Raw genomic sequence first — 218,370 nt, forward strand, 5'->3', positions numbered from 1 at the left:
GACCAGGTCCTTCCTTTAAGATTAAAAAGATTAGCCACTCATCTTCTTGGTCTCCCCTGAATGTGGCATAGCTGTGGGTGGTCTGGCCAAAAACTGTGAGGGATAAGACTCAAGATGTGACTCCTGAGTGGCCTGTGCAGTCACCCAAGGCCATGTGGGTGGATGCCCATGGGCTGTGTTACCATCAAGGGCCAATGGGGTCCATGGTCCCACTGCAGATAGGAGTCCTGTTGATGTCGGTGACCCACACAAGTGACAAAGACCATGTGGATGTCTTAGTCAGGGTTTCTATTACTGCACAAACATCATGACCAAGAAGCAAGTTGGGGAGGAAAGGGTTTATTCAGCTTACACTTCCACATTGCTTTTTCATTATCAAAGGAAATCAGGACTGGAACTCAAGCAGGTCAGGAAGCAGGAGCTGATGCAGAGGCCATGGAGGGATGTTACTTACTGACTTGCTTCCCCTGGCTTGCTCAGCTTGCTCTCTTATAGAACCTAGGACCATCAGCCCAGGGATAGCACCACCCACAATGGAATGAGCCCTACCTCCTTGACCACTAGTTGAGAAAATGCCTTACAGCTGGGTCTCATGAAGGCATTTCCACACTGAGGCTCCTTTTCTGTAATAACTCCAGCTTGTGTCAAGTTAACACGCAAAACTGGCCAGCACAGTAGTCTATGCTGCTGCATAAGGCCAAGTTGGTGTCCATGGGCCATTCTGCCTCTGGGGACTATATTGGTGTCTATGGCCCATGTTGCCCAGAGGCTGTGTTGACCTCCTTGGCCTACACAGCTGCCAAGGACTGTGGTGGTATCTGTTGCCTGTGCTGAGAAAAAGGCTGTGTTAATGTCAGTGGTCTGTACTGCCACCGGAGGCCACGCTGAGGTTCATGGCACAGGCTGACTCCGGAGACCATGTGGATGTCCATGGTCTCTTGCTGTCACCGGAAACCATGTGTAAGTCCATGATCTGTGGGCCAACTGATTGTAAAAGGTGAGGCAGCTACTTTTACATTGTATCAATGGTTGCAGACTCACAGTTGACAGAGGGACATAGAAGGCTTCTGTGACAACTCCTACATTTATCCCCCCAAGTAACAGCCTAGACAAAAATCTGTCAAAGAGAACTCTTAAAAATTGTGATAAAGATGTTGAAGTGTGGCTCTCCACAACTGATGGCTTCTGAAAGGGATGTGGGTGGGGAAGGACTCGGTTTTGTTAACTGAGCCTGGCTCAGTGGCTGGCTAATGGGAGTTTCACCATGCTCCTGTGAGATATGGGCAGCACAAATTGGAATTCTTATTCTTATTTTTCTTCTCCTCTTCCTCCTCCTTGCCCTCCTCCTCCTTCCTCTTCTTCTTCGGAAGGAGGTCACAAGGGTTGGGGCGCAGACTTGGGAGAACTGGGAAGTAAGTGTGATCGCTGTACATGATGTGAAATTCCCAAATAACAATAATATTATTATGTAAAGCCCCTTTTTAAAAAAGTGTGCTTCCTACACTGAGGCCACACCCCTAAAGGTTCTGAAACAGTGCCAAACAGCGCCACCAGCTGAGGACCAAGTGTTCAAATACTTGAGCCTATGGGGGATATTTTTCATTCAAACGAGCATAGTGGTCAAGATAGCACCCAGAACAGCTGGCAGACCAAGATTAGGCCCTTCCTAGCTGCCTCTCACCTCGGCGACTTGCTTCCCCACTGTAAAATGGAATAAAAGCTCACCTGCAACCCGCACTCAGCCTCCGCTTTTGCTAACTAAACACTGCAGCAGATTCCCTTCAACCAGAAGGACTCGTTGCAACACTACCAACGGGTGCCTGAAAGCATAGTAGCATCAAACCTTGCTGCGCTGCGCATGCGCTGCGCATGCGCTATGCTTTTTCCTATCCATCCTTCCCTGTAATTGACTAAATTTATGTTAGGCACAATAAGAGATTAACAACAGTAACTAACAATATATTAGAATGCATAATATAACACTATAATAAAAAGTTTGTGAATTTGGTCTATCAGTCTTATTGTACTATAATCACCCTCTTTTGTAGTGATAGGATAAGTTACAATGCCTATGTGATGTGATAAAAAACGAGGTAAATGAAACAGACATGATTTAATAGTGCTAGGCTACTATGTAAATGCTCCTTGAACAAAGGCACAGAGACACGCACAACAGTTGACCTGGTAAACAAGAATGCTACTGTGACTAGTTGGGGGAAAGCATATAGCTTGGATACATTGAAACACGGAGTTGAGTTAAGTCCCAGGTAGGAAGGAATGGACTGATGTTCACAAGATCCCATAATTGAAAGTCGTGAGCTGCTTATTTCTGGGTTGTCTATTTGTGGTGGTTTTGATAAGAACTGTCCTCCAGGGCTGGAGAGATGGCTCAGTGGTTAAGAGCACTGACTGCTCTTCCAGAGGTCCTGAGTTCAATTCCCAGCAACCACATGGTGACTCACAACCATCTGTAATGGGATCTGATGCCCTCTTCTGGTGTGTCTGAAGAGAGTGACAGTGTACTTATATATAAAATAAGTAAATAAATCTTAAAAAAAAAAAAAAACTGTCCTCCACAGGCTCCAACATTTCAACAACCAGTCGGGGGTGCTGTTTGGAGAGGTTTAGGGGATGTGGCTTTGCTTATGTCACTGGGGGTGGGCTTTGAGAGTATACAGCCCCTCCCCAGTTCTGGTTTAGTCTCTACTTCCTGTGCCTGCTGCCCTCTCTGCTGCTTGCTGTCCTGCCATGTTGGACTCCTATCCATCTGGCATTGTAAGCCCAAATCGACTCTTCCATAAATTGTCTTGGTCATAACATTTTATCACAGCAACAGAAGAGTAATACACTGCCTAATATTTTCAGGGCTGGAGAGATGGCTCAGTTGTTAAAAACACTGGCTGCTCTTCCAGAGGTCCTGAGTTCAATTCCCAGCAACCACATAGTGGCTCACAACCACCTGTAATGGAATCAGATGCTCTCTTCTGAGTCTAAAGACAGCTACAGTGTACTCATATACATAAAATAAACGAATCTTTTAAAAAAATGTTTTTAGAATACAGTTAACCTCATACCTAAAACCTCAGAAAATGTAACCACAGATCAGTGGGGAGAAGATTGATGTACCCATGACTGTTACATCACAAGAAGCAGAAATGGCCTCATTCTAGCTAAGGAGACACCCAGTGATTTATTGAACAGAAACAGACATCCAGAGAGAGGCAACACTGCCACGTAGATCTCTTTCTCTCTGAACCTCCACTTCTGTCTCATGCTCCTGTATTAACCTCGTCTTACCTATTCCTCCATGGCAGGCTTCTGGTAGCCCAGACATCTCCTTCCGGTCAACAACCCTTACTCAAAAAGAAGCATCTCTTCTCCAGCAAAAGCCACAGAAATCTCCAGGGTAAGTCGCCATTATCCCGTTAGAGGTCATGGACCCATCTCTATACCCACTGAGATGCTGGGAGCTAGGCTGATTCTTCAGTGTGCAGACAGTCAGGGAGAGGGTCTATGGGTAGGCAAGAAAGGTGGCAAATTTCCAAGATGGCTGGTTTCTTGCTCAGCCTCCTGATTCAAGACAAAAGTTTAAATCATGGGCTTGGTGGGATTTTCCTCCCTCTAGCAGGCCACTGCTGATGGGCTGGATCAGGACACATTACACGACAGTTGTGGGCCCATCAACCATGCTATCTTTTTTTCAGACTGACCAACCCTAAATTAGGGGAAGAAAAATCTTCAGAAATTTTAAGAACCCCAGCCTGAGAGGACACTGGATTTGGGGACTTTCTGAGTCCCCTCTTTGCTTTGCAAAGTGTCTGTTTCCTCACCTCAGATCAACGCCTTTCTCAAATGCTAATTCTGTCCACTGCTGTCTCCAATGCCACCTGTTACACTCCAGATTTTCCCTGCCTTTTAATTCTTTAGCTGGCAGAGAGATGAACCCAATCAAGACCTTAGACGGTGTCACTAGCTTTGTGACCAATGAAACGCACAGATCAGCCATGGCGAGGTCATGGGCAAAGCCCCACAGCCATGGTGAGGACATTGGGGGTAGGGGACAGAATGCCACCTGATTTGCAGGAAATACATCGGGATATATTCTTGCCCATGACTGAACCTGATGAGAAACATGGTGGTCCTGTGATTCTGTGGTTTTAAGCCTCTCCAAAATATGACTCGTGGCCATTTTCCGAGAACCCAGAGATGTGGACCTGGCCAGAGCCCATCATCCTGCCTTAAAGTTTGCTTCAAAGTCAGCTCTAAAATTGTGGAACTGGTCTTTTCTCTCATGATTTTCAGGGTAACACTAAACAATAAATTCTCTTTACAGCTCACTCTTCAAAGGTTTTGGTCTATGCCCAGGTGTTGCCAGTGCTATTGTGTCACCAAGGACACAGTGTCACAGAGGAGAACACATAGGAAAGCAAGTAGCCCAGAAGCAAAAACAGAAACAGGGGCCAAAGTCCCCTTTAAGTCACACCCCCAGTGGCTATTGTCCTTTCACTAGGCCCCATGTGCTGAAGAGTCCATCACTTACCAGTGATACCACAGGCTGGGGACCAACTCTCGATATGTATGCCTTTGAGATAAGTATACAATCCAAACTGTAATAGGGCTGTAAGAAATTAGCCTAACCAGGCAGCAGTGCATATGTCTTTAATCCTAGCACTGGGGAGGCAGAGGTAGGTGGGTCTCTGTGAGTTCGAGGCCAGTCTGGTCTACAGAGCAAGTTCCAGGACAGTCAGAGCTAAACAGACAAACCCTGTTGGAAAGAAGGAAGGAAGGAAGGAAGGAAGGAAGGAAGGAAGGAAGGAAGGAAGGGAGGGAGGGAGGGAGGGAGGGGGAAAAGGAAGAAAGAAGGAAAGAGAGAAAGAAAGAAAGAAAGAAAGAAGGAAAGAAAGAAAGAAAGAAAGAAAGAAGGAAGGAAAGGAAGGAAGGAAGGAAGAAAGGAAGAAAGGAAGGAAGAAAGAAAGAAAGGAAGAAAGAGAGAGGGGGAGGGAGGGAGGAAGGAAGGAAAAAAGAAAAGAAAAAGAAAGAAAGAAAGGAAGGAAGGAAGAAAGGAAGAAAGAAAGAGAGAGGGGGAGGGAGGGAGGAAGGAAGGAAAAAAGAAAAGAAAAAGAAAGAAAGAAAAGAAAGAAAGGAAGAAAGGAAGGAAGGAAGAAAGAAAGGAAGAAAGAAAGAGAGAGGGGGAGGGAGGGAGGAAGGAAGGAAAAAAGAAAAGAAAAAGAAAGAAAGGAAGGAAGAAAGGAAGGAAGGAAGAAAGAAAGAGAGAGGGGGAGGGAGGGAGGAAGGAAGGAAAAAAGAAAAGAAAAAGAAAGGAAGGAAGAAAGGAAGAAAGAAAGAGAGAGGGGGAGGGAGGGAGGAAGGAAGGAAAAAAGAAAAGAAAAAGAAAGAAAGAAAAGAAAGAAAGGAAGAAAGGAAGGAAGGAAGAAAGAAAGGAAGAAAGAAAGAGAGAGGGGGAGGGAGGGAGGAAGGAAGGAAAAAAGAAAAGAAAAAGAAAGAAAGGAAGGAAGAAAAGGAAGGAAGAAAGAAAGAGAGAGGGGGAGGGAGGGAGGAAGGAAGGAAAAAAGAAAAGAAAAAGAAAGAAAGAAAGAAAGAAAGGAAGGAAGGAAGGAAGAAAGAAAGGAAGAAAGAAAGAGAGAGGGGGAGGGGGGAGGAAGGAAGGAAAAAAGAAAAGAAAAAGAAAGAAAGAAAGAAAGAAAGAAAGAAGAGAATGAATGAACTTAGGTTTGTAGCTGAAGAAGGGAATGCTGGAGGAGGGGTTTCCTCTGTCATTAATAAGGACCTTAGCTAACCAGGGAGACATTTATATAGATGTGAGGTACGGTCTTGTCCATGTCTCTCAGTGTGGCCTTTATCCTGCCCTGGCTTCTCTGTTCCTCCGTGATGAGAGGTAACACTTCCTTGGATGGGGGCTGATTCTTAAGGTTAATTGAAAGTGCCCTTTCTCATGAATCATCCACCACACTGAATTATTTATCACCTGCAGGCGTTCGAAGGCCTTGAAACTCTTGGACTTCAAGCAAGTCTCCTTGGAAATGCACTTGCCAATAAAGATGTGATTTCCTTTTGGCTACGGAACTAAAAATTCTATGTCTGCTGCTGTTTCCAGGTTTTCCAACACCAGAGACCCAGCAATCAGTCAGATCTGAAAACAGGAAATGGGGCCATGGCTGCACCCAGCCCTGGGCGGCACTTCCGTTATGTGAAGTTGGCCCTGAGCCAGCCTGGTCTCAGAGCACGGTGCAGAGGGGAAAGCATAGTATCTTTGACTCTGGCCTAGTTCAGGGGCAACACCAAGCAACATGTCTCCTGGGGACTTACGTGGACCCGTTCAATTAGGGGATCTAGTTCCTTTACTTTCTGGAAGAGCCATGATGCCTCTTTTTGTTTTTTTTTTAAAGATTTATTTATTATATATAAATACACTGTAGCTGTCTTCAGATACACCAGAAGAGGGTATCAGATCTCTTTACAGATGGTTGTGAGCCACCATGTGGTTGCTGGGAATTGAACTCATGACCTCTGGAAGAGCAGTCGGGTGCTCTTACCGCTGAGCCATCTCTCCAGCCCGTAAAGATTTCTTTTTATATGAGTACACTGTCGCTGTCCTCCGACACACCAGAAGAGGGCATCAGAGCCCATTACAGATGGCTGTGACCCATGTGGTCACTGGGAATTGAACTCAGGAGATGACTACAGCTCCAATGATGGCTCTTTAGTTTCCGCCTCTGAAAGCCTGGCTCTGACCCTCAGGGCTAATCTGAAGTTCAGTGGGATGTTACAAAGTGGGCCTGAATCACAAGGCCCAGGACACTGAGAGCCACAAAATGAATGAGCTCCCTTGGACCTCCTGCCTCTCTTCTAGTGAGAAAAGTCCCATGCCTTGTGTGCCAGCTGGAGGTGGAAGATGCTTACAGAAGAGCTCGAGCATGAGCGCCAGCAGCTGCTGCCCGGGATGAGAAGCATCCTGAGAAGCTTCAAGTGCATGTGATATGTGGCCAGTGTTGGCGCAAGCCATGGTCATCACAGCCTTGACCCAAGAGATGTGGAGCTGAATAAGACATAGCTCTGCCTCCGTGGTAGAGCCAGTCTGCTAGAGAGAGGAAGATGGATGACAGCCACAGACAGGGGGCCCCTCAGTCATCGTGACAGCTGCAGGGTCTATGAGAATAAGGAGCCAGTAACGAACGCCTTCATGAAGAAGGTGCCAGAGGTTCAACCAGAAGGATGAGCCTGTCTGAGGCAGGTGGGAGAGGACTGAGTATCTCGGGCATACTGAAAAGAAGCCAGTGTGCTGGCAGATCTTGAGAGAATCTGTATCAGGCCAGACCCTAAGAGGCAGAGGGATGGAGGAGCTTGAAAGGGATGAGGTGCAAGAACTACTTGATCAAATGTGGGGCGCCCAGAGAAAGCCCATGCAGTGCTGTTAGTGAACGAGGCCTGGAATAGGGTTCTGGAGATGATAAAAATAGACAGAGGGAAAAGCTGGCTTGGATGTTGGTGGCTGAAGAAGAGGCCAGAGAGGAAGAGGGGTGCACTGGGAAGGCATAGCATGGGGTTAGGGACATATCAGTCTCTACTCAATCCCCAGATTTAGACCCAGAGCAACTCAGACTCTGTAGTAAAGGCAGTAAGTACAAAATAGGGCAGCATGCCTCATTATGGACAGGGTTACCAGGAAGGGCACATATGGGCCTTTCTAGATGCCTGAAGACAGCCCTGGGACATACGGAAAGCTCCAGGTGGCAGGAAGAAGAATGCGAACCACTCCTGCCCCAAGTCTAAGGGATACATAGATGCTGTGATCAGCCCAATGACTGTCCCAGAGTTGTCCATATCTGTCCTAGTCAGGATTACTATTGTGATGAAATGCCGGGACCAAAAGCAACTTGGGGAGGGAAGGGTTTATTTCACTCACAGTTCCACAGAACAGATCATCATCCAAAGCAGTGAAGACAGGAATTCACACAGGGAAGGAACCAGGAGGCAGGAGCTGATGCGGAGGCCATGGAAGGGTGCCGGCTCCCTATGGCTTTCTCAGCCTTCTTTCTTATAGCACGCAGGACGGCCAGCCCAGGATGGAGTGATTCACACAGTCCCTATTAAGCACTAATTAAGGAAATGTCCCACAGGCTTGCCTATAGCCCAGTCTTATGGGGGCATTTTCTCAGTTGAAGTTTCTTCCTCTCTGACTTCTCTAGCCTGTGTCAAGCTGATATAAAAATTAGTCAGCACAATGCCTCATAAGATCACCTCAAATGGCAAAGGGGGGCTTGCAGATATGGTTAAATTAAAGGCCTTGACATGAGGAGATTATCCCGTGGGTCTCTGCAATCTTGAGAGTCCTTACAAGAGAAGAGCTGAGAGAGAGTTGGACCCAAGAAACAGTGTCACCAACCTCCCCACCTGGGAGCACCTGGGAGGCAGAGGCAGGTGGATCTTGGTGGTTAGAGGCTAGCCTGGTCTACAGATCGAGTTCCAGGATACCCAGGACTATGTAAAGAGACCCTGTCACAAACACAAAACAACAATGAAGACCCAGAGTCAAAGGTTAGAAAATGCAGCAAACTGGCTTTGAAGATGAAGGAGGGGGCTCTAGTAAGCTGTCATAGCAATTGGAAAAGGACTCCTCACTGGACCTCCAGGTAGAGACTACCATGAAGGCCCACCTCAGCCTCCGACCTGGAGCTGCTTTCACTGCAGCAGTAGGAACTAACAAGTGCAGATGTCTAATCACAGCTGGGAGGAAAGATGAATGTCTCCCTGACCAATCCTGAACACTGGACTCTCCCGACACTCTCCAATCTCACTATGTTGCCAGGACAGTTGCTGAAGGAAAGGGGAGTAGTGAAATGCCAGGGTGGCCTAGCCTTCTAGAAGAGGTTCAGGAATGAGATCGTGTGCCCATTCCTTAGGGACAGGAGCCTGCCGCTCTGGGACCTCTTTTCCCAGGAGGTAAAGGTTCACAATCCATCCTCCCTTGCCTGGGGTGAAGGAGAGCTCCAGTAGAGCTTCCCACCAACCTACCCACTCGTGCAGTGCAGCCTTCCGCCTTGGGCAGACGACACACCAGCACCTCTGGCCACCCAGCGGCAAAGCTTCATCTTTGGGTGTTAGTTAATTCTATAACTGTAAAACACAAGACGGACCTCCCCTTTCCCAATTCCTCTTACAGGCGGCCCCCACCCCTTCAGAGCTTTTCATCCTCCCTGGAAGTTCTACAGAAATAGAGAAAGGACGCTTACTGAGGGCGTGAACTCACAGGTAGCAACCCCTGAAGATTCCTACAGAGCCCCCAGCAGGAGCCTCTCATCATCAAAACAGCCAGAGAACATGATACCACCTTTTGGCTTCTCCACCTTTTGGCTAAGATCAAGTGTAGTAACAATCACCAGGATAACCAAAGACTCAGTTAATGATCACCTGGGTCAGATTGTCACCTTAATAGTGGCTTGCCATCCCTTACACACTTTTTAAGTCACCGCTAAGACCGTCAAGGTGGTGAGAGCCTCTGATGTTCACTTGAACACTCTTGAGGTGTTATTGTTACCTAGGTGAAATGGGGTCGGAAACCTGAAAATCCGACCTTGTGGAACCTGAGCTCCACACTGCTGCTGGGACGACCAGGCAGATAGATCTGTGCCCAGGAATGCTCAGGAACGCCTGCCTGGGATTGGAAAGGCTCCCCGGAGCCAAACCAGGGTTGGGGTCTAGAAGGAGGCGCAACTCAGCCCTCGAAGGAGATCAATGGAAGACCGGGGCGAATTTCTGGCCACCGTGTGTGAGATACAAGTCACTGCCAGATGCTGGTGAAGAAGGCTCTGCTCTACCCTCAGCAAAGGGAGTGACCCCCTGCCTGGCAGGGGCAGCAGGAAGCTGCTCAGGCCTCTGGCAAGGGTGCCTAGGACTACCCCTCCCGGAGCCCTTGGTTTCCGGACTTGCAGCAGGGCCTCCGAGCCCCTACTGGGCACGGGGCCAGCACCAGGGCGGGGCATCGCCATGACCTGAGGGGCTGGAGCCCTGCCTCCGGGCCACCTCGCAGCAGTCTTCGCTTTCAGGAGGCTGCACTACACAGACTCCCGGTCCCTGCCGAGCTGTCCAGGCAGCAGCCTGAGTCTTAGAGCTCCGGAGCCGCGCCGCTCAGGAGCAACCCCATGGCAGGTAAGTGGCCTCACTTCCTACCCCTCTCCCAACAGTTCAAGCACTTGTCTCCAGCTTGCCAACCTCGGAAATGGAGTAAACAGTGCAGCTAGCTCTTCTCAGTTACCTTTAAGATGTGTACCGGTCCCGCCTTCGCACCAGCTATCTAGCCCCCTGAACTTGGGAAAAGCCGTGCCCCGAGTCCCTGCAACCAGCAAGTGAGATCGAGCTGCTAAGCTTTGTTGGCAGCTCCATGCATAGCCTCCAGAGTCCCTGAAAATGTGGGATCCTTATGTCTCCATTTCTCAAATCTGCCAAACCCTTTACAAATAGGCTTCATTGCCTGCCACCTTCCACCCATAGCTTGAGTTCCCCTTGATAGAGGGCTTGGGAGCAGGGGGTGGGGGGGAGACTGACTGGACACTATCTACAGAGCCTAGAGCATGTGGAGACTCACATCTCCTTCCATGTCTCACCACCACCACCCACCAAAATGAGCTCTGCCAAGCCACAGGGCAGCGACTCCTTCCTGGACTTTTCTTAAGGGCGCGGCACCCACACCCAAGCTCGCATCCAAACCCTAGTAGGAGCCCAGGGAAGTAGAGGCTTTATGTTTGCTTTCTCCTCTGGAGAACAGCCACAACCAAGTTCGGGGCCAACTGCTTGCGAGGGAAATCTTTTGGGCTGAGACCAGCAAACATTCTACTTAGGTGCCATCCCGGGGGTGGGGCGCTGTCCAACCCTGCTCACTCCCAAGGACAGAGGTGTGTGAGTTGGTGTGCGGCTTTCTTCATCTGGCTCACAGCCTGCACTGGCGGTGTCTGCCTCAGAGCAGCTGGCCTTGGTGATAGGATGCATCATTGGGGGGCTGCTGCTGCTGATCGGAATCAGCTGCTGTCTGTGGAAGAGGCTTTGTACCACCTTCACCTATGAGGAACTGCCAGAGACAGCAGACACGGCCACCAGCTCTTCCTTCAGCAAAAAAGAGGAGAGGCCCTGCCGGTATGCTGGAATCCCATCTGTCAGGTGAGGTTCTGGACCTTCCTTTCTCTAAGTCCTTGCTTGGGTACTCAGTGGTGGGGTGGGACAAGGTGGGAAAGGAATGTTTTGCTGTGGGGTGCTTATCTCAGGCCATCTGCATGCTGGGAACTATGCCAAGGAACCGAGAAACCTCACAATAAGCCGGAGGCAGGCTTTGTGAACCCCATTTTCTGGCTGGGAAAACTGACTCCGAGGATATAAAAAAAACAGGTCCAGATAGCACAACTAGGAATTAGAAGCCAGACAGCTTGCTGTCAGAGGCTGTGCTCTGACTCCCACCTGACTCTATTATGGGTAGACAGACTGTGTGTGTGTGTGTGTGTGTGTGTGTGTGTGTGTGCGCGCGCATTGGTGTGTGTGTGTATTGGTGTGTGTGTGTATTGGTGTGTGTGTGTATTGGTGTGTGTGTATGTGTGTGTGCATTGGTGTGTGTGTGTGTGCACTGGTGTGTGTGTGCATTTGTGTGTGTGTATTGGTGTGTGTGTGTATTGGTGTGTGTGTGTATTGGTGTGTGTGTGTGCATTGGTGTGTGTGTGTGCATTGGTGTGTGTGTATTGGTATGTGTGTATTAGTGTGTGTGTGTGTATTGGTGTGTGTGTATGTGTGTGTGCACACGCGAGTGTGCGTGTGTCCTAGTGTAGCCCCAGAAGTGATGCTCTTGGCTCTCTCTGGCTCTTCTCTCTCCAGCCTCTGGCACTCAGCCTCTTGGCTGAGCATTGAGGTCACATAATTCACTTGCTATCTACACGCGGTTTCCCTTCTTTTGGACAGGCTACCAAGTGTACCTTTTGTGGTACCCCCTTCTCACCAAGGCCGAGACTGGGTACGCCTACATGGTGGTGACTGGGCTGTGGCCCCACAGGACCCCTGCCCTGTCCCAGAGCACATAACCTGCACCTCGAGTCCTGGTAAGTCCTCCCAGGACTCAGACAGGGACTGATCTGGCTAGGTCTGGCCATCTGCTTTCCCTCCTGTGGCCAGCCCAAGGATGCCAGAGTTACCCCTGTCCACTGTTTCTGGTACTTTGGTCACCAAGTGCCTGCCTCACTCCATACTCATGCTGTTGTGGAGTTGGACCTCAGTGACTTCCTCCCTCTGAAGGGGAAGGAACGACAACCTCATTTGTAACTGAAGCTGGGTGTCAGCAGGGCTTGGCCCAAGGACACAGAGGCAGAAAGAATTTGACATAGGAACCCATGAGAAGGCTTGGCTGGTAAAAAGCACATGCCACCTAAACTTGACTGCTTAAGTGTGATCCCCAGATCCCAAGTAAAGTGAAAGGAAAGAACGGGCTGCACACACACACACACACACACACACACACACACACACACTGTGTCATGTTCCTGCCCATACACACATCATATATGTATATTACTTACATACATACATGTATGCACAAAAATAACCATAAGAAATAAAACAAAAAAGGTAAAGTGTTCAATATAGACTCAGAACCCAAGCATGTCCTGCTACAGAACTGGACTGGGTCCTGCCCCAGGCTGATAGATTGATTGGTCAACGGGGAGGGCAGAGGATAGGGAGAGGTGGCAGAGCTTAGCAGACACTTCTTTCCTCTGAAGATCTCCCAGGATACACTCCGGTACGCAGCTATCCATTCCAAGAGTAAGAAGAAAGGCAGCATTCGGTCGCTGTCTATCCTTCCCTAGACACTGCAGAGAGAGTCGGGCCAGGTGCTGGGGATGGCGCTTCAGAAAACAAGGCCTGACATTCAGGGATGTGGGCAATCCGAGGACAGGTGGAACGCTCTGGCCTATGAGTGGCCTGGCCATGCTGTAGGTGCACCAAGAGCTGGCCACAGTCCCCATGTCCTTCTCTTTCTCTAGCTGCTGGCCAGACCTCCCTCCCCTTGTGTGTAATGGGGAGCATCAACCCCGAGCTGTACAAGTCCTCAGAGGACGTGAGCGAGGCGGGCTTCCCCGATGGCTGCCTGGGCCGGCTGTGGTTCTCGGTGGAGTACCAGCAGGAGTCCGAGCGGCTGCTGGTGGACCTGATCAAGGCCCAGCACCTGCAAGTTCCCGCTGAGACCTGCAGCACGCTGGTGAAGCTCCACCTGCTGCCTGACAAGCGGCGTTTTCTTCAGTCCAAGGCCAAACGCAAAACTTGCAACCCACAGTTTGATGAGAGCTTCATCTTTCAGGTACCTTGGAGCCGTGGTCTCCAGTGCCCCGGGGCTCCCTGGGAGGGAGCATTGTGCAGGATAACCGGACTTCCTACAGTCAGGGCTCCTCCAGCTCTGCTTTACTCCGGAGGCAGGAGCAGGAGCTACAGGAAGTAGCCCCAGGAAGGAGTCCTTGGCGATGAGGGGTTGTTTGTTTGTTTGTTTGTTTGTTTGTTTTAATGAGGCTTAGAGAGAGGTGGTCAGAGACTGGGTTCCTCCTGTCCTGGCTGCCATGGAGAAAGAAGAAGGCAAAAGCAAATTTTGAAACGTCTACTCAATGCTAGGCTCCAGCCCCTGGAGCTGTTGAAAGTCACCCAATACCTGGGCATCACAGGCAAGGTCATCCGAGGCAGACCCTCAGTCCTCTTTGAGTAGGGGCAGAAACTGCCTGTCCTGTTGAAGGTGTCAGGGACAGGAGCCATGGTTGCAGCCTGTTGGTGCCTTTGCATACCCTGGGTCTAAGGCTGGGTAAGAAGCCTGTGCACCATGCTTACAACAGCCTGGGAACCACAGCAGGTGTCCAGGGCCTCCTAGAAGGACCTGCCAAGAGATCTTGGACAAACATTTCTCAAGAGCTGTGTGGCACAGTGACTGGAGGGAAGGAGAGGCCAGTCCACTTCCAGAAAGCATGTGATTTCGGGGGGCTGGAGGATGGTTCAGGCCTTCCTCCAGGAGGCTGAGAGCTGGGAAGAGGTGTGGCCCACTCCCTCCTACCGGAGCCAGCGCTGGGAGACTGAATGGAAGGACGCCTGTTCTGTTCCTCTCACTTCCCCACGCTTTCACACCCAAAGGCTTTCTTGGCTTTTTGCTTGCCTGTTTTGGAGACAGGGTCTCACTGTGTAGCCCTGGTTGCCCTATATAGACCAGGCTGACCTCTCAAACTCACAGAGATCCTACTGTTTCTGTCACCCAGGTAGGTCCTGGAATCTGAGGCATTCACTACTACATCAGGTTCTTACATTCTTTGGTTTTCCTTAGATGTTTCCCGAGCCTTGGATGGGGAGAGGGCTAAAAGGTGTTTGGTTTGGGGATGACCACTGTGTCTCTCATTCTCGGCAGTTTGACCAGTTACCACACACACACACACACACACACACACACACACACACCCCACGTGATCCTGGCCTCTGTGCTCTGGAAAGAAGGATCTAAACAAGCAAATCAGTACCATTTGGCCATCTGCTGTAGGCCAGACACAGACGCTGAGGTTTTACCTCCTAGACAAGAAGAACCATGACCCCATCTCACGGCTGTGAAGGCCACAAGTCAGAGAGAAGAGAGCCCATCTCCACAAGACTGGGCTATGCTTTCTGGACACTTTTTCTGCAAGCAAACCCTTTCCAAGGGCAGATTCTGGTTCCTAGGGTACCGAGGGGCGCCAGGCAGCAATGGGTACAAGTCCTCTTGAAACACTGTAGGATAAGGCTCAAGCCTGTGAATGCTTCCTCAGGTGGCTGGGCCTTGCTGCTGAGAGGGGTCCCCAGGGAAGCCTGGCTTTGGATGTGTATCCTGTCTCGAACATTTTATATTATCCACCTGGCCCCTACTCCCAGACCTGACCCTGGCCTGGGTCCTCTCCTTCCTCAGGTATCCAGCAAAAGTGTTGCCCAGAGGGTGCTGAAGTTCTCCGTGTACCACATAAACAAGCAGAGGAAGCACCAGCTCCTGGGCCAGGTGCTGTTCCCACTGAAGAATGAGACCCTGGCAGGGGACCGCCACCGTGTTATCTGGAGAGACCTGGAAGCTGAGAACCTGGAGGTGAGATGGTCACCAGACACATACCATTGGAATCCACATACCGTGGGTAGCCAAGATATGCACGGGGCCACCTGGCACCGCCTGGCCAGCATCCTCCCTCAGCACCCAGTCACCAAGTGGTGACTCAGGGAGCTGGGCCCAGGCCCTGCAGGAGAGGATGGGACTTTGACTAAGCAGAGACACAGGACACTGAGATCCTTCAAGCGATAATCTGGAACAACTTGAAAAGTTACATCTGGCAACCAGGTGTAGTGTACACCTCTAGTGTCCCAGCATCTGGGAGAGCCTAGGACCAGGAAAACTTTTATCTCCCATTTCCCATTCCTCAGAGAGGACCTGTGTGAGCCCAAACATGCTTTAAAATCCAGAGACTGGGGGGCTGGGGATTTAGCTCAGTGGTAGAGCGCTTACCTAGGAAGCGCAAGGCCCTGGGTTCGGTCCCCAGCTCCGGAAAAAAAAAAAAAAAAAAAAAAAAAAAACCAAAAAAAAAAAAAAAGAACTAAAATCCAGAGACTGGGCTCTGGCCCATTACTACAGGCTGGGAATCTCTTACCCAGAATGCTTAGGACTGGGAAGTTTCAGATTTTTAGTTTTTTTTCAGATGTTGCAAGATTTACATATACAAGATGAGCTGTCTTAGGGAGTGGACCCAACTCCAATTCAATGTACGTTATATGCACATTAACCACAACGTGCAAGTATGACTTTCTTTATACAGTATTTTAACTAATTTTGAGCATATGGAGGCAGAGAAATGGCTCAGTGGGTACGAGTACTCACTGGAAAAAAAGGGAACCTGAATTCACATCTCTAGCACCATATAAAAGCCTGGTGTACGGCCTTATAACCGTGTAGCCTGCACTGCGGAGCGGAAACAGATGGAGTCTGGGAGCTTGCTAGCCAGCCAGCCTAACGCAGACAGAGGACTTCAGGGTCCGTACAAGGAGACCCTGTCTCGAGGCAGTAAGTGACAGAGGCAGAGAGTGACAGAGGAAAGTGTCCAAAGTCCTCTTCGGGCCTCTGCTTGGACCTGCGCATCTGAGCACATACGCACATGCTTGTACGTGCGCATGCATGTGCGCATGCGCACACACCGAAAAGCCTAAAGTAATGTTTCATGGTATGTAACCACATTTAGCGTTCAAAAGGTTTTGAGTATCAGATCATTTTAGATCTGGGGATGTTTAACTTGTACTCCACAAATGTCTTCCAATACCCAGACATCAGTTTTCCTGTCTATAAAATGGCGCAAGTCTCAAAGGAAACCACGCAGGCTTGTCATGGGCGGGTGACAGGGCGTAAGTGCTTTCATCTCTGCCTCCCCAGCCCCTCTCGGAGTTTGGTGATCTCCAGTTCTGCCTCAGCTACAACGACTACCTGAGCCGCCTGACTGTGGTCGTGCTCCGGGCCAAGGGTCTCCAGCTCCAGGAAGACAGGGGTGTTGTCAGTGAGTCACCCCCCGACTCCCTCGCCCGATCCTAGATTAGGTTCCTCCTAGTGAGCCTAGCCCTAGAGTCTGACCTCCCTACCAGGGATCCAAATTGTGCTTCATGTTCCTAAGAGCAAACACTTGGCGCTTCCTCTACTCTGCCCTGTACTCCATCTGTGGACATTTCTGGTATCAAAAATCTTTTCTAAGGCAACATTAGGCGCCAAGGGCTCTGCCCGGACTGGAGACCCCGCCCTGTCCCTCCCGTTCCTCAGTGCAGTGTCTTGGTTCTTTGAACTGCCTTGCCTATCTTGCCTGTCTCTTTGCCGAATGGTTCCAGTACCTGCAGGTTCAGCCCCCTACCTCCCCATGCCTAAGGAAAGGCTCCTACTCCTTGGGGGTGCTGGTACCCTGATAGTGCCGCTGATTCCTGGCCTTCCAGAACACTGGAACCGGGCACTGGCCCTGCCCACCTCATGACCTCAGCCATTGGAAGATGCCTGCTACCTGCTGGAGTTCAAAGCCTGTGAACTCATCTGCACCCCACCCCGAAGCCCTTGGCTTCTGGATGAGCCCAAAGCCTGAGTTCCCAAAACACAATGCCTTCCCAGCAGCAGGGAGGCTGGGCTATGGTGCCAGGTCCAGGAAACTGGGCCAGCTGAGCATGAGCGCCTCTGGGGCCGGAGGAAGGCAAAGGAAACCAGGTTTCCCTGGGTCTTAAAGCATCACACTAATGGTTTGCTCCAATCACATCCGCTGGCCCAGGCAGTCAAGGATCGGAAAGTGGTGGGAACCTGGTGCTTACAGAGGGGGCCCTCCTAGCCAGAGATCCTACTTTAGGATCTAGGCTTGTGCTCATTTCTCTTACCCACTAGTGTCTGTGTACTGCCCCACAGGCGTGTTTGTCAAGGTGTCTCTGATGAATCACAACAAATTCGTCAAGTGCAAGAGGACTTCGGCTGTACTGGGCTCCGTCAACCCCGTGTACAATGAAACCTTCAGCTTCAAGGCTGATGCCAATGAGCTGGACACCGCCAGCCTTAGCCTGGTGGTGCTGCAGATCACAGAAGGGGACAGTAAGGAGGGGAGTGGGGGCAGAGGACATGGTGCTGGGGCAATGAGAAGCTGGGGCTGCCTCAGTTGTAGGCAGCACTCAATGGCTACCCTCCAGTGGAGTTGTCCCAGAGCTCTCAGAGAGGCTGGGGTACTTGCCCACCGGACCTTCTCCCCCAGTGGTAGATGACGGGTGGATATTACTGCCTAATGCTTTTGCCCAGTGTGCAAGGATGCAACGGAAGAGGCCTTTCCCCTACAAAAGTGCTTTCTCCAACAGTAGTTCAAAATGTCTGGGGTTTCACGGGACCTGGGGCAGGGGCCAGGCAGTGAGGGCGCGGGGGCTCCAATGCAAGCTCTCACCTGGTCTCCTTCTCCAAAGTCCCAGGGGGAGCGAACAGTGCTGGGAGGCTCATGCTTAGGGAAGAGGAGCTTGCTACTTCCTTCCAGAGAACAGGGGAATGGGAAACAGAGAAGTCAGCGCAGACATTAGCATGATAGTGGCATGACTTCTGTACTTAAGATCGTGACAAAGCTTTTCTCTCCCCTGCAGAGAGCTACCCACTGGGCCGAGTGGTAGTGGGCCCCTACATGTACACCCGTGGCAAAGAGCTTGAGCACTGGAATGAGATGCTCCGCAAGCCGAAGGAGCTGGTGAAGCGCTGGCACGCGCTCTGCCGCCCCATGGAGCCCTGAGCCATCCGTCGTGTCCCCATACGTGCGACACAACACCGTGGACATCTCGTCTAACACTCAGTGAACTGCGGGGCTAGCCTGAGACAGTGGCTCATGGGTGTTCAAGTGCAGGAAGGAAAAAGGACACAACCCAGCTTCGGCCAGTATCTGTGGCCAGCAGCCTCTCCTAACCCACCGAACCCCTATGGATCTGCGGGGCTACTGATCGTCAAGGTCATGACGTCAAACAGGATCTCAGGGTTAAGAACTGATACTCTGTCTGTCGGAGCACAGCCTCAAGTGCTGAAAGGGAGCACAGCACCAGCTGAGTCCCACCACCTTGGGAAGTGGTGGGTTGAGGCCACGGATACTTTGTTTTCCAAGCCGGGCGTTCTGCAGAATGAACTGTGGGCCACAACAGGGAGAGACCTGTTGTGCAGCAGCCCACCCACATACTAGGAGGTCAACGAGAGGTCAGCACAGCTTGCTCTGTAGCCCCTCCCTGGAGCCATAGAACAGGTGGCAGCCCAATTTACATGACATCTTGACCACAGCCATCCTCCTCAGGATGCCGCGTCTCACACCCTACTTCAGGTGATCTCTTGCTGGCTTTCGTGGTCACCTGGTCAACAGAGTTTGGGCATTCAGCTCCTAACTCTTGCTTTGTACAGGCGAATCCATGGGACCATGGTATTGTCCTCAAGACTAAGGGCCGTGGCGAAAGGTATAAACTTCATTGGATCAGTGGTCCCCAGAATCAAAGTCACTGTCACCAAATGCCCACTAGATGATCTAGCGAGCAGCCACTGTGCCTGTTATTTCTGTGTGCCTGTACACCAAACTGCAGACAGGCAGAGTCCATGCACTGTACCTAAAGCAGAACTGCCTGCCTGTGTCTCTCTTGTCTTCAGTGAGCGACTTCAGTTGAAGTAGAAGGAGCTTCACCTGTGCCTCTGTAGGTCCACTTCTGATGTCTACCAATACAAAACAGCTCTGCCTGACTGATCCAGAAGGACACACCTTCCTGTTTCTTCCTCTCCACTTCATTTACAGGCTTTCAAGGTGATCCACACCGCAGTGGCTTCCAATAGCGCAGGCACGCACGCACGCACGCACAGTTCCTTGTGCCTGCAGGGCAGGCTGCTGAAGCAGAGCTACAATGTTTCATCCAGAACCCAGAGACTGTGGATACCTGCCGCCACGCCCATACGCCAACGTGAGACCATGATTGACAATGGTCTTTCTTGGATAACAAGGGAGAGTTGGTGGCCTGGTATGTCTGACGGGCCTCTGAGAAACTGAAATGGCAAGAAATGAACGGGCTGTGGGTGTGCTGAGGGGTGAAAGCAGGAGCAGTCATACTGTAGAGATATCTATGGACTGACAAGGTAAAGAAATATGCAGGTTCTCATGGGCCTGTGTGAGCTCTTGGGTGCCGTCTCAGATCCTGTGTGTGAGTGACTCTAGCAGAAACTCTTTACAGCCCCATAAGGTGATCAGTTCCTCAGAAATATGTAAAGCTGATCAAATGTTATTTAACACATACCAATATGAGAACCATTTGACAAATGCAGATTACTCAATTTTCTAGACATTAGCGTGATATATTTATTCACTTCTTTTGCCTTTAATAAGAGGGATTTGGGGTTTGTAGGAGCCAGAGGGGTCAAGGGCACAAGAAAACCTACAGAATCAACTAAGTTGGGCCCATAAGGGCTCACGGAGACTGAACTGCCAACCCGAAAGCCTGCTTGGGACTGACCTAAGGCCTCTCTGCACATGTGATGTGTTACAGTTGTGTAGCTGGGTCCGTTGAGTGGGACTCCCAACAGCAGGAGCAGGCTGTCTCTGACTCTGCTGCCTGCCTTTTGGACCCTTTCCTCCCATTGGGCTGTCTTGTTAATAGGAGAGGATGTGCCTAGTCCCACTGCAACTTGATGAAGTCCGTGGGAGGCCTCCCCTTTACTGAAGAGAAACTGAGGAGAGTGAATGGGAAGGGGGCGGGAGGGGAGGCCGGGAGGAGAGTAGAGGGGGAAACTGCAGTTGGGATATAAAGTAATTTTAAAAAAAATGAGGTTTGTGTTGTTTTTATGTTGCTGCTGCTGTGGCTTGCTTGCTTGCTTGCGACAGTGCCTTCTATTTAAGTCCCTGGCTGGCCTGGAGCTCACTATGCAGACCAGGCTGGCCTCAACCTCATGAGAGATCCACCTGCATCTGCTTCCCAAGTTGAGATTAAAGGCATGGGCCGCCATGCCCTGCTTATTTACATGTGAGTTTTAAAATTTCATAATACGTAAGAAAAATATGTTCTCAACATCTTTGACGTTTACCGTATGTGTGATCTTAACTGTAGAATATAACCAAGCTCTGCTAAACACATCTGATCTCATCCGGCTTCTTTTGACGTCGTAGCTCCACTGTGGGGCTTCGGAACACAGCTCTGTGCACATCGGTGTGGCTATACAGATGAGCCACGAGTGAACTGAAGTGAACTCCAGTTATAATTATTATACAAACCTCCTAAAGATAGTAATCAAACACATAAAACACCAACTGCAAGAAATATTACCTGTGAGGGTAGCTAACTATAAAAAAAGATTTAAAAACCATATATTCTTTTTAGGTAGTTTTTTTTTTATTTTCTGGAAAAAATGCTTTTAAAAATCATGGAATAATAAAATATAGTTATAATAATTTCTAAGTTAAAAACTTGAAATTTCTATGTGTGGGTGGGTGCCTGCTTGCCTGTGTGTGCGTCCTATGTGTGCAGGTGCCCAAGGAGGCCAGAAGAGGGCATCAGAGCTCCTGGGAACAGAGTTCCCGAAGGTGGGTGATGGGAACTGAGCCCAGATCCTCTGGAGGAGCAGCAAGGGTTCCTAACCGTCATGAGCCACCTCCTTAGCTCCACCCATATGGATTTTAAAGAGGGCATCAAAGCCCAAATCCCCATGCTGGCATAGTGATGCGCCCTTGTAATCCCATGCTGCAGAAGGCTGGGAATTTAAAACCAGACTATATAATGAGTCCCTATTAAAAAGAAGGGGAGGGGGGCTTCAAATCCTCATCATAAAAACATTTTCCCTCCAGACCCTTGAAATTTAAATTCATACATTTTTGGCCGAGAAGCAAATTAGTAATCATCATAAACAAAAAGAAGAAACAGGTTTTCTGTATGTTCATAACGCTGTTGTTAGGCAGACAGTGCATGTGAGGTAACGCTACTTCAGGCAATAGGGGGAGTGACACCAGTAAAGCACAGTCACTGGTTTCTAAGCGCACGGCCCGTGGAGCAGTGTCCCCCACTGGCAGCCTCCACCATCCATCTTGAGCTCCACAGTGAAGCCCAACGCTCCAAACCACTGTTCTTGACATCATGCAAAATAACAACCTAGTTATACCGGGGCAGTGTTAGGTGTAATTGTCAACGGATGTAATTAACTCCATAAAGGAGTTTAGAGGGCAGAATTATTTAAGGGTGAGCAATTATGGGCCATCTTAAGAAAATAACATCAGTATTGTGCCTCCTCCAAAGTCAAGAAAACCTTCCGGATCTACTGGCAGCAGGGATACAATGCATGCGGGAATACTGCATGAGGAAGCAAGGACGGACACCACCGTTATTTAACCGAAGCGTGGCAACCAACTGTCAAACTTTGAAGAATCAGGACTGTCCTTCTTCAAGGACTCCAGCCAAGAGCTCTTCCTCGGTGGGTCCTGACTCCAATTTCTAGAAGAATTAGCACATTCCCCCAAACTGCTAATGTCACAGTGCAGCTCAACAATTCAACAAGCGTTCCCAGAGGGAAGTCCCCTGGGTCCATCTTTGCTCGGATGCCTTGGTAGTGCTAGTCTCCGGCTCTCGTCTCCCAAGCTCCAGAGAAAACACTGCAGCCTTTGCTCCCCTTAGATAGGACTCTGTCCCCATGCTCAGCCTCTGTCAAACCAGGAAGTTCCTCAAGAGCAAAGTGGTTCTCAGGAGCTGCTTTGTTTCCGACTTGGTGGCTCTTTTTTGGCTCTTTGGGCCGTAGTGAGTGCATATCACATGACCACAGGTTCTCAGCTCGTACACTGTGGACATTTTTACCCTCTGCATCTGTGGGCCGCTCGGCCGAGCGTGAACCGCCCCAGGTGAGGCAACTTGTTCTCAAGCCGTGGGTCAGGGCTCCTCACCAGGCCAGAGTCACACTGAGCACCAGCTACTCAGAGACGGCTCTTGTCAAGGTGGAGGCAGAAGCATAGGAGGGCATATTTTTGTCTTCTGTTTACATGGTGACCCTAGATATCCCTGAGCCAAAGCAAACCATTATGGCCAAGCAAGTCCAGGATCAGAGAGAGGCATACATGCTTTTTTTTTTTTTTTTTTTTTTTTTTTTTTTTTTTTTTTTTTTTTTTTTTTTTTTTTTTTGCAAAGCTGCAGAACAGTGGGCAGAGTTCCAGGGAGGGGTGAAGAATTCAAAGGAATAATGGGAGGCAGCTCCAGGAACCTGTGCTCTCCTGAAGGTGCATCCCTGGGGAGAGCATTTCCTGCAGCTGCCTCCTGGCCCCAGTGTCATGGCTGCCAATTTGGCATCCCATAATGGCATGTTGTAATTTGTGCAGTCATTTGCCAATTATGCTTTTCTTACTTTTCAGTGTGGAATGTCTGCCCATATTACTTCAAGATCCATGAGCATCCTGTCAGGGGATAATTATCAGAGGAAGGGAGAGATTATTTTTACTTTCTTGCTACTTTCTGGTCTGCCTTGAGCACCTCATAACTGGAATTTACCCAGAATTCTGTTCATAAGAGAGTCAGAGAAATATATTTTCAAAACTGACTTCCTTTTCCAGACAATCCCTGCTTAAAAAGAAATCGTGAAGGGGTTACAATGGTGTTGCTGCCAACGAACACTGCAGCAAAACAAGACCATGGAATGGTGGGGAGACCTCATTAAAGGGAGGTTGCGGAAGTACTTTGGTACTGAGCTCACATCAGCTAGAGTTTCCTGCCCCTCGGGAGATCTTCCACTGTGACTTAGTGACATGTTGAGGCTCCTGCTGGGGTGACCATGCACCTGAGAAAGGGGGTGGGGAGGAAGGGAAGACCAAAGCACCAGACGGAGGCCAGGACTCAGGCAACAGGGCAGCTGTAACTGAAGGCTGGAGATGTGGACAGAGCCTGCCTGTGGTTCTAGAAGCTACCAGAGGAATTCTATTTTATTTACTTACTACTCATGGTGACCAAAGCAGTCACAATACTGAAAGAGAAAAGAAAGAGAAGGAAATCAGGGGACTTGCTCTAAGTTTTTCTCCAAGGAGCAGGGAGATGCTAGCAATCTGCTATAAAGGTCTGAATAGTTAAGCAGAAAAACATAATGAAATAATTCACTGATTAAATTCCATAAGCTCAGCTCCTTCAACACAATTGGCAAATTTCTTAATTGCATTTAGCATGCAATTTTAAAAACAGACTGTAATACTTAGCCATTACAGTCCCCTAATTCTTACCATGGAAGGAATGATTGCCCAAATCACTGTTTGCTTTAAGGAATTGTGTTTCATTGTGGAAAGGAGGAAGGAACTACCCCTTGGGGGTTGAATGAGGTTTCGTACATCAGCAGGATAAAGCTGCACCCAAGGCCAGGAGAGCTCTCCCTCCTGTAAGTAGAGCGGAAAGGAAGGCTGCTGTCTCTCTGTGCCCCGCAGCAGGAGAGCAATACTGGAGCTGTCAGTCCCTCTCATCAGAGAGCTCAGGACTGCTGGCAGTTTGCAATTAGGACGTGCGGAAGGTAAAGTCTTCTTCCGGTCTTTCTCTTATTTCTCCTCTCACATTTCTGTGTAAATTAACTGTTTGTCAGTAATGATGAAGAGTGAAGTCTAGCAAATAACCACCTCGGCTCTCTTGGTATGGGCTTGCATTAGTTTGCTGATTGACAAACTTTCAGGCAGGAGTGAGTGAGCCAAGGAGGTCCACCAAAGGGACCCAGCCTAGGGCACTTAGTGTCCTGGGCAGGAGGGAGTAGGCACGTGACTGAGAGCCTGGCTCAACCTGGGAGAGCAGCACAGCCTTCTGTGGTGCGTCTCCACCGCCCTCTAGTGTTTAGCATCATGGTGATCTCGCTATGGCCACTCACTAGAATGGCTGTTACCTTGGAGCAAGTGGTGCAGGTTGGATCTAGAGCCAGCAGGCCACAAAAGCCCCTGTCCAGGGTGGCCCTTCCCAAGCACAGCCTCTTCCTCTCTGATTTCTACAGCAGTTATTCTCGGCTTTTATCACCTGATCCGGCACTATATAATGTACAGGCACATGTCATCTAAATATATTTAATGCACAATGTACGCGTTATATATCACCTAAGGAATGAGAAGAGATGACACTGTTCTGTTTGCCCCCTTCACACTATGCTTTGAGTGTGACTCTTCTTGTGTGTCAGGGATGCATACCGTGATGTGCACGATGCTGCTATCTATTTACTGCTTAGACTCTGTAGTTTGGAGCTGTTACCCGGTGTGTAAGGATCGATTCCTCTTTCCCTACATTCTCACCAATATTTGCAGTTTGTCTCCTTGATGACAGGCCCTTTGGATAGGCTCTGACTATAGTTTTTATTTGCATGTCCCCGAGGGCTAGAGATGGTGAATATTTTTTTAATAGACTTACAGACCACTTGGTTGTCCTGGAACTCTCTCTGTAGACCAGGCTGGCCTCAAACTCAGAGATCTGCCTGCCTCCGCACTCCTGAGTGCTGGGACTACAGGCGAGTGCCACCACCTCTCAGCTAATTGTACTCCTCTTGAAAACTGTGCCATTTGTTGATTTTGTTTGTCGTTCTTTATTCTGATGAGATCCCAAGTCAAAGATACAGCTGACGATTTCTCTCCCGTCCTGTATGCTCTTTACTTGTGCTTCACAGAAGTTTTAAAATTATCTGCAGTCCCACTTGTCAGCTCTTGATCTTATTTCCTGAGCTACTGGAGTGCTTCTACGGCCACACCAGTCCGAAGGCGCCAGGGAGTCCTGGCTTGTGTCTCTGTCTTGGAAGTATGGCCCTTGTGTCTTCTGGTAGCAGTGTCAAAGTTTCAGATCTTATAGGTATTGATCCATTCTGAATCTCTTCTGTACTGGATAAGAGAATTCTTCTTCTGGCCTGGTCTTCCCAGGGCCATCTGTTGATGAAAACGCCACACTCGCTGTGGTGTACGTCTGTGCGCTGCTCCGTCATACCTGCCAGGGCTGGCTTCTGCATCCTCTCTAACTCCATTCATCTACACGTCCGCTTTTGTCATGGTGGCTCTGTGATAAAATCTGAAGTCACTGCTCCCCTCCTCACTGCTCTGTCCTCGGGGGTGGTTTGGCCCAGGAGTGCTGTTGTTCCATATGAAGAAACTCACTAGGATTTTACTAAGGACCGCACTGAATCCTGCAGCTTGCTTTCGGGGCTACAGCCATTTCCACACTACTAATCCAGTACCGTGGCAGGAGTCACAATACTGTAAATGGAAACATTTGTGCTCCTCCCTTTGGCTATCTGAACACGGAGACAACTGATGCCAAGGAGCTGGAGTTCTTCCTGAAGTCTCATGATAAAGATGGAAGGCGGGTGCCCTAGTCTTAGCCAGAGAGGAAGCTCATCTTCCAGAAAGAGACTTCACACAGTGCTGACCACTCACAGGACAGAGCAGGGGCCAGGAGCCAAACAGTAAAGTGTCAATGGGGGACAACGATGGATACGACCGCACTTGCGACCTTACCAACAGCACTGCACCCCTAGCCCAGCAGAGACAGTTGTAATGAAGGAAAGCACTTCCGTTTACAGCAGACAGTGAGTGCTGAGGAGACGTTTTACACAGATCTCCAATATTTCGTGCTTTGGTGCATCAGGGGCTAAACGAAACACAAATGAGGAACCGTAACTCCAAAGGGTCTGTGATATACCGCCTTATTCCAAAGGGTCTGTGATATACCGTCTTATTCCAAAGGATCTGTGATATACCGCCTTATTCCAAAGGGTCTCTGATATGCTGCCTTATTGCTAGATCATCTCTCCAGAATAAAAAAACCACCAGCTACAACAGAAAAGCAAATAATAAAAGCATCACAGAATTTTCTTAAAAAATAATTTATTACAATTAGATTTCACTAATAAATTACTTATTTTAAAAACTCTAAGCAAAATCCCTGTCATTTCATTTATTTCAAAAGGTAGATCATTGGGTTGGATGGCTCAGCAGTTAAGAGCACTTTCTTAAAATCTACACGGCGGCTCACAAGCATCCATTACTCTAGTCTCAGGGGATCTGGCACCCTCTCCTGGCCTCTGTGGATGCATAGACATACATAAGCAAAACACTTATGTACATATAGTAAAAGTAAATAAATCTTCAAAAGACAGATTGTTTCATCACTCCTTTGGAACAACTCCAGTGTCCTCCTCTGGCCTTAGAGCAAGTCCTGGTCTCCACATCTTAAACGAGTCAGGGCAGAAATCTAACAGGGAGAGGTTCTGCTGCAGGGGGTAGCTGTTTTCATCCAACTCAAAAAGGCTCTGGATCTTCAGCACGCAAGGTTCTGCACTGACTGCCAACAAGGAGTGCAGCAGGTCCGCAGCGACCATGCCGTAGGTGACCTCTGAGGAAGGCACTGAGAACAGAGCACACACGACACTCAGGACCCCACTAGCTGCACACAAACACATTCTGAAGGTTTCCTTGTTTCCCTTGGTTCCTTAAGCTTTATAGACACACATCTTACATTTCTTGTTCTATACCTCTCTTTCTAGCTTCAAATTGTTGAAGGGAGTCTAGAAGATGGCATGTTTCCTACCGTGTGTGAAGGCAAGCACAAGCAATGCTCACACTGACAGCAGCTCCAGCCATCAGCTTCTAAATACTTGGGGACTGAGGCTTGCTCTTTCCTGAAATAAGGAGGCCATGTCTTCGGGACAATCAGGAGCACTCGTTCTTGAAGGACCTGGGTTTAATTCCCTGCACCTACATGCAGCTCACACCATTCCTAACTCTAGTTCTAGGGAACCTAACATTCTCTTTTAACTTCTTCTGGTGTCTGAGTGTTTACACACTCAACTCAACACTCACAGAAAATATATATAAGAAATTTTTAAAAGGCCCTCATACTTACTGTTTTACAGTTTTAATCACAGGAGTGCACACACAAGCTGAGCATCTCGGAGCTGAGGTTCTTGGGACCGGAATGTTTTGAAATATTAGATTTAAAAATAAAAAACAAATACCCCAAGCATCTGTATATCCATAATAAGGTGCCTTAGGGATAAAGCTCAAATCTAAACATCAATTTATTGTTTCCTATTTTTGGATTAGATGCTCAACTTTTTTTTTTCTTACTTCCCTGTCTGACACATTCCCAAAGAGTTGATTTGGTTAAGATAAAATATTTAGTGATTCATATATATCTCTAAAGGACAAAGCCATGACAGGAAACAAACAAACAAATGAAAAACATGGTCACGGTCATGTTTTAATAAATGTTCAAGAGCGTATAGGAGCTTTCCTAGTATGATCCGCAGGTTAAAGCAAATAGTACATTTTGGGGCTGTTTAGATCTTCATCAGTTAGGACTTTTATTAGGGGCTAGAGTCATGCCTGAGATTTTACCTGAAGCTGACAGAAACTATATAAATGCGTGCTTATGCTTTTTTAATGTTTCAAGAGGGATTTCTTTAATATTGGTTTATTCGGAGAAACACTGCCAAGTCTGAGCCCTATGTAGACTAGAGGTCCGAGGGCTTAGATAGTGTACTGTTACGGAATCTTTATCAAAGCAAGAAATAAAAGGTACGTAAGAGCTGGAGTCACTCACTAGTTAGAGCATGTGAGGCATGAATGAAACAACTTTTTATTAATATAGAAGCAACCCACGATTACAAAACTAAGCAAACGACAGAACTGGATTAGCTTGTCCACTTAGGGAGCCTGAGGCTAACGAGGACAAGCATGGAGCACGGTCGTCTGACGGGTGAGTGCATTTGCTTCCTTCTTTGTCCCCGACTGTCCCGGGCATCAGCTCAAGACCTCAGAAATCCAACTACAGGTTAACTTCAATTCACGGTGCTACACACTTCTGTTTTGTTTTTAACTACTATGAGACTAGGATCCTCGTGTTTTTGCTGACCAACTAGGAATTTAGGCTAACGAGAGAAGGAGCTTCTTTTATTCATGTACAAGGCAGATGTAATGAGATCTCACCTTCCAACTCATGTAAGCTTTTATGTTTCACCCCAGCTAGACTATCTCTCTATTTTATAGACAGGGGAGAGCTTTATGTGCAGCGCTGTGCTCTGTGCTGACGAACAATTGCTGCGTGGTGGGGTTTACCTATCACTCTGCTGAGGCAATCTGGAGAAATGTTGAGAAGAATCTGCTCCATCATCTTCGACCCAACATGGACATAAGTATTATGTCTTCCATCAACTATGGTCATTAAAGCCGGTCTACAAAAATAAACAACAGAACTTAGAATCAGACTCAGAAATAGAAAGGAATTTAGTGACGACAAAATGTGACTGCAGATGTCACCCCTTCACCCACATAACCCCAGTCTCCCTCTGTCCACCTCTGCCTCTGTGTCCCTCACTTGCTCTTATTCTGTCCTCTCTCTCTTCTCTCTTCCATTCTTTATTTCAGCAAATACCAACTGAGTCTCTACTGTATGCTAACGCCGTGGACACTCGTGACAAGACGAGTCCTTCATCCAAGGGACTTGGGAGTCTGACAGGAAAGGGGGTTTTGTTTATTTGGGGGTTTTTTCTGCTTTTTGTACTGCTCTGGTTGGCTGGCCGACTGGTTGGGAAGTTTTTGGTTTGGTGCTAGGGATCCAATCCAAGAGCTCATGCATGTTGGTCAAATGCTGCACCACTGACCTTTACTTCTAACTCCAAGATTAGACTTTTTTTTTTTATAATGTTGCCAAGATGACTCAATGTGGGCCAGAATAACCTTTTCAATAAATCCTGCTGGACACATAGGCAGGAAAAAGAATACAATAAGAAATCACGTTAAATAAAAGAAGCCAGATTCAGAATGACAAACACCACATATTTTATTTATATGGAGAACCCATGTTAAAATTGTATGTATCCTATATATGTAGTTACCTATACTATACATGTTACAAATGAGACTGTAAATATGGTCCTTAAAAAACCAGAAGAGAGGACTGACTTGATGAAGAAGGGGAAGCAGCTGGAACAGCGTGAGGAGCCATAAGGGGAAAGGGTCGGATGAGAACAAAGTGTAATGACACAAATATATGAAGAAGCCATGATGAATCCATTGCTTTGTATGCTAACCTAAAAATTAATAAAATAAATTTTTCCTTTTTTCTTTTTTTTCGGAGCTGGGGACCGAACCCAGGGCCTTGCGCTTGCTAGGCAAGCGCTCTACTCTACCACTGAGCTAAATCCCCAGCCCCCAAAATAAATATTTTTTAAAATTCATGCTACAACATGTTTATATCAATGTGCAAAAGAAGGAAATTGGACTTCTTCCTTATACCACACAAGGAAGTCAATACACAGAACAAATTACAAACCTGAATATGACAGCTAAAACTATTAAAACCTTTGAAAGAAAACATAAGTATAAATGATGTTGGCTTGAAAGAGGCACCTTTCTTATATCTAACATCCAAAACTCCAGCAACGGAAATTAAAACATGAGACCTAACACAGGAGCAGGGATACGGAGACCGTGAGCTGCACAGCGGCTCTGGGAAACAGCCTGGCCATGTCTTGTATGGCCAAGTGTGTCACATAACACAACAAACACATTCCCGAGTGTACATACCAAGCACTGAAAACTGTGTCCGTATGAAAACACGTTCACAGCAGCCCCAAGGAGAAAACAACTCCAATGTCCATCAATTTACAATGAATGAATAAAGTAAGACACATAAAGTAGAACACTACTTTGCAATAAAAACTAAGTACTGTGCTAAGGATGTATCTCAGTTAGGATGCTTGCCTAGCATACATGAACCCTGGATTCAATTAGAACCAGAGAAACCAGGCATGATGATTCAAACCTATAATCCCAGAACACGGATAGTAACAGGAAGAGGATCAGAAGTTGAAGCCATTAAGTCTCAGGTACACACTAAGTTCAAGGTAAACCTGGGATACATGGCGATGTGCCAAAAAAAAAAAAAGAGGAAGCTCTCACAGCAGCCATTGAGGTAAACTGGGTGTGCCCCTCTCATTAGCTCAGGAAGAATAAGGAAAAGGATAAGGCCTTTGGCCTCTGGCCTCTTGACAGAACTGCTCAGACCAAAACCCAGTACCAGGACCCAGTATGTGCGATGGAGAAGTAGCTGTGGGCAGTGCTGTGGACAGCGATAGGCTCCTGAGAACATGGCCAAGGCTCAGACAGCTAAGCTTGCAAGAAAAGACCAAAAGGACCAGAGACAACAACTCTAAGGACTAAGAGTGTAAGCAGTCAAGGAACAAAGTCAAGGCAGATGAAAAGTGGACCATTCCCAAGACAAAGAGGAAACGAATCCATCTGACCTCAGCAGGAACGGTGTTTAAAAGCCTTGAAGTCTCTGAGATCTGCATGTGCTGGACCACTGCAAGTATCTCGAACACTGCAAACGAAGAAGGAAAGGAAAACTGGACTCTCTCCTCCCAGACTCTGAGAAACAAAAGAAGTTCAGCCAACCCAGCCATCCAATCACAGCTTGGAAATCCCACCTGAGGAATAAGGTCCTGAGAAACCCCATCGAAGCCCAGACACGAGAGCAGTGTTGAAAAGCAGTGTCCATCTTCATTGCAGCATGAGCTGCCCCCGACCGGGAAGATCAAGTGAGTACCTTTGCCTCTCCAAGCCCTGAACAGGCCTCAGGCATCACCGATCTCAAAGGCCACTGACCCTGGTTTCAGGGAGACCCATAGCAGCTTCTCTGGCCTGGCCACATGCCAACCCAGCGTGGCCTACCAGGATGTCTGCATCATCTGCAGGAACCAGGTACACCAGAAATCTAGTGCACATACATGTAGGGGATATACTCATTAAATTAAATAAATAAAAACCAAAAAAGGGCCAAAACATGAAATCATAAGGAAGAAGGCTCATCAAGAGTGTGAGGACGCTGTTTGGGGAAAAAGCAACTTCTTCTACAGTGGGGAAAAGACAGGAAATTTTCTAGACATTATGGTTATATAATATAAGCTACCAAGATCACTGGAACAAAGTGATTTTCCACAAGGATATTAAGATAGATACAGATGCAGACTAATTATGACATATAAATATGTAGACATGTAAACAGGCAGATAAAGTTCTCTAGTCTCAAATATTTTTAAGCACAGTAAAACTGACAAAAGACGTATCATTCAGTTACTTTTAGTAGGTGAGTCATAAAGATAAAGAGGGGGAGGGGGGTTGGGGATTTAGCTCAGTGGTAGAGCGCTTGCCTAGCAAATGCAAGGCCCTGGATTCTGTCCCCGGCTCCAAAAAAAAAGAAAAAAAAAAAAAAAAAGAGGGGGAGGGATCGAGGAAAGGAAGGAAAGAAGGAAGGAGGGAGGAAACTAAGTTAGTTACCTGGGCAGAGGCTAGAGAGCAATGCAGTAAATAGCTTCCCCCTATAGTTTCTGCCTCTGCTCTGGTTTGAGCTCCTGTCCTGGCTTCTCTTAATGATGCTCTGTTACCTGGAAGTGTATAATCCAATAGACCGGTGGGTGGTGACCCCACTGGGGAATGCATATCAGATATTCTACATACCAGATATTTACATTCCGATTGATTTAGTAGCAAAACTAAAGTTATCAAGTAGCAATGAAACAATTTTATGGCTGAGGTCACTGCAGCATGAGGAATAAAGGGTTTGCAGCATTAAGAAGGCTGAGAACCACTGTTTGGTCTAAACAAACAGACCTTTGTTTCTCCAAGCTGCTTTCGGGTACACTGTCGATTATCATAGCAACAGAAAGCTAACTGGGGCAAAACAGAAAGAACCAACTCCACTGTCTTCTGTCCTCCATATATGCCCCATGGCATGGGCACATAAACATCACATATACTAATAATGATAATAAATTTTGTAAAATTTAAAGTATTGATACAGTCCACAACATGGATGAACTCTGGAAACACTCCTGAGAAGTAAGTCAGCAAAGACCCCCATACTATAAGATTTCATCTGTGTGAAATGCTCAGGACAGGCAAATCTACAGCAACAGAAAGTAGGTTAGCAGTTTCCACTGTGAAGGACAGAATGACTGTTAGCGGGTGTGGAGCTCTTAGTACCAAACGTGGTTATGATGACAGATCTGTAATCCTGTGGATGCACTATAATCACTGAATTACAGTTAAAATCCTTAAATATTTCATTGTGTGTGTATGGAGGGCCTATGTGCACATACAATGTGAGTTAATATGATGCGTATGACTTACTGCTCAATAAAAATTATTTTTAAAAGTACAATTAACTACAGATTGCAAGGCATGAATCTGAGGCCTGCCCGGGCTACATCGCAAGACCCCGTGCCATCACCTTAAGTATGCTGTATAAAGTGAATTGACTATACTTCATTTTGAAGCCTTTAACTGTCAGTCAGCCCGTTTAGTATGTCTGTTGTATACTATGAACCTTAATTCAGTCTCCTTAGCAATTTACAAAGCAGTAGTGAACTTCTGGTCAGGCCTGGTGGCACAGGCCTTTGGTTAACTGGGAGGCTGACATAGGAAGATCAATCTTAAGGCCAGCCTGAGCTACAACGTACAAGAAGGTCAACCTGGGCAATTCAGCAAGACCTTGTCTCAACATAAAAGGTAAAAAGAGAATACATATAGCATTTGCCTAGAATAAGGCCCTAAATTCAATCATCTAGATTGAAAAATAAGGGGAAAAAAGTAAATTTCATTCACTTACTTGTTTTTATTTGTTTAATTTATTCATTTTGTTGTTGTATAACAAGGTCTGGCCATGAACTTGAAATCTTACTTTAGTCTCCTATTACTGGGCTGCACATGTGTGGCACCAGGCCCAGCTTCACTCACTCACTTCTGACTAGCACAGCTCTCTGTACAGAGACATCAGGTGTCCTGACCTCGCTCCTCCATCACCTGTGTGTGAGCCATGACAAAAGAGCTGTGGAACGCAGAAGGCATGAAGGCGTGTGCCCACCACCTAGGAAGCTGCTGTAGGATTGCGAGTCTGACACCAGCCTGGGCTGCCTAACAAGACCTTGTCTAAAACAACACAAAAATAAATAAAACAAAAACAGTGAGTACACAGTTTCCTTTTGAGATATTTCAACATTTATAAATAATAGGAAAGGACCCAAAACAGTGTCACTTGCAGCTTTTTGTAAAAGGACTGCAATTTTACGATTATAAAAAACAATTGTCCAGGGCTCTGAGCAGCGATCTGAAAGCAACGTGCTCCTCACTGCGCAGGCTCACTAGCAAGCTCACCGGAGAACACACTGACCAGCGTATCTTTCCCTTCTAAAGTGCAGATGGGAAACGGAAGCACTGAAGGCTAAACAAATATTTTTCAGCCTCTGCAAACAATCCAGGGAGAGGCCACAGAATACTTTTAATGTTTACATTGTCATCGTATGCCAAGATGGAGAAACTGTTCTGGATGAAACTGTTAGACACTGGTTAAATGTGAACAGTCCTCAGTATGGCTGTTTAAATGAAAGAAGATCTAGTTAACCCTCTAAAATAGCTCAACATTACTGGGCAATTCTCGGTTTCAGAAACAGTTATTTGTCTCTCGGGGAAGTTTTGTCCTCTTAGGCCCTTGTTTAGTTAGATTATAAAGGGTTGGTATCTGCTGCTCTTAGTCACGTCCATGCAGTAAATAGTTTCTGTCAGACCAACGGAATACCGTACTTGGCCGCCTTACCTGTAGAACATTTTCTTCCCAACAAACGGCAAGCAACCCAGACACTGTCTGTAGATCCTGTTCTCATCCGTCTGCAGTTCTGAGCCGCACTGCGCACAGCCAGCATAGGTGATACGGGGAAGAGACGAGAAGATGCTCTGCAGACTGCTGCGAGCATTCAGAGCCACCTTCTGAGCTGCTGTAGCACAGAACACCAGCTCTGACACCCTGGCTGTGATCAGAACCACTCCTATGTGGGGGGGGGGGGGGGAAGAATGTAATTATTTGATTCAACAGTAACTTTAATTGACAAACATAGCAATATGGTTCATTTACAGTCACTTACTGTATAAGCCACACCAAGGTCTTGTTCTTGGAACTCATCCCTGCCTACAGAATGTCAATTTATTTATGGCTTCCATAAAGAACCTATAATATTATGGAGGATTTGCCCGCAGCTGAGTGAGTTCTGGGTTCCTATTCAAAGAGGAATTAAGTGCAGTGTGGGGAGGGGTGGTTTTGTTTGTCATTAACTGTAACCTCAACCATGTTAACTAACAATGCATTTATCTACTAAACATGTATTGAATGCCTATTACATCTACTATGATCTTTTGATCCTAACTTATTTTTGCCTTTCTGCATACTAACATAGCCTATGAGTCTATCTGAATATGACTCTCCTCTCCATAGTCATTTAAGGGTTTCTTTAAGCCTTCAGATTTATTCTTTGCTCTTTTGTTAATCAGCTTTGGTCACTAAAACAAAGCTTCTGACATAATGTAAAGGCAGAGAGATATATTTATTTGGGTTCCTGGTCAGAGGCGTCAGAGAGGCCATGGTGGGAGAGGACAGCACAGCAAGGCAGCTCTCATCACAGCAGCCAGGAAGCAGAGGGAGACCACTGGTGCTGGCTGTTGGGTTTCCTTGTGCTTTTCTACCCTCTGCGCCCCAAGCCTATGAGATGCTGCCACCTACAGTCGGAGTCTGCCTTCCCCCTTGGTTTACTGTCCTTAGAAACACCCCACACACTCACACAGAGTGGCATCACCAATTTCCTAGTCCTTTTTACTCTAAACAAGTCAGCAACCAAGAATAGCCACCGTGGTCCTCTTACAAAGTCTAGCCCAGGATGCATCACGTTAGCCCTCACCCTATTTTCTGGCCACCTCTTTTGGAGTTCAGCAGTTGGGACGCTCCTTGACGCTTTCCATCTGCCTTGTCTCTCGGATTAAGACGCTTCCATCATCTCTGCTCAGGCAGATATCGCTACATGAGGTCGTGGGAATGGGCAGTGGCCACATGTTTAATAAGCCGTAGCAGACACAACACTGCCCTTTTCCACAGGCATGTTCAATCACAGACGAGATGAATGAGAAGTGCAATTATCTCAAAAGACTGTCCACATAATTCTGCACTTTACATATTTGCATACCCCTTTCTAAATTTAAGAGGCACTGTAAAAGTGGACTTTGCCTTCAGGGGCATTCTGGAATCTAGGCACCCAGATTCTGCTTCTTATGGCTCGTCACAAGGAGCCAGCCCTCCCCAGCTTCTGTCAGCAAGCAGACCTTCTTGGGAAATCTCTGTGATAGCTCCTTTCTCTTGCCCTTTATTTAACCTAAAAAATAGTACCAGGCTAGGAAGAGTTGTTTGTTCCTGTGCATTCTCTTTCCACTTTCATATTTAAAACAACGACAGAAACTATGACTTCTGTCCTAGTAGTTGACCACAAGAGAAGAAAAGGGCTAAATTTAGGGGTCTTTTGAGTACAACCAAAGGGAAGCACATCCCTAAAGTTCCCGAGCACATCCCAGTGCCCGGCAGCATCAACTGGCGAAACTGTCTCTTCACTACCACTAACCATTGGCTCGGTGGCCCACTGTACTGTTGACTTCCGTGAGGTTATTTTTATTTTTAAGTCTAATTCTAGGTTTCAAACCTCACAGGTCCCTGTCTTGTGTAAGTGGTAATTACAGTTGATTTCTCCATTGTAAGAAATAAAAACTGTGAGGAGATACAGCCCCTCTGCTGCCTATGGCATCCCTTCACATGGCAGCCGTCTCTGTGGGGAGATGGAATGTTGAGGGTGGGCACTGGTGTAAATATTGATATGATGCCTCATTACCCAAGATTTCACCGTTTAGTGTAAATATGAACCCTGCTTTGGCCACAGCAACTCCAAGTTCTAAAGTGGTATAAAGTGTCATACCTCCTCTGACCGGCATGGCCGGAGAGGCCAGAAGAAAGACACCCATTCGCCAGCAGCAGGTGCCACTACAATGGGCCAAGGTGTGATGGAGAAATGGGAAGGATGGAGCCCTCAGTGAAGAGATAGAAGAGAAGAGAAGCTGAGGGGTTCGTACACCGTGGGGAAAGGTGAAACTGGAGACTCGATGGCAACAGCGGGAACAGGAGAATGTGAGGCCATGGTAAGGTACTGGCCCAGGCCAAGGGCCATGTCTGGGAGACCACGCAGAAGTCTGAGGGCTGTGCTCCCACTAGAGGTTGGCAGGGGTGGCAACATGTTAGTCTAATTGGTCCACACTGCCACCTGAGGCCAATGAGGTTTGAGAAGTCATGATCACGGGAGCGAGGCAGTTTACACTGAATCCTCTGGGAGACCGACACTGGTGCTCAGCTCACTGCCCCCTTTGTCCATGTCTATTTAGTTAGGACTTGAGACCATGGATGATGCTACCCACATTCAGGGTGTGTGCTCCCTCCCTAGTTAAACCTCTATGGAAACGCTCTCACAGGTACATCCAAAGGTTGTGTCACCTAGGTGAGTCTAAATCCAATCAAGTTGACAATGAAGATTATTAATCAACACAATACATATATGAATTAACATGACTAGTGAGATTTGATCTATCATTTGGCCAAAGGAGAATAAGGTCGAGAATTACTACCACCTTGTTATATAACCCCTGCACACACCCACACCCACACACATTCCTGGCACATAGTTCCTGACACTATCTCAGAATAGTAGGAGTATGCATGATTCTAAGATGACTTGAGTAACAGCATTAACATCTGGGCCCCTTGGACATCTTGATTAAGAATATATGGCTTATAGAAGCAGAGTCAGAACAACCCCTTGAGCCCACAGGGATGGGAAGAGTGTCTTTTCCACAAGCTAGAGTAGAAAATCTCACAACTCACAGAATACTGGCAAACCCAGACACTCTAGTTACTTCCCAGGAAATTCATGGCACATTGGTGGTGGGGGTGGGGGGTGGGGTGGGAGGGTGGTTATCTCAATTTTCATCTTAAATCAGAAAGAGCAAAAGCAAGTAGGTAGGAAAAAGGAAGTAATGCAAATCAGAACGGAAGTGAATAAAGGAGAAAACAGAAAAATCATCATAATGTGAATGCAATCAATAAAATGAATAAAAATAGACAAAAAGAAACACAAATTACTAGTTTCAGATAAGATCAATAGTATTACCTAGTCTATAAATATTTAAAAGGCTAGTAAAAGAATGACTTAATATCAATAATTTTTGCTATGTCAATTTTTTTTAATATTTATTTATTTTATGTATGTGAGTACACTGTCACTGTCTTCAGACACACCAGAAGAGGGCATCAGATCCCATTACAGATGGTTGTGAGCCACCATGTGGTTGCTGGGATTTGAACTCAGGACCTCTACAAGATCAGTCAGTGTTCTTAACCACTGAGCCATCTCTCCAGCCCCACTACATCAATAATTTAAATGAACAAATTTCCTGAAAACTATAAACCAAAATTCACTCAACAAGTAGAAAATCTTCATAGCTCTGTATTTATTAAGTACATTGAATTCATAGTTAAAACCTTTCAACAGTGAAAACTTCGAAGCCTGAGATGCTGGTGTACAGCTGTAATCTTAGCCATGGAGTGGCCGCGAGTAGAAGAATCGTGAGCGGAAAATCAGGAGAAGCTAGATAATGATATATAAAGGAAAAACATAACTATACGTGAAAGACATTAGGTGATCAGAAGACTGTGAAATCAATATCTGGCTCATCTACCTATAGAGTGCTACATTTCACTTTCATATTTAATTATATACATTCTCACAAGTGGTAGCCTCTTTGCTTACACTGAAACTAGCAACATTTTATGTATAAAGATCTTACCTGAATACTTATCTGTTAGGTGAGTTGCTAAGTCTGATATCTTGACAAAGGAGGATGTATTTTTTTGAAATTTTGCTTTAAATGAAATTGCTCTTGTATCATCATCAAACAGGCATTCACAGGATGACCACAGTGTTGTATGTAATTCTAAGTTTTCTAGTATGCAGTTCCGCTGAACAAAAAGGTACTTAAATTCCCAAATACAATCTTAAACAAAAACAAATAAAAAGTCACCAAAATAAAGGGTCTATACTCAGAATCAGGTTAAGTAGACTAACCTAATTAAATCAGTTAAACCTAACTTTTATCACTAAAGAATGTGGGCAAAAAGACAAAATATAACAATGTGTTAAAGCAAATGAATTGAAAAGCTACAGATGTTAAGATTTCTGAGAGAGCCTCTCTCTTAAGAGTCCCGGCTGCCCTGAACTCTTAGGCCTCCTGCCTCTGCCTCCACGTACTGGAACTGCAGGTGTGTACCACCACACTAGCAAAACCACCTTTGTGATCTTTCCTGATGATTTCTTGGGCCCCAAAACAACTGCCGTTTAGAACAGCACAGTCTAATTTTAACATATATAAAGTCTATAATAAATTTTTAGCTAGTTGAGTTTTTTAACTGAAATGGACATTTTCTGACTCCCTCATTAAGAACTAACTTTCGTTGTTTTGTTTTTATTCAGAATTGACAAGTAACTCAGCCAGTCTATGCAGACAGCATCATTAGATATTAGGTGGGTGCTGGGAACTGAACCAGGTCCTCTGCCAACAGTCTAATAGCTGATTATTGGGAAAACTTGTAGAGAAATATCCTTTTACTTTAGTGTAATTTTAAAGTTGAATATACAAATATGTATGTACATACACACACACACAATTATTGACCAGAAAGTCTATACTGCTATTGCTTAAAAGTCGGAAATGTTGGGCTGTTGGCAGAGTGTGCAGTGTGCAGTGTGCAGTGTACAGTGTGCGTGAGACACTGCATAAACTGCGTGGTGGTGCACACTGCAGTGCGGCCTCGTGAGAGTGAAAGCAGGTGGCTCAGGAAGTCAAGATCAGGAAATGAGTGGAGGCAGCCTGGGCTAGTCCCTGTCAGTCCTTACGGAGGTTACCAGAATAGGGGCTACTGTGTGCAAACACGGGTTTGTTATCGTGGTTCCGGGGAAGTTAGGTAAATAAGACAGCTAAATTGTTTCATCAGTAAACTATTGCTTGTGGCAAACTTGAAGTTATATTAGAAAAGTTTTTAACCAATTTAAATCCGTATTTGAATTGTGGATTTAGCATATAATCGGACTACAAAGGTAGACATGACTGACTGGATAATACATAATCATCCAAATCATCCAAATATAAGCTGGGATTATATGCATTGCTCTGCTTAATTAGCTGTGCTAGGAAAGCACTTTATCTTAACTTGTGATGCATTCGAAACGATAAACTGTATTTTAAAATAACTGCATGAAAATGACATTTGATTCTGTATAAATTATTTTACGGTCACCTAATTATGCTTTTGTTTGTTTGTAACAGGGTCTCATGTAGCTCAAGCTGGCCTCAAAATACCCACGTATCCAAAGATAGCATTGACCCTGACCCTGTGCCTCTACCTCCCAGTGGTGAATTTACAATTACTCTCCAGAAATATGATTTATGTTGCTGGCGTACCTCCACTAGAACCTAAGCCACGATCAATGCCTGCTGCATACCTGCTAATAAGACATATTTCAAAGAAATGAAATTTGGGGATTTCTTCCTATTCTTCCCCAAAGCATCAATTCCATATAATCAGAAATGATTATATAAGCTAGGTCTGTTATCCTTAAGTATGCAAAAGCCAGTGCCTACTACAGAGGCTGACATGGACATAGCCTCAAGAACTGCTAAAGGAACAAACAAGAAGGCTAACAGTTTCTGGAAGTTCGATCACTTAAATGATCCTTCAAAACTGAAATTTCTCTATTAAAAGGAATTGTCTTGAGGTATTAAAGCAGATGTTAAAACTTTAAAATAATGAGGATATATAAAAATTTGGGCTTAATTAGTGAACTCAGCAAAAACAATTTATATCAGAATTCCTGTGTACATGCTTTCAATATTAACTAAAAGTCATAGAATTATCTAGATATATTAATAAATTCTCTTCTACTACCACATAATCTTAACTCTAAAGAAATAGTCACATTAAGGAAAGAGCAATGTGGGGGTTGGGGATTTAGCTCAGTGGTAGAGCGCTTGCCTAGCAAGCGCAAGGCCCTGGGTTCGGTCCCCAGCTCCTAAAAAAAAAAAAAAAAAAAAAAAAAGGAAAGAGCAATGTGTTCCCCTACAACTCCACCTCTGACCTACATTTCGTTTAGCATGCACTGGACTCGTGTTCACAGCTAACATAGAATGGTCAGTGATCATGTCTGTCATCAATACATGTTTGTCAAATTTCACAACTGGACAAACATCTGTCACTATTTGATCATAACATAAAAGTCAGACTTATCTCAAATCCTAGTTAGGGGCTATTAATGATTAAGAGACAATGTGACAGATCCTACCTACAGATAAGCACTTGGGCAGAAGTCTGGATGCAACATTAACTTATCCAAGTCTGAAATAATGAATCATTTGATCAATGTCTACATTATTTTGCAGAGTAAAGTAACTAAAAAAAAACACTGATTAAAACATCTCTCTATGTTAAAATCAGAATTTCACAGCAGTAGAAAGATACTGTACTAATTCATTGAAATATCCCTTCTAATTTAATGTACCATAAATTATTAACTTGTGCTTTTAAAAAACATGCATACTACTGGGCTGTATTTTTAGAGCAAGCATTCTACAGTGACCAAGAGTTCACATTTTGAACTGTAATAAAATCCAGAACATAGTAATTAATCCGATAGGAAATGTGACTTGAAAGACTTAATGTATCCCTATAACATCAGTCTTCTAACAGAAAGGAATTTATAAGAACACTCTATCTGAGAAAAAAAAAACAAAAAACAAACAAAAACCCTACAGATCCCTTTCTAGAATAAAAGTTTTAAAGACCCTCTCTGAGGGGTTAGAAATGGCTCAGCAATTACAGGCGTGTGCTGCTCCTACAAATGACCATGTTCCAACACGCACAGAGCTGTAACTCCAGCTCCAGGGAAGCCAGTGCCCTTTCCTGAACTCCTGAGGCACTCACACACACACACACACACACACACACACACACACACACACGCACACACGCACACACACATACATACACACACGTACATACACACACACATACGCACGCACACACACATACACACACATGTACACACACACGTACATACACACACACCCACATACATACACACACGCACATACACACACGCGCACACACACACACACACGCGTGCACACACACACATACACACACATAACAATGTGAAAAAGAACACTGTTTGAAGGAGAGACTGTTGTTGTTAATGTCCTCATGTAGTAAGCATGAACACATTCAAGCCTTTCTTTTGTCATCATTAATTACAAAGAGCTTCTAGATAACTAGATAACTAAATTGCTTTAAAATTATAGCAAGAGCAATTTTCAGAGGAGCATTCAATCATTATTATTTCAAATGCTATACTCTCTTCAGAGTCTCTGCACTACGGACAGATAAACATTAATCATTTACCGAGATATAAATAGGTTATGTGCTTTTTTCAGTGTGTTTACCTTTTTTCCTTTGAAGTTGAGTATGCCAGGCTGCTCCAGGACCCCATAATACAAGCAGGTAATGTTGACCTTGAGCCTGTTCCACCGTTAACACAACCTTTCTTTGCTTTTGTCCTCTGTAACTATATAATGCCTCTAGAAAAGGAAAAGAAACATTCTACTTGGTATTACACAGTATCCCATGGTAAATACATCGTGGTAACCAACTGATATACTAAGATGGTCTTGTACAATAGTATTTATAAGCTAAAATTAAAGAGACTCAAAATACTTACCTGTCAATACAGTGATGTTCACTACTCTGAGCACTGCATGGACTAATGTATCAGGCTGCAACTGCTCCAATTCCACAAACTTTACGGTGTTGATTTTCTGAGGCTGCCTCTGAGGCAGATCTTTGAGATAGGAATGTTTTGAAGACACATATGTCAGTAAATCCTGAAGTATAACATTGGCAATTATATTGGAATCTAAGGAAGCAAAAAACATAAAAACAGAGACTAAAGATGACATCATATTTTGTTGGTAATCATAAATGAAAAACCACAGCTGTGGTGGTTTGAATAAGAATGCCCCATAGGCTCACAGATTCATATATTTGAATTCTCAGACATCAGGGAGTGGCACTACTTGACAAGGATCAGAAGGTGTGGGCTTGTTGGAGGAAGTGTGTCACTGAAGGTGGCTTTGCAGCTTCAAAAGCCCTTCCTGCTGCTGTATCCTGATCTGGATGTGGAACTCTCAGCTCCTTCTGCAGCACCTTGTCTGCCTGTGTGGCCCCATGCTCCCCACTATGAGGACAATGGACTCTGAAACTGTAAGCTGGCCCCAGCTGAATGCTTCATTTTGTAAGAGTTGCCATGGTCATGATGTCTCTTCACAGCAACAGAACACTGACTAAGACAACAGCTCTCATCTTAAAGAGAGTAAAGTTAGTTAGGAAGCCATCTTTGAGTAATGTTCCAAGAACACAGATTTAAGATCTCAAATTCCGGGGCTGGGGATTTAGCTCAGTGGTAGAGCGCTTACCTAGGAAGCGCAAGGCCCTGGGTTCGGTCCCCAGCTCCGAAAAAAAAAAAAAAGAACCAAAAAAAAAAAAAAGAACCAAGATCTCAAATTCCATGTTCCAACACAGAAGCAGTTTCACGAAGTTTTACAGTTTCACAAAAGAAAGTCATAAATCAAGGCAATTTTAAAATACATTGGTTGTGGGGCAGGAGAAATGGCTCAGTGGTTAAGAGTACTGGTTGCTCTGTAAAGGACCTAGGTAAGTTCCCAGAACCCACATGGTGGCTCTCAACTATCCATAACTTCAGTTCTTGAGGGCTCAGTGCCCTATTCTGACCTCCTCAGGCATATGGTGTGTGCATGAGTGCGTGCATGAGTGTGTGTGTGTGTGTGTGTGTGTGTGTGTGTGTGTGTGTAGGCAAAACACCCATACACATAAAATAAATAAATCAAAAAATAACGATAAGATAGATACATTGCTGGCTATCTTGGAAAAGCAGGTACAGCAAGATGGGGGAAGCTTTTCTGTAAGACAGGATGCTATCTGATGACGTGCTCAGGAAATGGCTACTCTAGAGGGCTAAAACTAGCCCCAAATAAGTAATTAGTCTTTAGACTTGCAATGTTCCAATGTCTTCACAGTACTTAAAATCTTATATTTTGGTTATGAGCCTAGCCTATAACAGTTGAGTCATCTCTCCAGCATCACAGTTTTGAAAATCCAATCAGTCAGTATCTGCAGACACTGCCTCTTTTCACAAGTTTTGTCACACTATGCATGCACAATGTTTTCTTTCTTTTTTAAAAAGATTTATTTATTTTATTTACATGAGTACACTTTAGCTGTCTTCAGACACACCAGAAGAAGGCTTCAGATCCCATTACAGATGGTTGTGAGCCACTATGTGGTTGCTGGGAATTGAACTCAGGACCTCTGGAAGAGCAGTCGGCCATCTCTCCATCCCACAAAATGTTTTCTTTGAACTATGTTTTATGTTGTAATATATAAATATATATGAACCATTACTTTATTTCTATATAATATGTAGCTTATTCTTGACTTAGTTTACACCAAAAAATAAAGGTTGATACCGTTAGACAATAGAAACTTGCCATCTCTAGGAAATTAATACTGTTCCAATCTATAATTAGGCCCAGAGTTTCTATTATTTTTTACTCTTCTATGCTCCAGAAACTGTCTGGTGGGCTCCCAATCTCTAGAGTCTAATTTGACCCCATCTTTCCCAGCTAACCTGACAACAGTTCTTCATCAACAAGCTCCTTAGCAAATCACTTCTGCAATAGCCTACCAGCCACTTAACAGACTCTCCTGAACCTGCCCTACACCCATCGCTAGTTTAGGCTGCTGTCCTTATCACTTTCAAGGTGCTATCAAGTCAAGTCGTCACACTCCTGTTCCCAACCAAGTTCTGCACAGCACAGCAACCACACGTGCACAAGACTCCCTAATTCTCATTTAAGCATGTGTTAATAGTAATACTTCTTTTAACTGTAAAAACAGCCACTTAATTATTCAGTTGTAATACCACTTAATGATTTTATCTTCACCTTTAAATGGTTTTTTAAATTTTTTTGATTATTTTATGCATGTGACTGTTTTACTCTGTACCTCATGCATTCTTGGTACCTGCAGTGTGTGTCAGATACCCTGGAACTGGATCTATACATGGCTGTAAGCCACCATATGGCTGCTGGGACTCATAACCAGAACCTCTGTGCAAAATACACTTCTAGCCACTGAGCCAATTCTCCAGACCCTGTTTTAAATTACTGAGACGACCGTTACAACTTACATACAATCAAATATGCATACTTAGAAGCACGGATTGAAAGGTGCTCAGCAGTCAAAGGAGTCTTCTAAAAACCTGATGGTCTGAATCCTAACTCAAACTCCCACAAACTCTTCTGAATTCCACACAGGTACCCCACCCCCACTGAATGAATCAATCAATCAATCAATGTTTAAGAGAATGGATTAATAAGGTCTGCTAATCAAATTCAAATTCTTCTGAAGGAAAGGAAGATATGTTCATATATATGACAGACTTATGGCTAAATTTGATTGGTTTTCTTAGAAATCACGAGTTTATAGACTAATCTGCCCTTCTTCGTTCTTTCTCCCATTAACAAGGTCATCTGCATCCACTCCATCTGCTACACTAACACCTAAGTATTTATTCACTCACCAGAGGAGCATCTACTACGTGACAGGTGCTAAGGAGACAGAGAAAAACCACATCACCACAATCTCAACACAGAAAGAGTTAATGATTGACCTAGAAATGCCAAGCAACCAGAGCTTCCAGGGACTAAGCCACTACCTAAAGACTATACATGGACTGACCCTGGACTCTGACCTCATAGGTAGCAATGAATATCCTAGTAAGATCACCAGTGGAAGGGGAAGCCCTGGGTCCTGCTAAGACTGAAACCCCCAGTGAACTAGACTGGTGGGGGGAGGGCGGCAATGGGGGGAGGGTTGGGAGGGGAACACCCATAAGGAAGGGGAGGGGGGAGGGGGATGTTTGCCCGGATACCGGGAAAGGGAATAACACTCGAAATGTATATAAGAAATACTCAAGTTAATAAAAAAAATAAATAAATAAAATGTAAAAAAAAAATAGCACACTCAGCACAGAATGTAAACTGAGGACAAGGCTGACTCTCAGTAAATTGTTTACCTAGCACTTGGGTGGCACTGGGCTCTATCCCTAGAACCATAAATGGTCAGGAGGGATAGAAGGCAGGAGGAGGGGGGAGAAGGGAGGGGAGTTATGAAAAGAGAGAAACGTTCCTGAAAAGAGACAGAGAGAAGGAACTACCTAGAAAACAGTTGGCTAGAATCTCCAGGGAATAAACTGGAGAAAGCTGAACAGCAGCTGTGAGAAAAGATGCATGGTGGCTGAAAATCTCTAGCACGGCAGCAAGGAAAAAAAATACACAGTCCGTCCCAGAAGGGTTAGTGTGGCCTAGGGATCTCCTCCTCACATTGGAGTCACTCACAAGACAAAAGGCCTCGGAAAATACTGTGCTCTCAGTAACAGATATTTTAAAAAGAAAAGAAGGGGGAGGAAGGGAACAAAGATTATACAGGACAGCAGCAGAGGAAGAACATACGTCCCAGGAACAGCCTCTGTCCTAGCAGAGTGTCAGACGTCTTTGAAGTTTCAACTGCTTAGTGCTTGAGACCCTCAGTGAGTCACACTCCTGGGACACTGAGAGCAAATGTCATGGAACCAGATTCTGAATCCTGAGCAGAAGAATGGTTCAGTGGTTAGGAGAACTGGATGCTCTTCCAAAGAACCCATGTTCAATTCTAGCACCTTCATGGCAGCTCACAGCAGTCTGCAACTCCAGTTCCGGGGAACCCTATGCCCTTTTCCAGCCTCAATGGGCACTTTACACATGAAATATGCAAACATACATGTAGATAAAACATTCATAACACAGAAAATAAGTCTTTAAAAAAAGAAAAGAAAAAGAAAACTTTAGTAGCTCAGTTCCAGTCAGATACAGAGCCTGCAGGGTAACAGACAGAGGTTTCAAGAACTATCCTAACAACAGAGATGACAGCCTGGTAATGGGCTCACCTTCTCAGCAGGACTCCTAAAGGACTACCTAGAGGCATGACCAGCATTTCCAGCCTGACCTGTGAAGGACAACCTACTGACAGGACCAGGATCTGAGAGCCCACCTCAGCCCAGGAAAACGGCCTAGGCAAGAACAGCATATACATCCTGACCCCAGGGCCTTGAGGAGGGAGGGGTAAGCAGGTTCTGTGACCAAATCCACAATGGTCTGCCCACTGACACCTCAGCTACACCATAGCCAGGCTCCACTTAAACACTGACAGCACTCTCTTTTAAAAACACAACAAATAAAAACAACGAATCCAAGAAATGAAATAAAGCCAGATGCACAAACCCAATGCAATAATAGAAATATATATATGATGCAGCATAACTCCTCCAAAAGTCACTGGTTCTCAAGTAACATCCTCCAGTGAGAGTGAACCCCAAGAAGTCAAAAGCGCATGTTTAAAACATCATTCCTGAATGAATTTTAAAACAATACGAATGAGAGAGAAAAAGAGAGAACTGAATGAAATAAAGAACCTCATACTAGATAGAAAAGAGGATCCCATAAACAGAACCATTGAGAACTACTGAGGAAAAGCAAACTGAAATACTGGAATCGAAAACATAGTACGTTAAATTAAAAACTCATTGTTGTAAGTCTCACCAATAGAAAAGATCAAATAGAGGGCCAAATAAGATTAAATGTAAAGTGGAAAAATTTGAATATTCCAAAAAGACAGAGATAAACTAATAAGAAGCCAAGAATGGGACCTGGAGAGGTGGCTCAGCGGTTAAGAGCACTGACTGCTCTTCCAGAGGTCCTGAGTTCAAATCCCAGCAACCACATGGTGGCTCACAACCATCTGTAATGAGATCTGATGTCCTCTTCTGGTGTGTCTGAAGACAGCTACAGTGTACTCATATACATGAAATAAATAAATAAATCCTAAAAAAAAAAAAAAAAAAGGGCAAGGATGGCACTCTCAAGCCATTGGGACTTTAAAAAAGACCGACCTAAGATTTATGGGCATTGGAAAAGAAAGCTTTCATTCTCAAGCTTTCATTCATTCATTTCAACCAAATCATAGCAAAAAACAAAAAAAGACTCTCAATTATAGGAGAAGATGACAATCCAAACACGAGGCATTTAGAACATTAAACAGAGAAGATCAGCAAAGAACTTCCCTCATCGTATCCTAATTGAACTACTATATATGGAACAAAGGAAGTATATTGAAAGCAGCCAGAAAAAGTACAAAGTCACGTATAAAGATGAGCCCATTGAAATAATTGCAGATTTCTCAACAGAAACTTTAGAAGAAATGGTGCGTTTCTACTGTATCCTCACAGACACACATTGTAATGGAGGATGAAGAAAAGCTCACAATAAATCCAAGCTAAGGGGATTGACGACCACTAAGCCAGCGCCACAAAAGACACTTGAAGGAATTATTTGAAGTGAGGAAAAAGACACACGCAACAATAAAGCCACAGGGAAGAACAAACTCTGCTTGACTAAGAGTGAGCAGAGAGGGCAGGAAGACACCAACCTCCACAGTGAGTAAACGTGGCAGGGCTAACACTTGTCACTATGCAAATGGTTACAATCCCCAGTCAGGGCACTGAGTAGCAGAACAGATTAAAGGACGGGGTGTGGTTTTAACCTTCAACTTGCTGGCCCGTCTGGAGGGCTGCCCTGGCCGGGTTGATGTGGGAAGGGAACCCAGTGTGGGCAGCACTGCATGAAAGTGGGGAAACGCTGACTAGCAAGCGTGCATGCGTTCATTTCTCTCTGCTTCTGACTGTGGAAAGATTTAATTAGATGCTTTAAGTTTCTGCCACCTTAACCTCCTACTACAATAAACAGTAAACTTGAGTTATGAGCTAAAATAAATCTTTTCTCCCCAAAGTTGCTTGTCAGGATATTTTATCACAGCAAAAGAAATGAAACTAGGCCAGCAGGATACATCTATTTGTTGCCTCCAATAAATAGACCTCGCCATAAAAAGACAGGCAATATCCTAGAGCAGCGGTTCTTGACCTTCTCAATGCTGTCTCTCTTTAATACAGTTCTTCATGTTGTGCTGACCACTAACCATTAAAATATTATTGCTACTTCACAACTGTAAGTTTTTTACTGTTCTGAATTGTACTATAAATATCTGTGTTTCCCAAAGGTCTCTGGGGGTCATGACCCACAGGTGAGAGCCGTGCCATGGAGTGACTGGAAGGAAAAGGAATCCCAAGCAAACAGAGCGTGGAAACAAGCAGATGTAACTGTTCAAATAACTGACAAAGACTTCAAAACTAGCCAAGAGCAATGAAGGCGACCTCAAACTGATTAAGGGAACAATCCATGTAAGGGACATTTCAATTCTAAACATAGATGTGAACACAGGTACACCTAATTTCATAGAACAAATAATACTAGATGTGAAGCCAATTAACTCCAGCATACTAGTGACTTCAATATCTTACTCTCACCAGATGGCAGGTCACTCGAACACACACACACACACACACACACACACACACAGAGAGAGAGAGACAGAGACAGAGACAGAGAGAGAGAGACAGAGACAGAGAGACAGACAGAGACAGAGAGACAGAGAGGCAACAGAGACACAGAACTATCTGAATTAAATGGCATCACAGATCAAATGGATTTAACAGACATCCATAGGATATTCTATCTAAACACTACAGAATATACATTCTTCTGAGCTCACGGAACTTTTTCTAAAAGAGACCACATATTAGAACCAAACCAAGTATTAAGAGGTACAGGACAATTTCAACCACTCCTTGTCGTATACATGATCACAATAGAAGGAAAGCTAAGAAGAAAAAGAAACCTTAGAATACATACAAATTCTTGAAGATCAAACAATACACTACTGAATAGTGAATACACTGTTAGTTATTACTATATGCTGATACCGTATTAATTTTATAAAGTTAATTCTTTTATTATAAGGTGCTGAATGTCAGAAATCCAACTGATTTTCGTGTTTATTTTATATCCAGCTACCATGCTAAACTCTCTCATCATTTCTCATAATTTTTGAAGAAGTCTTAATATAAGCTACCATATCATTTATAAATAATGTTTTATTTTATTCTTTCTAATTTTATATATCTTTTCTGTACTTTATCCCACTCTCTAAGATGGTAAGAGTGATAATAGTAGCATCCTAGTTTAATGGCCAAATCTTAAAAAACAAATTTCTATTGTATTTTCAATTTTGATGATTTCCCCCTTGGGTTTTGTGGTGGCCTGAATAAGAATGTCCCCATAAACCCATGTATCTGAATGCATAGTCATCGGGGACTGGCACTACTTAGAAGAATTAGGAAGTATAGCCTTGTTGGGTAAATGTAGCTGTATTAAAGGAAGTGGATCACTGGGGATGGACTGGCTCATACGGCCAAGCCAAACCAGAGGCTCTCTCTTCCTCTGGACCTGGCTATACGACTCTCAGCTCCTTCTCCAGCACCATGTCTGCCTGCATGCCATGTTCCTACCATGACGACAATGGACTAAGCCTCTGAAACTATAAGCCAGCCCCAATTAAATGCTTTCCTTTGTAAGAGTTGAAGTGGTCATAGTCTTATCACACCAATAGAATACTGGCTAAAACAGGTTTTATGAAGACTCTTTATGACATAAAGAGAAATTTCCTCCTGTTTCTAATAATGGATATTGAATTTCATCAAAAGATTTCTTTACACGTACTGACATGATCATAAGTGACTTTTAAAAATGTTCTGTTTGTAGGCTAGGGAGCTAGCTCAATTGGCCAAGTGCTTTCCTCATGAGCATGAAGACCTGAGTCCAGTTCCCAGTAAACACATTAAAACCCCAGGCACGTAGCATATGCTTGTGATTCCAGGGCTGGGGAGACAAGACACAGAAGGAACTCTAATGCCTGCTAGTCAGCCAGTCTAGCCTAACTGGTAAGAAACCATGTGTCAAAGAAGGTGTACAGCATTTCTGAGGACATCACCCAGGGTTGCCCTCTAGCCTCCACATGAACACATAAACACATATATGCTTTTATTTCTTGAGACAGAGTCCTTCTGTGGAGCCCTGGCTATTCTTCCACTCACCATGTAAATCAGGCTGGTCTCAAACTCTGCCCCTCTCTCCCTCCCAAGTGCTGGGATTAAAGGTGTATGCTAACACTCCAGGCTTTTATGCTTTGAATTAATGCTAAATTTATAAAAATAGTTACAAATATATAAAGTTCCTTTATATTCCTCACTCTTTGCCCTACAATGTGAACATTTTACATAATCATATAATAAACTTTCTGACTTTATTATTTTATTAATAGTAACAATAAAAGGATATAAGTGGATCTTATAAATAGGTATTTGTTTTACAAGCACAGTATTAATATACTGCAGGACAGTCAGGGTTACACAGAAAGATGCTGTCTTAGGGGTGAAGGGATGGAGAGTGAACTCTGATTCCTTATATTGTTTTATAATTTTATTCTTTTTTTTTGACATTCATTGAGCACTTATTTATATACCTTACAATATCTTAGCTACCTAGTAAGTGCTAACTCATTTGGTTACCACAAACTCACCCTCATGTTACACATAAAGAGCCGTGGTATGGAGAGGTTAATAATTCTCCCAAACATGTCATGTCTAGTAGTCAATTGGCTTACCCAGTGCCAATGGCCTTAGGACAATATGAATTTTCTAAGACTGGTTTTTAGCTCAGGCTGAGGTTCACGAAGGGCAGTCCAGCAATGGTTCACAGTTCTGCTGACCCGTTTGTGACCATAGCAATAGAGAAGAGAAAGCTCCAGGATATATAATTCTGTCCAAACATTGAAATGTGTGTGTATGTTTGTACGTCTGTATGTACATATGTATGTATGTATGTATGTATGTATGTATGTGTATATATATATATATATATATATATTATAAAAATAAGCCAACATGTTTTATATTCACTGTTACAGTTTTATTCTTATTGACTTCTGATTAATGTTATGATTTTATATTTTTTGGTTTCTATGGCTTACTTAGTAGTTTTGCAAATTTTCTGAGTTTCAAACTTTATTTTTATTCTTTCATTTTTATTGGTAGAAGGGTTTGACTAAGAAATATTAGTCTGGTAGCAGCTTTAAGCACATCTTCTGTGTTCTAATAAATAACACAGTCATTACTTCTGCAAATTTTATATCATTCTTTAAATCCAAATTTCGTGTAAAAGTTTCAAAACTTTTTTTTAATGCTGTTTTCTGTTGTTGCTAATGATCTCTAGTTTTATAGCACTTTTGTTAGCACAGATTTACACTCCTCCTTGATGAAAGTCACTGGGCTTTTGACAACCTATTAGGGAATTAATGTGTCTGAAGATATAGCTTGCTCTATGTGACCTTGTTTACATACAGACCTAATCTATTAAGTACGTTAATTAGAACTTCTGTCTCTTTTTTTTTTTTTTTTTTTTTTTTGGTTCTTTTTTTCGGAGCTGGGGACCGAACCCAGGGCCTTGCGCTTCCTAGGTAAGCACTCTACCACTGAGCTAAATCCCCAGCCCCGAACTTCTGTCTCTTTAATTATGTTTTGTACAATAGAGCTGTCTTGTGCCATTAGGGAAATGGCTTCTCAAAGACTTCCTTAGAATTTATTACTCAGAACATCTCTTAGAATGGATTAAGCATTTTAAAAAATAGGATGATGGTAAAAGTTGACATGGAAAAAGATAAATTGTGACAGGTATTGCTGGTATGAATCCTATATTACTTCTGTGGAGTTGGGATCAAATCCATGGTGATACGTGTGCTATAGGACAGTGCTCTACCATGATAGAACTTGACTGTAGTTATTTACTAAAATTTACTTTTGATAAACATAAAAATTATACAAATTAATGTGATGCTATGTAATGCTTCAATAAATAAACATACCATAATGTTTAAATCAAGTTAGACACACCTCTCTTCACATAAATTTCTTGTTTCTTTATAGTAAAAACCGTTCAAATGTTTAGTTCTAGCTTTATTACACTCACCCTACTGTGGAATAGATATCTCATATAATTTTCCTTACAGGGGGTTGGGGATTTAGCTCAGTGGTAGGGCGCTTGCCTAGGAGGCGCAAGGCCCTGGGTTCGGTCCCCAGCTCCGAAAAAAAGAACAACAAAAAAAAAGAAACGAGAAATGTCCTCTAAAATGATAATTTTCCTTACAGATATTCTAAAATATGCATTTAAAGTTTTTTTTTTAAAGATTTATTTATTTATTATATATAAGTACACTGTAGCTGTCTTCAGATACACCAGAAGAGGGCATCGGATCTCTTTCCAGATGGTTGTGAGCCACCATGTGGTTGCTGGGAATTGAACTCATGACCTCTGGAAGAGCAGTCGGGGCTCTTAACCGCTGAGCCATCTCTCCAGCCCTAAAATATGCATTTAAAGTTATAATATATTCCCACTAAGTAATTATATCTTTCACTTATTTTGCAGTGCTGGGGACCAACCCCATAGTCTCCAATTTTTGTTAAACATCATTGCCTAGGCTGTGGCCTCAACTTTATCATATTCTTTATCAGCTTCCCAAGTAGCTATATTTTCAAGCGTGTGATACTCCACATGACTTATTTATTCATTTACTTGTGTATTTTGAGGTGCTAGAGATCAAACACAAAGCCTTACACAGAACAGGCAGGCCCTGTATCAGTGTGCTATACTCCAGCCTAGGCAGAGACTTTAAAGTAGCATTGCCAGAATGGAAAATAGTTTAGTGACTTCTTTTTGTTGTTGGTGGTGATGTGTGGTTGGTTTGTTTGTTTGTTTGTTTGTTTGTTTCAGATAGGGTTGCTCTGTGCAGCCCTGGCTATCCTGGAACTTGCTCTGTAGGCCAGGCTGGCCTTGAACTCAGAGATCTGCCTGCCTTTCCCTCCTAAGTGCTAGGATTAAAGGGGTATGCCATCATGACCCAGCTGGTAATTTCTTATAAAATTATATATGTATTTGGAATACAACCAAGAAATTGCACTCTAGAAGTCTGTGCCACAGATATGAACATTTATGTTCACACAAAAATCTATACTCTTAAAAACCTCAAATGAGAAATAACTCAAATGTTCTTCGACAAGGGAAAAATTAAACAAGCAACAGTTCACGCATGCAACAGAGCAGTCGTCAGCACTGAGAGAAATGCTCATGGTATGCAATGGTCACCAAAACCGTACTTTTCTCAGCAATGATAGAAAGTGATTCAAACTACATTAGTCTGACTATGTACCCAACTAGACCTTTAATTATCTCAAAGATGCAGAGGCCCACAAATTACACGGGTAAGCCTCAGAAGTCAGTAGAAGGATGTAGACTTTTTTTTTCCTTTTCTTATTTTTGCCCACCTACATTTTTCTGTAGACATGGACTACAGTATCTCAAAGAGAAAACTCTTTAAGTGTTAAGAACTACCGCTTTGCAGACACCTAGGAAGAAAATGAACCGTGAACCGCAATACTTTCTGTGCTTTATCGCTCAAAAGTCCATCTATTTCTTCTCTTCTAGACACACAGCTGTCACTTGGGGTTGGGGCCCCCTGTTTACCCCACCACAGTCATCTGTTAAAATTCTATTTTCAATTTTCTTGAAAAGGATGGGGACAAAGCACAGGCTTAGCACTGGGTGGGGCCTATGTTCAATACTAATATTGGAAAAAAATAAAATAAATGAGTTTCAATTTTAGCTTACAAGTGAAAATAGCTATTAAAAAGAAACATTTTACTCAAATCTTTCCTATTTGTTTGCAGACTTACAGTGGGTTTACAATGAGGTAACATTCCAGTAATCCGACCATAAACCAAAGATAAATCAAAAATGTGTTACCTACACCTAACCTACCACCCGCCCCACTTAGCAGCATGGCAGTGTGAAATCTCACGGTTTCACTTTCTAATTGGATGCTGACTGCCAGCCATGGCGCTCTGCCACTGGGAGCACGACTAGTGCAAAAAGATCAAATCCACAGTGTGCTCACACTGGGTTTGTACTAGCTTAAAGCCAAAAAGCATCCCAAGTACAGCACATTCCAAACCTGTCTTACATTTTTCGGGCTGGACATATGAGTAACTTCCCAGATTCAGTAACTGACTGGTAAGTGTTGATTGGAGTACTGTCTCACCAATCCACTGGTCCTCATAAAGAACAACATCTAAAAACAAAACAAAGGAAGTCTGGTCATGCCATGAACTCCTGTACACTGCGGTTAACTTAAGGAAACATATAGTAGCAACAGTAACCAATCACAGCAGAACATCACACATACATTTCACATACCAGACAACTAGAGCTCTGTTAGGCTGAAAGACCTACCCAAAGACTCAAAGCGATAAGACAGCAAATCTAGTGTCTGAACCCAGGCCTTTCTTTGCCTTCTGAGGTATGAACAGGCCAGGAGTCACCCGGTCTAAGGGAAAAAGAGAAAGCAACACTCATTGCTTTCAGATGAGCTTGCCTTTACATCCCAAACCCCACTACTTTTTCCCAGCATGCAGCAGTAGGAATGATAGCACACCAAAATGGCCAAGCACCAGCATTAGTGAAATACTGATTCCCCTTTTCTATCCAGAGGAAATCAAACCCCAACACCATTAAATTCATGAATATGAAGAACTTCTTGGGTGGAACTATAGCACATGAACATAATCAATATGTTATAGATAATATGGAATACTTGAACACTACTGAGAATTTGTGGCAGCAAGTTATACACATGGCAACCAAAGGACAATCTACATTTTTATTGGGCTATCATCAATAACAGAATTGGCTTATGCAGTTTCAAAAGATGCTGAACTTGGAGGAGACCTGAACTCAGCACTATTGCACTGGGCCACAGATACGGTCATTTATCCATGGCTGTACCAAAAATAATATATGGTACAGATTCATTAACAGACTTCAGAACCTATAATGGATGTGTTTATGGGGCACTCATTTGGGCATACGTAATTGTGGCTTATCTCAGCAAAAAGACCAAACGTCTACATGATGGGTTAGACCGAAGCAACCCCCTTGATGTAGGAGCTTACAGAATATACATTATACATTCAACTACATTGCTTTCAATGTTTTAGCTATATGGCGATGAGTATCACACAAACAATGAGTGAACTGCACTGAGTAGTACTACCAAACATCACAGCCATTAGTCTTCTGGAAGCTGGAGCTAGTACTGATGCCCAGAATATCAAGAGTGGATCTGTATTTGATCCAAGAGGAAAACTCATGTGGACGATTGGCCATTCACAAGAAGCAATGCAAGCAAAAGTACACAACACTTTTTTTCCGTAGAAAGCTCAAAGGAAGGAAGGAAATTTGTAAAAAATAATACTAGGAGCCTCTTTCCTAGTTATTTGGCTGGTTGGACTTACAGCAGGCCTAAATGCTGGTTCTTGTCTCACTCATTAAAGAGCTGGGGTAGGTGGATGGGTGGGGGAACATTTTCACAGAAGAAGGGGAAGGAGAGATGGGATAGGGGTTATGGATGGGAATCCTGGAAGGGGACAACATTTGCAATGTAAATTTAAAATACAATAAAACATGCTCCACAGGCCAATCAGGCCAATCAGATGGGGACATGTTCTCCACTGAGCCTCCCTCTTCTCTAAGACTCTACCTTGTGTTAGCTGACAAAAATATTAACCAACAGAAGACCTCACTGTGAAACCAGTTATATCATGGATAGATCTAAATACATATTCAAACTATCACATTTATCACAGAGCCTGCCCCACATGTGGCCCATACATATACAGCCACCAAAACTAGATAAGATGGATGAAGCTAAGAAGTTTAGGCTGACAGGAACTGGATGCAGATCTCTCCTGAGAGACACAGCCAGAATACAGCAAATACAGAGGCGAATGCCAGCAGCAAACCACTGAACTGAGAATGGGACCCCCGTTGGAGGAATTAAAGAAAGGACTGAAAGAGCTGAAGGGGCTTGCAACCCCATAAGAACAACAATACCAACCAACTAGAGCTTCCAGGGACTAAACCACTGCCCAAAGACTATACATGGACTGACCAAGGGCTCCAACTGCATAGGTAGCAGTGAATAGCCTTGTTGGGGCACCAGTGGAAGGGGAAGCCCTTGGTCCTGCCAAGATTGGACCCCCAGTGTAGGGGGTTGTTGGGGGGGCAGTAATGGGGAGGTGGATGGGGAGGGGAACACCCACACAGAAGGGGAGAGGGAGGGGCTAGGAGACTGATGGACAGGAAACTGGAAAAGGGAATAACATTTGAAATGTAAATAAGAAATACCCAATTTAATGAAAATGGGAAAAAAGAATTGTATCTTGTTTATTATTATAACTATATAATAGGAATATATAGCCAGATGATGGCACACACCTCTATTCCCAGCACTCAAGAGACAGAGGTGGGCAGCTCCCTGTGAGTTCAAGGCACAGTCTGGCCTACAGAGTGAGTTCCAGGATGCCAAAGCTACACAGAGAAGCCTAACTGGAAAAAACACATGAAGAAAAAAATTTTTGAAAAAAGAGCATAGATTCTGGAGCCCAAATGGTTTCATGTCTTGTCTCTTCCTAGATTTGTGTCATTGTGTAGTTTCTTTATGTTTCTAGATCTTGGGTTCCTCAACTGAAAATTCGAGCTAATAAATATCTTCATCTAATCATAATAATGATAGACAAATGTAGTCCAAAATTAGCAGGGCCTGGTAAAAAGTTTCAATACATAAGTATACTAATGCTTATGTACTGATTGATGTATGCATAGACAGTAACTTGAGGGAGCAATCCGTAAGTATTCTTAAGAAACTAGTTTAATTCTATGAGACTTTTAGTTCAAACATGATTAATATAATTTTAGTATTAAAGGTGAAGTCAAGGGCTGAAGAGATGGCTCAGTGCAGAAAAGCTCTTTCCATGAAACCATGAAGATAGAGTTTGGATCACCAGCACCCAAGTAATCGCCTGGCCGCATGGTAGCCGCCTGCAATCCCAGAATGAGAGAGGCAGAGGCGCAGGATCCCTGAATCAAGCTATCTATTTAGACTGACAGACTTGGTGATCTCTGAGGCAAGTGACCCTGCCTCAATATAAGCCATCAAGAAAACTCCTTGACATCAACCTCTGGCCTTCGTGTGCGTGCGTGCGTGCGTGCGTGCGTGCGTGCGTGCGTGCGTGCGTGCGTGTGTGTGTGTGTGTAGGGCTGCAGCTGAACACATGTATGCCCATGTACCTGCAAACACACAAGCACACCACACCCACAAAAAAATAACACCATCAAGCAGTGTGTGATAGTGCACACCTGTAATGCTAACATTTGGCAAATAGTTAAGAAGAACAAGACTGCAAGGCCATCCTCAGCTGAATAAAACAGCATATTCAAGGCCATGCGACTGTGGCACAACAAACCAAACATCAACATTTGTGTCTGCTCCTTCAGGACTAGTTTACCGTGCACGGCACTGCTGGAGTGAGAAGAGGCGTGGCCCTCCTAACACTGCTCGTCAAGTAAGAGTTAATCAGACATACGACCCGGCTGTGGGACAGCAGAAAGGAGCCCAGTGATAGGACTCCATCTACACAAGATGGATGACTGTGACAACCAACCAGGGCAGGCCTCTTAGAGGAGAAAATGAATGGGAAGGCAGCACAGAGCCAAGAAGGGAGCTAAAGCCCAAGGAAATAACACATATGCTAAAGGGGTCAGTCACACCCAGGGAAGACAAGTGGCAAAGGAAACAATAAGCAGAAAGCACAGCTTTATAAAACAGACCAGCACTATGCCACAACTGCCTTACCTGTAAGTAGAATTATATCACCAAGAAACACTGTAAGTGCCCAAAATGCTGCAGTCCTCCACAGAACAACCCTCTTCTTAATCTCCGACTGATCGACTACTACAATCGTTGCTAACGGCACTTTAGAACCAGAATTCGGTCCAGATTTTACGTTTATTTCCTTCACGTGACATGGGGTTAGCACCATGACTAAGCAGTTATACTTCTGACTTTTAGAATCACAATTTTTTATTAATGATATTTTTTTACTATCCTTAAATTCAGGCATGATCTTCTGGGGCACTGCTTGGGCTGCCTCTCTTCTATTGGAATCCATCCTTGCTTTCTTGGACACCTGATGGACTTCAGAGTGAGCTGTAGAATGACGGGCATTGTCCTTAGAGCACTGGCTCCTTTTAGCTGTACTTCGATGGGAGCTGCTTGGTTGGGAACACAGCACTCCTGAGCCACACAACTCAACGTGTGCTTCATTTTGTGGCAGGTTTTCCTCACGACTGGAAAGTTCTTGAGAGCTTATATTTTCTTCAAGACTTTTCCCAGGGTTTATGTGACCGTAACTGCTTTCTGATTCAGGACAAACAGGACTAAAAAGTTCCAGGGAATATGCTTGGCTTTGCTCAGATCCTTCTTCAAAATCTCCACCAGGCTCACTAAAATTCCCTTCAGTTCCTCTGACTCCCTGACTGCCTGTAGGTTCTGCCTCCAGGTTTACAGTCCTCTTATTAATATAGTCTTGACCTTTATCATTCCCTTGAGCTAGAAAAGCACGCTGGCTGGCGGTCATTACCCTGAGAAATTCAGTATCAGGAGATATTCTCTGGCCTGAGGCCTGCCTGACTGCTCCCTCAGACTGTGGTTCACACTGTGTGTCAGAGGCAAAGCTCTCCTGACTTTGTGTTTCACGATGTCCTGTTGGCTCTGGTTTTTTTTCCTCAGCCTCTGGCCCTGTATTCTTCTGTCCACTACTATAGCCCAGATCCAGTTCAGCTGCACACTTACGATCTAACTGAAGCACATCTCTTTGAAAGTTCTGAACGCAGGCATCTGACTGAGTTTTAGACTGCTCATCTATAATTTTCTTATTTTCATATGGAAGCTTTTGGTATTTTTCTTCTTCAGGTAAATGCTGAACTCTGTCCGTAAGTCGACATACACTAGTCATATCACTTAGGCTAATCTTCTGGGACTTTACATTCTGTGTTTCAGACTCAGAATGTTTAAAGTCTTCTTCCGCCTGAGCAGACCTATTCACATAAGTCGTTAAAAGGTGACCACTAAGAAGACCGGGTGGGCCAAAACCTTCGGGGACTTGACAGTCTTCCAGACTTTTAAACTCCTGATCTCCAGCCTTCAGACACAAAGAACGCTGTTTGAAAAAGAGTTGGACTTTTTCCCAGGTGTTGGCAGTGGACATTAAGGAGGCTGTTTCCTGGGATACTGTCATTTTCAGTGCAGCAACTGGAGCACCCCAAAATATGTGAACTTGAGGTCCTCGATTCATAATTTCTGATAAAAATAAAATTTCAAAATTAATGTATAGTATACTCTTATATCTGTTAAAAACAAACTACTGATCACAAATATGCAGGTTGGTTATTTTGGTATGCTACTCAATTACAAAATTAATAAATAAGAAACTATTTAAAAAAATCAAAAAAGTCTTCAGTTAAAGGCTGAGAAAAGGGACAGCAAGGTGACTCAGTGGGCAACAGTGCTTATTACACAAGCCTGACACCCTGAGTTTAGTCCCTTGGAGGAGGAGGAAAGTGACTCTCAAAGTTGTCCTCTGACCTCTACGTACACACACCACAGCATACCTAGGCCTACACTAATACATACATCACACACACACACACACACACACACACACACAATAATAATAATAATAAATTTTAATTTTAAAATACTCAGAGAAACAAAATAAGCATCAAATGTGTGTGTGTGTGTGTGTAAATCTATGCAGCTACTTTTTTATTTCTTATTTTACTCTCACACTTGATAGATATCCAGACCACAGTTTCCTATCCATCCATCCAGTTCTTTCCATTCTTCACAAGTGCCATCAAACCCAGATACGCTGCCATTTCCCTTCAAAAGAGAGCGGGTCTCTTGGGATGTCAACTGAACAAGGAATACCACGCTTCAATAAAAACAGGCACGACCCCTCATATCAATGCTAGCAATGCAATTAAGCAGGAGGAAAAGCATCAAGAGCAGGCAAAGGAGTCAGACACACCCACTACATGTCGCCACTATGGTTCCTTCCATGCCTTAGAAGGTGACTGTTATGAAATGGCTTTATTAAATTGATTATATTTATAGGATTCTCACAAGAATATGTTTTTAAAATTCCCTTTAAGACCACCATAACATGCGAAGCTTTTACAACATTCATTACATTATCAGGGTTTCTCTCCAGTATGTGTTCTTTTATGACTTGTAAGATATTTACATCGTGCAAAGGCTTTGCCACACTGGTTACATTCGTAGGGTTTCTCTCCAGTATGTGTTCTTTTATGTCTTTGAAGATGACTTTGACAATGAAAGGCTTTGCCACATTGGTTACATTCGTAAGGTCTCTTTCTAGTACGTGTTCTTTTATGCATTTGGAGATGACTATGTTGTCCAAACGCTTTAGCACATTGGTTATAGTCATAGGGTTTCTCTCCAGTATTAATTGGTCCATCACTTTGAAGATGCCTGTGATATAAGTAGCCTTTAACACATTGGATATATCCAGAGAGTTTCTCTACAGTAGGATTTTCACAATGTTCTTCAATATTACTGTGATCTTCCCAGTTACAGTCTATGGCAATGAGCTTCCTATAGGTCTCCAGCATCACATCTTTGTAGAGGCTCTTCTGGGAAGGTTCCAACAAAGTCCATTCTTCCCGAGTAAAGTTCACATGCACATCATCATATGTCACTGCAATCTTTTGGGGAAGTGACCATATCCTCGCCATACTGCAACTTCAGGGCTTGCCTGAGCTTCCCTCACAGTACAAGAGGCAGCAGTAAGAGCACACAGCCCAAATCACTTAAGCCTGCTTAACTACAGGGAACCTGCAAAATCAAACAAGTACATTTTTAGAATGTTCATTTCTTATGCTGTTAAATCCTGCCCCATTCAAATAATGACTTAATTTTAAAGGGTAGGCATTATTTATTATTGCATATTACCTTTAAAAACCCATCATTTTCACTCCACACATTCTCAGTCCTCCTCTGAACTCAATGTCAAAACCAACATACAAGGCTCAAACTAAAAGAAAGAATATGTATTCCATTTGTTTGTTTAAGTGAGGCTCTCTTTAAAATGTACAAGTGATTTAGTATAATAACTAAAAATTATTGTTTCCATATTTTTTATTTTGTTCCTTTATTGGGGGTATCTTATGAGGAGGGCTTATGTAGTCCAGGTTGGCCCCGAGCTTACTACACATCTAGGATGTCCTAGAGTTCCTAACTTCCCCTCTACCTCCCTGGGTTTACAAGTATATATACTCTCTTCCCTTTAATACACTTTTCTTGTTCTTATTCCTCCCTGCCTCATTCACTCATTTCATCCCCTCCCTCTCTTCCTCTCTTTCTTTCTTCCTCTTTCCTTTCTTTCTTTTTCCTGTGGCACCTGAGATCAAACTCAAATGTTCATGTAATACATAAACATATAAAAAGAAACTCTTCATTTAAACTTTTTCTCCATTAACTGTGGCACCTGGTGTAAGTAAATCAATCCTGCTGATTGGAAAGAATCAAACGGATTGAATCATTACTCACTCTGTCTACAAACTGGGCTGGAGTCAAGGCTGGGGGGTGGTAATGACTATCTGAAAAGTGGTTTTGTTTAAAATTCCTTACCATTAATTCCAAAGCGGATCCTAGCAATCCTGACCCTGCAAACGGCATCCCTTTATATCTCTTCCCTCTAAATCTCCACCATCCTCTCCTGATCCCACATGCAACAAATGGTATTACTGATCTCTTTCACTTTACCAATACAATCCATGAGATATAGATTCTCTCCTAGCTTCCTATAATGGCTGAAGTTTCACACTCGGGGTGTGTGTGTGTATGTGTGTGTGTGTGTGTGTGTGTGTGTGTGTGTGGGTGTGGGTGTGTGGGTGTGCACAGAAACACATTAAGAAGCCAGAGAAAGGCACTGCGTACCCGCTACTGCTCTCCCTTCTGTTTTTGAGACAGTGTCTCCCACTGAATCTCAGGTTTTCTGCAGAGGTTAATAAGCTGGCTGGCCAGTAAGCTCCCAGCATCCGCCTGTCTGCTCTCCCAACAGCAGGGTTACCCACAGGCCACGCACAGCTTTTGTATGAGTGGCTGCAGATCTGGTTTCTTGTCCTTTGGCTTACGGAAAGCGGTGCTGACTCCAGCCACGTGAAATCTCATACTTCCGTGCAAGACTGTCTCTCCTTCCCTCAGGGATCAGATCTCAGTCAAGCTGGGTGCTAATTACAGCTGAACAGGACAATGACACACATGACAACTGCATTAACTTACTTTGTGCACATTGAAAATAGCAAAGAACTAGAGATATAAATTAGTGGAGGAACACCGGCCCACCACAAACAACTCTTTGAGTTTGATCTCAAGTGCCACAAGAAAAAAGGAAGGAAGGAGGGAAGAAAGGAAGGAAGAAGGGAGGGAGGGAGGGAGGTGTAGGTGAAGGCAGACACAAGGTAAAACAAGGCCTGTCATTGGACGAGATGGAAGGGAGGAGGGAACAAAGTTTTAGAAGGAAAGGGAGAGAGGGAGCAGGAGAGTCAAGACGGAGGCAGGCGTAACGATCCTCGCCCTGCATCTCTGCGTAGATACAAGTTATTATGAATGTTTAAGGGATGGATTTCTATAGGTCAATTTATCTTATCTCGGTGGGCGGTTTATATCCTTATCAATTGGTTGTGAGTTTACTGTGTAGACATACTGTGGACTGAGAATTTAACATACAAATCTGATTGTTGGGTTGCAGTTTCTTGAGTCTTATTTTACCGGGTAGCTGGAACCAGAGAGTTCACGCTAGTAGAGAGTTACTGACCAGAGATAAATTATGGTTGGTTCCATACGGCCCCACAGGTGCTGGAACTGACTCTAGGGACCAGCGTGGCGCGGTGCCACACTGGAGCAGCTCACGGATCGCCTGGGTCTGAGAGGACTTGGGGGCAACATGGAGGCAGTGAGATAAAGATCCCCGCAGTGTCATGTGGCCCTATGGGTGCCAACACCAGCTCGGGATAATAATTTATTAATATTTACCACAACAGGGAGGGGAGTGAATGAAGGAGGCAGGGAGGAATAAGAAATTCCTATGAGTCTGGGTGTCTCATGGACTGACTGATCTTAAGACAGGGTCTTAGTCTGCAGCCCAAGTTGGTCAGGAAGGCACTGTCTAGGCTGACCTTAAGCCCATGACGACCCTTCCACTTTAGCCTCCACCATGCCAGCTTCACTCCTGGAGTCCCAGCGTTCATGTAAGGCCTGCACTTTGAGGAATCACTGACAGAACACTAAAGTAGAGGATTGCAGGAGTGATGACTGCAGACTTTCTAAGCATACACTAGAAAGAGAACGACAGCTCACGAAGAAAACAATGGATTTGCAGCAAAAACATATAAAGAAGGTGCATCTTCTAAACACATAAATCTTAGTGGAAAGTTTAACAGTAAGAATTCACAAACCTTTAATCCCAGCACCTAGGAGGCAGAGCCAGGTGAATTTCTGTGAGTTAGAGGATAGCTAGCATAGTCTATATAGTGAATTCCAGGAGAGCCAAAACACAAAAACTAAAACAAAAAAAGAACCAAAGTAACAACAACAATAAGAATATATCATTAGCCATGCGGTGGTGGAACATGCCTTTAATTCCAGCACTCAGGAGGCAGAGGCAGGCAGATCTTTGAGTTCAAAGCCAGCCTGGTCTACAGAGTGAGTTCCAGGACAGTCAAGGTTACACAGAGAAGCCCTATCTCAAAAAATGAAAAACAAACAAACAAACAAAAGACTATTTTTTTATGGCATGAATGTATGAAGTTTTAGAATGTGCTAGAAAATGAAAAGCAAGGGGCTAGGGAGCTGCTCAGTCAGTAACGTTCCTGCTGTGCGAGTCTTAGGCCCTGAGTCGAATCCCCAGCACCCATGGCAGAAGCCAGGCCCAGGGCTGGAGAGACATCTCAGTGGGCCACTAGCATCCTGAGTGTGTTCCCTTGAGCCCATGTTCCCCAAAGGCTCAGCTTTGAGTTCCTGGTCCCCAGTCTGTGGTGCTGTTTGGGGAAAGGAAAGCTTACTGAAAGAAACTCTTTGAGAATTTACAGCCATTTCCGGCTTACCAACCGCTTTGTATTTGCAGTTTAAGATGTAATCAATCCCTCAGCTTCCAAAGCCACACCTCCCCAAGACCATAAAACCAAATAAACTCTTCCTTTTATAAGCTGCCTTGGTCACAGTGTTTTATCCACAGCAACAGACAAGTTACTAATACAGCATGTAGAGGTAAATGAAGAGAAATGACTCTGCAAAGTCGTCCTCTGGCCTCCACACAGGCACCATGGCAGACACTCCCCTCCCACTCCACAGATGCATGCAATAAATAAGATGGATGGCTACCTAAGAAGAAGACTGTACACACACACACACACACACACACACACACACACACACACACACACACACAAAATAAAACAACAAAGGTTGGGGTTGGGGATTTAGCTCAGTGGTAGAGCACTTGCCTAGCAATCGCAAGGCCCTGGGTTCGGTCCCCAGCTCCGGAAAAAAAGAAAAAAAAAAAAAAACCAACAAAGGTTGAAGCAAGCAGCAATGAGACTGTGGTAAGGGTACTCATAAAGAACAACTATATTGATGAAGTTTTTTTAATTAATCTTATAGCCATGTTTGTTTATTATCTACACAGCATTTTTCTGTTCTATCAATGAGCAATTACCAAGTGTTTACTCGGAGAGTTCCTAAAATTTTTATACAATACTGAATACAGTGAGGTCACAGTCACAAAGACATGTTTTCACATTCTAGATTCAACAGACTCAAGTTCTGCATGCAGGATTAAGTGACTACAGCTGAAATGGTAAGTGCCACGTTTGAAACTGCCAGTCTAATTGAGGGGCAAAGTGACGAATCAGAGAAAGGTTTGACAGCATGACTCACAGGACAGCACAGGAAGGAGGGGCAGTAAAGGGAGAGTCAGTTCGGTGCAGTGGAGTTCAGTTGAGTCAGTGCAGTCAGTACATTTCAGTTCCTGGAGTTCAGAGCATCAGAAGCCAAGAGAGGCCCATTTCAACCAGTCATCTTGGAGATGGGTTTTGAACCAAAAGAGCTGAGTTGAACCAGCCAGCCAGTTTAGAAAAACTACAAAGGGTGAGCTTATTCAGCAGTAAGACTCTGGGACAACTACATCAGGTACATAAAGTTACTTTTACATCCGGTGGGGAAAGAAGGCAAAGAAAAAGAGAGGGCAAGAGGAAAAACTATTGAAGGTCAGCGAGAGAAAAAGGTGGTTGTGGCACATGTGCCTGTATGCATGCATGTGACAGTTTCACTGGTACAGTTTTACAGAGACAGCAGTTAGACACAGGTGAACAAGAACAAGCCAGAATATACTGTCAGATTAAATCAGCATGGAAAATCGTACAGAGGCTACAAGCCTAGGCCTAGAGATTCAACAGTGAAGGAACTGCTCTGGTCTCAGCCCAAGCTGGGCACTCGCACGGCTGGAGCACGGCTCTCGTCTCACCCTTTCATCTATAGGGAGACTTGGGTGGAAGGGCGGGCCCTCTGACATCTCTGTCCTCGGAGATGACAGCTTATTCTGCAGGGAACACAGCAGCTGGAGTAGCTCTAGTTCCTCTGCGGTTTCTCCTGTTTCTGTCCTGCTTGCGGCCTCAAGGTCTCAAGCTCCTGATGTGAGCCACCAAGCTTCTCCAGAGCTCTCTTCCAGCGTCTCTTTACCTCTGTAGAAATCTTTGTCAGACTCTGTCGCAGCACCCACTGTTTCTGAGCTAATTATAGTTTCTCCTCAAGGACTCACTTCTTAGCTTGAGTTGCTCAAACACCTTCTGAAGCTCTGTGTACTTCCTGTGAGCCTCTTTAACCTGGGGTAAGGCCTCAGACACGGCACATTTTATGATATCCACATGATCCGAGTATGTGGCCTTCAGTTCCTTCGACTGCTTCTTAGTTCCAGTTGCCTTTTGTTGACTTGTGTCTTCAGAGACCAAAGCATCTGGTTCCTCCTGAGCCAGAAAAGCCTGTGAGAAGTTCACTACTCGAAGTGGACTACAAAGCAGCTTGTCTTTCTTCTCAGAGTTCCTCATAAACTCCTCCATGATCTTGGCAGGCAGCTCTTGGCAAGGAAGCTACAAGTCTACAGGTTCCAGAATGCCTGCTGCCTTAGCCAGAACCTCTTTCGTCACAACAGTGGGTTTTCTCCACATCTGCCATCTTTCTGACTAAAGTTTCACTTTTAAGAACTGGATATGGTTACAGGGATATTTGTTGAAATGTTCAGAAGTACTTATGTTTAAAAAGCCCATACAGACGAGCATCAAGGATCAGAATTGCCTAGGTATACTAGCACACATTTATAATTCCAATATTTTGGAAGCAGCAGGGCTCATAAGTTTGAGGCCAGTCTGAGGTTACAAAACTAGACTTTGTCTCAAAAGGATCATGAAGGACCTGAAGGACCTAAATTATACATGATCATTTTAAATACTTCTATGTTCAATATTTTGATCTCTGATTAATATGTATTATTTTCATAAAGCCAGTTCTTTTTACTTGGTCATACAGGCACTTCTTTCACAGTCTTCATATAGAATATAGAACAACAGTCCTAGTGCTGATATTTTTTTTAAAGATTTATTTATTTATTTTGTATATGAACACACTGTAGCTGTCTTCAGACACACCAGAAGAGGGCATCGGATCCCATTACAGATGGTTGTGAGCCACCATGTGGTTGCTGGGAATTGAACTCAGGACCTCTGGAAGAGCAGTCGGCGCTCTTAACCACTGAGCCATCTCTCCAGCCCCCTAGTGCTGATATTTAATATGAAAGGAGAGAACAGTGATGGTACCTATTACGTTTATCAGCTAAGGACCTGGAGACATGGCTCCAGGGTTAACAGTACACAGCGCTCTTCAGGGGAAGCAGGCTTGGTTCCCAGCACCGATATCAGCAGGTTAACCACACGCTAACTCCTCCTTCATAGGATCCTCCTAGGAATCCCACACCTTTGGTATACACACACACACACACACACATACACACACACACACTCACATACACACTCACTCACACACACACTTACACACACACATACACACTCACTCACACACACTCACATACACTCTCACACACACATATACACACATACTCACACACACACACACACACATACACACACACACACACACACTCACACACACACACACAAATGAATCTTTAAAAATGTGTTTAAGAAGAGTATTAGGGCTTAAAATAAATATTTTCAAGTAAAACATATAACAATAAAGTACTACAGAAACAAAGTTACAACAATTTTAGGCATCACATTATAACTCATTGGAAACCAAAGAACTAAGCATTCTTATCACAACCACAAAACCTACCTTCATTTAACCCTCATAAAAATAATCTACATATGCAATGACTGGTGTATCAAGTTTTTCTAATTTATATGTCATTATTAGGTTCACCACAAGGAGGCTCCAAGTAGCACTGCAAAAACCTTCAAATGCTATCAAGAGGGAGAAAGACTTACATAGCAAGTCAAGGCATATGAGTAACCATTGATCACAAATTGTCCTCATGGACCTCGGGGTATTCTTCTCTAATGGCTTCTTCCCTTTAGCCTAGAATCTGTTAAAGGAAAACACAAAGTTTCATGTTGCTTCTTTATCCTCTTTCTTCAGCCCACTTAAATTTGTCTCCTATTGGGGCTGGGGATTTAGCTCAGTGGTAGAGCGCTTACCTAGGAAGCGCAAGGCCCTGGGTTCGGTCCCCAGCTCCGAAAAAAAGAACCAAAAAAAAAAAAATTTGTCTCCTATTACAACAATTTTACTACAATGCTTTCAATATGGGAAACCATCTAGACTGATCAAACACCAGTTTTCAATCCTCACCTTACTGCCATTTGTAACTGTTTATCAACCCTTTCCTCAAACATTCTACATTTTTAATTCTGTGATATTACCAAAATAGAATTACTTTGGGTTTTAAAAGACAGATGTGTATTAATTTATTTCATAATCAAAATAACTGTGAGGCATTATACTAACAATGGAAAATGAACAATAAAAGGAAAATGAAGGCATTTATAGTTTATTGGGGAAGATAAAGTGATGCTCATGAGAGATAAGGAATCCCGCAGAACTAAAAGCAGGATATCAAGAGAAAAGAGGCGTGTAAGTCAGCACAGTGAGCATGGAACGGCCTATGGCCTGCATCTTCCACAAGCTCTCAGGAATATGACGAGTCACAACACTGAATGTTTAGGGGAAAGTGAAGTACAGCCCAGAATCATCCCCAAACCAACACAGGACCCAGAAAGCTGTCCTAGTTGGCTTACCTAAGGGCCATGCTGGCTGTAAGATGTGCACGTACGTCTCCAAGATATACAGAAAGAATGTAAACCATTCCCCTGCTCTGTGTCCTCACTTAGCATTTTCTCAGTATCGTGAAATCTGACACTCATTTTTATCTCTATTAAGACAATAACAAAGTCCAAATTGCCAAATGGGTACTCACAGTGCTCTCACTATGAGACACTCTGTTCCTTAGTTTCAGAACACTGCTCTTTCCCAACCAGCTCCGCCAATGATCTGACTTTTATTTTCCACTCTGCTGTTTCTTGGGCTGTCTTGTGACTTTACACAACTATACAGAACTGAACCCAAGCCTATCCACGTCATTCCCACATATCCAATTATATCTCCAATTATGCTTTACAAGTTTGTAACCCTTCAACTTCAGACCTATTCATATTTGTAGCATTACTACACTTGATAGTATCACAGAAGAATCAAAGATAAAAATTCAAAGGCTTCCTCCCCTTCTATGAAGGGGTAGATAAATATATTAGCTGTCTTCACACACACCAGAAGAGGGCATCAGATCCCATTACAGACGGTTGTGAGCCACCATGTGGTTGCTGGGATTTGAACTCAGGACCTCTGGAAGAGCGGTCAGTGATCTTAACCACTGAGCCATCTTTCCAGCCCAACAATCAGTCTTGACACTTCAGAGACAGCCCCCAGATCCAGAAATGAATCCAAATGATGTAAAACACACAGTTACTTACCTATGACTATGTCTTCATTTATTTATCTCAACAAACAGCTTAAGTGTGGGACTTCCACTCTCTAGGAATTAGCTAGAAAATGGCCTGACTATGTAAACCGGATTAATTATATAGAACAGGGTCAGTTAGATGGCTCAAGAGATACAGATGCTTTACTAAGCAAAGCCTGATGAAGGCCAGAATTCAATCTCTGGGACTCACAGTGGAAGGAAAGAACCTGAGCTATCCTTTGACCTCCACATGCCAAGGCATGCATTTTACACACACACACACACACACACACACACACACACACACACACACATACACACACACACCACACACAACACACACACAACACACACACACACCAAATAATATGACTTTTAGAATTACACCAAAGGGTGCTGCTGCTAAGTATAAGTTATAGGAAGGATGAGTATGTGAGTGGGGGAGGATAATGGTGAAGACTGGTAGGTCGGAATGAGATATTTATCATAGAAAACTTACATATAGGGTTGGGGATTTAGCTTAGTGGTAGAGCGCTTGCCTAGCAAGCGCAAGGCCCTGGGTTCAGTCCCCAGCCCCGAAAAAAAAGAAAAGAAAAAAAAAAAAGAAAGAAAACTTACATATAAGTAGTCATAGATAAATGGTGAGTTTCAATGATTCTAGGCTATGTTTGGTTGTACTCAGAGGGTTAAAGCTCATTAAGATACCAGGTAAAACCAGCAAGTGCATATCCATTACCATGGTTAATCATTACACAGTTTCTCAATCTGCAGAAGGCCACCAGTCAGAAAGACGAATACCTCACAGTCTTTATCTTTAGAATGGTCAGAGTCTGATGAATGGGTCAAAGATTTATGAAACAGGATGAACCGTATCAGCAGGTTTTGTCTTTCCCCACAATACAACTTAAAAAAAAAAAGAGTTTCTTACAAACTCCATGTGATTAAAAGTACTTTCTCTACTCCATAAATAACCAAAAAAAAAAAAAACCTCACAATTACAAATATCATTGCCATTATGAAGGTTTTTCATGTCTACTCCCCACAAATATCAAGCAATTATAAGATTACTCAGTAACATCAGAGGACAACAATGTAAAGAGGGATCAGAAATGAAAGCATCTGTTTTTGGACTCAGACAGGAGGTATGAATTCAAACCCCTCCTACTCTGAAACTAGCAAGTGCTAAAGCCAGGTGACAGCTCCGGTGGGTTCACTCTACTATTATAGGTGCATATATCTCTTAGTTCATAATACTGTTAAGTTTCTTTATCTGTCAAGTGAAAACTGTTTCTTTGTTAACTGAGAATAACATTATTTCCTATCTCACGGTATTGTGAGGGGACATACAATAATTATTAATGTTAGCTTTCTATGGTCTAGGGAACCACACTCTCACAGACTTCTGAAATACAACATGTTGTATTTCCTCTAAGCTTTTGTTCCTATCATATTTTACATCGTAGCAACGATAAAATTGAAATTTTTTACTGCTTTGATCTATACATTCTACCTCTTATGCCAATTCTTTATCTCCTGAGACATTCGTAATGTTACCCTAAACATGTTTTTAATTGCCACACAAAATAATATTTGATTCCTACTTTTTTAATTTTAAAATTTATTTATAAAAAAATTGTACATAGAAATTATACAGACCCAAAGTCTATACAGCTCCATGAACGTCTATACAGTAGAGTAGCCATTTGGAGCTTCACACTGAATTTCATATTTCCACCATCAAATACATTTTTATGCACTTAACTACCACCAAAAAGGACAAATTTACAACAGTGAGAACCAGAAAAACAAATCAGTTTTACATTGTCAATCATAACTTGCATTCGTCTTTTAATTAGCACACAGAGTAATGTGTTTCTTTATGACATTTGTGCTTTACTCTGACCCACACACACCCCTTCCCATCTCCCGCAGGCTCGTCTGCCCCTAGTGGTCTCCCTTCCGTCTTCACCTCAATGTGTTTACTACCCTGAGCATTCTTCTCCTTTAAAACCTCTTCCCTTCTCACAGGTCCTCTCTAGTTTTCTAGCACTCCCCACACTCGCACACAGATACATACAGAAAACTACTAGAAACTCGGATCTGTATATGAGAGAGGACAGAGGTATTTATCTGAGGCTGGGTCACTCCTTTAACAGAACATTTTCCAGGGCTGCCCATTCCCCTATGAATTTCATATTCTCCTTTTGTTTCCAGCTGACCAAATGTCTATAGTGTGTATAACAAGCTTTCAGCACCCATCCATCCACTAGTGGGAATCTACCCTAAGCTAGACTGCAGCACAGGGCAGATTGCCTTCAGCTTCATTCCCAGCAAACACACACACAAGAACCGTGGGACACTGAGACTGACTCCATTTCTTGGCTCTATTTAAAAAAAAAAAAAAAGCAGCAATAGACATGGATGTGCACATGTCTCTGGTGAAAGACGACAGTTTGTTGTTGTTGAAACAGTGATTCATACACCCCAGGCTGGCCCTAAACTTGGCTATGAAGCAAAGGATGCCTAACCTTCTGGTCCTCCTTTCTCTACCTATAGCGCACTAGGATTATGGGCGAACGCCACGCTGGGCTTATGTAATACAAGCACTGACGCCGGGCTTTATGCATGCTGGGGCCACTCTACCAGCTGAGCTTCCTGTCCGTATGTCCAGGAGTGCTGTGCATATCTGGGTCATGTGGAAGTTCTAATTGTAGCTGTCTGGGACCCTGTCACACAGGTTTCCCGTGTCTACCTGGGTTCATACTAACAGTACATCAGCTTCTCCCCACATCCTCCCCAGCATTTGCTGCCATTTATTTGTTTTCTTAATGCAGCCATTGACTGGGATGAAACAAAATCCCAAAAATAGTCTTTACTTCCCTGCTGGCTCAGGGCGTTGAACATTTCTTAAAGGATCAGTGGCCATTTGTATTTATCTTTTGAGAACTGTCTGTCCAATTCATTGGCCCATGAGCTGAGAATTTTGAATTTTGGGGGTTGAATTTTTGCAAATTTTATATATTCTAGATAGTAAGTCCTTACGTGAAGTATAACTAGTGCAGATTTTCTCCCATTCTGAAGAATGTCTCCTCACTCTCTTGACTGATTCTTCTGTCACGCAGAAACTGTTTAATTCCACATAACACCACTTGTTAATCCTTAAAGCTATTCCCTGTGCTGTCGCTGGGGGTCCCAGTCAGTGTTCCTCAGGGAGAGTTGACAAGTTGATTTGGTTGTTTCTTCTAGCTGTCTTCGACATTTTATGGTTATAAGAAATCCAAATAAGTAACTCCATTGTGCACCACTTCTCTGCAGACCCATCAGCCTGACTTTTTTAAGTTTTAAATGCCAAACATAGTCAAATTCTCTTGCCTATTCTATTAATTCTTATCTTTGTATTAGGATTTTCTAATTTTTAACACAAGTTAAGTTAACGACGAGTTCAACGAGTATTATTATGTTCGTGTGTGCGTGAGTTCTTCACGGAGCTCACTATGGCAGTTCCCTCAGGTGTTCTGAGAGTGAAGAGCTGAGGCCCCAGCACAGCACGTTTAATGAGGGTTGTTGTGGACAGATCCACATCATGGTTTCCCTAACTAGGGTAAAACAACATAAAATAAGCTGATGAAGGCTCACTTCCCATCTGAATGCTCTGACTACCGGGGGAAAAAGCAAACGCTCTGCAGAGACGGAAAGAGGAATTCCCAGTGTGCCGCACGGGACAAGGCGCACCTCACTATGCTAACCTTGGTGCTTTGGACGCTGTCCACAGTGTCACTGCAGATGTCTTACTTGAATACCAAAGATGGCTGTCGATAGCCTGCTCCAATCCACCAGCAAAGAAGGACTCAGAAACCTGAGAGGCCCACAGGTAGAGACCTGCCTTGCTCATCATCTCCCCAACCATTCTTCTGCCCCATGGAGCAAATGATCCAGAGAAACCTAGAACGGCAGAAGGTGGGATGAGGAGCAGGAGCCACACTGGAGTAACAGCCTCTAGGAGGCAGGGATTATCCTAGCAGTAACAGAAGTGGGGAGGTGTCTGAAACACCCCACTCTAGCCACAGCAGGAAGTAAATGAGTCACAGAAAATTACTGACAGAATTTGATGAACTATTTGAGTCAATGTCCTAATGGGCAGAACTAAACATTACAGGACGGCTGTCTTCCATCAGAAAGAAGCATTTACTGAAAGCTGCTCATTTGTGTTTATACTTCTTACCTTTGTTTGCTCTCCTGTTTTATAAATATATATTTAATATTTAAAATCTTGTCCTTATTATGTATGCGTTTATATCTTAAGAATTTTTGACAGACATGTTGTAACTCGTATCTTGTACAAAAAGGTTCTTTTGTCCTTCTTTTTTACAAGTTTAATACAAACTAATTTCTCTAGTGCCTTTCATCCTTCTAACCTACACAGTCTCCTCATTCTTATTCTCTTACTCCTTACAGCTTCATTTCATCACTTAAATATTATAGTTTGGAGCAGAGGGCACAGGGATGCCCAAAAACTACAAAGTGTATTTTCTCCAACCAGGATTCTAGACTCTGCCTCCAAACACAAGCAAAGTTCACAGTAGCTTCTCCTGCAACCCCACACTGCGACTTCCGTGAGGTGTGGTCACTACAGTTGACTTCCCCTAACATAAACCCAAACGAAGATAACTCACCAGAAAGGCACATTTAAAATAAAATAAGCAGAATTAGGAGGGAAAACTATAATTTATAGAACACATGCACCCTGGCACATGATCATTCACTCTAGCAGATGACATATTAAAACAGAAAGAAACTTGAGAGAGAGAGAGAGGGGGGGGGGGGGGGAGGCAACAGAGACAGAGAGAGAGACTGAGACAGACAGAGACAGACAGACAGACACACAGAGAGAGAGAGAACAGTATACAATGGCACCAACACAGACTAACAAGTTGTAAATTCTGGAAATATGGATGAGGATAGTTGAAATGTAAGAAAGACTTCGGAATGATGCCCATAACAGCTCTGTGGTAGAGCGCTTGCCTAGAAAGCGCAAGGCCCTGGGTTCGGTCCCCAGCTCCGAAAAAAAAAAGTTCACAACAACAACAACAAAAAAAAAAAAAAAAAAAAAGAAAGACTTCGGATTCCTACTTTTATAGGAAGCCAATCACCAAATCAGGACTCAAATAAACAAATAAAAATATAATTTGAAACCTGAACAAGAACATGTAATCAACTGAAGACATAGACCAGAAAGTCGCTTAAGTGAATAAAAGAATCACTAACTTAGAAGACAATTTAAAAGAGTGGAGGAAAAGTTTAGCAAGGATATTGAGATGCTGACAAGAAGCAAACAGAATTATAGTAGTGAGAATCAAGAATCAAGCAGTGAGAGGAAAAGCATAGCAGACAGCATCATCAACACATGCAACCAAGTAGAAAACCAGATCTCAGAGATAAAGACAAGTCACAAAACAATTACACACAGACATGTGAAAAGAAAAGAATAAACATGACCAAAACTTCCAAGAAATCTATATATTAACAAGACTAACCCTAGGGAGTCATGGGATAGAAGGAGCTCAGACACAAATCAAATGGTGAATCAAATCTAATTATAGCAGAGAATTTTCCAAACCGAGAAGAAACAATCAAATATAGGAAACAATGAGAACCCTAAACAGACCTGACTAGAGAAGACTCTTCATGATACATCAAAACTCAGATTCAAAAAATACAAAACACAGAAGCAACACTAAAAGTCAAAAAGAACAAACAGAGAGACAGTGTGAGAAGACCCAGCTCTGTCAGCAGCAACTCTAAAAGCCAGCAAAGCATGGAAGGACACCAGCCCTACAAGTAAGAAGCAACCAAGATGGCTGTAACTAGAAATGGTTTTATGGATTAAGCACAGTCTAATACATAAATTAGACAGTCTTATACAAGCACAAATTAAGTCAATTTTTAATGATTAACCAGAACTGCAAAAGAATTTTTTTCAACTATGAAGCTCTGGCTGGCCTAGAATTCACTGTGTAGGCTAGGCTGGTCTTAAACTCTCAGAGATCTGTCTGCCTCTGCTCCCTCAGTTCTAGAATTAAAGGTGTGTGAAACCTCACATGGCTCTAGAAAATTCTTAAAGGACTACTATACACAGTAAAAATTTGGAAAGTTACATACTGAAGAACACAAGAAGAACGTATTTCATGAAAACAACAGATGAACACAAATCCTGGGAGAACTGGGAATGAAGAACAGAGCAAACATCTAGCTACCAGGAGAAGAGGAAAAGAGCTACAGATAAACTAGCCAAGCAGAAGAGTAAACAGAATCTTAAGTAACAGCAAACCTTCCAATTTGTAACCTCCAATGTAAAAAGCTTAAGGCACCAATTAAAAGGCAGACTAAACCAATGGGAATAGGAAACAAGACCTAGAGACTTTTTGTCTTTAAGAAACTCACTTGATGATTGATACCTGAGAGCAGAGATAAGACCAACTTCTCCTGCTCCCAGCAAACTGCCTGGAGCCCTCAGGACATACAAACCTGGAGCAGTCTGGGACAGGACCCTTCTGGTTTGCGCTTGTGCCTGTTGCTGAACTGTACACCTCTCTGTACCAAAATCCAGCTGAAAGAAAACAGGTCTGCAGGAGTGCTGACAAACAGGCTTACAGGAGGGACAAGCCCCTGTGAGAGACAGCAAGACAAGCTAACACCAGAGACAACCTGATGGTGAGAGGCAAATGCAGGAACCTAAGCAACAGAAACCAAGATTACTTGGCTTCATCAGAGCCCAGTTCTCCCACCAAAGCAAATACTGGATATCCAAAAACACCAAAAAAGCAAGATTTGGATGTAAAATCATATCTCACGATGATGATAGATAACTTTAAGAAGGCTATAAATAATTCCCTTAAAGAAATACAGGACAACACAGGTAAACAAGTAGAAGCCCTTAAAGAGGAAACACAAAAATCCCTTAAAGAATTACAGGAAAACTCAACCAAATGGGTGAAGGAATTTAACAAAACAAGCCAGGATTTAAAAATGGAAATAGAAACAATAAAGAAATCACAAACAGACACAACCCTGGAGATAGAAATCAGTAGTCATAGACATAAGCATCACCAACAGAATATAAGAGATAGAAGAAAGAATCTCAGGGGCAGAAGATATCATACAAACATTGACACAACCATCAAAGAAGATGTAAAACACAAAAGGCTCCTAAACCAAAACATCCAGGAAATCCAGGGCACAATGAGAAGATCAAACATAAGGATAACAGGTATAAAAGAGAGTGAAGATCCCCAACTTAAAGGGCCAGTAAATATCTTCAACAAAATAATAGAAGAAAACTTCCCTAACTTAAAGGAAGAGATGCCTATAAACATACAAGAAGACTACAGAACTCCAAATAGATTGGACAAGAAAAGAAATTCTTCCTGTCACATAATAGTCAAAACACCAAACACACAAAACAAAGAAAGAATATTAAAAGCAGTAAGAGAAAGAGATCAAGTAACCTATCAGAATGACACCAGACTTCTCACCAGAGACTATGAAAGCCAAAAGATCCTGGGCAGATGTCATACAGATCCTAAGAGAACACAAATGCCAACCCAGGCTACTATATCCAACAAAACTCTCAACTTACATAGATGGAGAAACCAGTATATTCCATGACAAAACCAAATTTATATAGTATCTTTCTGCAAATCCAGCCCTACAAAGGATAATAGATGGAAAACTCCAATGTAAGGAGGGAAATACACCCTAGAAAAAGCAAGAAAGTAATCTCCTTGCAACAAACACAAAAGAAAAGAGCCAGACAAACATAATTCCACCTCTAACAACAAAAATAACAGGAAACAACAATCACTATTCTTTAATATCCCTTAACATCAATGGAATCAATTCCCCAATAAAAAGATATAGACTAAAAGACTGGATACAAAGAGAGGACCCAGCATTTTGCTGCATGCAGGAAACACACCTGAGTGACAAAGACAGACACTCCCTCAGAGTAAAAGGCTGGAAAACAAGTTTCCAAGCAAATGGTCCTAAGAAATGAGCTGGAGTAGCCATTCAAATATCGAATAAAATTGACTTTTAACCAAAAGTTATCAAAAAAGATAAGGAAAGACACTTCATATTCATCAAGGAAAAACCCACCAAGATGAACTCTCAATCCTGAATATCTATGCTCCAAATGCAAGGGCACCTACATTCATAAAAGAAACGTTACTAAAGCTCAAAGCACACATTACACCTCAAACAATAACAGTGGGAGATTTCAATACCCCACCACTCTCATCAATAGACAGATCAGAGAAACAGAATTAAACAGAAACATAGAGAAACTAACAGAAGTTATGAAACAAATGGATTTAACAGATATTTATAGAACATTTCATCCTAAAACAAAAGAATATACCTTCTTCTCAGCACCTCATGGTACTTCTCCAAAAGTGACCATATAATCAGCAACAAAACAGGACTCCACATACAAGATTTAAAAAAATCCCATGCATCCTATCAGGTCACCACAGACTAAGGCTGGTCTGCAATAACAACAAAGATGACAGAAAGCCCACATATGTGGAAGTTGAACAACACTCTACTCAATGATAACTTGGTCAAGAAAGAAATAAAGAATGAAATTAAAGACTTTTTAGAATTTAATGAAAATGAAGGCATAACATTCCCAAACTTATGGGACACAATGAAAGCAGAGCTAAGAGGAAAACTCATAGCTCTGAGTGCCTCCAAAAACAAACTGGAAAGAGCATACACTAGCAGCTTGCCGGTTCTTTGAGAAAATCAACAAGATAGATAAACTCGAAGCCAGACTAACCAGAGGGCACAAGGAGTGTATCCAAATTAACAAAATCAGAAATGAAAAGGGAGACATAACAACAGAATCTGAGGAAATTTTAAAAAAACATCAGATCCTACTACAAAAGCCTATATTCAACTAAACTTGAAAATCTGGAGGAAATGGACAATTTCAGGTACCAAAGTTAAACCGGGATCAGATAAACTGTCTAAGCAGTCCCATAACTCCTAAAGAAATAGAAGCAGTTATTAAGTCTCCCAACCAAAGAGCCTAGGACCAGATGGGTTTAGTGCCGAATCAGACCTTCATAGAAGACCTAATACCAATACTGTACAAACTATTCCACAAAATAGAAACAGATGGAGCACTACCTAATTCCTTCTATGAAGCCACAATTATGCTTATACCTAAACAATTCAAAGACTCAACTTCAGACCAATTTCCCTTATGAATATTGACGCAAAAATAATCAAAAAATTTCTTGCAAATCAAATCCAAGAACACATCAAAACAATCATCCATCATGATCAAGTAGGCTTCATCCCGGGGATGCAGGGATGGTTCAATATACAGAAATCCACCAACATAATCCACTATGTAAACAAACTAAAAAAAAAAAAAAAACACACACGATCATCTCATTAGATGCTGAGAAAGGATTTGACAAAATTCAACACCCCTCCATGTTAAGTCTTGGAAAGATCAGTATTCAAGGCTCATACCTAAACATAATAAAAGCAATGTACAGCAAACCAGTAGCCAACATCAAACTAAATGGAGAGAAACTTGAAGCAATCGCACTAAAATCAAGGAATAGACAAGGATGCCTACTCTCTCCCTACTTATTCAATATACCATTTGAAGTCCTAGCCAGAGCAATCAGACAACAAAATGAGGTCAAAGGGATACAAATTAGAAAGGAAGAAGTCAAAATATCACTATTTGTAGATGATATGATAGTATACTTAAGTGGCCCCAAAAGTTCCACCAGAGAACTACTAAGCCTGATAAACAACTTCAGCAAAGTGGCTGGGTATAAAATTAACTGAAACAAATCAGTAGCCTTCCCCTACTCAAAGGATAAACAGACTGAGAAAGAAATTAGGGAAATGAGGGACTATTCACAATAGTCACAAGTAACATAAAATACATTGGTGTGGGGCTGGGGATTTAGCTCAGTGGTAGAGCGCTTGCCTAGGAAGCTCAAGGCCCTGGGTTCGGTCCCCAGCTCCGAAAAAAAGAACCAAAAAAAAAAAAAAAATACATTGGTGTGACTCTAATCAAGCAAGTGAAAGATCTGTATGACAAGACTTCAAGTCTCTGAAGAAAGAAATTGAAGAAGACCTCAGAAGGTGGAAAGACCTCCCACGCTCATGGATTGGCAGGATTAATATAGTAAAAATGGCCATTTTGCCAAAAGCAATCTATAGATTCAATGTGATCCCCATCAAAACTCCAACTCAATTCTTCATAAAGTTAGAAAGAGCAATTTGCAAATTCATTTGGAATAACAAAAAAAACCCAGGATGGTGAAAACTATTTTCAACAATAAAAGAACTTCTGGGAGAATCACCATCCCCGACCTCCAACAGTATTACAGAGCAATAGTCATAAAAACTGTATGGTATTGGTACAGAGACAGGCAGGTAGATTAATGGAATAGAATTGAAGACCCAAAAATAAACCCACACACCTATGGTCACTTGATCTTTGACAGAGGAGCTAAAACCATCCAGTGGAAAAAAAGGAGCATTTTCAACAAATGGTGCTCATTCAACTGGAGGTCAGCATGTAGAAGAATGCAAATTGATCCATTCTCATCACCCTGTACAAAGTTTAAGTCCAAGTGAAGCAAGGACCTCCACATCAAACCAGATACACTCAAACTAATAGAAGAAAAAGTAGAGAACAGCCTTGAACACATGGGCACTGGGGAAAACTTCTAAACAGAACACCAATGGCTTATGCACTAAGATCAAGGATTGACAATCCCCATCAAAATACCAATCCAATTCTTCAAAGAGTTAGACAGAACAATTTACAAATTCATCTGGAATAACAAAAAACCCAGGATAGCTAAAACTATCCTTAACAATAAAAGGACTTCAGGGGGAATCACTATCCCTGAACTCAAGCAGTATTACAGAGCAATAGTGATAAAAACTGCATGGTATTGGTACAGAGACAGACAGATAGACCAATGGAATAGAATTGAAGACCCAGAAATGAACCCACACACCTATGGTCACTTGATTTTTGACAAAGGAGCCAAAACCATCCAATGGAAAAAAGATAGCATTTTCAGCAAATGGTGCTGGTTCAACTGGAGGTCAGCATGTAGAAGAATGCAGATCGATCCATGCTTATCACCCTGTACAAAGCTTAAGTCCAAGTGGATCAAGGACCTCCACATCAAACCAGACACACTCAAACTAATAGAAGAAAAACTAGGGAAGCATCTGGAACATATGGGCACTGGAAAAAATTTCCTGAACAAAACACCAATGGCTTATGCTCTAAGATCAAGAATCGACAAATGGGATCTCATAAAACTGCAAAGCTTCTGTAAGGCAAAGGACACTGTGGTTAGGACAAAACGGCAACCAACAGATTGGGAAAAGATCTTTACCAATCCTACAACAGATAGAGGCCTTATATCCAAAATATACAAAGAACTCAAGAAGTTAGACCGCAGGGAAACAAATAACCCTATTAAAAAATGGGGTTCAGAGCTAAACAAAGAATTCACAGCTGAGGAATCCCGAATGGCTGAGAAACACCTAAAGAAATGTTCAACATCTTTAGTCATAAGGGAAATGCAAATCAAAACAACCCTGAGATTTCACCTCACACCAGTGAGAATGGCTAAGATCAAAAACTCAGGTGACAGCAGATGCTGGCGAGGATGTGGAGAAAGAGGAACACTCCTCCATTGTTGGTGGGATTGTAGACTGGTAAAACCATTCTGGAAATCAGTCTGGGGGTTCCTCAGAAAATTGGACATTGAACTGCCTGAGGATCCAGCTATACCTCTCTTGGGCATATACCCAAAAGATGCCTCAACATATAAAAGAGACACGTGCTCCACTATGTTCATCGCAGCCTTATTTATAATAGCCAGAAAATGGAAAGAACCCAGATGCCCTTCAACAGAGGAATGGATACAGAAAATGTGGTACATCTACACAATGGAATATTACTCAGCTATCAAAAACAACGAGTTTATGAAATTCGTAGGCAAATGGTTGGAACTGGAAAATATCATCCTGAGTGAGCTAACCCAATCACAGAAAGACATACATGGTATGCACTCATTGATAAGTGGCTATTAGCCCAAATGCTTGAATTACCCTAGATCCCTAGAACAAACGAAACTCAAGACGGATGATCAAAATGTGAATGCTTCACTCCTTCTTTAAATGAGGAAAAAGAATACCCTTGGCAGGGAAGGGAGAGGCAAAGATTAAAACAGAGACTGAAGGAACACCCATTCAGAGCCTGCCCCACATGTGGCCCATACATATACAGCCACCCAATTAGACAAGATGGATGAAGCAAAGAAGTGCAGACCGACAGGAGCCGGATGTAGATCGCTCCTGAGAGACACAGCCAGAATACAGCAAATACAGAGGCGAATGCCAGCAGCAAACCACTGAACTGAGAATAGGTCCCCCGTTGAAGGAATCAGAGAAAGAACTGGAAGAGCTTGAAGGGGCTCGAGACCCCAAAAGTACAACAATGTCAAGCAACCAGAGCTTCCAGGGACTAAGCCACTACCTAAAGACTATACATGGACTGACCCTGGACTCTGACCCCATAGGTAGCAATGAATATCCTAGTAAGAGCACCAGTGGAAGGGGAAGCCCTGGGTCCTGCTAAGACTGAACCCCCAGTGAACTAGACTATGGGGGGAGGGCGGCAATGGGGGGAGGGTTGGGAGAGGAACACCCATAAGGAAGGGGAGGGGGGAGGGGGATGTTTGCCCGGAAACCGGGAAAGGGAATAACACTTGAAATGTATATAAGAAATACTCAAGTTAATAAAAAAAAAAAAACTTAATTTCCCTTAAAAAAAAAAAAAGAATTGACAAATTGGACCTCATAAAGCTGCAAAGCTTCTGTAAGGCAAAGGACATTGTCATTAGGACAAAAGGGCAACCAACAGATTGAGAAAAGATCTTTACCAATCCTACATCTGATAGAGGACTAATATCCAGTATATACAAAGAACTCAAGAAGATAGATGCCAGAGAGTCAAATTACCCTATTAAAAAAATGGGGTACAGAGCTAAACAAAGAATTCACAGCTGAGGAATATCGAATGGCTGAGAGACACCTAAAGAAATGTTCAACATCCTTAGTCATCAGGGAAATGCAAATCAAAACAACCTCACACCAGTCAGAATGGCTAAGATCAAAAACTCAGGTGACAGCAGATGCTGGCGAGGATGTGGAGAAAGAGGAACACTCCTCCACTGTTGGTGAGATTGCAAGCTGCTACAACCACTCTGGAAATCAGTCTGGAGGTTCCTCAGAAAATTGAACATTCCACTACCTGAGGACCCAGCTATACCTCTCTTGGGCATATATACCCAAAAGATGCCCCAACATATAACGAAGACACATGCTCCACTATGTTCATAGCAGCCTTATTTATAATAGCCAGAAGCTGGAAAGAACCAAGATGCCCTTCAACAGAGGAATGGATACAGAAAATGTGGTACATCTACACAATGGAGTACTACTCAGCTATCAAAAACAATGACTTCATGAAATTCATAGGCAAATGGATGGTACTAGAAAATATCATCCTGAGTAAGGTAACCCAATTAAACAACAACAACAACAACAACAACAACACACACACACACACACACACACACACACACACACACACACACGCATGCACACACGGTATGCACTCACTGATAAGTAGATATTAGCCCAAAAGTTCAAATTACCCAAGATATAATCCACAGACCACATGAAGCTCAAGAAGGACATCCAAAGTGTGGATGTTTCAGTCCTTCTTAAAATGGGGAAAAGAAATTCATAGGAGGGGATATGGAGACAAAGTTTGGAGCAGAGACTGAAGGAATGGCATTCAGATCCTGCCCCACCTGTGGATCCAGCCCATATAAATACAGTCACCAAACCCAGACAATATTGCTGATGCCCAGAAGTGCATGCTGACAAGAGCCTGATATAGCTGTTTCCTGAGAGGCTCTCCCAGAGCATGACAAATACAGAGGGCAAATGCTCACAGCCATCCATCGAACTGAGAATAGGGTCCCCACTGGAGGAGTTAGAGAAAGGATTGAAGGAGCTGAAGGGTTGGTTTCCCATAAGAACAATACCAACCAACCAGAGCTCCCAGGGACTAAACCACTACCCAAAGAGTACACATGGACAGACCCATGGCTCCAGCTGCACATGTAGCAGAGGATGGCCTTGTTGGGCACCAATGGTAGGAGAAGCCCTTGATCCTGCCAAGGTTGGAACCCCCAGTGTAGGGAATGTCAGGGCAGGGAGGCAGGAAGGGGTGGGTGGTTGGGGAGGGGGAACACCCTCATAGAAGGAGGAGGGAGGATAGGATAGGGGGCTTATGGACAGGAAACAGAGAAAGGGAATAACATTTGAAATGTAAATTTAAAAATCCAATAAAAAATGCGAAAGAAAGAAAGAGAGAAAGAAAGAAAGAAAGAAAGAAAGGAAGAAAGAAAGAAAGAAAGAGAAAGAGAGAGAGAGACTCACTTGATTATAAGACATTAAAAACCAAGCAACAGTTACAAGTCACATTACCAAGGAAGTGGAGGCCATGGACAAGCTGGTGTAGGAAATGTCAGATCTGACCATAGACTCCCATCCATGACTAGTCCTAAGGGATAAAGAGTGTCACTACATACTTACACATGGGAAAACTCAGTAGCAGGGCATAACTATTATAAATAGTTACACAGCAAATCTTAGAGGCCCTGGTTTCATAAACACTGAAAGACCACACAGTAAGAGTGAGAGACTTCAGGACTCCAGCAACAGCTAGATCCATCTTCCAAGATAAAATCAGCAAAGCAGTTCCAGAGCTGACTCACTCCGCAGGTGACCTGATTCAACAGCTACAGAACGTTCCGCATACTCTTCTCAGTGGTGCAGGGGACCCTCTCAAGGACTGACACACTGTGGACTCAAAGCAACCTTTAAACAAATAAGAACAAATGAAATAGTTCCCCACGTTCTTTCAGACCAAGATAAAATGAAATTAGAGATCAACGGCAAAACAAACCTCAGAAAACACATAAATATTTAAAGATTGCTTTTCAAAGCAGTACAGGTAGGGTGAGGTGACACATGCCTTTAGTCCCAGAACTTAGGAGGCAGAGGCAAGTGGGTCTTTGTGATTTCCAAACCAGCCAAGGCCACATAATAAGACCTAATAAATAAACTAATTAAATAGTAGATCATTAAAGAAATCAGAGAAGAAAAATTTAAATTGCTAGAATCAACTGAAACTGAGACAACCTAACAGAACCTCTGGGATACAGACAAGGAAACTTCACAGCTGTAATCATTTTTTTTAATTGCCTCCTTGGTATCTTGGGAACTGCCACCATCATGAGTGGCAGTGTAACAAACCAGAAAGTTCCTAACCATCTGCTTCAGGGAGAACAGATGGCCACTGATGTCCTTCACCCTGGGAACCTTACCAAAGACAAAAAAATTGGGAAAAGTTAGCCAAAATATACAAAGCCACACTATATATCATCATTGTATTTGACTTCTGAACCTATGTTGGTGGGGCATGATCTATAATTCTTGAGATTGTGTAAAGAAGAATGAGCCTAAACACAGCCTTGCAAGATGACATGGCCTTTATGAGAAGAAAAAGACCTCCAGAAAACAGGGAAAGGAAGATAAGAACAGGAGACTGCAAAGGCCATTTCTGGTACTGGCAAAAAGTGAATGGAGGTGAGATGCAGCAAAAGGAGTAGATCCACTGTGACCTGTCTGCTATATTGTGGGGATTTCTGAGAGGACAAATAAACTAAAAACTTGGATGTGAAAATAAAAGTAATCATCTTTCCCAAATCAGACGGGGCCCGGCGGTAGTGGCACATGCCTTTAACCCTAGGCCTTTAACGCCAGCACTCAGGGGGCAGATACAGGTGGATCTCTGAGACTGAAGCTTAGGCCAGCCTGGTCTACAGAGTGAATTCCAGGACAGCCAGGGCTACACAGAGAAACCTTGTCTTGAAAAACAAAAACAGAAAAAACCTGAGAGGAGGTGTGAGACCATCAGTAGGTGACATGCATGAGATCCTGGCACTGCATCAGTGCTAGACAAGGGTGGTAGCCGGCCTCTTATCCCAGGGCTCCAGAGATGCACTGACCCTAAGAGTTTAAGTCTTAAAATTTTTAAAAAGCATTAATATCTTCTTCCTAGTTCTCATTGTTGGATCACTCACCAGAGGGAAGCCAAATCCGTCTTCCAGGTAGACCTACCAACATATTCAAGTGGTAAAGACCTGAGTTCTGCCAACAGCTTGTATAAATCAAGGCTGCTGGCTTATAGCTATGGGACACAAATCACTTTAGAGAAACTCTCCAACCTGAGCCTAGCCTTCAGATGACTACACTTTCCTAACATCTTGACTGCAACCCGAAGAAGACCTTATCTAGCAAAGCCCCTCCAGAGTTCTTCGCATAGTAACTACCAAGTAACAAATAAGTCTTCAGTCCACTAAATCTTGAGGAACTTGTTATATGTAGAAAGATATGATAGTTTTATAGCTTTTGCATTTACATTTTATTTCAGTAGTTTCTGTAAGTGGAGTAGGCGGAAGTGTGAGCTCACTGCTTCCTATACCCATATCCATGTGAAGTTTTCTTTCTCCCACTGGACTGGACTGGCCAATGGGATGCAAACCATACGTGCAAGTTTCTTCTGAACTCTCTGTTTATGATCTATGTCTATTCTTTGACCAAGACCACAATGTCTTATTTGTTATGGCATAAGGGAAATATTGATATTGGGAAAGAAAAGTTCTCCAAATGCTGTCCTTCAGTGATTTTAGTTCTTGCTAGTCCTTTACATTTCAAAAAAAATTATAGAATTAGATTGTCTATTTCTTCACACAAAGTCTATGGGGAGATGTTAATGAAACTCACACCACTTCTACAGAGCAGTAGCTCATTTTGATGACACGGACTTTTCTGACCCATCACTAGCTTACCCTTCATAGGTCATTCTTGGAACTTGCAATGCTTTATAATTCTCAGTGCTCACGGCATCCTTTTAGACCTGTTTATAGCCATTGGAATTTCAATGACACTTTAAATTTTAATTAACTTACAAATTGTTCTGTTATTGTAGACAGATGATAGATAGATATAGGTGGATGGATGGAGGGATGGACAGACAGACAGTTTTTCTACATAGAATGCTAAAATCACTTATAAAATTGACTTTTATAGGTCCTATGAGATTTCTGATATTTATATTCATGTCATTTATAATTTTTTTTACTTATACTCACTTTTAACGATGACATACCATAAAATATAGCATATCGGCCATCTTAAAGGAAGACCTTACTTTTGCATGGTGTCTGGCTGTGTAAATTACTGACTGAAGAACACAGTAGGCCAGGCCTGGTATTTACAAATTAAAGAATCACAGACTCTATCTCAGACAGACAGGCAGATGATAGATGATAGATAGATAGATAGATAGATAGATAGATAGATAGATAGATGATAGAGAGATAGATGATAGATAGATAGATATAGATAGATGATAGATAGATAGATAGATAGATAGATGATAGATAGATAGATAGATAGATGATAGAGAGATAGATAAGATAAGATAAGATAAGATAAGATAAGATAAGATAAGATAAGATAAGATAAGATAGACAGAAAAGAAGCTGGGGAAGATGGTACACATAAATTCATAGCTGCTTGAGAGCCTGATTCCAGAAGTTCACAGCCAACCTGAGCACACAGGGAGCCCTCATCTCAAAATAATAGAAGTTCGCAGAGTAAAAATAAAGGCTGACTTTACCGGCAATACAAGGAATCAAAGAACTTGTTAACGTGACGTGGAGGTAGCCTCAGAAGACTGTTAGTGACTTAGTTTCTTTAATAAAGAGGTAGCGCGAGGAATCGTGTTAAAGGGTTAAAGTGTTAGGAGGGTGAGAACCACTGGGCTAGAAGGTAAAGTAAAGGTGTTTGCCATTGAGCCGAACAACCTAAGTTTGATCCTTCAGTCCCACATGATGAGACTACAGAATAGATGCTTACATGTTACCTTTTGATCTAATTAATCACACACACACACACACACACACACACACACACACACACGGTGGGGGGAGATAAAACATAAATAAGTAAATAAATGTTTAAAAATTTAAGTTAGCCTATAACAAAAATATGGGAAGACTGTTTTAAATTAAAGTTATCCAAGAGACAAAGCAAATATCATGTTAGGGTTGTATGTGAATGAAAAGAAAATTATACGAATTCTAGGTTTAAAAATATAAAATTAAAAGAGTTAGCCCCAAAAGCCACAAACTCAGGGCTAAGCCCTGCCGCCAGGAATAGCAGGCCATAAAGATAAAGAAAAGGAATGCAAGAACCAGCTCAGGCTATCGAGGACTGAGCCATAAACCATCCAAAGACATCCCCCCAGCTTACTCAGAGTCATACTTTAACCAGATGTCCTCCAGACCCTGATAAGCCCCTACTTGTGCTTTTCAGCCATTGTGTCCTACAGAGAGCATTCCAAGAAACCGGACAGCCCAAGCCTAACCAGAGGTGTTTCAAATACAAATGCTCCATCAATTTTGACAAACTTTTAAAAATAATGAGGACCTAAAGACCCTACCCTTCTCCTGATTTAGTAGCTCTGTTCCAGGAACCAGGGGGCCATAAAACCTTCTGGCGTCCCCTTATCTCCTGGAGCCATAAAACAATCCTGTAACTTGTGGTGCATTCCCCTTTGACATCCCCCATCCCCTGGTGCTCACAGCCTCTGCCTTTAAATACTCTTTTTCCCAGCCTCTCGGGGCCGACACCTCTGTCTCCTGCGCGGGATATGTGTCGGCCCGGAGATCTCTGTAATAGGTCTCCGTAGTAAACCTCGCCTTTGCTTATTACATCCAAAATGGTCTCTCTGTGTCTGGGGTCCGCAATTTCCCAAGACTTGAGTAAGGGTCTCTCTGCGTGGGATCTTTCATATTTATGGGGGCTCGTCCGGGATCTGCGCGACTACCCCAGACTCCGAAGACCCCTTGGAGGTGAGTTGGATGTTTGTCTGAGTGTTTCTGTGTGAGCGGCGCCGCATTCGTCAGTCTGTGTCTGTCTCTGTTTTGGTTCCACCGTGTGTGTATATATGTGTGTCTTAGTACTGGTCAGTGTTAAGAGGGCAGATGGGTATTCCTGCCCTATGGTAAGAGGGCAGATGTGTGTTCCTGCCTTGTGCTAAGAGGGTGGATGTGTATTCCTGCCCTGTGCTAGGAGGGTGGATGTGTATTCCTGCCCTGTAGGAGAGTGGATGTGTATCCCCACTCAGTGCAGCTGCCTTTGTGGTCCGTGAGGACCCCCTGGCTGCGGAAGGGGGGACGCCCCGGGCCCGCAAGGCTGCAGCCCCTGGAAGACGTTCCACGGGCGGAGAACAGTCGGGAGAGCCCGGCTATGGACAGTCAGGAGGACCTGACTCTGGTTTTCTGGAACAAAGGAGATGGAATGCTCCTTTTACCTAGGCGGGAGTGGACGAGGAATCCCACTCCGTCAGAGGTCGAGTTCGGCTGCCTATTTAAATATAGGCACGGACAAGTGTGCTTAGTCGTTAGGACAAGAGGACACTCTGGAATCCTGTTGGGAGGTGGAATCAGATGGTCCATCTCATCCCAAAAGCAGCTAAGGTTAAGCTGCAGTTTGGGCCACGTACTGAAGGTACCAGGCATCTGTGAAAGTTGGTTATAAGATGCTTTGTCTTGATATTGTTTGTCTGGCTTGTTTTCTGTGGTATTGTCGAGTGTCTTTTTGGCTTTTGTTTCGTTTTTGAATTTTGGACTGACGACTGTGTTTGAATTTGGACTGACGACTGTGTTTAAAATCTTGGACTGATGACTGTGTTTGAAATCATGAAACTGTTTGCTTTGTTCGTCATAGAGTTTTACTTGGTCCTCTTGGTGCTTAAGTTAAGAGTTAAAAATAATTTGCTTGAGAAAAATTGTTTTCTGCCAAGGAGTTTTGTCTTTCTCTCCTGAGCCTCCTCCCCAAGGAGAGAGGCCCCTCCCTTTACTCCCCTTGATCAGCCTAGCTGCTGTTAACAGTTGTGTAAACAGACATTAACAAAAGCCTTGAAGAAGAAACCGCTCATAAATAAATAAAAAAAAAAAGTTCCCCAGATTAGGCCTCCGGTATAAAACAAGTATAGTGAGTAAGAAACTTAATTTTATGGACCCCGCTCTAGTGGCGGTGTGTTGGTTGATAGCCAATGTTAAGTTTTTAAAACATAGTGTTTTATCTGTGCTTGTGCTCCCAACACACAGTAGGGGGGAGCGAAACTAGCTGTGGAGCTGCTGCAGCGAGCATGGAGACTTCTCAAGTCTCACCCAATTTTTCTGGCTCTTCAGGAGCTGTTTAAAAGGAAAAGGCTTAAGGTAAAAAGAAACACTATAGAGAGATTTCTTAGTGAATTACTACACCTTGGTTCGCGATCTCTGGGAATCTCACGATGGACAGCTGAGATAAGCTAAAAAAAGATTTAAATTTTGCTTGAGAACAAGAAATCTTAAAGGCGGAGTTTCAGCCGGTATGACACTTAGTGCGTAGCTGCCTAAAAGATCAGAAATGCTGTCAACAGGATATAAAAAAGGGACAGGCTGTGTTAGAAATGCTACAGGAAGAATGATCTAAAAAGGCTGAGAGTGAGGTGGGGGAGGACTCTAAGGAAAACAAGAACAAAAAAGGAATTTCTGCTTTTAGTGACCAGACCTTCAACTCTTTTGCTCACAGAAAGAGGGTGCTCATTAAAAAAAGTTCTTTAAAGAGCCTGCCTTATCTGCTGGCCCTATTCCAAGAGAGGAGCCAGTCTCCAGCATTAAATTACTTTTCTCACTGGTCATCATTAGCATGGAGAATGCCTTTGATCCTATCCCCACAGCAGCCAGTTCCTGCCCCTGTGGTAGAAATGTCCCAGGTTGGGGGGCAGAGAAGCCCCTAAAATAGTTTCAAAGAATCTACAACAAACTGTAAAGAACTTTGTTTTGTTTTGCCAGTTTAAATTTAGAATTCAGGCTTTGGCTGTGGCCGAGGTCAGGATTAATGTTTTCGTTTCCATGGGCCCTTAGCCCACTGAGACAGTTTGGTAAAGGACTACTACTACAGTCCTGATATTCAGAGACATGGAGAGAGCTATAGTTTTTTTTTATTAAAGGTTGGTACTATAGTATTAACAATCTCTTTATTAGATATAAGAGACAAGAAGCCCCAGGTGAACTGGTTACAATTCTTTTGTCAGCTGCTTAGTATCTAACACCCAGGTTCTACCGTCTCTCCATCCTTTTGTTATTAGTTCTTACTAGAAGCCTAGTGTCCTTCAGAGGCTGGGTTTATTGAGAGACAGAGCCACTGAGCTGGCACTAAAAGAAGGTACTCCTTAAGAGAAAATCTAAGTCAAGAGAGACAGCCGGTAACAGATAGGCTGCCCCTCTGCTCACTTTTCTGTTTCACAGACACAAGGTGTTTTTGTCCCAAGAAAGCCTCCTGGCTTAGCTGTGTGACTAAATGCTATTTGCCCTCTTCAGTGGACCTCTATTCTCAAGATTCTCTTGTTTTCTCACCATCCCATTTGAGATGCTTGTTAGTAACTGTTACAGGTCTTCTTTACCACCGAGGAAAGACAAAATCCTACTAGAGGCCAGAAAAAGTGTTCCAGAGATGGATGGAAGGCCCTCACTTCTGCCTGCTCTTTTCAGACGCCTAAAGGTAGGGAGTGCCAGGTCTGCCGCCAGGCTCCAAGGGTGGGTCTCTGAGGGGCTGGAAAGTGCCCCACCAATCTGGCTAAGATAAGGAAAGGATATAAAGAGAATGTTACAGAAATTTAAAGGGTTAAGTTGCTGAGAGTTAGTACACGTTACAGAGAAAGAGGTAAAAAGAACAGAAAGCTAGAGAAAAAAAGAGACAAAAAAAAGAAGAAGTTAGAGAGATAAAAGATGAGAGAGGAACATATACTGGCCACAGTAGTTAGGGAACCTAGGAAGATAGTACCTGACAACAGAAGAGAATTCCTGACTAAAGATCAGTGTGCCTAATACGAAGAAAAAGGATATTGGGTCAGGGACTGCCCCAGAAAGAACAAGAGGGGACACTGGAGAGCCTCTTGGTGCTGGCTATACACAGAGATAGAAGGGAAGCCCGCCCAGTTGTTTTGTGGATACAGGGACCCAATGCTCTGTGCTCCTATGCCCCCCTGTGGGCCAATATCCAAAGACCTTGAGTGCAAGGAGCTACTGACAACGAACAATACTTATGGACTGCCCGAAGAACAGTGGACCTTGGCGTGGGCCGGGTAACCCACTAGTTCATAGTCATCCCTGACTGCCCCCATCCCTTGCTCATGAGAAAATTGCTCTCCAAATTGGCTTGCGTGGGCTGAAATGGCTGGATGAGGCCATGTGTATACATATCTATAGACTGTGTATGTGGAGCTTAAGACCTGTCTCAGTACACCAGTAACTGATGCTGGGAGTTGAATGGCTTAGTGCTTTTCTGCCTGAAACACACCGTTCCTGCCAGCCGGGCACTAACAATTATCACCCAATCCAGGACTTAAACTGTGATAGAGTGGCTGATAGAGTGTCCAAAGATGGGACCACTGGTCAGCTGCCATGGACTAGATTCTCCACCGGTTGGGGACAATCTGGTCACCTTGCTGCCCAATCCGGACCTGGAGCCACCACAGCACGAGTGTCAAACACTGACAGAAGCACATGGGTGGAGGAAAGACCTGTGCGACTGGCTGATTGACCCCTGCTGAAAGCCGAGGACCTTGTCCACAGACGGGAACAGTTCTCTTCATGAATAAAGGTCAGAGATAAGTGGGTGCTGCCATGGTGGACAACACAATGTCATCTGGGATGGCTGAACCTCTATCCCCCCAGCACATCAGCGCCACAGATGTCTTTGCCATCTCTTAGATGCCCTGATGAAGCCAACAACTGTGAGTACTATTCATTGCTCAGGATATCAGGAGGGAAGTGATTCAGTGACATGGGACAATAACAAAACAGATAAAGTGGCTATGCAGGAGCCTATCCTGGTTACAGGCCTACAAGAAACAGCCACTGAGAACTAGGATCGGACTAAGGGATGGCCTCACTTAGAATGTACAACAGAAGAAAAGGCCCAAGTTGTTTAAAAGATAAAAGGACAATGACACACTTGGGGAGAAAGCTGTACCCCCCCCCCCAGAGAACAAACAAAAGACTCACTTTGCCAAATAAAAAAATAGACTCATTTAAGAGATAAGTTTGTCCAAATAGTTAAAATATATATAATAGACTTTAAGATTTTAGCCAAGAGAGACAATAAAAAAGTATAAAATACGTCAATAAATAAATGCTTAACAAACAAACAGGACAAAGAGACCTAGAGAGTTTAACGAAAAGTCGAAGTGAACTTCACTGAGATAAAACCAGAAAAATATAATCACAAGTATCTCCTCGTGCTTGTAGATACTTTTTCAGGAATAGATAGAAGCTTTCCTCACCAAACGAGAGACGGCCTCTACAATCATCAAGAAGATACTGAAAGAAATCTTCCCCAGGTCTGGAATGCCCAAGGTAATCTGGTCAGACAACGGTCCTACTTTCATTGCCAAGGTAAGCCAGGGTGTGGCCAAGTATTTAGAGGTCGATTAGAAATTACATTATATTTACAGACCTCAAAGTTCAGGACAGGTAGAGTAAATAAATAGAACTCTAAAAGAGACCCTAAACAAATTGACCATGGAGACTGGCACAGACTGGGTGACACTCCTTCCCTCTTGCTCTCTTCAGAGCAAGAAACACCCCTTCCAGATTCAGCCTTACCCCCTTTGAGATCTTATATGGGGCCTCAGCTCCCCTGACTGTATTAGATGATGTTACTGAACCAACTTGTCATAGTGCCATAGTAATAATGATTTGTGTGCCAGGCTAAAAGACCTACAGGTGATACAGAAAGAAATCTGCTCACAGCTGACAGCAGCCTATGCCCCGGAGACCCCTGAGACATCCCATCAGTTCCAGGTCGGAAACAGCTACACTGAGCCCAGATACTCGAGCCTCGCTGGAAAGGACCATACCTGGTGCTGCTGACCACCCTGACAGCCGTCAATTCTCAGCCCTCACCAGCCGTGTACTAGCTGTTAGGGCTGAGAGCTGGGACCTAGAGAGAAATTCAGTCATGTTTGTCCTGGTTCCATCGAGATAGGTGTGGGGATAGGCTTGATTTCTATTACAAATGATGTAACATTACATATGTTAGTACTCCTAACACTTCTTGAGACTGTGCCTCAGGGATCACAACCTGTATAAGTTTAAAAGTTCTGAAAGACAGTCATGACCTTGATATATAGGTTCAGATAGTGTCCAGATAGAATCCTGATGCTAAAAACTTAATAAAAAAAAAAGAGTTGAGAATTACTTAGGGCTAGGGCTATCTAGGTGCTGCAAGGGCAGCACAAGGACATCTGCTGTTGCCCTACAATACAAAGCTTATAGAGAATTCAGAACTGCCATTGACTCAGATATAAAAAGAATGAAAGACTTTTTAGCTGACCTCCAAGAATACCTAACCTCCCTCTCAGAGGTAGTCCTTCAAAATAGAAAAAGATTAGACCTGATATTCCTTAAAGAAGGAGTCTGTGTGCTATACTAAAAGAAAAATGTTGCTTCTATACAGACCATTCAGGAGTAATTAAAGACTCCATAAATAAACTTAGAAAAAGGTTAGACAAAGACAGAAAAAAAAAAAAACACATCAGAGATAGTTCGAGAGCTAGTTTAGTAGATCTCCCTGGATGACTACCCTACTCTCTGCTACAGCTGGGCCATTATTAATAATTTTCTTGGTTTTAGTTTTTGGCTCCTGCGTGACAAACAGGTTAATTACTTTTGTTAAAAATCGAGTGGGTGCTGTGCGGTTGATGTTGTGAGACAACAGTACCAGTCAGTTAGGACAACTGGTGAGACCAAATACGAGACTTGATATCAAAATTCTAAGATTAGAATTATTTAGTAGGAGAAGACGGGAATGAAAAGAAAATTATACGAATTCTAGGTTTAAAAATATAAAATTAAAAGAGTTAGCCCCAAAAGCCACAAACTCAGGGCTAAGCCCTGCCGCCAGGAATAGCAGGCCATAAAGATAAAGAAAAGGAATGCAAGAACCAGCTCAGGCTATCGAGGACTGAGCCATAAACCATCCAAAGACATCCCCCCAGCTTACTCAGAGTCATACTTTAACCAGATGTCCTCCAGACCCTGATAAGCCCCTACTTGTGCTTTTCAGCCATTGTGTCCTACAGAGAGCATTCCAAGAAACCGGACAGCCCAAGCCTAACCAGAGGTGTTTCAAATACAAATGCTCCATCAATTTTGACAAACTTTTAAAAATAATGAGGACCTAAAGACCCTACCCTTCTCCTGATTTAGTAGCTCTGTTCCAGGAACCAGGGGGCCATAAAACCTTCTGGCGTCCCCTTATCTCCTGGAGCCATAAAACAATCCTGTAACTTGTGGTGCATTCCCCTTTGACATCCCCCATCCCCTGGTGCTCACAGCCTCTGCCTTTAAATACTCTTTTTCCCAGCCTCTCGGGGCCGACACCTCTGTCTCCTGCGCGGGATATGTGTCGGCCCGGAGATCTCTGTAATAGGTCTCCGTAGTAAACCTCGCCTTTGCTTATTACATCCAAAATGGTCTCTCTGTGTCTGGGGTCCGCAATTTCCCAAGACTTGAGTAAGGGTCTCTCTGCGTGGGATCTTTCATGAATCTGTGAAAAGTGAATCTGTGGAAAGGCAGTTTTGAGAATCAAGGGGAAAACTGCATGGACTCAGATGACATTAAGAAGTAGACTAGCACTACATATAAAAATGTATTGCACATACTAGGTCACTGAAAACCTAGCTTAGCAACACCGTGGACTGTGGACACTGCTGTTTACTCTCATAAGCGCATGGCTGACTGGGAGCTGTTCCTGCCCAGCATCACTGAAGAGGACCCTATCCTATCGCACACTGCTAGCTCAGGGCAAGGTCGGACTCCAGCACAGTTCCTACTGACACTTACCATCTCTACACCATCATAAAAGCAAAATCTTAGGCTGAATTATAGTAAATCAAAGACCACCCACATGTCACATACATACACACACACACACACACACACACACACACGCACGCACACGCACGCACGCACACACGCACGCGCACGCTGTAACTACTGCTTTACATAATCATAATAAGCAACCCATCCACCTTCCTCTTCCTTCTCCCCCTGCTTGGATTTTAGAGACTTCTCTGTGTAGCCTTGACTCTTCTGGAACTTGTAGACCAGGCTGTCCTAGAACTCAGAAACTTACTTGCTTCTGCCTCTCAAGCTCTAGGATCAAAGCCGGGTGTGTGTGGCTACTGCCCAGCTACCTAGTTTCCATTTCTTAACCTATTCAGTTATATTCAACTCCTTCTCTAATATTTTGCTTCTGCTTAAAAACCAAACAGCATGTTAATATCTCTAGATACAGAGAACACCATTTCTCTCACCGTATTCTTCTACAAGGCTCTGGTACATGAACCAGTCAGCTGTACAATGACACTTTACCTTACAAGCAAGATTTACATTAATCATGTGTTAGGTAACTTCTCTCATTAACTCTGCCTCTTAATGTTTCATGAGGTCATCGTAATGGAGACTGATAGTCAACTTCTGAACTTACTCTGGTCAGTGAAAACTGTCTAGAGCGTCTGAGCAAAGCTAATGGACTCCCACCGTGTACATCTTTCAGTAGAAGAAATCATCAGCCTCACTACTGGGAGTGGACTGCCAAGGATTCTAATGAACAGTGTTTTACATTTTCTCTTCCTCTTATGGGACAAATCTGCCCCACTTGTTTTCTTTCTGCTTGCTTGGGTTTTGTTTGTTTGTTTTCTTTCTGCTTGGGTTTTGTTTGTTTTCTTTCTGCTTGGGTTTTGTTTGTTTTCTTTCTGCTTGGGTTTTGTTTGTTTGTTTGTTTTGGGTTTTGTTGTTGCTGCTGCTGCTGCTGGTGGTTTTTTGGCTTTTTTTTTTTTAAAGACAGGGCCTTACTACATAGCTTTGGCTGTCCTAAAACTTATAATCATACAATGCAGATATTTTTTAATATTCAGATCTGCTGGCAATTGCATCACTGTTAGTCTAAAATAAACTAAGGCTCTTTTACTGATAGTATGATGATAGTTTTTAGTTTTACTTCAGTATTTTGAAGCGGTGACATCACTATCTTGAGGCGCGCATACTTTGTAATTTTAGTGTCCTGGTTAGTGATTATGCACAGTGATGGGAACTACTTACTTCTCACAACTCCAAATTTATACAAATTTTTTTTTTTTTTGGTTCTTTTTTTCGGAGCTGGGGACCGAACCCAGGGCCTTGCGCTTCCTAGGTAAGCGCTCTACCACTGAGCTAAATCCCCAACCCCTAAAACCAGATTTTTTTTTTTTGACTTTTTTTTTTTTTTTTCTGAGCTGGAGACCAAACCCAGGGCCTTGCGCTTGCTAGGCAAGTGCTCTACCACTGAGCTAAATCCCCAACCCCACAAATTTTTATAAAAATACAAATATATTATATTTATACAATATAATATAGCCAATAATTTATACAATATATAATATAGAAACAAAATACATACAACTATTCCTACTAAAACAATACAGAAACATGAGTATGGGGCAGAGGACTCTGCACCATCCTTACAATTTTCAATAAACCTCAAACTATTACAAAGCTAAAGCTTCCTGCAAACAGAAAGAAAACCAAAAGCAAATGATACCGCAGTGATGTTTTTAGGTTTTGGTTTTAGGAGAGTTCGATAAGGTGCTCTCTTCCTGCCCTGCTCTTTCTTGGCAGTCTTCCTCTTGGAACGAAACATGAAGGACTGAAGTGGGTGAAAGGGCTTTCTCTTATCTTGTGCCTGTCCATAGTCCTTACTGCCACCTTAGTGCCACCGTACAAAGTAGAGGGCTTCAGTCTTCCACAATTGAAAACCTAGAATGTCACTGGTCTTCCTTAGTGTTCCTGCCTTTTGAGGGTGACTGTCCTACCCTTGGGAAAGATTCAATTGCTTCTAATAAGATCTATGATGACTGGTCTTACGTCAGCTTGACACACAAACTGAAAGGAGGGAACCTCAATTGAGATGATGTCTCCCTAAGATCCAGCTGTAAGGCATTTTCTTAATTAGTGACTGAGGAGGGCAGGTCCAGCCCACTGTGGGTTCCATCACTGGGCAGGAGGTCCTGGGTTCTATAAAGAAACAAGCAGGGCAAGCCAGTAAGAGCTCCCTCTATGGCCTCTGCATAAGCTTGTGCTTCCAAGTTCCTGCCCTGTTTGAATTGCTGTCCTGACTTCCTTTAATGATGAACATCGATATGGAAGTGTCAGCCGAATAAACTCTTTCCTTCCCAGCTTGCTTTTTAGTCCTGGTGTTTGACTGCAGCAATAGAAACCCTAGGACAGATCTTTGCCAGCTCTACTCTCGTGACCCAGGTACTGGCTTACTGCACCTAAATATTCAGTGAACTGTGGTATAGAGAGAGATGCCTACAAACGTTAACTTTTACATCGAACCACGAGTAGTCCACTTAGGGGTCCATATGTCCTCAAATCTGTTATGGAAATTTAGTGACTTCCTTATTTATATTTGAGACAGAGTCTCCAACCCAAGCTGACCCTCAACTCCTTCTATAACCAAGGATGATGAACTTCTGATCCTTCTGCCTCCATGCAGTAGGTGGAGTCCTGGGACTGTAGCCATTGAACACAGTACTTGGTCATGAAGAGACACCCCAAAGCTCGAGTATGTCAGGCCAGCATTCTACCAATGCTTCATTCCCTATGATGGGATCTTACTCTTACTTAGTACCTAATAATTTTCAGGGAAAGAATAGCAATGTTGCTGTAGCTTATACTTCTAATCTCAGGAGACAGAAGAAGAAGAAGGAGGAGGAGGAGGAGGAGGAGGAAGAGGAGGAGGAGGAAGAAGAAGAAGAAGAGGAGGAGGAGGAGGAGGAGGAGGAGGAGCCACCTTGGACTACGGATTAAGTTCCAGAGTGCCAGGTCAGCCTGGGCCACGCAGTGGACATTATAACTTTGCCCATCTGACAAGGCAGCAGAATGCTTTCCTTGGAGTGTATATGGCTCACTGCCTCAGTACATTACCATCTAACTCCATCTAAAGAGTCTAACTGGACTCTAGGTGCCCTCACCCCCACGCCGTATTACTCCCTGAGATTCTACTCTTTACCTGTGTCCTCCACTAAAGGTTAGGTTCCATGGCGCAGGAATTTCATTTTCCTCATCCGTCACTATATCCTCAGATCTAGCAAAATGGTTTTGAGCACATATGATTACTTACAGATTATTTTAGTTTGTTTTGGGGGCAATTATATAAAAAAGAGATACTTTTATGAAAGATCAGGAGTTTAGAAAACTAAAAACGAAACAGAACTTGTGCAATACTTGTCACTTCCTCTGTGCAGCACGATATATTATCCCGTCTACTTTTACTGCTTCTTCCTATCTTGCTATCAACTCCCATTCTGAGCAGAAAGTGTACATATCTTCATAATGATAAAATTAGTAATTGCTCTCAGTGAAAATGAAGGATTATTACTCATAATTAGCATTCATCACTTTAAAAATGATCCTAGTGGTTTCTAGGAACAAAAAACTGATATTTTTATATTTAGCTTTAATAAAGAGGACTGCAGAAAGAACTTAGAAACTAAGTAAAATTAAGTATTACAAAGTTAAGAAAAAGATACAGTAATACCTTAAGATTTCAAAGAGATAATCTTAAAATATTTCTCTCTAATTAATAAGAAGCCAAAATACAAGTTAATTAGATTTTCAAAAGAAACAACAACTTAGCTACCAAGACTTAAACCTGTAATTCCAACAAGCAGGATGGCAGAAGATCAGTTCAAGGTCAGTTTGGGTTATAAACAGTCTGAGGCCTATATATAGAGTTCAGGGTTAGCCTGAGCTATGTAAAACAAGACCATGTCTTTAAAACAAAAAAAAATGAAAAGTAGATAATGCAAACAATTGATATAAAGTTTCTTGGCTGAGTGAAAAGGTGATAAGAGGTTGACAATTAACTTTTGAACAATCCCTGACCGTTACTTGACTCACTAAACTGCACAGCTCTGAAAGAAGACGAAGATAAAAAGGATGGAGTATAGTACCCAGGTCTTGCCCAGAGTCATAAACACATAAAACCCAACTGGAGAACTACCGACCTCTGAAAGCCATATCTAACAAAACTGCCCTGCAAGATATAAAATAATAAAACACTTGAGTTTGAAGGAGAAAGGAGAAAACAGTATTTTCATGATGTCAAAATTCTTGTTAAGAAAATGACACCAACAGCAGAAACCTTGGGTTTCAATCCCTTGATCCTCTAGTCTGTAAAGTGGGTATAATAATAGCATCCCTTTTGTGAAATTTTTACAAAGCATGAATACGATAACGGGGACTGGACCAATGGCTCTTGCACTGGACCTGTGTCTAGTTCCCAGCTCCCACATGGTGACTCACAACAGTGACTCCAGTTCCAATGGATCCACTTCTGGCCCCACAGGTATTGAACACATATGGTACAATTATATACCTGTAGGCAAAACACTCATGCACATAAAATAAAAACAAATATCTTAAGTAAAATCTAGGGATCATTTTTAAAAGCTAATGTACCTATAGCACTTATTACAATGTTGAATATAAATAACATTAATAAAGTTATTGTGTTTTTAAACAGTTATAATTGTTTTATATCAAAATATTCAATTATCATAGTAACATTTATCTAGTATATTCAAAGACTCAAAGCCCTGTTCATGAATATCTCCCTTTTAAAAAAGTATCAAGCTGGGAGGTGGTGGCGCAGGCCTTTAATCCATCACTCAGGAGGCAGAGGCAAGCAGGTCTCTGAGTTCAGGACCAGTCTTGTCTACAGAGCAAGTTCCTGGACAGCCAGGGCTACATTGAGAAACCCTGTCTCAAAAACAGAAAGAAAGATTGATTTATTTAAAACTTTTATGAAGCATCAAATGCAAGGCATGGTGGCCCATTTCTGGAACACTAACGCTTAGGAAGTAGGATGGCCAAAAATGCAAGATTCTCCTTGGCTATATGCCAAGTTTGAGGCCAGGCTGGGCTACATGAGACCCTGTCTCAAAAAAGCAAAGAATAAAAAAAAAAATAGATAACAAAAGAGAAGGGTGACCGTCTATTTAAAAAAAAATTACTGAAAGTTATTTATAAAGATACCTGTCATACTGAAGAATGGTGTGTAAAGAACACTCATGCTTTACACTTTCAGTTGCCGCAATCAATCATTCACTCTCGCTAAACAAGTTAGTTATTAAAAGGGCAAACTTTGTACCAGCTGTACATTAACTCAGTAATGCTGAAGCAAGCACTACCATTCCACCGTAAATAAGGGCTCCAACTTTTATATATATATATATATATATATGTTCTCCAAGGAGACTAACAGTTCACTACAATACTTGAGAAATTTTTTTTGAAATGATGAAAAACGCTAAAGCTGTGGCAGTAAACAAAGCCCAGTTAACGTATAAAGTACCTACTAAGTTAACGTATAAAGTACCTACTAAGAACCACTAGAGATGGAAGAGATGGACAGAACCATTAGATAACTTTCAACCATATGTTTGTCTTTGCCACAGACAGAAGAAAAAAAAGTTCACAAATTTAAAATTATAAATTGTATCATAACTGCCTTAAACAATTTGGATTGTTTTAAACACAATGTTCTGCATAGTACTTGCCTTCTATTTGGAGCGTAAAATGGTTGTTTAATGAATAATGAACGAGAATTCAGAGTTCTATTAGAACCAGGCAGTTTCTTGGGGAATGCATGACTATTTCCATGTGAATGAACATCGTCCTTGATCTGGGGAGCAAGACCAGAGCTGGAACACCAAGAACTTCAGAGTGTATTTAGGTTAACCCCCAGGAATCATGTTTTAGTCGGATCACTTGCTATATCTAAGTATGCATAAATCATTCTGTTGAGATTTCATAACATGAAACTTAACCTCCACACTTTCCCTGACTTCTTTTCCTTTATTATGTTGAATTAAAAATATTCTGGAGAGATGGCTCAGCAGTTAAGAGCACTGACTGCTCTTCCAGAGGTCCTGAGTTCAATTCCCAGCAACCACATGGTGGCTCACAACCATCTGTAATGAGATCTGATGCCCTCTTCTGGTGTGCATGAAGACAGCTACAGTGTACACATAAAATAAATAAACCTTTAAAAAAAAAAAAAAAAACAGCGATGACCAATATTTTACTTGGGTCAATTCCTTATCTGTACTTTCACACAATTCTAATTAGTACAGAAGATTACCACTTGCAAACTATACTACAGCCAAAAGCGATGCTCCTGCCCCACAGAAGTTGGGGAGCAGACTCGGTATGTAAAGGGGCTTGCCGGTAAACCTGGTGATCTGCATTCAACCCCTAAAACTCACATGGTAGAGAGAACTCAGTTCTCAAAGTTGTCCTCTGATTCCCACACATGCACTGTCTCCCACATATAAAATGTTTTTTAAAACATTTTTAAAGGCCAGGAGGTGGTGCCTTTAATCCCAGAGGCAGAAGCAGGTGGTTCTGAGTTTGAGGCCAGCCTGGTCTACAGAGTGAGTTCCAGGACAGCCAGAGCTACACAGAGAAAACCTGTCTAAGTAGACAGTGCTACATGACACAAAGTCATTCAATGACAACAAAATTCATTTTAGAGATAAAAATAACTGCAAAAACTACTAAAGATCACTACTTAAATTACACGACTTAGTGAATCTGTCGGTTGGTCACAGTGACACTGGCCTTCCTAGTTAAAAGCTTCCAGGAAATGTGCACTGCATTCAGTTCCCAGCTGTGAGAACAGAGGAAAGATCTTAGAAAACTGACCTAAAAAGGAAGGCCCTTAGCCAGGTGTGGCCACATACCTCTATGATCCTAGCAGCTAAGAGGCTGGAGCAAGAGAACCATAAATGTGAGGCTAGCCTGAACTAAATACTGAGACCTTTAATTTATTTTAATTGATATCACTCCAAGGCACTGACTGGTTCTAACCGTCCTGATGCTATGACTCTTTACTACAGTTCCTCACGCTGTGGTGACCCCCAACCTTAACATCACTTTCATTGCTACTGCATAACTGTAGTTTTGCTGGTTATGAAACATAATGTAAATATGTGATATGTAGGACATCTAATATGTGACTCCTGTGAAAGGGTCATTCAATCCTGAGGGGTCATGGCCCACAGGTTGAGACCCACTGTATAAGGAACCACCTGAATGTCTGTAATACTGTCTTTTTGTTTGGAAACAGAATCTCATGAAGTTTAGGCTGGCCTGGGTTAACTCTAAGACCTTCTTTTTGAGTTTTTTTTCTTGTTTGTTTGTACTTTTGTTTTCTGGCAGAGTGGGAGAAGAGTTGTTTTGATAGAGTCTTCCTGAATAGTGCTTGCTGGCCGGCCTGGTGCCCATTTGTGGTCCAGGGTGGCAGTTAGCTCAGCCTCGCAAATGTTAAGTTACAAGCACAGGCCGTCATACTCAACTTCCATAAGTATTATTTGTATTGATTACCCTCTCTGCTCTAAAATTCTATACTTTTATTGAAATCTATTTATTTTATGTATGATTTGCTTTATATAAATTCATTGACTTTATAAGCATTTGTTAACATGAAGATAAGATTATATGACCAAAATTAATTAATGGACTTCACATCAAAATTCCAGAACGCTCAGCATGAATTCATGGCCAGCCTTGGCTAAAAAACAAACCCTATGCTGGGGGTTACAAGCACATCCAGCACAGCCCTGCCTAGCTTTACTCATGGCTGCTGGGGATCCAAACTCAGGTCCTCATGCTTGCACAGCATTCTTACCATTAATCCAAATAGTTTACACATAACTTAAATAATTTGTCTACAGCCGAGACACCCACATTGCAGATGGAAGTTTCAAACCAATATCTGTCAGATATAAAAACCATTTTTGCTAAAACACTTTGGGTGGACCAAAATAAATTACTTATAATTATTAATTTTAAATAAATTTCAATTTTCATTCTAATTGTTAAACTTTATATTCTCCCTTGAATATACAACTTCTAAATGTTTAGGAAATGAATGGAAATGAGACTAAAAGAGCATTCCTAATGAATGCAACAGGTTATCTGTGAGAAACACGCAAACACTGTATGTGAACTTGGTACTACCTTTCCTGTGTGTAAGGAAACGTAAAAGCAGAAACTCATCAAGCTGTGAGGTCATAAACAAGGGACAGAGATAGAATAGAAATAAGATTTAGCAATATTGTTGCCTGAACTTCTTTGATAGCTGGAAACTTTTTTTTGTTTGTTTGTTTTTTACAATTTAAGCTTCCTACAGATTTTTACTACGATCGCTGTCCATGCTCAGGTTACATTAGAAAGTACTACCCATAAACACACAAACAGCAAACAAGAACCCATGGTGTATCATCTTAGATGCATGACTTTGAACATACTAACAGCTAAGCCATTTTAGGAAAGAGACTTCTCGTGTTCTAGAGGACGGCATTCTGCAAAGCGTCTGAAGACACGTCAGGTTAGAAACAGCAACAGAGCAATTTCACAAAGACTAGCAGCAGAGCTGGGCATCACTAATAGGTAAGCCAGTAAGTAGGCCTGCGCTTACCCAGTAAGTTCTGCTTATTATGACGGAAGGAAACTGCCTTCAACTCCCATACAACCTGCAGTTACCATGACAACATCACTTTGTGTAGCTGCTGCCAGCATAAAGCTGAGAGAGCTCACATCTAAACTACTTAGCACTCTTCCGCCTGTCCAACTGCTCATAAGTCATCCATGTAATAAGACACAGCATTTCCTGAGGGCACGCGGGAGAATAATAAGGACTGAGAATCTTTAACATGCTTGAAATACATGGATTCCTTTTTCTTTTCCATTAAAAACATTTTTTTTCTTTTGGAAACAGGGTCTCTCTGTATAATCTTGCAAGCCCAGAACTCAGCATGGCCTCAACTAGGCCTTTCTCCTAGACACTGGTGTTAAAGGCTTGTGATAACATAACTGGCCTAAGAAAACTATAAAACGACCCTGAACTCCAACAGCCCCGCTGCTACTTCTTGTTCAGCTTTTGATCAATGGCATTTACTTACTTATTTTTGGAGGGGATGGGAGGAGCGGGTCCAGGAATGGGACAGTACACAGGAGACAGCTCCCCTTCATCATGTGGGTCCCATGGACCAAAGCTAGGCTGTTGGTTATGCTTGGTGGTAAGAAAGCACCTTTACCCACTAAGCCATCTTTCTGCTCTGTTTTTGTATGTGTGCACACAAGGGTGTATGTGCCCTACAGTGCACATGTGGACGTGAGGGGACAACTTTGGGGACTCACGTCTCCCTCCACCATATAGATCCTGGTGCTCAAACCAGGTCTCCGGGCTTAGCGACACGGTCCTTACTTGCTAAGCCATCCTGCTGGCCTCTTACTTGATCATACAGCTCCTCTTCAAGATATTATTTTAGACAAAGAAGTAAACTTTGAGAATGAAGTAACTCTTCTAAGATTACAGAGCTAATAAAAAACTTCAAACTCTGATGCAAGTTACTAAATGGGTATTATTTTTTAGCCGGCCATAGACTTAAGGAAAAATAACAAGGAAGATGAACAGGATCGTCTCAAGGATCCCGAAACACAAAAAGTTTATTATAACTGATATAATCTTGCAACAGAGAGGGCAAAGGGAAACACCAACCTGGACTTCTTGTAGGGACTGGACAGACGGATCAGTAGAAACGCACTTACAAATCTTGTAACCCACGTTTGCTTCCCAGCACCTCCCGGGCACCCACATAGTATAACTCCAGTTCACATAGGACACATACATGCATGCATACAGGCAAGCACTCATATACACTGAATAAAATAAATAAATCTTTTTTGTTTTAGTATTAAAAAAATCCTGGGAAGTGCTAATGTGGCCCATACCCGGTAATCGAAACATCTGAAAGGTTATGGTAAAATGTGAGTTTAAGGCTAGCCTAGCCTACATAGCAAGATCTTGTCTCCAAAACAAACCCAAAAAGCACGCACTGAGGATGTAGCGGGGACTGCTTGCATAGCTGCACGGGTCTCTGAACTCAGTCCCCAAGACCACCTAAAGCGGGCATGGCATCACTGGCCAGCTACTAACTATTGAGTGAAAGCAGGAAGACCAGAATGTCAGGGTCATCCACGATCCAGAGAGAGTCCCAGGCCTGCCTGGAATACACCCTGTCTCAAAAACAAAGACCCAACACAACTTAGGAGAAAAGTCATTGTGATAAGAATACAAAATAGGTATAATTAGAAAAAGTAACAAGTAAATACAGCATTTAACACTGCACATAGAAAATGCAGTGAGAAAACCCAATTCTAAAGTCTAACAACACGATGCATGTGATGCTGTGATGAAACTCGCCACTTTGGATGCTAACTTAAAACCCAAGTTCTACCCCAAAGCACTGTCATCTAAAGACTGCACTCACTGCTGTCAATTGACTCAGGCAGCATTCCACTCAGGGACCAGCGACTTTGAGTATGTTTTGAAAAATAACAATGTCTATATCCAAACAAGTTTGAGCAATAGAGGGTTTAATATTAAAGCTGTTTGCTCACTGTGAGCAGGAAACTGGGCTTGAGACGCCTCAGGAGCTGATCATCCAGTTACCCTGGGTTCCAGTTCCAGTTCAGCTTAACCCCGTGAGTCTGAGAACTGGGAGCTGAAGGTTAGGAAGCACACACCTCGGCCTGAGGCCAGACTCTTAAAAGATAAGATTATCTGTAAGACGTTTCCCAGCACCTTTATCAACCTGGAAGAAAACTGATAGTCACCGTGAATTGCTGGTGGGGTGGAGGTGGGGTGCTGGTGACTATCAGCAAAGTGACTTCCCAAACTAACTTGATAATGGAATCTTCTTCATAGGACAACCCTCAAGAAAACTAGTTCACGTCTTTTAAAATAAGTAAGTAAAGAAGCACTGAGAAGGCTGACGGGCACCCTGGGTGCTACAAGAGCAATTTACTTCAAACTGAAACACCTCATCATTGAAGAGCTGGAAAGAGCTCTTAAAGATCAGGAAATACAAGCCTTTTAATCCCAGCACTTGGGAGGCGGAGATGGTAAAACAAACAAACAAACAAAAACAACAACAGAAACCCTCAAAAGTCTGTGAGTTTGGGACCAGTTCCAGGTCAGCCAGAGCCAGAGTTACAAAATGAAACCCTGTCTCAAGATTTAAAAAGAAAAAAAAAAAAAAATCAGGAAGTAAAGAAACTTCTAAGACTCAGGATCAGGAAGCAAACAATTCAAACTCTGAGGAAGTACCTAAAATGTCCGATATTCCTAAGATTCCTCCTCAGGCCAACACAGACAGCAGCTATCGCTGGGGAGCAGAGTCTGCCCCCCATGCTGCGTGTGAGCCATCTGCAGTCCTGTAAGCATCTCCAACTGACTCCAGCTCATCAGGCTGGGCTGGGGGCGTCATCCTCCCGTATGCTGTTAGTACCCTATCTACATAAGGGGACATTTATTCATTTCTGCCAGGAAAAGTTCTAGAACAGCTACAGAGTGAGACTGTCTCTGTTTAAAAAAAAAAAAAAAAGCACAAAACAAAAAGAACTCTTAAAAAAAAAATACGGGGCTGGGGATTTAGCTCAGTGGTAGAGCGCTTACCTAGGAAGCGCAAGGCCCTGGGTTCGGTCCCCAGCTCCGAAAAAAAGAACCAAAAAAAAAAAAAAAAAAAATACAAAATGCTATCACTAAGATATCTAAAGAGAAAAATAAAAGAATGAGGGTGGGAGAGAAAGAATATGAATAAAATATATTTAAAACAACTATTTTAATGGAAAAAAGCCTAAATATAATAAAAGTGTAGAAAACCCCAAAGCACTGAGGGAGGGAATAAATGCCGACATGAGATGGGTGACGTCTGTTATGCTAAAGATACTTAACTGTAAATACTGTGCTCTAATCAAGAACAATCCTCACTCCCTCCAATGTTCTTCATCTCTCCTGCTAGTAGCCCTAGCTGTCCTAGAACTCGCTCTGTAGACCATGTTAGCCTCAAACTCAGAGAGATCTATCTGCCTGCCTCCCTCTGCTGGGATTAAAGGCGAGTGCCACCACCCCCTGGCTGGTCTAAACTTTTAACAGATGACAAAACCAATATGAGGCAAATGAGACAAGTAGTTACAAAGACCAGAAATGTGAGATGTGAATTCTTTCCAATATCATCTATTACTTTGAAAGAGGCAGAGATGGTTAAACGTGCTATCAAGTCATTTCCTGCTAGCAGAATTACTCCTGGCTCATAGAGCAGAAGCAACCATACATGTTAGTATCTCCTAGACATTAAGAAAAGACACCATGCTTCTTGTTTTAAGTAATTCATGACCTGATGAACTGAAGCACACTTTAATACGCTACAGGTTAGTGTGGTGAAAGACCTTAGTGTGATGAACTGTTAAGTACCACCGCTGCACTGCTACACGGACATGAGGCACACACCACAACATCTTCCGAATCATTACTCACCGCCATAGACTAGTGCTGCTGTCTGCTTTCATCAGAGCAGACTCCGCAGTGGGCAACAGTTACTATCAAGACTACTTGGTCAAACCACTTAGAGTAAGCGAGTGTTAGCCCTAACTGAGACATCTGTTATCACACTCTCCAAGGCTCAGGGACATCATGAAAGAGCAGACAAAAAAAGAGTATAAGACACAGAACAGCTGGAGAGATGGCTCACAGTTAGGAATACCAATTGCTCTTCCAGAAGACCCACATTCAATCCCCAGTATCTACATGATGGCTTGCAACCAAATATAACTCCATTCCGAGGGGATCTGACATGCTCATCTGGCTTCGACCAGATACTGCATGCATGTTGTGCACAGACATGCATGCATATAAAACACCAATAGACATAAAATTAAAATAGTTTAAAAAACTCTTTTTTCAAAGACACAGAGGAAGGAGGAAGTGCTGTGCATGACAAGCTGCTGTACTATTAAATTCACGGCAGCGGTGACTACCTGTACAAGAATGGCTACAGCAACATCCCATCATGGAAAGGAGAGGTACTCAAAGGCTCTGTCCCTTCCTAAGGACGCATAGGCAATTATGGTTGCTAGGGGAGAGAAAAACAGTCCCTTCAGTGTTGCTGCCAATGATAAGTTACCCATGCTCCAGTAAATAACTACCAACTTATGCTCATGAAAGCAAACACAATTAAACTCAGTGGGTTAAACACACACACACACACACACACACACACACACACACACACACAGAGGCGGGAGTGAGGAGGGAGAGAGAGAGGGAGGGAGGAAGAGACAAACAGACACAAAGGGACAAGGGGAACATGTCTGGAATGAGGGAGGGGACCAGTGTAAAAGGAAGAAAGTCACAAAGTGTAATGCGAGGAGAATATGATCAAAATACATTATACAGACAATGTGTATAAAAATGTTAGAGTGAGAAAAGAAATATGCAGGAACAAAGAGCATGTAGACTTTTCACACACAAGGGAGGTAATATCTATACTGTATTCACAGCATCATTGAAGAAGTAGAGTGCTTGGGGGCTGATTGGAAAGTCAGACTTTGTTTCCCTATAGGGTGACAAGCAGTTGTTTAAAGGAGACAAAAGCAGACAGGCAAGTGTCTGAGCCATTTTTAAAAGTCAATTATTTTACCAATAAATAATTATGTTATTGCATATTTATAGGGTACAATGTGAGGTTTTGACCTATGTATGCATTATAAAAAGACAGTAAAGATGATTAACACATCACTCAAAAAATAGGTACTAAATATGTTGCACTTCAGGCACAGTAGAGTGTAACTGACTTAAATACTGCTGCGTTAGCATAAGAACTACATTTCTGGAAAACGTTAATGAATCTGGGCTGGCGGTGTGACTCTGTGGTAGAGTTCTTGCTCAGTACGCTTGAACCCAAGGGTTCCATCCGCAACACCACATTAAGAAACATGTGTAATAGTATCTATACCCCAGCACTGCGGAAGCAGAGGCAGAAAGTTCAGAAACTCAAGGGCATCCTCTGTTACACTGCAAACTGAAGGTCAGCCTGAGCTACTTGAGACCTTGTCTCCAAAAAGGAAGCTGGAAGGTAGGAGAGGAGTGGTAGATAGCTCAGAGGGTAAAAGCATTTGGGATGCAAATGGCACAACGGACTTCAATCCCTTCCTACAAAGGAAGGAGAGAATAGACTCCCCCCAACGGTCACCTTTTGACCTCCAAAGGCACACCCAGCCATTCCTACTGGGACTTCTGTATATTCCTACCTAATACGTTATCAGGCTTTGCTAAGACCCGAAAACTCACTGGGTTTTCAGTCTTATTAGGACTGAGGGTTATCTCTACCCACACATCTCAGAGACCTCTGAAGCCAAAAACCAAATGAGTACCAACTGCTTCCACATCCGCTTTCTCACCACTCAGAGCTGAGTTCTGCTGAGAATGGAGCTTTATGGCAGACTTAAGCAAAAGGCAAAGAAAACTAGGCATTAGTAAGCAGAGCTGGGACCCTGACGTCCACATAGTTTTACAAAACCCAGCTTCTCAGTCTGTCAGTTTAAACACATTTCCCACTAGGTTAACTGACATGTTGACAGCTAAGATGATTGAGTTTTTCATTCATCCACAAGTAATTCCCAACAATTAGTCCCCTTTCCTGTTGTGGCCCTGTGTAGCTCCTGTTCTATACATTCTCTCTCCTCTTCCCTTCAGCACAGCCTCCCAAACTATACCTCCTGACAGCCCTGTAAACAGGTATTCTGACTTCTGAACTAACGTCATTCTCTAACATGGCAAATTCTGTCTTTACTAAGCCTAAGCACAAACCACTCTACCATTCAAATATGCAGCCCACAGACAGTTAAATGTTCACCACCCATTTGTTACCCTCAAACAAAAGACAATTTCCCGAGGCTTATGTCATCTGTTTTTACCTTGAACACGTTTCTATTACCCACTGACCCGCTTCTCTATTTTCGAAAGACTTTGTAACCTGGTTCAGAGTCTCCTCACACCCTGGCTCTGCCGCTGTCTCCTCTAACAGCCTAGCTTTACAGTCCACTTATCTTGACTGTAAGAACCTTCACTCTGCCTCTATTTCAGAAATCCTAGCCAGATCTGTCATAACAGCAACAGTACTCTAACTCTTGAATTACAACATGCAGTGTCTTCTGGTTTTATTTATTCTCTATCAGCCTAATTTCAAAGCCCATCACTTTAAAAATTTACTGCTGTATTCTCTTGTCACATTATCCCTGTGTCTCACTAGGCCACAGAATTTATACCAAGACCAGCAGAATTGTTTTAACTCGCCTTCTCAGATAAGCCTCACTCACACAACTAAACACACCAGGACTGGGGAAAATGCACTGTGCCAATTACCTGGGTACTCTCATCCCACTTGCCTGCACACTGTCTTCACAGCCTTCGCAGAACTCCCTTTCCTCTCAATGTCTTAGATACACTCAGCCTGGCCTTTCTATAATCTCAGCTACTGTCATTCGAAACTTGACTGGGAAAAGGTTCATTAAAAAGGGTGAGGAAGATGCTCAGGAGTGGAGTATTTGCCTAACATGCCCAAGGCCCTCGGTTCAGTCCCCGTCTCTCTCTCTCTCTCTCTCTCTCTCTCTCTCTCTCTCTCTCTCACACACACACACACACACACACACACACACACACACACACACACACACACACAGCTAGCACCTTAGAACCAACATTAGAAGGTTCTTCAATAATAATTTCCTCTCTTCCATTACCATCTCAGATCATTTCTTTCTAGTCAACCTTTAGGTTCAAATACTCCCGGGGCCTTTTGTTTGCTCTGCTAACCTTATTTATATTACCTAGTCCTGGAGATAATAAAATGTACATCTCTAAGTTAGACTTCCTCAATCTATTTAGTATCTGAGAAAGGAGCTTGATGGATAGGAATCTCCCTGCTGTCTCAAATTCCTAAATCAGACGTGCTTCTTTTGCTCCTATGTGGCCTCGTGGTCTTCAAAATGGCCCTTCCAAGACACCCTGGGGTACCAACTCCTCTGTCCTACTCCTTATATACCTCTGTACAGCATCTCATTACAATAATCTCTCCCTCGCCAATAGCCATTTCTAGCCATGCTAACGTCTACCATTTTCAAAGCAAACCTCCCTTTTGACCGCCTTAAGAGCCTCTATAAACTGCCTACCATCAAGTTTTTGTTTTCTTTTACATCAAATTTGTTAAAACCTGGTTTGGTACACTGTCTACTTCCGCATATTTAATTCACTCTTTAAACTTGACTTCAGTTCTCGGCACTGCACTAAAAGCACTCTCACCACTGTCACCACTGCTTTACCTGAAGTTACATCCTAATTTACAATGTTTGGTAAAGCTGGATTAAAATTCAGGACCCTGCACAAGAACTGAACACCTTACCATTAAGCTTTATCCCCAGGCCAATACATTCTTTTCTTTTACACACACACACACACACACACACACACACACACACACACACACACACACACGCAGAGTCATGGAAGGAAAGGAAGAGGGTGTCAGCTACCCGGAAGTGGAGTTATACCCTCCTGACGACATCAGTGCTGAGGACCTTTCATGGCTACCCCTGGGAACTACCCTGTTTCTACACTCAACCCCTACGTTTTCTTGTCACTCCTTTAAATATCACTTACGCTTATAGCTGTGGTCCAGATCTGCTGTAAACTCATTTCACTGACACTACTCCCATTTAGCAACTTCATTTGGTTACCTTAACAAATATCTCAACTTCAAAATATACCATGCATGTTACTGTTTATCTTCAAAGTCATAGGAGTCACACGTACTAACTTCCCTTTACCTTTCATACCCAACCTCTTTCAACTGTGCTTTCACTGTGGAACAACCTATGACAGCACCAGGGTCACCAGGTCTCTTCAACCCAGTCTCTACAGAACAGATAAAGAAATTTTTAAAAATATAAAAGGGCTCACACTACCCACTGGCTTTGTTTGACTTGGGTTTAGTTGGGGTTTTTGAAACAGGGTCTTGCTCTGTAGCGCAGGCTGGCATTGAAGTCACACAGTTCTGCCTCTGCTTCCTCAGTGCTAGGATTATAGGTGAACACTACATCTGGCAACACCACTCGCTATTTAAAACTGTTAACCCTTCACACTTGAAGGGAGAGAACTTACTTATTTTGGGGTGCTGGAGATCAAACGCAGGGTCTTCCCAATGCTAGACAAGCATGTAAATACTGTCCTACATACTCAGGCCAGGAAAAACAATTTCTCTTCCTGACAATGTTCTTATTGCAAAATCTCTCTGCGCACTGATCCCGTGGATCAGTGATATTCAACTACTGGTATAAAGACAAATTAATGTAAAATATTGAAGTTAACTGGGTTGCTAATTAATTGTTATCAATTCTTAAGTGAAAGTAAGGTTTGAGACCCTGAGAAATGGCTCAGTGGATAAAGGCACTGCAGCCAAGCCTGACAGCCTGAGTTTGATTCCCTAGACCCACACGGTGAAAAAAAAGAGTAGATTCCGCAAGTTGTCTCTGACCACCACACTCATGCTCTGACATACTTGCCACACATGCATAAACACACAAAATAAATAATGGGGGGGAAAAAAGAAAAATTGGGGAGAAAACTGATCATTTACAGTTCAATGGTTTGTAATGTACTCACAACTGTGCAACTGTCTCTACCACCTAATTCCAGTGTGTTCTTCACCTCAAAGGGAAGGCCATCCCAAGCCTCCCGTCTCACCTCCTGGAAGCCACTCCTCTACCTGTTGCCATGGAGCTGCCTGTTCTGCACAGTTCACAGAAATGGAATCATGTAATTCTTTGTCTGCCATCTTTGACTTAGTAATGTTTTTTAAGTAGGGCTCACGGGCAGTGTTGCATGAATCAGTATTTCATTTCTTTGGGTGTTTTGTTTTGTTTGTTGAGACTCTCCTGAATCTTACTTAGGCTGTTCTTGAATTCCTTATATAGTAAAAAATGACCTTGAACATGATTCTCCTGCCTCCACCTCAAAGTGCTGCAATGACAGGTGAGCATAGTCTCACCCAGGGTTTGTGGGGCCAGAGTACGAGCCCAGGGTTTCACACGTGTTAGGCGGGCACCTACTAAGCTCTACTCCAAACCCAGGATTTCATTCTTTTTTGTGGGTACTCATACTCCATTGTGTGGAAAACACTTTGTTTATATATTTATGAGCAGACAGACACGCAGGTCTTCAGGTTTCTACTATTGTGAATATGGTTGGCATCGACACTATTACACTGTGTACTCACATGGCGTCAAATCTCTTAGGAATATTGCTAAATCATAGGGAAACACTTTCAGGAACTACCAGGTTTTCCCACTACTGCTGTACATTTTATGTTTCCATCAAGGTTCTCATTTCTCTACATCCCACTGGCACCGGCTATTTTCTTGGTTCTATTATTGTTACAGTCATCCCTAGAGGATATGAAGTAATATCAGTGATTTTTTATTTGCATTTCCATTTTTCATGTATTTTTGGTCATTTATACATGTTTTAAATTTTTATTATATTTTATTTATGTGCATGTCTGTATATATGTATGTAATCTTTGTGTTTTACTTTCAAGGGCTCTCCAAGGAGACAATCATAAATATTCTGCATTTAATAAGAAAATTATGGTAACTATTTTAAAGGGTACTTCTACTCTCCTCCTTGAATCTTGGTTTTGTTCTGTCTTATTTTGTTTTGTTTTGTTCTGTTTTGTTTTGTTTTGTTTTGTTCTGTTGTGTTCTGTTCTGTTCTGTTTTGTTTTGTTTTGTTTTGTTTTGTTTTGAGACAGGGTTTCTCTGCGCAGTTCTGGCTGCCCTGGAACTCACTAGGCTGGCCTCGAACTCAGAGATCTGCCTGCCTCTTTCTGCCAAGTGCTGAGATTAATGTTTGCCACCTCTGGGCTTCCCCGTGTATCTTTAAAGTAGTATTATCCTAAACTATGCTTGTGGTTAAGTATCATTGTAACAGAGAATCGAAGGAGTCTGTCATTTCTGCCTTGGACAAAGGCTAGATCGTCTAACAACATAAAGGCCAGATTAGTGCTCTCAATGCTTCAAACTCCCTGTCTGTGTCCTATCTGTGTCCTGCGCTGATAAAAACAAGCCACAGACAGCAAGTTTATCAGAACATATCAAGAGGATTTCAGCACTTGATTTTGACTATAACACCCACAAGCTAAAGATGGGTTTCTGTCTGTTCTTCTTTCCAACAACACAGCAAACACCAGACCACAAAGCTGCTTATAAGCTGTTACTCGAAAATTGGAAGCATGATCTTAAAATGATCATCATTATATACAATCTCAAAGGGAATTTTCAGATGTTAGTGTTGAGAACACCAAAGCACAAGCATCATAATTCTCATATCATCCTCCACTCAATGTCATCTACAGAAATATATTATCACAATGAAAAAACAGACAGAAAGGTAGTTATTTTCTGTGGCAAATATGGTAAACACTGTTGGTTGTTATGCTGGTTAGTTCAACTTGACATAAGCCAAGGTTCTGTGGGAAGAGGAAACCTCAACTGAGAAGATGCTTCCACCAGGCCGACCTGTAAGGCTAATCTGACTGACCTGGGAGGGTCCAGCCCACTGCGGCCAGTGCCAAGGAGTGGCGCTGTATAAGAAGGCAGGCTGACCAAGCTGACTATGCATGGTGGCACTTGCCTTTCATCCCAGCACTCTGGAGGCAGAGGTAGGTAAACCTCTGTGAGTTTCAGGCCAGCCTGGTGTACACAACAAGTTCCAGGATGGCCAGGGCCACAGAGACTCTGTCTCAAAATTCCAAAACAAAAAAGAAAGAAAACTGAACAAATCACAAAAAAAAAAAAAAAAGTAAGATTCTTCCATGATAGTAAGTAACATTCTTCCATGATCGTAAGAAAGATTCTTCCATGAGCTCTGCTGAAGGTTCGGCCTTGGTTTCCCTCTTTGATGGATCATCAGGATATGTAAGCCTTTCTTTCCCCAAGTTGTCTTTTATCATGATCTTTTATTACAGAAAGATAAAGAAGACTAGAAAAGTTGCTTCAAAGTAATTACTGCTTGGGGAGTGACCTTCTCTTGGCCCTCCCCACAGTCAAGGCATAGACATGTAACTTACACCTAGCTACGGGGGCCTAATAACTGAAGAGGGATGGAAAGGATACCTGTACTAATAAAGGGGTAGGAATTGCCGTTCTGTCTTAGTACTTAGCTGTGCCTGCATGTGACCCCTGGAACTAAGACAGCCATCTTAACCATTAGAAAAATATCACTAGCTATCTGAATATAAATCATGAAGGGTACTTTGGTATCTGACCTTATCACTGACCTTTTGTACTTACGGTGAGAAAGCTCTGCCTCAAGGCTCAACAGGCAACAGTTATCTTAGTTTATGGCTTGAGCTTAAGCCCTTTTTATCTGGATATGTGAAAGCAGCCTAAAGCAAGTATCTCTTCCCTCTACTAGATCCAGTTCTGAAAGTCAGAGTCCTGCTTACCCCTGACTCAGCACACTGTGTCACTGACCTGTATCTTTCCTGACTTTTGAAAACTCTAATTGCTCCCAAGTACAATTACACTCACATCTATGACTCCAAGTAAAATGGTTTCTACCATAAGTCTTTCATGACTAAGGGAAAAGTAATTTTTCCTGTTCCAGTATAAAGGTCCTACCTTTCTACTTAGCTTCATTACTATTCAAATGCCAACACGGTATTAAATTGACCTAATTTTTTATTAAAATCTTTTCACTGTTTTCTCAGCTTCCACTGCATCCTGTTTCTCTCCCTTGCTAGCAGCTGTTCCTTTCCCCATCCATACTCTCTGGCCACCTTCCCCACCCCACCCCCCAGCTTAAATAATGCAAACTCCTCCTCAGGTGCTGCTGCTATCTCTCCTAGGACCCAGAGCTAGGTTTGGTCCTGTCCCTGTTCCTGCTGTCACTGCCCAGAGGCTTGGACTCTCTCTCAGCACTCAGTTGGTCTCCAGATCCTGAGACATGAAGAACTGTTCTTACTGAAGGAGTCCATGTTTCGAAAGGTATGCTGGCAGTCAGGAGCCAAGGAATACCACAGATTCACACCACAAATCTCACGCAACAGATTTATTGGAAAAGCACAGGAGGGTGGCTGCCCCTGCTGGGGAGAAAAGCAGCCTTAAACTATTTTATTATGTTTATTTATTGTGACCTAGCATTTTTAAAGATTTTTTTTTTCAAGAGAGAGTTCCTCTGAGTAGCCCTGGCTGTCTGGAACTCTCTCTCTCTCTGTAGATCAGGCTGGCCTCAAACTCAAAGACTGAGATCTGCCTGCCTCTGCCTCCAGAGTGCTGGGGTCAAAGACATGTGCCCCACCATCACACCACCTAGCTTACTTCTTTCTAAATGTGTGTGTGTGAGAGTGTGAGTTTCTATGTGTGTGTATACATGAGTGCACCATGTGAAGGCTACTGGTAGAGGCCAAAAAATGGTCCTGGATCCCTAGGGACTGTATTACAGATGCTTATGGGCTAGCGTGTGGATGCAGGGCACCAAACCCAGGCCACATGCAAGAGTAGTGCATACTCTTAACCTCTCTCCAGCCCATGACCTAACAAGTACACAATGCTAAAAGCATGGTACTCCCCAGCTAGCTCGAACTGACAAGTCTCCTGCCTCAGCCTCCCAGTGATAAAATGACAGGGGCATGCCAACATGCTTGTCTCAGCTCTATTTACCAATTGATTGGTTATAAAAGCAAGTCTTGATGGATGTGGTAGCACATTCTTATAAAACCCAGCATTTGAGGACTGAAGCAGAAGAATCTCCAGTCAAGGCTAGTTGGACATTACAGGAGATTAAGGCCAGCCTGGGCTACAGAAAGCAGAACCTGCGCATCTGACATTATCAGGATTTGTATGTGCCAAAAGATAAGCACAAACCTTTTTTTAAATGACTTTTTTTTTTTTTGGTTCTTTTTTTTTTTTTTTCCGGAGCTGGGGACCGAACCCAGGGCCTTGCGCTTCCTAGGCAAGCGCTCTACCACTGAGCTAAATCCCCAACACCTTTAAATGACTTTTTAAAAGGCCAACTAACATCACTGACACTTGTATCAAATCCCCATATTCCTCCCTTTCATAGGTTTTCACTAATACACCAGGAAGAAACCAGAGAGGAAAGGAAGGAGACTGCGGATATTAAGTCTCAGAAGCAGGGTGAGAGGCTAACTGAGGTGGTTATAACACCAAAGCAGGAACTGGCCAGCTCTCTCACTCAGAGCTGGAAGGGGCCGCCTCCCAGCTCTCCCAGCATCCCTCAGTCCCAATAGCTTCTCCCAGTATGTCTCACAACCTCCCTTGCCCTAAACCTCTCCTAACCAGTGCCTGGGCTTCTGCTTCCCTTCCCCCCAGCCTGATCCCTATATAATCCAGCCAGGACACCTCTTGGCTTCTCTCTGCCTCTCCCCTCTCCTCTATGATCCAGTTTAGGGCGCTAGCTTGTTCAGGATTCTCTCCTCTGTGCCTTCTTCCTTACATCATGCCTGCCTTTCCTTTCATTTTCTCATTCTGGAGGGAAGGCAAAAGAGGAGAAAAGAGGAATACACATCAGATTACTGAAATATAATAAAGCTTAAAAAATTTTAGCTATAATTATTACTATCAATATTTTCAGGGCAGGGGTACAATCAGCCTTAAGATTTCTCATCATATATCAAATGATGATATAAATTTCTGCCCTTCCTGCTAGACTGTGCATACTATTATCATTTTGAGCAGCTAGGAAACAAAATGTTTACAGTACTTATATGGAAGAACAGAAATCATTAAATCTAAAACTTGTGTTTATTTGTGTCTATATAAAATAAAATTATGAACTAAAGGGAAGACATCAGATTAGAAAGAAAGTACTCGGGTTGGGGATTTAGCTCAGTGGTAGAGCGCTTGCCTAGCAAGCGCAAGGCCCTGGTTTCGGTTCCTGAAAAAAAGAAAAAAGAAAAAAAAAAAAGAAAGAAAGAAAGTACTCTTTTTTTTTTTTTAAATAAAATGTTGGCTTTTTAATGTTTTATTTTATGTATATGTTCTGCCTGCAAAGATGTGAATGCACCTAATGCATGCAGTGCCAGTGGTGGCCTTAAGAGGGCAGTGGATCCCCTGGGACTGTACTTACAGATGGTTGAAAGCTACCTTGTGGGTGCTGGGAATTGAACCAGGGTCCTCTGGAAGGACAGCCAGTGCTCTTAACCACTGAGCCATCTCTCTTGCCCCAGTAAAACTCTTTTTGAAGATAAGACCTTATATAGAGAAAATTCTAAGAACCTTACTAAAGTAACTATCCAAACAGGAAGTCACTTCTATGACCCTGACCTATGTAAGAGAATTAGCATACAATACAAAACTGTTCGTTTACACTGAAAATGGGAATGAAGTTACAAACCACCTGCTTGACACCTGACATATGAGGTCAATCCCCAGAACCCACATGTTGGAAGGAGAGAGCTAACTCCTGCCAGTCATCCTCTGACCTCTATATTTGCACCAGGGCAAATACAAGTTTAATGTTTTACATTCCATTAAAAAAAAAAATCAAAAAGCCTAGGGGTGGTTGGTGGTGCACACCTATAATCCCAGCAGTTAAGTAGGAGAGACCAGCAAGTCAGAAATTCAGGCCATGGGGTTGGGGATTTAGCTCAGTGGTAGAGCGCTTGCCTAGCAAGCGCAAGGCCCTGGGTTCGGTCCCCAGCTCCGAATAAAAGAAAAGAAAAAAAAAAAAAAAAAGAAATTCAGGCCAGCCTAGGCTGTGTACGAATCTGAGGTCAGTATAAGCTACTTGAGACCCGGCCTCAAAAACATTTAAAAGAATAACAGAAGCCAAGCATGGTGGCACATGCCTATAATCCCAATACTTAGGAGACAGAAACAAACAGATCTCAGGTTTGAGGTTAGACTATGCTACAGATCAAATTCAAGGTCAGCCTGCACTATACAATGAGACCATGTCTCACAAAATAGTAAGAAGTGCAAACTGGGAATGATCTTAGCACTTGGGAAGGAAAGACAAAAACATCATGTTCTGATTCATCCTGACTACACACACACACACACACACACACACACACACACACACACACACACACACACACACCAAGTACAGATCTTATTTTTATTAGTTTACTACACATTTTTTGGAATCATAGACTGATGTCTTAAAAGGTAATTCTACAAAAACACTTAAGACAGAAGATGTGTACAAATCTATCAATTAAAAGATATTCCTGCAGTCTTTAGGATTTTTGGTTCCATTCATGATACTAAAGAGCTCAGAGTTTGAAATATGCTCAGCACTGACAAACCGGTTCTATAATTCTACAGAATTTCTGGGTTCCATTCTCATATAACTTTTGAGAACTGTCCCAAATTGATTCACAGATTCAACATAATCATCAAAATTCTGAATTCCTTACAAAAATCAACAAGATCTCAACATTTATATGGAAAGTCAAGTGGCATAGAACCAATCACAAAAAAAGAACAAGGCTGGAATGTAAAACAAAACTGTAGTGAAAGGAGAAAGGGAAAGACAGAGAGAAGGAGGGAGGGGAAAAGGAAGGGAAGGAGGGAGACACTATGAAACCAGCACTCAGAAGGTGAGGACAGACCAGTCTCGGTCACACAGCAAGTTTGAGACCAACCTAGGCCACATGAGACCTTGTCTCTGAACAAACGAAAAAGCTAGAATAATCAAGAAGTGTGGTGCTGACACAGACATGAATGAGGGCCAGAGAGGTGACTCAGTGGGTAAAGACACTTGCTGCCGAGTTTGACGGTCTGAATAGAACCCCAGTTGCAGAAAGAGAACAGACTCCTGGACCTGTCCTCTGACCTCCACCTACGTGGGGCAACAGCACACTCTGCTACACATAAGAACAGTTTCAATTAAAAGAACGGCCACGCGGGCAAATAAAATGAAAATACATAAACACATTCAGTCAGTTTTATTTTTCAGACAGTATGTTAAGACGTGTACTATGTATAAAAGTATATAAATCATATTATATACACACATGAAGGCAAGATAACTTAGAAAGGAGGAAAACACTTGCAAACACATGTCTACCAGAAGACTTACAGTCAGAGTACCAAGAGAATTCTTATAATTCATTAATGAAAGGGAACTGAGTGAGGTGGCACATGCCTGTGATACCAACAGTTGGAAGAGACAAGAGATCAGGAGTACAAGGTCATCCATCCTCAGCTACAAAGGGAGTTTGTGGCCAGACTACACTACATGAGACCCTGACTCAAAAACTAAACAAACAAAAGGGCGATCCAGGCACCAGGGCTCACACCTGTAAGGTCAGTACTTACGAGGCAAGACTGCTGACGACTGGGCTACTTAGTAAGTTAGTGGCTAAACCTAAGCTATGAAAGCTTTTCTTTTTTGAACGAATAGGAAAAGAAAGAGTGAGCAAGCCAGGTGTGAAGGTGTGTAACTTTGATTCCACACTCAGGAGGCAAAGACAGGTAGATCTCCTTACGTTCAAGGCTAGCCTGCTCTACACAGTGAACTATAAGACAGCCAGGACTACATGATATGACCACAAATATAAAAGACAAATAATCAAACTTTAAAAATGAGCAAAGGATCTAAATACATGTCCATAAAGCAATGTACAATAAAAGGACAGCAAGATGCTCAAGCTGAACATTCTTAGACCATTAGACTTCAAGGTTAAGCAAATGATTCTACCTAACACCCACTAATGCTATAATCAAAAAGTCAGAGACACTGGTGAGGAGAGAAACTGGAACTCATTTACAAGGACAACAAGAATTAAAACAGTTCAATCACCATGGGAAACAATTTGACAGTTTCTCAAATGTAAACACAAACTTACCATACAGCCTACCAATTCTTTTCCCAGAAGCACCTAAGAGAATGGAAACTTGTTCAAGAATGTTTATAACAGGGGCTGGGGATTTAGCTCAGTGGTTAGAGTGCTTACCTAGGAAGCGCAAGGCCCTGGGTTCGGTCCCCAGCTCCGAAAAAAAGAACCAAAAAAAAAAAAAAAAAGAATGTTTATAACACTATTCCTAATTGTTCAAAATAAGTCTAAGGTCTATCAGTGACCAAAGAATTATAAAGATGTTGCTAGCTGCCCAGCTGTGGTGGTGCACACCTTTAATCCCAGGACTTTAGAGAAAGAGACAGGTGGATCTCTGTGAGTTCAACGCCAGCCTGGTCTACAGAGAGAATTCCAGGACAGCCAGAGCTGCACAGAGAAACCTTGTCTTTAAGGGGGGGGAAACTGTGACATTGTGGACATAGCTTACTGATAAATCATAAAAGAGGAGTACAGTCAGTACAGCAATGAAGTAGTGACACATGCTACATCAATCAATATACTTTTAAAGATGTTCTGTGAGAGAAGACAGCCTCTAAAGATCATACATACACTGACTGCATCTAAATGAGATGTACAGAATAGAAAATGTATGCAGCCCTTTCAAACTAAATAATTCACCAATGATTTTTGCTCACATATTTATATAGACTATGTATAAATTCCAGCTCTCTTCTAAAACCTTTTTTCAAGTACTTGAAAGTACAAAAGAACACTACGAGTCAAGAACAGGGCAAGACTGCAAAATAGCAAGGAAAAGCCGTATCAACCTCAAAGGTAGAAAACCAATTTGTCTTTGTTGGTGCCATCAAAGACTAAAATTCCTTTCAAGTTAAATTTTGGTCTCCTTTTGAAATGGAGATTACTATAAATAATTAAAGTGTAATTTGGATATTATTTGTCTGTTTTGCAAAGCAGCCAGATGGAAAAGTAGGTGGACCCAATATATACTTTCTGGATAAGCAAAGATAAGAGAATTGTGGAGTCGGATATCTAAGTTTGACTCAGCCTATTTATTAGAAAGGTGGACATCAACAACGTGCCTCCAAGCCTCAGGCCCTCCCTGTCAGTCAGGAGACACCATACCTCCTTTAGGGTGACAGGAAAACTCCATCTGTGTTCTAGACAGGGGTTAGAGAAAAGTTCACTCTTTTTCTTGGTGGGTGTGAGAGAGATGGGGGAAGGGTTCCTCACTTTATAACCCAGGCTCCTCTCCAAATCAGAGGTCACCCAGCCTCTGCCAAAGGGCAAAGGCCAGTGCTAACATGCCTGCTCGCTTATTTTTAAGACCTACATATATATTCTTTAGATTTGTGCAACTGGCATGTAATGTTAAAATATTACTAAAGTATTTTTAAATAAAAAGCTACATTCTCAGGTGCTGTTGTTTGAGACAAGCCTGAGCTACGACATGAGACTCCTGTCTCAAACAACAGCCTATCAGAAGACACGCTTCCATGCGCTCAGACACTAGTCAGGCGCATGCTTAAACCTCAGGATTTGGGAGTCTTATTCTTTTGAAGCTTTAGACTCTGGGTAGAATGTTCTGTTTCCTGTAATATAAAATCATAAAGTGATGATATTATCAAGTGAAAAGGAAATGTGGTACCTTAATCTTTCCACATCAAGCCAATATCATGCTGAAGGCCAGAGAATCTTTTTTGCTAAAAAACACAATACAGATATAATTAATAGTTATCATTTATGTTTGATATTAATCATATGAATATAATTAATATGTTTTATTGTATCGATTATTGTTGATATTAATGTAATTACTACTAATACATAACAAATATAACTAATGGTTATGGCTCAGTAACTAAGGTAAGATATAAGCTACACTGGTAAAGAAAGATCAATATTGCTTCAGAGTACACTGAAGTAAATGAATAACTTAACCGGTCTAGGTTGTCACTTATATTTATACAACATTTTAAGAACTAAGAACCTCTCTTCTATGCTTAGTAGATGAACAAAATCATGTAATAGATGAATGAGGCCAGGAAGTACAAAGGTTTACAAAATTGCCAAGCCACTCTGGGGTGATTTTATGAGTAATGCGGCATTTGGTAGCTTGCCTTAAAGAATATTATTGGACATTATCAAGTGTGTGTGTGTGTGTGTGTGTGTGTGTGTGTGTGTGTAACTGAACTCTCTTGTAGTTTCATTTTTGTTTGAAAAAGACATGTATCTCATGTAGCCCAGGCTGGAATCAAACTCTATCCTTCTGTCTCCACCTCTCAGGTTCTGGGGTTCCTGGCATGCAGCACCCAAGCCCAGCTACCTCTGTGAAAACTATAACTTAGTAATCAGATCCTGGACCATTTAAAGAATATATATATATGTATGTGTGTGTGTGTGTATATATATAATATATACATATGTATGTATATATACATATATATGTATGTGTATATATGTATGTATAGAGAGGCTGACTATATATATATATATATATATGAGGCTGAATATATATATATATATGAATACACATACACATAGTGCCATGGCACATTCCTTTAATCTGAGCTCTCAGGCAAAGGCAGACCAATCTCTGAGTTGTTCAAGGCCAGTGTGATCCATAGTCTCAGAAATTATATACTGAGACACTCCTGAGGATGTTATCACATTTCTAGTTTCCTTATCTTACTTTAGGACATGATTCCAAAAAAAAGGGGGGGGGGACACACAGTCAATGGTAGAGTTACAAGACTATGCCGATGTGGTGACTCAAGAAGAGAGGGCTGAGGGAGCTGAAACAGGCATGTTCCCATGAATTCCGGGCAAGCCTAGGCTATAGAGTGAGACCACCATGATTTAAAAAAAAAAAAAAAGTGGCACGCGAGAAAGTCAACAATGCTTTGCATAAGTGTTTTACCTCAAAATCGCTGAATAGTTGACTAGAACAAATTAAAACCTTGTCCAAAGTCAAGGCCAGTGGGATCAGGGACTCCCTCCAGTCCTGAAGCTTCTAGATTTCCCGTCCCTCAACAGCCCGATTCCGGATGAGTCTGGACTCCTCCAACGCCTCGGCGGCTTCAGCTCCGCGCCACTCTCCGGCCGGCCGCATAGCGGGCCGGCACACCATTCCGGCCCAGAGAGGAAAGGAGGGGCCTGGAGACTCACGCGGCCTGGGCTGCTGGCCAGCCCTCGAGGCCTCCCTGCAGTCAGCTTCTACCTAATAGGCCGCCGCGCGTGCACAGGGGGACCGACCTTCCGGGACGCGGACGCATCTTAGAGCTCTCAGGAGCCCGTGCCTCCGGCCCGCGACCGGCGCGCGCCCCCGCTAGCCCCGCCCCCGCGAGCATGCGCACCAAGCCCACCTGCGAGTGCGCGCCGCCGACGCCGACGCCGCACGCGCCGACGCCTGGAGGCCTGGCGAGGCCGCGGCCGAGGCAAGACCCAGCGCCCTGGGCGGCGCGCGGCCGCCGAAGTCCGTCCTCCCGGTGGGGCGACAAGCGGCGCAGGGGAGGGGACAGCCAGACAAGCAGGAAGCTGCGGCTTAAAAGGGCAGCTCGCGCCCAGCCCTTCCTCCCGCAGTCCAGGCCTGCAAGCTCTGATCTTCTGTGCTCCCGCCGCTCTCGCCTCAGCCCGCCGCCATGTACCGCCGTCTGGGCGAAGTGCTGCTACTGTCCCGCGCCGGGCCCGCTGCCCTGGGCTCTGCGGCTGCAGACTCAGCCGCACTGCTGGGCTGGGCTCGCGGACAACCCTCTGCTGTCCCGCAACCCGGGCTCACGCCGGTCGCCAGGCGCCACTACAGCGAAGCGGCCACCGACCGCGAAGACGACCCCAACTTCTTCAAGATGGTGGAGGGCTTCTTCGACCGCGGCGCCAGCATCGTGGAGGACAAGCTGGTGGAAGACCTGAAGACCCGGGAGAACGAGGAGCAGAAGCGGAACCGAGTGCGCGGCATCCTGCGGATCATCAAGCCTTGCAACCATGTGTTGAGCCTCTCCTTCCCCATCCGGCGCGACGACGGCTCCTGGGAGGTCATCGAAGGCTACCGGGCCCAGCACAGCCAGCACCGCACGCCCTGCAAGGGAGGTGAGTGCCCTCCAGCCCCTTTCCGCTCTCCCTCCCCTCGAGACTCCCGTAGCCCGGGCCGCTACTCTGCCCTGCCCAGTTATGCAGGCCGTGCCCCGCTTCGGGCTCCCCCGCCTCGGGTGTGGCAGCCTTAGAGGATACTGATTTTTTTTTTCCGCCCTAAAACTACCACATAATATGCCAGCCTTTTTACTGGGCAAGCCTTTACCCCAAGCCTCTGCATGTGTTGATGCTGACTTCACTGAAGACACTGTACAGCTTTTCTTTAGCGTCGGTGCCCTGTCATAGAGCTTGAGCCCTTAACACCAGCCAGCCGATGATACCAGAACAGAGAAAATGATTTTCTTTCTGGAGTTGAAATCTTGAAAGTTTGATTAACCAGCGCATCCTACTCATCTAAATTAATATAATTTTACACTGATGACTTTTTGTGTTGTGCCCCTTTCCTCCCCTCAAAAAAAAAAAAAAAAAAATACCGAGCAGAGCAACGCTCTGACAAACAGGGCGACCTGACATTAAATCTAAAGGGTGTAAACTACAGAACTGCCTGCCAGCCAATAGAATGAAATAGCCGTGGGGGTGTGTTCTTGTCCTGGCTAGTACCAGAATTGAGCCTAGGCGAAAGGTAGAGTTGGTCCTTAAGTCAGTTAAATTTGGTAGTCACTAGGGTATCCTGTAGTTTAAATTTTTTGGATGTGTGTAGATTGGCTTACAGACTTGTTTAGGGAGAAAAAGGTGGTTTTCATTTTATCCCCTCTACATTTCACAGTACAGCTTTAAAGGTTTTTTGTTTTTTTTTAAAGACCTGTTAAAAGAAACACCACCTTTTTTCTGTTGCTTACGCTTACTATATTGAATAGGAGTCTTGATGGAGGTTAAATTGGTAAGTGAACACAGAGGAGAGTAGACTAAAAATAGGGTTCATTTATTTTGCTCCTTCATAACTAATTTTGCTACTGTTATGAATTGTTATATAAATATCTAATATGCAAAATATTTGATGTGCAGCTCCTGCAGGGGTTATGGAGGGACCCACAGGTTGAGAACTACAGGACAAGACCTTTGTCTGCCTCCATTCTGTACAGTAGTTTTTTTGCTACTGACTGACTAAAAATTATAGAAATGTTTTCTACACTAGAAAGACTGAGACTATGGTGGTGTTCCCAGCAGTGGAACAAAGGTCATAGCTAAAGGTTTAATGATTTACCAAATTCTCATTGAGTCCACCCACTTCTAGGAGATCCCTTTGAAGCCTAATTTATTGTTGGTTAGTTCAGTAGTTCCCTTAGCTAGAAGCCATTGGAACCACTTTGACCTCTGATTTCCCATGCAGCTCCAAAATTATATAAAAGGGGTAGTCATTCTCTTACACCTCACCTTCCTTTCGCTCCCTCCCTCAGCAAGCCAGGAACTCAAATTCTACTCCCCTCCAGAACAAACAAGGATGTCCGTCAGCAAGAGGCATTGTATAGCAAATGCTAAGTTGTCCTTGTCTTTGCAGAGGGGAACATATTTCCTATCTCTTAGGAAGGTTCTTCAGCATCCTGTGAGTTGGTGGATTTTATTTTCTGTCTTGTTGCTGCTAGTTCACAGTCATTAAAGCAATCCCAGTTTGCCATGGTTTGTCATGTTAAATGCTCTTGTCACAGAAGTTTTAATACCAAAGTATTGAACCTAGCAACAAATATCGTCAGCCTATGGTTACTGGTCACAGTAACTGCTCACAGTAGAGTGAACTGCAGAGAAAGAGAACTGGTTTGTGGTTAGCAGCAGCAGCATTGCATGATGATGCAGCAAGATAAACAAAGTTGGTCTTCTCGGAGTAGAGCGTTAGATTTATCCGATATCGCACTGCCCCTTCACACCCTATGCCAGAGTGAACTGTCTTCTCTCTCAGTGTTTTGGGAATTTTGTTTTTGAGCACTCCTGCCTCATGGAATCTCCCAAGGTTTATTAAGAGAGGCCTCATCTGTTCCTTGACATCCTTTTCCCAGCCTTCAGACTTCTGTATCTAATCTTTCCTCCCAGCGACCTTATACCTGAGTTTCCTAAAATAAAGTCCTCAAGGCTGAACCAGGCCTGGTGACTTGCTGCAGTCCTAGCTCTGAGAGCTGAGGCAGGAGGATTGGGAGTTACCTGAGCTACTCAGAAAAACCCTATCTCAAACACAAGAACAAATCCCATACTGAAGCAGTAGTCTAATCTATAATGAGAAGAGATGGTTTAAAGTAGAGACCTGGGAGTGCTGGTGAGTAATTTATTTCAAGTAAATATTTAATAAAACTTGTGATTTATTTTTTTTTTTTTAACCCCAAGCCATGTTTAACTGAGGCTACTAGATTTGCCTCTGGTAAGGATTTACAGAGGACCAGAGATTTAACTAAGAACTAGAGCACTTGCGTAGCACAGTCAAGGCCTGGATTCTCTCGGTAGCCAGGTATGGCAATATACACTTATCTGTGATTCCCCAGCACTAAGGAGGTAAAGCGGGAAGAGCTGAAATTCAGTGCCAGCATGGACTGCATAGATAGATCCCGTCTCAAAAACCAAAAACTCGATTTTTGTAGCAGAGATGGATACTGTGATCAACAGCTGATTTGACAAGACTTGTTCGAGGGTTTGATATGTTCACAGCATAGTAGAGCTTGTTCCTGCTGCACATGAGGATGTTCTGGGTCGGTCATCTGCCATCCAGCTGTTGGCAAATCTGTCCTTGAGGTGCCTTCCCTCTCAGCTCCCTTTGCATTTCCTCTTCTGAAGAGAACAACTTTCTCACCAGCTATAGCATAAAGTTCTTAAAATCAGTGTAAGGGCTTAAGAAACCACTCAGTGGTTTAGAGCACTGGCTGCTCTTACAGAAGACCTGGTTTGATTCCTAGCACTCAGTGGTGACTCAGAGACATCCATAACTTCAGTCCAGTAGATCTGATGCTCCGCTGACCTCCTCAGGCATCAGGCATCATGTGGTACACGTGTATACATACAGGCAAAGCATTCAGACACATGAAATGCTAAAACAGTTTAGGAGAAGGGTTTAGCAATCAACTGACCATAGGAGCCACTTTCTCTGTCTTCTGTCTTGCCCCTCAGTATCTTCATGTTATATTAAGTCAGAGGTTTCCCAGTAACGGTTCTTTCTCCTATGTTAGAACTTCCTCAAATCATTGTTTAAATATAGATGGTGAACAGTAGATGGGTATCTTGTGTAACCTAATACTTTGAAAGTGTAAAAGCATGGCTGTGACAAAATAAAATACAAAATTTAGCCTATTTTATAAGCCATATAATTCATACATTTTTTTAGCACTCAGCTGTGAAGTGATGTCTGTAATACTTTTTTAAAGTGCAGAATTGTTTGCCTTTATACAGACAGTATTTTATAAAATCCATGTGTCCTTATGTGCAAACAAATGAAGAGAGCGCTCTGAAACCTGAGGCAGGGTATGCTACAGATTTCCTTTCTCCACTTAACTAGTTACAGGTCTCTCAGAGCACACTGTTTAAAATCTGCAAGTCACCAGTGCACACAACTCCAGAAAAATGGGTAATGATTAATGCTCCCATAAAATAACTGAAAAGATGAGGTTTGAGGCTTAAAACCAGAAAAGATTGGATTTTCCACTGTAATCATTTAAATTCTGAGAAAATAAGTTTTTATCCACTAATGTTGCAGATGTTGAAGATAGAAGCAGAAAGAACTTAGTTTAAGGCTTGGCTGGTCTGTAGAGATTTTCAGGCTAACCAGGGTTACACAGTGACCCTCGTTCTCAAAACGACAAAAGATGATTTGATAATGAGAGGTTCAGAGAGCTCTCGGGATGTAAGCTCACTGTGCCTGGAGGATGGCCAGCCTCTAGCAACTTAGGGAAGGAAACTCCCTTGTTGTATCCTTAGTTATATGTAAGGTATTTGTGTTCTATAAGGCATAATAGCATATTACTGAACCTGAGGAAGGACCTGTAGAAAGCCCTGGTTTATATCCAAGTCAAACCCTGTCCTTGTAACTAATTTCTGAGAAAGGGTGATCTTGTGAGATTATTGGGCTTGTATTTAAGCAGTGAGGTCTACACTTAGAATGGTTAGTGTTAGATGGGAATTAAATCAGGGAATGCCCACTGTGTGCGCAGAGAACTAAAAGGTGATAGACAGCGTTTTTCTGGTTTAGCTTTGTTGAATGGGTAATGATAAACCTAATTAAATGGATTACACATAATCACATCAGATCTAAGAATGGAGGTAATAGGTATGAGAAGAAAATGAGGTAAACTAAAGTAATTTTGAGGAAATGATGATATTCAGAGATGTAGGATGAAGATGGGAAGAATCAAATATAAAAGTTTTCAGTCTGAGAAAGTGGAAGAAAAAAGTAAACCTATTAGGGGCAGCAGGGTTGTGGTTAGGGTTAGTAGCCCCCACCTGGAAGGCATTCAACCACAGTGTAAATAGAAAATTCCAAGAGTTAGCCATTAGTGATCTCAACTGGTGCACCAATCTGGGAAGTGGTGTAAGAGCTCAGGATACCCCACCTCTGTAAGGCCAGACCTTTGTCTTAAGGTGCTTTATGATGGTGCTGGCAGTTTAGATATGCCAAAGAGCAGCCATAAAGTGCCTTCGTTGCCAAGTGTGTGGCTCATACTTACAATCCCACCAATTAGGAGGCAGGCAGGAGGAAAGTCAAGGCTACAGAGCCACAGTGTCAAAAAAATAAAAAATAAAGAATAAAATAAAATAGAGGCTCAGAAGATGCCTCCACCATTAAGGGCACCTGTTCTTTCCTAGGGCCCCAGTTCAGTTCTCAGCACACAGTGAAAAGTAATAGCTTATACAGATATGCATATATGAGCAGAAGATGCATAGCATTTAATATATTATCGTGAATACTTTGGATACTACACATACCCGAGCAAAGAGAATAGAGGTTTCCAAAATTCATCAGGTTGATCGAGTAATTGTGTTTCCTGCCAAGCCTGATGACCTGATTTCTTTCCATTCCTGGGATCCACACAGTAGGAGAACTAGATTCAGATTGTCCTCTGACCTCAGTGCACAGTCCCCTCTAGATAGTTCTTTTCCTGGTCAGTTGTCTCCCTTTTCTCAACAGTAATTCTGCCCTTATTCTCTGAAGACCCATGGAAACTGGATAGCTTCAGTCTTTTGAACGTTTTCACCTTTTCATAACAAGTTAGGATAGTTACTGTTGCCTTTTGTCTTGTTAAATGTTTCCCAACTTCTTGTGGATGTCGGGAGTATCTTTTTTTTTTTAAAAAAAAAAAACTGTGTAGCCCAGGCTGGCCTCAGTTGCCTGTGTGCTGAGATTACAGTCACACAACCATACCTGTCACCCAACTTTATACTCAGTAGTTCAGCATCTAACCTGTTGGGGATGAAAGTGTGACTATCAGAAGAAAAGAATATCTAAGCAATTTTTATTTAAAAATTAACAAGATCCTCTTTTTTTTTAATGCATAATCTCCCATCTGTTGGGGTGATAAGGCAAGCTTTATGCACAAGACTTAATATAAGACAGCTATATTGTTAGTAGTTGTACTGCATAGAGGTTATTTAGTAAGTTCCCAGGATACAGATTTAAGTGATTGAGAATGCTGGTCACAAGTGCTAATCAAGTAACTTAAGTTGTAATTTTTTTTTTTTTTCCGGAGCTGGGGACCGAATCCAGGGCCTTGCGCTTCCTAGGCAAGCGCTCTACCACTGAGCTAAATCCCCAACCCTTAAGTTGTAATTTTTAAAAAGAAAGTCTTATGTAAGACATAATTTAAATATTTAATGAAGAAGCTAAACTTTGTTTCCCAAGAAGCTTAAGTTTGTCTCTTCCAAGTGGGTTAGCAGTTCTTAAAACCTATGTTTCCTGACTTCTTAGACAGAGCAGTTCCTTGGCACCACAGAGTAAGTTAATTGGTTTCCCTTCTCCCTCCCTCCTTTTCTTCCTTTGCTTTCTATGCTAGTGAAGAAACCCAGGTCCTTGCACAAGCGCTGTGCCTTTGAGCTACAGTCACAGCCTAGGACTCCTGTTTATTAAGTAGATAGTTTAGAATACCACTGGAATTTGAGTTCCAGGTGGACAAGCTATGCCCCATTAAGGAGATCCCAATTCAAGTAATATTTAAAAACATTTGAGTTTCCATAAATGTTTACTGATTCATCATACAAAAGGATGGTAGCTAAGGAGTTATGTGAGTGTGTGTTTGGTTTTGATTCATCTAGAAACAGGAGAAAAAAAAAATGTCAAGCTATCTATCAGTTGTGGTTTTTTTACTTAGTCTTTTTTTTTTTCCTAAGTATTGAGCTGGTGGTTTATTTTTCTCTATCACCATAGCAATCCCAGCTAGTTTTGAAGCGGGGTAGCATTGGTTTGCTTTGGTTCTGTTTTCATTTTTGTGAGACTTAAACTTCGTTTTACATTTACTTATTATGTGGGGTTGGGACGTGTGCATGGAAGTCAGAGGACAACTACAGAAATCTGGTCCTCCCTTTGGACCATGTGGACCCTGGCGATGGAACTTTTGGCTACAAACACCTTTACCTGCTGAACCATCTTTCTAGCCTGGGGATGCATTCTCACTCTATAACTAACTGGATGTTTTTGTGTTGTCCAGACGTGCACTGGACTTGGGCTTCTGCCTCAGTGCCCTGATTGTTGACTTGCCCATCTATCTACTCCAGCTATTTTGTGCTTTATTTGTTTATTATATGAGTACACTGTAGCTGTCTTCAGACACACCAGAAGAGGGCATCAGATCCCATTACAGATGGTTGTGAGCCACCATGTGGTTGCTGGGATTTGAACTCAGGACCTCTGGAAGAGCAGTCAGTGCTCTTAACCGCTGAGCCATCTCTCCAGCTCATGTTTTTACATTCTTTTAATGATGACTTAGTCACACTTTCATCAAGAGGTTTGATGCTGAACTACTGAGTATAAAGTTGGGTGACAGGTATGATGGTGCATGCCTATAATCTCAGCACACAGGCCACTGAGGCCAGCCTGAACTAAATAGAATCCACCAGTCACTAGGTTCCTAAGCATGCTGAGAATCATGTGATAATTAAAATGCACTAGAGGGGCTGGAAGAGGGCTCAGTGTTTGAGGGCACTTGGTGCTCTTGCTGAGGACCCAGGTTCAATCCCAGAACCCACATCGAAGCTCGGAACCACTTGTAACTTGAGTTTGGATCTGACATCCTCTTCTGCCTCTGCAGACACCAGGCATGTACATGACCCACAGACCTACAGGCAAAACACCCAAACACATGAAATATAAAGAAAGTGTAATAGTAAAGACTAGAGCAGTGACTGTACCATGTGTAGTTTGTGTCTATCTCTTGCATTTCCTTAGTATTAAATGTGAAAGTCAAAGTCCCCGTTAACTTTTTAAGAATAAACTCTAGTTTCAAAGCTTCCTGGAGTGGAAGTTTTCATCCTGCCTTCCCTGTGCTGGCAAGTCTTAGGCTAGCATGTCATGGGCTAGAGTAATTTTGGAAAAGGGAATCTCAGTTGAGAAAATGCCTGCCTGATTAGCCTGCAGACAAGCCTGTAGAGCATGTTCAGTTAGCATATGATGTCGGAGGGCCCAGCTCACTGTGGGCAGTGCTGGTCCTGGGAGCTATAAGAAAGCTGACGGAGCAAGCCAGTAAGCAGCACTTCCCCACGGCCTCTGCAGCAGCTCCTACCCCACGTTCCTGCCCAGTTGAGTTCCTGCCCTGACTTCCTTCGGTGAAATGGCTAAGGCTCTACCCTTCCAGTTTCTCCCTAGTTGATACAATGAACATCACCGTGGAGGTGTGTGTAGTTCTCTCTGCTGGACTAGGTAGAGCTTGAGTTATTTCGTCAGCAGGACAGAACATGGCTCTAGATTTGAGGCCCCTCCTGATGACATCCAGTCAGTAGTCCACAGTTCTGTAATCGACCCATTGGCCATTCGAGGTCAGGCAGCCATGGGGCTCCTGCTTTCAGGTTAAAAAATCCTCTATATCCAGCCATATCTCTTAGTGCTAATCTACTAAACCCACTAACATTGCTGCCCCAAACCAAATACAGTAATGCCAACGGAATTAGAGGCTAACAGGTCTCTGATACTTTAGGATAAAGAAAAAAAATCAGAATATCCCTTCCTCTGTTTCCAGAATTGTAGTTTGCTCTTCATATATTCCAATTGTGCTGCTGCGTTAGTTAATTTAACACAATATACCTTCATTTTTGTAGTCCTGTTCTCACATAAGTATCTTAAATGTCTACTCGAATGTGGTGAAGGATTTCCAAAGTTAGTGACTGACTATGTTTAGGTTTGGATCCCAGGAGAGGACAACCACCTTCCCTGGGGCCGCGGCATCTTTTTGTCTAATGGGGTTCACTTTGAGGTCCTGTGTTATCACTACTGTGCCCACAGCCCAGGAGCAGTAAAAGGACCTGTGTACTACTGAGTACCTAGAAAGCTCGCAAAAAACTTTCTGGGGCTGGAGAGATGGCTCAGCGGTTAAGACTGCTCTTCCAGAGGTCCTGAGTTCAATTCCCAGCAACCACATGGTGGCTCACAGCCGTCTGTAATATGTAATGGGATCTGTTGCCCTCTTCTGGTGTCTGAAGATATAGCTACAGTGTATTCATATACATAATAAAGAAATTTAAAAAAAGAAAACTTTCTGGACCCCAGGTAACACAATCTTCATTATCTTCTGCTCCCTTCTTACCCTAATTTTGTCTGTTCCAGGGCTTACTCTTAGGCCTTCCTGACAGCCCTCCCAAGCCTCACTCCAATAGAAGTTTCTCATTAGTTCATAGTCTGCAGGAAAATGCCTGTGGTATGACTAATAATTCCACATGGGTGTAACTGGGGAAATTTTTCTCCACAAACAAAACAGTTCATCTATTGGAAACATGTGTTTTGGTTTTGTTCTGCTTTGTTCTGTTTCTCAAGACAGTTTCTCTGTAGCACTGGCTGTCCTGGAACTCACTCTGTAGACCAGGCCACCCATGAACTCTCAGGTCCTCCTGCCTCTGCTTCCTGAGTACGGAGATTAAAGGTGCGCGCCACCACGGCTGCCCCACTAATATTGTTTTGCGGTGAGTGTGTAGATCCTCAGTGGAAACTTGTATTGTTACACTCTACATTTCTGGCTGTTAACTTTCCAAGATTTTTGTAGTAAGAGAATATTAATACGTGGAAGAGAAGTAATCATTGTTTATTTGATTTGGTATTGATTGATTTGTGTGTATGTTGGGTACCACAGCACATGTGTATCCATTATCTACTACCAAAGAGGTTCCAAGAATTGAAGACAAATAATTATGCCTAGTGGGAAATATTGTTACCTGCTAAGGCATGAATTTATTTATTTTTGCAATGCTGGGTGTTAAACTGAGAACCTTTTGAGTACTAGCTTTCTTTTTTAACTCTCTTTCTAAGGATTCTTCGTAAGTAAAAACTAGTCTTCATGACCACTCTTGGCTATCAGAATAAATTAATTTGGTGCCCACTCGTTTTGGGTATCTAGAGAGAGCTTTTCCTTTTTACCTTTTATGGTATCCTTATACATAAGATATTTCAAGTATTATAGCTCAGCACAGAGGCAGAGGCAAGTGGATCTGAGTTCAAGGCCAACCTGACCGTACAGCGCAAGTTCTAAAGACAGCCAGGACTACACAGAGACACCCGGTCTCAAAAACTTGTAAAAAATGGTATTTCAGTTGTCTATAGAAATAACTTGTCTGTAAAATATAAGAGGTATAGGGTTTCAATTTATAACTATTTTTTTTTCTTTTTCTTTTTTTTTTCTCGGAGCTGGGGACCGAACCCAGGGCCTTGCGCTTGCTAGGCAAGCGCTCTACCACTGAGCCAAATCCTCATCCTTATAACTATTTATTAACTCACCAGAAGTTGTAAATGTAATTGTGTCTCTCCTCCTGTTTTGATGACTCTCCCCAGGTATCCGGTACAGCACTGACGTGAGTGTGGATGAGGTGAAGGCGCTGGCGTCCCTAATGACCTACAAGTGTGCAGTGGTTGGTGAGTAGCCTTCCTGCCGGGCCTACAACTCTTTGGGGAAATGTGTACATCCACGGCTACTTTTAGAATTCTGACTTTTTATTTCTGTGTTTACAGTGATGTGTATGTGAAAGTCAGAGGCAACATTGTAGAGGTGTTCTCTCCTACTTCCTTTTCTTAGGTTCCTGGAATCCACCTTAGGTTGTCAAGCTTCTAAGACTTACCTGCTGGGCCCCATGGTTACTTTTAGTGTGCTATAAAAATATTTAACAGAATTGTTTTTGTTTTTTGAAAGGGCTTTGTTTATTGATAATGTCTCAACTATATAGCCCTGGCTGGCCTGAAACTATGTAGACAAGTCTGGCATTGAACTCAGATCTTCCTGCCTCTGCCTCCCAAATGCTGAAATGCTAGGGTTAAAGGTGTATGTCACCAAACCTGACCTGTTTTTTCGGGGATTTCTTTGTTTTTTGTCATCGTTTTTTAACTTTCATTTGTCTTCTCCATTTCTAAATTATATAACACGAGGATTTGGTTGCTTAGGGTCTCTGTAGGGGCTATGGGAAGTATAGACAGGTTTCCCTTCTTACTTGTGTGTTTGCATTACCGTTGTGCATGAGTATAGGCTGAAACACACATCAATATGTGAATATATATTACCAAGGAGAACATGGTAATTAAAGAAATAAGAACTTTGTCATCATTTCCAAACTTAAAACTGAAATTTTTATAGAAGCTAACTGAATTTTCTTTAAACATAGGTCTTTGGTTTTTTTGTTTTGTTTTGTTTTGTTTTTTTCCCCTTCGGAGCTGGGGACCGAACCCAGGGCCTTAAATCCCCAACCCCAGGTCCTTGTTTTAAATGCCTATCCATGGTCTATAAATAAATCATAGTCGAAGGAAAGTAAATTCAGTATTCTCTTAGAAGCAGTAGAATACTGATTAAATGTAATTAACAGCTGCCTGACATTATAATACCTGTTCAGTAAGATTTCATTTCAAGTTTAACGCCTGTGTTTTCTTGTGATGCTTTGAATTGAGCCCAGGACATTTTTCATCCTAGGCAGGCACTCTGCCAACTAACCTGGACTTCAGCGCCGATAGTTTGGGGATTTTCTAGCATTAAAACAGTCATGTAGGGCTTGGGGATTTATTTAGCTCAGTGGTAGAGTGATTGCCTAGCAAGCGCAAGGCCCTGGGTTCAGTCCCCAGCTCTGAAAACAAAGAAAAAAAAAAAAAAAACAGTCATGTAGGGGTTGGGGATTTAGCTCAGCGCTTGCCTAGCGAGCACACGGCCCTGGGTTCAGTCCCCAGCTCCGGAAAAAAAAGAAAAGAAAAAAAAAAAAAAACAGTCATGTAGCTGGGCGGTGGTGGGTCATGCCTTTAATCCCAGCACTCGAGTATAGGATGGATCTGAGTTCCAGGTCAGCCAGGACTGCACTGAGAAACCCTGTCTTGAAAATATTCCACATCTGAAACTATGAGCACCGAAATAGTGCTCAGAGTAGAAGGCTCCAGACCTGATCTTACGGGGTGAGCTACTGTCAGAACGTAGCTATCAGGCTGTGGGGTGAGAGCACATGCCTCTAATCCCAGCACTCTGGAGACAGAAGCTGGTCTATCTCTGTGTTTGAGGCCAGCCTGGTCTACAGAGAAAGTTCCAGGACAGCTAAGGCTACACAGAGAAACCCTATCTTGAAAAACAAATGGATAAAAAGCAAAGTGTAAGCAACAGTAAAATGTAGAATCTGTGTATATGAAACATAAAATTCTTATTTAGTGTTACAGCCCATCCTCAAGATAACTACTCGTGTATGGGTAAGTTAAAAGATGATAACTACTCGTTTATAGGGAAGTTAAAAGATAACTACTCGTGTATAGGGAAGTTAAAAGAAAACCTGAAATGCAAGAATACTTCAGAAACAAACACTTGATTGCTCTCCCTGTATTGGTAATACTTTGTTTTTATATTTTTTAAACTTTATATGGAACAACATCTTTCAGTTTTCTCTTTCAGATGTGCCATTTGGAGGTGCTAAAGCAGGCGTTAAGATCAATCCCAAGAACTATACAGTAAGTATCCAACTGGTATTATGCACATAGCAAGCGCCTAAAATTGTGTTCCTCATGCCAGTGAGATTAATGGTTTCCATTGCTTTCCTGAAGGAATTGGAAAGCAAATAATGATTGAATCAATTGTAAATTACCTAATGTATTTTGCCATACCTGTTTGCTGTTGATGTCTTTCTTACTTGCTTAACAAGTAATTAATACTTCTCATGTTGATAGACATTTACATCCATTTTTTAAAAATTTTGATCTGAAGATTTAAGCCCAGCATGGTAGCACACACCTTCAATCCCAGCACTTAGGTAGCAGAGACAGGCAGATCTCTGAGTTCAAGGATAGCCTGATCTACATAGTAAGTTCCAGGACAGCCATAGCCCTGTCTTGGAAAAATAAAAATAAAGTAAATAAGATTTTGATCTGAAGTTTTAATATCAAGGTTTTGTTCTAGCAACGAATAACTAAGTTAGTAAAAATCATGTTTATTCTGTTCCAAGTTAGTTAAATGGTTGCTACAGTGATTAGCTGTGTGGTCTTATTCTCTGAAGTTCACCACTGGATGACTTCTTGAGCACACTATCACCCATACTTGCGTGTCTTGTCTCTGTAACCTTTTCAAGAAGCCCACACCCACACTCTTGGATGTGCCTTGTCCTTTTTGATTTCCATTCTCTTAACCCTCGTGCCTAATGTTAAAGCATCTGTGTTAGACCCCAACTCTCCCTCACTTTTTTTTTTTCCCCCCCCGGAGCTGGGGACCGAACCCAGGGCCTTGCGCTTCCTAGGCAAGCGCTCTACCACTGAGCTAAATCCCCAACCCCGGTTCTCCCTCACTTTTTGCATGTGATTTTGTTGGGGGTTTTTTGTTTATTTGGGGTTTTTGGGGGGGCGGTTTGAAAGTACAGACATGACCCATGAAGTCTGTCTTAGGGTTTTATCTCTGTGAAGAGACACTACGACCCCAGCAACTTTTATAAAGGAAGACATTTAATTGGGGCTAGTTTGTGGTTTCAGAGGTTTAGTCCGTTATCATCATGGCGGGAAGCATGGCAGCATGGCAGCATGCAGGCAGACATGGTGCTGCAGAGGAAGCTGAGAGTTCTGCACCTTGATTCACGGGCAGCAGAGGGACACTGTGCCGCACTAGGCCCATCTTGAGCATCTGAAACCTCAAAGCCCACAGTGACACACTTCCTCCAGCAAGGCCACACCTAGTAATGGTGCCGCTCCCTAAACCACCTCAGGATCTGTATAGTTAGAACTGTTTGTGTGAGTATGGGGAGGGGTGGGAGGGAGAGGCAGAGCGAGCAACAGAAACTGAAAAGAGGAGGGATTTGGGGGTGCTACTGCTTTGAAGCCCTGGCTGACCTGGTACCAACTATATACATACCCTAGGATAACTTCTTTTACTTCCTAAGAACTGGGATTGCAGGATGCACTGTCATGTTCTTCTTTACACACACACACACACACACACACACACACACACACACACACACACACACACACACACACACTTTAAAAAAAGAAGTTTCCCTACATAGCCTATACCTATATATCCTTATTTCTCTCTACATTTTTCTGCCTCAGTGTTCCCAATGATGGACTTACAGACACCACACCTGGCAGGTGTAGCTAGGTCTCTGAGTTCACAGCCAGTCTAGGCTACATAGCAAGTTCAAGGCCAGCCAGGGATCCATAGTAAGACTCTCTCAGTCATGCCTTCACTGAACCAAGGCTCTAGTCCTTACCGCTGAGCTACATCTCCTCATCCCTCTCTTTTTATTCTGAGACAGGATTTCACAACATTGCTTGAATTCGCTTCAGTCCAAGCAGGCCTTTTAAAATCATCTTTTTACCAGGGAATGGTTGTGCACGCCTTTAATTCCAGGACTTGGGAAGCAGAAGCAGATGGATCTCGGAGTTCGCGACAGTCGGAACTACAAAAAGAAACACTGACTGAAAAACCAAACCAAATTTTTTTATACTAGAAATATTGACTACTAATTTTCTTTACCAGTCTGAGATACATAGTGAGTATGTAGACTGCTACATACTAAAACCATGGCTCAAGAAAGTGCATACAAGGGGTTGGGGATTTAGCTCAGTGGTAGAGCGCTTGCCTAGGAAGCGCAAGGCCCTGGGTTCGGTCCCCAGCTCCGAAAAAAAGAACGGAAAAAAAAAAAAAAAAGTACATGCAAGTGCCTGCTCTCCAGCTTGTACTGAGGAGTGTGTGAGCAGGTGTGGGAAGGTTTTTTTCATAGAAAACATAAGAATCCTCTTTCAGTTTGATCTTTATATCAAAAATGTTTCTTTGTGTTTTTTGTTTGTTTTTCTCTGAAGGATAATGAATTAGAAAAGATTACACGAAGATTCACCATGGAGCTGGCAAAGAAGGGTTTTATTGGTATGTATTGCCCTATGTGTTCTGCATAAAGGGAAACACGGAAAAAGTAATGGTCTGGATTAAACCTCTGCTTTTATAAACCGAATATCGTTGTCCTTTCCCTTCTGGAAACAGGTTTGTTTATAGCTCTCAGAGACAGACATATCTTGGCCTGTCTTTAACAAGTTCAGGTTCCCGCTGCAGTGTGGAACAAGGACACTAAGGAGATCTTTCCTGCCTTAGTCACGCACGGCCTTTTCTGCATGGAGACAGACATGACTACAAAGTGCTGTGATGTGCTTGCTACCCCATTCTCCTTCAGTGTTTCTGAGGCGTGCTCAAGTCAGTTACAGGAAGGAGCGTTTGTGAGCATGCTCCATTTCTAAGGAGACGTCCATCTGCTTCATAGTCTTCTTGTCTCGTATTTGTGTTGATATGTTCTTTGTGAGAGGAATATTCTTTGTGGTGTGTAACATGTTTCTTACTCTTCAGTTTCTAAGTAGTTTGTCTTCTATTTCTTGCTCTCCGGGCTTCTGGTTAACTGAAATAAGTAAGGTTACTCAGTAGACCTTAAACCAAGGGAAACTGGCTGACATGGCGTTGGGCACACCATACTCTTACCTCGACTTTCCTGCCTTGGTGTTTCCCTTCATGTTTCCTCCACGGAATTAAGCTGTATATTGAAACTTGCTCTGTTGTTAGGAGGTAAGGTATGCAATAGATGAGTTAATACAGGAGTGAATATAGGAAAGACTGGAACGTTAGGAGACTGTCTAAAGTCAATAGGGTTCTTGACTCCTTCATTTGGACACTGCTATGGATTCTACCTGTGCCTCATTGCACAGGGACATTTTACCAGCAGAAGTTAATGAGCACCTCACTCATGACCACAGGATCCTTGATGATTTCAAGACAGTGAGTTCACATTCCAGCCTGGTGGTGCCTAATTATATTTTAACATCCTTGAGTTTTTAGATTTCATTCAGTCATATTTATCACCATATTTTCATAAATTCTTCCCAGTGTAGTTGTAAGTCTTGACAGTTCCAAAAGTGACTCATTTAATCTCTGAAGGAGCCAGGCGTACATTAAGTGTGAGTGATTTGGCCCCTTTTGCTTGTAGAGGACAAACTGAAAGCTTATCTGTTATCTTCTCACGGAATTCACCATCCAGACTTGAGTCTGGATTCTTACCCTGTTAATGCTGGGAGTTTAGGGTCAGGTCTGGGTGGAGTGAGGTTGAGGAGGTAAAGTAAGAATTTGATAGGAATTATGTTGACTATAGAGGCCATCTTGTGGGAGATTTCCATATTACCAAATCGACTCTTCTAATCCATGAACACGGACATCTTTCTGCTTATTGGGCCTCTTATTTCTTTAACCATTGCTTCATACTTCTCAATACTAGAGCCAACTACATAGTTTTTTTGATGCTGTTCTAAGGGTAACAATTTACTGTGGGCTTGGGTTGGCTGTTTGTGAGTTGTTTTGTTAGCATACTTAGTGATTTCTATGATCAAACCCACATGGACAAGATGGCACTTATTGACTACAGTGTGTTTTCCCTGTATAAAGGAAATACATGAAGTTTAGCATGTGTAGGCCAGTGTGGCTATTTGTTTCTGTATACTATCAGCTTAGACTTGGAGATTGTTTTTCCCTTTACGATTACTTTGTCCAGACTTGGTAACTTGGTAATAAAGTAATAGCAGCCTCACAGAACAAATTGAAAAATACTCCCTCTTCAGATTCTTAGAAAAGCTTGGAAATGTTTGTGTGTGTGTGTGTGTGTGTGTGTGTGTGTGTGTGTGTGTGTGTGTGTGTGTGTGTGTAACTTTGCCCTTCAGGTTCCCCACATTCCCGATGTCTCCATACTCCAGAACTACTCAGATTTCAACTCCTCCCTTATGTGCATGTTCTGTTAGAATTTAATTTTTTTCAAACAAAGTGGATTTAGGGATTTATCTGTAGTGCAAGAATTACTTGTAATCTGTACATCCTGTAGATTGATCCTGTGTGAGGCAGGAGACTCATGAACATAGTAGGAAATCAGTGTAATCCTTAGCATGTCTAGGCTAATTTTTTGTGGATTTTCTCCTTGCTCCCCTTGTGAAACTTGGGAAATGCAAGCTTATCAGTCAATAGTCATGTCTGTGTTTTTCAGTATGTCTTTTTGATTGACAAACTGCTCACCTCAGACTGACCAATTCATACTTGTTTTGAAGCAAGTAATGTTGCTGAAAACTAAGATAATCCTCCTAGATAATTCTAAACAGATCTGATAGCAATTTGTCCTTAGCTTAAGGGAGAAATATGTATTATAAATTGGCAAAACAATTCTAACTTGTAACCCAGGTATATATATATCACTCTTGAGAAATAGAAAGTAAGCAGACCAGACAAGCAGACCCTTTAATCAGTGGATGCAACTAGAAAGGGTTATGGAGGTTAGCTGTTCTGAAATTTAAAGATGCCTAAAATTCAGAGACAAGAGTGCGGAGAGACATATTTAGTGGGGTCATAAAACCTGAACCTTAACTTAAAGGTTTGTAGAAAGTTAGAATGCTAAGAGACAAGAATACAGTAAACAAGTTATTGACACCTATCTTACTCTACCTGTATACACTGTGTACGTGTGTATATAGAGAGAGACATGTATTGCAGAGGCTAGAGAGGGAGGGAAAAAGAGAACATGTGACTGTATGAAACCTGCTGTTTTACACAGGTGAACTTGGTGATGATTCCGTAGTCATTTTTAATGGCTATTTAGTTCTTTGTGTAGCCGTGCCAAATCTTCCCTAACTGGCATCTTTCTTATCTTTTCGTTTTGAGAGTATTTAGCTCTCCGTTACTGCTGGAGTGAGCATCACTGCATGTGTTGCTCAGTGAGTTCACCGTGCCCAGTGGGATAGGAAGCAGCACAGTGCTATTATTACCCAGGAGCCATTGCTATTCCCAGCCTTACTTTGTAGTTTGCTGCTCTGGAGAACTAAACACTGCACCTGATGGACACTGGCTAATAAGTCAGAGGTGCTCCACGAGTAGAAGTGTCACAGCCTTACACACTTGCTGCAGCAGTGTCGCCTCCCCCTCCCTCCCTACTTATTGAGAAGACCTCAGCCAATAGGGAGCTAACTGTTCCTGCCCATCTACTCAGTAGCCAGGAGGATCCTGTTAATAATGATCAAATGATTATTATCTCTAATTACAGTGTAGGGAACTGAGGTTGAGAGACCAAACATTTGCCATCACCATACCCTGAGGTCCCAGGAGTAACTTAAATCTATTGTCTGTAGGTAACTTGCAGATACAACAGAGTAAATTCCAGTAGAAGAAATAGAGACATGACATTGTGTGTACAAGTTTCATAAAGAGACATTTAAATGAAAATTTTTATAGCTTCAGTTTGTTACCAAAGTGAAATATATAAAGTTTTCTAGCCACAGTTGACATTGTTCTCTTAGAGAATTACAAGCATCTTTATGTTTGGGATAAGTTTATCTTAAAAACTGGCACACTGCCCTTTCCCTGTGCTCCCAGGTCCTGGCATTGATGTGCCTGCCCCAGACATGAGCACGGGCGAGCGGGAGATGTCCTGGATCGCTGACACCTATGCCAGCACCATAGGGCACTATGTGAGTATCCACTGAAACCCAAGGCTTCCTACATTGCTATCCACAAAAGTAATGAGTCACTGTTTTAATGAGAAGTTGGTCACTGGGTTCATTCCCTTTAATTGTACACTTATGTGCACATTGCTTGCCCCTCTGTTCTGGAACTGTAAGCACAGTGAGCGCGAACACCTGGGTTTTTGCTCAGACCCTTCCCAGCCAGCTCACTTGTGAAAGCACGAGATGCTACGTTCCGTTCTGCCTTCCCTCAAAAGTGCTCTTCACCTAAAGAGGAGCTAAGGTATGGAACTGGTGTAATATGAAGATAGACTTCTGGGTTCTTAAAGAAGGCCTTTTTGAAGGGATATTTGGGCTGGACCTTGAAAATCTGGTTGAATATCAACATCTGGAGCTTTGGGGGCTAAGAGGAGGAAAACAGCTGAGGTTGCAGGTAAGACGTGCGTGTGTAAAGGTACAGAAGGTAAGTGAAGCACACGATGTCCAGTCTCAGGGTGGGCTTACTTGACAGATAGTGAAGAGACTTTGCTGTGACAGATCCTGCAGGAAGAGTGGCCATCTGTGTAACACCAGCTCCATCTTCACAGCTCGGGAACCCAGGGCTGAGGGAACAACTTCATGTCTGAAAGCTGTAGAACCCTGGAAAACACTATCCATAAACTGAGAAGTGACTTTTTTTCTCCTTTTCCTCCTCCAGACAAGGTTTCTCTGTGTAGGCCTGGCTGTCCTGGAACTAGCTCTGTAGACCAGACTGGCCTCACACTCATCCTCCTGCCTCTGCTTCCTGAGATCTGGGATAAAAGGCACGCACAGCTTATTTATTTTGAGAGGAGATAGACAGAGAGAACAAGAACATAAAGTTGGATGGGTGGATTAGAAAGGGATTTGGGGGGCTGGAGAAATGGTTCAGCAGTGAAGAGCACTGACTGCTCTTTCAGGGGTCCTGAGTTCAAATCCCAGCAACCACATGGTAACTCACAATCATCTGCGATGGGGAGGCAAAAAGAAGTATCTAGAAAGTCCTGAAATACAGAAGACAAGGGAACTTCAAAAGCAGGGAGGTAGTGGTTATACCAGTTGTTGGAGAGGAGAGTGGGACAAAAGACTAAAGAGCTCCTGCCAGGTCACTGCCTGTTAAGGACAGCCAGGACATCAAGCTTTGTCCTGAAAAACAGAGACGCCATGAAGAGCTTCTACTGAGTGTTTCACACTGTATAGTGGGAGATGGAATCGTTGAGGGCTAGATAGAAGATCCCAGACAGCAGGCGGGTATGAAGAGAGGGAAATGGGGCATTAAGTAAAGCCTCCAGCTAAGAAGAGTGGCATTGAAGAGAAGCAAAGGGAGTCTCTGAAAGGTGTCTGCTGCCTGGGAAAAGAGCTTTATTTGGCTGTTAATTAGCTGGATATGAGCCACAGAGTCATTGGTGTGCAAGGCAGAGCATGTAAGAGAAATACAGTCCTGGAGGGAGTAAGAGGCTGGGTCCTCAGGGCAGTCTTTCCAGGGCCCTAGTGGGAAACTAGGCTTTGGAGGAGACACACATTTCCTGAGCGGTGTCTTGGACCACAGGCAGTCCTGCCTCCTTTGCCCACCAGCTTTATGAGTTAGGAGTCTGTGCCTTTGCTTCCTCATATGTAAGGAAACATTTGTATCTTCTTCCCAGACTGTTAGGATGAAGGAAGGAGGGATTAAATAGAGTGATGTATGGGGGCTGGAGAGATGGCTCAGTGGTTAAGAGCACCGACTGCTCTTCCAGAGGTCCTGAGTTCAAATCTCAGCAACCACATGGTGGCTCACAACCATCTGTAATGAGATCCGATGCTGTCCTCTGGGGGCTCTAAAGACAGCGACAGTGTACTCATATACATTAAATAAATAAATTTAAAAAAAAAATAGAGTGATGTATGGAGAACAATCCACAGCCCTTATTAGGCCTGTCTCTGAAATGAAATGCAATGATGTAAGATTTGGACTACTACTCACTTTCATATCTTGCTGTAAAACCCGGTGTATACAGAAACTTAGAGTATGCTGCTTCAGACTCCCAAGGAGCTAAGCTTGAGCCTTCACTGTCAGGCCTGACTTGACCACCTTTAAATGTCAAGGAAGCACGAGTTGAGCTCTTCTGCTCTCGAGCTGGGCTCTGCACTGCCTCCTGAAAGCTGGCAGGCAGTGCAGTTACTCAATGCTCCTACACAGTTGTGACAGCATGAATGAAATAAACCTTGGATGGAGATGGTTAAAGCTCTCTGTCTTTGGCTGATAAGAAATCTAAAGACGCAAACCAAGGTGAAAAAGCTAGCATTACTGGTGGCAATATGGTGCTGGGGACATGATCCTACTAAGTATGCTAGGGAGTCCGTTGGCACCAGGCCTGAACCTCACACAGGCTTTCCTTCAGCCCCAGCATTTGCATTTCCACAATTTAGAACTATTTGGCACCAGCTTTGCAATTCTGTGTTCATGGTGTTAATTATTCATGAAAGAGAACTGTGGGAAAACTACAACTCTGGGAGCTTTTACTAGACTGCCTAATTTTCTAATGTGCTTTCATTCTTTTTGTTGGTAACTGTAGCAAATACAATTCCAAGTTCTCTCTGTAAAAACTATGTTTAAATAATAGGAATAAAAGTCAGGTGACTTCTGGGTAGGGATGTAGTATGAAGTTGATCACTTTATTGCAGTGGACAATAATTCACTTAGCAGGCATGTTTTGCCACTGGTTTAAAACTCATCGTTCACCTTCTGCTGGTTATCTAGGTATGATGATGCTTCCTCTCATTTCTTCTGTTCAGTGGTCAGTGAATGTGTCTGCTCCACAGTGGTCTGCTTGCTGTGTTTGTAGTGTGCAGTACTTCAGAAAGGAAACCTCCCAATCCTTTTCCCCTTTGTGTGTGTGTGTATATGTGGGACCCAAGGTCAACATTGTCCTCCACAGCTACTCTCCTCAGTTTTTTTAAGAAAGGAGCTTGCTGAACCTGGAGCTCGGTGATTTGGCTGCATGGCCAGCTGGCAAGCCCCAGGGATGCTCACGCTTCCACAGCAATTGCTTTACCAAGAGAGCCATGTCCTGGGACTCCAGAGACCGGATTTTTCTAACCGTGCCTCTTTGTAAACCAAAGACATGCACAGCCTTAACTGAAAGACGGGAAGGTTGGTGGTAAAATCGCAATCACCCCCCATCCACTTTGCAGATCTGTTAGTGCTATCAAGGTACAGGCTTCTGCATCTTGTCCATGAACACCATTTTAAAATTTTCTTTTGAGGGGCTGGGGATTTAGCTCAGTGGTAGAGCGCTTACCTAGGAAGCACAAGGCCCTGGGTTCGGTCCCCAGCTCCGAAAAAAGAACCAAAAAAAAAAAAAATTTTCTTTTGAATGTTAGTCATCTTTTGAAATTCTTTGAGTAGATTTTACTGTGTAGCCCTGGCTGTACTGGAGTTCACTATGTAGAGCAGGCTGGTCTTGAACTTAAAGATTCTCCTGCCTCTCTCTGCCTTTAACCCAAGAGCTAAGATTATAAGTGTGTGGTACCAATCCCAGACTTTTTTTTAAAGCATCTTTCCATCTAAGAAAATTATAATTCCTCTGTTGGTTCTTTATTTTTTGAACTTTTTTGTATTGATAATCTTTTTTTTCCTTTTTTCCCCCATCTTTATTAAATTGGGTATTTCTTATTTACTTTTCAAATTTTATTTCCTTTCCCAGTTTCCAAGCCAACATCCCCCTAACCCCTTCCTCTCCCCTTCTATATGAGTGTTCCCCTCCCCATCCTCCCCCCATTGTGTATTGATAATCTTAAGGTGCTTACAAGTAGAATGTGTGCCCTAACTTCATATGGCTTAGGATTTCAGTAAAGGACTAATGATAGTTTCAAGCTGAATTATATGATTTTATTAGTGTTATTTATGCTTAACACTAAATCCCTAAACTGTTTCTCTCAATGTGAAATATAGCCTACCTTATTAGATTCCTAAGAACAGAAGGTTGGAAAAGGTGCCTCCTTCCCTGTTGGTGAGTGTGAACTTTAAATATAACTCACACATACTCAGAGGTTGTACACCCTTATAGATTTTGTGTTTTGAAATTGTCTTACTGTGTAATCAGGGTACCTTTGAACTTGAGCTTCTCCTGCCTCAGCAGACACTGGGGTTACAGGCAGGGCCACACCCACATGCACAAACCCTTAATGAGAATGTGCTTCGTTGTACTGGTCCGGTCATAGGAACAGCGCTTAGCGTTGGCTATGGTGGCACTTGCCTGTAATCCCAGCACTCAGAAGGCTGAGACAAGGATCACAAGGTTAAGGTCAATGGCCTGTCCCAAAAGAGACCTAAATTCTTCTTTAGATGATGATTCTTTCTTCTCACAGGATTTTTTTCTTTTTAACATGGTGCCAGGGTTGAACCTCAAGCCTCACTCAGGAAAACACAGTATACCTGTGCGCTACATCTCCAGCCCTCTTACCTCTTACAGGATATCAATGCACACGCCTGTGTCACTGGTAAACCCATCAGCCAAGGAGGCATCCACGGACGCATCTCCGCTACTGGCCGGGGTGTTTTTCATGGGATTGAGAACTTCATCAATGAAGCTTCCTACATGAGCATCTTAGGGATGACCCCGGGGCTTGGCGATAAGACGTTTGTTGTTCAGGTAAAGCAATGCGGGTCCTCGCTCTGTTCTGCTGCGTGCATTCATTTATGGGCATTGGAGGTCAGAGCACGTCAGGCCCTCCATCTTGTAGATCCCAAGGATTCAATTCAGGTCCCCAGCTTGGGCACACATGCTTTTATCTACCCATCCGTCTCACCAGCCCCCAGGTTTTGTTTTCACAGTAACTGATACACATTAGATTGTTAAAGATTTTTCAATTTACAGCACTAACATTGGACTCTTTGAGAACTTGTTATGTTTTTATAATGGTTGCTTTTTGAGTGAAGCTTTTTTTTCATAACCTGAATATGATTCATAGAATTAGACCCAATTTAATGTGTCTTAATATTAGATATTAAATACATGACTGTCAACCACTTCTTTTGGTCCTCATCTAAGCATAACATTGCATTTAGAAGGGAAGGCTTCAACTCTAAAGCAGCAGTGTGCTCACCTGGACCTGAGGGCGTCGTGTCAGTCTGTATTCACTGAGGTTCAGGGTTAGCATTCCCTCCAACAGCAGCGTACGTTATACACACAGGCGCGCGCGAGACCTAAGCTCTGACTGTGTGGCTGGGACTTGTCCCAGGGCTCAGTCTCTCAGGTAACACAGAGTTGGGTTTCAGATTATATTATTTATTTATAATATGGTCTGTATATGTCTGTGTGCACACAAAGCAGCCAAAAGGCAACTTCTTTCCTTTCACTGTACGGGTCCTCAGGGTAGAACTGAGACCATCAGAATACACTTTGGTGGCAGGTACCTGGAGCATCTAGGCCATCTGCTGTCCCAGAACATTGCTTCTTTGAACAAAGGGTTTTGAGACTTGCTTCTAAACTAGTAGAATGTGGATTTATGTTGGTCAAAATGATTATACTGTCTGTATTAAGTCTGTGTCATGCATAATTGTTCTTCACAGGGATTTGGTAATGTGGGCCTGCACTCTATGAGATATTTACATCGTTTTGGTGCTAAGTGTGTTGGTGTTGGAGAATCTGATGGGAGTATATGGAATCCAGATGGTATTGACCCAAAAGAACTGGAAGATTTCAAGTTGGTAAGTTACTCTGATCTAACCATGTGCTGTGCTGTACACTTGGGTCAGACCTGCAGGAGTCTGTTCTCTCTTCCCACCATACACGTCCCAGAGCTTCAGTTCAGGTCAGTGCTTGATGGCGAGCACTGAGCCATCTCACCCTAAAAAACTAAGACCGGCGTTTTTATGGATTTGTATTTATTTAGTGCCAACGTGTGCACGTGAAGGTCAGAGGACAACTTGCAGGAGTCATTTCTCCTGCCGTGTGGCTCCTGGGTGGTTGAGCTCAGATCAGGCTTGGTGGCAGAAACCTTCCATCTTGCTTCTCCCTTTTGGTTTTATCTTTGGGTGGTTGGGTTGGGTTTTTTGTTTTATTTTGTTTTGTTGTCTTTTAATTCAAGCTTAGGTTGGTCAGTCTCCTGCCTTCCATGAGCTTCCAAGTAGGGTGTCTTTGAGACCTGCCCTTCTCTATGTATGTTTTGTTGGCCTCGCGCCCTGGATAGCCCAGCCTGGTTTCAAACTCACTTCGCCCTCCATGCTTCAGCACCCCTAGTACAGGGAAGTGAGCCACCATACCTGCTTCTCAAAGAGCTCTTAAAATGCAGGTTTTTAGCCTTATTTTTTATTATGGCAGCTTGCTATTTTTGTAACATGGTGATTTGGTTGAACACAATAAAGTACAGTAGTAACTGAAAAAAAAAATGCAGGTTTTTGTGTAGTAGACACTAAAGCGAACATTTAAACTCTGTTGGCAGCCATTAATTCTGATTTCCAATCAATTACAGCAACATGGATCAATTCTGGGCTTCCCCAAAGCCAAGGTCTATGAAGGAAGCATCTTGGAGGCTGACTGCGACATTTTAATTCCTGCAGCCAGCGAGAAGCAGTTGACCAAATCCAATGCACCCAGAGTCAAAGCCAAGGTAAAAACCATTATAAAAACCAGTCAGCAATATCGGTGTGGAAGGGCCTTAGGGTGCTACCCCAGTCTGCCAGTGTCTTCTGCCACCATCACCAGTTTCAAAGCATGGTTAAAAAAATTAGAAAAACAGACAAATAAAAGGCAATGTGATACACTTGGTAGAGTGATTTAATTTTAACTAAAATTATGTGCTTTCTTTTAGCTCCTTATCTGTACATACATAGCTTTCCTGTGAGGACTTTCCTAGCATCTGTGCATGTTCACAATTCTTTTGCAGATCATTGCTGAAGGAGCCAATGGCCCAACCACTCCAGAGGCCGATAAGATTTTCCTAGAAAGAAACATCATGGTTATTCCAGTAAGTCACCTATGTTCCTCAGGTTTTATATGTTCTGGGATTCGTAATTTGTTTTCCTAGAAACTGGCAGGAAAATGAGCCATTGGTATCACAAGTTATGGTAAATTCTTTTTTGTATTGTTTTGCTTTGTCTCTCAGGACAGGGTTTCTCTGTATAGCCCTGGCTGTCTTGGAACTCAGTGTTAGGGTTCTGGAGTAGGCTTTGTGTAAACCAGGCTTGCCTGAACTTACAAAGGTTCGCCTGCTCCTGCCTCTTGAGTACTGTGATTAAAGGCACGGGCTACCACTGCCCAACAGATGTGGTAAATTCCTAGCCTTCATTTGCCTTTAAAAAATATAATGGCGACGGGTGTGGCTGGGCTTTCAGTGGTAGGCTCTTACCTAAGCATACACGACGTCCCAGGTTCAATCCCCAGCACCTCAAGACTAGAGAGAGAGGGGATTGGAAGCATGGTGAGTATAATATGCCAGCCACTTTTCTTGTAGTCCTGAACACTTTCTAGCTTCCATCAGTAACTCAAGTATATTTAACCCCCTGAAAATTTAGTTATATTAAATGCATACTGTGCTAAAAATCCAATTCTATGTTATATTCTTAAGTTTTGTTACCCAGTTTCTAACTTCATGCATTTTGAATGTCTCTTCCTGCTTTACTCAGAGAGGGAAAAAAAAAGAAAGGAAAACCTAGGGCTGGTGAGATGGGATGGCACAGCAGTTAAAAACCTACAATGCTGTTGCAGGTTGAGCTCCAACACTGGGTAGTTCACAACCTGCCTGTACCTGTAGCCATGGGATCTGCCGCCTCTCTGGACTCATACCCACACATAAGATCTCTTTCCTCTTAATTTGCAAGTAATATGTGTTCAAGGTTTGGGGTGAAACAGAGGGGTTATTAGGACTTAATGTAGACCCTTAAGAGCTCTCTTTACTGTTAGCATCTGAAGAAAAGGAAGAAAATCTCACTTAACTGAAATAGGCTGCCGTTAGGTAGTGAGACAGCATGGGTCCACTGATTGGTGAGCAGTTAGTTTAGTCTGAGGTTGTGGTAAGAATAAACTATCACCATAGCTATCACCAACATCCTCCAGTGACCTCTAAGATACATCTGTGCTGTTTGCTTTCTTAGTTAAGGTTCCTAATACTGTGGTGAAACACGGTAACCACAGCAACATTTTCACAGCACTCACTGTTCATCATCAAAGAAAGGGGCAGGAACCTGGAGGCAGGAGCTGGTGCAGAGCCCAAGGGAGAATGCTGTTTACTGACTCCATGTCTTACTCAGCCTACTTTCTTATAGGACCCAGGACCACTCACAATGGACTGGTCCCTCCCCCATCAATCACTAATTAAGAAAAGGCCCTGTAGCAGCATTTCCCAACTTGTGTGTCTCTATTCCTTTGACAAATATCTATCTCAAAAAGTATTTACATTACAAATCAAATTACAATACCAAAATTAGAGTTATGAAGTAGCAGCAAAAGTAGTGTTTTGGGTTGGGGGTCACCATACCATGAGAACTGGGAAGGTGAGACCCACTGCTCCTCAGGCTTGCCTACAGTTATGCTAGGAAGGCAGTTTCTTAACTGAGCTTCCCTCCTCAGGTGACTTTAGCTTGTGTCAGGTTGGCATAGCACAGCTCTGTAGCCTACCTTGGTATTGAGACTGAGTTCCTTAGCCTGACAAGATGGCTGAGAAGCCAAAGTTACTAAGCACCAAGTCTGTCCAGCATCTGCCCGAGACCCACATGGTGGCAGGAGATAACCGAATCTTAGACGTTGTCTTCTTCCTCCATGTGTGCACCATGCATGACACATACATAGTCATATACATACCTGCGTGTGTGTGAGGTCATCGATGTCTCATGATCTTTTGTTAAAGTCATCCTTGTCTATATATTTTTTCTGTCACATTTTGTGCATAGGATCTCTACCTGAATGCTGGAGGAGTGACAGTATCTTACTTTGAGTGGCTAAAGAATCTAAATCACGTCAGCTATGGCCGATTGACCTTCAAATATGAAAGGGACTCGAACTACCACTTGCTCAGTGAGTTCTTAAAATCTTGTCTGTGTCTCCAAAAACTGTCCTGTGGGCCAAAGACAGCTGGGAAAACATACACACTTAGGAAATCTGTTCCTGATAATTCTAGAGACTTTGCCTAAGAACAGAAAACAGGGGGTTGGGGATTTAGCTCAGTGGTAGAGCGCTTGCCTAGGAAGCGCAAGGCCCTGGGTTCGGTTCCCAGCTCCGAAAAAAAGAACCAAAAAAAAGAAAACAGTTGTCCTGTCTCCTAGGCCATAGAGCAAAAGCACACATTTTTAATAAATAGTCAACATATTAGGTCTCAAATGTTTATAGTCAAACTTTTATAGGGTTTTCCCCACATACAATCTATAAGTTAGTGGTACAGTAAAGTCTTTTCAGACATGAGCTCCGCCACTGATATTACTGCTCTCTCTAGTTGCTCTCAGAGAAGTCCTAGCTAACATTTATGAAAATGCTAATGAGAGCAGTTCTTTCTACACTAATTACAGAAGATCTGTCATGTGTGCAAACCCTTTTTTGAATCCTCTGGTGATACTTTTTATTTGACCACATTTTAAGAATTTGTCATCCAGCTGAAATAAGGCCAAGACCTCCAACTGTGTCCCAGTACTCTGCCTCTCTGAGAATGTTCCTCTCTGTTCTTTTCTCTTCCCTCAACATTTCTTTTTAACAAAGCCAGAGGAAGAAAACCCTAGTGACGGGTGTTATGGAAACAGCAGTGACCTAAATTCACATTTCTATAGGAATTTGACTAGGTTCTTTTTCCTGGGTGTTTAATGATTAACCCTTGTGTGTCATTAGGGGTACAGATGTCTAAAACACTGGTTTCGGGGTTACACATGGGTAGGTTAGAGTGATTGTATCTTTATTTCCTCCCTCCCCTATTAACAGTCTCTTACCTTGGTTTCTTGGCTTTTCACAGTGTCCGTTCAAGAGAGTTTAGAGAGAAAGTTTGGAAAGCACGGCGGGACTATCCCTGTGGTCCCCACAGCAGAGTTCCAGGACAGAATATCGGTGAGTGTGGGGACACCAGAGTGGCCTTTACACATGCTCCCTGCCCTGTCTTTCAGACAGGCTAGGTAAATTAAATGGACTCTTAGCAGGATGTTAACCATAATGCTATCACCATTCATTCCATTGTAAAAAAGATGGCTAATAAGTGATTCTGTCTCGGGTACAGCAGACGACTTAACACAGTCAGCAAGGATTGAAAAGTAAACATGAGACAGAAAATAGATAATTCTGTGGACACAGAGTTAACAGATTACAAAAGATGTATCAACTAATTCTTCAAAGTGTGTCTGTCTCAATATGTACACATTACAAAGAGAACTTAATCTGTAATCCTAGAACTCAGGCTGTACAAATAAGAGGGTTGATATGAATTTAAGGTCAGCCTGGGCTACTGAGACCCCCTCTCAAAAAAAAGCCTCCTAGTTCTAAGTCTGTATATGTATGTTGCATGTATGTACACAACATATACATCGAGTGCACACTCTGTAAAAACATAGAATTTTTTTTTCAATGTTGTGTCTCTAATGTCTAAACATGCCCAGAACATGGTATCTTTTGCTCAAGTAAGTGTTTGAGTGAGAGCAGCAGTGCTGTTCTGCCCATTAACAAGTTGTTTCATCTCCCTAACTTTATGGTTAAGAGCATTGACTGCCCTTCCAGAGGTTCTGAGTTCAAATCCCAGCAACCACATGGTGGCTCACAACCATCTGTAGACAGCTACACTGTACTCATGTAAATAAAATAAATTTTAACAACTGGCTTTGCAATAGGTGGCCAAGAATAAGCTCCTGTCCTCCTCCCTTCATGTCCCAAGTTCTAGACTCATAGGCATGTACCACACGCCAGGCCAAAGCAGAACACTCTTGGTAACCCACTTCAAGTTTTCATCGTCACCCTAGGCTGTATATACCGTCGAGCTGTGCTTGCTGTGTCCCATCAGAAGTGATAGTTAGTGACTTAATGTGTCCAGCAGTCCCTCCCAAGAAGCCAAATGGATGGCATCTGTACAAACAAACGATCTTAGACCCTCCAGCTTTGAAGCTACAATAAGTCCACAGGCCAGGTCTTCCCAGAGCTGCCGTCAGCTTTAGCCATATTCCTTTCTGTGGCTGGCCCTGCTCACCTGCAGAAGTGGTGAGCGTGCTTGGACACCAGCTGTGTGGAGCATCTGGAGTGGAGCATGCTAACCTGACTACTTCCTGCCCTCTGGCTTCTTTCCTGTGGCTGTTTTCATTGGGATCTTATTCCATGAGTTATTGTGCAGTATCATTAAAACTAAATTGCTTTTGAAGAACGCTTTGTGTAGCTTGCTAGTATGCACTGATAGAGTATGGGAATATTTGTCTTTCCTGTGTTGGTGCATGTCAGCCTGATCTGGGTACTCTTCTAGACACAGGAGGCATATCTTACACGTGGTTTTGTTAAGTGAGTGTTCGTTTTCCTAACAGGGTGCATCTGAGAAAGACATCGTGCACTCTGGCTTGGCCTACACAATGGAGCGATCTGCCAGGGTATGTGTACAGGTGGTAGCTGCCTTTGTTTTAATAGCTGTAAAGCACAGATGGTTGGATACCCACGTTATCCCGGCAGGCAGATTGCAGTGTTTGTATACTGCGTTACCTGGTCCCCGAGTGTAGAGCAGAACGTGCGCCTTTCTAGCCACAGGTGATGGCTATTGTCGGTACATCTTAAGCGTTTACCAAGCTTTGCTGAGTTGGGCAGTTTATTGTTACCACAAAGGTAGCTAGCCAAGCTAGAACGCTGATCAGTCCACCAGAATTTAACAGCCCAAAGCTAACCTTACTATAGAATCTGGTTTAAATAAGGAATTTTCAGTTTTGGGTTTTTTTTTTTTTTTTTTTTTGGTTCTTTTTTTCGGAGCTGGGGACCGAACCCAGGGCCTTGCGCTTCCTAGGTAAGCGCTCTAACCACTGAGCTAAATCCCCAGCCCCCAGTTTTGGGTTTTTTACCATTTGAACTTTTTTTTTTTTTCTTCTTTTCTTTTTTTCGGAGCTGGGGACCGAAACCAGGCCACTGAGCTAAACCCCCAACCCCCATTTGAACTTTTTTACATCAAGGCCTTAACTGTAACAGTTTTGAGTGTAATTTTTTTGTTTCATTCTATGAAACAGTCTCTCTATGTAGCTTTGGCTGCTCTGGAACCCTAAATATAGACCAGGCTGGTCTTGAACACAAAGAGATCTCCGCCTCTGCTTCCCCAAGTGCTGGGATTAAAGACTTCCAGGTTGGAGCAGCATAGACAGAGTCCACTGAAGAAGGTGGCCCTTGTCAGTGGACGTTTGTTTGGTTTATTTTAAAACAGAATCTCATGTGCCCAAGGCTGCCCTTGAACTCACTAAGTATCCAAGGATGTGGTTGGGCTCCTTGTCCTATCTCCTCCACTTACCCACGACTGGAGTTATAAGCATGTACCACTGTGCTTGATGTTTTCTGAGGGGTTTTGGGTTTTAGGTTTTTTTTGGGGGGGGTTGTTTGTTTAATTGATAAGATTAATATACTATAATGGGCTGACAAGATGGCTCCTTGGATAAAGACACTTGCCACAAAGTCTGACTAAGTTCAGTCCTTGAGACTCACATAGTAGGAAGAAAACCAACTCCCTCATCGACATGCACATTGGCACATGGGAGTGCACATGCACAAAGCACACACATACACTAAATAAAGAAATGTAACTTTTTTAAAGTCTAATTTATCAGCCTGTAGCATATTCAAGGCTCTCAGATGTCATCATTGAAATTGTAGGATGTTCCCATTCCCTATTCCTGGTTATCTTGTATAAGCATAAGGATGCGAGCTGAGCTCGTTCAGATGACAGGACGTCGCAGTAGAGAACATCCACATCTGTAGTTCTGAGGACTCAGTTCCTGCTGTTCCCTGGAGTAACGTCCACTAATTCCACAGAGTTGGTCCTTCCTGCCAGAAACATTGCTGCTGGCCCAGTCTTTTGACTTTGGCCTTCTGCGTCTTGTCCAGACTGGTCCTGGGGCGGGGACTAGCACTAGACCTCACACCCGCGTGCCTTCGTGTTCATATCCTGCTAATCAGTCAGGTGTCTCACTGCCTTTTCCCCTTCGTTCCAGCAAATTATGCGCACAGCCATGAAGTATAACCTGGGATTGGACCTGAGAACAGCTGCCTACGTCAATGCCATTGAGAAAGTCTTCAAGGTGTACAATGAGGCTGGCGTGACCTTCACATAGACAGGTCACAGCTGACTTCTTTACCACCCTCTTCACCTATAATTTCTGCAGACCTGTCACAAGTTTACATGTAACCACAGAAATCTGTTCTTGTGACTCATTAGTTAATGGACACTGTTCTCAACAAGTCAGTTGGAATCAGCCCCTTAAGAGAAAGATTAAGTTAGCGGATCATGTACCAGCTGATGGTGTAAAGGTAGGAATCACGTGTATCCTGCCAGTTAGGTGTTTCGCTTTTAAGTAAAGTTTCTGCTCCTGGCCATGCTGCCTTGCTCTGGACTCTTCCCAACAGGGTTAGTGCTGTTGCCAGGGAAGGCAGTCAAGAGTCAGTCACTTCCTGACAAGTCTGGGTACTTGAGCACATAAGAAGTAGGCGTGTGGCATTTGCAAAGGTGGCATGGTCTTCGAGTGAGTTATTGCTGCTTTACATCAGCAAAATAACTCAGTCTCTAAGTCGCAAACAAATAAAAGCTATTTCTCATGTATTTTATTCTTTCAGAATAAACCAGTTCATGCTGCTGTAATAAAATTGCCTTCAACCACTTAAGCCTAACCTTTACTCAAGCAGTGAACGCCTAAAATATAGGAAATGGAAGAAGCTAGTTTTTATAACATAAAACAGTATAATTTAGCTTATCGGCCCTGCAGCATAGTCCAGCAGAAATAAAGTAGCACCTGGGGGCAGGCGTACCTGCAAGTGACACGGGAGGGACACTTGGGAACTTGTTATGCAGTCCAGAGAGTGAAGTAACCACTTTACCAATTTGGAGATCTATTATGTTGAGTAATTGAACCATACTTCAAATAGAGTGTCCCAGAAGAAAAGACTGGCTCCCTGTTTGGAGGCTGGCAGACTTCAGACTCAGCCTGTGTGTCCCTTCTCCAAGGCTTTGCCGTCTACACAGCACCTCGCTATCCACAGGCTGGAGACTGCCTGGGGTTGACTTCTGTTTGGGGAGTTACTGGCCAGGGCTTTTGAACAGGAGTGTTCCACAGAAGTACCAGACATTATTTATATAAGAATGAGCGCTTCTTTTTAACAGTACCCTTTCAGAAATTTCTAACTACTTTGTAACTGCATGATTAACTTGGTGATAAAAGCAGTTATTAAAAGTCTACCTTTTCCAAAATTTGTTTCTTTTCTGTGTTTTCATATTTGATAATCTCTTAGTAAATTTAAACAGTAATTGAGGTTCAGAAATTTTCATAACCATGTCACTGCTTTCTGTCATGAGCTCCTCAAATTTTATTCCTTGATTATTTTTATTTTATTTTATTTTTTATCTTCTTGGAGAAGAGGCTGTAGTGTGTAAACCTAATAATATATTAGTGTGATTTCTGGTACTTTTTGTTTGAAACAAAGTCTTATATAGCCCAGGCTGCCTTCAAAGTTGTTATTAGCTGGGGCTACCCTTGAACTCCTTTTGATCTTCCTGCTTCTTGCTCTAGAGTGCCTTTTTCTGGTATCCTAGAAATAAAGTTTCGTTTGAAGCAGTTTAGATACAGAATTTAACAGCTACTTAAGGTCACATTGCAAATAGAACTGTTATGTGGATGACTGTGGATGCACAAGTGTCTGGTGTGTCCCCTCAGATTTCCTTGGGAATGTTCCTAGAGTGGGCCATACAGTAGTTGTATTTTTAGTTTAAAAATATTTCCATATTATATATACACACATGCATGTGTAAATGACATGAAAGTGTGGAAGCATGTAGAACAAGGAAAGGGTAATAGTGTTTTCTAAGGCATTAAACTAATACATTCATGAGGTGAGAGCAGAGTAGAAACGAGGGAGACGTGGGATGAGGAATTAGAGTGAAGCCCATTACATTATACACTAAGAACAGGAGGTCAAGGTCATCCTCAGCTATACTGTCACCATAGCTTGTGTGACACCTTGTCTGGTAAAGGTGGGGAAATGGTACAGAAAAGAATATATTATGTGAGTGGGTGGTGGGGCTTGGATGTAGGGTGCTAAGGTTCAGTCCCCAGTACCACACACAAACTCATAGCATACACCTTAATCTGAGCATAGAGAGGTGAGGCAGGAGGATCAGGAGTTGACAGTCATCCTCGGTTATGGCACTTGCCTAACTACCCATTGGTAGTTCTTTGTGGACATGTGTTTATACAGCATCTACTTTGAGATGCTTATTAATGACCCAATGGGTTCGTCTGTAAGTACTAATTTAGGAAGTAGACTCTCAAGTGACTAGCTTTCCTACTGTGAGTGCCAGAGATGCTATGGTTTCCACACACAGGAGCTTCTGTTTCCGCCTCTCCTGCCACCTACAAGGGCTGTAAGAGACGCAGGCCAGTGACAGTAAGAGTGGCCGAGTACTGCAGGGTGTAATTAACCTTGCTCATCACGCGGGTGTGTGAATTAGGAGGCCAGAGAAGAGATATGAAGCAGGCAGCTGCTGAGGTCTTCAGTTCCCCCTAGGTCATGTTGACCATACTCCCGGGCATGGTTGGAAAAAAACTAAGGATTGAAAAAAGGTGCTCATGAAGGGGTCAGGGCATAGAGAATGGGTAAGGAATTGAACTTGAGTCTGACAGACCCTGAATGTCTCCTGTTGTGTCTTTGGAAAAACTAAATTCTCCCTGGGAATGGCAGGGCAACTTTCTAGTTCTCTAAACAGTGATTTACAAAACCTGTTTGAGGTGATGTTGGAGGATCACAGTATGCTCTAAGGACTGACTGGATCCAGGGTCGATGTCAAACAAGCACTGTCTGGGTAGTAGGTAACTAAGAAAGACTCAGAAGACTCGGGGAATCCTCATGCCCACAGCTACCATCCAATCTTGTGGCCAGCAGAAGAGCATGATATGCTATGTTAGGCCGAGGAGACCTTTTCCACAAGGTTAAGGTTGTGTGTTCGAGTCGCCTCACAGCTTGCTGAGTGGCCAACTGATTTAAACAGCCCTAAAAGCTATAGTAACTTCCTCCTGTGAGGTGAAAGGCAAAGATTGTGGAGTTGAGAACAGGCTCAGGCTCAGAGATGGCTCAGTGGTTAAGTAAGAGTTGGCTGTTCTTCAGAGGACCCGGGTTCAATGCCAGCACCCACATGGCGGCTTACCACTGCCTTAACTCCCACCTCTCTGGCCTCTAGGGATACCAGGCCCACTCATGACATAGACACATACAGGCAAAAACACCCGTACACATAACAGTACCCTTACTCTGAGCTGCACCCAGCCTGGGACATTTCAGAATCCTGATACATGCCGTGATGTTCTTGGGGACCAGCAGCCAGCTCAGTCTGCTCCCCTCCATACCCTTATTTAATAATCTTTCTGACTGACCCTGAAGTCTGTGGTGTGTGGTCACTGACATTTCTACTTACTCAGCCATTGGGGAGATTTCTTCAGTCTAGAGCTAGGAAGGCTTTGTTGCCAGGAAGTGCTGTGTGCAGCTTGAAGAGCTTCCACCATCAGGCCCAAAACCTCGAGGTAGGTCAGAACTAAGGCCTGTGCTCTTTCCTTAGTCTGCACAGCTCCGCGCAGGCGTCTCTAGATCCCAGAAATAAGTTGAGTGTACCAACCCCGCAGGCCTAGCATTTCCCAGTTTTCCCACTTAAGTTCCTATTGTTTGTCCAAACAATGAGCAGCCACCGACTTAAGGGATGACATCTGAGTGTTTTTGGAGGCCCTCAGTGAAGGCTTTCAGTGTAAAATGAGCTGCTGTTGGGAGAAGGAAAGACAACTGGCAGTGGGTGGTCCGTCCTGTTGGGTGTGGTCCGGCCATACCACAGCAAGTAAGGGCTCCCTTGTTTTCTGTGGTGCTCTAACTGGAACCCAGAACCCAGCACATGCTAACAAATACCACTGAGCTACACCCCCAGCCTTTAGGTCTCCCTGCAGAGCTCAGGCTGGCCTCAAACTCATGACCCCCGCCCCTATCCTGAATGTAGGAATTTAAGATCTACGTCACCGTGCCCAGCTAAATGAGGTCTTCTAAGAACTCCCAGCTACATTCTGTCTTTTCAGGGGCCGGTAGGCTGTTTAGCCTCTTTGAAACAGAGTCTTAACTCTTACAACCCAGTCTGGCCTCCAACTTCCAGGAATCGTACTTGTAACTTTCTAGTGCTGGAATCTCAGGACTGTCGAGGCTCCCTGTAATAGCCCACTGCTAGTTTGCTAGGTTGTGGTGAAGTCGGAGCAGAGGATGAGCCAGAGTGAGACAAGTTGAACACACCACACCGTTTTTGGCTGACACCGCCCCCATTATTTTTATAACACTGACTTCACGCCCCACATTGCCAAGTACACATGGAAGAAAATGCAAGTCAGAAAAGGTGCTTAGTGAGGAAACGGCAGTGCGGTGTGAGTTAAGGTGCAGGCAGCACTCGGACTCTTTGAAGATGGGACAGTTTTTTTAATATTGTTACTGCAGGGTGAGGGAACGCATATGCCATGGTGTGCTTGCAGAGGTCAGAGGGCAAGTTCATGGAGTTCGTTCTATCCCTGCACTTTTATGCGGGCTTCAGGGACCGAATTCAGGCTGCCGGGCTTGCTCAGCAAGCATTTTATCCACTGAGCCATCTCACCAGCCTTAGATAGAACAGTTTCCCTGTTTGTCTAACTCGCAGCATGTGGTCTCGTTCACATGAGATTGGTCATGCACGTTCACTAATGCAAGCTGGCCTCTGCAGCCTGTGAGCGGCTGTCTTAACCCCGGTATGCAGTGTTCCTCAGGGCTCTGCTTCCAAATGCTGCTTAGTCACTCTTCCCAAGTGGTGAGCACCCCGAGGCACGGCACTGGGAAAGAGTCTGGAATAAGCTAGTACAGCCCTCCACAATGTATTCTGAAACAGCTGCATTAGTTTGCTCTTAAAGTCAAACACCAGAGAAATAGCACACCCCTGAAGGACTGCTCATATCCCACAGACAGGACTCCTGCTAACACTGCTGAGTATGAGCCATAAAGTTTGCTTTCTCATATGTCATTTGTCTTACGAAAAGTGAACTTGCTCTGCAAACGTATTTGGGATCTTACTTAGTTGACACAGTATGTTTACATTCCCCTAGTTGTCCTTTCAAGCCAGGGGTGAGCCTCCCCTGTCTTAGGCAAGCACTGTCCTAATGGGCTGCATCCCCAGCCCTTCCTCCTCTGTAGCCACGTGGAATGTTCCATTTCCTGTGTTGGTGTTATTTTTAGCCAAGGATGGTTGGTAGACTTCCAGGCGCAGACCTCATTTTTCAGACTGAGGAACTCTCCACTCAGTGGACTCTATAGGTGTCTGGTTACAGGATGTTTCCCTGTTGCTGTCGCACTCTTGCTGCCATGAACATACGACAGTGAATGCATCTTTCCCCTTGGCACCTTTCTAGGTCCTGTCTCCCCTCATGCTGTCCTTAGCCTTTCAAGCCTGGGTTTGGATTGGGGAAATCCAAAGAAGTCTTCAAGAGTCAAGCCAAGATAAGTACAACACTAGCTAGACCGTACTATTTCCAGCGTGGATCCTTTGATATTCCTGAGCCTTGTAGAAATCTGTGAGACAGATTTAGAAGAACCAAAACATGTTAAGAAGCCAGTTTAGGCAGGGGTTGGAGAGGGAGGAGTATGCATACACACCTTTAATCCCAGCACTCTGGAGGCCGAGCACAAGCAGATCTCTGTGAGGCCAGCCTGATCTATAGAATGAGTTCCAAGACAGCCAAGGCTACCCAGAGAGACACTGTCTTGAAAAAACAACTACTCTTTAGCCAAAACATCATTTCTCCTCATTCTCGTCATTTCTGCTAAAAGCAAATAGCTTCCAGCAAGATAAATAAAAATCATAGTTTTACACAGAATCTTAATCCATGCTCCCCAGAAATGTGTATCACCAGTGTGGGGTGTGTGTGTGTGTGTGTGTGTGTGTGTGTGTGTGAAACACATGCAAGTTGTATGTGTATTTGCAGGTACACTAGCCCATGCACCTGTGGAGACCAGAGGCTGGTGTAGGTGTCTTCCTCCCCAGCACACGTCACCTTGATAGTGTCTCACATTAGACCTGTAACTCACCATTTCTCCCAGCTTGACTGGTTGGCAAGCAAGATTTCAGGATCCACCCGTCTCTGCTCCATACCTCTGGGTCTTGGAGGCTGGGGACTCAAACTTGGGTCCTCAAGCTTGGGCAGCAAGCCCTTTGCCCACATTGTCCCCAGCCCCTATTTTTAAGGGTTTTCATGTAGCCCAGGTTGGCTTAGAATTCAGCCTCCTTCCTCCACCTCCCAGGGCAAGAATTTCCAGCATTACCACCATACCCAGCTTCTGTTCCAAAACATTTTTAAAGATTTACTTATCTATTTATTATATATAACTATACTGTAGCTGTCTACAGACACCAGAAAAGGGCATCAGATCCAATTACAGATGGTTGTGAGCCACCGTGTGGTTGCTAGGAATTGAACTCAGGACCTCTGGAAGAACAGTCAGTGCTCTTAACCACTGAGCCATCTCCCCAACCCCTGTTCCAAAACTTCTAAATGTTGCCTACTTACACACTGTTTCTTGTTGACGGGTCTTATGTAGCCCAGGCTGGCCTCAGGCTCACTGTATAGCTGAGGCTTGACCTTGTCCTCCTGGTCCCCCTGCCTTGTCTCCTGAGTGGGGATGTTCCAGAGCTGTGCATTCGCATCCAGTCGCACACATATAAGGTATTGAGTCACTCATGAAAAGAAGGAGAGCCACTGCCACCCCACTACCTATGTCTTGCCCAAAGGTCTCCAAGTGGAGTCCAACAGGAGCCTCCAGAAACAAGCAGTGGACTTCTTCCTCGATAACTGGCTTGGGTACCATTTGGCATAAATGCTTATCTGGGTCTTTTAGAGCAAGCAGCCCAGCTATGCTCTGAATCACAGTCGGTCCTGATCTTCCATTGCGAGGAAAACCAAAGGATGTCACAGTGAATGTGCCCTTGGGCTCCTCAACGCCGTTTATCACTACACAGTGGCAGCATGGGCTGGGTGGGGCTAGAGATCAGCTTAGTGCTTGTTAAGGCCTCTCTGTTCACTCAGCAGAGAAGGAAAGAAAAGGAGAAGAGAGACCTGGGAAAGACTAACAGTTCGAGGTTCCCTAACTGCCTAGCGAAAGGGCGTGCTGAGCGGTCATGAGGATCTGAGCTCTATCCTCAGAATAAAAACTAAAGCAGCCATGCTGGCGATACGTGCTTGTATTTCCAGGGCTGCAGAGGTGGTGCTGGCCAGCTTGCACACACACACAGGCTGCTGGTCAGAATGATGAGTCCTCCTCTGATTCAAGAGGTGGCAGGTGTGGTGGGCTGCACCGGTGCTGTTCGAATAAAGACTAGAGCCTGTGATTGGGCAGTGGAAGGGAAAGGTGGGAGTGGAGGTCTTGGAGAGTGGGCAGAAGGAGAGAGGACGGAGGAAGAGGAGGTGGGAGGAAAACGGAGCAGAACTCCATGGCCTGGAGGAGCTGCAAGTTGCAAGGGGTCTCATAGCTGGGGAATAAGTTAATATGGTGATAGATCTGCCCGGTTTAGGCATATAGCTTATAAATATAATTAATAACTGGGTTGTGTGTTTTTTTTATTGGAGTTGGAAATTACAACAGGCAGGCAGGTGTGTTGAATACCTCCTAAGCAGAAGAGAAGCTGGCAGTGGGCAGCGTTTTCTAGTAAAAAAAACACTTAGTCCTGGTGGCATTTGTCCACAGTCCCACACTCAGGATGGCGGCAAACAAACAGAGCAAGAGTTCAAGGTCAGCTCAGCCACACAGCAAGTGAGTTCCAGCCAGCCCGCTCCACATAAGACCTCGTGTCCAAAGCAAACACGACAGAAACCATTTTGCCTAGGGATCCCATCCAAACAGAGATAAACTCGGACTCTGTTTGCATTCCATACTTTTTATTGACCTTCGGGAAGGGCCAGCCTTGCTGGTAGGCAGATTCACTGTCCCAGTTTGCCCAGGCCTTCTGCAGCGTGGGTAACGGCATCAGTGATGGTGTGAGTGACCTTCTCAGTGACCTCCTTCACCACCCTGTCCCCTGATTCTTGGGCTTTCTTTAGGGCATCGGTAAGGGCTGTTGGGGAAGAAAAAGAAAAGTGTGAGGGTGACCCACTGTGCTTCCAGCAGGAGAGGCCTGTGAGGTGAGGGCATTTTACGGGGTCAACTCTGGAGCAGCACCTCCCTGCACACAGAGGGCCAAGTGCACCTGTCATTCTCACTTGGTGAGAACCCCCCACCCCACTCCCACCATCCCCACCCCACTCCCACCATCCCCACCCCACCAACTTTCAAACTGTCTCTTCACATTTGAACGAGGCATCACTAACAGCTCACGGGTGCACTGGCTACTTACATTTCTAGAAACTAATGGTCTGTATTCTTTGACTATTTTTCATGTGGTTGCTACATTGCATTATTTGTTTCTGTTATTTTCTCACAGTTTGTGTGTAGCCTTCCTTTTGACTTAACTTCCAATTTGCTTCTTGTGTTCCCCACCTCGCCCCTCCTATGTAAAATAGTAAAGTTTTATGTTGAAACTACTAATATTTTCTTTATGACTCCTGGATTGTTTTTGTTTTTTAATCTCAGTCAAAAAGAGCCTCCCCTCTCCAAGATTATGCTAACATCTCTTATGACACTTCTTTGGTCTGAATCTTTGTGTTCCCAAAATCCCATGTTGTCATTCTCCTCAAGATCAACCCGTGAAGAGGTGGGAGGTGTGGTTCTGGTGAGCTTAGTGGGGTGGATGGAGCCTCATGAGCAAGAGAGGCAACACCCAGGAGGGCAAGCTAGTGTGGCCACGTGAGGACATGACAAAAAGGTGCCACTCATGAGTCAGGAGCCAACTTCACCAGATGCCTCTGCTGCCTCTGAGGATTCCAGACTTTAGTGCCCAGAGCAACACGTTTCTTTCTTTTCTTTTCTCTTCTTTTCCTTTCCATCTTTTGCCTCTTCTTTCTTGAGTGAGGCTGATGCTTGCTATGTAACCCAGGCTAGCTCAAATTCCTCATTCTCCCAAGTTCTGGGCTCATAGACATGTTTCATCCACTGGCTATAAAAACAATGAACTCCGCTGCTTATGAATGGATGAATCCGTGGCATTTCATTTCAGCCGTTTAAGCTTAAACAATTATCGTCTGACGGTTTGGCATATTCATATATTTAAATGTAAGTCCTTCGTCCAGATGGACTCTACTTGGTTGTAGACAGTGCAGTATGACATGTTTTGTACACTGTTCAGTTCGTGGCATAACACATACAGAGTAAAGTTTTATATAAACATATTTAAATACACGGTTATCTAGCTTAAAGCTTCTGTCCCTAAGCACGTCACTTTTTGCCGTACCTGTCTTCTTAACATCCCGCCGAGGAAACAGCCTGGATGGAGTCTAACAAAAGGTACAACCTACAGATAATTGCATCCCAGCCGAGAGGGTGCTACATCTGGGGCAGGGCTGGGTCTAGTTGAGCAAGAAAAGGATTAAGGCTAGCACTAACTCCCTCCCTCCCTGTCTCTGCCTGCCTACTTCATTCTCTCCCTCCCTTACTTATCTCTGTTCCAGTTCTGGGGACACAACCACTTCACATATTAGGTAAGTGCTCTACCCTGGAGCTACACCCAGCAGCCCTCTGTCCTTTCCTTCCCCGCGTCTCTCCTTCTTTCCTCCTCCCCTATCTCCCATCTCCAAACAGCCTGAGCCTTACCCTTCTCTCCAACCTCCTTGGCGTGGCCCACCACCTCGCTCACCACCTCCTCCACTGCATGAACTGAAAAGAGAGGACAAATTCAGAATGAAGGAATATGTCAGCCCACTTCCCTCACGATGGCCCGTGTACCTCTAGACAATAAAGTAAGACTCCGGCATGCTGCCCTCAGCCATGACAGACAAATTAAAAGAACCCCTAGCTGCCTCCCTTCGTAGACCCTAAGCTGCCTGGCTGCCGGAGATGTGCAGAGCCCTCCACGCCCCTCCCCCCAGCCAGGAAGGGCATGGATACCTAGAACAGCCTTCTGTCAGCCGGAGACCTGAGCCAAAGTAGGTTTGTTGGGACAATTAGTTTGTTAGTCAGGAAGAGCTGGCTCTCCTACTTCAGCCACATCTGGACATCTCTTGAAAAGCTAAACTCCTCAAGGCAGCTCTTCCTGGAAGAGAGGCTATCCCTACCCACCTCCAGGTTCTGGGGGGATTTGTGGGAGCATGCTAGAACCCAAATTTCAGAGACTGCTTCTGTCCATTGCTGTGTCCCTCACAACTCAGAAGGCTGGAAGATTAAGGAGGGGGTCATGGGCTGGAGAGATGGTACTGGCTGCTCTTTCCAGAGGTCCTGAGTTCAGTTCCCAGCAATCACAGGGGCGGCTCACAACCATCTGTAATGGGATCTGATGCCCTCTTCTGGTGTGTCTGAGGATGGCTACAGCGTACTCATATACATAAAATAAATAAATAATTCTTTAAAAAAAAAGAAGAGGAGGAGGGAGAAGGAGAAGGAAGGAGAAAGAAGAGGAAGAAAAGGAGGAGGAGGAGAAGAAGAAGAAGCAGAAGCAGAAGAAGCAGAAGAAGCAGAAGAAGCAGAAGAAGCAGAAGCAGAAGCAGAAGCAGAAGCAGAAGCAGAAGCAGAAGCAGAAGCAGAAGCAGAAGAAGAAGAAGAAGAAGAAGAAGAAGAAGAAGAAGAAGAAGAGGAAGAAGAAAAAGAAGAAGGAGAAAAAGAAGGAGAAAAAGAACAACAACAACAATAATAACAATAACAACAACAAGAAAATGGGGGAGGGTCAGATCCAGCTGCTGGGTTAAGAATGACATAAGTGCTGATGTGTCCACAGCTATTTCCAGTGAGACTGCCAACTTGACACAGGTGTTTATCTGTCCCAAAGTGGGACTCGCATGAACAAGTACTGACAGACCTTGGTGGCACAACCATGTCCTCGGTTCTTGGAAGAAATAGAAATGTCCTTTTGGACTTTGAACAGGATAAGACTCTGTGGTTTCATAATAAAAGAACCTTTGAAGCTTTAAAGTTTTTTTCTGGCAAAAACTGATCAAACTAGGTAGGATTTTTGTTTCATCTCATTTTATAGTTCTTGCAAAAATCCAGGGCCTTGCCTAGACAAATGTTCTACCACCAAGCTACAGCCTCCGGCCCTGGGATAAGCAATAGTGACATAAAAGTTACACTAGTCTTCCAAAAGGTAGGACCCAAGCCACTAACTCCTCTCCCAGCACCTGGGTCCTGCTGGCCTCCTGGAGTCTCCTCCGTGTTGGTCTACTCCTCACCTCACCCAAGGTCATCCTGGGTTATGGAGAAATCCCTAGTAAAAAGGCTGCTTGGACAGCAACTCTTCTCTGGGCAGCTACCCCAGCCTCGGTGCCCCAACTTTGCTGTCTCCTGGTGGGGCCAGTGGGCCAAGCTTCCTGATGGGCCTTAGCCTCTGCCTACTCAGACTCTTGCCTGCCTGCTGGAATCAACTTTCAACAGAGGAGTCTGCCAACTTCTGGGGAGATAGAAACCCAGGCCCTTACCTGCTCCCTCAGTAGCTTTCTCAGTGCGGTGGGCCAGGCCCTCAGCCGCCAGCTTCCCCAAGCCTCCCAGCATCGTGTAGCAGCAGACAGTGACAGGTAGAGCTCCTCGGACTGGAAGAGCGTGCTTTTATATATGTACCTAGACTGCCTGCCAGGCTCCAGGGCACCCTGCCCTTACCCAGCCAGTAGTAGGTTAAGCAGATGAGTCAGTTCAGAACCTGGGTGGGGCTACCCCAGTACTGTGCACTACCCTCCTTTCAATGAGCCCCCACCCCCTTATTCCCTCTGACAAGGACCTTGGGAAGCAGAGATAAAAGGCAGAAACAGAGAGATCAGCTTTGAACAGGTCTAGTCCCCGGGGCAAGGAGCTCAAATGTTTTGTGAGAGGACAGCACTCGGAAGCAACAGTTCTTCCAGATCCTGGCTGGAATCTAAGCTCTCTAAACCTGGGCACTGATGTGTACCTGAGAACAAGACCTCTGGGCTGACTGTCAGGGTCCCCAGTGTGACCTAGTCAGACTTTTAAAGCCTAGCACCAAAGTACCCCTGAGTCAGGCACAAGTGGACGGGCACCACTGCCTGTCCCACTGCCAAGACCCTGCCCCAGCAGGACAGCCTTGTAGTCTCCCCTGGACAGGGTGTTGTCTAGCTGTATGGAGAGCACAGCCTTGGCCCATGTGGTCATTCTGACTCGATCAGCTGAGTTTCACTCATCGTAGCTCCTGGGTTACTCGGGACTTGGGGCGGCCAGCACATGGGAGCATCCTGGCCACTTTGTACCTTGGGGTGCAGCTCCTAGGGAAGCTCCGTGAGTTTAGCGGTAGACACTTAATTCCCCATATCCTAGACATCTAGGCAGAAGACCCCATCGCTACTTGAGGAGATCTGTCTCTAACTCGAATTCCCCACAAGGGGCAGTTCCACAGCTTCCTGGTGTGTCAGATGCTGCCTCCCTCATTACTCAGGATAGGGAGAGATTCCTCAAGCCACATTCCACATGTTACCTCCCTCAATCGCCAGTCCAAACAAAGCCTCAGTTTCTTCATCTATAAAATGGGGTAGCTATGCCTTCCTGGCCGTGTCACTGATAGCCAGTGGGACGAGTACACAGCTCTTGCAAACGCCTGCTCCCTCCTGCTCATCTATCAAAAAAGAAGCTTCTCGGGGTTGGGGATTTGGCTCAATGGTAGAGCGCTTGCCTAGGAAGCGCAAGGTCCTGAGTTCGGTCCCCAGCCCCGGGGGGAAGGGGGGGCGGGTGGGTGGGTGGGGGGAGCTTCTCTCAGCAGGAGGCCCTACTCCATGTTAGACCCCTTGGATCGAAAGAGCTGAGGGCCTCCATTGGCAAAGGGACAGGGTCAGAAGGTCATCCAATGTTCCCACTCACATAATCTTGACTATGGCTAAGGCCTCATCCCTGTGAAGCCTCTCTCATCCCTCAAACCCGTCCTGCTAGGTATGACAGGACTTAATTAGTGTTTACCAGAGCAAGGGCCCTCATAGCCCATGCCCTTTAGAGCTGAGGCCCTCTCACGTTCCTGGGTGGTGTTGGCAGGCCCTGGGCTGTGGTTAAAGGATGCTGTGGGCAGTAGGACCTCCAGTCACAAGGCCAAGCCCCACATCTAGCATTGCCATCTCCTTAGGGCTGAAGTGGGCAGACATGTGATTTGGAAGAGCCCTTCCTAAGGAAAAGCAGGCTGAGGAAATGACTCACTGGGCAGAGGACTTGCCGCATAAGCCAAAGGGCCTGAGTCCAAATCCCCAGGATCTATGTAAAGCCAACTGCAAGGAGAATTCATAATCCTACGATTAGTACAGGAAGATGGGAGGCAAAGGCAGGAGAACCCAGCATGCTTGCAGACTGACTAGCCTGGTACGCACAGTGGGGAAAAAAATAAGAGGCTCTGTCTCAAACAAGGTAGGTGAGGGCTGATAGCCTCTGTTGTCCTCTGACCACACATGTGCCACAGCACACACTTGCCTGCTGCATTCGTATACACAATGTACACACACACAAAGAAAAGAGAAAAAACACAAGGATGTGATTTTTGCTAGTTGTATAGGTGGATATGTATGTGTCTGTGTGTGTACATATACACATACATATATATACACATACATATATACATACATACATACATACATACATACACGCATGCATGCATGCATGCATGCATATTCTCATGGCTGTGAAAATGACCATGAAAGTGAGGTCCCTGGAACTCAAGTAGGTCCAGTCCTCCCTATCTTTCCCACTTAAGACAAAGTTCCAGGGTATTCCTTCCACTTAAGGCGTTAGGCTGGGAAAGGAGTGTACAGCTGGTGGGGGTGGGGCTTCAAAACGCATGGAGACACTTGAGGAACCATCAAAGGCCCTGTTTCCATTGAGGGTGCATGTGACCCCCTACTCCTGCTATTCCCCTGCCAGCTTTAGAATGGCCCCTGGACCCCTTCCTATAGACCCCTGCTTAGTTCTCAGCTTGGTTCTCCTCTGTGAAGCAGACCCAACAGACCCTTGTCAAAAGTCAGCCCACACAGCACAAGGTGCTGTTCCTCCCCCCACGCCCTGCCCTTCAGGCCCCGCTGCCCAGGGACGCTGTCCTTTTTAGGACTCTGTCTCTGGGTGAGCACTCCAGTGATGTCACACAACTACCCTTTGCCCAGACTCACACCTCCCCAAATGCCTGGCCAGGAAACGTCGAGGGACTAGGAGAGGCTAAACTGTCCAGAGATGGACTTAGTTCCCTGACCCTTTGGCTCTGGCCCTGGTCATTCAGCTCCAACTGTGACTTGTTCCCTGTTCCCCCAAGCCACCTGAGTGACCTGGATGGAAGGCCTCTGTGGTCCTCCTGAGACTGGATTCCTTTCTTAGGCAAAGATCCTCCTAACCGTGACAGATTCTGTGTCACTGGGCAGCGTTACTGGCCTGCTTGAGGTTGGAGACGCCTCAGGTGGGGGTCTGTCCTCCATCTTGGAAGACACTCCAGGGGAGCAACCCTTGAACACAGACACCCAGGCAAACCCATCCTGAGCCAGCAGGTCAAGTCCAGCCTTCCCTTGGTCAGGGAGAATCTGGCTTTGACAGGAATGAACTCATTTTCCAAGACGAATTTGCTCAGCAACCCACTTTGGCAAAGGACCTGCCGGCTGAATCATCAAGTCAAGGAAAGCTGATTTTTCAAATACCAATTGCCAACTTAGCAAACACCAGTGCTCTTTTTAAAATGTTTACTTTGGGTGGCTAAACACGTAGGCTGTCTCGTGTCTGACTGTCTCACACAGCCAAAGGATGTCGTCCATCCTGCCTCTGCTGCCGGCCCCACTTACAGTTCACAGTACTGTACACTGTACCCACAAATCCCACGCACACTGAGTCCTCCCAGCCATAGCATAGCATGGCCTTATTCATTCAGACTCTTACAGACCTGCCTTGTGGGTCCCTGAGGGAAGCTATACCCAACAGGCTCTGTCATCCTACACGTATCCAGGATGTCAGCGAGACTCTTGGTAGAAGCCAGGGAGCACATTTAGATGTGTGCTCAAGGAAAGGGACCATTCACAGGGACAGACAATAAGATAGTGGGACACTGATCATCAAGAATTATAGCCACTATCTGGGTCTCTCAGAGGGGCATGAGATCCCTGTCTCCTGGAGCTATGGCTGTGGAAGAGTCAAGGGACAGAAGCTGCAGCCATCGTTAGAGAAACACGGCCACTTCTCAACCACGTACAAGGTGTTTCCAACCCAGCACCTTCCCTCTGACTGGTCCCAGGAAGCTCAGAGCCAGGAGCCCAGGTCATCCAGCCCAGGAGAGCTGTCCAGAGAGAAGCTGGTAGGGAGTGGATGTGGAGGGAGAGCGAAATGCCAGTTTATCCTTCCAGAAACAGTGGCTTAATTCTTCTAAATCACCTCTCCCTCCTCCTTAGAATTGTGTGGAACAACAAAAGAAGAAAATAAAGTCGGTCATCAAGCTTAATTTCAGAGTTGGTACCGCTGCCGTGAAAAGCAGCGTGGTGATTCAGTGAAATACTGAGGCCAGAAAGATATAACCCCGACTCCTTCTGGCTGCAGTCCCAAAGGAAATGGAAGGGTGCCTCAAAGAAATACCTGTACCCCTTTGTTCTCTACAGTAATAGCCACAATAGCTAAGATCTGGGAACAGCCAGATATCCATTAACAAAGACACACTTAGCTGGGTGTGGTGCTGCCGTGTTTGCAATGCCAAGCTTGAGACGCAGAGGCAGGAATATCAGGAGTTCAAAGTCAGCCTCAGTTAGATGGAGAGTTCGAGACTAGCACAGGCTATGTGAGGTGCGGTCTCGAGAGAAGCAAACAAGCAAACAAAACCAACCAAACAAAACCAAGCAACAAAAAGTGGCTAACAGGAGTTCACTACGTATGCACAACACGATATTAACCAACTTGAAAAAACGGGCTTTGCCCTTTGCCGTACCACGAGCCTCGACATTATGCTAAGCGAAACAATCAAAGTGTAGACGGACAAATGTTGAATAATCTCACTTAAACGTGAAGTCTTCAAAAGCCAATCCACAGATGCAGAGTGATTACGGGGATGGGAGGAAAGAAAGGCACAGGGAACAAGAGGACAGATCCGTGCTGGTGGTGTGACTCAGGTGGGAGGCTGCTTGCCTGGCATGTGTGAGGTCCTGAGTTCAGTTCCCAGTTAAAGATAAACCAGATAAGGTGGCACATACCTCTGAGCTCAGCCCTCTGGACTCAGGTATAGGCAAGATAATTAGATGTTCGATGTCACCCTCTCCTGTATTACAAGCTCAAGACCAGCCTGGAAGCCACAAGTCCCTGTTTAAGAAAACCAAACAGACAACCAGATTACCCTCCCACTAGGCAGGACTACAGAACAATGTGAAGTAATTAGTAGCAGGAGGTTACTTCCGGTTGCCTCTCTGTGGAAGAATTAAAGCAGGAGACCTACATTGTCTTGCTAATTGTCTATTTGGTAACTCAGCAGTTTCTCTAGTCCAGTCCTCTGGGAGGGACAGATAAACAGATGGATTTCATCTTGGTTACATGGGACTTTACCATGAGTGACTCCATTTTGATTTTTTTCTTTTTAAGATTTATTTATTATATATTAGTATGCTGTAGCTGTCCTCAGACACACCAAAAGAGGGCATCAGATCTCATTATAGATGGTTGTGAGCCACCATGTGGTTGCTGGGATTTGGACTCAGGACCTCTAGAAGAAGAGAGCAGACAGTACTCTTAACCACTGAGCAATCTCTCCAGCCCTGTTTTTGTTTTTTGAGACAGGGTCTCTCTTCATAGCTTGGGTTGTCCTGAAACTCTCTATGTAGACCTCTGCCTCCACCTCCTGAATGCTGGAATTAAGGAAATGGACCATGACACCCAGCCCTTCAGTTTTTAACCTGGACTTTGCAGGAGTTTACTTCAAGTCAAGGCCTCCTGTTATATGCATTTGACAAGCTCAACAAACACCATTAATGCTTAATGTTCCCCGTAGTCCCAGTATGGGTCAAGTGTTTCCAGGATCTGCAAGATTTACAGATGAAGCAAGATACAATCATTTTATTTAGAGCAAAGTGATATTGCAGATTGGGGGGTTGGGGGGAACTGTTCAAATTGAATGCGGGCGGCCTGAGTGGAAATACTCATGAGGGTCCCACTCATCCTTTGGGGTTTCCTTTTCTGGGATTCAAGAGAAAGAGGGGCCGGCTTGTAGCGTGCAGTTTCTACTGTGATAAGTTAGGCTTTATGTTCATTGTCCTTAACTGAACATGTCCTTCCCATAATGCATCTAATTTTAATTATATGCCCACCCAATTATACAGCAGCCGGGAATGATAAATCGGGAATTGTCCCTCACTACACATACTCTCAACACTAGAACAGGCCAGATCGACAGCCCTTGTATTCTTCATACCTGCACGGGATAGAGATTGTCTAAATTTGACTGTTCCTGGGGGTGGGGGAATCTAAATGATTGTTCAGAGATGGGGGCTCACGTAGCCAGATGCAGGCGGAGGTCAAGGGGCTCTGTGGCTGGTAAGTGCATTTAGAGATGGGTAGGTGTGTACACAGCAGACGCGGATGAAGGAATGAGGCTGTCCCGTGCATTATTACAAGAGGAGGGGAGTGTGCATAGCCAAAACCAAACGGGGGAGGGGGGGAGTGGGCAGTGGGGGGGTGTCAAGACCAAAGTGCTAAATTATCTCCTGTGCCTGCCAGACTCATGCAAAACTCAGGGTATCCAGGCCTCAGGGCCTGCATTTCCATTTCCAGCTACTAAACAAGAGGCCTCCTAGGACTCCAAATCCCAGCAAACATAGGCAACTCAGTGAGACTTCCCATGTCAAGGTAAGGGGGCCCGTGATGTCGGGGCTGTGCCTAGCTAGCATGTATGAGGTTCACCGCCCTTGCTGACCAAAACAAACGAACAAATGAAAACAAAGTTACTTTTCTTTTGTTTTATTATTGGATATCTTTTATTTACATTTCAAATGTTATTCCCTTTCCCAGTTTCCCGGCCATAAGTCCCCTATCCCTTCTCCCTCCCCATAGTTTTCATTTATGTGTGGTGAATTTTATGTGTTGGCCTGCGTGTATCTGCCTGCATATGTACTTTATGTATGCAGTGTTCTTGGAGGTGAGAAAAGGGCTCCGGATTCCCTGGACTGGGATTGCAGATAAGGGTGGAGCACCATAAGGTACTGGGAACCAAACCTAGGTGGTCTACAAGAGCAGGCACTGCAGAGGACCTCTCCACACCAGCACCTTTCTTTCTAAACTTTTAATATTTTTAAAAATACAAAATGTCAGTTGGGTGGTGGTGGTACACATCTTTAATCCCAGCACTAGGTGTACTGGCTGGTTTTGTGTGTCAACTTGACACAAGCTGGAGTTATCACAGAAAAGGAGCCTCAGTTGAGGAAATGCCTCCATGAGACCCAGCAGTAAGGCATTTTCTCAATTAGTGATCAAGGTGGGAGGACCATTGTGGGTGGTGCTGTCCCTGGGCTGGTGGTCGTGGGTTCTATAAGAAGCAAGCTGAGCAAGCCAGGGGAAGCAAGCCAGTAAGTAACATCCCTCCATGGCCTCTGCATCAGCTCCTGCTTCCTGACCTGCTTGAGTTCCAGTCCTGACTTCCTTTGGTGATGAACAGCAAACATAGAAGTATAATCTGAATAAACCCTTTCCTCACCAACTTGCTTCTTGGGCATGATGTTTGTGCAGGAATAGAAACCCTGACTAAAACACTAAGGAAACAGAGGCAGGTGACTCTCTGGGAGTTCGAGACCAGCCTAGACTACAGAGCGAATTCTAGGACATATCCAGGGCTACACACATACACACAAACAAACAAAAAAGAAGTCATGCCACACATACTGGAATATTATAGATCTGTATGGACCCTTTACCCAGCGCTTCAGTCTTAAAAACAGTTCTGGAGGAACAACTTCAACCAATCAAAAGCAGCAAACACTACTTCAGCCAAAGGAGGGATAGGAAGCATTTACTTTCTTCAGCCGTAGATCTAAGCCAAGAGTAAAGGTGTGGCTGGGCTTGGGCAATGGAATGCAAGTGCTACGTGTTTTCACAAAGTAGAAAGGAGAGAGATAAGAGGAGGGGAGGGGAGGAAGAGAGATGGGCAAGTAGGAAAACCTGCTCTTTCCTGCTTATCGTCTACAGGGAATCAGGCCTGGGAGACCAGGCCGGCAAGGACTTGCCTGTAACTTCAGTACTAGGAACGTAGAGACTTAAATGCCAGCCTGGGCTGCATACTGAGATCCCATCTCAAAATAGATAGATAAATGAATGCATGGCTTTGGCTGCAGACTGGTTAAGAACGAGTGCTACTCTTTCGAAGTCCATGAGTTCAGGTCCCAGCACCGGTGTCAGTAGGTCAGTCAGCTCACAAACACTCAAGGCTCCAATTCCAGGGGGATCTGATGCCTCTGCTTTCCTCAGACACCTGGACTCAGGGAGAGTCATGTGCGGCGAGCATGTGCTCCTGTGTGTGTGTGTGTGTGTGTGTGTGTGTGTGTGTGTGTGTGTGTGAGAGAGAGAGAGACAGAGACAGAGACAGAGACAGAGACAAGAACCAAGGAGGAGCCACGCGCAGCTAGCCAAGATGGTTTCTAAGTGCTTTGCAGACAGAAAAAGCTGAGTGTTGAGCCAGCTGAAGAAGAGCTTGACCAGGGGCTCATCAAAAAGGAACTGAAGGGGAAGCTCTAAGACTCGAGAAAAGTCCACCGAGTCCTGCGTCCGGGACGTCCCACTCACAGAAACACAGAGATGGAGATCGATGTGATAAACAAGAGGTTTTACTAGTTCAATGCACTGGGGTCATTCTGCAATCTGGGCAGAGGCAACCCCTGGGAACAAAGGCACACACTTTTTATACCGTTGTAGGGGTACAAATTACATCAGCAAGGTTACAGTTTAAACTTATTGGCTAAACATATTGACCTTTAACTCTATTGGCTAGTAAGTATGACATACATTCAAGCTCTGTCAGGGAGATATCTTTGGCCCTGTAGAAGGGGTTGTGGGGGATCCTGCCCCTATTGTAGTTGTGACACTTCTAGAATGGGGTGTTTACTCAGCAAATTCTTGTGGAGCTCCCTGGCGGGAAGTTCCTGACACCTAATGTTTTCTAAGATAGCTTTTGACTGCTTGGTCCCCGCATTCCATAAAGCCATTTAGCTTTAGAGAGGAAGGGAATGCATGAAAGATGGCTGGCAGGTGGCTAGTGCATGACACTGGGGCGCAGGTAATATGGGAAGACTTAGCTTTCAACTGGAACAGAAAGCCTAGTTCAGAAACGTGTCACAGGAAAAGTCTCTCCTGGAAGCCCTCTGACCCCACAGACTTGACCTTTCCTCTCCTAGCAAGAGCTGGCCCCACATCCATGCCTAAAGCATTATAGGTAAGAAGCAACCATGAGTCACCTGGGATTTATCCCTGAGCCACTGGAGAAGGATAAACAGCAGAAAGAGAGTGGGACATCGTAGGTCCAGCTCCATTAGTTATGTGGTGTGGCCCAGGCTCCGGACCCAGCACTAGTTTCTGCAGGTGAGGTCTTTTGGAGATGCCAGAAACCCTCAGAGAATTCAAAACGTCCCTTTAGGACCTTCTCCTTGAGCTGGAGATAATGAAGTAATAACATCGGCTCCTTTTGCACACTTAGGGAGACTTTTTGCGTGTGGAGTGGGGCAGGGAGACGATCAGCTCCATGGATCCAAGTATGGACACAAGCCTGGAGTAAGGATGCAGAGAACTCAGAGCAAAGGCACTTTGAGCTCGTGGAGACACTGCCCCCTGCTTGCAGACTGAGGAAGGCCTTCAGGGCCAGCCTGGGGCCAGTTTGCAAAGAAGGCTGTTTTTAATCTCCGAGGAACTGGGCAGGGCGTGGTCCCTATTTTTTAACTGAAGTGGTCAACCTTCTATGCGCCAGTTGGGGAAAGATACTACTACGGGAGGCAACAATAATTTCAAAAAGGCCTGGAGATGGAAGGAAGGTGGGTGGAGGTCTCGGATGTGTCTCCGATGAATGGTGCCTAGGCGTAGCCTCACCCTGCGGCAACTGTGAGTCACCCAGTAGCAGGGCACCGCCCGGGATTGAGGTCCCGTGCGGGGACACGTGCTAAGTGCTGGGTGGGGGCTGGCTTTGCACGATCCCTACTCCATCTGGGACTTGCCGGACGAAAATGTCCAGCTTCGTTCTGGACCAGAAGTTTATATCGTTGGCTTAAGAAGAGAGGGGAGATTAAGGGAGGTCGAACAAACACACTGCCTCACGGGCGCTGCACTCCACGCCAACTGGCACAGGGCTCCCCGAACGCATGCTTCTTCCTTGAGGGACTGCGTTCCTGGTGAGTCACGGCAGGGTGTGGCCGGGTGCGTAGCTCCCTGGTTCTGTAGCCTGCACTGCCTTCTGTCGCCTGAGGTCCTCCCCACTCACCCCAGCTCCCACCCCCCACACCTCCAGGCGCGGACTCTCCTCTCCCAAGCCTCCAGAAGCACTCCTTCAGCTTCAGAAAGAGGAGTCCGAGGATCAGGGGACAGATTATACCCATTGTAGGTGCAGCTTGCTTCCGGGAGAGGGGAAGCTTTGAATTGGAGAGTTAATGAGCTGTAGGCGTCGGAGAGGATGGGAAGCCCGCCCCCTCATGGCGCCAAAGAGCTGGGCCCTGCTTGGTGGAATCACTGAAGTAAACCCAAAAGTATAATAGTAGCTTTAATTAAGGGCACATCAAGGAGACAGCAGAGCTCCGAGCCAAGCTCAGCTGTTTCCCAGACTGGAGAGAAGTACCCAGTCTCCTCACTGCTGATGGCTGAAGATGGGCAAAGTCTTGTTAGATCCTGATTAGCAGCTTGGTCCTTGGGTCCCTGACAGCGCTTATCCACGCCTGGGAAAGGAAGCAGGACGCACTTGCGACGCAGTAAAGACAATGCCATTGGGACCCAGAGCTGTGCAGGGTTAAATCTCATTAACGTCTGCTCCCCAGAAAGCCCACGTTCTGAAAATAGCAGATGACAGAGGGAGGCTAATATTGAGCCGCCACCACCACCCCTCTTTTTCACCCTCCATCTCCTAACACCATCTAGACTTCTCTGTATGTCCTCTGGGGACGGGGTCATCCTTTTCAGTTTCTTGGAACAAAAAGATACTGACCTTAGCTCTAAGGCATTGACCTGAAGTCTCTCATCATGAAGTGCCTTGAGCCACTCAGATAATGAGCTCACTGAGCCCAGCTCGCAGGAGCATTTAGTGATCTATAGTTCTGGGCCCCTCCTTCCTGACTTGTTTCCTTACCAGTTTGTAATAAGAAAGGAGTTAGATGTAAGAAACTAAGGCTGAGACCTGCCTGACCTGTGACACTTCAAAGTAACAAACAGCTGTTTCTCCACCCTACCCTACCCCCACCACCCAGAGGAAGTTAAAAAAAAAATTCCATTGGGATCTGGGGACCTCTTGGTCCCATCTGCCTTGTGCTGGGAGACCCAGCAGGTGGAGGTTTTTCAGCTGGCAGAGGCCCATCTCAGTGGACTTTACCATAACCTGGTGCAGGACCTGTTACCTGCTTGGCTCCTCAGATGGGCTCCAGCAACGACCAAAGCATTGGCCCATCTCAGAAAGACCGTGTTGAAGAATTTCACACTACAGACACCCACTGCTCCTGTCCGTGCGCCCCAGGAAGGTAGAGCACTGCTCACTGGCACCCTGGGCGTCTTCTACTCGCTGTACCATGTCTTTGTGTTTTTGCTGTTGTGGCTTGGAGCAGTTCTGGGTTGCTGAGGATCAGCTGCAGAGAGGGTCAGTCCTGCTGACCGCCGTGGTGCATCTAAACACCAATTGGAAATTTTTAAGTAATCCAGAGCCAGCTCACCAGGCCGAGGGACAGGGCAGAAGCAGGTCAGCAGACAGATTTCCTGGGGTTTGGGGAAAATAGGGAGTAAAGGGGTGTGAGGGGTGGGGGAGTGGAGACACATGCAGGACCTTGGGGGTTTCTCATGGGGAAGGTGGAGACCCTAACTAAAATGGACCAGGCAACTAGTGAGTATAGAAGGCCTGGGTGAGGGTCCAGGAGATCACTCACCCTCTGCCTTGGTGACCCCAACCTGGAAGCTCTCAGAGTTGAAGCTGATACTAATAGCTACTTAGTGGGGATGTTTTTATTGAGCATTTGTGTGTGTGGGGTGTGTGTGTGCATGTGTACGTGTGTGTGTGTGTGTGTGTGTGTGTGTGTGTGTGTGTGTGTGTGTGTGTGTGTGTGTATGCATGTAGGCCTGGGAGTGAACTCTGCTAACTCAAGCAAACAAAAGGAAAAGAATTGGGGTTTTGGTAAGGAAAGATTGGGTGACAGGAAACTTGCAGGGCAGTGGCCCAGCAGCCCTGAGAAGTCACTGATCCCAAAGGGGAAGAGAGGGATTGCTGAGTTTGGTAAGTCAGTCTTTGCTGCTAGTCCTAAACAAACATTACTTAACTGACTGACATACCTATCTGCATAGCAAAGCATGACCTCATGTTAAGGTGACAAAGGGGACAGACACATGTGTCAGTCACCCTTAAGGTACTTTGATGAGCCGGTAAAGTTTGTTTAGTGAGAGTGGCCTTCAGATTCCGAAAGTAACCTAGGTGACCGTCATTATGATAAGCCATGTGGCCGAGGCGCCTGTGCAGAGAGCAGGCAGAGGTCTGCTGTGCTGCTCAGTTGCGTTTAGTGATTTGTTTCATTTACTTTATTTTCAGGACAAGGCCTCTCGGTAACCCAGCCTGGCCATGAACTCACGATTCCCCTGCTCTGTCCCCTGCTCCCAGATGCGATATTCTTTTTTTTTTTTTTTTAAGATTTATTTATTTATTTCATGTGAGTACACTGTCTTCAAACACACCAGAAGAGGGCATCTGATCCCATTACAGATGGTTGTGAGCCACCATGTGGTTGCTGGGAATTGAACTCAGGACCTCTGGAAGAGCAGTCGGTGCTCTTAACCACTGAGCCATCTCTCCAGCCCCAGATGTGATATTCTAAAAGAAAAATTTAAAGACTATTTGTTACTTCTCTCTCTCTCTGTCTCTCTCTCTCTCTCTCTGTGTGTGTGAGAGTGTGTGTGAGTGTGTGTGTGTGTGTGTGTGTGTGTGTGTATGTATGAGAGAGAGATCATGGACATGTGCAGCACAATGTGAATGTGGGATACTTGCAGGAGTCAGATCTCTCTTCTATCATGTAGTTCCGGGGATTGAACTCAGGTCATTAATCTTAGCAGCAAGCTCTCTATCCACTGAGCCTGTTTACCTGTCCCAAGTTAGTGATTTTTTTTTTAAAGATTGATTGATTGATTGATTGACTGTATAAAAGTACACTGTAGCTGTCTTCAGACACACCAGAAGAGGGCATCAGATCTCATTACAGATGGTTGAGAGCCACCATGTGGTTGCTGGGATTTGAACTCAGGACCTCTGGAAGAGCAGCTGAGACGTCTCTCCAGCCCATCAAGTTAATGATTTTTAAAGTCAACCAAAAAAGCCCAGCGTGGTTCATATCCGTAATGAACTTGGGAAGCCAAGGCAGGAAGGGTCACTGGAAATTGGAGGTCAGCCTGAACGAGACTCTGTCTCAAAAGACAAAAAGCACCCAACAGCAGCTGTGCATGATGGAGTACCGCTGTGGTCCTGGAGGTAGACGCAGAAGGTCAGGCGTTCGGGGCCACTGCAGCTACGCGGTAAGTCTGAGACCAACCTGGGATATATGAGATCTTATATCAGAAAATAATAATAAAAATAAACCATGGATATAGTGGTCCGTGCCTTTAATCCCAGCACTCTGGAGACAGAGGCAAGCAGATCTCTGTGAGTTCAAGGCCAACCTGGTGTACACATGGAGTTTCAGGACAGCCAGAGCTACACAGTGAGACCCTGTCACAAAAAATAAAGTTAGGGTTAAAGACGGGGATGCTGGCGCTTACCTAGGAAGCGCAAGGCCCTGGGTTTGGTCCCCAGCTCCGACAAAAAGAACCAAAAAAAAAAAAAAAAAAAAAAAAAAAAAAAAGACGGGGATGCTGGAGATGGCTCAGCAGGACGTGTGCTGTTCTCTCAGAGTTGGAGAGTAGGTTCTAGCATCTGTGAAGGATAAATCAAACCTGCCTCCCTCTACCTCCGGCTCCAAGGGGTTGGACGCCCTCTTCTGACTTCTGGGGGCACTGCACTTGTGTGCACAAACCCTCACTCAGATACACAATATACATACAAGCACAAACTAAACAAATCCAATCAATATGTAACTTTTAAAAAGGCGAGAAAGAAGGAAGGAGGGAAGTTTATAGGAGGTTGGTCTGGTGCTCCTTGTATTCAGATGCTAAATCCTCATTCCAAGATCTGGTTGCCCCAGTGAGGAGATCCTTGTGTACAAGTGATGTAACCTTGCTCCCAAATTCATTAGTGAATAAAAGGTTAATGCCTGTGATTGGGCAGTAGATAAAGGTAGACAAGTTTTCAGTCACTTGGCTGTAGGGGGGTTGTAGATAAAGACAGGAGAGAGGAAGAGAGAAGAGGAAGAAATCACGTTGGGGTAGATGGATTGTGAATAGGTAACCTTGGGGGTCCTGCCTATTGGAATAGAGTCTGTCCAGGCAGAACATGGCAAGTGGTATCTTGGGGTTATTGACAGGAAAATAGATAAAATAGCATAGAGGGTAAATATCTGCCCAGCTCTAACTTTAAGGCGTATTATGAATATAAAGCTCTTGTGTCGTTTATTTGGGAACTGAATGATCTAAGGTGGGGCAGAAACCCCATAATAGAAATTAACTAAAAGCGGCTGAGGGTGGAAGGTTTATTTTCCAAAAGCTACACATCAGAGGACCTACAGGAGGAGGCAGTGAGAGGGGTTCCTTTAGTCAGAACTCTGTCTCCAGAAGTTAGCCCAGAGCTTGTGACTGGGGTTAGAAGCCATGAGCACTGAAGATGCCTATAGGTTTGAGAAGGGTCTTCCTGGAGCAAGCTGGCCTTGATGTTTATCAGTTGAGTCCAGAACAGGGGTTTCGGGGAGCAGAGATCTCTGCAAAGGCACTTGAGATGTATGAGACTTAATAGGTCCGGGCCCATTGCCCGTCCTCCACCCCAGAGAGCTCCCAGGCAGGCACACCTCCTGGATGGGCACACCTTCCTGAAACCTTGAGCTGGGGGAGGAGGTACATTTGGGAGCACCCTGACTGCCCTGCGCCTCCTTTCCTCTGTCCATGGGACCTCAGTTCTGTCCTTCTTCCTCAGCAGTGGAGACCTGTGACTCAAGGGCAGGTTGACTGGGCTGTCCTTGACCCGTGTTCTCTATTGCACAGGCTGGGTGGGATATAAGTGTCTCCGGCCACTGTGGACTCCAGCTCTGGCTCTGGCTCTGGCTCTGGCTCTGGCACCAGACTGGACGCCCGGACAAATCACTTCAGAGTTCTGAACTCAAACTGAGTATCCAATACAAGGGTGAGAGCCCTAAGGAGGATTCCAGGATGAACAGCCTCACGCTTGCCCCCCAGTTATGACTGGGAGGCGTGAACTGGCACGGTGGATATCGTAGCCGAGCAGGGAATCAGGTGGTTCTGGATCAAGGCTTGTGCCTAAGGCTGCTCAGCTCTGTGCTCCTGGGCACATTGTTTAAACTCAGTCCCCTAATTCCTTCTTAGGTTTTACTATGGTACATAGTTTTTTTATTCATCTGCAGTATTGAGGTTTGAACCTATGGTCTCATGCTCAGTAGGGAACCATTCTGCCACTAAACTATACTCCCAGTCCCAAATATATCAATGCCATTTTTTTTTGTTGTTGTTGTTCATGATGTTTGTATCAGGAATTGCTTTCACCTCCGCAGTGACATCACCTGGTCACCTGCACATACGTTGCCGTGGCAACGGCCATACATTCCCAGCGTACCATTGGTTCAGTTCCCACCTTCACCTGGGAGCAGTTGCTTCACATTTCAAATAAAAGGCAGACCTTTCCTGTCCCCTATCCATTTTCTCTCTCTCTCTTCTCCCTCTCTTAGCCCCCCCCCCCACACACACCTTGTCTCTGTCATTCCCATAAACCTCCTTCACGTAAGACAGTGTTGGCCTGGTGTGGTTTGTCTGGACCCAAGCTGCGACTTCCATCCCAACACGTGATGTCCTGCAGGCTCCAGGACTAGAGGGGGAAGGGAAGCCCGAGGATACCAGAGGCCACAGAGGGTGACTCGGGATGCTCTGCTGTCCCTGTTCTTGCTGTGGTTCAAGGTTTTACCATTGGTTCCGGGGGAGGCAGAAGGTGCCCTTGTCCCCATAACGCACAAACTGAAATTGCACAGACATCCTCACCCTCTGCCCACTTGAGGTTCCTCAGACACAGTGAACCAGGTTCTAAAGGGGCCACTCTTACAGGGGTGCTGAGACTGAAACCGTGGTCTACCCACTGCTCTTCTGTAGACAGTGTTAGCTGCCTGTCAGCCAGGGGAGTCACACACTACCGCTAAAGACAGCAGGGCTTTAAGGGGAACCATGTTCCTGAAGGCACAGGTTCCATCCGGAAGAGCTCAGTATGCCTTGAAGTGTACCTGGTCCCATCAAACGCTGAGCCTTGATGCCTTTCCCCTGAGGATGTCCAGAGGGCTTCGTGAGGGACGGCGTAGCACAGAGAAGAAGCACAGGTGGATTAGGACTCAGGTTTTATTTGGAATCATTAAAAAAAGAAAAAATTCACAGCAGCGTCTGGTTGGTGATCCGAAGGACCATAGGGTAAAATGAGCCAGCAGGGGGCGCTGGCGCTGTCAGTAGCGTGCATGCGTGCTTGGATAGGCTTGTGGCACTGGGCTAGGGAGTGGAGAATGTGGGCAACCTGCAGGGCACTCTAGGCAGGGCACTCAGTGTGCCAGCTTGGGACAGGGTCCAAGACAGAGAGGTGTCCCTTGAGCCTCTGTGGTTGACTGGAAGCCTTCTAGTCTCCTCCACTCTTGGCCTGGCAGAGGAGGGGGAAGGGCGGGAAGGAGGGCGGGAAAGAGACTTGCACCCATTCCCAGGCCCACAACTCTCCGTGACCACCTGGAAATGGCCACTTATAGAGCGATCAGGCACTTAGGCTCCTGACTGCCCTACCCACGTCCCCATGGGAAGCTGCGGTAAGGTCTTCCGGGACCCAAAAATGAAAGCATGGACTCTATGTCTCAGGTCCCTACGACAGGGAACCCAGTTCTTACCTCTTCGCCCTCCTCTTGCTCTTTGGCCTCCTGGTCCTGTGCAGGGGGTTCCAAGTCCTCCTACAGGGGAGCAAAGGAGACACGAGGCTATGGGAAGATACACTGACTCTTAGCTGCCCATCGCAGGGGCTCCCCTGCCAGGTCTCACAGATGAACAGAGGGCCCTCCATCATCTTACTGTGCTTAGAGGGTCTGGAGGTTCCAGATACCCTGCAACCCAGTATCATCTCCCACAAGCAGATTCCAGGTCATGGGTACCTGGCTCTCTACAGACTTAGGCTCCTTAAATGAGGAAGCCTGGAGGGTGTGCAGTAAGAAGATACCCATGAACCCCTCACTCAGGCCATACAAGCAGTGGCATGTCATTGTTATTCAGAGACCCTGAGGACAATGGGCAGGGCCTAGCTAGATACTAGTGCATGGCTTCAGAGCTCAAAGTGTCAGGGCTCGTTGGCATGGGTCCTGCTCGTGTCCAAGTCCCTTTCGGGTCCTCAGGAGCTTGGATTCCTGCCTTCCTGATGTGCTCTTGTCTCAGGTTTTCTCCATCTCCTCACTCAGTACAGCATTTGCTTCATGGCCACAACGGCAGGGGGTTTGGAACTAGACTGAATCTGTTCTCAGGATCTATCTGTGTGACCTCAGGGCCACAAGCAACAAGAGACAAAAGGATGCACAACTGTCAGCCAGAGCAAGCCAGGCTCTTTGGCTAAAGGGCAGATGACTGTTGGCCCTCAAGAATGGCACCTCAAACCCGTGGCACAAGTGGCCAGACAGTCATGCTGCAGTCCTCTGAAGTTCTCTGGCAGGGTTAGGGTATGACGTCAGAACTAGTTCATGTGTCAACAGAAAATGACCATCCCTTGGCCCAGTTCTAAAGACTTGGTAGCATCTTTCAGGTTAGCAAGGGGTAGCCTGAACTTGCTCCCAGGATCCTCCTTGCTAGTGGCTTGGGAGTAAGCTTCCTGGGATGGCCACTGTGCCAGGAAGTGTGGTAATGATGATGACAGGTGCTGTCTTAGTTAGGGTTTTACTGCTGTGAACAGACACCATGACCAGGGCACATCTTATAAGGACAACATTTAATTGGGGCTGGCTTGAAAGTTCAAAGGTTCAGTCCATTATCAAGGTGAGAGAAGAGCAGCATCTAGGCAGGCATGGCGCAGGAGGCGCTGTGAGTTCTACATCTTCATCTGAAGGCTGCTAGAAGACTGGCTTCCAGACAGCTGGGATGAGGGTCTCAAAGCCCACACCCACAGTGACACACCTATTCCAACAAGGCCATACCCACTCCAACAAGTCCACACCTCCTAATAGTGCCACTCCCCAGGCCAAGCATATACAAATTATCACAGCCCTTGACCATATGCCTAGCAGAATTACATCCTGGTATCATTGCTCTGCCTTCTCCCATAGCCCCAGGAGATGTGCCGTTTCAGATGAGGAAATGGGTATACCCAGAGGGGATGTTCCCAAAGTCACACAGTTTGGAGAGGTACACCTGCACACTCCAGTGACAGGAGACCCTGTGCTGGCCCTGGAAGCAGGTGTTAGGGGTGGGTGACCTGCCCCTTTTCCCCTGCTCCTTATAGCAGACTTCTGCGGCACTGGCTGTGTAGACGTCTGGAGCCTTACCACTGGGGTTGCCTGTTGTAGTGGGTGGGGCTGAAGATAACAAGTCTTTGGAATCAGTTTCATCCCCAACCTCCACTTTGGAATCCCCATCCCTGCACAATCTGTACTCAAGTCTTTCAAGGGTATAGCCCAGAAGCTGGCCACTCATGGAACCTACATGCTTGCAGAGACCAGCCATGCATCGTAACACCTAATCCTATTTGGTGGACATTGGGGTCCCATTAAATGGGTGATGAGTAGGTGTAAAAGCCTTAAAGCAGAGCTTACTCTCTGGCAAGCGCTGAGACAGCGCCTACATCCGGTGTCTATCCCCAGAGAGCCCAATGTGCCTGTTTTATCGACTGCCTGCCACACACACACCTACACAAGCACGTCCGTTCGCACGTGTGTTCACACACATCTTCACCCTAATGTAATGCACATACGACCCACACGCTCACACAAAGACCTCAGCAGAGGGTGGAGTCGGAGCCCTGCAGCTTGTCCACCACAAGTGGGCAGTGCTGCCATTACTGCTTCCTTGGGAGGCAGCAGCCAGACCCTGGGATGAGGGACAAAGGATAACAGGTAGCTCCTGTCACCATACACTGCCCTTGTAAAATTTATTCCCCGCAAGCCAAAGGGATGGGTTGGCCATGGTCTTTTGTGCCACTTTGCTTTTTTTTTTTTTTTTTTTTTTTTTTTTTTTTTGGTTCTTTTTTTTTTTCGGAGCTGGGGACGGAACCCAGGGCCTTGTGCTTCCTAGGCAAGCGCTCTACCACTGAGCTAAATCCCCAGCCCCTTGTGCCACTTTCCTTGTGCATAAAATGAATCCCAAGTCCCCAGTCCTGGAGGATCCCAGATATGAACGGGTGTAAAGACACCGAGTCGGACGCTGCCTGTTACATTAAGCAGTGTCTAATACTATCTGTCTGTGTGTTCACCAGGGCAGACTTGTCCCCTGTTGCTGGGGAGCCTAGGGAAAGGACATGAACTGGGCTTACCTTGCGTACTACCCCGGTGGTGACCACGATGTTTTCTGCCTCCTCCACGGTCTTGGTGGCCACTGTGTTGACGCTGCTGACCACAGCTTCACTCACGGCATTGGCCTGCTCCTTGGTCTTCTCAGCCACTGCAGAGGATTCCGGCTGGACTCAGCCCTGGCCCTCTCCACTGCTACCTTCCCAAGCTGGGTAGAACGGGCCCCTTCCCAGAGCTTGGATGCCTGACTCCTATTACTTCCATGCCTTTGTCTGACTCTAGGGCAGGATGCCTACTCTGGTCTATCTTCAGGGCATGTAGTAGTTGGGTCACCTAGGGCTCAGCGCTCCAATGGGTGGGTACAAGGAGGACTTCAAGCGTGGGCCCTGGATATAGGGTAGGGTTCGTGGGGGTCCCCAGTTCTGGGTTGCCTTACCCGAGGTTACACTTTGTACCACGTTCTCCTTGGTTTTGGTGCCTTTTGGAGGAAAGAGGTGTTACAAGCAGTCAGGACAAACAGCTGGACGCAATGTGGGGGCCCGGAGGGGATGAGGATGGCGTCTGGGGACAGCAGCCCCTTCAAAAGGCCATTTCCTGCTATGTCTGAAGGACAGAGGACAGACGGGAAGGAGACAGGACAGGAAGAGGGGACAAAATAGACCAGGCCTGAGGTAAGGTTGCTGGAAGAGCTATGGCCCTTGCATGGGTGTGGCCCGGGCCTCAGAAGCAGCAGCTGAACAGGGCAGAGAAAGCTGAGTCACAGGCTTAGCTACCCCTGTCCCCTCTTTGGAAGGAGCACAGAGATCTGGGGATGGACTGATCACTGAAGCAGGCCCATTTTCACAGCCTACCCTTTCTCTCTAGGCCAGGTGGGGTCCTGTAGCCTGCCTCAGCTGCAGCATCTCCCATTGGAGAAGCGGAGTCCACTGGAACAGATCATCGCCTCAGGGTCTCCAGGGTTAGGAGACCCCAGGCATTGTGTGCATGCTTTTGTGTGCAAGCATGCAGGTGTGGCACTCCGACCCTGTCCCACTCAGAGTCCCTCCCCCCAGAGTTCCAAGGACAATTACACACTATCATATTCTCCGGGTTATGCGACCCTGCCTCGACAATCAGAATTTCAACTCTCTCAAAATGCTCTCCAGAAGCTGGGAGAATCCACAGAAGGAAGGTATTGGGGTCCAGCCTTCCATTAGGGAGCCCTCCGCCCCGCCCTGCCCCGCCCCACCTGCCACACTCACCCACATACATGACCCCTTCCTTGGTCTTCTCAGCTGCCTCGGTCACCCCCTGCTTGGTCTTCTCCACAGCACCCACAACGCCTTCCCTGGCAATGGAGAAGCCTTTCTTGAAGACGTCCATGGTGGTTGTGAGGATGAGACCTGGCTGCTGCAAGCTACGAACTGGAGGGCTGCCTCTGCTGCCGCTGCCTCTTATTGACGGGGATGAAATATTGATGCTGTGGCTGCTGGCTGGAGCCCAGCCAGCCCAGGGCAGGGTGGGGGCAGGGAGGGCGGGCTGGAGGAAAGGAATGCCCCACGGGGACACAGAGAGCAGGGCCCAGCCCCTACTGGCTCAATTCTGCCCTGCGGACTTCTGTTGTCCCCGGGGGAGGGAGTGCTTGTAGGAGGCTGGACATATCCTAAACCATCACTGCACCCCGTTCATCCTTGAAAAGCCCTGGTGGTCTTGTGCCATGGCTCTCGTATGCAGACGGAAAGGGCCTTGGCTGATGCCTCGGTGTCCTAGGCTGTGCAGGGGTCAGGGCCTATCCAGTGACCGATCAACCTGCAGACGGCCCTGGTTGTCCAGTCACCCACTGTATTCTGGATGCTTCTGAGCCTGGCTCGCCAGTCAAACCTGTTGGAAAGCTGAGGTCAGAAACACACAAAGCTTCCCCCGTGCCCTAGACTGGGCTGCATGCCGGGTGATACTAGCATCGTTCCGTTCCTTCTCTGAGCTCCCACCCACCTGCTGGTTCCCTTAGCCCAGTGTGGAAGGTGCTGAGTCAGGTCTGGTGTGCCGGCTCCCCACTTCCTGGCCAACGGTGTGGGTGGCACCAGATCTTCTGAAGCTAACACGTTCCACAGCTCTGTCTCCAGGCCCAGGGCAGAGTCCTGTAGAAATGGGTGTGATAGGGCCACCTTTATATGTCTACCGTACACCCAGTATCCCTGATTCAAGTGCCCTTAGGACACAGGAATTGACCTGAGTGGCTGGTGGCCTTGGAGGGGGCCAGGCTACAAGAGGCGGGGGCGGATGAGACTTGCCGGGTGGGCCGGACCAGGCCACTTCCTCCCTTTGTTGTCCTTGTGTTTTCTTTTCTTTCTGACATTTTGCTTGAAGACCACATCACCAGCAAATTCGGGAGTCACTTGTAAGGCTGAGCCTCAGCATAGGCAGCTAAGCTTACCCCTCACCATGATCCTGACACTGCTGCTGGGCCTTGCGGGGTACCTGAGCTGGGGACTGCTGGGGTCCTGGGCACAGGACCCTGGTTCCAGGTTCTCCAACCCTAATAGGCTCAGCGTGCCTGAAGGCTGGAGGATAGGGGCTGACGACGATACCAGCAGAGACCCCAGCCAACGGTAAGCAAATTCTGCCCTTAGCAGAGGTCAGGAAATGATATCTGAGCCCCAGACACACATCTGTGGAATGGGCTGATGCGTGGCTATCTCTGTGGCTAAGGGGTGCTAAGCTCCTAGGTCTGGTACTCCAGGACTCAGGCCGAGGACCCTGCTTGACCTATAGCAGGGGCTTCGGTTGGGGCTGCAACAGGTAAAGTGGCATGGGACTCCGAGGGCCGGGTGTTCTAGAAGATTCCAGCTAATGAGGCTGTGTCTTCTGCTCTTCGAAGGAGTTCGGCTCTGAAACCTGAACCCCAAGCTAGGCTGGCCCAGCCTAAACCCTTGAGGACAGTCACTCATCAGGAAGGCATTTGGATCTCAGTGCCCAGAGTACCAGGCCAGGATTACTAAAGAGAGCAAGGGTTTCTCAGTCCCTCCCCCAGAGCTCATGGAGGCAGGGAATCCTAGAACAATTTCATGAAGCCTCCTGCATGGAGAGGACACAGCGAGACCCCGGACAAGGTTTCCCAACATCCCCTTTATGCTTAGGGGTACCAGGACTCTGGGTCTGTCCTCAGGATTTGGAGTCTTGTGACTCAACATGTCCGAGGCAGTGCACAGATGCCACTTCCTGGGCTAGCCTCTGGGGCTCAGCTTTTCAAGTTTTGTCTCCATTAGTCTCCCCCAACTGCCTTATTCACAGTGGAGGAGCCTGAGGCTCACGGTGGTTGAGTAATTTGCCCTGGGACACAGGCACGGAGAGCTGGACCTTGGCTTTCTTACCTAGCTCTCAGAGTGGAAACTGTACGATTTGTAGGGTGAATGGCCAACTCCCTCCCTCCCCTGCCCAGCCTCCCCACTACATAGAAAAGGGACTATAAAAAGGTTCCCAGGCAAATCTATGGGACCAGGTTTCCATCTGCTTCTGGCACTTCTAGGGGAATATCTGTTGGGCACTTTCTGGGAAGCACCCTTGGTCATAGAGAGGCTGCAGCATAAGAGGAAGCTTGCACTGTTTCGTGAGGAAGGGGTGGGTCTGGTGGTGTAGGGAGAAAGGGGTGTCCTGTCCAACCCTAGTTCTACCACAGGCTCACAAACACAGGCAACTGTTCGTGGAGACAGTCAGTCCTACCATCCACCTCTGACTTTAGGACCAGGGACCAAGCCACTCGTCCCTAGAGCCACCAGCAGCAGGTCCCAGTCTGCAAATTCTTCCTCCCATTGTGAAGGGAAGATGGTGGAGCTTGTGGGGCCAGAAGGGAGGAGCTTTGTCCTTGTTTTTCATTCCTCCTGGGTGTGGAGAGGGTCTGCTTGCTTCCTTAGCCCCTGAGATTGGAGGACCCTCCATCTTTCCCCGGGTGGAATTGTGCCAGGCTCTAGTGACTGGAGGGGCTTGGCCATAATGAACAAGACTCAGGAACCAAGCTAGGACTCCTGCCTACTGGGGTTTCCTTTCCGAATCCCCAGAAGCTTGGACCCCACAGTCTGAGTTATTGAAGTATCCAGAGAGTCTGGTGGGAAAGGAAGGAAACACGGCAGCTTCCTGGGCTGATTGCTTCCCAAGTTCCTGTGACAGGAGACGGAGGTGCTGCCCAGGTCCTTGGGCAGAAAGGGAAGGGGGTTGTGAGGAGACCCAGGCAGGCGCTGTGTTCCGCTGCTCCATCAGCAGGGGAGGGGGGCAGGGGCAGGGGAATACAGCATCGGCATCAGTTATAAAATCTCTGTTGTAGAGCCAGGCCTCCTGCTTTCCATGTGGCCCTCCAGCTCCATAGGTCAGGGACCAGGCAGTCCCTGGACTCTCGGGGATAAGAGCTTTTGGGAGAACAGTGAAACGAAACGTGTCCCGAGGCTGCCAGGTCCCAGAGCAGAAGAGGGACATAGCTGTTTCCCAAGACCCTGGGGATCCTGCAGAGGCAAGACCAGGGAACCAGCAAGGAATACCTTGATTCTCCCCAGCTCCTTGGTAGGGTTGTATATACAGAGTATGGACTCCTCAGACCCAAGCCAGCTGCTCAGTAAGACTGGGTCTGTGGTAGAGGCCATGCTCAACCTGGGAGAGGTGGGCCGTCTTCTACTCTGACTCCGTTCAGGGCCTCAGATCTCATAGAGGTGGAGCCCGGTGTTCTCTACCCTGACCCACTCCCAGTTGGGTGGGAATAGATAGCATTGCTCCCAGTGAAAGAATCCTCCCAGTGGAAGGAGCACTAGGGACTTTGGTTGCTGGCAGCTCAAGGCCCAGAGCTGTTTAGCACACTACTAAAGGACACACAGCAGCCGAGGGAGGCCAAGTACTCCTGTACCTGTTCTTGCTCCTGAACACAGGGTTCTGGGTGTAAGCAGGGAGGAGCCCCACAGGCCAGGGCTGAGCCCTCTGGGCTAGTCAGGGAGTCCCAGACCCGAGCTGCCTGTTGGATGGACTTTGGGTTTCCCTGGTGAGCTACAACACCACTTCACCACTCCTGGTTCAGGGAGGAGTGTTTCCATGGGATGTCACCCTAACAGCTGGATACAGGCCTCAGACAACATGGCTGCCAGACAGGACAGCCTCCAGCCTGAAGAGATGGGCTCCTTGGCTAGCAGAGATGCTCTTACAAAGGCAGCTTCACAACCCAAGCACATCCATTATGCAGAAAGCACCAACCCCTCCCTGCAAGCAACAAGCTCTGTCAGCCTTCCCCACAACCTCTTTCTGAGTCTCCCGGGATTTCGGCCTCTGACATTTCCAGGAGTGGGAGGAGGGCCTGACTCAAGGTCACCAGAGTCCAGGAAGGAAAGGGGAGGAGAGTTTCAGGTTTCCCAGCTCCCCCTGAGGCTCAGCATCCCCTCCTGTGAGTGCCAGCCACATCGGGTTGGGGACAGACCCTCCCTCACTCTTGACTGGCACCTGTTCCTCAGCACAGCCAGCAGGGCTCCTCCTAGGAGGGTGCGAAGGAAGGAGCAGGCCTGAGGCGAGGGCAGTGAGAACAATGGGGCACTTCAGCACGTCTAGCCTGGGGCACATGTGCCTTGGGCCTACCAGAAGCTGACAAGAGCTGGAGGAAACCAAAGCAAAGGTTAGGAATTTTCCCAGGCTGCCTGCCTGTGCTATGCCAAGCCGGGAGCTGCCAAGGAAGGGAAGAGCCAACAGCAGTGTGGCCTCTCAGAAGAGAAAGTTCCTGGGCAGGAAGGGTGGGCAGCAAGGCTTTCGGTGCAGTTCAGGAGAGCTGGAAAGTCCCGTCACTCCTAGCAGGCTGGACCAGGTCAGGCACGCACACCGGGCCTCCTGGGCTCTTAACAAGCTCCAACGTGTAGGACTTGTTTAGACTTGTTCTGAGGCATTCTGGACTAGATAATCCCTTATTGTTGGAGTATGATATCAGCCTTGTGCATCCAGGACATTCTCTGGTCCACAACAACATTCTCCCTGTCCCCCTGTCTCTCTGTCCTTCTCTCTCTGTCTGTCTGTCTGTCTGTCTGTCTGTCTGTCTGTCTCTCTCTCTCTCTCTCTTTGTGTGTGTGTGTGTGTGTGTGTGTGTGTGTGTGTGTGTGTGTGTGTGTAGGGGGTGCAGGGTCTCTCACTGAGCCCAGAGCTCACAGACTTCAGCTACACGGGTGGGCCTACAAACCCCAGACCCCCTCTAGTCTCTGCCTCCCCAATGCTGGGAATCCAAGTGCACGCTACCATGCCTGGCTTTTTCCTGGGTGCTGACAATGTAGACTCAAGCTCTTGTCCTTTGCCAGCAAGCCACCTCCCCAGCCCCCACATAATTTGTATTAAGTGTTTGGTCATATTCACACCCTGTTGCCCTCTCCTGTTCTCCCTTGACCCGCCATCTCCTGCAGGTCTTTTTGTTTTTTAGTCTAGGTTGTGCATATGAGAGATTTGTTTTTCGGAGTGTGGCTTGTTTCCCTTAATAGGATGCTCTCTAGTTCCATTAACTTTCCTGTAGATGTCATTCTTGCAATCTTCTGTGTGACCGAATATGCTATATAAATATATGAGATATATATATTTTTTTCTTTATCCACTTGTCTGTTGGTTGATATCTACTCTAACTCCATACCTCGACTGTTAAAACGTTGCCCGATAAACTCAGTAGGCAGGTGTCTCTGCCCGCTGACGGAGACCCTTTCATTAGCCGCCCTGGAGGGCTACAGCTGGATCATCTGGTAATTACATAGTTTTGTTTTAGTCTTAGGGTTCGACTGTTTTTCTTTACTCTTCGTATACATCTTGTTAATTAAAAATAAACAACCAAGGTGATATTGTACTTCATGAATACACACAAAATATTCTGTTACCTAAAAAGACGAAAATTTAAAATTAAAAGAACGTTACGTGTGTGGGTGTTTTGACTGCATGTCTCGTTGTTTACCGTGCGTGTGCCTGGTGTTGGAGGAGGCCAGAAGAGGGTGTTGGATCCCCTGGGACTGGAGTTACTGACAGTTATGGAATCACCACTTAGGTGCTGGGAATTGAATCTGGGTCCTCTGGAAGAGCAGCCAGTGCTGTTAGCCACTGAGCCATCTCCCCAGCCCGTTTGTTTTTAATCCAGAGCTGGCCTTGAACTCCCTATATAGCCTATGCTAGCTTCAAACGCCTCATGCTTCTCCTCCCTGCGTCTGCGGAATGGGTTATAGGCATGGAGGGATGTGAACATCAGGAGCTTCTGCACTGTTTTCATCCTCACCACTACTGCACCTCACAGACCACCTCCCCACCCCCACCTCCATATCCTGGCCAGCATTCCTATGGTATTTTTTAAAATCTTCTTTTTAAAGGGAAAGATTTATATCATGTATATGAATACACTGTAGCTATTTTCAGACACAACAGAAGAGGGCATCAGATGTCATTACAGATGGTTGTGAGTTACCATGTTGCTGGAATTGAACTCAGGACCTCTGGAAGAGCAGTCAGTGATCTTAACCGCTGAGCCATCTCTCCAGCCCACCTCCTTTCCTTTTCTCCCCTCCCCTCTCATAGGGTTTTATGTATTTCATGTGCTAGCCTAGAATTTGCTATCTAACAGAGGGCGACCTTGAACTTCTGGTCCTCCTGCCTCCACCTTCTGAGTGCTGGAATTGGAGGCTTGTGTCACCATTGCTGGTTGTATGTGGTGCTGGTATTGACTCAGGACGCCATGCGTGCTAACACTCTACCAACTGAGCTGCATCCTCCCTTCGGGTGTGTATGCATGTGCTCGTCTGTGTGTGTGTGTGTGTGTGTGTGTGTGTGTGTGTGTGTGTGTGTGTGTGTGTGTGTGCAAATATACATGCATGTGTGCATCCATGCTTGTGGAGGGCTAAGGTCAACATCAAGCGTCTTACTGATTAGACCGAATTAACTGGTGGGCAAGCCCCCAGAGCTGGATCCCAGTCTGTGCCACCGAGTCTGGCTTTCTACGTATGCTTGAGGACCAAACTCAGGTCGCCATGCTTATGTGGAAAGAACCTTACAGACCTAGCCCCGCCCCTGGTGTTTGTTTCGTTTGGTTTGTTTTTGTTTTTGTTTTTGTTTTTTTTAAAGATTTATTCATTTATTATATATGAGTACACTGTAGCTGTCTTCAGACACATCAGAAGAGGGCATCAGATCTCTTTACAGATGGTTGTGAGCCACCATGTGGTTGCTGGGAATTGAACTCAGGACCTCTGGAAGAACAGTCGGTGCTCTTAACCACTGAGCCATCTCTCCAGCCCGTTTGGTTTGTTTTTTGTTTTGTTTCGTTTTGTTTTGTTTCCTTTTTCAGGCCTTGCTGTATAGCTCACGCTGCCCAGAAACTTGTAGCCCTCCTTTCTCACTTACCCCAATACTGGGATTATAGGCATTCGTCACCCTGTCTCCCACGATTTTATTTATTGATTTAACATTTCAATTGTTTTAGATACACATACTCCTATGCAGCAGCCAGAAAACGAGGGCACTGGGCCTCTATTTTTGATTAAACAAAATGTTATTGGAGCACAACTGGGCCCGTTCATTTAAGTATCTTCAAGGACTGTTTATATTACAGTGACAGACTTGAGTAGCTGTGACAGAGTCTGTCCTGACCTGGGAAACCTAGACTCAGGGCCAGCTTCAAGGGCACTGACCTGAACAGTTGCACACAGGGCTGTGCCCTGGGGCCCTAAAGGACTCTGGAATGCCTACACTTGGGAACATCTTTTTTTGTTTGTTTGTTTGTTTTACAATTTCTAATAATTGTTGAACTAATAACTGGAATTTCCACTCTGCCCTGGGCAAGTTGTATAATTAGTCTTTGTTAAATATTTACCATTTGTCTTTTTAGAGAGAGAGCCTGCTGACCGCTTGTTTTAGTTTGCCTCTCTGTGATAAAATACTAATCAAAAGCAACTTTCGTGTAATAAGAAAAGACTTGGGCTGGAGAGATGGCTCAGTGGTTAAGAGCACTGACTGCTCTTCCAGAGGTCCTGAGTTCAATTCCCAGCAACCACTGGTGGCTGACAACCATATGTAATGGGATCCAATGCCCTCTTCTGGAGTGTCTGAAAATAGCTACAGTGTGCTCATATAAATAAAATAAATAAATCTTAAAAAAAAGAGAAGACAGGGTTGGGGATTTAGCTCAGTGGTAGAGCGCTTGCCTAGGAAGTGCAAGGCCCTGGGTTCGGTCCCCAGCTCCGAAAAAAAGAAAAGAAAAGAAAAGAAAAAAAAAGAAGAAGACAGCAAGAATTAAAAAAAAAAACAAAAAAAAAAAGAAAGAAAGAAAGAAAGAAAAAGAAAGAAAAGGCTTGTTGGCTCACAGGTCACTGCCCATATATTATAGAATTAATTAATATGCCCAGTGAGAAGATGAGAGGGAAGCTAAGGTAGGAACTAAAGCAGAGACCTTGGAGGAAGCTATTTACCTTCTGGCTTGCTCAGCTTCCTTTCTTCCACAGCCTAGGTCCTCCTGCGTTGGGATAACGCCACCCACAGTGGGCTGGGCTCTCTTATAGCAATTAGCCACAGGCCAGTCTTATCTAGGCAGCTCTTCAGCTGAGGATCCCTATTCCCAAGTCACCTTAGGACACCTCACGCTCACAGCTGAAGCCAAGTTTGACACTCCTGGATCGAAGCCAGTCAATTCTATGACATTCAGTAGGAGCACTGGAAGCTCCCAAACCCCTCTGGTCCCCAAAAGTGATAACTTTCAACTCACTGGGTAATGCTTTTGTCATTGGTCTCTGTATTTCTGAATTATATACTTAGCATAGATGCTTCTTTGGAAGTAGTATTGTCTATACGTCAGCCCTCATCTTCTCCCGATAACACAGAGAGATAAATGCCCACACGCATGCGCACACACATACACGCACGCATGCGCACAGGAACATACCCCTCGCCATTCTTACATCCAGGGTATTTCTAGCCTTATGACTGTACTACTCGATGTGAGTCTTGAAATAAACTATGAATCATTTTTTCCTCTGCATGCGTTTAACTTTCTCTAGAGTAAAACATTGTTGTTGTTGTTGTCGTTGGGTGTTTTTTTTTCTTTTTTTTAAATTTTTCTCTGCTTGGCTTTCTGGTTTTGCACTTTTTAAAAGTTCAGTGTCTCAACTATTTGTCTCCACATCTACTCAGCACTCATCAGATGCTCAACCCATGGTATGCCCTTGCTGAAGACACTCCCAGGGCTGCCCTGCAGGCTGCCCTCTGGACTGCTGCCTTGATCCACCATTGTCCTAAGGGTTGTGCCCGCATGTATGTCTATGCATAATGTTTGTGTCTTGTGCCTGCAGAGGCCGGCAGAAAGGGTTGGATCCCTTGGAGCTGGAGTTACAGATGGGTGTGAGCTACCGTGGGGATGTTGGGAATTGAACCCAGACCCTCTGACAGAGCAGCCACTTCATTCTATTTATTTATTCGTTCATTCATTCTTTTTAAAAACATTTATTTATTTTATATAAAGTACACTGTTGCTGTCTTCAGACACACCAGAAGAGGGCATCAGATCCCATTACAGATGGTTGTGAGCCACCATGTGGTTGCTGGGATTTGAACTCAGGACCTCTGGAAGAGCAGTCAGTGCTCTTAACCACTGAGCCATCTCTCCAGCCCTTCATTCATTCATTCTATGTATATTTGTAAACATCCATTCATCCATCCATTCTTTTCTCATGCGTTACATCCTGACAGAAGTTTCCTCCCCACTCTACTCTACCCAGCCCTCCCCACTTCACCCCTTCCCCAGATCCACTTCTCATTTCCCTTCCAATAAGGAGCAGGCCAATGGTGGGTCAAGGCATATCACCCAAATATGGCATAGCAAGTTACAATAAGACTAGGCACAAACCCTCTTATCAAGGCTGAAGTAGGCGACCCAGTAGGAGGAAAAGGGTCCCCAAAGTGAGAGAACCCTCCATTTCCACTACTGGGAGTCCCACAAGAACACCAGGCTACAGAACCATAACACAAGACCCCAGGTCAGATTCATACAGGGCCCATGATTGTGGCCTCAGTCTCTGTGAGCCCCCTATGAGCCCTGGTTAGTTAATTCTGTGGGCTGCATTCTCTTGTTCTCCTTGACCCTTCTGACTCTTAAATCCTCCTCCCCCTCTTCTGTGGTCTTTCCCTGACTCTGCCTAGTTTTGGCTGTGGGTCTGTGCATCTGCTCTCCTCAGTTGCTGGATGAAGGCTTTCTGATGACACTCGGGCTAGACACTTGATCTGAGTATGGCAGAATATCGTTAGAACCACTCCCAGTCATGCTTGGTTCTATCCTAGGTTCTGAGCTATCCAGCCTCCAGTTCCTGGCCATGCAGGCAGTGTCAGGCATGGGCTTTCTCTCCCCCTGTGGGCCTCAAGTTGGACCAGCCATTGGTTGGCTACTCCCATAAGGTCTGTACCACCCTCACCCCAGCATATCTTAGAGGCAGGACAGATTGTAGGTTTTGTGGCTAGATTGATGTCCCAGTTCCACTTCTGGGAACCTTGACCAGTTGTAGAAGATGGTTTGTCCAGGCTCTGTCTCCCCCATTACTAGAAGTCTTTGCTAGGTTCACGCTTGATTTCAGGGAGTTTCCCCTGCACTAGGTTTCCAGATCCACGAATGCTCAAACACCACCCACCCCACCCCACCCCACCCCCGCACCGGCCAATTCCAGTTGTGTCTCCTGGTATTCTCCCCCTTCACCCCCACACTTAATCCCTCCTGTTCCCATCCCTACCTGGCCCTGTCTGCCTGTAAAATCTACTCTATTTCCCCTTTCCAGGGAGATCCATTCGTTCCCCTTCGACTCCTCCTTGTTGCTCAGCCTCTCTGGGTCTGTGGATTATAGCACAATTATCCTTTACTCAACAGCTAATGTCCACGTATCAGTCAGTACGTACCATGTTTGTCTTTCTGGGTCTGGGTTATCTTACTCAGAATGGTTTTTTTTTTCCAAGTTCCATCCATTTGCCTACAAATTTCATGATGTCATTTTTAAAAAAAAAATAGCTGAGTAATACTCGATTGTGTAAATATACCACAATTTTTTTCATCCATCCTTCTGTTGTTGAAGTACATCTAGGTTGTTTCAGCAGCAATGAACATGGTTGAGCAAGTGTCCTGTGGTAGGGTGAAGTGCCTTCTCGGTGCATGTCCAAGAGTAGTATAGCTAGGTCTTGGGATCGATCAATTTCCAATTTTCTGAGGAATTGCCAAGTTGATTTTCATAGTGTCTGTCTGTCTGTCCCAGCAATGGAGGAGTGTTCCCCTGGAAGCCAGTTCTCCTGAACACCAAGCCATCTCTTTAGCCTCAAGAGACAGAATCTTGAGATACAGCTTAGCCTGCCTTTGAAGTCTCTCTGTCATTCAGGCTAGCCTGGAACTCCAAATCCTCCTGCCTCAGAACTGAGTTAGAGGTGTCTGTGAGCTGCCAAGTGCTGGTAGTAAAAGCATTCTCCACCACGAGCGGCTATTTTGTTCCCTGGCATTAGTGGATTTCCTGGGTCCCAGAGGCACTCAGTCCCAGGCTGTGCCTTGGAGTGGCCCAGGATCTTCTAGAATGCTAATCGGCCGACTCAGACTTGGGGTCTCCTGAGACTGATCTGGGTGTGGGCTTAGAGAGTTATCGTTGTTATTACTTTAGGGTGATGCTTGGGACTGAATCTCTGGCATGTTCTAACATCACAATGTACCTTCAACCCACAAGGGGCTTTTGCTTTTAAAAAGCTGCAGATGGTTTTGATGACAGGCGAGGGGCTGAGTCAGATTACTAGTAATCTCCTGTCAGAGGTGCATGGAGACCCCGGGCCAGACACCTAAGAGACCTCATGGATTTGTTTATTTGTTTGTTTGTTGCTCGGGACACCCTTGAAATCTGAGCTCAAGCAATCCTCCTAGCTGACCGTGCTAAGTAGATGGCCTGTCTGAAACTGGCTGTGTTTAAAAACATGTCCATTCTGTACTTCTCTGTTGATAGAAAATATATACATAGAATTCTAGGTTAGCAATATTTTCTGCATATATGTGTGTGTGTGTATTTATTTTTCAATCAGCTATTTAGAACTGGCTAAGTATTTAATTCTTTTTTTATTGGATTTTTTATGTATTTAAATTTCTTTTTTAAAAAAATTTATTTGTTTAATGTATGTGAGTACACTGTCACTGTCTTCAGACACACCAGAAGAGGGCATCGGATCTCTTTACAGATGGTTGAGAGCCACCATGTGGTTTCTGGGAATTGAACTCAGGACCTCTGGAAGAGCAGTCAGTGATCTTAACCACTGAGCCATCTCTCCAGCCCCCTATAATTGGTTTTTTGAGACAAGAGCTTCTCTGTGTACCCCTGGCTGTCCTGGAACTCTCTTTGTAGATTGAGCTGGCCTTAAAGTCACAGAGACCTGCCTGCCTCTGCCTCCCAAGTGCTGGGATTAAAGGTGTGTGCACCACAGCCCAGCTTTCTGCCAATATTATTAATGTAATTCGCACTATGTCTCTATTCCCAGACACACACTCTCCCCCTGCCCCTCTCTCAGTATGTGTGGTGGGTTTCCTTCTTTTTTTTTTTTCTTTTTTCTTTTTTTTTTCAGAGCTGGGGACCGAACCCAGGGCCTTGCGCTCGCTAGGCAAGCGCTCTACCGCTGAGCTAAATCCCCAACCCCGTGGGTTTCCTTCTAAGACTTCTAAATTTTCACAATGCTGAGCTTTGATGTGAGTTTATTTCTATCTTACTGCAGGTACTTGCTGACCCTTTCGAATCTGAAAACATGTCTTTTCATCTCTGAACACATACAAACAACACGCATACATACAAAATCCCATCAGAGTCCTTTTGCTCTATCATCCTGTCATTACACATACATACACACACACATGTACACACACACACACACACGTGCAAACACACATGCACATACACACATGCATACACATACACATGCACACACTGCCCACACACACACACACACGCTCACACACACTCACACAGTCTCATCAGGCTTCTTCCCTTTGTTCTGTCACCCTGTCACTTGGATGTTGGACCTGGGACTGATGCTTTCTTCTCATTTTCTAAGTCTGCTTGCTCTTCCTGTCTTCTGGCTGTTCATTTCCTTTCGTTATTTATTTATGCGTATGAGTGTTTTCATCTGCACGTACATCTGTGCACTAAATGGATTTTGGGTGCCCATGGGGGTCAGAAGAACTGGAGTTAGAGGTGTTTGTGAGCCTCCACGTAGGCACTGGGAATGGAGTCGGCGTCCTCTGATAGAGCAGCAAAGCTCTTAACTTCTGGGCCAGCTTTTTGGCATGCTTGTTTGTTTGTTTGTTTGTTTGTTTGTTTGTTTATTTAGTTGGTTAGTTAGTTAGATAGTTAGTTAGTTTTGGAAACAGGATCTCATATAGCCCAGGCTAGCCTAAAACTCATTGTTTAGGTGATGTTGATGTTGGCCCCCGATCCTCCTGCTTCCACCTCCCAAACTACTGGGATAACAAACCTGAGCCATGAAAGCTGTTTTTACTCTGTGCTGGGAATGGCTCCAGTCCTTCCTGTCTGCTAGGCAAGTACTCTGCCAGCTACACTCTGTCCCTAGCCTGATTTTGTTTTGTTTTTTGCCCCCCCCCATTTCTAATGTAGGCCGTTCATGTTCAAGAGTTCTCTTTGTTCTCTGAATGCCCTGCTAACCCTTATACTTCCTCTACTCCCCACGTTCTCCCTGACTTGTATCTTCCCTGTAGCAACTTTGTCAGTTTTGACCTCCTGTTGATCTGTTTTCTTCCTCCTCCTCCTCCTCCTCCTCCTCCTCCTCCTCCTCCTCCTCCTCTTCTTCTTCTTCTTCTTCTTCTTCTTCTTCTTCTTCTTCTTCTTCTTCTTCTTTTCTTCATCATGTATGAGACCTAGCTTCCCTGGCCACTACAGGTAGATAGCAGACAAGTCTAGTTAAGAAACAATCAATCGTTCTGAGCAGGGAGAACAACCTTCTTTCTTCTTTTCAGTGCTGAGGACTTAACCAGAGCCTCATGCATGTTAATCTTGTGCTCTAACTCCAAGCTACACCTCGATCCAGTGCCTTTGGTTAGTAACAGGGGTCGGCCTCAGGGGTCTGGCTGTACCTTTCTGAGCTGTTTTGATGTAGGAGGCTCCCGTGATGTCAGCGTCCTCAGGCAGGACGAGACCAGGGAGTTTTCCCTCAAGGCACTTCCAGCTTGCTGCCTAGAAGGTAAAGGCTGGCTTGTCAGACTTCTAGGGTCCTGAAGGGTAGGGTGGGAGAGAGTGAGTGTGGGGAGAGAGTGAGTGTGGGCAGAGCGGGAGTGTCTCAGGATCACAATGGATGTGGTCACACCATGGCTGGTAAGTCTGTCCTTCCACTCCTCCCAGCAGCATCTTTAATGGTGCCTAATGGCCCCAGGACAAAGAGTGGCTTCAGAAAATGAAGTTCCCGTTCCAACAAGCCACCCAAATCAGCAAAGGCCCTGAACCTTGCTCTCCGATGCTGACAGACATGGCCACTTCCTCCATGTCCCCCTCACCGGGTCCATGATGTGAATTTCTCCTCTAGACCCTAAAACCCTATCTACCCTAGACCATCCACATCTCATTGACTTCCGTCATCTCTGGACCCTGGGACCAGAATGCCTCTGTGACATCGCTTCCCTGCTTGAAACCTCTCTCTGCTTCCTCATGACCTCAAGAAATGGCCCGGTTCTTCCTCTGGTACCCATGTCTCTCTAGCATGGTTTCTAGTTCCCTTGGCTCCATCTGCAGTCTCTTCTGACTTCCACAGCCCTGTCCAAACTCCCAGCTCCCTGTCTGACTTGCTCTTTCTACACATAATCAGACCTTTCGTAGGTCTTTACCACATCCCTTCTTCTGAGACCCTGTTCTTGGGACCCTTGAGTAAGAGTTGGTATCACCATACCGGTACCCAAGAGGTGCTGAACTGCTACTTACAACCCTGGAGAGCTAGTGATGAGGGGAGGACGCTTTGACCCTCGCACTGAACCCAGGTAGTCAGCCCCCCAGCTCGGTGAGCATGTTTCCCATCCCAGGATGCTACAGCGCACACTGGCAAGGGGTGAAAGTGGAAAGGGGTAAATGGCTGCCTTGGAAGTGTTGGACACACTGTATGCTCTGCAGGACCACTAAGTGGACGCCTTTGCCAGAGAGGGGGCTATTCCACCCAGCCATCTTCTTTCCCTCGAGACTGCTGGAAAGCCAACTGCCCAGGAGGCAGGGCCAGGGAATAGTAGCCACGGGCATATTCTGGTGAGAAAAGACGGGAGTAGCATCGGGAAGCTGCCAGGATGGGGCCCGGTGAGCTGTCAAAGCACTCGGTACTCCACCCGCTTAGACAAGGGCATCGCCACCACCAACTATAGATGGGGGAATAGGAGCTCCCTAAGTGTATCCCTCAAGGCTACACAGCCACAAAATGCAGATTCAGACCTGAGGTTCCCCAAGCCCCAGTTGCACCATTACGCCCCCTGGTGTCAAGGGACAGTGAGAAGCCCCATGATTGCAGGTAGCTGTGCTAGATGTGTGAGTCCTCCGCATTCCTCCATTGGCCCTGGAGAGGGGTTGGGAAGATAGTGGGTCAGGGCTCTTTTGAGTGGCTTTGTAGAGCTCATGAATTAAGACAAGAGCTGCCTTCCTTGGCATTTAGTGGTTTCCAGAATCCCAGAGCTGGGCAGGCAGGAGGCAGGGTAGGACATCCCTAGACATCTGGGAAGGACCAGCAATCTTCTCTTATGGCTTCTTTTCCAGGAACTGGTGTCCTTACCAGAAGTCCAGGCTGGTCACCTTTGTAGCTGCCTGCAAAACAGAGAAATTCCTGGTTCATTCACAACAGCCATGTCCGCAGGGCGCTCCTGACTGCCAGAGAGTCAAAGTCATGTGAGTGGGGTGGACAGGCCATTTTCCAGGCCCAGTGGGCTCACCAGAAGTGCTGACTCCCTACTTTCTTCCACAGGTATCGAGTGGCCCAGAAGCCAGTGTACCAGGTCCAGCAGAAGGTGCTGATGTCTGTGGACTGGAGGTGCTGCCCAGGGTTCCAGGGTCCAGACTGCCAGGACCATCGTAAGGCTTCCCAAAGCTCTCTCTTAACCCCTGACCCCAGAAACTATGCTGTTCCTCTGACTTCTGGGCTTAACACACCATGCCTCTTCCTTCTGCAGATCCCACAGCAAACCCCGAGCCCACAGAGGCAAGTGGTAAACTCCAGGAGACTTGGGACTCATTGGATGGCTTTGAACCTGGTATGTTGCCTTCCTGGAAAGACAGAGTTCATATGTTTGGTTCTCCCTTCTCTGATGGCTGTACCATCTCTGGAAAACTTTGCCCTTACAATCAGGCTTCCTTGTGGTCCTGTACTCTGGGGCCAGATTCCCAGGGCCTTTAGCCTACTTCCTGGAGCTGATACCTGTCCCTTTTACTGACTCCATTTTTCTTGGAGAGCTGACTTTGCCAGGTGTCTTTCTTGCTCTTTGACCTTTACAAGTTCCTGGGCCTAGAGGAAGCTTTTCCATTCTCTTCTCCCCCAACCTCCCAAAAGAAAGCACCCACCTGGGCCTTGGAAGTCATTTTGCTCCCGGTCTCAGAATCAACACAAGAGTCACCTTCTATGAATTGATTTCAAGGGTAGGTTAGGGAATGGACTTTATTATGTGATCAGCTGTCTATTGGTTAGAGCTGTCAGGAATGAAATTGTGGCTAAGGAAAGAAAGGAGATGATTGATTAGTCATGTCTGCTAGGGGTAGGGGAGGAACGGTGATAGCTCAGAGATCTGTATTTGCCCCTCTTAGAAGGCTAAGGGGCTTCTAAGTTCCATCGCAGAAGGGGCCAGCGTACTCCCTTGTTGAGTCCCAAGCCTTTTCCTGACTTCATTATAGGCCCAGGCCTGGCGAGTTGACTTTTAACACTTACATCCAGTGTGTTTTCAGGTCACCCTGTCACAGAGTTTAATGAGATTAAGGCGCCACAGGAACACCTGCTTCAAAATCTCCAGAATGACGCCCAGCCGGTAGAAGATGGCTTTGCAGGCCCTTGGGAGGCCCCATCCAGCAACCTCACAGCTGCAATGACAGAAGCCAATCTAACAGAATTTGGTGAGTAGCGGCCCCCAGGAAGGCCCAAACTTCAGAGGCCCTAACTCTGCCAGCCTTGGGAGGGGTGTCTGCTGCAGCAGGCTCCTGTGAAACATTCTATCTGTTGCAGAGTCTCTTGGCAGGACATCGAAACATCTGCTGCAGCCCCATATCCATGCATTCCTGGAAGCACACTTGAGTCCCATCTGGAAGAGCTTCAACGAGAGCTTACAGAGCCTCTTCCAGGCCATCAGAAATCTGTCTCTTGATGTGGAGGCCAATCACCGGGCCATCAAGATGATCCAGGAGGGCACCGTGGCTAGGGCTGACTTCCGAGAGCTTGGTGCCAAGTTTGAGGCCAAGGTCCAGCAGAATAGCCAGAGACTGGGCCAGCTGTGGCAGGATGTGGAGGACCAGCTGCATGCCCAGCGCCGATCCGTGCATCATGCCCTCTCTGAGGTCCAGGCTGAGGTGAGCACCAAGTTAAAGCAGCTTGTTAAAGCTCAGGAACTTCCAGGGGCCAACGGCAGCCTGGCGGTGGCATCTGCGGCAAGGCCAGAGCCAGAGAGCCTGCAGGCCAGACTGGGTCAGCTGCAGAGAAACCTCTCCGCTCTGCACATGGTCACTAACCAGAGGGAGGAGGAGTTGCGGGGCACCCTCAAGGACATGGACAGCGTCCTGAGGCAGCACACGGATGAAATCAAGGAGCTCTATTCTGAATCGGATGAGACCTTCGACCAGATCAGCAAAGTAGAGAGGCAGGTGGAGGAGCTGCTGGTGAACCACACGGGGCTTCGAGAGCTACGAGTGATCTTAATGGAGAAGTCCCTGATCATGGAGGAGAACAAAGAGGAGATGGAGCGGCAACTCTTGGACCTCAACCTCACTCTGCAGCATCTGCAGGCAGCTCATGCAGATCTTATCAAATATGTCAAGGACTGCAACTGCCGAAGGGTCTACTCCGACATGGATGTCATCCCGGAGGGCCGCAGGGATGCCATGCACACCCTAGAGGAGACCCAAGTAAGCCCGGACGAACAGCACCAGCTAGACGGTTCTTTGCAGGCCTTGCAAAGCACTGTAGACGCCATGTCTTCGGCATTGGATGCCTACAGAGGAGAGGGTGAACGGGCCCGGGCTGAGAGGGCCCGGATGCGGAGCCAGCTGCGGGCCCTGGACCACGCTGTGGAAGCACTGAAGACCGCGGCGAACGGGACCCGCAAAGAGATACGCCTGCTGCATGGCTCCTTCGCAGCCCTACTGGAGGATGCACTGCGACATCAGGCCGTGCTGGCCGCACTCTTCGGGGAGGAGATGGTGGACGAGATGTCGGAGGAGCCTCCTCGCCCTCTGCCCCTGAATTATGAGCAGATCCGCCTGGCCCTGCAGGACGCCGCCAGTGGGCTGCAAGAGCAGGCGGTTGGTTGGGAGGACTTGGCCACTCGGGTGGAGGCTTTGGAGAAGGCCGCAGGTGGCTTTGTGGAGCAGCACCCACGGTCGGCAGAGGGACTTGAGCCCAGCCACGACTTTGGGAGAGAGGAGGACACCAGGGCTTTGGGGGACCTGGAGCAAGAGATTCAGCGCCTGAGCTCGGATGTCAAGCAGATGGGGCAGTGCTGCGAGGCCTCCTGGGCCCTCAATGGCTCCCTTGAAGACCTACACAGCGCGCTCTCTGACACCCAGCACAGCCTGAGACAGCACCAGCAGCTCTTCCGTGGCCTCTTCCACAACTTCCAAGGGCTGTTGGCAAGCAACACCAGCCTAGACCTGGATAAGCTGCAGGCCATGCTGAGTAAGAAAGACAAGAAGCAACAGAAAGGCCCGGGAGAATCCCGGAAGAGGGATAAGAAACAAGTAGTGATGTCTGCAGATGCCAAAGGTCTGGAGCTCTGGGAAGCAGGTGAGTGCCTGGGCCCTGAAGACCGCCTCTAGGAATCTAGGACAGGGCTATCTGCTAACTAAGAAGCTCCTTTCTGCTATTGGGGAGTGGGCACAGGGTATAAGAACGCAGGATCCTTGGTCACCATTGCTACCTTCAGGGCTATGGGCCTCTTTATGCTTCCTGGAGTACAGGAAAGTGGGAGTCCCAAGAATCAGTTGTAGTTCCAGAGCCCATGAGTTGGCAGAGGCCCTGGTTGTAGAGCAGAGTAGAACATCTCAACTCTTCCCACTCACCCCAATCCCAGTCTTTCATCAGCTCACCCTGCACTCTAGGGACTGTGCATTGGAGCAGGGGGACATCTGTCATGGTAGCACCCCTTCATAAGAGGTAAACACGGGGAAAGAGCCCTCTACCTGAGTCTCAAGCCCCAGAAATGACCTAACCCAACCAGTGAGCAGCACAGAGAGGCTGGCTCTCAGCTGAGCTGCAGCAAGGTGGATCCCGGGGGCCCCACCTACACATAAGAGTTGTTAGAAAACCTGCTAGCCTCGTTTCCCCAGCACAAGCTTGGCATGCAGAACCCAGACAGCTCCCCCACCTCCCCCCAGAGAGCTGCATGCCCTTACATTAGCCCCTCCATCTCTGGTCCTCTTGTAAGTGGTGCAAACCCCCTCACGCCTTTCACCATTTGCCTGATAAGGTTAGGTGTCTGTTTACTCCCGCTGTATTTCTTTATTTCCAAAACTGTCTTTCCCTTTAAAAGCTCTTCTCATGTAAGAAGGCCACAGAACCTTTGAGCCCTGCCGAGATGCAGGCTGGCTGAAAGAATAAGAGTCACCAGTAGAGGGTGCTGTAGAGCAGCCTCCTTTCACCAAGGCAGGAGCGCCATCTGCTGGGGGCTTCGGGGACTGAAGCACCAGACCTGTGTTTTCACGGTGGCATAAACAGGGAAGCTATTCAGAAACAACTCTCATTGAATCTTCCAGACACAGAGAGACGCAAAATTTTGTTATTCCCGAGGCTGTTTCTGGATTTGGAAGCAAAAGATGGACTTAAGTTACCAATTGCTTTGCAGACTTCTCTAAGTTCCATTTTCCTGAGAAATGCAGGGAGTGCAAACATGTGTACATACAGGTACACACAAAACATACACATGTACACACATGAGCACATCCAGTGATGAAGGAACTCCTAAGAGGATCCTCCTATGGTTGGCCTCACTTTCTGGTAAGGTGCATTCTTCTGGTCTCATGCCCTGGCTGTCAGTTCACCCCTGAACTTCCTAAGTAGATGTAGCATTTCATGCTCTTCCTCACCATACAATTGGGGGTGTTTCTCTAGTTTCAGCAGGATTGTGCTCCTAGTGTTGGGAGGAGTGCTTCTGCAAGCGAGAGGAAGGATAGGAGAGCACTCCAAATCAAGAGGGCCAAGGTTTGCTTGTGTGGTCAGGATCAGCAAACTTTCCCTTCTTAAGCTTCAGTTCACCCATATGAAATGCTAGGGCTCTGTGCAGCGCTTTGGAAATTATATAAAGATGACTAACCAGAGCTGGAGAGGTGGATTAGTAGTTAGAGCACTGGCTGCTCTTCCAGAGGACCTGGGATCAATTCCTAGCATCCACACGGCAGCTCACAACCATCTGTAAGTTTGGTTCCGGGGGATCCGGTGACCCTTTCTAGCCTCCGTGGGCACCACCCATGCATATGGGCGCACAGACATCCAGGCAGGCAAATTATCCATACATGTGAAACAGCAATTAGAAAAATTTTAGGTGACGAGCCAGAGGGGGCCTCCCTCCTGCTCAGAAAGGGTCACCATGTAGCTCAGATTGAGTTCAAAATCAGGATCTTACTGCCTCTGCCTCCCGTGTTTTACAAGCATGAGCTACTGTGCTTGGCCTGAAGAGGTTTCTCAGTCCTTCTTCTTTATGGACTTGTGCCCACGTCTAGTCAAAGCCACCATTCCTGCTCCCAGTTACTTCCCAGTATTAACATTACTACTCTTTCCCACTGGATGTCTCAAGATTCCTAGCAGGTAGGTGCTGGGGATCTGACTTAGTGGAGGAGCCCATGGCTAGCACGTGCGAGGTCCTGTGTTTCATCCCCAGCACTGGTGTAGGAGGAACGATCCTTGGCAGGTAGCAGACGTCTAGGAGCTGGATACCCAGGTTTCTAGCACAGTCCACCCAGGCATGAGCCCCAGGTAGTCACAGAGACTTCTCTCTCTAGAGTTGAAAGGGTCAAAGGAGAAAATGCATGTGCCAGCGAGCCAGCCAGCAGATCAGTACTCCATACACACACACACTGTAACATCACACCGACTGTCTCAGACAAACCTTTGGGAATGTGTACCCCGCTTCTCATGTGATTAAAGTGAAGAGGGAGTTTGCGAGTGAGTGGATAACTGAGTGTTTCCTCACCTCAGGTTCCCCTGTGGCCTTCTATGCCAGTTCTTCAGAAGAGGCCACCGCTCTGCAGATGGTGAAGTTCAACGCTACATCCGTCAACGTGGGCAGCGGCTACTTCCCCGAACACGGCTATTTCCGAGCTCCCAAACGTGGCATCTACCTGTTTGCAGTGAGCGTTACATTTGGTCCAGGCCCCGGAATGGGGCAGCTGGTATTTGAAGGGCATCGCCGGGTTCCAGTCTACAGTGCGGAACAGAGGGGTGGGAGCACAGCCACTACCTTTGCTATGGCAGAGCTGCAAAAGGGTGAGAGGGTGTGGTTTGAGTTAATTCAAGGGTCGGTGACAAAGGGGAGCCGGCCAGGCACTGCATTTGGAGGCTTCCTGATGTTCAAGACCTGAAGCCTGGGCTTGGCTCAGCTTGCATCAGACACGGTAGATTTGCCTGCTGCTCTCAGACTGAGGCTCAGGCCAGTGATGGTTGGAGACCGTCTAGTGGCCTAGCTCTTCCCTGGACACCTTCTGCAAAGACCCTGCGGTAAGCGCATGTACTTCTTCTGGACACACAGGTCGGGGAGGCCAGAATGCTGCTCCCAGAATGGTAGGCACGTGCCTGGAGCGGGAGCTGGGCTTCCCGTGCCTTCCCCAGTGGCATGGCTTGTCTTGGCTCTGAGACACTCCCTCGGTTCTACAGCTTTTTTCTTCTCCTGTGGTTGGAAACGTCTATACATTTTCTGTTTCCTCTTTCCTGCGTTGGAAAGTCATTGTTTCTCAGAAGGAATGTTTACAGTGAAGGTGACGGTTTTGCCGTGCAAAAGGTCCCAGATTCTCTTTCCAATGCCTCAAAAAATCTTGAAGGAAAAAAAAAAAGAAGAAGACTCCCCTGCCCCCGAAACTGGAAACGAATCTCCAATTACTACCGAAAAGTTAATCAAGAAGTGTCTTTCTAGTTTCAGGAGGGAGCCAACACCTAGTTGAATAAACTTAGGCTAATGGACTAAAGCCCTGGATCCAGGCCCCAGCACGGTGCACACCTATGGTTGCAGCCTATGGAACAAGCATGAAGTTCAGAGCCATCCTCAGCTTCGTAACAGTTCAAGGCCAGCCTGGGATGTGGGAGACCCTGTCTCAAAGCAGCAAAAGAAGCCATGTTGACCCTCAGTACCCTTTGTCTTTATTTGTATATTTAATTTTAATCTCACGAATTTCCCTCCCTGCTTCACTCTGTAAAGGCCAACACGTCAAGCAGGGACAACATTGCGTGTGTGGTCTTCATGCTTTTCATTCTATCAAGATGGTTTCCCGCCCCCCTCCCCCAGCATCTCTAAGGAAGGGAAGGAGGGAATTAAACTCTACTGGTAGTGATCAACTTTGGAATAAAGTGATGCTCTTCGAAGCTCCACCTTGTTCACTGTTGGAAGGGGAAACATTTGGTGAAGCACTTGGGGGAACGGGACAGAATGAAACTAGGGGAAAAGTGACTTGTCACTTCTGGTATATTGCCTTCAACTAGGAATATTAATCCTAGCACGATAGTCTACGTGCTGCGTAGACTATTGAGGGGCCTTCTTGCCAGGCAGTGACACAGTTCTTCCTGATCATATATATGTGGTTTACAAGTCACTATACCCTACAGTCAGCTCAAGAAAGCAGCCACACTGCCATCGGGAAACAAAGCAGGCTTTGGTAGTACTCAGTCTTGGTTGAAGATGCTCTTTTCCACTTCCAATGGGATTTGACTGGGTAATGGGTTCCTAGGAATTCTCATTGCTTGCTGGAGGCCTTAATTCAAATAATTAACCTTCAGAATTTACTTATACAGGCATCAGTACCTCACTGTTTGATGGACAGTAGGCCAGAAGGCTCTGTCACTGAAGGCTGACCATGAGCTAAGCCACAATTCTGCTTAACGTCAGTCCGTCCGTAGGGAGCTGGTTAAGCTAACACCTCTGATCCAGCTCTCTGGACCTCCCTGATCTTAGACATGTTTCTGAACCTTGACCAGCTCAGTAGTGCTCTCCCTTATCAATACTATTTCTGGACCAGGGTATGTGTGGTTGGGTTACCCCAGATCAAAGTCTGGGGTGACCTGTGTGTGGCAGGCCATCTGTTGCCAGCAGACCTGGCTAGCTTCTTGTGCTCCATGTTGCTGTCACTGGCCTGTCCCTTCTGAGGGACAATGTTATGGTAATGTTAGGGTAATGTAGTCTCACCATTAAAGACTTCCAGTCAGAGTTTCTAGCATAGAATACAGTGTGAATCAGTTCCACCACAAAGCACTATGGGTTGCCAACCCCCATAGAAAGGCAGTAAGTAAAAAGCACTAGTGGGTCTGGTCTTCCACCGCCGCTGTATGAGGTAACTCTGGATGTATCTGGAGTGAGGAGGAATAATGGTCCTTTTAGCAAGAGTGCTTTCTGTCATAAAACACGCCTGATTACATTTTACAAAGCCTTCACGGTCAAGCCAAATGTGCCTTTTTACAGACAGTTCAGTAAACATTGTATGTATGTGTGAATACAAACATGCTTGTGTAGGTGGCTGTGATGTATGTGTCCATCTGGTTATGTGCATGTGTGTGGGTGCTCATGGAAGCCAGAAGTTGACTGGGCATCTTACTCAGTCACCTCCCATCTTATTTTTGGAAGCAGGGTCTCTCACTGGACCTGGACCTCACTAGTTTCACTAGGCTGCCTGGTCAATGGGCTCCTGAAATCTCCCCGCAGTCCCCACCCCCACTGCTGGGATTACAGATACACATTGCACCCTGCTTTTTACACTGGTTCTGGGGAGCCGATTTTAGGTCCTCATGCTGGCATGGCAGGCAATTTACCAGCTGACCCATCTCCCCAGGGCCTCTTTTGATGGAGTCTCGTCTGTTTTAAGATACATGATGTCAGGAGATGTTCCCAGTGCCCTCCAGGTAGACATGGTACTGACCCAGGGCAGCTTAAAACACTTGTGTGGCGGGCTGGAGAGATGGCTCAGTGGTTAAGAACACCCGACTGTTCTTCCAGAGGTCATGAGTTCAATTCCCAGCAACCACATGGTGGCTCACAACCATCTGTAAAGAGATCCGATGCCCTCTTCTGGTGTATCTGAAGACAGCTACAGTGTACTTATATATAATAAATAAAATAAATCTTTAAAAAAAAAAAAACAAAAAAAAAAAAAACACTTGTGTGGCTCCTGAAAAACTATGTAAGAGCACCACATCAAGATGGCCTCATGATTCTTTGAGAAGATAGAAAGAAAATAAGGCCTATTACAGAATGATATAGCAATATAGAATTCTAACCCCTATTAGGATTGTTATAGAGTCTCAATCTTAAACCATTCCAAATCACTTGGGAGTTATGGGGCAGAACAAGAACTATATAGCCAGTCCTAAGGCCAATACAGGTCAGCTTCAGACCTGAAGGCAGCGAGCTGAACCACAGGTGACCTTACATGAGTCATGATCACCATATCATAGCTAGATAATCACCGTCTTGCGGACTCACAGTCTAAGATGAGATTGCTAGATGTGTTCGGCACAGTGGGAGAGCCTTTGATAGCATGCACGAGGCCCAGGGTTCCAGGGGTAGGGTGGTGATAGAGGCATTCTTAAAGGCCTCGCAAATATTTTAGGGTTCATCTTAAGTCAAAAGCATGAAAGCGTTTCACCCTGCTTTAGCCTGAACTTCCCGTCCTTTCTCAGGAAAACTCCAATGGCAGAACTCTCTGGAAGGAGGTTAAAAAAAATGTGTAGGGAATGTTTCATTGGAGCAGGCAAGAGGACTGCTTTTGTTTTCTAATTGGTATTGTCCCATCATAGGGAGACAATGAGGGACAGGTTAATGCAAAGATGAACAGCTATATTCCTTGTCAAACATTTGTGGAGAAGTAGTCATGAACAAGACCCTCAAGTCAACAATTATTGGGAATATAAACATCTCTAGAAAAAGTTAGTGTTTTCTAAAAATGTGTGTTGGCTCATATCTGGTAGGCAGATCCTCTACTACTACTGAGCTACACCACCAGCCTCAGGAAAAGTAGAAACCACACTTAATTGCCTGTGGTGGTTGAATATGCTTGGCCCAGGAGTGGGACTAATAGATGTGGCCTCGTTGGAGTAGGTGAAGTGTGTCACTGTGGGTGTGGGCTTTGAGACCCTCCTCCTAGCTACATGAGGATGCCAGTCTTCTGTTTGTGTCTGAATACAATGAAGAACTCTCGGCTCCTCCAGCACCGTGCCTGCCTGGATGCTGCCATGCCTCCAGCCATGATGATAATGGACTGAATCTCAGAACCCATAACCAGCCCCAATTAAATGTCTTATGTAAGAGTTGCCTTGGCTGTGGTTTCTCTTCACAGCAATGTGAGTCCTAAGACATTGCCACTAGGGCTTACTTTTAAACCCCATCCAACCTTGAAGCTGGTGGCTCAGACCTCCCAATGTTTCAAATAAGTGTGAAATCTGAGCATGAGTCAAGAGGGTTCATGACTCAGCTCCCTGTAGACAAGTGTCAACCTAAGCATCAAAGCACAACGACCTAATGGAACCCAGAAGTCCATATTGGTAATCTATGTAAAGAGAGCACTTCCTCACACCCTGTCAATGGAAAGTGAAGATGGATGATGGCATCATAAAGTCACTTAGCAACCATTGACACAAGTCCTGTGTAGTTCACGTCCAAAGCACCCCCAACAATGTACTCACACAAACAGAATGGCAGCTTTACAGAAACAAGCAACCATGGTGCCCTGGTGAGCTTTCTGTTAACTTGACACAAGCTAGTCATTTAAGAGGGATTCCTAACTGGGAAAATGCCTAAGAGTTAATCTGTGGTGTGTATTCTTTTTTTTTTTTTTTTTTTTTTTTGGTTCTTTTTTTCGGAGCTGGGGACCGAACCCAGGGCCTTGCGCTTCCTAGGTAAGCGCTCTACCACTGAGCTAAATCCCCAGCCCCTGTGGTGTGTATTCTTGATTAATGATTGATGTATGTGGGCCCAGATCACTGAGGGCAATGCCAACCCTGGGAAACTGGTCCTAGATGTTACTAAAATAGCAGGCTGAATAAGCTATGGGGAGCAAGCCAGTTAGCCATACTCCTGCGTGCCTTCTGCTTCATTTCCTGCCTCCAGGTTCCCGCTTTGACTTCCTTCATGATAGATTTGTGATGTGGAAGTGTAAGTCATATAACCCCCTTTTCCCAAGTTACGTTTGGTTTCAATACATTTTATCACAGCTGCAGGGAACCCTAAGACACATCGTAAACAAGTGGTTGGCTCTGGCATTAATGATGCATGAGGCCATGGCATCTCACCAGGATGAATGTTATATATAGATGTGCCAATATTCAAGAGGCAGAAATGGGACGGCCAAATTCAAAGGCAGCTTGAAGATTCGGGCCCACCTCCCCACAAAACGTAACTTAAAACATGTTTTATCTTGAGACCCAAGAACTGAATACATTACACTATCCAAAGCATGCCACACACACGCATGAGGCCTTTACTAGAACTGGAAAGACTTGAATGAAGCCTGCAGGTCATGGTATTGTTGACTGTTGTTATGGTATCAATGCCAATTTTCCTAATTTTGATCACTACATATAATTGGTTAATAAAATATTCTTGAAGTCTCCAGAGGACACAAGTTCTTTACTCCAAACAACTCTGAACAGCACAGTGCACGTTCAGACATGCTGTTGTGACCTCCCAAGTACACCCCACACAGTAGTTATGCAAAATGTTAAGTTCATGAGAACTGCATGAAGGGTGAATGGGATCCCTTCTATTTATAAGTTCCTGAAGATGAAAATTATTTAAAAACTGTTAGATCTGGCATTTAAAAAAAACAGTACATGGGTTAAAAACATGGTAGGACGGAACATAGACAGGGCTATTGGAGACATCCGGAAGATAATCTCATAGGAGCTGGGCTTGACGGCGCTCACCCGCAGTCCTAGGTACTTGTCAAGTTAAAGCAGGAGGGCCCCAGCTTAGCGCCAGGCCACATAGAAACTCCATTTCAAGAAATAAAGGAAGGTGCTGATGCTGGGGAGCTAGCTCAGCTGCTAAAAACCAGCACTGCTTTTGTAGAAGACCTGGGTTTGGTTCACAGCATCTGCATCAAAACTCATAGCCACCTGTGAATCCAGGTCCATCACCTTTTTCTGGCCTCTTTTGGCACATACTTGGTGAACAGATACAAATACACTTAAGAAAGGGAGACCAGGGGGTTGGGGATTTAGCTCAGCTCAGTGGTAGAGTGCTTGCCTACCAAGCACAAGGCCTTGGGTTTGGTCCACAGCTCGGGGGGGGGGGGGGGAGAAAGAAAGAAAGAAAGAAAGAAGGAAGGGAGAGAGAGAGAGAGAGAGAGAGAGAGAGAGAGAGAGAGAAAAGAAAGAAAAGAAAGAAAGAAAGAAAGAAAGAAAGAAAGAAAGAAAGAAAGAAAGAAAGAAGGAAAGGGAGGAGGCCCGAAGAGGGTGTTAAATCTCCAGGAACTGGTTACAGATGGTTGTAAGCTGCTGTGTCTGCTGAGAGCCACTCTGGTCCTCACTGGCCTAAGGAGACAAGGGGTACTGGCCAGTGAGTCTTGGAGATCTATCTTCCACCTCAGACCCCAGACCACCATGTCTGGTTTTTTTTTTGCACAGGTTCTAGGGATCAAAGTCTTTATGACTATGAAACAAACTTAATGAATAAGCTATCCCCTAGCTAGTTCTGAGTCTGGGGAAACTTGAATCGTGACCTAACAGAAGTGGAGGACCACGCCCAGCTGCCAAGCCTTCTCTGTCACACTGAATTAAAACACAGCTCTCGGGCTGGAGAGATGGCTCAGTGGTTAAGAGCACCGACTGCTCTTCCTGAGGTCCTGAGTTCAAATCCCAGCAACCACATGGTGGCTCACAACCATCTGTAATGGGATCTGATGCCCTCTTCTGGTGTGTCTGAAGGCAGCTACAGTGTACTCATATACAATAAACAAAATCTTTAAAAAAAAAAAAAAAACACAGCTCTCCTCTCGAGCTGACTATTCAGAATTGTGTCACAAGGAAGAGAAACGAATACTGTCTACATTCACGAGAAATGAGCTGTATACTCTAAGCATGCTGTCAAGGAGTGACATAAACGAGAGTTGAGTCTTTAAGAAGGAAACAAGTCCTGCCTCCTAACAGGAACTCAGTGCAGACAGGAGCTCAGGGCAGGTGGCAAGTCTCAGTCAGCAAGGACACTTTAGGGGACCTTATCAAACAGAATAAAAAGCCTTGAAGAACATACTACCGGTACAGTAAAAACGAAAGGTGTTTGATGATAGGACAATACCAAGAGCCGTACCTTTCCTTTAATAAAGTTATAACATACATATCTGCATTTAGGATCTATGAGAAAATAGGGTTTATGTACAATGATGCTCAATATGTGTCTTATTGTGAAGGGAATGAAGCTACAGTTCAGAGCTAGAACACAGAGATTGAGGCTAGCCTGGGCTACAAGCAAGACCAAGTTCTATCTTCTTCTGAAAACAAAAGCAAAATCACAAAAAAATGATTAAAATAACAAAAAGGTCACAGAAATAAGTTATTTCCTCTGCTTTCTTTCTTTTTTTTTTTTTTTTTTGAGACAGGTTCCTGTCCTAAAACTGTGTAGGCTGGCCTTGAACTCACAGAAAATATGACATGGCTTGAAGGTGACATTTTTTTTTTTTTTGTTCTTTTTTCCGGAGCTGGGGACCGAACCCAGGGCCTTGCGCTTCCCAGGCAAGCGCTCTACCACTGAGCTAAATCCCCAGCCCCGAAGGTGACATTTTTAAGGCTCTACGGTATGCATCTCAAGTCCTCACTGCTTGGGAGGCACAGGATTTGAGCTAATTTTAAGGTCTTCTTTTGTGGGAATGAAATAGAATGGAATGGATATGTATTTGGTGTTTTTCTTTTCCAAGCCCGAGTGTCTCTGTATATCTCTGGCTTTTCCAGGAACTCACTTTGTAGACCAGGCTGGCCTCTGCTTG

At 44.8% G+C, this 218,370-nt stretch overlaps 6 protein-coding genes, 2 long non-coding RNA genes, 1 other non-coding gene and 1 pseudogene across 39 annotated transcripts; 5 read left to right on the top strand and 5 right to left on the bottom strand.

The window, feature by feature from the left end:
• Positions 1–10,049: 10,049 nt before the first annotated feature.
• Syt15 (synaptotagmin 15) lies at positions 10,050–20,978 on the top strand. The gene is given in 8 exon segments (NM_181632.3): positions 10,050–10,167; positions 10,977–11,172; positions 11,959–12,095; positions 13,035–13,348; positions 14,957–15,127; positions 16,454–16,574; positions 17,453–17,632; positions 18,163–20,978. Coding segments are annotated over 8 exon segments (1,269 nt in total). The 5' UTR covers positions 10,050–10,160; the 3' UTR covers positions 18,306–20,978.
• Positions 20,979–26,367: 5,389 nt separating this feature from the next.
• Shld2 (shieldin complex subunit 2) lies at positions 26,368–125,909 on the bottom strand. 30 transcript variants are annotated; one of them, XM_087588771.1, is made up of 14 exons: positions 124,738–125,060; positions 123,466–123,520; positions 121,959–121,992; positions 73,450–73,645; positions 68,175–68,272; positions 60,842–61,452; positions 58,390–59,895; positions 54,661–54,768; positions 42,242–42,436; positions 41,967–42,101; positions 38,262–38,468; positions 34,153–34,381; positions 28,617–28,732; positions 26,368–26,904 (listed from the first exon to the last, which is right to left on the bottom strand). In XM_087588771.1, exons 7-14 carry the CDS (start codon positions 59,888–59,890, stop codon positions 26,666–26,668), a joined length of 2,730 nt encoding a protein of 909 aa, XP_087444897.1. In that variant the 5' UTR covers positions 59,891–59,895; positions 60,842–61,452; positions 68,175–68,272; positions 73,450–73,645; positions 121,959–121,992; positions 123,466–123,520; positions 124,738–125,060; the 3' UTR covers positions 26,368–26,665.
• On the bottom strand, positions 65,249–66,910 carry LOC148000377 (outer kinetochore KNL1 complex subunit ZWINT pseudogene; annotated as a pseudogene). Its single transcript, XR_015640231.1, has one exon. The product of XR_015640231.1 is annotated as an outer kinetochore KNL1 complex subunit ZWINT pseudogene (transcript).
• Positions 87,043–87,169, bottom strand: LOC120097585 (small nucleolar RNA SNORA15). The gene has a single exon (XR_015640546.1). It is a non-coding gene; the product is annotated as a small nucleolar RNA SNORA15 (small nucleolar RNA).
• LOC148000378 (uncharacterized) lies at positions 88,285–95,484 on the top strand. The gene is made up of 2 exons (XR_015640232.1): positions 88,285–88,821; positions 93,729–95,484. It is a non-coding gene; the product is annotated as an uncharacterized LOC148000378 (long non-coding RNA).
• On the top strand, positions 98,479–100,594 carry LOC148000379 (uncharacterized). Its single transcript, XR_015640233.1, has 2 exons — positions 98,479–98,629; positions 98,754–100,594. It is a non-coding gene; the product is annotated as an uncharacterized LOC148000379 (long non-coding RNA).
• Glud1 (glutamate dehydrogenase 1) lies at positions 125,289–158,364 on the top strand. Its single transcript, NM_012570.2, is given in 13 exon segments — positions 125,289–125,903; positions 135,841–135,921; positions 137,918–137,973; positions 140,311–140,374; positions 143,894–143,988; positions 148,455–148,634; positions 149,555–149,692; positions 150,457–150,594; positions 150,871–150,951; positions 152,873–152,996; positions 153,919–154,010; positions 155,459–155,521; positions 157,115–158,364. Coding segments are annotated over 13 exon segments (1,677 nt in total). The 5' UTR covers positions 125,289–125,458; the 3' UTR covers positions 157,235–158,364.
• Positions 158,365–165,068: 6,704 nt separating this feature from the next.
• On the bottom strand, positions 165,069–168,849 carry Fam25a (family with sequence similarity 25, member A). The gene is given in 3 exon segments (NM_001134849.1): positions 165,069–165,264; positions 166,896–166,958; positions 168,710–168,849. Coding segments are annotated over 3 exon segments (270 nt in total). The 5' UTR covers positions 168,783–168,849; the 3' UTR covers positions 165,069–165,130.
• Positions 168,850–184,886: 16,037 nt separating this feature from the next.
• On the bottom strand, positions 184,887–189,467 carry Sncg (synuclein, gamma). Its single transcript, NM_031688.2, is given in 5 exon segments — positions 184,887–185,193; positions 185,432–185,491; positions 188,047–188,174; positions 188,460–188,501; positions 189,265–189,467. Coding segments are annotated over 5 exon segments (372 nt in total). The 5' UTR covers positions 189,386–189,467; the 3' UTR covers positions 184,887–185,172.
• An 868-nt stretch (positions 189,468–190,335) lies between these two features.
• Mmrn2 (multimerin 2) lies at positions 190,336–211,772 on the top strand. Its single transcript, NM_001372014.1, is given in 7 exon segments — positions 190,336–190,611; positions 204,766–204,894; positions 204,971–205,077; positions 205,176–205,256; positions 205,942–206,106; positions 206,216–207,985; positions 210,392–211,772. Coding segments are annotated over 7 exon segments (2,802 nt in total). The 5' UTR covers positions 190,336–190,444; the 3' UTR covers positions 210,775–211,772.
• Positions 211,773–218,370: the final 6,598 nt, after the last annotated feature.

This window comes from Rattus norvegicus, chromosome 16, assembly GCF_021556685.1.
Source record: "Rattus norvegicus strain SHRSP/BbbUtx chromosome 16, alternate assembly SHRSP_T2T, whole genome shotgun sequence".
NCBI lineage: Eukaryota > Metazoa > Chordata > Mammalia > Rodentia > Muridae > Rattus > Rattus norvegicus.

Bases quoted from the DNA above. Each gene is read 5' to 3' on its own strand.
- Shld2 (XM_087588778.1), bottom strand. From the start codon at position 59,890: ATGAATCGAGGACCTCAAGTTCACATATTTTGGGGTGCTCCAGTTGCT. The intron at 42,437-54,660 runs GTAAGACAGGTT...TTGCTTCCTTAG, and splicing joins ATATGTCCAGCCCGAAAAAT to ATTCCAATATAATTGCCAAT. The intron at 26,905-28,616 runs GTAAACCCCACC...CTCTGTTCTCAG, and splicing joins TTGCCTCAGCAGAGTGATAG to TGCCTTCCTCAGAGGTCACC.